The 288,358-nt window shown below is 42.2% G+C and overlaps 2 protein-coding genes and 1 long non-coding RNA gene across 4 annotated transcripts; 2 read left to right on the top strand and 1 right to left on the bottom strand.

Moving 5' to 3' along the window:
- Positions 1-13,270: 13,270 nt before the first annotated feature.
- Positions 13,271-23,278, bottom strand: LOC109872557 (uncharacterized). Its single transcript, XR_004206012.1, has 3 exons — positions 23,033-23,278; positions 19,094-19,212; positions 13,271-16,219 (listed from the first exon to the last, which is right to left on the bottom strand). It is a non-coding gene; the product is annotated as an uncharacterized LOC109872557 (long non-coding RNA).
- A 19,209-nt stretch (positions 23,279-42,487) lies between these two features.
- On the top strand, positions 42,488-75,132 carry LOC116358165 (beta,beta-carotene 9',10'-oxygenase-like). The gene is made up of 4 exons (XM_031808558.1): positions 42,488-42,629; positions 69,842-70,058; positions 70,472-70,686; positions 75,008-75,132. Exons 1-4 carry the CDS (start codon positions 42,488-42,490, stop codon positions 75,130-75,132), a joined length of 699 nt encoding a protein of 232 aa, XP_031664418.1.
- A 20,352-nt stretch (positions 75,133-95,484) lies between these two features.
- Positions 95,485-198,843, top strand: LOC109873345 (beta,beta-carotene 9',10'-oxygenase). Of its 2 annotated transcripts, XM_020464992.2 has the most exons (12): positions 95,485-95,638; positions 120,760-120,976; positions 122,649-122,860; positions 137,642-137,757; positions 137,980-138,082; positions 147,095-147,223; positions 152,951-153,111; positions 156,387-156,554; positions 161,420-161,557; positions 176,610-176,792; positions 193,884-193,994; positions 196,114-198,843. In XM_020464992.2, the coding sequence occupies exons 1-12, from the start codon at positions 95,611-95,613 to the stop codon at positions 196,228-196,230; spliced, it is 1,683 nt and encodes a 560-aa protein (XP_020320581.1). In that variant the 5' UTR covers positions 95,485-95,610; the 3' UTR covers positions 196,231-198,843. The 2 variants fall into 2 exon arrangements, with proteins under 2 accessions (XP_020320581.1, XP_031664038.1); XM_031808178.1 differs by lacking the exon at positions 147,095-147,223.
- The last annotated feature ends 89,515 nt before the right edge of the window (positions 198,844-288,358 follow it).

Genomic DNA, 288,358 nt, shown 5'->3' with positions numbered 1-288,358 from the left:
GCCTATTCCGTGTAATCAACAGCTGAGGTGGGAGTTCTGGCTTGTTTTTTCGTACTGTTCCTACCATTGTCAGCTTCAGTCCAGAATGATTTCACGGATGGTGTCTGGATGAACAGTTCAAAAGAAGACTTTATGTCCTGCACATGAGTAACTGCTATCCGCTTTGGCCCTTGTTGGATCCTTATCACCTTGCAGCCATGCGGGGTGACTCATTCCTTGTGCAAGAAGACCATTCAATTTCACAATTCTTTGACATCCATATTTCCCTTACTTCAGACTGCTGATGAGCTGGTTGCTGATGGGCTGGTCCTGGGGCTGGCTGAGGATCAATCTCATTCTCTTCCAACTCAATGTCTGACTACGAACTGACAGAGACATGATCCTCATATTCGAAATAATGATTCATCTTCCAAAGTGGAAGATGCTCCTTCCACACTAGCTTCTCTCTCTGCAAAAATTATTTCTAAGGCCTTCTGAGCAGAGATAATTTTTGCCATAGTGATTGATTGTGGAAAGGAGCCACGCATGCAAAGCTATTTATTTGTTGTGTCCCTCCCGCAATTTGCACCTGGCTGGGGTAGAGTGTGGGAAAATACAGATTGTTTTTACAATATATAGAGACAATGTATTGTAATAACATTGTGCAGATTCCCGCAAGACACACTTCAAAAGCTAAAGAGTGCGAGAAAACCAACTTGCAAGTGTCTTCACTGACATTTTCAAACTCTACCTGACAGAGTCTGTAATACCTACATATTTCAAGTAGACCACCATAGTCCCTGTGCCCAAGGAAGCGAAGTTAACCTGCCTAAAAGATTACCACACCGTAGCACTCACGTCGGTAGCCATGAAGTGCTTTGAAAGGCTGGTCATGACTCACATCAACAGCATCCTCCTGGATACCCTAGACCCACTCCAATTTGCATACCGCCCCAACAGATCCACAGATGTCCCACCTGGACAAAAGGGACACCTATGTGAGAATACTGTTCATTGACTACAGATCAGCATTCAACACCATAGTGCCCACGAAGCTCATCACTAAGCTAAGGTCCCTGGGACTAAACATCTCCCTCTGCAACTCGATCCTGGACTTCCTGACGGGCCACGCCTGGTGGTAAGGGTAGGCAACAACACGTCTGCCACACTGATCCTCAACACTGGGGCCCCTCAGGGGTGTGTACTTAGTCCCCTCCTGAACTCCCTGTTCACCCACAACTGCATGGTCAAACACGACTCCAACACCATCATTAAGTTTGCTGACGACACAATAGTAGTAGGCCTGGTTACCAACAATGACGAGACAGCCTACAGGAAGGCGGTGAGGGCCCTGGGAGAGTGGTGCCAGAAAACTAACCTCTTACTCAGCGTCAACAAAACAAAATAGCTGATCGTGAACTTCAGGAAACAGCAGAGGGAGCACGCCCCTATCCACATCGACTGGACCGCAGTGGAGAAGGTGGAAAGCTTCAAGCTTCAAATGATCTGAAATGGTCCACCCGCATAGACAGTGTGGTGAAGAAGGCCCCTAAAACCATCACAAACTTTTACAAATGCACAATTGAGAGCATCCTGTCGGGATCTATGTATCACCGCCTGGTTCGGCAACTGCACCGCCCGCAACTGCAGGGCTCTCCAGAGGCCAACTCATCACCGGGGGCAAACTACCTGCTATTCCGGACACCTACAGCACCTGATGTCACAGGAAGGCCAAAAAGATCATTAAGGACATCAACTACCCGAGCCACGGCCTTTGCACCACACTACCATCTAGTACAGGTGTATCAAAGCTGGGACCGAGAGACTAAAAAACAGTCTCAAGGCCATCAGACTGCTGCCCTATATACATAGACATGGAATCATTGGCCACTTTAAAATTGGAACACTAGTCACTTTAAAAGCATGTTTAAATAATGTTTACATACCATTTTACTCATCTCATATGTATATACTCTATTCTCTGCTAATGTATTTTAGTCAATGCCACTCCGACATTGAGCAATCTAATATTTATATATTTCTTAATGCCATTATTTTACTAGTATATTTTCTGTGTATTGTTATGAATTGTTAGATACTACTGCACTGTTGGAGCTACGAAGCATTTCACTACACCCGCAATAACATCTGCTAAACATGTCTATGTGACCAATAACATTTGATTTGATTTACCTGAGCTAACCCTGAAGCTTTAGGGCTTTAGCTCAATGTGCTAACGCGGTCAGTGGTGTGTCGATGACCTGGGTTTTGATTACTTTGCATACTGTATGAGTAGTATGGTCAGGGTGGGGGTCTGCTGCTCTATGAGCACAAGACATTGAAAATACGTATTTGTGGTTGCTCACTGTGTGAGACTTTGCTCAGCGGGTACAGCAAGACACACCTCTGGACACAAACAGAAGAGCAGGAGAGAGAATCCAGCAGCTAGACAGCATGTAACTGCAGCTCAGAGAATTGGGGAATTCCATAAACACACACACACACACACCTCAAGGACATTTGCCAGGGTTGTATATGCATATAAGTGTGTATGTACTCAAGCAGACTCAAGCAGGTTTTGAGTTACACAAAAGCCTGTATTAACATTAGAATAAAAGTGCTGTGTAGAACCTAAAATGGTTAGTCAGCTGTCACCATAGGAGAACCTTTGATGAACCCTTTTTGGTTCCAGGTAGAATCCTTTTGGTTCCAAGTAGAACCCTTTTGTGTTCCATATAAAACCCCTTCCACAGACAATTCTACATGGAACGCAAAATAGTTCTGGAACCAAAAAGGGTTATCCTATGGGGACAGCCAAAGACCCCTTTTGGAATCCTTTTTTCTAAGAGTGTAAAATATAGACAATCTCTGGTTAAACCTCCTTTTTGGTGTCTTTATCCTTGAGTAATATATTTACAAGAAAGTAAAAGGTAATCGACCTTCTTAATGACTTGATAGTTGGAATGTTTTCTCTTTCACAGCCTGGTCTGCATCCAAAATATAAAAACCTATTCCCCAGGGCCTATATGGCTCAGGTCAACAGTAGTGCACTATGTAGGGAATAGGATGCCATTTGGGACATATCCTTGGAATCCTTTAACCTCTACTGACTCCCTATTCCAGATGCGGGAGCATAATCATCGCCTGACACTAATTAGCATAACGCAACAGACATAAATATCCCTAGAAAATATTCCTATTCATGCATGAAAATCACAAATAAAATATACTGAGACACAGCTTAGCCTTGTTTAATCACCCTGTCATGTCAGATTTTCAAAATATGCTTTACAGCCAAAGCTAGACAAGCATTTGTGTAAGTTTATCGATAGCCTAGCATAGCATTATGCCTTGCTAGCAGCAGGCAACCTTGTCACAAATCAGAAAAGCAATCAAATTAAATCTTTTACCTTTGATGAACTTCGGATGTTTTCACTCACGAGACTCCCAGGTAGCCAAAGTTATTTTTGTAAGCGAAATAGCTCCGTTTGTTCTTCACATTTGGCTGAGAAATCACCCGGAAATTGCAGTCACGAAAACGGCAAAAAATATTCAAAATTAGCTCCATAATATCGACAGAAATATGGCAAACGTTATTTCTAATCAAACCTCAAGGTGTTTTTCTAATATCTATTTGATAATATATCCGTCGGGACAATTCATTTTTCAGTAGGACCGATTGGAGGAATGGCTACCTCTGTATTTTACACGAGAGTCACCCTGGGAGTCATCAGGTGATCACTTACGCAATGTAGCCACCTATGGCTATTCTTCAACATAAATGCCTAAAACTACGTCACAATGCTGTAGACACCTTGGGGAATACGTAGAAAGCGTAAGCTGGTTGATAGCACATTCACAGCTCAATAGGGACTCATTGGAATGCAGCGGTTTCAAAATATGGGGCACTTCCGGATTGGATTTTTCTCAGGCTTTCGCCTGCAACATCAGTTCTGTTATACTCACAGACAATATCTTTACAGTTTTGGAAACGTTAGAGTGTTCCCTATCCAAAGCAATTATATGCATATTCTAGCACCTTGTCCTGACAAAATATCCTGTTTAAAACGGTAACGTTTTTATTCCAAAAATGAAAATACTGCCCCTAGAGTCGCAACAGGTTTTAGCTTAAGATTTACACCCTCACTTTTGATTGAAGATTGAGATCCATTTGCAAGGCAAATGTCACTAAGCTTGAGACTTTGCTTACATCAACAAGAACCGCGCACACTTCTCCACCGCAATATCAGAATGTGGCCTCTGACCAGAAGGCACCTCAGAGGGTAGTGCGTACAGCCCAGTACATCACTGGAGCCAAGCTTCCTGCCCTCCAGGACCTCTATACTAGGCGGTGTCAAAGGAAGGCCCTAAAAGGTATCAGAGACTCAAGCCACCCCAGTCATAGACTGTTCTCTCTGCTACCGCACGACAAGCGGTACCGGAGCGTCAAGTCTAGGTCCAAGAGGCTTCTAAACAGTTTTTAACCCCAAGCCATGAGACCACTGAACATCAAATAAAATGGCTACCCAGACTACTTCCATTTTTCTTAAAACTGCATTGTTGGTTAAGGGCTTGAAAGTAAGCATTTCACTGTAAGGTATACACCTGTTGTATTCGGTGCATGGGACAAAAACAATTTGATTTGATGTGACAAGAGTGTGCACAGAAGAATTACCGTAGATAGATACACCATCAGTTCAACTTGCATCTGGTTCATGTTACCAGTGTCCTGCGTTGGACTGTGTGTGTGTGTGCGGAAAAGAGGCCTTCAAGGAGAGTCCTGCCTGGACACCCCTCCTCACTCCAGTGCCTGCCTTATTTCCAGCTGCTTACATTGGACAAACAGCCAGGATGTCTGGAAAGCAAGGACACATTTTAATTACTAAATGCCTTTATCCAATTATAGCTTCCTTTTCTTTCACTGTTCTTTTTTTTCTCCTTTCTGGTTTTGGACAACAGCTGCCGTGATCTAACGATGTGTCCTCGTTAAAACCGGGGATGGACAGATTTTAAAGGGAGGGAGGGAGGGAAGGATGGATGGAGGGATGAAGTGGAGGGGCTGAAAAGGAGGGGGGGTTGCCACACAGACTGGCTATTGTCCTGGTCTGGCCTGTGAGTGGAGTGGATGGAGGTGCGATTGTGAGTAACTGTAAGTAACTCTATGCCACGTGGCCTACTCACCCCTTTACTGGACTGGTATCTGTCTGTCAGTCTGCCTGACAACCACACCCAGCCAACTGGACATCTTCCGGTTTGGTCGCTGTCTCTGTCACTCCTGACCTCTGACCTCTGATCCCTTTCCCATGATCTTTAGTTTGACAGCAGACCAGACTTGAAGTCACCAAAGTCCACCAAAGATCTCTACATTGGACAGCAGTGAGTAGATATCCACATGAGGGCCAAATACATCATATATTACTACAATAGTACTACAAGAGCACATCTATTGCAGAGGTCACCAAAGTTCCCATAAGACTAAAGTTAGCAGCATTCTTGCATAAGAGCCTATTAGTACAACATGATGTATTGCAGAGCATGTGTGACCCTTTTCAGGAAACTAGGCGTATGTCACGAGTCACTTCTTCACAGGAGAGCTGTTTGAATGCAAACTTTAAAAAAAAACACAACAGCCTAACCAGCGTTGCTAGGGCGATTAATGTTCAGTGAGCTGTTCTGTCATTTATGTCTGGAAGTTGCTAGCAAGTTAGCTTGGGTGCTTGACTTCTGTTGTTAGTACAGAATGCTTTGATCAACCCTTAAAGAGATGGGTGGGGCTAAAGCTTAAGAGGGTGTGAACAATGCTGAATGTGTGTACACAAAGAAGGGCTCTCCAGTAGTAGTACCAAAAGATTCAAAGGCCATTTTCTCAAAAGTGAGTTTACAAGTTGATTAACTTTCAAAGCAATTTCCCATGTGTAGTGTATGATATACCATTTTGTTGCTCTGAATCTTTACTTTAATCCAATGTAAAAAACACATGTAAAAATGTTGCTACATAAGACCGATTTGAGCCAGTCGGTCACATATCTCCACAAAGATAAAATCTCAGATAGCTGTTGTGTCCTGTGTTTTTCTAAAAAAATACTTATTTCTAACTCTTCTTAGTAATGGCAAAGGGTGGCTGGTAGCCTAGCGGTTACAGCATTGGGCCAGTAACTGAAAGGTCACTAGTTCAAATCACCAAGGTGAAAAATCTGTCGATGTGTCCTTGAAAAAGGCATTTAATCTTAATTGCTCCAAAGATGCTGTTTATAATGGCTGACCCTGACCATGACCCCAGTCTCATGTGGGAGTTGGGATATGCAAAAACAAACTCCCAATTCATATGTATGTGTATAATACACACTTGAACATGTGTGAAATAGAACAAGCACCCACCAAATGATTATATAATTGGCTGGTGATTATCTCTGACAGTTAGTTGGCCAGAGATAAAACATTAAATGTTCATTAAAGATAAGCTGACAGACAAACAAAAAAGATCTGGCTACAGCAAAATAGTCTACATTGGGAAACCTATGAAGTTGTAACTGAGTTACATACTGTAATGTACAAGCAAGCAGGAGTACCATACATTAAGTTTGGACTGTCTTAAATTCTCTGTTTCTCCCATGAGTGCTCTGAGATGCACTTCTTAGAGCTTCAATGTTAGCTGGCTGTGAAACTCTAATAGTATTTTCCAGTGCAAAGCATGACTCAGCTTTTTAAAAAGGGAGTATTAGGTAGTGGCTAGTCAGTCAGTATCACAGGATATCCACCTACACTGCAGCATCCTCCACAACTTCACAATGGAAAACAGGTTCCCACAACCACAATCCTCCAGACGTGACATACTGGGTTAGGAGAAAGAAGGGAGGGCGGTAAAAAAGAGGGGGGGGATCATGACTACTGTCAAGAGAAAGGAGGGAAGGCAGTAAAAGATAGGGAGAAAAAGAGCGATGACCCGAGAGAGTTAATGACGTGGAGGATGATATTAATGTAGCACAGTTACTGCCCTTCCTCCCTGTCTGAGTGGTCCAGTCCAGAGACACAAGCCTGTTTCCTGATCCCTGACCTCTGACTCCTAGCTTGTATAAACCAGACATGGTTCTGTCTCATGTAATATTAAAACACAACGTTCACTGGTGGAAAAAACTCCTCCAGAGTTCAGACACGTACACCAAAGGCAGACACTGTTTTTAGAACAAATATATATTTTCCCCCTCAGCAGAGCTCCAAGACCAAAGACAGTTATACAACGTGGGCAACCAACACTGTTTAAAGAACAAAGCACTTTTTCCCAGAACTCAAAGATCAGACCCATCTTCATCGGATGAAAACATTTGCATCTCTGCACGCACTGCTTCATTTTCAGCCGCTGTCTCTGTCTACACTTTGGAGAACACACAAAGACAGACGCTCATCTATAACTTTGTTCTTGGCCCCGCTCAATCATCCTGTCAGAAGTCATGTGCCGTCTTCACTAAACCACATCATATTTGTTTTTCAATGCTAAGCTTAATCCACACAGTGCTGACAGAACCCTGGAAAAATTAAAAAAGAGAGATAGATCCCTGTCTTTGCAGAAGAGTATAGAAGACATGTTGCAAAAGAGAGAGAGAAAAAGAGAGAGATTAGAGGTCTCTTACGTTTAGATCCTGCCATTCCCCCTGACTTAGAGCTCTCTGGTCAGTCCAACCTTTCCAGCATTTGTTGGCTTTCGCACACCGTTTGTCAGTTTAGTAAAATCCCTCCTGAACATTAACATGTAAAGTGATATCCAACACAGATCATGGATGCTCTCTGGAGGTGCTGAATTCTCCATCCAATGGCCAGCCAACATTCCACATCTCCAGTGTGGACAGTTCAGAAACAGGAAGAGTGCAGAGACACATTCATTGTGTAGTAGAGAAAGTGTGCAGATTGAAATGGACGATCATTGATTACTATTGCCTGACAAGTGTCTACAAATACCTGTCATGTGAACTGATCGAGACTTGGTTGACTTCTTCACCTTCAAGTCACATTCCTGATTCACACAACTGGGTTTTCAAACAGTGTTATTCCATCTTGTGCATGTGGAAGTTTTCATATTGGGCTGTTTTTAATTTACTTCTGCCAATAACAGATATCGAATAACAATTGTAATTCAGAGTTTTCAACATGATGTGGCCCTAATATTAGCTTGTACTGCCCCCTCCTGGTAGGTAGTCTTACCTGCTAATGACCATAGATGGTGTAAAATGAGTCTACATTGCCCTCTGTTGGGTGGGAGATCATAGTACAGGCTCTTATACTCCCTTCTGGTAGTAATAACATATTGGTAACTGCGGACGTGTGGACATTCACATTTTACACCAACATGTTCTGCAACTAGAACGTTTCCGTAGAGAAGAGATTGACTCACACAAACACGACTGAGTCACAACACATGTAAAAATCTGAGACATTTTAGAGGCATTTTGCCACATAAAGTAGTTGACCTGTGGATGATGGTTTTCTATGCAGGGAGGCATTCATGGAAAAACCATTGCGCTCTCCCAAAAGGTTTCTTAGTATGTGAGTATGGAAAAGGCCACATCAGATTCAGACCTCCTTTAGCTCTAGTCTAGACCAGTATAAATAAATGTATGAGGTCAGTGAGCTATGAACTGCAGCCTCCAGATCCACACACACGTGCACACACACCCGCCCCCAGATCTGGACAGCAGCCTGACTTCCACTATAACTGGCCTATGTTAACACTGATCTTTCAACTGTATAGAAGCAAATCCATTATTTATTATTACAGGGTCCTTCAAGGTATAACCTAGGTTATGTATCTAAACATCTATTTACAGCTGTCTGTCCTGACTTAGTGTGTGTGCGTGCTTCTAGTTCAGCAATCATGTCACTTATACAACCACTTATGCTTAACATACTCCATCCAGTCTACATACTAAAAAGAGACCTCCATTACACACTTAACAATCCCCAAAATCCTTATTTTTACATTTGAGTCATTTAGCAGATGTGCTTATCCAGAGCGATATACATTTTCCCCCGTGGGAATCGAATCCCACAACCCTGGCGTTGCACGCGCCACTCTCTACCAACTGAGCAACACGGGACCATTGACATCTCTGTGTTACTCCTCTCAGTGTGAATTTTTCATATTGAATGAAAGACTCCCTTATACTGCCTCTTATCATGAATGTCATGCAATACAAATCACACTGTTTTTTCCACCCCAATAACATGCTTCCAGGCTGACAGACTCACTACTGAAGTACTGGGGTCATATACATACATTTTAAAAATAACAACCAGAATTTCAAAGTGAACTGACAAAAATATCCTGTCTATTCTAAAATATCTAGGTATTTCACTGTCACTGTTCTGATGATAGCTCACAGAGCAACATCCCCACAAAAGTATTGTCTGCCTGGTGCTCCATGGGGTTATTGGCAGGTAACAATGTTTATGAACCAGTCAGAACAAGTTCATCCATCCCTGAGGGTCCCTATAAACACACATGCATGCAAACACACACACACATTTCCCCGTTTGCCTGAGTCAACTCAAAGACGCTCAGCATCCAACATTGTAAATTCCCCCTTACCCCATGTTGGCCTCTAATTTCTTGAAAAACAGAGAACTCACATGATGTGAGCCTAACTTAACGACTGGGGGACCACTTGGGTGTTCCCTTCAGATCGTCCAAGAGTTCAGCGCCTCGGCAGAGAAGAGGTGGAACCAGAGGTGGAACAGAACAGGCTCTGAGAACATGCACACTGGAAGGAAAACAATCAGAAGTTCTTGAATAGCAAATAAAAAAAAAAGGAGAGGGGTGGGGGGATGTCAATGTGTATCAATATGTATGTGTGCCACAAGGGAGGATGTTGTGTGAGGTTGTGTGAGGAGGAAGGGAGTCAAGCTCAAGACCTGTCTGAAATGGCACCCTATTCACTACTTTGTGCACGCTCTGGTCTAAAGTACTGCACAAAATATGGAATAGGGTACCGTTGTGGAGACACATCCTGTGTGTCTTCCAGTAGAGAGGAATGGAGCCAGATTTAGGACACTCTCCCTCAGTCAGTCCCTGTGTGTCTTCCATTAAAAATACTAATAATACAGTGTTAAAGACCTGCTCCCTCTCTGGGGAGCTTGGCTCTCTGTTGACCCAGCACATGTTCTCTTTCAGTCTGCAGATTATAGAGGATGATGTGGAAGACAAAAAAAGATTTACAAAAGAAAGAAATGTGAATCTGAACATTTCAGCTGGCCACTGCCATAGAGGCAGATAGTGTCAGAATAGCCTTGGAAGATCAGCGTTTACTGTGGCTGTTATACAACCCTAAAAGGTTGGGCATGTGTTTTCCGTGTACACAGCTCTGAACAGTTGAAACTGGATTTTAAAATGCTGATTAATTCTCTACTAGACACAAATAAAATACTCATCATGTCCGGTCCCGTGACCTCTCTGAATCGTGGCATTGAACGCTTTAGCAGGATTCTTTCTCTCCACAAACTGGCTGTGTAAATATTGTAGCTCAATAGGTGTAATTTTTTGGGACAATTTTGATATCTTTTTGAAAACAAAAAACATTTTATAAAGGAAGATGGGATCCACTCACATCATTTTCAAAGCCATTATAAGGCTGCGTTGAGACAATGAAATATCTATGACCCAAGCCCAGCTCAGTTAATCCCTACCATTGTGTCGCTGAGTTTTCATAATGCTTCAGCAAATGTACATTATCCCAGGGGCGTTGGTAGGCACAATGTATATCCCTCTAACTGCCCTGAATGCCTCTGCTGATCCTACAGCTATTATATGCTGTAATCATGTGCCTATGAACCAGAGTTAAACTGTTATCACTGAGGCGGTGTGCCCTAGTAGGAAATCCACTGTGTGCAGCTCACCCTGCACTAACATAAATTACATGAGCATGTCTACTTCTGCTACGCTTCCCAGTAAAGCAATGAAAACAATCAATCCTCACAGAAAAGTGATAAAAATAGCCCATGTTTATGTGCAGTATATAGTTTAAGAATCAAGGTTCATGAAATTAATAACTTGCTGGTAACAGATGACGTTCATAAATTACCTTTAATTGGCGTCAGACCGAGGCTCTGCATCTGTCCTCGTCCTCCTCGACCTTAGTGCTGCTTTTGGTGATCGATCACCACATTCTTTTGGAGATATTTGGAAATCCAAACGGTCTACACGGACAGGTTCTGGCCTGGTTTAAATCTTATCTGTCGGAAAGATATCAGTTGGTCTCTGTGAATGGTTTGTCCTCTGGCAAATCAACTGTACATTTCGGTGTTCCTCAAGGTTCCGTTTTAGGACCACTATTGTTTTCACTATAAATTTTACGTCTTGAGGATGTCATTCGAAAACATTATGTCAACTTTCACTGCTATGCGGATGACACACAGCTGGACATTTCAATGAAACATGGTGAAGCCCCAAAATTGCCCTCGGACAAAACAGAGATGCTTGTTCAAGGTCCCAAGAAACAAAGAGATCGTCTCTTGAATCTGACAATTAATCTTGATGGTTATACAGTCGTCTCAAATAAAACTGTGAAGGACCTCGCCATTACTCTGGACCCTGATCTCTCTTTTGACAAACATATCAAGACTGTTTCAAGGACAGCTTTTTTCCATCTACGTAACATTGTAAAAATCAGAAACATTCTGTCCAAAAATGATGCAGAAAAATGTATCCATGCTTTTGTTACTTCTAGGTTAGACTACTGCAATGATAAATGTGGATAAAGCACTAACTAAACTTCAGATGGTGATAAATATGGCTGCTAGAATCCTGACTAGAACCCCAAAATTTGATCAAATTACTCCGGTGCTAGCCACCCTACACTGGCTTCCTGGCAAGGGCTGATTTCATGGATTTACTACTAACCTAGAAATTATTACATGGGCTTGTTCCTACCTATCTTTCCGATTTGGTCCTGCCGTACATACCTACACGTACGCTACAGTCACAAGACGCAGGCCTCTTAATTGTCCCTAGAATTTCTAAGCAAACAGCTGGAGGCAGGGCTTTCTTCTAGAGAGCTCCATTTTTATGGAATAGTCTGCCTACCCATGTGAGAGACGCAGACTCGGTCTCAACCTTTAAGTCTTTACTGAAGACTAAATCTCTTCAGTGGGTCATAAGATTTAGTGTAGTCTGGCCCAGGAGTGTGTAGGTGAACGGAAAGGCTCTGGAGCAACGAACCGCCCTTGCTGTCTCTCCCTGGCCGGTTCCCCTCTCTCCACTGGGATTCTCTGCCTCTAACCCTATTACAGGGGCTGAGTCACTGGCTTACTGGTGCTCTTCCATGCCGTCCCTGGGAGGGGTGCATCACTTGAGTGGGTTGAGTCACTGACGTGATTTTCCTGTCTGGGTCGGTGCCTACCCTTGGGTTGTGCCATGGGGGAGATCTTTGTGAGCTCTACTCGGCCTTGTCTCAGGATGGTAAGTTGGTGGTTGAAGATATCCCTCTAGTGGTGTGGGGGCTGTGCTTTGGCAAAGTGGCTGGGGTTATATCCTTCCTGTTTGGCCCTGTCCGGGGATATTGTCGGATGGGACCACAGTGTCTCCTGACCCCTCCTGTCTCAGCCTCCAGTATTTATGCTGCAGTAGTTTATGTGTCGGGGGCTAGGGTCAATTTGTTATATCTGGAGTACTTCTCCTGTCTTATCCGGTGTCCTGTGCGAATTTAAGTATGCTCTCTCTAATTCTCTCTTTCTCTCTCTCTCTCTCTCTCTCGTAGGACCTGAGCCCTAGGACCATGCCTCAGGCCTACCTGGCATGACGACTCCTTGCTGTCCCCAGTCCACCTGGCCGTGCTGCTGCTGAAGTTTCAACTGTTCTGCCTGTGGCTATGGAACCCTGACCTGTTCACCGGACGTGCTACCTATCCCAGACCTGCTGTTTTCAACTCTCTAGAGACAGCAGGAGCGGTAGAGATACTCTTAATGATCGGCTATGAAAAGCCACCTGACATTTACTCCTGAGGTGCTGACTTGCTGCACCCTCGACAACTACTGTGATTATTATCATTTGACCATGCTGGTCATTTATGAACATTTGAACATCTTGGCCATGTTCTGTTATAATCTCCACCCAGCACAGCCAGAAGAGGACTGGCCACCCCTCATAGCCTGGTTCCTCTCTAGGTTTCTTCCTAGGTTTTGGCCTTTCTAGGGAGTTTTTCCTAGCCACCGTGCTTATACACCTGCATTGCTTGCTGTTTGGGGTTTTAGGCTGGGCTTCTACACAGCATTTTGAGATATCAGCAGATGTAAGAAGGGGTATATAAATACATTTGATTTGATTTGATATTCTGACTCTCTGAAACTCACTTAGATAATACATTTGATAATACAATGGTAGCAATCATGGTTATAACATCTACAGAAAAGACAGAAATGCCAATGGTGGAGGTGTTGCTGTTTATATTCAGAACCACATTCCTGTAACTCTTAGAGAGGATCTAATGTACAATACTGTTGAGGTAATATGGCTACAGGTTTATCTTCCTCACCTAAAGCCAATTATTGTGGGAAACTGCTATAGTGTTATGAAATGTAATATCATATAATATTTTAAATTGTATATAACTGCCTTAATGTTGAGGGCCCCAGGACGAGTAGCTGGGGATGGGGATCGTTAATGAATAAAAATACAAAATACATAGACCCGCAAGGGTGAGGGATGGATGGATTGAGTCTGGTACCATTCCTCCTAATTGATGTACCTACAACTGTCTGTCTGTCTTTTTTAGCCTGGCCCTTTAAAAATACAAAGTAGTGCACTATATAGGGAATAGGGTGCCATTTGTGACGCTGACATGTGACCTTTGGAAGCTCCGCAAAAGCAATAACTGTCACCGAAATCAAGGCCCTATCCATAAAAAAAACTGACTTTTGAAGGATGCAGTGAAACTGGGTGAAGATTTTACTATCAATGAACAGATCAAAATTGTATTTATGTTCTGTTAAACCGGAGCGATGTTCATTTCCATGTCACGTAGCACGTCACAACGAGCTATCAAACAAATGAAAGAGGCCTCTAGAACTAATCAGTTATACTTCTCTCCCCCCTCTTCTTCTCCTCACTTCCCATCTGTTCTCTCCATCTTTTGTCTGAGAAGCGGAGACATCAATTGATAAATTACTGAGATCTATTCCTTCAAAAACTCTCAGGGTACTATGATGGCCCTTTGGGAATTGACCACACTTAGATCATTGTAACAGAGGGAAATTTCAGCCCGTTACAATAAGAGGCAGCACCATCCCTGAGTGACACACATTTATATATCTCCTACAGGCTCAAATAACCAAAGGGCCTTTGAGAGAAACATTGGGCAGCTGCAGGAGGACCCTACCATCATGCCATACCAGCTCCACTGATGTTCTCTTTCTGGAAATTATTTATCCGTCATAGTGTCTCCCCCCTGGCAGTGAGGTCACCTGCAGTGTGTTACAAAGGGCAACATTTCACGTACTAATATTTGACGACTATGACTTACAGTACAACTGTGGACTCTATCTACAGTGTCTCTCTGCAGGCTGTGCCAGCTCCAGTTACGTGCTGTTACTGGGAATGATAACCTGACCATAGTGCTTCCCCTGGCGCTTTATTACCACCTGCAGTTGGTTTCAAATGGCATAATTTCAATGAATAATACCCATTGACTGTTACTGGAAGTATGACCATCTAGCCTATCCTAATTATGGCTCTTTGCATGCTGTGATCACTCCACCGATGTGCTCTTACTGGAAATATCATAGAGCCTCCCTTTGCACAAAAGGTCAACTGTATTACACCCTATGGGGTTTCTAAGGGCACCAGCCTGGCCAGCAGCATTACACGTCTCTCACACACACACACGGTTCCACGTGTGTGTGCATGCACCAAAAAAACGCACACACACACAAAACAGTCGTCTCATTATGAGTGGGGGCACAGGGGTGCCTTGCACATTAAGGCTGCTCCAAGTTTGATTGGTAAATGACCTGTGTCTTAGCAACAACAAAGCCCTGGAAAGACTGCCAAAGCTTTTTGCCAAAGCCAATGTCATTATTTATTCTCTCTCTCTCACTCTTTCTCTCCCCCCCATCTCCCTCTCTCTCTCTCCCCATCTCCCTCTCTCTCTCTGTCTCTCCTCTCCTCTCATCCCCTGACCCCAAATGTTTTTTCCCGCAGGCCCCTGCCTCCATCCTCAGTCTAGTAGTGTCAGATCCTGGGTGTACTGAGGGGTCAGTCTGACCAGACAGACTGTTCCCAAAATATCCATCTTGGCTGTTATGGAAGGGAGGACATGTCCCTGGCAAGAACCTGAGATTGTATCAAATATAAACAAATGACCAGAGGGACCAATATGACCGGACTGTGACTAATTGTGGTTAGAGGTTACTAGGGAGGGTTAGATTACTCTTGATAGGTGCGAGAGGACATACAGGGCTCTCTCAGGGAGAAGGTCTTTCTGGTAGGTTTGTTTCACAGAGATTATTTGACAGATTACTGTTTTCCCGGAAGAGAAAGACTTTGTGAGAGTTTGCTTGTGTTGTGTTTTTCAGATCCCTAGAACCCATTGATATGTTGCTCAAGTTAACACTTGATTTCAGTCTTGACTTTGGAATAATAATAAAAAGTAGGCAAGTATGCATGACACGTATTGGAAGTAAGCTAGTAGTAGGCTTCTTTGAGAAACAAGAACAAATAAGAACTCATGACACAAGTCATGAGACTTTCCCTCCAAAAGCCCCTCGAGTCTAGTGTGTTAAACACAAACAGCACATGCATTGGGGGTAAATATTTTTTCCCATCATCCTCATCTGAGCTCAATTGAATGAGCATGCCTTCATATTTATGTTACGCAACTGAATTACAACATTAAAATAACTAGCCTCTGTTCCAGTCCAAACAGAGAGGGATAGGCAAAGAAAATACTAGAAAGTCGTTGGTCCAGAGTCATTGGGCATGTTGTTTTACATCATAACCAAGCTGTGGTGAGCGTGGACGGACACGGGGGTTATTACCTCTCCGACAAGGCTGGGTGTGCTCTCCTCGTTATCTTCAACACGTTATCCTTTACACTAACACAAACAGTCGACGGGCCAGAGCTCGACGCTCCGTCATCCCCATGCTGATGGACAGGCCTTGAATGTGGAGCTGATCTGACTTGTTCCACATCTCTCTGTAGCTCTCTTATAACCCATCCATGGTTCTGTTGATGCTGGCCATGCTGGAGCTCGAAGAGCCCTATAGGATGGAGATCAATTGGATGAATCACAGGCAGACTTTCAGGCCTACTCTAAAAACAAAGCATCATATTGGGGTTTGATCACCTATTGACAACCTAGACAGATTTCTGTAGTCTCTTTCCTTCACTTATCTACTGCATGCTCATTGCTTACAGTAGTAGAAAGTTTACCATACGTTTCACTATTATACGCATAACGCACCACAGCTGAGGACAATCACACTGCAGCACTCCTCACCATCATCAGCATTAACATTGTGGATACGGTAAAGTCATCACTTGCTCGTGCTCTTGATTAAAAACATAATTGTTCGAAAAAAGCAGTCCTCCCTGAATGTTTCTAGTGCTGTTTGTGGATTCCAGGAAGTCTTTGTGTCTGCAGTCAGGGATGTATGAGCATTCCCGATTGCTCAAATATAGTCCCGCCTCTGATTAGCCAGTTAGAAAGTGGCCAACGTACTCCGACCACGTGGGTTCACCACATTGATCTCACATTGACATAAGGCCTCTGGGCAACAGCAGCATTAGGGAAGAAAATCTGAGATAATTGAGATGATGGTCAGAGAGAGAGAGAGAGAAAGCGATGACACAAAGCCAGCATAGACAGAGCAGAGCCTCAGGCCTATTGCAACATTGGAGAATGCATCAACAATCACAGATGATGGTCAGACAAATAATGGCAGCTATATTCTCTTTTGATTGATTAATACATTGCCTTAGGAAGTGTGTATTTAAAAAATATATATTTCACCTTTATTTAAACCTTTATTTAATTAACCAGGTAGGGCAGTTGATAACAAGTTCTCATTTACAACTGCGACCTGGCCAAGATAAAGCCAAGCAGTGCAACAAAAACAGCAACACAGAGTTACACATGGGATAAACAAACGTACAGTCAAAAACACAATAGAAAAATCTATGTACAGTGTGTGCAAATGTAGTAAGTTTAGGGAGGTAAGGAAATTAATAGGCCATAGTGGCAAAATAATTACAATTTAGCATTAAGACTGGAGTGATGTATGTGCATATGATGATGTGCAAGTAGAGATACTGGGGTGCAAAAGAGCAACAAAAAAATATATATATATATGGGGGATGAGGTAGTTGGATGGGCTGTGTACAGGTACAGTGATTGGTAAACTGCTCTGACAGCTGATGCTTGAAGTTAGTGAGGGAGATATAAGTCTCCAAGTTCAGTGATTTTTGAAATTCGTTCCAGTCATTGGCAGCAGAGAACTGGAAGGAAAGGCGGCCAAAGGAGGTGTTGGCTTTGGGGGTGACCAATGAAATATTCCTGCTGGAGCACATGCTACAGGTGGGTGTTGCTATGGTGACCAGTGAGCTGAGATTAGGCGGAGCTTTACCTAGTTGACTTATAGAAGACCTGGAGCCAGTGGGTTTGGCAACAAATATGTAGCGAGGACTAGCCAGAGCATACAGGTTGCAGTAGTGGGTAGTATATGGGGCTATGGTGACAAAACGGATGTGTGTGTTAGAGGCTATTTTGTAAATGACATCGCCGAAGTCAAGGATTGGTAGGATAGTCTTACAAGTTTTACAAGGGTATGTTTTGGCAGCATGAGTGAAGGAGGTTTTGTTGCTAAAGAGGAAGCCAATTCTAGATTTAATTTTGGATGGAGATGCTTAATGTGAGTCTGGAAGGAGAGTTTACAGTCTAACCAGACACCTAGGTATTTGTAGTTGTCCACATATTCTAAGTCAGAACCGTCCAGAGTAGTGATGCTAGTCGAGCGGGAAGCAATCGGTTGAATAGCATGCATTTAGTTTTACTAGCATTTAAGAGCAGTTGGAGGCCACGGAAGGAGTGTTGTATGGCATTGAAGCTCGTTTGGAAGTTTGTATACAGAATGGTGTCGTCTACGTAGAGGTGGATCAGATAATCACCATTAGCAAGAGCGATATTGTTGATATATACAGAGAATAGAGTAGGGCCAAGAATGTAACCCTGTGGCACCCCCATAGAGACTGCCAGAGGTCCGGACAACAGGCCCTCTGTTTGGACACGCTGAACTCTATCTGAGAAGTAATTGGTGACCCAGGCGAGGCAGTCATTTGAGAACCAAGGCTGATGAGTCGGCCGATAAGAATGCAGTGATTGACAAGCCTTGGCCAGGTCGATGAATACAGCTGCACAGTACTGTCTTTTACCGTTGGTGGTTATGATATCATTTAGGACCTTGAGTGTGGCTGACGTTCACCCATGACAAGCTCGGACTTCAGATTGTATAGTAGAGAAGGTACGGTGGGGTTCGAAATGTTCGGTGATCTTTAATTGTTTTTTAAATGTATCCGTTATTTTACCAGGTAAGTTGACTGAGAACACGTTCTCATTTACAGCAACGACCTGGGGAATAGTTACAGGGGAGAGGATGTATGAGCCAATCGTAAACTGGGGTTCTGTTTGTTAACTTGGCTTTCGAAGACTTTAGAAAGCCAGGGCAGGATGCATATAGGTCTAACATTTTGGGTCTAGAGTGTCTCCCCCTTTGAAGAGGGGGATGACCGCGGCAGCTTTCCAATCTTTGGGAATCTCAGCCAATACGAAAGAGAGATTAACTTCTTGCGTCAAGCAATCCCGTATCCGGGAGCGTAATCATAGCCTCAAGCTCATTACCATAACACAACGTTAACTATTCATGAAAATCGCAAATGAAATTAAAGAAATATATTCACTCACAAGCTTAGCCTTTTGTTAACAACACTGTCATCTCACATTTTCAAAATATGCTTTTCAGCCATAGCTACACAAGCATTTGTGTAAGAGTATTGATAGCTAGCATAGCGTTAAGCCTAGCATTCAGCAGGCAACATTTTCACAAAAACAAGAAAAGCATTCAAATAAAATCATTTACCTTTGAAGAACTTCGGATGTTTTCAATGAGGAGACTCTCAGTTAGATAGCAAATGTTCAGTTTTTCCAAAAAGATTATTTGTGTAGGAGAAATCGCTCCGTTTTGTTCATCACGTTTGGCTAAGAAAAAAAAATGAAAATTCAGTCATTACAACGCCAAACTTTTTTCCAAATTAACTCCATAATATCGACAGAAACATGGCAAACGTTGTTTAGAATCAATCCTCAATGTGTTTTTCACATATCTATTCGATGATAAATCATTCGTGGCAGTTGGGTTTCTCCTCGGAAGCAAATGGAAAAATACACGCAGCTGGAGATTACGCAATAATTGCGACGGAGGACACCAAGCGAGCACCTGGTAGATGTAGTGTAAAATGGTCATCTTCCAATGATATGCCTACAAATACGTCACAATGCTGCAGACACCTTGGGGAAACGACAGAAAGTGTAAGCTCATTCCTGGCGCATTCACAGCCATATAAGGAGACATTGGAACAAGGCACCTTCAAAATCTGGGACACTTCCTGTTTGAAATTTCATCTTAGTTTCGCCTGTAGCATCAGGTCTGTGGCACTCACAGATAATATCTTTGCAGTTTTGGAAACGTCAGAGTGTTTCCTTTCCAAAGCTGTCAATTATATGCAGAGTCGAGCATCTTTTCGTGACAAAATATCTTGTTTAAAACGGGAATGTTTTTTTATCCAAAAATTAAAAGAGCGCCCCCTATATCGAAGAAGTTAAACAGGCTTGTAAAAGGGGTTGCAACAATTTTGGCGGATAATTTTAGAAAGAGGGTCCACATTGTCTAGCCCAGCTGATTTGTAGGGATCCTGATTTTGCAGCTCTTTCAGAACATCAGCTATCTGGATTTGGGTGGGGGGCTTGGGCAAGTTGCTGCGGGGGGAGCAGAGCTGTTGGCTGGGGTAGGGGTAGCCAGGTGGAAAGCATGGCCAGCTGTAGAAAAATGCTTATTGAATTTCTCAATTATTGTAGATTTATCGGTGGTGACAGTGACAGTAAGCAGCTGGGAGGAGGTGCTCTTATTCTCCATGGACTTTACGATGTCCCAAAACCTTTTGGAATTAGTGCTACTGGATGCAAATTTCTGTTTGAAAAAGCTAGCCGTAGCTTTCCTAACTGACTATGTACATTGGTTCCTTTGTTCCTGACTTCCCTGAAAAGTTGCATATCGCGGGGTGCTATTCGATGCTAATGCAGTACGCCACAGGATGTTTTTGTGCTGGTCAAGGTCAGTCTGGAGTGAACCAAGGGCTATATCTGTTCTTAGGTCAACATTTTTTGAATGGGGCATGCTTATTTAATATGGTGAGGAAAGCACTTTTAACAAACATCCTCTACTGACGGGATGAGGTCAATATTCTTCCAGGATACCCAGGCCAGGTCGATTAGAATGGCATGCTCGCTGAAGTGTTTTAGAGAGCGTTTGACAGTGATGAGGGGTGGTAGTTTGACCACGTGCCCCTTACAGACGCAGGCAATGAGGCAGTGATCGCTGAGATCCTGGTTGAAGACAGCAGAGGTGTATTTAGAGGGCAAGTTGGTCACGATAATGTTTATGAGGGTGCCCATGTTTACTCATTTAGGGTTGTACCTGGTAGGTTCCTTGATCATATGTGTGAGATTGAGGGCATCTAGCTTAGATTGTAGGACGCCCGTGGTGCTAAACATATCCCAGTTTAGGTCACTTAACAGTACGAACTCTGAAGATAGATGGGGGGCAATCAATTCACATATGGTGTCCAGGGCACAGCTGGGGGAGGGGGTCTATAACAAGCATCAACAGTTAGAGACTTATTTCTGGAAATATGTTTTTTTTTATTAGAAGCTCGAACTGTTTGGGCACTAACCTGTATAGTATGACAGAACTCTGCAGGCTCTCTCTGCAGTAGGTTGCAACTCTGCCCCCTTTGGCAGTTCTATCTAAAAATGTTGTAGTTGGGGATGGAAATTTCAGAATTTTTGGTGGCCTTCCCAAGCCAGGATTCAGACACGGCTAAGATATCAGGGTTGGCGGAGTGTGCTAAAGCAGTGAATAAAACAAAGTTAGGGAGCAGGCTTCTCATGTTAACATGCATGAAACCAAGGCTTTTATGGTTACAGAAGTCAACAAATGAGAGCGCCTGGGGAATAGGTGTGATGCTGGGGGATACATGGCCAGGGTTACCCTTTACATCACCAGAGGAACAGAGGAGGAGTAGAATAAGGATAAGGGTACGGCTAAGAACTGGTCATATAGTGCGTTGGGAACAGAGAATAAAAGGGGCAGATTTCTGGGTGTTGTAGAATAGATTCAGGGCATAGTGTACAGACAAGGGTATGGTAGGATGTGAGTACAGTGGGGGTAAACCTAGGCATTGAGTGACGATGAGAGAGCTTGCATCTCTGGAGACACCAGCTAAGACAGGTGAGGTCTCCCCATGTGTTGGGTGTATGACAAAAAAAGCTATCTAAGTCATGTTGAGCTGGACTTTATGGCTCTACAGTGAATTAAAACAATAACCGAAACAGCAGAAGACAAGGCATATTGACATTAGAGAGAGGCATGAGTAGCCGAGTTATCATAGGGTCCGATGAGCAGCAATAGGTGAGTCCAGGAGCCGTTCAGTAGTCGATACTCTGCTAGGTGAGCGGAAAGCTAGCGGGCCGTGGCTAGCAGATGGGTCTTCGGTGACAACGCAACGGAAAAGCCTGTTGAAACCACATCGGATGATTACGTTGGCAGACCAGTCGTAATGGATCGGCGGGGCTCTGTGTCGGCAATAAAGGGTCCAGGCCAATTGGCAAAAGAGTTATTGTAGCCCACGAACTAGCGGGTTTACCTCTTCATTTAGCTGGGAGATGGGCTAGCTCAAGGCTAACTGGTGCTTGCTTTGGGACAGAGTCGTTAGCCAGCGGTAGCCACTCGATTGCAGCTAGCTAGCTGCGATGATCCGGTGTAATGGCCCAGAGCTTGGGCAGGAATCTGGTGATGTGGTGGAGATAAGCAGTCTGATATCGCACTGTGCAGACTGGCAGGTATTGACCGATCTAAAGCTGTCTGGTGACCGAGCTAAAGGTGAAGACCGCTAGCCGTAGCTAACAGTGACTATTAGCTAGTAGCTAGTTAGCTGGCTAGCTTCTGATGGAGGTTCCAGTTATAATGTATAAAAATAGCAGATCCGTACCACATTGGGTCGGGCGGGTTGCAGGAAAGTATATTTAGATCGTAGGTCGAAAGTGAGATTAAAATATAAAAAAATAGATACGAAAAATATATTTATGTTACAGCCTGGTCTAAGTACCCAGATAGAGAAAAAATATATATTTTTTTTAATCGATAATCCATTTTCCAAAAAATAGAATTGCATTACTGTACATTTTCTTCATTAGGTTTCTGAGCTGAGAACATTGTGTAGAGATTGTTTTGGAGTCTGAAAGCTTCTACTCTATGTTATATCCTATATCCTTTCTTTTCAATTGATTGATACAACATAAAAACAATGAAAACATTTCAGCACAAGGCCTTCCTCAAACAAGTCTCCTTAGAAGCGTAGGGATAGCCAGCATAGGAATCTCATTCAAACTGTGTTCACAAGGCCTTCTCTTCGCTAACTAAACGTGATAAAATAATACAGACGGGAAGCCTACATAGGGCTACCAACGACTCAGAGCCCAAGGCCAAAAATGACTTCATATCATATCTAACACAAATACACACTCAATGTATTTTCTCCTAGCTAATACATGCATTGCAGCAGAAAGAAACTTGACAGATAAAGTCATTAACATGCTAGTATCTCCTAACGCGGTCTCTCTAAGAGAGTGAGAGAGCGAGAGAGAGTGAAAGAGAGAGAGTTGAGGCCAACATGTTATCCAAATCAAACCTGGCCTGATCAGAGGCTTAGTACATAACACTTCCTCCCTGTTATGTACTTACATCTTACCAAGATCGCAGCACCACAATTCCCCTTTCATCCAATCACATGCTATTCCTTTCATCCAATCTCAAACGTTGACTTATAACTGGAAACATTTATAAAATATTTGAGTGGAATGATGAAAAGGATGTAAGAAATCAAGCTGGTCTGTTTAAAAAAAACATCTAAATAGATCCTAATGGCCAATAAAACGTAGTGGTAATCCGCTACTTCGCAGGCACACCACCAGCTGCACCACTGCTTGTGTTGAGATTTCACTTTCAGCAAAAACAAGGGGGTTGGCCCTAATCCCTTTGCACTAAATCCAGCCCACTTAAAGGACATTGCTAGCGAGAGAGGAAGTGGGAAGTAACGTTCTACAGCTGCCAAAAATAAATACAGCAGACGTAGCCAGCAAGCCACAGTATCTTGTCGCAGATAAACTGTTGTTGTAGCAGGGACAATGTTTCAGAAAAAGTCTACAGAACAAGTTTCAAGTTTCATCATCAGTTCTATAATCTGAATCCACTCTAGCTGAAAAGAGAAACCCATGTTCCCTAATTGAATCTGCATCCACACAGCAGCGCTACGGTCGTGTGGGAGACGCATCTCCAAGGGACACAAAAATCACACACACACAAATTGCTACCAGTTCTCCCCCAGCACACAGGTGGGCAGCTCAATCCATATGGAATCCAGCCGGAAGGAGAGCAAAATCGCCTCCATGCAGCCATGCACGTAGAATCGCTGTAGTTAGTCACATCCATCTTGTAGAAGCCAACGCCTGTGTAAAGGTCTGGGTAAAAAAAATAATTGGCAATGAGCTTTCAGACAAGTGGACAGTCCAGTACTCATTGTTCGCCTTCCCGACTGCTAGCAGTGAGGGAGATAGTGGTTTCCTGTCAATGAAGTCACTTCTTGTATGCTGTATGCTGCATGTCTGGTCTTAACTTTCATTATAGTTCACATTCCTCTCTTCGAACCCTCCAAACAGCGTATTACCTTATTCCCATTTGGAAAATAGTCTAGAGTCCAGTTTAGTGTCCATTTGTCAAGTTGTTTTTGCTAGCTAGCTAGCTACCTTCCTTCAGTTCAAGGTATGTGAGCGCCAAATTATGTAGGCACTCCCAAATGTGCAGGCTTACCCACACAACATGCTTAAGCAATACCCATGTGCAAAATATGAAAGCGGCTCAATGCAACAAATGAAGCTACTTAAAGTTGTAGGCAAAGCATTAACTGTGACTGAAGTCAGGCCTTGCATGTCAACAATTTGAATGTATGAAATGGAAGGTATGAATACCCTTTCACCATTCCTGAGGTTTTAATGCAGTTTTAGCAAATATTTTGATTTTGAGAATTAAAAACCACCAGATCATGGGAAAAAACACAAAAGATAATGACAATTCTTTATATAATTTTCATTACAGCTTTTTGTATTATATTATCACAGGATAAGCACTGCCTACTCTAATTGCACGTCACTGTTGTGTGCACGTGTATGCACCCGTATGTAAATGAAGCTATTAAAAGACTGACGACAGATGGACTTGATTATCCTCTAAGACTTTTGAGGACCTTCCATAAAATAAAACACTTTATTTAATTCAATTCCATTTGATTCTCTCATAGTGTTGGCTCAAACACGCAGGTTTAACAGATAGCTTAAACTGCATCCAGTTTAGGGTCCATAGCCTCTACAGCAGGTACAGCAAGAAAGTGTGTAAACAAAGGAGCCACAATACACTCCTACGGCCTCAGTGGAGACAGAACGTTACAGGATCTGGGTCTGAGGATCATTAAGAATCACGAATGGTTGTAAACCCGTCTGTTTTTATTACAGAGATGTAACACTGTGTGTGTGTGTGTGTGTGTGTGTGTGTGTGTGTGTGTGTGTGTGTGTGTGTGTGTGTGTGTGTGTGTGTGTGTGTGTGTGTGTGTGTGTGTGTGTGTGTGTGTGTGTGTGTGCGTGTGTGTGTGTCTGCGTGTGTGTCTGCGTGTGTGTCTGCATGTGTGTCTGCATGTGTGTATGTGGACGCGTGTCACTATTCTGGTGCGGTACAGAAGTCCCCACCAGAATAGTAAACAATCAAACATTTTACCAACTGGGGACATTTTGTTAGTCCCCAAGAGGTCAAATGTTATTTCTAGGGGGTTTAGGGTTAAAGTTAGAAATAGTGTTAGAATTACGTTAACCTCTAGTAACTCCCCATCCCGGGTCCGGGAGCGTAATCATCGACTGACACTAATTAGCATAAAGCAACGGACATAAATATTCCTAGAAAATATTCCTCTTCATGAAAATCACAAGTGAAATACATTGAGACACAGCTTAGCCTTTTGTTAATCACCCTGTCATCTCAGATTTTCAAAATATGCTTTACAGCCAAAGCTAGACAAGCATTTGTGTAAGTTTATCGATAGCCTAGCATAGCAGTTTGTCCAGCTAGCAGCAGGTAACTTGGTCACGGAAATCAGAAAAGCAATCAAATTAAATTGTTTACCTTTGATGAGCTTCGGATGTTTTCACTCACGAGACTCTCAGTTAGATAGCCAATGTTCCTTTTTTCCTAAAATATTATTTTTGTAGGCGAAATAGCTATGTTTGTTCTTCAAGTTTGGCTGAGAAATCGCCCGGAAATTGCAGTCAGAAAACACCGAAACATATTCCAAATTAGCTCCATAATATTGACAGAAACATGGCAAATGTTGTTTATAATGAATCCTCAAGGTGTTTTTCAAATATCTATTCGATAATATATCCACTGGGACAATTGGTTTTTCAGTAGGACCGATTGGAATAATGGCTACCTCTGTATTTTACGCGAGAATCACTCTGGGAGCCATCAGGTGACCAGTTGCGCAATGTAGCCGCTTACGGGTATTCTTCAACATAAATGCGTAAAACTACGTCACAATGCTGTAGACACCTTGGGGAATACGGAGAAAAAGTAATCTGGTTGATAGCCTATTCACTGCTCAATAGGAACGCATTGGAACGCAGAGCTTTCAAAAGATGAGTCACTTCCGGATTGGATGTTTCTCAGGCTTTCGCCTGCAATATTAGTTCTGTTATACTCACAGACAATAGTTTTACAGTTTTGGAAACTTTAGAGTGTTTTCTATCCTAAGCTGTCAATTATATGCATATTCTAGCATCTTGTCCTGACAAAATATCCCGTTTACTAAGGGAACGTTATTTTTCCAAAAATGAAAATACTTCCCCCTTGTCACAATTAAGGTTTAGGAGCTAGGGTTAGGTTTAGGGTAAGGGTAACTCATATGTTTAATTTTTTTACAATATTTATTTACTGATGGCAGACAAGTTTGTTGTTAACACAAATGAAAGTTCACATTTTCCAGAAGGCATTTCTGCCCCAAAAATGAATATATATATATATATATATATATATATATATATATATATATACACACACACAAACACATACATTGGGGCAAAAAAGTATTTAGTCAGCCACCAATTGTGCAAGTTTTCCAACTTAAAAAGATGAGAGAGGCCTGTAATTTTCATCATAGGTACACTTCAACTATGATAGACAAAATTAGGGGGAAAAAAATCCAGAAAATCACATTTAGGATTTTTAATGAATTTATTTGAAAATTATGGTGGAAAATAAGTATTTGGTCACCTACAAACAAGCAAGGTTTCTGGCTCTCACAGACCTGTAACTTCTTCTTTAAGAGGCTCCTCTGTCCTCCACTTGTTACCTGTATTAATGGCACCTGTTAGAACTTGTTATCAGTATAAAAGACACCTGTCCACAACCTCAAACAGTCACACTTCAAACTCCACTGAGCTGTCAAAGGACATCAGAAACAAAATTGTAGACCTGCACCAGGCTGGGAAGGCTGAATCTGCAATAGGTAAGCAGCTTGGTTTGAAGAAATCAACTGTGGGAGTAATTATTAGGAAATGGAAGACATACAAAAAAATTACAGGCCTCTCTCATCTTTTTAAGTGGGAGATCTTGCACAATTGGTGGCTGACTAAATACTTTTTTGCCCCACTGTATATACAGTGCCTTGCGAAAGTATTCGGCCCCCTTGAACTTTGCGACCTTTTGCCACATTTCAGGCTTCAAACATAAAGATATAAAACTGTATTTTTTTGTGAAGAATCAACAACAAGTGGGACACAAACATGAAGTGGAACAACATTTATTGAATATTTCAAACTTTTTTAACAAATCAAAAACTGAAAAATTAGGCTTGCAAAATTATTCAGCCCCCTTACGTTAATACTTTGTAGCGCCACCTTTTGCTGCGATTACAGCTGTAAGTCGCTTGGGGTATGTCTCTATCAGTTTTAGTTCAAGGGGGCCGAATACTTTCGCAAGGCACTGTATATATATTAGTACCAGTCAAATGTTTGGACACACCTACTCATTCAAGGGTTTTTCTTTGTTTTTATAACATATAATAATAGTGACATCAAAACTATGAAATAGCATTTGGGAACCAATCATGTAGTAACCCCCCCAAAAATGTTAAACAAATCAAAATATATTTTATATTTGAAATGTTTCATAGTAGCCACACTTTGCCTTGAGAGCTTTGCACACTCCTGGCATTCTCTCAACCATCTTCACCTGGAATGCTTTTCAAACAGTCTTGAAGGAGTTCCCACATATGTTGAGTACTTGTTGGCTGCTTTTTCTTCACTCTATGGTCCAACTGATCACAAACCATCTCAATTGGGTTGAGGTCGGGTGATTGTGGAGGCCAGGTCATCTGATGCAGCACATCATCACTTTCCTTATTGGTCAAATAGCCCTTACACAGCATGGAGGTGGAATTCTCTCAACAAGCTTCATGAGGTACCAGGTCTTCCAGGTCACCATCTCAATTGGGTTGACCTTCCAGGTCACCTGGAATGCATTTCAGTTAACAGGTATGCCTTCTTAAAAGTTAATTTGTGGAATTTCTTTCCTTCTTAATGCGTTTGAGCCAATCAGTTGTGTTGTGACAAGGTAGGGGGGTATACAGAAGATAGCCCTATTTGGAAAAATACCAAGTCCATATTATGGCAAAAACAGCTCAAATAAGCAAAGAGAAACGACAGTCCACCATATATTTAAGATAGGAAGGTCAGTCAATGCGTAAAATTTCAAGAACTTGAAGAAAGTTTCTTCAAGTTGACAGGTGAAGAAAGTTTCTTCAAGTACAGTCACAAAAACCATCAAACACTAAAGTGGGAGTGTTGGTTGACTTCCGAGTGGCGTAGCGGTCTAAGGGACTGCATTTGATGAATAGAGGTGTCACTACAGATTGTGAATCCCATAGGGCGGCGCTCAATTGGCCAAGCACTGTCCGGGTTAGAGTTTGGCCGGGGTAGGACATCAATGTAAATAGGAATTTGCCTAGTTAAATAAAAATAAAAAAATGAAGCAAAGGGAGGGTTTCATATGTTTTCGGAAGATTGACAGGGACTCTACTATCCTAGGACATGCTAGTCTTGGATGGGAAAGACAGAAAGGCGTACAGAGACTGTTGGATGATCCTCGACGGACTTAGAGGAGGAAAGAGTGAGAGGCCAAGTAAAGAGGAGAAAAACTAAATGTAGCGTACTTTAGGGTTTTGTTGGAGAAAGAGGACGTGCTAGCCCTGGAAGAGGATTGTTCCATACCACTTACTGACTGTCATTTCACCTTTTGGGATTGCCTTGAGTTCAACTGAGGAAGCTACCCGCCGGATTGATAGACTTTTCCATTGTTTATAAAAGTTTCCTGTGGAATTAATTGGACATTCTGTTTATTTCCTAAAGAAGAGGACATCTTAGGACATTGTGTAGTTTTCTGTTTGACATTTCATAAGGTGAGGATATGAGTATCTATGATTAGCTGCTGTGAGATTGCTACAAACTGCTATTGGTTGTCAATAGATAGGCTACACGTGCACGTGAGGTGGGCAGAATGGTGTGAACTGTGAAATTGTGCCTGTTGTGCCGTTGCCTAAAACTGACAATATATTGTATTGGTTGTCAATGCGTTCGGACCCATAGTAGGAAACATTTTGCCAATCCCATAACAATATAATATTGTGGGTTCCCAGACACACAATCTAAATTCAGTCCCTTCAGAAATGATTCATACTCCTTGACTTATTCCACATTTGGTTGTGTTGCAGCCTGAATTCAAAATGGATTTAGTTCTCTCACCCATTCACACACACACACACACAACACTCCATAATGACAAAGGGAAAACTTGTTTTGAGGAAAATTGTACTAATTTATTGAAAATGAAATAGTGTATCTCATTTAGAGAAGTATTCACACCACGTTTCTATGACAATCCAAATTGAGCTCAGGTACATCCAACTTTCTTTTAACCTTCCTTGATTAGAATCCACCTGGACAATTTAATGATTTTGAAAATAACACACCTGTCTATATAATGTCCCACAATTGACAGTGCATGTCAGAGCAAAAACTATACCATGAAGTCCATAGATTGCCAAGAATTGTGATGAGGCAAATACCTGGGGAAGGGTATGAAACAATTTCTAGAGTGTTGAAAGTTTTAGGCTACTACATGATACAACATTTTTCCCTATACCTATCATGAGGTTGCTAAAACCTAGCCTATGAATAAAAGTTTACAAAGTAGGTGCACACAGGTCAAGAGACAAATTTGAGATGATAGAGAGTGACATTCAATACCGCCATGCACACTCTTGCCTGCATCTAGCTGATATAGGGTGTAATCATTAGTCCAACAACTGCAAACGAGAGTTTCTATCGGAAAAATTCACGTATGCTTATCCCATTTTGTTTTGTTTGCTTCCGTTTAAGAGATGTTTTTCAGAACAGAATCGGCGGAATTAATACATCTTAATCACATGTAAACAGAGTTCACTCTCATAACAGCCACATTATTTTCCTTCTCTTCCCTTCGTTTGTGGATGTTACGGATACAGTTATCCTGTGTGTGTGTGTATCCTGTGTGTGTGTTCTTTTCTCTCCTTCTCCCCTCACAGGTGAAAATCATCACTCCCCAATCAGTCGACAATCAATCATCAATCAGAAGACACCTCCTCCTATTTCCTACCCTATCACAGTTCCTTCCCCATGGTTTAAAAACCCCATCATTTGTTTGCTCTAGAGCTCAATCTCTCTGTAAATGCCATGTCTGTAGGTCTCTGTGTTTCACTCTCGCTTTGTGTCTTAACCTCTCTTTTGTTTGAGCACCTCCATAGCACTTTATCATCACCTGTGAGTATTGTTTTTTGGTTATGGTGTTTGTTTGTTGCTGGTGGGAAAAGGGGGAAACCAAGACAAGTCGCCCATGGGCATACACTACCCGTAGGTGAACTTTGTTAAATACACTAGTTAGAACTGGGCGGACCACCCACTGTATTTTTGGTTAGTTAGCTGTTAAAGTAGGCTAGTCTAGCTTAGGGGTGTTTTTGTATATTTATTGTTTCTTTCCTTGGGTCCAGCTCATCCCCTTTTCCTGCTCCCCCCCCCCCCCCCCCCCCATTACCGTGTGTTTATAAATAAATCTGGAGTTTGACGGTAGATTTCTGTTGTCGTGGTTATTTCGTTCACACTTTTACTTTGTCACAATCATTTGCATGAGTTAGGTTACGGTGTCATTACCATCCCCCTAGACTGTCGGGCCAAAAGGGATTCGTAACAGTGGACTTCAATGCACAACAAATCAGCTGTATGTGATCAGGTGAAAAAACCTGTCCAAGCCAAACCTCTACAAACAGCCTACATCGTTGTCACCATGTGAGCTAAGGTAACGTCATAGTCAGCATAGCTAATAGAACTAATGCGTTAGTAAACCCGCTATGGCAATGGCCCTATGCACACAGCCAAGGCAATGCTGGAATGGCTTCAGAACAAGAAAGTCCTTGAGTGGACCTGGCAAATCCCAGACTTGAATCTCAAAGAAAATCTGTGGAAAGACTTGAAGATTGCTGTTCACCGCTGCTCCCCATCGAATTTAACAGCTTGAGAAAACCTGCAAGGAAGAATGGAAGAAAATCCCCAAATCCAGATGTTGAAAGCTTATACAGACATACCCAAGATGACTCAAAGCTGTAATCGCCGCCAAAGGTGCTTAGGTGTGTGAATAGTTATGTAAATTAGTAAAATGTTATGGGGTATTGTGTGTAGATGGGTGAGAAAATAATATTTTAGAATTTCTTTATTCAAGCTGTAATGGAAAAAAGTGTAATAAACCAAGTATGAATACTTTCTGAAGGCACTGTAAGTATGTTTTTAAATAGTCTTTACAAATAGTGGTCTGAGAATAAATATCCCAATCACACATTTAGACTCAAACCTCATACTGTATATCAGCCAACTGAATACAAGACAATAATTAAATGTGATGTAAAGTCTATTCACTTTCAGATAAGAAAATATTCCTTAAAATGCTCTCTCAATATTGGATTTTCCATTATGCTTCATAATGTTAGGATATGCTGCCTAGCAACACATAACATTATCTTTCAGATGCTGTTCTTTACACCACACTTACAATTTGTCAACAGAAGTACTTTTCATTACACTGTTAAAATGAACTTATTTGTATATCTAAAACTAGTAGCAGCTGAGCTGCCACCAACTCCTTACAGTGCACATCCATTTGGCCATACAGGTAAAGGTGTTCACAATAAAGTCAGTGTGTATCTCTCTGATAACACAGCAAGTTGCTGTGGGTGTAAGGCTGCAGTTACACAAAGCAAATTGCAACTGAGTTGCTTCTTGAAACATTTCCATGCAACTGATAAGCTCACTTGGTTGCATTCAGTTGCAAGCAACAGCCAATCAAAACAAATGCTTTTATCACATGATCCATTCGAAGGTTCAGAACTCTGACCCAGTTATGTCAACACAGCTGTCAGTGCTGATGGAACCGTGTTCAAGGTAGACAGAAGAGACAGGAGCTGTATGATAAAAAATGTGATTCAGGGCTATTAAAGGTTCATGTACATGCTTTGGCAGTCAATACATTTAATTTTTAATTGAACACTTAAGTGAACCCTCTTTGACCAGTTTCAACTGATATTGTTCAACAGGGACAGCACTAGCTAGCTAGCTTGCTTAGTTAGTTTGTTGGTAGCTCGTTGCTATCTACATAGCTTGATAAAACGGTGCTAGCAATTTAATTTTGGATAGCTAGCTAAAATGTACAGCCAGCATTTTGTTTAAATTTAACCTTGTACAAAAACCAAACAGTTGAATAAACAAATCGTTTGTGAAATCACAATGTAATGCAAGATGACATGTGAGTTTAGAATTCTCAAACCATATGGAATGATATGACAAAACAAAAGCAGATCAATTTGATTGGCTGTTGCATACAATTTCAATTGCGTTTGAGTTGCTTCATGTATCAGTTGCTAGAAATGATGTCACTTGCAACCTGCAACTGCCACTAAAATTGCGTGAAAGTTCCTTCATGTAACTCCAGCCTAAGGCGGTCTGCAGCCAGGATGAGTACCAGAAGATACCAGATACCAGGTGTTAATGTCTCGATTGTAAACAAGAGGAACTTTTCTTTTCATGTCTTTCCACCCATCCATTGGCACTGGTAAAGGTGTTTTGTCATTTTCTCTGTCTGATAATACTGTACAGACTGTGGGTGAGATATATTGGTATTAGTAGTCATCCTGCAGTCTATGTTATTGTCTCTGTGCCACCTGTCTCCTCTCCCCTGCCTCCCTCCCACTGGTTGTGTGAATAGACACAGCTCAGCAGCTCACTGTTCCAAATCACAGGACAGTCAGGACTTTTCCCAGGAGCACTGTGGTCTGGCTTAGTCTGAAGATGAAACATGGCCCCTGGCCCAATTTTCGGGTTTTTGGCATGTAAGAACTGGACAGACTGCTCACACTGGGGAATGGGGTTGGCAGATAGAGAGACACAGGCCAGGCAGCCTGTCTGTGGAAAGTACCTTGAAAAGTCCAAGCCACCTGTGGGCCAGCCCATTGTGTTCAATGCCCTTTGGCTCCACAAAGTTGCCCCGGTGATGACGCAGGGGCCAGATGTAAGAACGAATCAAATGGAGCCCTGGCATGTGTGTTAGAATTATGAACCCAACCCAACCCCAGGCAGACCCAAACCACCTGTTCATCTCACGCCCAGATACAATGGCCTGGTCTCTCATTTCATATCCAGTCACAGAAGCCAGTGCAATGGTGCCACAAATATGTATCTATATTTTCATGGCTTGGACTAGGCCTATGCCACGGCTTATGATGGAAATGTTAATATTAAAATTGCAAGGGTAATTCCTTACATGCCATTCAATATCAAGTAATTTCAATCAGCAACTCTGAATCCTCCTCAATGTTCTGTGACCATGCTTTTACAGGTATGTTGTCTGCTAGCGGTAGAAAGTTGCAACAGGAACGTTATGGATCCCAGTGCTAGTTATTATAGTTTTGGGTTTTCATTTTCTTTTTATTTCTATTCGTTTTTTGTTTTAAAAAAATACAATAGTTATAGTTTTAGTTTTTCAAATGGGTTTGTTAATTGTTTCATTTCAGTTTACGGAATCATTTTTTCATGATGAGTTTTAGTTGAATTATCATAACCTTGGTCTGTACCATACAGCTGTTACAAAAACAGCTCCTCCTTCCCATCCAAAACGTATCTAATAAAACACTCATACGGGACGCACAACTTCAAACAAATGTTTTCAGGTTTTACACATAATTCACGTGGGATCGTGTCATAAAGATTTTCCAGAGATGGTCTCCAAACAGCTTTACGGCCTGATACATCCATATTACTACCGCTGGCAGAGATGCAGTTCCTTGCCGGGACATTTGAGGTTAGACTGTCTTTCTCTGAAGTCTCCAATCATTTAATTGATGAAAAAAAGTTATATTTTAGACACCTTCCACCATCAGGCCTGCCATTCCTTGTGCAGGTACCAGTGTATTCAGATTATGCCATCAAGAGTGGAATAACAGAGCTATTCTATCATGGGCGAAACCAATGTAGAACTCTTCTTTCTCCTCTTTGCTTTATTGAGACTCCAGCACAGTTGTTTCTGCCAGACAATACAATAAAGCACCTGCTCAGCACGTCAGTGTGTAATCAACAAACACTGGCTGCCTGCTTCCAGGCAAGGCAGACATACCGTAGGCTATATCCAAAAATGCCAACCCCTATTCACTACAGCCTACACTTTTATAGTTGGAACCAAATAAGGTTTCTGAGAGTGATGCCATAGGATAACCATTTTAGAGTCTCTAAAGAACAAAACAATAGGAAGGTTCTTTGAAGAACCATACAAAAATCCCAAACCAGAAATGTTTCGGACCTCGGGACAGGATTTGAATAGCCCTCTGTTGGGTTTTCAGCATTAATTGCATATTTCTCAGGGTGCCTTCCGAGTGAATTTTAGAGTTACCAGTACCAACCATGACTGGGTTTTCTAGTGAGGAAGACGTGTTTTTTGCATTCATCCATTTTCAGTCCGCATGGCCTTCAAGTGAGATCAAGTTGTCATTCAAATTAAATTATTCAATACAACACATCAAGCCTGCAAATCACATTATGCTGGCTTGCAAAGTGATGTGTCATTCCTATTAGATTCCAGCCAGATATGTCATTTTTATTCACCCCCAATTCAGAATGACTGCTAGGGTTGGGAAGACCAAGCTATGAGACTACCTTAAACATCTGAATTGGAACAATGTCACGTCCTGACCATAGGAAGCTTTTATTTTCTATGGTAGAGTAGGTCAGGGCGTGACTAGGGATTTAGTCTAGTTTATATTTTCTATGTGGGGTTCTAGTTAGTTTTTTCTATGTTGGTGTTTTGGTATGAGTCCCAATTAGAGGCAGCTGGCTATCGTTGTCTCTAATTGGGGATCATACTTAAGTAGCATTTTTCCACCTGTGTGTTATGGGATATTGTTTTGAGTAAGTGTGTAGAGCACCTCTATCACGGTTTGTTGTTTGGCTTGTTTGTTTATTTGTTTGTTTTGCTAAGCATCACTATTAAATATTATGTGGAACTCAACATATGCTGCGTCTTGGTCCGTCTATACAAACGACCGTGACAAACAACAATTTCAGTAACGGTGCAGTAAGCAGTAAATCTGTACTTGACTTTACTATTTATATCCATCTTTGGCAACTTTTACTTCACTGCATTCCTAAATAACAGAATGAACTAGTGTACTCACTAAACACAAATGCTTTGTTTGTAAATGATGTCTGAGTATTGGAGTGTGCCTCTGGCTATCCAGAAATAAAATAGTCATCTGGTTTGCTTAATTTAAGGAATTTGAAATGAATTACAGTGGCATGCAAAAGTATTCACCCCCCCTTGGAATTTTTCCTATATTGTTGCCTTTACAACCTGGAATTAAACTTCAGTTTTGGGGAGTTTGTATCATTTGATTTACACAACATGCCTACTTTGAATGTAAAATAGTTTTTGTGAAACAAACAAGTAATAAGACAAAACAACAGAACTTCAGCGTGTGTAACTATTCACCCCCCCCCCCACATATTACCATTAAATTAATGTATTCCAGGTGACTACCACATGAAGCTGGTTGAGAGAATGCCAAGAGTGTGCAAAGATGTCATCAAGGCAAAGGGTGGCTATTTGAAGAATCTCAAATATATTTTGATTTGTTTAACACTTGTTTGGTTACTACATGATTGTCAGATTGTCAGATTGTTGTGATGTCTTCACTACTATTCTACAATGTAGAAAAAAGTAAAAAATATAGAAAAACCCTTGAATGAGTAGGTGTTCTAAATGTTTGACCAGTTGTGTAGATATTTAAACACACAATTCTATAAATCACCTGCAATAGAGCATGCTGGGAAATATGATGGCTGTGGTTTTGGTTCAACTCTGGTTATTACCACCACTGAGTGTTCATTTAACTCTTAACAGTTTTCATTTGGCTCGAGTCAACACTAGAAAATGTTAAACAAAAAAATATACATTGGCCAATTTGGTGTGTGCTATGAAAGGGACATATCTGCATGCTTCCATACAACTTTGTAGAATTCTGAAGAACAGTAGATGCCACGTTTTAAAAAAACACACTTAACTCAAAGGTTCTTTATCAGGCAAGAGTTCTCCAATGAATGAACCTTAAGAGCTGAGGAAGGACCATTTCAGAACCTTTCTTTTTTTCAGTGTAAATAGTTCACTACTTTTGTCAAAAGCCTGATGGGGAAAAGGGTGTTATTTTACACATAGCCATAGTCTAGCTTCTAGCCCAGCTAACAGGCCTCAGCTCTCCCGTCAGCATACTGACACTCCAAGCCTGGGCTGCCTGGGTCACAGGAACCTTCCACAAACTGATTAAAACATTCAGGAATCTCTGACTTACTGAGAAACGAGCTGGGCGTTACTAACACAGGAGATTAGCCCAAAAGTAGTCATTAGGACAGGACCACACTGCTCTGTTACACACACACAGACAGACATGCCAAGCCACAGAGGGACACAAACAAGTGGACAGACTGCTACTATTTTAGGTCAGAAAACCTCCCCACCATGCCCTCTGTTTGAACTGGGCCAAGGCACCAATACCATCATTCAGCCAAGTAAGTGGTGATATAGAGAGAAAGAGACTCATATAGAGAATTAGAGAGAGAGGTCACTGTAGTCTCCCTCCACTGCCTCACATTTTGGATGGAGAGATGATACGTGTACATTTTAATACCATCCACATTAACTGGTGACTTCATGTCGTTGACAGTTTACGGGTGAGAGTGCATACCGCAATCACTGCTAATATTAACCTGTCCACAGAATTACCTCTAATATTAACCCCTCTAGGGGTTAGGTTTCTTGCCCAGGCAGTGTTTCAAGAACATAATGCTATTTACACAGAACCACAATGTTTACAGGGAGCCTGACTTCATCTGTTGAGTGTTTACTACCATGGGTGGCGGTGGGGAAGTATGAGAGAGTGAAGGCGGGAGAGGTCATATTCCATACTAATTAAAACTTCATCAAACATCTTCGCCAAAACATATCATTCTTTCTGACTGACTTCACAAACATCGCTCTGGTTCGAGAACGTATTCCCTCGCCAATTAAAATAGTTGGGGGAGGAGAAGGAAGAGGAGGAGGACTAGGGAGCGTGCACTGGCCTTGTTCGGTCTTGTTCTTGTTCCATTTAGGCACAGTACAGTGTGTACTCATTGCTGAAAAGCTCCACAGTAATAAAATGGACCAGCACCATTGAGTAATAGCTCTGCTGTTTTAAAAACATTCCATGGCCACCATGCCAAGTAAACAATAAAAATAGATACATGTCGAATTGTGAACGGTGCTGGAGGACTTGGACCAAGCACTTGCTGAGACACACAGACACACATGCACACGCAGACGCACACACACACACTGTAACCTGTGGAGAACAGTCTCCTGACTGCGGCATCCATGGAAAGACAGTCTCCACACTGAGCCCAACACTGTTCTCAGACCAGAACCATGAATCGCAGTTTAGGGACTTCTAATTCAAGGGGTGGAAGGAGAGGGATAGCCCGTAAAGTTGGAACAACATGCAACATTTCCCAACTACATGAGATGGAGTATAGTCTTGTGTTCACAGTCATTTCCTAATGGTTCATCTCTCATGACAGATGTAGCTGGCCAGACCAGCGTGCACACGATTGGTTCTGAGTGCTGATATTACATAAGAGTCAACAAGAACTATGAGCTGCATTTTACATCACAGGTTTACATTAGTTTCAGACTTGAGGTTAAAGGTCATACTGAAATGGTTTTAGGCGTCCTTCATCCTTAAATGCAATCATTATTAGCTTCATCTTTATCATCTTCATAATCATCTTAATTTTCATCAAGTAGCAAAGCAACACCACATTCTAATGGAGTCTGACTGACTATAGATATTATCAACGTCCATGTCATCCCTCTCCAATATAAGTGCTGCCCAAGTCATTTTAGGTCAAATATCCATGTAAATGTCTTCACATGTGAACTGGAGATTACTGCATTTCTAAATCTTTTAACGTGTCATGCTGTTTATTCAGTGTGTCTGGCCAGATACAGTCTTGGCTTGTAAAAAAATACTCCTTGTGAGACGGCTGGGGTTTAGTTCATGCATGGTGCATACTTCAACCTCTTTCCATTTTACTGAAAATGTCCAGTGTTCCCCAGACCTTGACGTCAATCCGTAGCTGGATACTGAGATACTGCCCAGACGCGGCCTCCCAATAGTAAATTCACAGAAAAGAAATAGCCAAGAATCACTGTGATTCTTGCAAAGTGGCTACACTCTACACTGAACCCAAACCGGCTGCGCGCATGCGCCATCGTGTATAAATGTATTTTGTCCCCCCACACCAAACGCGATCACAACACACAGGTTAAAATATCAAAACAAACTCTGAACCAATTACATTAATTTGGGGACAGGTCGAAAAACATTAAACATGTATGGCAATTTAGCTAGCTAGCTTGCACTTGCTAGCTAACTTGTCCTATTAGGTAGCTTGCTGTTGCTAGCTAATTTGTCCTGGGATATGAACATTGAGTTGTTATTTTACCTGAAATGCCCAAGGTCCTCTACTCTGACAATTAGTCCACACATAAAATGGTAAACCGAATCGTTTCTAGTCATCTCTCTTCCTTCCAGGCTTTTTCTTGTCTTGACTTTATATTGAGATTGGCAACTTTCATAAATTAGGTGCATTATTGCCACTGACCTCATTCATCTTCAGTCACCCATGTGGGTATAACCAATGAGGAGATGACACGTGGGTACCTGCTTCTACAAACCAATGAGGAGATGGGAGAGACAGGACTTGCAGCGCTATCTGCGTCAGAAATAGAACTAGAATTTTAGCCCTTGGCAACGCAGAAGCTTGTTGGCGCGTGCGAGCAGTGTGGGTGCAATAATTGAATAACATGGATTTCTACATTTATTTTGCAACCCTCGTGCACGCGACGCAAGCTGTGTGGTCAGCGAAGTAAAGGTGCCTTGAATAACATTGGGTTCAAAAGATTGCCACTGTGAGGGAACTTTTTCAGTTCTAAAAGGTTCCTTGCGGAACAGGTTCAAAAATGAACTTTTTTGTGATGGGAAGGGTTACATTTTTACCCTTTTTACTAACATATTATAGCAGTGTAAGCCTATCATAAGATTGGAGGTGTGGCTTTCAGATAGTTATTTTTGGCCACCAGTGAGAGTAAATGTCATTCCTCATCATGTTAAGTTTGTTCACTGCAAATGGCCCTTTCCTTGAATATTACATTGCTGATTACATATGGTAGTAAAGTAGCTTAGCTGAGCCTGCTAACATCCTCAGTAGCCTACACTCCTCCCCTCCCCTTTTTCTCTTCCCCCCTTTTCACTGGTGTTGGGTTTTAAAGGGAGTGGGCCTCCATCTGGTCAGTAGCACAGGCTGGAATGAGGACGCACCATGTAGTGCGCTTCTTCTTAACCTTTTGCGTGTAGGAGGCAGTATTTTCGTTTTTGGCTAAAAAACCTACCCATATGAAACGGCCTATTTCTCAGCCCCAGAAACTAGAATATGCATATACTTGTCAGATTAGAATAGAAAACACTCTAAAGTTTCCAAAACTGTAAAAATATTGTCTGTGAGTATAACAGAACTGATATTGCAGGCGAAAGCCTGAGGAAAATCGAATCAGGAAGTGCCTCTTATTTTGAAACCTCTCTGTTCCTATGCATGCCTATCCTCCATTTAATAGGATATCAACCAGATTCCTTTTTCTATGACTTCCCTAAGGTGTCTACAGTCTTTAGACATAGTTTCAGGCTTTTATTTTGAAAAATGAGCGTAAAGGATCACATTGCATAAGTGGATAGGTGGGGGCTCTCAGAGTGAGTTTTGCGCAACTGAGTAAAGCCCATTATTTCTCCCGCTGTTATTGAAAAAGCTACACACTCGGTTGATATATTATCGAATATACATTTAAACAACTTGAGGATTGATTATAAAAAACGTTTGACATGTTTCTGTGGACATTATGGATATTATTTGGAATATACTGTCTGTGTTGTCGTGACCGCTCTTTCCTGTGGATTTCTGAACATAACGCGACAAACAAACGTCGGTATTTTGGGTATAAAAATCATCTTTATGGAACAAAATGAACATTTGTTGTGTAACTGGGAGTCTCGTGAGTGAAAACATCCGAAGATCATCAAAGGTAAATAATTTTTTTAAGTTATTTTCAGATTTTTGTGACCTAGCTACTTAATGCTTAGTGTACATAATGTTATGTTATGCTATCGATAAACTTACATAAACGCTTGGATTGCTTTCGCTGTAAAGTATAATTTCAAAATCTGAGACGACAGGTGGATTAACAAAAGGCTAAGCTGTGTTTTGCAATATTGCACTTGTGATTTCATGAATATGCATATTTTTTAGTAATATTATTTGACTGTGGCGCTATGCTATTCAGCGGTTGCTGATGACAATTATCACGGCCCTGGAATGGGTAGCGGAAAGAAGTTAAAGGAGAAGAAAGGAAAAATAATGGAGTTATCCTGATTGGATTCCTCCAGAAAGAGCTCGGTTTCAAACCTGCACAGGTAAACTGCATCCTAACCCTCCCCTATGGGAAAGGCTTCGATGGCAGTTTTGCCTGTACCAGCTTCCTGAGGGAGTTCTGGGGGAAACTCCTGAATGCCCTTAACACCAAGGAGCCCCTGACAGCTATGTTTGAGGTGACCAAGCTGACGGATAATAGCATTAAAACCCTTATTATCCATATGTATAATGAAACCGTACAGCCGGAGGACGTTGCAGTATGGCTGGGCAGGTACTGCAACTTAAAGGGGCCCCTGGTCCAGGTGAAGGATCCCGATGAGATTTGGACAGGGGCCTGGAGGGTCACTGTCCAGCAGAGGGAGGACCCTGGGGGCTATGGTGGGTTGAAAGCCATCCCATCCACCATAGTCCTCAGAGAGAATAGGGGCCATGTTCACTACCAGTACCAGCTCAAGCGATACCGTAAGTGTGGTGAACATGGCTACCTAGCCTGTGAAAAGGTGGTCTGCATGAAGTGCCGAGAGGTGGGCCACCGTTACGAGGAGTGCACAAACAGAAGGTCGTGCAACCTCTGTGGCAAGTGGTCCCACCTCATCCGCGGCTGCCCCTCCTGGGCCAATAAGGTCAGGGCTGGCAGGAGGGAGGTGGCGGTGGCGGACCAGGCTTCCGAGCACCAGGGAGAAGGAGCGGCAGTTGCCATGGTGGTAGAGGAGGTGGTGGTGGTTGTGGTGGAGGGGGCAAGGGCGGCAGTGGTACAGGAGGTGGTAGTGGAAGAAGTGGGAGGAGAGGACAAAACCCTCCCCACCCCAACCCCAACCCCCCTGCCCCAGACTGAGGTGACCCCTGAAGGAGAAAGAGCAAAGAAAGACGGCTCTGGAGGTGGCTCGAGTGAGAGCTCCCCAAGTGGGTCAGACAGTATGGAGACTGTGTTGGAAAGAACCATGGAGATGGTGTCAGGAGATACGGGGAGAAGGGGAGTAGATTCTGGATGGACACCTCCCCCCACGAAAAAGAAATGCTGAGGGGCTCTCCAACCCCGAACAGGGTGTGGAGAAAAAGGGCAAAGTGGAATGGGAGAGCTCCCAGGGAGAGGTAGAACCTAGAACCTTCCCCGCCAACTCCCCCAACCAAATCTCCTTTTTAAGTCCCGTTTAAACCTCCTCTCCCTGCCACTACCCCTTTACCCCGGAGGGAGAGAGAGCAAGTACCTGAAAAGTAACCCATTTTTAACTGTTCACCCTTTTAAGGCTTTTAAAATCACCACTATAAATGTCAGGAGCGTAAAAACAGAAATAAGAGCACAGTCGGTTTTATCCTTTTTAGAAAGGTTTAACTCAGATGTGTTTTTATTACAGGAGTGTGGTCTACACTTTTGATCTTTTACAGAAAATGGGAGGATAAGTTGCAGCATGGGCACTCCATTTGGAGTGGTTCCAATTTTAATAAGAATGATGGTGTTGCCATTTTAATCAAGACCCCACAGGTGGTGGTGAGGGGAGCACGGTGGTGATAGGCGAGCGTGCTCTTTTAGCCAATTGCACTTTTATGGGGAGGGATTTTAACCAGCTAAATGTGTATGGTTTTAATGATAAACATGACCGGTGCGCAATTTTAAAAGAACTGCAGTCCCACATTCTAGGGAGGGATCCTCTAGTGGTGGGTGGGATTTCAACTGTGTTTTAAGTAGAGGAGAGGGGCGGGAGAGGATTTTAAGGTAGATAGGTCAAGTGTTTTATTGCAAGGGTTGTGCAGGGATTTTAAACTGACTGACTGTTTTAAAACCCTGCATCCAAGAGAGGAGGGCTTCACCTGGACCAGTGGTGATGGCACCAGAGCCTCTCGCATTGATTATCTGTTTACCCGTGACTGCCCCCCAACTGATGCTAGAATAACCCCTGCTTTCTTCTCAGATCACATAATGCTGATGTGCACCCTTTCAGTAACTTTGGGTGTTACCATGGAAAGAGGGCTCTGGAAACTGAACTGCTCCCTTTTAGAAGATGATAGAGTAGTTCGTCAGTACAGGGAGCTGTTCAACCAGTGGCAGATGCTACAGGACTTCTTTGACATACGAGAGCAGTGGTGGGAAATGGTGAAGGGTAGGACGAGGACGTTCATTAGAGAGATAGGAAAGAAGAAAAGTAAAGAAAAAGTTGGACGCATGGTGGGACTGCAGAGGCGACTGGAAAGTTATTTTAACCATGAAATTAAAGAAGTAAAAAAGGCTTTTGGCATTTTTAGCAGAACAGAAAAGTAAGGGGGTTATTTTAAGAAGTAAGGAAATGGAATTAGAAGGGGAGAAGTGCACAAGATACTTTTTAAAGAAAATAGTAAAGGTAGAACAATGATAGGTTTAAAAAACAAAGATGGGGGTTTAAAAACCTATACATAAAGGAATAAAGGAAGTAGTCAAGGACTTTTATGGGGAACTGTTTGGAGTAAAGGATGTGTGTGAGGAAAACATGAGGGGACGTTTTAACATATATCGACAGGACGAGGACCCAACACAGGACGAGGACCCAACACAGACGACCTAACGACGACGAGGACAGAAATCGACCAAGGACTGAAACATTTTAAGAGGGGTAAGTCACTGGGGGAGGATGGCCTCCCCTTGGGGTTTTATCTGACCTTTTTTGGATGTTCTAGCTGATGAACTTCTGACCGTTTTTACTGACTTTGAACACCTTGACAGATTACCTGACAGTTTTAGAGTAGGGATCGTGACTCTCACGCCCCAAAAAATTACAGGACTGACCTGAAGAACTGGAGACCGATTACCCTTTTAAATTTGGATTGTAAACTTTTTACCAAGGTTTTAACTAAACACCGCTGTCTTCTCTCTTTTGTGCAGGAGCGGGAACCAGTGTGTCCAATAACGGTTTGGTGTAACATGGCCCATCCTGCTCTTCTGAATTGGCACTGGGACCTTCCCTGGATGGTCACCCACGAGATCCTCCCGGTCAGGGCCGTTATGCACTCCCGGGGCATGGCGAGGATATCTGCATGCCCCTGACCTGGTTGTGGCCAAGAGGAGCTAGTAAGGCACTTGCCTTACATTTACATTTTTTTTTAAACATTTTTCTTTTGTTAAATCCTTTATACACATTTTAAATGGCTTTTACAGAATTAGACCGTTTACATAAAAAAGTACCTTTTATTTATGGTTGTTTTTCTTGGTACAACATGTACTTAAACAAGTTTGTAATATTCCAAAACTGTGTTTCATGCTTTTATACCATTTTTAATGTGGAAAAAATCAGGTTCCAAAATATATGAGCTGTTTAAAAGGAAATGCAACAATAAAACTTAAAAATAAAAAAAATTATGAAGTAATCCAACATTGGGAACTAATCACATCTGTAAACCTGATTAACACTACAAACCTGTCAGTGTCCAAACTTAACATGTGATGATAATACAACAAATTATCAGGAATGAAAGCCACACCCCTACTAAGTCACGCTTTCGGTCGTTTTCTTTAGAAAGAGCCTGGTTGGGTTGTCAATGCTGGGTTATTAAAATATGACCCAGCGTGTCAGATCTGAAGACTGGAGGTGTGTCTTAGTAGGGGCGTGGCTTTCAGATAGTTATTTTTGGCCACCCGTGAGAGTAAACGGCATTCCCATTAATCTGTTCAGTTATGTTGTTGAAAACTGACACATAGTACATTTAATGAGGCCTATACAAGTTGAGGCCTATGCATGTTGAGATTGTTACCACTTTGTTCAAATACAATGTTATTCATGTTGTATTTGAATATGTAATGTGCAAAAATGTGCAAGTAAAATTGCGTGCAAAATTAACATAATGAACAAGAATTACATTTACTCTCACAGGAGGCCAGAAATACATATCTGAAATCCATACCCCTAGGCGGCCATGCCTCCTGAATATAACCTATGGATTACATTAAAAAAGACCCAGCTGCTGGGTCAAACCAGCATGACACTGAATAAGAACCCAAACTCAGGATTAAATTAACCCACATTTGGGTAATCCAAACAACCCAACATGTTGGGTTACTCAGACAACCCAACTGGCTAAGTCCAAAAAACGAAGAATGTGCTTTGTCCAATATTTACCCAGCGTTGGATAACCAAATAACCCAAATTGGGTAAACCAGATTTTTTTTGTTGCTGAGTGTAATAGTAATCAGTTTCTATAGCAATTATGATCTGTCAAGGTGTGGGCAGAAAGAATGTTGCGATATTTTGCAGTGATATTTTCGAATTAAACATGCATGCTGCCTATATAACGAGTGCCTGTCCCCCACATTCTGCAAAATCGATTGTCTATACACTGCCGTTCAAAAGTTTGGGGTCACTTAGAAATGTCCTTGTTTTTGAAAGGAAAGCTACTTGTTTGTCCATTAAAATAACATAAAATTGATCAGAAAGACAGTGTAGACATTGTTAATGTTGTAAATAACTATTGTTGCTGGAAACGTCAGATGTCTTATGGAATATCTACATAGGCGTACAGAGGCCCATTATCAGCAACCATCACTCCAAGTTTATCTGTTTTAAAGGGGAATTGATCATTAGAAAACCCTTTTGCAATTTTGTTAGCACAGCTGAAAACTGCTGTCCTGATTAAAGAAGCAATACAACTGGCCTTCTTTAGACTAGTTGAATATCTGGAGCATAAGCTTTTGTGGGTTCAATTACAGGCTCAAAATGGCCAGAAACAAAGAACTTCCTTCTGAAACCTATCAGTCTCTACTTGTTCTGAAAAATTAAGGCTATTCCATGCAAGAAATTTCCAAGAAACTGAAGATCTCGTACAACACTGTGGACTACGTCCTTCACAGAACAGACCAAATGGATCTAACTAGAATAGAAAGAGGAGTGGGAGGCCCCGGTGCACAACTGAGCAAGAGGACAAGTACATTAGATAGTCTAGTTTGACAAGTCCTCAACTGGCAGCTTCATTAAATAGTACCCGCAAAACACCAGTCTCAATGTTAACAGTGAAGAGGCGACTCTGGGATGCTGGCCTTCTAAGCAGAGTTCCTCTGTCCAGAGCCTGTTCTTTTGCCCATTTGAATCTTTTCTTTTTATTGGCCAGTCTGAGATATGGCTTTTTCTTTGCAACTCTGCCTAGAAGGCCAGCATCCTGGAGTCGCCTCTTCACTGTTAATGTTGAGACTGGTGTTTTGCAGAGCCTCTCAAGCTCAGTTAGGTTGGATGGGGAGCGTCACTGCACAGATATTTTCAGGTCTCTCCAGAGACGTTCGATCAGGTTCATGTCCGGGCTCTGACTGGGCCACTCAAGGACATTCAGAGACTTTTCCAAAGCCACTCCTGCATTGTCTTGGCTGTGTGCTTAGAGTCGTTGTCCTGTTGGAAGGTGAACATTTTCCCCAGTTTGAGGTCCTGAGAGCTCTGAAGCATGTTTTCATCAAGAATCTCTCTGTACTTTGCTCTGTTAAAATTTCACTTGATCCAGACTAGTCTCCCAGTCCCTAATGCTGAAAAACATCCCCACAGCATGATGCTGCCATCACCATGCTTCACCGTAGGGATGGCTGTCGTGCCTTTTACTGAGAACTGGTTCCCGTCTGGCTACTCTAACATAATGACCTGATTGCTGGTGCTGCAGAGGTGGGAAAACCTTCCAGAAGGACAAGCATTTCCACAGAAGAACTCTGGAGCCCTGTCAGAGTGATCATCAGGTTGTTGGTCACCGCCCTGACCAAGACCCTTCTCCCCGATTGCTCAGTTTGGCCGGGTGGCCAGCTCTAGGAAGAGACTTGAGTGTTCCAAATTGATCCACTTAAGAATGATGGAGGCCACTGTGTTCTTGGGGACCTTCAATACTTCAGAAATATGTTGGTACCCTTCCTCAGATCTGTGCCTTTCCAAATTAAGTCCAATTAATTTAATTTGCCGCAGATGGACTCCAATATTTTAGTTTTTTATTGTGATTACACACAATACAAAATGCATTTCTAAAAACCTGTTTTCCCTTTGTCATTATGGAGTATTGTGTGTAGATTGATAAGGATGTAATGCAACAAAATGTGGAAAGGGGGAAGAGGTCTGAATACTTTCCGACAGCACTGTACATATACAGTGGGGCAAAAAAGTATTTAGTCAGCCACCAATTGTGCAAGTTCTCCCACTTAAAAAGATGAGAGAGGCCTGTAATTTTCATCATAGGTACAGTTCAACTATGACAGACAAAATTAGAAAGAAAATCCAGAAAATCACATTGTGGGATTTTTTTATGAATTTATTAGCAAATTATGGTGGAAAATAAGCATTTGGTCAATAACAAAAGTGGACCTATGATGAAAATTACAGGCCTCTCTCATCTTTTTAAGTGGGAGAACTTGCACAATTGGTGGCTGACTAAATACTTTTTTGCTCCACTGTAATACTTATTATCGACTGTGGCCTAAAACATTTTATTGTCTTTTCCCTGACATATCACAATCAATCCAAAGTTATATGAATAGTGATCAGGCCTGATACTAAACTAAGCTCAACAATCAATACTTTTTTTCCCATCATGACATGAATCTTCATTTTATAGCATTTAACATACCAAATGATCCCTTCTGAATGAACAGACAGAGGCTTGCATCCAAGCCAAGCTACTTTGTTAAAAACTATTCAACCAAACATTTAAATCACATCCATATTACATGGAGAGAACTGTTGTTTTTGTAGTGAAATTTAAACACAGCATTATTCGACAGCTGATAAACCCACTTAATCCCTTAGCAAACAATTCCTGGAAATACAGAGAGAGAAAAAGCCAATGTCTGGATGTTCTACTGCTTAAAGTCAAATAAAGTGAGGACCTGTCAAGATCCATAGAGCTGTAGGAAACCTCACCACAACCTCATCTCCTAGCCAACTAGCTAATCTACATTGCTTTATGGGTCAAATAGTGTTCAATTTTCTTGCCACACTAACCAAAATGTTTAGTTATTACAAGGGTCATATGAAGGACCACATCTCTTTAGGGAAGAATTGCTCCTGACAGCGTAAAGTTGATTATGTGACAGGAGAACCATAAGAGGAAAGTGCACTGAATTACCAAGATAAGTGACTGGCAACCCCATAGAAGCAACTTTACACTCTCAGGATCAAGACTTCCCTAGACAGATGTGGTCCTTCATATTTTATATGGCCCTTGTCATAACTACACATATTATGTGAATAACATACAGTACCAGTCAAAAGTTTGGACACGTTCTGACCTTAGTTCTTTTGTTATGTCTTTGTTTTAGTATGGTCAGGGCGTGAGTTGGGTTTGGTCACGTTCTGACCTTAGTTCTTTTGTTATGTCTTTGTTTTAGTATGGTCAGGGCGTGAGTTGGGTGGGTTGTCTACGTTAGTTTTTCTTTGATTTGCTATTTCTGTGTTTGGCCTGGTATGGTTCTCAAGCAGAGGCAGCTGTCAATCGTTGTCCCTGATTGAGAACCATATGTAGGTAGCCTGTTTTCTATTGTGTTTGGTGGGTGATTGTTTTCTGTTGTGTGTCTGCACCAGCCAGAACTGTTTTTGGTTGTTTCTCTTTATTTTTGTTATTTCCGTGTTCACACATACGACGCTGCACCTTGGTCCTCCTCTTCTCCTTCATACGACGACAGTTACAACGCCTACTCATTCAAGGGGTTTTCATTTTATTTACTATTTTCTACATTGTAGAATAATAGTGCAGAAATCAAAATTATGAAATAAAACATAACAGCTCAAATAAGAAAAGAGAAACAGTCCATCATTAATTTAAGACCTGAAGGTCAGTCAATCTTTAAAATGTCAAGAACTTTGAAAGTTTCTTCAAGTGCAGATGCAAAGCCCATCAAGCGTTATGATGAAATAAAGGACACCAATAAGAAGAAGAGACTTGCTTGGGCCAAGAAACACGAGCAATGGACGTTAGACCTGTTTAGATTTTTGGTTACAACTGCGGTGTCTTTGTGAGATGCAGAGTAGGTGACCGAATGATCGCCGCATGTGTGGTTCCCCCCGGGAAGCATGGAGGAGGAGGTGTGGGGGTGCTTGGCTGGTGACACTGTCTGTGATTTATTTAGAATTCAAGGCACACTTAACCAGCATGGCTACGACAGCATTCTACAGCAATAGGCCATCCCATTTGGTTTGCGCTTAGTGGGCCTATCATTTGTTTTTCAACAGGACAATGGCCCAACACACCTCCTGGCTGTGTAAGGGCCATTTGACCAATAAGGAGAGTGATGAAGTGCTGCATCAGATGACCTGGCCTCCACAATCACCCGACCTCAACCCATTTGAGATGGTTTGTGATGAGTTAGACCATAGAGTGAAGGAGTGAAGGAAAAGCAGCCAACAAGTGCTCAGCATATGTGGGAACTTCTTCAAGATTGTTGGAAAAGCATTCCAGGTGAAGCTGGTTGAGAGAATGTCAAGAGTGTGCAAAGCTGTCATCAAGGCAAAGGGTGCCTACTCAAATGTAAAACTTATTTTGATTTGTTTTCCACTTTTTTGGTTTCATGATTCCATATGTGTTATTTCATAGTTTCGATGTCTTCACTATTATTCTACAATGTAGAAAATAGTAAAAATAAAGAAAAACCCTTGAATGAGTCCAAACTTTTGACTGGTACTATGGAGCAAAGGGCCACAGATGCATCTGCAGCAATATAACAGATGATAAACTGTTCTTTACTGTTGAAGTCCATGGTGAGGGAAGGGTATGGTCTGCTTTTCTGTTCTATTCTATGAAGATGACGGTATGATATGGTGTGCTACCTCTCAACAAAGGTGCCAAACAGCAATCTGAAGGTATTCTGGATGTTCTCAGTGCACAGCCAGATCCGTTGGTCCTTCATCAGCAGACACAAGATGTTCAGAGGTACGTCTGCAGCACCGTCACGCATACACAGAGTCAGAGTCAGATTCGTACATACATGAATGCATGCAACAGTCAGATTCAGATTCACACATACAGTCACGCATGCAAGCAACCGATACAAAACAGATATAACATGTACTAGATGATACAAATACTGGGCCATGGTTCTGAAACAAGTATAAAGGCAAATGGATAGATAGCCTTAAATAGATAAACACTGCTACCTCAAAACAGTGGTATGATGCTGCCCTCCAGAGGCTGGGCAAGGTTACACCACCTTCTGGACATAACTGAGTGGCATATGCTCATTTTAGATTATCTAATTTAGAAAGTTAATATTGACATCTGTTTTTGCAGAGATAGTCCTCATAGATACAGTCATCTGTCTAACAGTCTATCACGTACACTCAGAAAAACAAGATTCTAGGTAGAACCATACAGGGTTCTTCAGTTTGTCCCCATAAGGTAACTATTTTGGGTGCTGGGTAGAAACCTTTGCAGAGGATGCTTTCTAGAACCTTCTATGTAAGGTTCTTTAAAGAACCACTTTTTTTAGGTACTATCTAGAACCCTCTATGAATGGTTCTGCCTTGAACCCTCTATAAAAGGGTTCTACCCAGAACCATTTTATCAGCGGAAGGTTCTTCCTAGAACCCTCTATGAACTTATTAGCCTTCAATTGTTATTATGTATGACAATATTTTACATATACCATTGAGGGCCTAGTTATACCCTAACACAGTGGTTCGCAAACTTTTTATAGCCCGTACCTCTTCCAACATTCAACCTCCAGCTGCATACCCCTCTAGCACCAGCGTCAGCACACACTCAAATGTAGTTTTCCATTATTGTAAGCCTGCCACATCCACACACTATACGGTATTTATTAAACATAAGAATGAGTGTGACTTTTTGTCACAACCCTGCTTGTGGGAAATGACAGATGTTATCTTAGGATCAGGGCACAAATAATAATATAATAATCAATAATTTTGCCATTTATTTAGCCATCTTACATATAAAACTTTATTTGTTCATTGAAAATTGTGAATTACTCTCCACAGGTTAATGAGAAGGGTGTGCTTGAAAGGATGTACATAACTCTGCAATGTTGGGTTGTATTGGAGAGAAATCATTTCCCACACACAGTCTGTGCCTGAATCCACTCTCACATAGGTATGTGGTTGCAAAGGACAAACAGCACGATTTGCCATGGCATGATATTCTGAGCACAGCCCAATCCAGAAATCTGGCAAGGACTTCTGATTAAATTAAATTCTCACAGAACCGCTTCTTGTAATTTCGATGAGACTCTCTTGTTCAGATATCGGTAAGTGTCTGCTGTTTGGTGCTTTCCCAGGTAAGAGGGCAGTAGCTCTTCGGCTGCATCAGATTCACAACTGCCAGTGACCATGCAAGCTGGGCTAACAACAAATGTAGAATTACTGATGCTAGCATTGGATGTGCTCATTGAAGCAGAACAACTTGTGTCGTTGACAGGTGCGGGTGTATTACTGCTGGAAGTAGCAGTACTACCAATAGAGCTGGTATGTGTCTCTATGGCCTTACTTTTTTTAACCATTCATCTATTTTCGAGCAAATGGAATGAGCAGCAACTACGTTTGGCAACATACGGACTGTTAGTGGAATTTCCACAAGAAAGTAACGGTTAATGTGATGTTAATTATTTGACTAGGGTACCTGTATTTGACATTGTGTTGTTATTTTGCTGAACACTTGATGGTTTAATTATCTTTTTGGCAATGAAACGAGGCTACTCAGGCGAGAAAAAAATCTCACCCAAATGTATAGCCCCGTTGGAAAATGTGGAAAAAAACCCAGACGGCATTGCACATGTACCCCAGTTTGGAAATACCTGCCCTAACACATTTGTGTTAGGATTCTCCTGGTTTACAGTAGTGGTGGGGAAACTAATCTTCCTGAAGATTTGAGGTTTTCTAGCAAATTGTGTCCAAAAAAAGGTTCATTGCTCAACGCTTTGATTAACGCAGTGTACACTAGTGCCACCTAGTGGGAGATCAGATGCTGCTGGAAGTAGTGTTGGAGGGCCAGTAGGAGGCACTCTTTCCTCTGGTATAAAAAGTATCCCAATCCCCCAGGTCAATCATTTTACAATTGGCTCATTCATCCCTCTCCATTCCCCAGGTTGTTGCGGTGAATGAGAATGTGTTCTCTGTCAACTTACCTGGTAAAATAATGGATCAAATAAAAACAGGTCATAGAAGGAAATCAGCCATTTAAAACAATTCATCAGGCCCTAAACCATGGATTTCACATGACTGGGTAGGGGTGAGGGCATAGGCCCACCCACTGGTGAGCCAGGACAGCCATCAGAATGGGTTTTACCCACCCTTCCCCTTCTCAAACAATCCCGCAGGTGAAGAAGCTGGATGTGGAGGTCCTGTGAGGCTGGTTGGAAGTACTGCCAAATTCTCTAAAACAATGTTGGAGGTGACTTATGGTCACCTCCTGGACATTCCTGCAGTCAGCATTCCAATTGTACGCTCCCTCTAAAATTGAGACATCTGTGACATTGTGTGACAAAACTGCACATTTTAGAGTGGCCCTTTATTGTCCCCAGCATAAGGTGGACCTGTGTAATGATCATGCCATTTAAAGGCTTTAATTGCATAAAGACGTTCCTCTGTAATTTGGCCTTCACATGATAGATATGTATAGATGTTAATTTTACATTATTAATAGGAAAAAAAATCATACGATTAGCTTTGGTTAGTGGAGATGGAGGAGACTGAAACGAAAACATTCTTGAAGTACTTTACTTCCTCTTTCAAAATATAATTTGGTGAATCATGCGTGACTCCATTTGTAACAAGTTAATACACTTTTGGGGGTAGCATTTCTATGTTGAAGATTGAAAAAATGTTGCATTTTCCCATCCAGTTTGCTTAATTTTTAAAATATATTACACTGGATCTTTCTTGAATAAGATGCAACTTATTCTGTGCCTCTATGGTACAGTTTTTATTGCTATCTAACTGTACTGTTAGTCCTTCAGTTTCCTTTGTTAATATGGACTCTTTTGATCTAAATGGCTTTTGTTTTATAGATGAATACTGAATGCATGGCCTCTAAAGGCACATTTAAAAGTGTCCCATACGATAAGGGGATCTGCTGTACCTATGTTTTGTCAGAAAAAGTCAGCTATAAATTATTCTGTCCTAGTTATAAACAAGTAGGCTTTGATTAAATTTCCAATATCCTCGCCCACATGGAAATTCTGTTAGAGTAATATATATGCCAATTATGTGATGATCTGACAGCATGATCCAACACATTTTTTTAAACTTTTGGAGCCAGAGAGAATAACATAAGAAAGTAAGATGACTAGCTTGATTAAGCCACCATGTATATCTCACTAGGTCAGGGTATTTAAGCCTCCATATATCCACTAATTCCAATATATCCATAACATTCATGATTTCCTTAAGTGCCTGAGGGTGATAGTTTGTAGTGTGTTTTCCTTTACGGTCCATAGAGGTATTTAAAACCGTATTAAAATCCCCCACCATAAGAGTCTAGTGTTGCTTGTAGAGTTGATAAATTCTTATATTTTCAAAGAAGCTTGGATCATCATTATTTGGCCCATATTTGTTTATTGTCCAATAACATTTAAAATAAACCATCTACCTTGATGATCTGTTTGGACAATTTGCACATTTGGATCAAAATTACTGTTATCTAACTGTCACCCCTTTTGAATTTCTTTGTCCGTGTCATTTTTCCACAAAACTTCATCCAAAATTCTTTAAGGAGTTTCCTGTAAACAATAGATATTACATTCCTTCTCTTTTAGCCAGGTAAGTACTGATCATATTTTCTTATCTACTAAGCCAATACAATTATCACTCCTTAAAATAGAATTGAAACTGGTCTCATTATGTTATCAAAATATATGTTTGTAAACACATCATTAAAAAGTAACATGATGATTGAGTGTCTATATAGCTGTACCATGATATTTGCATTGCTACTAAGTAAACCTCCAATTTGTCCCCATTATTCCACCCGCTAAAATCCCTCCTCATCCCGAGTTGAGTTGTCATCCCAATGCCTGGCAGACCACCCACGTCCCCGCAGATCCCATAGCCCCGGAGAGAGTGGGATCCACCCTTCGATAAGAGCACACAGTGCCACCCACAGAATAGAAGCCGATCAACCGCCAAATGCATTTTCATTGCCCTCACCTCAATCTGTATTATATATAGCCATTAAAAATAAATATACTGGCCTCCCGGGTGGCGCAGTGGTCTAGGGCACTGCATCGCAGTGCTAGCTGTGCCACCAGAGACTCTGGGTTTGCGCCCAGGCTCTGTCGCAGCTGGCTGCGAGCGGGAGGTCCGTGGGGCGATGCACAATTGGCCTAGCGTCGTCCGGGTTAGGGAGGGTTTGTCCAGTAGGGATATCCTTGTCTCATCACGCAATAGCGACTCCTGTGGCGGGGCCAGGCGCAGTGCATGCTAATCAGGTCGCCAGGTGCACTGTGTTTCCTCCGACACATTGGTGCAGCTGGCTTCCCGGTTGGATGCGCGCTGTGTTAAGAAGCAGTGCGGCTTGGTTGGGTTGTGTTTCGGAGGACGCATGGCTTTCGACCTTCCTCTCGCCCGAACGGGAGTTGTAGCGATGAGACTACTAACAATTGGATACCACGTAATTGGGGAGAAAAGGGGGTAAAAAATTAAATGAACAGCATTTAAAATATACATTTTAAATCCTGTTTCTTATTTTCCATAATTAGCTATTAATAATATGTAGTAAATGTAGGCAATTTATGCAAAGGATTTTTACCTCTCACTAGTCTTGCCATTTCCAAATTACATTATGGCAAGCAATTATTGTGAATCATCCTATATCGTCCCTAACATATTTTACTACCTCCCAACAGTTGTGGGATACACACAGCCACACACTCAACTCCTTTCACCCCACATCAACCATAGACTCACATTCTCAACAGTTGCACCATCCCAGAGCCCAACCCAAGGATGGATTTACGAATGTATATACAGTTGCAGCTGTATGAGGCCTGCAAGACTGTGTCAAATGGGGAGATTTTCTTAACCATTGTCACATCCTAGATGGAGGTCAGTTTCCCCTTGAAATACCCACAACATGATCACCCCGTATTCACCATGTTCCCAAGCAACCCGTGGAGTCAGACCTTTGATTTTGTGCCATCAGGGCCAAAATAATATGCCCCCTCTCTGAATGTCCGAGTGTGACCCACTCCCCATAGGTTACTGCAACTAGTGGTGCCAGCACTGCCACCGCCTGGGTGTGGGCACCCCACCGGAATCCCCACCGGCTAGGTACAAGGTCATTGTCAAGGTTCTCATTAGCAGCTTTGAGAATTTCCTTGTATATTATGTTCTCCCTTCAGGGGAGGACCAACCCTGCCAAGCAGGCTCAGAATCTTGTATTGCTGTTCCACCATGATATGACAATAAATAGATAAGATGTATATCCCTCATCTGAACAACATTGAAAGCTCTCAACTCCTGCTCACAGCAATATATTGGTTCTGGGCTATGCAACCATTTCCTTTCTCACTCAACGCCACACTTTCCCAAACAGCAGAAAACACACCATCCATCCACACACTGTGCCTTCCGTTTACTGAGTTCTCCACCATGTTGAATTCGTGCTTTTGTGTTCCAATGAGTTATATTTGAAGATAAAAACATGTTTTTTTGTTGTTGTATTATTACAATCCATAACCAGGCTAGAATTGTGTGTTTCCTTATTTGTCTCCTCTATGAGAACTTTGTAATTTTTAAAATAGCCAGTAGTCTTTGGTTCTCTGATCTGGTTATCAACATACAGTTTATCGACGACGAGAGCTATGCGTTCCCTTTTCAATCTATTTTCCTTGAAACTTGGACACAGAACTTTACGCCGTTCTGCAATTTCTTTTGGGAACTGGTCATTCATTCCAATTTTCGTGCCATCAAGTCTTTTAATTATTTTATCTTTAAAGAAAGTACATTTGGCAACGATTCATACCTCTTCCCTCTGTCCGAAGCGATGTACACGTTCGAGTTGGATTTTGTCGATAGCTTCTCGTGGAATCTGAAGCACTGTAAGGAGGAACTCTAACTACAGATTCAGGCACTTATTTCTCTTGGATACCTGTAAGTACCAGATTCTCTTTCATGGATCTAGTCTGTATTTCAAATAAGGCTTCTCTCAGAACGACGTTCTCCTTTTTAAGTTCATTAACTTCAGTTTCAATCTTATTGACTGTCCCTTTTAGCTTGTTCTTGTCTCTCCAATTTCACAGCTTTTTCGTCACTCATCTCGAGGCTTGCCTTCAACTCTTTTATATACTTACTGACTAGTGCAAGTGTACCCAGTTTGTCATTTATTGATTTTAACAGATCGGTTTTGACCTTTACCATTCCCGGTGGTGAAAATATGTCTGTAGAAGTCTCGTTTTTGCTTTGAAATAGGATCCCCTGTCTTACTATCCGTCATGTTTGGGTGTTGCTTGTTTTCGTAATATGTGTTGATACATTTCTTTAGTCTCATGATTTGTTTTCTCATCCAGATTGAAGAATATTACCCACCAGATGGTGTAGTGCTAATATTTAGTCTAACTTACCGATATTGAATATTACGTTTTTATCTTGAGGTGGTCTACATAGCTGTGTTCAGTCCGCCATCTAGGTGTTTATTTTTTTTATTTTTTTACTTGTAAGGACGGTAAAGTGCGTTGTAAGCTTAACTACAGTCAGTGGTCATCTAGCCAGCTAATTTTCACAAGAACCTAGATAACCACATTTCCTTGACCTAACCAAAATAGCTTGTTACCGGCTAGCAAACAGTGACGCCTGTCGATTACAGAGGTCGGAAAACGTTCAAATGCACGAGTCCTTATTGGACTAGTGGTTACAATCTGGTACATATCACATAAACATCCATGCTTAATATCAACTGAGAGACCTAAGATTAGCTAGTTCGCTACAAAAGCCAGAAGAATGGCGGGATGTGTATTCTTGTATAATAGCCACATTATTGGCTAATTAGCATGTCATTTGAGGGGTAATTACAGGCAGATATTGATATGTTCTTGTCCAAGAGAGATTTGCACAGTTATCAAAACATCACGTCAGGGTAAGCCTACACGAAACAGTTCTAAAATCCCTGACAGAAAAGTTTAAAAAAAATTGGGGGGGTGATTGGAACCATTTCTGGGGTTTACCGCTAAGTTTTATGGGTATTATGACTCATACTGTGGTACTCAATAGGGTTCGATTTCCTCAACTTTATTTAATGGCGAGAAGGCGGGGGAAATACCTCCTCTCCTCCCTCGAAATATGCATACTGAGGGAACCTTTATTATTATTTATTTTTTTACAATGTCCGATACAGACAGGGATGATATGGAGGTTAGCAGTTTCTGGCTCAGGTTCAAGAAGACATGCCATTCCACTGAACCTGCCCCGGAAACGGTTCCTTAGACACTGAAGATCCTTCTCTGGGGGCTCTCGGGACAAAGGGTTGTAGCCTTCGGCCGGGTACAGGCTCTACCTTGACTGCACCTGGTTGGGCACGGCTGGCTTCATCCACTCGCATTCCACATCCATACAGCCGATATTGTGATCCGCAAAAATAGCCAATGCAGCCGCATAGCTATACTTATGAGCTCCACAGGGGCATTCACATGTGGTAGAGAGAATCCCCTGGTCACCTATATAGACCTGCCAATTGGAAGGATGTTAAGTGCCACATGCCTTTCAATGCATGACTTTGAACTTGAAATCCATTTGTCAAAAAAATATTCTATAAAGTTTGATTTTATTGACATTACAGCTGTAGAATATTTAATAAACTAATTTTCACATGAGGACAAGTTCAGTTTTTCCATAAACTTGGATTTCATTATATCGCTTGACATCAGTTTGTAGATGCATCAACATTTTGACTTATGTCCCCTTTTCCCCATGCGTGACATGCGAAACATCAGGCTCACCCCACGAGAAGCAGTGCATGATCAACGCCAAGGAGATCAGCTGGAAGTGATTTACTCTCTGTCTGGGGGTAAGACATAATTGCGAACGTTTGACAACTTTTTACCAGTTGTAGGTAGGCTATTTAACTTTTCATTATGCGAGTGAGAGAGAGAGAGAGAATATGAAATGGAAGTCGCATTTCAAGACTCCCAGTTAGCAAATGTTCCATAAAGATATTTTTTATATCCAAATACCTCCGTTAGTTTGATGCATTATGCCCAGGAATCCACCGGAAATAGCTGTCACGACAACACAGACAAAAATTCCAAATTATATCCATAATATCGACAGAAACATGGCAAACGTTTTTTTACCATCAATCCACAAGGTGTTTTTCAAATATCTATTCAATAATATATCAACAGGGACAAAAATGGCTACATCTCTCCATTTTGCGAAAAAATCACACAGAGCCAGCAACTGACCACTTACGCAATGTGGACGTTTACGCTCATTCTTCAAAATAAAGGCCTGAAACTACGTCGAAGGGCTGTAGACACCTTAGGGAAGCCACAGAAAAAGGAATCTGGTTGATATCCCTTTCAATGGGCAATAGGGATGCATAGAAAGACAGGGGTTTCATAATAAGAGTCACTTCCTGATTGGATTTTTCTCAGGCAATATCAGTTCTGTTATACTCACAGACAATATTTTTACAGTTTTGGAAACTTTAGAGTGGTTTCTATCCTAAGCTGTCAATTATATGCATATTCTAGCTTCTGGTCCTGAGAAATAGGCCGTTTACTTTGGGAACGTTATTTTACCAAAAATATAAATAGTGTCCCCTAGCTTCAAGAGGTTTTTAAGGAACTCCCTTGCTCGTGTCTGTTCTTGACGCTACCCATCCCTGTAGCGGGATCATTTTCGTCAGCAACCGCTGAATAGCATAGTGCAAAAGTCAAATAATATTACTAACAAATATTCATATTCATGAAATCACAAGTGCAAGTGCCTCCTTAGAGCTACCCCCCTACTTTTCAATTTCTGCCTGAAGACATACCCAAATCTAACTGCCTGTAGCTCTGGCCCAGAAGCAAGGATATGCATATTATTGGTACCATTTGAAAGAAAACACTCTGAAGTTGTGAATTGAATGTAGGAGAATATAACACAATAGATCTGGTTTAGATAATACAAGGAATAAAACCATACGTTTTTTTTATTTATTGTTTTATCATCTTTAAAATGAACAAGATAAAACAAACATTCAGATAGGATGATGGGGACAATTTCAGTGAAAAATAAGAGGCTAACAGTACTTGTGCAAAGTTTCAGAATGATAACTTCCAAAATGAGTGTGCTACATGACATTTATCATGAAGTCACCCAGGTGTCCCACACAAATAGACCAAATGAACCCAAGTGGCCATATTGGTGATGGTATACATTTTGAAACAAATAACTATATACAAAATGCCAAAATGGTATTCTAACACACCACCCCCAAAGTTTGGAGGACAAATAATGCTGAGTTGCATCCAAAGAACACCATACCTACTCTGAAGCATGGGGGTGGAAACATCATGCTTTGGGGCTGTTTTTCTGCAAAGGGACCAGGACGACTGATCCGTGTAAAGGAAAGAAATAATCGTGTATCGTGAGATTTTGAGTGAAAACCTCCTTCCATCAGCAAGGGCATTGACGATGAAACGTGGCTGGGTCTTTCAGCATGACAATGATCCCAAACACGATGCCCGGGCAACGAAGAAGTGGCTTCGTAAGAAGCATTTCAAGGTCCTGGAGTGGCCTAGCCATTCTCCAGATCTCAACCCCATAGAAAATCTTTGGAGGGAGTTGAAAGTCCATGTTGCCCAGCAACAGCCCCAAAACATCACTGCTTTAGAGGAGATCTGCATGGAGGAATGGGCCAAAATACCAGCAACAGTGTGTGAAAACCTTGTGAAGACTTACAGAAAACGTTTGACCTCTGTCATTGCCAACCAAGGGTATATAACAAAGTATTGAGATAAACTTTTGTTATTGACCAAATACTTATTTTCCACCATAATTTGCAAATAAATTAATAAAAAATCCTACAATGTGATTTTAAGGATTTTTTTCCTTGCCTGTCATATTTGAAGTGTACCTATGATGAAAATTACAGGCCTCTCTCATCTTTTAAATTGGGAGAACTTGCACACTGGAACTTGGTGGCTGACTAAATACTTTTTTGCCCCACTGTATATATAGAGTACAGGGAACATAAGGTTGAATATATTATTATAGACCTGCTACATCTACTGTCTCTTTTATATTATGACATTTTAGCTAGATCCACTGTCTCTATTATATTACAACAGACCAGCTGTATGTCCTGTCTCCATTTCACTTTGGCCATTGTTGTGGGCCTGCCCTCCCCTCAACAGCCTCAAATAGGCTATTTCATGTGGGTTGGGGTGGGGCGGAAGACACATTTCATCACTTTTCATTACATTTCATGACATCATTTCATCACATTACATTTTTATATATTGCTTCTAAAATTTAAAAAAATCACAATATTGTATATTATTAAGGGCATTAGAATGAGAATACCTTACCATTCCAAAACGGTGACATTGTTCCTCTTCTGCAGGCACGTTACAGATTATACACAGTGGCTACAACGGTGTCCTCTCCATTCAAAAAATATTCCTCCACTTGGGAATCGCTAAATGCATCGTCCTACAACAATCTCTGTCTCACTTTTCCGATCAATTTCTTCAAAAATTGTGTGTACATCTGTATATCTAGACTTAGCTTTCCCTGACTTAGTCGCCATACTGATTGATATATAAACAGCTGAATCTGCGCGTGATGTCATTACTTTTTGTCTTCAAATCGGTTTCTTTCAGTCAATACGTCCCGCGAAATGGCCCATCAGGTTTGGTTGTGTTACAAACAAACCAGTTGATTGCAATGAAACCAAACATGACTGGAAAAGTCACATTCTGTGTGGGTTATTTACCTGGAATGTGTCGTCGAAAATGGAATGAGATGGAATTCACGACACAAGCGGTTCACAAAATGTTTTGTGTTAGGCTATAAAAACGGATTTTATCAAACAAAAGATCATTCATTGTGTAACAATTGCAAACAGATGACGATTTTCAAAGGTAAACAATTTATTTTAATGCAGTATGTGATTTTGTTACGCCTGTACTGGTTGAAATTGTTTTTTTTTATGGGGCTCCATTCTCAGATAATCGCATCGTATTCTTTCGCAGTAAATCCTTTTTTAAATCTGACAACGCAGTTGGATTAGCATTATTCTAGGCTTTCGATACATGTGAAACACTTGTATTTTCATGAATGTTTAATATGACAAATTATGTAGCGATCACCGTATGTTGTGTCATTTCAGCCCGCTACCGGGTTCCGTGCTCAGAGAGGTTAACTCTTAGCCAAGAGAGATTGGCATGCATAGTATTTATATCAGCCCTCTGATTACAATGAAGAATAAGACGTGCCACTTTGTTCTTGGCCAGATGCAGCTTAACTAGGTCTTTCCTTGCAGCACATGACTGAACTATAATCAAGATAAGACTAAACTTGAGCCTGCAGGACTTGCTTTTTGGAATGTGGTGTCAAAAAAGTAGAGGATCTCTTTATTACGGACAGACCTATCCCCATCTTTACAACCATTGAATCTATATGTTTTGAACATGACAGTTTACAAACTAAGGTAACGCCAAGTAATTCCTTAACTTCTTCAAAATGTTCAACAGTTCATTACACCATTCATTACAATATTCAGTTGAGGTCTAGAATTTAGGGAATGATTTGTACCAAATACAATGCTCTTAGTTTTAGAGATGTTCAGGACCAGTATATAGGACCAGTTGCTGATGCTTGTATGGTTGAACCATCAGCATACATGGACACACATGCTTTGTTTAATGCCAGTGGCAGGTCATTGGTAAAAGAGAAAAAAGTAGATGGCCTAGAGAGCTACCCTGCGGTACACCACACTTTACATGTTTGACATTAGAGCTGCTTCCATTAAGAAAACCCTTTGAGTTCTATTAGATTGATAGCTCTTGAATCCATGATATGGCAGAGGTTGAAAAGCCATAACACATACCTTTTTCAACAACAGGTTGTCAATAATATCAAAGGCTGCACTGAAATCTAACAGTACAGCTCCCACAATCTTCTTATTATCAATTTATTTCAACCAATCATCAGTCATTTGTGTCAGTCCATGTTGCGTTACCTTCTCTATAAGCATGCTGAAAGTATGTTGTTAATTTGTTTACAGAGAAATTGGCAAAGTGGGTGGGGTTATATAATGCCTGTTGTCAGTGTCTCCCGACCCCTCCTGCCTCAGCCTCCAGTATTCATGCTGCAGTAGTCTGTGTCGGGGGGCTAGGGTCATATCTCCTTTCTGTCCCCAGTCCACCTGGCTGTGCTGCTGCTCCAGTTTCAACTGTTCTGCCTGCGGCTATGGAACCCTGAGCCAACTGACATTTACTCCTGAGGTGCTGGTTCCTCTCTCGGTTTCTTCCTAGGTTCTGGCCTTTCTAGGGAGTTTCCTAGCTACCGGGCTTCTACACCTGCATTGCTTGCTGTTTGGTTTTAGGCTGGGTTTCTGTATAGACCTTTGTGACATCAGCTGATGTACGAAGGGCTTTATAAATCAATTTGATTGAGCTATTGATAAATACAATAAAAAAGTGCATTTTATTTGGTCAAACACAAAAACAGTTTGCTAAGAGCTGGCAGCAAACTTAACCCCTACTGAGGTTCTGGACCTCACATTTCAAACTACACACTGTGGAAACCCCCAACCATCTTTATTACTACCTTTATGACTGCTTTGAATATATCATAGGTATCCATATGTTCTGCAGGAAATGTGATGGTATTAGTACATACCCTAATGAAGGGGTAAAAGACACAATGCACAAGGACTCTTTTTTCTTGTCTTCTGTTTTTCTTCCCATTCATCTTTTTCGTGCTTTTCCTCACAATTCTCTTCCTCTGAATCAGATACATAATCAAACAGTCAAGTCCACATCCCATTACATATAATAGGAAAAGCAAAACTATCTCCTACCTTTGGATGTCACACTTCATCTGCTGCCTTTTGGCAGTTAGCTTACTTTTAACTAGCAGTAAAATGAATGTAACATATTATATCTGAAATGGGGTGATAAGGTATGGAAGTTCAACATCCGAGCTTAGGGACCTACAACAAAAGAATGGACAGACAATAACACAATTATTTCAATTTGAGTGGTATCAATTGATAGACTGTCTCTGTGTACAAGTCAACAGCATCCATTGAAAGGACATTTTCTACACTGAAATGGATACCGTTCAAGGACAACTCTCATCCCTTGCCATCATCTCCATGTAGACCAGGGATGGGCAACTGCCCCTCCCCCCTTTTGAAAGCCCTCAGATCAATTCCCCCTACCCTCCTCCAAACTCAGTCGGGGTCACAACTCACAAACTCTGTTGCGAATTAGAATAGTAGAATACACAAGGTGCAGTTTCTAAATGTGGTTGTGCATCAGCAGTTTTTCTGTTATGTCAGTCACTGATTGTCAATCAAATAGCTCATCTCAGCAAAAAAAAAATTATTGCCAAGTTTGTTTAGTGGCCAGCCCTCTTAACTTGTTATCATGGTCGAACTACCCCATTAGAATTAGTTAGTCAGTCTCACTCAGATATCATTTTAAACATTTCCACCCTGTGGCTAAGTTGGTAGACCATGGCGCTTGCAACACCAGGGTTGTGGGTTAAATTCCCATTAGAGAACAGTATGGACAAAAAGGATGAGAATGTATGCACTCACTACTCTGGATCAGATGGCAAAATGTATGGCAAAATGTGATAATTTGCTGTAAATCAATTCATTTTCCTCTCTGCCCCACGGCATAATGAGTAAAATTGCATGAAATTAGTTATAAAATTGCAAAATCTTCTCTCCACCCCATGGCAAAATGTATAGAATTGGACAGAATTAATTCTAAAACATAAAAAAATGATATCTTCTGTCAAGAGGGGGGGCCCCTGAAGTGTTTTGCTTGCAATATGTGTGTGGGGTTTGGATGTGTGTACGCAGATCCAAGAGAAACTGCGGCCTCTCATGATGAGCTCAGATTTTGTTGTGGCCCCCACCCCCATCAAAGTTGCCAGTCTCTGATCTGGATCGAGATACTTTTGAAACTGAGGACCAACCCAAAGAATTTTACATTTTAGTCATAGATGTCTTAACCCAGAAGGATAGACAGATGGACTTTGTTTAAAAGTAGGCCTAAATGTATTCTATAAAACACTGATCTCATTTTTTCATGAGCTGAAATAAAGATCCCAGAACTGTTCTATATTCACCCCAATTTTTACATTGCCGTTAGTGACATTTCTCCTTGGCCAAGATAATCCATCCAAATGACAGGTGTGGCATATCAAGAAGCAAAAAAAATACCATGATCATTACACATGCACCTTGTGCTGGGGACAATGAAAGGCCACTCTGAAAGTGTGCAGTTTTGTCACAACATAATGCCAGAGATGTCTCAGGTTGAGGGAGGGTGCAATTCGCATGCTGACTTCAGAAATGTCCAACAGAGCTGTTGCCAGAGTATTGAATTCAACATCGTTTTAGAGAATTTGGCAGTACATCCAATCCAACCAATACATTCAATACTGTTTTCATTGTCCTTAAAACAAGTCAAAATGAGGCTCAGTAGTGTGTGTGGCCTCCACGTGCCTGTATGACCTCCCTACAACGCCTGCGCATGCTCCTGATGAGGTGGCGGATGGTCTCCTGAGGGATCTCCTCCCAGGCCTGGACTAAAGCATCCGCCAACTCCTGGACAGTCTGTGGTGCAAAGTGGCGTTGGTGGATGGAGCGAGACATGATGTCCCAGATGTGCTCAATTGGATTCAGGTCTGGGGAACAGGCGGGCCAGTCCATAGCATCAATGCCTTCCTCTTGCAGGAACTGCTGACACACTCCAGCCACATGAGGTCTTGCATTAGGAGGAACCCAGGGCCAACCGCACCAGCATATGGTCTCACAATGGGTCTGAGGATCTAATCTTGGTACCTAATGGCAGTCAGGCTACCTCTGGCGAGCACATAGAGTGCTGTGCGGCCCCCAAAAGAAATGCCACCCCAGACCATGACTGACCCACCGCCAAACCAGTCATGCTGGAGGATGTTGCAGGCAGCAGAACGTTCTCCACGGCGTCTCCAGACTGTCACATCTGTCACATGTGCTCAGTGTGAACCTGCTTTCATCTGTGAAGAGCAAAGGGCGCCAGTGGCGAATTTGCCAATCTTGGTGTTCTCTGGCAAATGCCAAACGTCCTGCACGGTGTTGGGCTGTAAGCACAACCCCCACCTGTGGACATTGGGCCCTCATACCACCCTCATGGAGTCTCTTTCTGACCGTTTGAGCAGACACATGCATATTTGTGGCCGGCAGGAGGTCATTTTGCAGGGCTCTGGCAGTGCTCCTCCCGCTCCTCCTTGCACAAAGGTGGAGGTAGCGGGTCTGGGTCGTTGCCCTCTTACGGCCTCCTCCACGTCTCCTGATGTACTGGCCTGTCTCCTGGTTGCGTCTCCATGCTCTGGACACTACGCTGACAGACACAGCAAACCTTCTTGCCACAGCTTGCATTGATGTTCCACCCTGGATGAGCTGCACTACCTGAGCCACTTGTGTGGGTTGTAGACTCCGTCTCATGCTACCACTAGAGTGAAAGCACCGCCAGCATTCAAAAGTGACCAAAACATCAGACAGGAAGCATAGGAACTGAGAAGTGGTCTGTGGTCACCACCTGCAGAACCACTCCTTTATTGGGGGTGTCTTACTAATTGCCTATAATTTCCACCTGTTGTCTATTCGATTTGCACAACAGCATGTGAAATTGATTGTCAATCAGTGTTGCTTCCTAAGTGGACAGTTTGATTTCACAGAAGTGTGATTGACTTGGAGTTACATTGTGTTGTTTAAGTGTTCCCTTTATTTTTTTGAGCAGTGTATATATGTATTTATGAGTATGTGTATATATATATATATATATATATATATATATATATGTATATGTGTATATATATATGTATATGTATATTTATGTATATGTACGTGTATATATATGTGTATGTATATGTGTATATATATATATATGTACATGTATGTATATGTATTTGAGTATATGTGTATGTATATATATATATATATATATATATATTTATGTATACGTGTATATATATATGTATATATGTATATATATATATATATGTATATTTATGTATATGTATATGTATGTGTATATTTATATATATGTATATGTGTATATGTATATATATATAGATAACTTAATACTTATTTTCCACCATAATTTGCAAATAAATTCATAAAAAATCCTACCATGTGATTTTCTGGAATTGTTTTTCTCATTTTGTCTGTCATAGTTGAAGTGTACCTATGATGAAAATTACAGGCCTCTCATCTTTTTAAGTGGGAGAACTTGCACAATTGGTGGCTGACTAAATACTTTTTTGCCCCACTGTACATGTACATTTGCGTATGCTTCCTTACTTGGGTGGATACCAACCAACGTTTAAATACCATAGGAAGTTCAAAGATACACGTCTGTCACATCCTTCAGCAGAGGGAACACCCCCCCATCCACATCGATGGAACAGTAGTGGAGAGGGTAGCAAGTTTTAAGTTCCTCGGCATACACATCACAGACAAACTGAATTGGTCCACTCACACAGACAGCATCGTGAGGAAGGCGCAGCAGCGCCTCTTCAACCTCAGGAGGCTGAAGAAATTCGGCTTGTCACCAAAAGCACTCACAAACTTCTACAGATGCACAATCGAGAGCATCCTGGCGGGCTGTATCACCGCCTGGTATGGCAACTGCACCGCCCTCAACCGTAAGGCTCTCCAGAGGGTAGTGAGGTCTGCACAACGCATCACCGGGGGCAAACACCTGCCCTCCAGGACACCTACACCACCCGATGCTACAGGAAGGCCATAAAGATCATCAAGGACATCAACCACCCGAGCCACTGCCTGTTCACCCCGCTGTCATCCAGAAGGCGAGGTCAGTACAGGTGCATCAAAGCTGGGACCGAGAGACTGAAAAACAGCTTCTATCTCAAGGCCATCAGACTGTTAAACAGCCACCACTAACATTGAGTGGCTACTGCCAACACTGTCAATGACACTGACTCTACTCCAGCCACTTTAATCATGGGAATTGATGGGAAATTATGTAAATATATCACTAGCAACTTTAAACAATGCTACCTTATATAATGTTACTTACCCTACATTATTCATCTCATATGCATACGTAGATACTGTACTCTATATCATCGACTGCACCCTTATGTAATACATGTATCACTAGCCACTTTAACTACGCCACTTGGTTTACATACTCATCTCATATGTATATACTGTACTCGATATCATCTACTGTATCTTGCCTATGCTGCTCTGTACCATCACTCATTCATATATCCTTATGTACATATTCTTTATCCCCTTACACTGTGTATAAGACAGTAGTTTTTTTGGAATTGTTAGTTAGATTACTTGTTCGTTATTACTGCATTGTCGGAACTAGAAGCACAAGCATTTCGCTACACTCGCATTAACATCTGCTAACCATGTGTATGTGACAAATAAAATTTGATTTGATTTGATTTGATTTGATTCATTGTATGCATATAGAGAAGTACAACAAACCCATGTTATGGGTTAACTCACCCATTCAATGATGCTTGCTGTGCCTCTCAAACTGATGTGGACCTCAAAGGTTTGAAGGGCATGGCAATCTTCACCTCTTCCCCGGTTGTGGTATGGGCACTGATCTACAGGTAGCACAAGACATTTTGTCAGATGTATTAAACTGTCTTCATAAGTGATGGATACATGCTTGACAATGATGTCATCCTCGCAAATCACTTGATGTGGGTCAGGCGTGTCTGTGGATGAAGGTGTGTCTGTGGATGGAGGTGCCTGTGGCAGAAGAGTCTTCTAAAAGGATGGAGTCATGCACTGTCTCTTCCACACTGATGACCGGTAGTCTGTCAATGCACAGCTGTGGATGAAATCCACCCGTTCTGTTTTAATACATAGAAAATAATGTGGATAAATCATTTTTGAGATGTAGCATAAGAAGCACATACATGGCTAAAGGCATACAATTATAAACATACCTCACACAAAATGAAGGAATGTATTCTTCATCTGAGCTGCTATCCCCAGAATCTTCAAATTCGTCAGACTCCTCTTCAGAATCTTTGTTCACCTGTGATTCCTTTAAGGGACTCCAGGTCTCATCAGCACTCCTCTCAGCACCAATTTCATCATCCCAATCAATGCAATCAAAAATAAGACATAATAATAATAGAATGGTCAATTGTAAATACAAAGACCAAAAGTAAGCACACTAGCACATCACAAATATTAAGAGCAATCTTAAGCTCCCAAGTGGCGCAGTGGTCTAAGGCACTGCATCTCAGTGCTAGAGGTGTCACTACAGACCCTGATTTGATTCCAGGTAGTATCACAACCAGCCTTATAGGCCGGCGCACAATTTTCCCAGCATAAGAAGAATCTGTTCTGACTTGCCTCGATAAATAAAGGTTAAATAAAAAGATTCCTTTGGGATGAAATGGAACACTGAATGCGAGCCAGGCCTCATCTCACAACATCAGTGCCTGACCTCACTAATGCTCTTGTGGCTGACTGGAAGCAAGTCCCCGCAGCAATGTTCCAACATCTACTGGAAAGCCTTCCCAGAAGAGTGGAGGCTGTTATAGCAGCAAAGGGGGGACCAACTCCATATTAATGCCCATGATTTTGGAATGAGATGTTTGACCAGCAGGTGTCCACATACTTTTGCCAATGTAGTGTATTTTGTGGTGAGGATTCATCTGTTTGGTGTATAAACAGGTTTGTGGCTGATGCCTTGTGAGGTGAACTAAGATGTTCACTACCTGTCAAAAGTTTTAGAACACCTACTCACTCAAGGGTTTTTCTTTATTTTTACTATTTTCTACATTGTAGAATAATAGTGAAAATATCAAAACTATGAAATAACACATATGGAATCATGTAGTAACCAAAAGTGTTAAACAAATCAAAATATATTTTATATTTGAGATTCCTCAAATAGCCAACCTTTACCTTTGATTTATTTAACGCTTTTTTGGTTACTTACATGTGTCATTATTTCATAGTTTTGATGTCTTCACTATTATTCTACAATGTAGAAAATAGTAAAAATAAAGAAAAACACTTGAATGAGTAGGTGTTCCAAAACTTTGACTGGTAGTGTATTTACTGACGCCAGTCAGAGCAATAATCTATTGCCAAGTCCAAACAGTTTTCGTAATTAAAATTCATAGTACTTGAGTGTGTAAAATGAGTGTGTGTAAAAGTCATGTGCCTTCACATGCACCAACCCCATTAGCCTTTATCTCACCTTCTGTGTATGTATTTGCTCTGTGTTAACCTTCTGTTTACCCTCAAACTTTTAACATACTGTGCTGGTGCATATGGAATATGTGGGCAAACAGATGTTCTACAGTCTATAGGCTGCAGTAGATGAGGGAATCATAGGACAGAGAAGGTGAGACCTTTGTAGCAAGCATTACACATTGCATACAAAAAACTAAAACCAGTTGACTAAACAAATATAATTTAAAAACATTTCCAATATGAATACCTTTGGTATATGTCCTGATACGGCTTAGGGGATTCATACCTTCATATCTTCTAGTTGTAGTAAATTGGAACCAATAATTTTGTGAGTGTCACACCCTGACCTCACTTCCTTTTTTATGTCTCTATTTCGGTTTGGTCGGGGAGTTGGGGTGGGCATTCTATGTTGTTTTTCTATGTTTTCTTTTCTATGCGTTTGTCCAGGTATGGTTCCCAATCAGAGGCAGCTGTTTATCGTTGTCTCTGAGCCTTTTCCCACCTGGTGTTTGTGGGTAGTTGCTTTCTGTTTTGTACCTGACGGAGCTGTTTCTGTCCTTTTGTTATTTTGTAGGTTTCGAATAAAAATTATGAACATGTACCATGCTGCACTTTGGTCCTCACCTTCTTCCACCAATGGCCGTGACAGTGAAGCTATGTACAGTATGTACGGCAGATATGAGATTGATGGGCTATTATGCTTTGCCTTTACCTGTATACTGGGTAAAACAGCATCTGAAACCACAGCTGTTTGTAAAACTAGGATAAATCTGACCATGAATGAACAGTTTTACATATCGAAAGTCCATATTCATGACCTATTTCCTAAAAACAGGTTGTTTCTACATGGTTTGTATGAGCATGGTCTGGTCAACAATCTGGTTCGGTTTGTGTGTCATAGGACTCACTCATAGGGCAGCAGCTTCTAGATACAAACATTTATAAAAAAATATATATTTCTGTGCAGATGAGACCATCACACAGTCTAGTGATGCCAAGCCAAAGGAGGTCAATAAGTATAACCAGCTAGAGCTGAAGGGTCTGTATTCTATCGCCCCTCTGGTGCGGTCCGTGGAGGAGACCCCAGAGCCCATCTCCACAGAGGTGCTTGGGACCATCCCTCCCTGGATCCAAAGCAGCCTCCTCCGCAACGGCCCAGGGAAGTTTGAGTTCGGAAACCAACAGTGAGTCACACCTTTAGACAATTTTATTGGAACAACTTAGACCAACAGCCATTAGACCAGTAGAATAAAACAAAAATAAGCAGAAGTAGGCTACACATTGGAATTACAAGAATTAACCTATCCTCTTTAGCATTTGACCACAACTATTTCACAACAAAAATATGAGGATGTTAGCCTGTTCTCTGACTTGTTTGTTCTGTCTTGCCAACTCCTAAAGTGTTTTGGACAACAGCCAAGTAAATACAAACAGATCTAGAACCACTCTACAGTATATGGATACATGATGAATCCACTTCCAGTTTATTCATGACATATATCACCACTGTCCTGTTCTGTCCACTAACCCTGACGTAGCCCTAACCTTTTTCTCTTTCTCTTGCCGTTACCTATCCCCACTGTCATTTATTCTTTAGCTACAACCACTGGTTTGATGGGATGGCCATGCTGCACCAGTTTAAGATTGAGGATGGCAAGGTGACCTATTATAGGAGTCGCTTCCTGCAGAGTGATGCCTATAAGAAGAACAGCGCGAGGGACCTCATCATGGTGTCAGAGTTTGGCACGGTGGCCATGCCCGACCCCTGCAAGAACTTCTTCCTGCGTTTCCTCTCTCGCTTTGAAATGCCAGGTTAGTCACAGTCACTGAGAGAGTGGGGGGATATAAGCCAAGCAGCTGTACGAATGATCTATTGAGAAACATTTTACAGTTGCACTTACACCTAGTAAGTTTTATTACGGTAACAGCATTGTCATTATCTCCTCTGAAGCATATACTTTTAGTTTTACAGATGAATAAATTCAAATACATGTAATGGAGGAATATGTTTAAACCCAGTCGGTCAAAAGAGAGGTTTGATGGTCGATTAAGTCATTTTCATCCTGCCTGGGAGCCTCCCCGTAGCTTGCCGTCACATGATTGTCAGTACGTGGTCCTGTGTGATGGCAAATGTAGTCAGTGATCACTATTTAATTAAATAATCTTGGTCACCACTCGATCATAATAAACAAAATTTAGAGCCCAAAACAATGCCCTTAGCTGTTGTACATTGTCCAAATATCACAACCCCCCGAGTTGCCTTATTGCTATTATAAACTGGTTACCAACATATTTAGAGCAGTACAAATGCATGTTTTGTCTTTTCCGTGGTACACAGTCTGATATACCATGCCTGTCAGCCAATCAGCATTCAGGGCTCGAACCACCTGGTTTACATTGTCTGGTGTACCACGGCTTTCAGCCACTCAGCATCCAGCCCTGCACTCTACACAGCAACTTGCCCAAGCCTCCCCCATTTCTCCTTCACCCGAATAGCTTATTTTCTGAAAGAGTTGCAAAATCTGGACCCCTACAAATCAGCTGGGCTAGACAATCTGGAACCTCTATTTCTAAAATTATCCGCCTCAATTGCCAGAGAAGTGAGTGTTCATTTCTCTACCATAAGCTGCATCCAATGTCATTTTTGAGGACTTGGCAGTACTTCCAACCAGACTCACAACCACAGACCACATGTAACCAGGCAAACCCAGGACGTCCACATCCAGTTTCTTAATTTGCGGGATCTTCTGAGGGGGCTGCGGCGGAAGCTGAGGAGTGTTTTTATCCGTAATAAAGCACTTGTGTGGAAACAAATTCTTATTGGCTGGCCTTGGCTCCCCAGTGGGTGGGCCAATGGCTGCACCCTTGCCAAGTCATGTGAAATCCATAGATTAGGGCCTAATTTATTTATTTCAGCTGACTGATTGCCTTATATGAACTGTAACTCAGTAAAATTATTAGAAGTTGACTTTATTATTTTGTTCATTATATATGAATGCAGCTGTCACTTTAAAGCCATTGGATGATGTTTGTCATAGCACACTGCCCTTTATTCTGGGTGTCAATATTAGTACTCATCACTGCAATCTTTACCAGAAAGTTGGTTGGCCATCTCTGATGTCATGTAGGTTGATACATTGCTATGTTTTCACTTTTACAAAGACTCCAACTTTACCTAACATTATAACTAAACTTTAGACATACGAGTTACCACACACGGTCTCAGGGATAGCTAACTCTGGATATTCCTTTGGTCTATACTGAGGTAGATAAATTAGCTTTCAGTTTTCTTGCACCTTATTTGTGGAACAATCTTCAATGTTCTGGTGCCTCTAGAGCGATTCAGAAAGCTGATTGACGACCTTATTACTAATGAATGTTTGTTTGTCTTTCTGCTTGCATTTTGTAATTTATTGTGTATTTTCTGTAAAAGAGACCTTGGTCTCAGTATGACTCGCTGGTTAAATAAATAAACCCTTCTATTGTGTATATGTACGTATATGAGAGACCACCATGATGTTACATAGCAAGCTAATTTTGCTGCTGTTGGAGAAAGTTGCATTCTGTCTGGACATGGTTCTCTGCATGACTGTGCTCTGTATTTACAAATCTGTAATTGTATAATATAGTTGACAGTACGGTAAGGGGCAACAGCTCAGCCATGAAGTGGCTGGCCACACAAGCTCACAGATCGGGACCGCCGAGTGCTGCAGTGCGTAAAAATCGTCTGTCCTCAGTTGCAACACTCACTAACGAGTTCCAAACTGCCTCTGGAAGCAACACCAGCACAACTGTTTTTCAGGAGCTTTATGAAATGGGTTTCCATGGCCTAGCAGCTTCACACAAGCATTAGATCCCCATGCGCAATGCCAAACGTCGGCTGGAATGGTGTAAAGCTCGCCACCATTGGACTCTGGAGGAATGGAAACACGTTCTTTGGATTGCTGAATCACACTTTACCTTCTGGCAGTCCGACAGACACATCTCGGTTTGGTGGATGCCAGGAGAACACTACCTGCCTGAAAGCATAATGACAAGTTTAAAGTTTGGTGGAGGAGGAATATTTTTCTGGGGCTGTTTCAGGCAAGGCCCCTTTGTTCCAGTGAAGGGATTTCTTAACGTGAAAGCAATCAATAACATTCTAGAAGATTCTCTGCTTCCAACAGTTCGGGAACGGCCCTTTCCGGTTTCAGCATGACAATACCCCTGTGCAAAAATGGAGGTCCATACATAAATGGTTTGTCGAGATCGGTGTGGAAGAACTTGACTGGCCTGTACAGAGCCCTGACCTAAACCCCATTGATCACCTTTAGGATGAATTGGAAGGCTGACTGTGAGCCAGGCCTAATCGCCCAACATCAGTGCCAGACATCACTAATGTTCTTGTGGCTGAATGGAAGCAACTCGTCGCATCATTGTTCCAGCATCTAGTGGAAAGCCTTCCCAGAAGAGTGGAGGCTGTTATAGCAGCAAAGGGAGAACCAACTCTATATCAATGCCCATGATTTTCAAATTAGATGTTCAATGAGCAGGTGTCCACATACTTCTGGTCATGTAGCGATAACTGTACAGTGATTTTTATTTTTCGGTTGGGACATTTACAAAGTTTGCATAGACAAGATGTGCAACAATTGCCTGCTAGAGTGTGTGTCCATTTGACTATCTTGTTTAAGAACAGCTGGAGATGAGAGTTTTTGTAAAAAATCTGGTGTTGAATAAAATTGTAGTGGTTGAAGTGTTACCCATTTAGGTATTAATAAATTGGTGACAGCCTATATATTTTTTTTAAATTACCTTTTATTTAACTAGGCAAGTCAGTCAAGAACAAATTCTTATTTTCAATGACGGCCTAGGAACAGTGGGTTAATTGCCTTGTTCAGGGGCAGAATAACAGATTTTTCTACTTTATCAGCTCAGGGATTCAACCTTTCGGTTACTAGTCCAACGCGCTAACTAACGCTCTAACTAGGCTACCTGCCTATGTAGCCTGTATGCCCTCCCTCCTATCTGTTTCATGGCTCATGTAGCCAGCAAAGGCAAGCATGGATAGAATTCAATAATTTATATAATAATTTATATAATAATATTTGCCATGTTATTATAATCCTCATAATCCTCATCCTCAATTTAAAATAATTCCTGAATTGCTTCCCCTAGATTTTCCGGTTGGCTGGCAAGTTTCACCATCAAAATATTTCACATATACAGGAGTGCAAGTCAGGACAATCCTTGTCATGCAAATAAACATTTTTATAGTTGAAAATAAAATTTGTTGCATTAAAGAGAAATCCACCCGTCGTAAGGATAACAATGTTATCAATCTTTAGAGCATTTCTTCTATATTTGCCATTTCCATTACACATGTCGGTATATTTTTTGCGACATTGCTTTCGTCGAATAAACCTGGGTCAATGGAACCCTGCCTATTGTCAATAACGCAGTGCTATTTCATGGTGTAATCTCAAATGTAACCTTGGTGGAGCTAGTGGTGTCTGTTCTATTGCGGTTTCCAGATTCTGCTGATCTGTTCTATTTAACAGTGAAGAATGTGACAATGTACTTTATTGAATGTTTTTTCAAGACTAATTCAGAGCAAGTAAAATGAATTCGATGAAGAATTCCTAAATGAGATGTGCCTCTCTTCCATCTGTAACTCAAGCTGGTCTGTGGCCCGTGGTGTCCCTTCTTCTCCCCCCAGTCCCCGCTTTTCAATTTGACAACCTTGGATTGTAGCCAAGCCCCTGAGGCCTCTGTCAGATCTCCCGGGGCACATACCAGCTTGAGTTACAGTATGAACAGAGGCACATCTCATGTAGGAATTATTATTTGAATTGAGTTTACGTGTTCTGAAATAGTCATGAGAAAACAATTTCCTCTCCAGAGTTTGCATACAGCAATAGGAGTCTTTGCAAGTAATATTACTGTTTGCAAGCAACACGAATCTTTAATTTTGAATGCAATCCATGCACAGACAAGTCATTTCCAAGGTTTATAAAAAAATGTAGGTTTCCAAAGATGTAATGTCACTCATTTATTTTGTGTAGGCCTACACCAGAAAGGAAAATGAAGAAATATCAGCAGCAACATGATGCTTTTAGAATGATTAATTTCTACATTCTATTTTTCCCTGCAGAGGCAACAGACAATGCCAGTGTTAGCTTTGTAAAGTACAAGGGAGACTGCTTTGTCACCACTGAGACCAACTACATGTACAGGGTGGGCCCAGAGAGCCTGGAGACACGGGATAAGGTACAGTAATGATACAAGAAATAGGCAATCAGAGACAGCCAAAGAGAACAATGAGCTCAGTGACCAGACATTTCACAATCATACCCATGCACAAATGTACTGACTTACGTAACTTATGCAGTGTTTGAAATATACAGTGTGATTCAGCCTCCTTCACTTTTTCCATGTTTTGTTATGTTACAGCCTTATTCTAAAATCGATTAAATAGTTGTCTTCCCCTCATCAATCTACAAACAGTACCCCAAATGTATTAAACATTTGTTTTAAATATTACATTCACATTAGTATTCAGAACCCTTACTCAGTACTTGGTTGAAGCACCTTTGGAAGCGATTACAGCCTCGTACTTGGGGAGCTTCTCTGCAGATCCTCTCAAGCTCTGATGGGTTGAATGGGAAATGTTGCTGCACAGCTATTTTCAGGTCTCTCAAGAAATGTTCAATCGGATTCAAGTCTGGGCTCTGGGTGGGCCACTCAAGGACATTCAGAGAATTGTCTTGAAGCCACTCCTGCCTTGTCTTGGCTGTGTGCTTAAGGTCATTGTCCTGTTGGAAGGTGAACCTTTATCCCCAGTCTGAGGTTCTGAGCGCTCTGCAGCAGGTTTCCATCAAGGATCTTCATCTTCATCTCCGTTCATCTTTCCCTCGATCCTGAATAGTCTCCCAGCCAATGCCGCTGGAAAACATCCTCACAGCATGATGCTGCCACCACCATGCTTCACCGTAGAGAACTCCCTGACCATGGTCCTGCTCAGTTTGGCCAGGCAGCCAGCTCTAGACAGAGTCTTGGTGGATCCAAACATCTTCCATTTAAAAATGGAGGCCACTGTGTTCTTGGGGCCTTTTTGTCTGTCATAGTTGAAGTGTACGTATGATGAAAATTACAGGCCTCTCATCTTTTTAAGTGGGAGAACTTGCACAATTGCTGGCTGTCTAAAAACGTTTTTGACCCACTGTACCTCTCCTTAACGCAAACGCTGTGTCAGATTTCAAAAAAAGTTTACGGAAAAAGCAACCCATGCAATAATCTGAGACGGAGCTCAGAACATTAGCCAAATTGCCGCCATGTTGGAGTCAACAGAAACCAGAAGAAACATGATAAATGTTTCCTTGCCTTTGATGAACTTCATCAGAATGCAGTCCTGGGAGCCCATTTCCAAAATACATGCTTGATTTGTTCGAAAATGTCCGTTATTTATGTCCAATTAGCTACTTTGGTTAGCGCGTTTGGTAAACAATTCCAAAGTCACAAAGCGCGTCCACTATAACGTGACGAAATGTCCAAAAGTTCCGTAACAGTCAGTAGAAACATGTCAAACGATGTACTGAATCAATCTTTAGAATGTTGTTTACATATATTTTGAATACCGTTTCAACCGGAGAATTAGAATTACTTCAGATGACTGGTGGAACGCAGGTCCTTTCCATGTGAACGCGCATAGTGAATGCATGGTCAACTCGTGGCAGTGGTGATTATTTCCTGTCTCATTCGACCCCCCTTCACATTAGTCATCAGACAAAGTTCTATTGACTGTTGACATCTAGTGGAAGGCGTAGGAAGTGTAAACTCATCCATATCTCGCTGTAATTTCAATGAGAGCTTGTTTGATGATCTGCCACCCCCAGGAAGAAAAAACAGAAAGTGGAATTTCTCAGGTTTTTGCCTGCTATATGAGTTATGTTATACTCACAGACATAATTCAAACAGTTTTAGAAACTTCAGAGTGTTTTCTATCGAATACTAATAATACTATGCAAATATTAGCAACTATGACTGAGGAGCAGGCCGTTGAATATGGGCACCTCTGTGCACCTTTCATCCAAGCTACTCAATACTGCCCCTGCAGCCATAAGAAGTTAAGAGAAACGCCTACTGCTTTAGCAGCATGGCATTGATGGAAACCAAGCCTGTTCTTAGGGCAGATGTGGTTGTAGCTAGATATGTTCGAGTCACACTGGGGAAAATGTTTAGCATTTTAGCTAACCATAACCCTTTTTCTAACCTTAACCTAATTCTCCTAACCTGCCATGTTAATTATCCTAACCTGCTGCGTATATTCTCCTAGGCATCCAAAAAAAGGCACTTTTGCTAAAACTAAGTTTAATAACAGGGTAATATATCTCAAATCAGGTAAATATAAATCAAAAAGGTACGTACCTAATATTTCATAATTTACATTCATATTTATATATTACACAAACGTACATGGAGCTATGTATGTTCTGTCTTTTATACAAATATGTCCAAATCGGCTCTAACACTGGCATACATGCCCTGAGAACAGACTGCTACAACCTGATTGGCTGAACGCGATACACAATATCCGAGATTAGCATTTATCCACTTGAGCATGGTGGTGGAAAATAGTGTTTCATAAGGAAAGTATGCATACTTTCCCCGTTTATTTCCACTTTTTTGTCATTAAATAAAGTTAAGGAGGAAATCGAAGCCTCCGCAGCCTGAATGGAGAATGTTTTAGTTTTTTTCACATATTGTCCTCTTTAAAAGAACCAATCTCAGTTCTTTCAAGTGAAAAAAATACAAAAGCAAAAAAACTCAGTTCTCTTTGTATTCACATCACCATTGCCTTTGAATGAGTACTCTTTTGCCAGTTCAATTAACTTATTTTGTGGAACTTTGCATTCACATTGCTATGTTATGCTGTATAAAGGAACCATGATCTTATTCCAACATTCACTCAATGTACTGTAGATTTTTACAGAGTGCAAGACAAGCCATTCCATCAGAATGTGTTATCGGACAGCTAGATATACCTACTTACATTTTGGAAGCTAATATATTGCATTAAATATGAGACAATAATTGTAATCAGAAGATACCATTAACATCTACATCTTTGCTAACAGAATACATTGCAATATAATAACTGCAGAATAAATGTTGTGATTCTCACCAAATAGGTTGTCATCTCACACTATTCAAACTCCACAATCAATAAACAGCTTATGAAGCTCTTAGCCTATAGATCACATATTGCAAACAAACAAACTGAAATAAAAACTCCCGCATTTCTGTGCATCCTTGACAATCTCTAATCAATATCCAAAATCAGCACATATGTTTTCTGGCAAACCTGCACATCATCATTTTGCTTCTTTTGAGGGGTCTGAGTTCCTTTGGAGTGTTCACACCACACAAAAAAATGAAGCAAACTGCACATAGTTCACAAAAGTTGGCCTGAAAGTGACCAAGTGTGAAAACACCCTTAGGTATGAACCGGTCTATGAAGAATACGAATGAATTGCCTCCTGTGAGGGTGTTGGTGAATGGAGAAAGGTAGAGTCAGGCGCAGGACACAGAGATGAGTATAGTCCGACAGTTTCCTCAAAAATGAAGAACAATATTCCAACATGGAAAAAACAAAAAGAACAAGAACACAAACCCACATGACAAACAATAATGCACAATATAGAGAGGGAAGCCAGAGGGTTAAATAAGGAACATAATTAATAATGTAATAGAACAAAACCAAACGAAAATGAAACATGGATCGGTAGCGACTAGAAAGCCGGTGACGTCGACTGCCGAATGCCACCCCAACAATGAGCGGGACCAACTTCAGCGGACGTCGTGACAGTACCCCCCCCCCCCCCCCCCCCTTGAAGCGCGGCTCCAGCAGTATATGCTGGGCCCCCTCGATGTCCCGCCAACCTCCCGCCAATCAGACTGCTGGAGCAGACCAGCCACCACCGGCCTGAGGAGAGACACATGGAACGAGGGGTTAATACGGTAATTGTGGGAGAAAGATGTACATATAGGGGGGAACATAATACTGTAACACAAGAGAAAGATACACTTAGAGTGCATTTGCCATTCTGGTAAAATGCATTGTCTATTGTATAGGACGGGAGGCCAGAGTAAGGCCATGAGAGCATAGGACAGCTGGAAAAAAAAACAAGGTCAGAGGGACAGACAAAGGAGGGGGTCAGCCAAATGACCAACTGATGGACTATAGAAATAGGCCATATATTTTTAGGACATGAAGATGCAGAAGGAATGTCAGAAGAGACACATAGTCTACGAGTCCTAATAAGCTGAACGTAAGGGGGCCCATAGCATAAGATGGGCATGTATTATGTTTGGGACATGAAGAGGTCCTGTCACCATCATAACTTGACTGAAAGCAGATATGGGCGTGATCGAGCTGAACAAGCAGGATGCACAGATTGGGATATAATGGTGGCAGATGGACTAAGGGAAGTAACTTCATTTGCATGTGGGATGGACTCATATGTTGTATGTGTATAAATCCGAGCCAGTGCTCTGGACAAGTGTGTGTTCCGCGGACCATCTAGGCTTCTGATATGTTTGTATTAAAAGCCTATATAGAATTCACCCTCTTGTAAGGGTTACATTTTGTTACGATTCTCCACGACATAATCAGGGGGAAAGTGTAATCTATAACAAACCTTGTTCAATCTCCTCAGGACTTTCAATGGCCCCACAAACCGCAGACCCAGCTTCCGGCAGGCCAGGTGAAGGGGCAGATTTCGGGTCGAGAGCCAGACCTGGTATGCACCGGGGCCTCACTGCGGTGGTGGTCGGCCGCCTGATGGCCCGTTGTAGACGCACATGAGCAGCGTCCCATGTCACCTCTGAGTGCCGAAACCATTCATCCACCGCAGGAGGCTCGATCTGGCTCTGATGCTACGGTGCCAGGACCGGCTGATAACCTAACACACACTGGAAAGGGGATAGGTTAGTGTAAGAGTGGCAAAGGGAGTTTTGGGCCATATCCGCCCAGGGGATGAAAACCGACCACTCCCCCGGCCGGTCCTGGCAATTGGACCGCAGAAACCTACCCACGTCCTGGTTGACTCTCTCAACCTGCCCGTTACTCTCGGGGTGAAAACCTGATGTGAGGCTGACCGAGGCCCCCAGGCATTCTATAAATGGCCTCCATACTTTAGACGTGAATTGGGGACCCCGATCAGAAACCATATCCTCAGGCACCCCTATCCTCAGGCACCCTTATAACTATATCCTCAGGCACCGATCCACAACGACCAGAATTGTGGTATTACCCCGTGACGGGGGAAGATAAGTCACGAAGTCCACTGATAGGTGTGACCACGGTCGTTGTGGAACGGGAAGAGGCTGTAATTTCCCTTTGGGTAGGTGTCTAGGTGCCTTGCAATGTGCGCACACCGAGCAGGAGGAAACATAAACCCTCACGTCCTTAGCTAAAGTGGGCCACCAGTACTTTCCAACAAGACAGCGCACTGTCCGACCGATGCCAGGGTGACCTGAGGGTGACGTATGGGCCCAACAGATCAAACGATCACGGACATCAAACGGAAAGTAGAGATGCCCAACTAGACACTGTGGGGGAGTGGGATCCGTACGTGACGCCCGCTCGATGTCCGCGTCCACCTCCCATACCACCGGTGCCACCAGGCAAGAAGCTGGACTTATGGGAGTGCGATCTGCGGACCTCTCCTCCTTGTCAAACATCCGGGACAGTGCATCTGCCTTAACGTTCTGGGAACCTGGTCTGTAGGATAGAGTGAAAACAAAGCGGGTTAAAAACATGGCCCACCTCGCCTGGCGAGGATTCAGTCCTGCCCGAATGTACTCCAGATTGCGGTGGTCAGTCCAAATGAGAAAAGGGTGTCTAGCCCCCTCAAGCCAATGAATCCACGCCTTCAGAGACCTGACAACAGCCAACAGCTCCCGGTCCCTCACATCATAGTTTTGCGGGCTGAGACTCTTCGAAAAGAAAGTGCAGGGGAGGAGCTTTAGTGGTGTACCTGAGCGCTGAGATAGCAGCTATCCCAGCCTCGAACGCATCCACCTCAACTATGAACGCTGAGGGATCAGGATAAGCCAGCACGGGAGCCGAGGTAAACAGAGCCTTCAGTTGACTAAATGCCCTGTCCACCTCAGCTGACCACTGCAGCCTCACTGGTCCCCCCTTCAGCAAGGAGGTAATGGGAGCCGCTACCTGACCGAAACCCCAGATAAACCTCCGGTAGTAGTTGGAAAACCCTAAGAACCACTGCACCTCCTTTACCGTGGTTGGAGTCATGCGGTCATTCTCCATCTCTACCCCTGACAGGGAAAGCGGTACCCTAGGAAAGAGATGGACTGTTGGAAGAACAGACATTTCTCAGCCTTGACATACAGGTCATGCTCCAACACCTGACCAAGCACCCCCCCCCCCCCCCGTGCAATGAGAGGTAGTGGGTAACTGTATTTTACTGTGATTTAATTCAAACCTCGATAGTCTATACACGGGCGCAAACCTCTATCCTTCTACTTCACAAAAAAGAATCTCGAGAAGCCAGGTGAAATGGAAGGCCGAATATATATATATATCCCTGTCCCAGAGATTCGGTGATATATGTTTCCATAGCCGCCGTCCCCTCCTGTGACAGAGGATACACGTGACTCTTGGGAAGTGCAGCGTCTACCAGGAGATTTAACGCACAATCCCCCTGTCGATGGGGTGGTAATTGAGTCGCCTTCTTTTTACAGAAGGCGAGTGCCAAATCGGCATATTCGGGAGGATTGTGCATGGTTGATACCTGGTTTGGACTCTCCACCGTAGTGGCACCTAAGGAAGCACCTACACCTCCCTGAGCACTGACGGGACCATCCCTTGAGAGCCCTCTGTTGCCATGAAATAGTGGGATCATGAGAGGTCAACCAGGGAAGGCCCAACACAACAGGATATGCAGGAGAGTCGATCGGAAAGAGACTAATTCTCTCCTCATGACTCTCCTGCGTTATCAAACGGAGTGGAGCTGTGACCTCCCTGATTAGCCCTGACCCCAAAGGACGACTATCTAAGGCATGTACAGGGAAGGGAACATCAACAGGAACAATAGGTATCCCTAAACTAAGTGCAAAAGTACGGTCAATAAAGTTCCCAGCTGCGCCTGAGTCTACTAGCGCCTTATGCTGGGACTGCTGGGAAAACTCAGGAAATGCTATATACAACCACATGTGTGCAACAGGGAGCTCTGGGTGAGGTGTGTGCCTACTCACCTGAGATGATCCACCAGTGCTCCGCCTGCCACCTCTACTCCCTGGAGAACCTCCCCAGCACCGACCAGCAGTGTGTCCTCTGCGGCCACAGGTGTTGCAGGGAATGGCCCCCCCTCCGGTCCCCCTCACAGCAGCACCTCCCAGCTCCATCGGAGTAGGATCAGAGGTGCTGGGGGATTGAACTGACGGACCCCGATCCGGATGTCCGCGGGAGAACAACAGGTTATCCAGCCGGATGTATAGATCCACCAGCTGGTCCAGGTTAAGGGTGGTGGCCCTGCAGGCTAGCTCCCTACGAAAGTCCTCACGTAAACTACACCTGTAGTGGTCGATCAGGGCCCGTTCATTCCATCCCGCGCGGGCGGCCAGAGTTGTAAAGTCCCGAGCAAACTCTTTGGTGCTCCTCATCCCCTGTCTTAACTGGAACAAGCGTTCCCCCGCCACACTCCCTTCAGGTGGATGATCGAAATCCGTGAAATCTTCGTAGTTGTCCAATGTCGGGCCTTCTCTTCCCCAGATGGCGTTGGCCCAGACCAGTGCTTTTCTAGTCAGACGAGATGAGGGCGCTCACTCTCTCGCGTCCCGAGAGGGCCGGCTGAATAGCTGCCAGGTAGAGTTCCAGCTGGAGTAGGAACCCCTGGCACCCGGCACCCGGCACCCGGCATCCGTTCCGTCATACGCTCCCAGGAGATCGAGACGAATCCCACTGGATCCTGATGAAGGAGGTGTGGACATCTGGGTCGGTTGTTGTGGGAGCTGGAGAGGTGCTGATGGGTTGACCGGAAAACCATGGTTCCATCGTCCCATGGTTTGCAGCACGCGATCCCATGGCTGTACCCAGACTCTGTAACATGGTCTCTGATGAACACGCTCCTCCATTGGGAGAGGAGGGCTGTCTGTACCTGCTGACTCCATTTGATGGTGCGTTATTCTGTGAGGGTGTTGGTGAATGGAGAAAGGTAGAGTCAGGCGCAGGACACAGAGATGAGTATAGTCCGACAGTTTACTTAAAAATGAATAATAATATTCCAACACGGAAAACACAAAAATCCAAAGCACAAGAACACAAACCCACATGAAAAACAATAACGCACAAAACAGAGAGGGAAGCCAGAGGGTTAAATAAGGAACATAATTAATGTAATAGAAATCAGGTGAGTATAATGAAGACAAAACCAAACGAAAATGAAACGTGGATCGGTAGCGACTAGAAAGCCAGTGACGTCGACCGCCGAACGCCGCCCGAACAAGGAGAGGGACCAACTTCGGCGGAAGTCGTGACACGTCCTGCATATGTGTTTGGACAGTCTACAATTGGGCAGCCCTGAGTTGAATCGGGTGCTAACCACCATAGACTGAGAGAATAGAAGACATGAAAATATTACAAGATCATTATCTATAAAGTTTTTGAGAAACCTTTTTAGGCAATGTAAATAATATTCTGCATATTCCTGCACTGACTTGTATCTGGAACGCACCCAATACATCACTCACGGGCAACTACCGTTGTCAAAGCACAGCTGACCTTGATGTACCACGGTTTGTGTGTTGAGGATAAGCAGCCTCTGTCAAAGAGGAATCGAACATAAGTTTCAAAACAGTATATGCCTTGTTTTATCAATGTCGATTGTCGTGAATTAATAAGTAGAGCTAGATTGCGCGTCGTGGCAAAACTAGGAAAACAGACATTTCACCCAGCTTGTCTGGATCTCTATCGGCAAGAATCAGAGTGGTCTAGAGGATTGACTAGCCACTAGCCTTATAATAGACTAAAGGTGTCTTACGTTACTCCTTACATATTCTGTTTAGAGGCGAATTGGCTCTGGCAGCTAAAACCTTAGGCAGCCAAAAGTGGCCACTAGCTAGATCTACACTATCATCTATGGATGTGCATTCCTGGTGTTATGCTGGAAAGCTCCCCCTACCTAGAACCCCCCCACCCACTCAATTCTTCATTGCTGCAACTTGCTTGCTAGTTGAGATTTCTGAAAGGTTGCAAGTTCAAATCCCTGAGCTGACGAGGTACAAATGTGTCGTTCTGTCCCTGAACAGGCAGTTAACCCACTGTTCCTAGGCCGTCATTGAAAATAAGAATTTGTTCTTAACTGACTTGCCTAGTAAAATAAAGGTAAAATAAAAAACTAGTAATGTTAGCAGTTTTCGGATTGGCTATTTGTTTCAAGTCTATAAATAAATCTCTTTGCCAAAATTCGTCATCTCTCCCCCGTCTTATTCGACTACTAGTTGTTCTGAAACATTTATTGTTTGCCTACAATTTCAAATCAAATTGTACTAGTCACAGCTGTAGACCTTACAGTGCAATGCTTACTTATGAGCCCCTAAACAACAATGCCGTTTCAAAAACTACAGATATGAAGAAGAGATAAAAGTAACAAGTAATTAAATAGCAGCAGTGAAATAACAATAGCGAGACTATATACAGGGGTGTACCGATACATGTGCGGGGGCACCGGTTATTTGAGGTAGTATGTACATGTAGGTAGGGTTATTAACGTGACTATGCATAGATGACAACAGAGAGTAGCAGCACCATAGTACCCTCCAAGCTCGTCATCAAGCTCGAGACCCTGGGTCTCGACCCCGCCCTGTGCAACTGGGTACTGGACTTCCTGACGGGCCGCCCCCAGGTGGTGAGGGTAGGCAACAACATCTCCTCCCCGCTGATCCTCAACACTGGGGCCCCACAAGGGTGCGTTCTGAGCCCTCTCCTGTACTCCCTGTTCACCCACGACTGCGTGGCCACGCACGCCTCCAACTCAATCATCAAGTTTGCGGACGACATAACAGTGGTAGGCTTGATTACCAACAACGACGAGACGGCCTATAGGGAGGAGGTGAGGGCCCTCGGAGTGTGGTGTCAGAAAAATAACCTCACACTCAACGTCAACAAAACTAAGGAGATGATTGTGGACTTCAGGAAACAGCAGAGGGAACACCCCCCTATCCACATCGATGGAACAGTAGTGGAGAGGGTAGCAAGTTTTAAGTTCCTCGGCATACACATCACAGACAAACTGAATTGGTCCACTCACACAGACAGCATCGTGAAGAAGGCGCAGCAGCGCCTCTTCAACCTCAGGAGGCTGAAGAAATTCGGCTTGTCACCAAAAGCACTCACAAACTTCTACAGATGCACAATCGAGAGCATCCTGGCGGGCTGTATCACCGCCTGGTACGGCAACTGCTCCGCCCTCAACCGTAAGGCTCTCCAGAGGGTAGTGAGGTCTGCACAACGCATCACCGGGGGCAAACTACCTGCCCTCCAGGACACCTACACCACCCGATGTTACAGGAAGGCCATAAAGATCATCAAGGACATCAACCACCCGAGCCACTGCCTGTTCACCCCGCTATCATCCAGAAGGTGAGGTCAGTACAGGTGCATCAAAGCTGAGGCCGAGAGACTGAAAAACAGCTTCTATCTCAAGGCCATCAGACTGTTAAACAGCCACCATTAACATTGAGTGGCTGCTGCCAACACACTGACACTGACTCAACTCCAGCCACTTTAATAATGGGAATTGATGGGAAATGATGTAAATATATCACTAGCCACTTTAAACAATGCTACCTTATATAATGTTTATATACCCTACATTATTCATCTCATATGCATACGTATATACTGTACTCTATATCATCGACTGCATCCTTATGTAATACATGTATCACTAGCCACTTTAACTATGCCACTTTGTTTACATACTCATCTCATATGTATATACTGTACTCGATATCAGCTACTGTATCTTGCCTATGCTGCTCTGTACCATCACTCATTCATATATCCTTATGTACATACATGTTCTTTATCCCCTTACACTGTGTATAAGACAGTAGTTTTGGAATTGTTAGTTAGATTACTTGTTGGTTATTACTGCATTGTCGGAACTAGAAGCACTGCAAATAGTCTGGGTAGCCATTTGATTAGATGTTCAGGAGTCTTATGGCTTGGTGGGAAAAGCTGTTTAGAAGCCTCTTGGACCTAGACTTGGTGCTCCGGTACCACTTACCGTGCGGGAGCAGAGGGAACAGTTTATGACAAGGGTGGCTGGAGTCTTTGACAATTTTTAGGGCCTTCCTCTGACACCGCCTGGAATAGAGGTCCTGGAAGGCAGGAAACTTGAAAATTATCTTTAAAGATCTGATTGACTTAACCAATGTGCTAGTCACTAGAGCTCTGCAAACCCAATAACTCTTTTTCATATTTGTTTACATCATTTTGATAATGAACACTTTAAAAAAAATTTAACCCAAGTCTGACTAACAATGCCGGCAACCTAAGGTGGCAAGAAAAATGGCGCTTCTCTGACTTCATCCCCTATATGTAAGCATCAGAAGACAACCTTCAGCACTGAAACTGAGGCCTTCATAGCTGGCACGATTTCTGTGGCGTTAGCCAAGCAACAGAAGTAGCTCAAGGATATGCTACAACAGGTGTTAGCGGAGCCGGTGGAACCCCTCTACAAAAACATCAAGAGACTTTAGGGGAAGACAGGGAAGAGCACCTGTCATTCACCAAAGCATAAGACGCAGAGGAGTTTGTGCCATCACTAGGAAAGGACAACCACGAGCACCGCAGTGAGCACCACGCCACTGGTCCTATTGTGATGAAGAAGACTTAACAACAGGGTATTGCAAGCACCGGGAAACCTATGGAATAAGTGAACTGGTCAGGAGGATTTATCCACAACAAAGAGTTTTGAGGAATACTTGATATAATTACTTGTGATCATTATGAAGTTCAACAGTGGAGCACCAACAAACTGCCTAGCTCGTAAACTAGCTTTCCAGATAGCTGGGTGATTGTGACAGTAGCAGCTAACGTTAGCAGCTAGCTAAGTAAGTCACCATCACAACTGTTAGCTAGCTGACTGGTTATCTCTTCAGTAGTGTTCAGTATAACCTACTTGTTGTTGAAAGGTTATCTAGCTTCTATAACCTAAAATTGTAATTTACAACGAAGTCACGTTTACAACATGGAGCAGACATTTCTGAGCTCTTAACCAACGGGCAAAACATCCTACAATGTGTATGAATAATTTGTCACTATTGGTGAGGCTATATGATGTATTGTTCAGTAGATTTACTATGCAAAATTAGTTTATTATATTATATCTCATTATTTATTTTACATGCTATCAGATTGCCGGTGAGGGGTGGGGGGTTCTTTAAAACTCGATAAGTTTATTGTATGAATCCTATAAATTGAAATAATAAAAACTTGATGTAAAACAAATCTGCTTGGCCTTCCGAGTGGCACAGAGGTCTAAGGCGTCACTACAAACCCGGTATCGATCCCAGGCTGTGTCACAACTGGTCATGACCGGGAGTCTCATAGGGTGGCGCACAATTGGCCCAGTGTCATCCGGGTCAGGGAGGGTTTGGTCGGGAGGGCTTTACTTGGCTCATCGCGCTCTAGTGACTCCTTATGGCGGACCGGGCCCCTGCAGGATAACTTTCGGTCATCAGTTAAATGTTTCCTCTGACACATTGGTGCAGCTGGCTTCCGGGTTAAGTAGGTGGGTGTTAAGGACTGCAGTTTGGCGGGTCATGTTTCAGAGGACGCATGACTCGACCATCGCCTCTCCCGAGCCTATTGGGGAGTTGCAGCGATGAGACAAGATCGGAATTGGATATCACAAATTTGGGGAGAGAAGAGGGTAAAATACAACTACAACAAAAAATAGATCTGCTTGATCAACATATAATATATATTACCTTTTTTTACTTAAAGATAGACTCATCAATATTCACCTAAAAAGACCAGCTTTACTGAATACTGGACTTGTCATTACCTCATGCGCAGACAACAGTATCCTTGATGGTGCTGATGAGTGCATTCTCTTTTCACACTGTCGACAATATCTTTGGCTCCACTGCTGCCCACGCTCATCATCCTGCTCACATCTTTCTGTTTGCGTTTGATATGTTTGCGTGTGTTGTTTTTTTCCATGCTTTTTGAAGCACTGAGATTTGTTGAGATTTGTTCTGAATTTCGGTGATGGTGCTGACGAGTGCATCCTCTTGCCTCACATTCTCTGGCACACTGGTGCTCATGATCAAGTCACATTGCTGAGTCTTGTTTGAAAAATGATTTATGATTGCCTGTGACCGTGGTGCCGCTGGGTCTCTACTTTCTCTGAGGTAGGCCTAGCTAATATCTCCCTTTCAGCTGTGTTTGCAGCTGCTGCTGCTGGTTTCAAGGCTGCGTCCTTGCACTTGACAGGTGAGTGTTGTGAGCCCACTGCTGCTAGTCATCTCACTTGCCACCTACATGCACCCTGGGCCAGTGCTGGACTACTTTATGGCAGCTGCCCTCACCCTCCATGGACACTGGTAAGGTGGCTCTACTATGCCCTCAAAGGGGATGGGACATTGGGCTGAATATCAGGGGTGGGATCAATTACAATTCAATTCAGTCAATTCAAGGTAGTCTTGAATCTGAAAACTGAAATTCCATTCCAAGGAAAATTGAAAGTAGAAATGGAATTTCAGTTGACTTCCTAAATTGAAATGTCGCCAGTTGACCCCATCCCAGAAGAATATTGTGTAACGTTCATGCAGTGGGCTTTTTTTGACCCATATGGACCAGCTCTGTGCATCACAGGGTATTGCTGACATACTATGTCCAAGGTGACCTGAAGATAAAACTGGTCAAGTCTGGCCTGTTCACCACGTCCATGGGGACCGTTGCCTTTTCAGCCTCCATGATGTGGGGATCCGCAAGGCCGTTGCTATGCTGTGGGGGATATAGACCATACTGAAGGTACAGACACTGAACAGGGACCATATCATTCAGTGTACGTTTTGCCTGCCCCATATGCCTGGACAATTTCATCTTTGATATCAGGAACTTAACAAAGTCAGCCTTGTTTGAAAGGTTGTGTTAGTAAGAACTACGTCAGGGCAATTAACCTAAGACCTTTTGTCACAAACTTATAATGTGGGTTTATATTATACTATTATATAGTGATCCTTTTTGTTTATAACTTGGACAAGATTTGCATGGTTAAATCTTTGTTGTATCACATATTGTTGTTGTTTTTTTCCACACTTGGAAATGGGACTTTACTCAATGTTTTGACTATGCTGCCTCAAAACTATCCCCTGTATAAAAAAATACATTGACCAAAGATATATACGCAACATGTAAAGTGTTGTTCCCATGTTTCATGAGCTGAAATAAAAAATCCCAGATATTTTCCATATACACAAAAGGCATATTTCTCTCAAATTTTGTGTTCAAATTTGTTCACATCCCTGTTAGTAAGCATTTCTCCCTTGCCAAGACCACCTGGCAACCTGACAGGTGTGGCATATCAAGAAGCTGATTAAACAGCGTGATCATTATAAAGGTGCACCTTGTGCTGGGGATTAAAAAAGGCCTCTTGACATGCAACACAATGCCACAGATATCTCAAGTTTTGAGGGACTGTAATTTGCATGATGACTGCAGGAATGTTCACCAAAGCTGTTGCCAGAGAATTAAATATTCATTTCTCTACCTTAAGTTGCCTCCAACATAATTTTAGAGAATTTGGCAGTATGTCCAACCGGCCTCTCAACTGCAGACCATGTGTAACCACGCCAGCCCAGGACCTCCACATCCAGCTTCTTTACCTGCGGGATCGTCTGAGAGGGGGTGGTGGGTGTTTGCTGAGGAGTATTTCTGTGTTGTAATAAAGCCCTTTTGTGGGGAAAAACCTATTCTGATTGACTGGGCCTGGCTGCCAAGTGCCCTCCCAGGCCAACCCATGGCTGCAACCCTGCCCAGTCATGTGAAATCCATAGATTAGGGCATAATTCATTCATTTAAATTGACTGATTTCCTTATCTGAACTTTAACTCAGTAAAATCTTGGAAATTGTTGTGTTTATATTTTTGTTCAGTATAGTTGAAACCACATGAATCATGTTTGCAAAAAATGTGTCCTCTTTTTCATAGCCTTACCCATATACCAAGTGACAGATCAAAATGTACTGGGTGGGGAGGGGCTTGTCTGGGGAGCTATACATGCTCTGTAAGCATTACATGGCAAAGTGGCCAGAAGGTTGTGGATTAGCAGAGGGTACGGGTGAAAAGATCTCCATTCTAATAAAAACACTGCATAATTCTATCGTCTTATTTGCAGTCCGAGAAAAAAATTGCCTTTTATAAATGCATTTCATGCAATTCTACGTAATTGTAGATGACTGTAGACAAGCAAAATCTTTTTAATACCACAACAGAACATGACAACGAATGAGTGCATGCTGCAGCACCAGAGACGTTTTGATATCTATACAGGCTATTGTTAAAAAAGAGGATAATCTAAGTCTGGAACAGTGCTAAGGTTGTCTGTCACCTGTAAAAATTGAGCACAATAGAATCAAGTTACAACATCCAAGATGGCATAGCAGTCTGTTTGTCTTGTCCCATCCCATGTATATATCTTTTCCTTCGCAATTTCCATCTACGGACTGAACATACTCTCCTGCAACCCGCCTCACCTAATATGGTATGGATATGCTATTTTTACACTTTAGAACCGGACCCCCATCAGCAGCTAGCCAGCTAACTAGCTACTAGCTAGTAGTCAGTTAGCCATGGCTGTCAATCAATCAATTTTTTGTTATTTTATTTTTTATTTTACCTTTATTTTACCAGGCAAGTCAGTTAAGAACAAATTCTTATTTTCAATGACGGCCTGGGAACAGTGGGTTAACTGCCTGTTCAGGGGCAGAACGACAGATTTGTAACTTGTCAGCTCGGGGGTTTGAACTTGCAACCTTCCGGTTGCTAGTCCAACACTAACCACTAGGCTACCCTGCCGCCCCAATCAAATGTATTTATAAAGCCCCTCTTACATAAGCTGATGTCACAAAGTGCTGTACAGAAACCCAGCCTAGAGCTCCAAACAGCAAGCAATGCAGGTGTAGAAGCACGGTGGCTTGGAAAAACTCCCTAGAAAGACCAGAACCTAGGAAGAAACCTAGAGAGGAACCAGGCTATGAGGGGTGTCCAGTCCTCTTCTTGCTGTACCGGGTAGAGATTGTAACAGAACATGGCCAAGATGTTCAAATGTTCAGCAGGGTCAAATAATAATGATCACAGTGGTTGTCGAGGGTGCAACAGGTCAGCACCTCAGGATTAAATGTCAGTTGGCTTTTCATGGGCAATCATTCAGAGTATCTCTACCACTCCTGCTGTCTCTAGAGAGTTGAAAACGGCACGTCTGGGAAAGGTAGCACATCTGGTGAACAGGTCAGGGTTCCATAGCCGCAGGCAGAACAGTTTAAACTGGAGCAGCAGCACGGCCAGGTGAACTGGGCACAGCAAGGAGTCATCAGGCCAGGTAGTCCCGAGGCATGGTCCTTGGGCTCAGGTCCTCCGAGAGAGAGAAAGAAAGAGAGAATTAGAGAGAGCATACTTACATTCACACAGGACACCAGATAAGACAGGAGAAATACTCCAGATATAACAGACTGACCCTAGCCCCCCGACACATAAACTACTGCAGCATAAGTACTGGAGGCTGAGAAAGGAGGGGTCGGGAGACACTGTGGCCCCGTCCGACGATACCCCCGGAAACGGCCAAACAGGCACGATATAACCCCACCCATTTTGCCAAAGCTCAGCCCCCACACCACGAGAGGGATATCTTCAACCACCAACTTACCATCCTGAGACAAGGCCGAGTATAGCCCACAAAGATCTCCGCCACGGCACAACCCAAGTGGGGCGCCAACCCGGACAGGAAGATCAAGTCAGTGACTCAACCCACTCAAGTGACGCACCCCTAGCACCGTTAACTCGGACGTCAGCCAGCCTCAGCCTGGTCAATTCCTGCCAGTCTGCACAGCACAATATCAACCAAGAGCATATCGACTGCTTTTTCTCTACCACATCTCCCGATTCTTACCGCAAGCTCTGAACCTTTACACCAGATCATCATAGCTAGCTAGCTGTTATCCGACTGGCTACTCCTGGCTAATGTCTCTGTCCCGAATCAAGCACCAGTTAGCCTGGAGCTAGCCTGGAGCTAGGCCCATCTCCCGGCTAGCTGAAGAGGTCCATCAGCCAATTCTTGGGCTACAATACCTAATTTGCCAATTGGCCTGGACCTTTTTACTGCCAACATGGAGTCCCACCGATCCATCACGACTGGTCTGCAGACGTAACCTTCCGAGGGGGTTTCAACATGCTCTTCTGTTGCGACGTCCCCCGAAGGCCCATCTGCTAGCCTGCTTTCCCTGGCCTGCTAGCTGTCTGAATCCCTGTGTCTCCAGCTCGCCTAGCTACTCACTGGACCCGATGATCACTCGGCTACAAATGCCTCTCCCTAATGTCAATATGCTTGTCTATTGCTGTTTTGGTTAGTGATTATTGTCTTATTTCACTGTAGAGCCTCCAGCCCCTCTCAATATGCCTTAGTTAGCCCTTTTGTTCCACCCCCCACACATGCAATGACCTCACCTGGCTTAAATGGTGCCTCTAGAGAAAAAACCTCTCTCATCGTCACTCAATGCCTAGGTTTACCTCCACTGTATTCACATCCTACCATATCTTTGTCTGTACATTATGCCTTGAATCTATTATTCCACGCCCAGAAATCTACTCCTTTTACTTTCTGTTCCGAATGCACTAGACGATCAGTTCTTATAGCCTTTAGCAGTACCCTTATCCTACTCCTCCTCTGTTCCTCTGGTGATGAAGAGGTTAACCCAGGCCCTGCAGCCCCTAGCTCCACTCCCATTCCCCAGACGCTCTAATTGGTTGACTTCTGTAACCGCAAAAGCCTTGGTTTCATGCATGTTTTATTCACTGACACTCCACCAACCCTGATGTCCTAGCCGGGTCTGAATCATGGCTAAGTAAGGCCACCAAAAATCCTGAAATTTCAAATTTCAAATTTTTTTCCGCCCCTAACATTTTCTGAACTACCAAAGAGGGCGGAGTTTCAATCTACTGCAGAGTTAGCCTGCAGAGTTCTGTCATACTATCCAGGTCTGTGCCCAAACAATTTGAGCTTCCTCTTTTAAAAATCCACCTTTCCAGAAACAAGTCTCTCACCATTGCCACTTGTTATAAACCCCCTTCAGCCCCCAGCTGTGACCTGGACAGCACATGTGAATTTATTGCCCCCCATCTATCTTCAGAGCTCGTATTGTTATGTGACCTAAACAGGGACATGGTTAACACCCCGGCCGTTTTACACAAATTTTACACAAATTATCAAGGAACCTATCAGGTACAACCCTAAATTCGTAACCATGGGCACCCTCTCGGCGATGTAATTTACAAAATAGCCTCCAACACTCTACTTAGCAAACTGGATGTAGTCTATCACAGTGCCATCTGTTTTGTCACCAAAGCCCCATATACTACCCACCAGCTCTCATTGGCTGGCCCTTACGACATATTTGTTGCCAAACCCATTGGCTCCAGGTCACCTGTAAGTCAATGCTAGGTAAAGCCCCACCTTATCTCGGCTCACTGGTAACCATAGCAACACCCACCGGTAGCACGCACTCCAGCAGGTATATATTACTGGTCACCCCCAAAGCAAACACTTGCTTTGGCTGCCTTTCCTTCCAGTTCTCTGCTGCCAACAACTGGAACAAATTGCAAAAATAACTGAAGCTGGAGTCTTAAATCTCCCTCTCTAACTTTAAGCAGCTCACCATTCACTGGACCTGTACACAGCCAATCTGTAAATACCGCACCGAACTACCTTATCCCCATGTTGTTACTTATCATCTTGCTCTTTTGCACCCCAGTACCTCTACTTGCACATCATAATCTGCACATCTATCACTCCAGTGTTAATGCTAAATTGTAATTATTTTGCCTCCATGGCCTATTTATTGCCTTACCTCCCCACTCTTCTACATTTGCACACACTGTACATATAATGTTCTATTGTGTGAATGACTGTACGTTTGTTTATGTGTAACTGTTGTTGTTTTTGTCGCACTGCTTTGCTTTATCTTGGCCAGGTCGCAGTTGTAAATGATAACTTGTTCTCAACTGGCCTACCTGGTTAAATAAAGGTGAAATAAAAATAAACCAAAAAAGTATCTGATCATCACTGAATTTGAGAAAAAGCCATTTGGGTTTTTTAACACAGCAACTGCATATAATCAGTTAGGCCTATATGCACTTGCAACTTTTGTTCATTTGGGAAAGTATCATTTTCAAGTTTATTTAATTTAATGATATTGTTGTTAAAAATAGATTTGCGGTGACTGTGATTAGGGATTAGGGGAATATAAGAGCATCTGCTAGGGTAAATTAACAAACTAGGCATGCATAGCTTGCTGCATGTTCCTCAAACGAAAGACTAACAAATTGTGTTTCTAAAACTGAATTCAAAGTCCGTGTAGAATGACTGTATAGCCTAATAACAAATTTTTCTTTTCATTATTTAATTATAATTAAAACATTTATTTATTTGTGCATTGGTTTTCAAAGAGTGGTAATACATGTCCAAGGTTCTACTGTACTACACTGTTTAGCCATCATCTGAATAGCCACAAGGGGGAGTTGTACGCTAGTATATCAGAGATGATCTGAACGTGTAACAGGTTTACACAGTATATGTCCGGCCATATATGTTTGACCCACTGACTTAACCGGGGAAAGTGAAGACAACCAGTGCACATTAACTCCCACCGGTCTCTATGTCCATTTTGTTATTTTATTACACAAGTATTTGAACAGGCCCACATCCTTCTAATTGATTAAAAAAATACACAATATATTGGTTTAAATGTCCAGTGAATGTATAGATAGAGAACTATTATGCATTTTTCATTATAGTGCCATTAGAGAATAGTTGAATACTAATAGTAGAGGTGTGTGTGTGGGATGAAAGCAATGATACTCATTTGACCCTTGCCCCTGTGAGGTAAGCTGTACAAATAGCCCAAATAGCCCATAATCACTTCCCACTACAAGATGACTTAGCCTAAAGGTTCAAGTTCAAGCCTAAAAGCACTGCACATCCTAGGAAACAACATGCAAAAATAATCTGAAAATGCTTAAAACTACAAGAATTGCCTGTGAGAAGCAGTCATTTCATTAAATTCAGGAAGTAAACAAAAAAAGTACTACAGTGAAATAGGACCTATCGCAATGGTTCTCTGCCTCTATACATTGAAATGAACCCCTGACCCTGGTGTGAAGATCAGAAAAGGGACTGTTCTATAACTGTCCCTGTATTCTCATCCCTGAATGATGCTGGCTCTCTTTCCACTCTCTCTCCCCTCCCCTCCCCTCCCTTTGTTCCTCAGCTATGGGTTATATACCAGGATTATATAATGCACCGCCTCCATATTGACTGCCAGTAGAGTGTGTAGCTCACTAGCGAGCAGTGTAGTGCCCAACTAGCAAAAAAGCTTTCTCTATAAAAGGACAGTAGACTTCCGTAGCTAACTGAATTCCACACACAGAATTCTTCTAAGTCAAGCCATGCCACCAGTAAAGCTTGAGGTATCAGGTAAGGTTATTCTCCTCTTTAAAGGTTAATCCTACATCTTAATGTCTTTTATCCATAACCTACAGCCGCATATTACTTTTGTATCCTAGGCTACAGCTGAATATGACTGTTTTTCCCCAGGCTACAGCTGTTGGCACATTGGTTGTTTGATAGTCTACATATTATTACATATTATAGCTGCATGTGATTGCTGTTTCCTAGGCTACATATTACTGCATATTATAGCTGCATTTTACGGTTGTTTGCTAGGCTACATTTTACAGCATATAGCTGCATATTTCTGTTGTTTGCTAGGCTACATTTTACAGCATATAGCTGCATATTACTGCTTATTATATGTGAATTTTACTGTTGTTTCCTATACTATTTTACTGCATATTATAGCTGCACGTGACTGTTGTTTTCCTCTGTGTGGGTGTGTATCCTGTCCTTACTAAAAACAGGTGGCAAATACAAATGGTAATCTGGAATAGCATGTTTGACTGAAAGACAAGACATGTTGGTCATAGAGACTATAACAATGCTGGCTGTAAAGTATGTTTACTTTCTTGTTTGCAATGGAAGCACACAGTGCCTTCAGAAAGTATTTATTTTTCCACATTTTGTTGATTTGTTTGATCTTTATGGCCTTCCTGTGACATCGGGTGGTGTAGGTGTCCTGGAGGGCAGGTAGTTTGCCCCCGGTGATGCGTTGTGCAGACCTCACTACCCTCTGGAGAGCCTTACGGTTGTGGGCGGAGCAGTTTCCGTACCAGGCGGTGATACAGCCCGCCAGGATGCTCTCGATTGTGCATCTGTAGAAGTTGTGAGTGCTTTTGGTGACAAGCCGAATTTCTTCAGCCTCCTGAGGTTGAAGAGGCGCTGCTGCGCCTTCTTCACGATGCTGTCTGTGTGGGTGGACCAATTCAGTTTGTCTGTGATGTGTATGCCGAGGAACTTAAAACTTGCTACCCTCTCCACTACTGTTCCATCGATGTGGATAGGGGGGTGTTCCCTCTGCTGTTTCCTGAAGTCCACAATCATCTCCTTAGTTTTGTTGACGTTGAGTGTGAGGTTATTTTCCTGACACCACACTCCGAGGGCCCTCACCTCCTCCCTGTAGGCCGTCTCGTCGTTGTTGGTAATCAAGCCTACCACTGTTGTGTCGTCCGCAAACTTGATGATTGAGTTGGAGGTGTGCGTGGCCACGCAGGCGTGGGTGAACAGGGAGTACAGGAGAGGGCTCAGAACGCACCCTTGTGGGGCCCCAGTGTTGAGGATCAGCGGGGTGGAGATGTTGTTGCCTACCCTCACCACCTGGGGGCGGCCCGTCAGGAAGTCCAGTGCCCAGTTGCACAGGGCGGGGTCGAGACCCAGGGTCTCGAGCTTGATGACGAGCTTGGAGGGTACTATGGTGTTAAATGCCGAGCTGTAGTCGATGAACAGCATTCTCACATAGGTATTCCTCTTGTCCAGATGGGTTAGGGCAGTGTGCAGTGTGATTGAGATTGCATCATCTGTGGACCTATTTGGGCGGTAAGCAAATTGGAGTGGGTCTAGGGTGTCAGGTAGGGTGGAGGTGATATGGTCCTTGACTAGTCTCTCAAAGCACTTCATGATGACGGAAGTGAGTGCTCAGTTACCACAAACACCAGGGAGGTGTTCCAATGCCTCGCAAAGAAGGGCACCTGGTGGTAGAAGTGTATGACTAAAAAAATATACCTTGAATATCCCTTTGAGCATGGTGAAGTTATTACATACACTTTGGATGGTGTATCAAAACACCCAGTCACTACAAAGATACAGGGATCCTTCCTAACTCAGTTGCTGGAAAGGAAGGAAACCATATAGGGATTTCACCATGAGGCCAATGGTGACTTTAAAACAGTTACAGAGTTTATTGGCTGTGATAGGAGAAAACTGAGAATGGATCAACAACATTGTAGTTACTCCACAATATTAAAACCAAACTCAATTTCCGCCTGAAGACATACCCTAATCTAACTGCCTGTAGCTCAGCCCCAGAGGCAAGGATATGCATATTCTTGGTATCATTTGAATGGAAACATTCTGAAGTTTGTGGAAATGCTAATTGAATGTAGGAGAATATAACACAGTATATCTGGTGGAAGAAAAGAGAAAGAAAGAGCATACGTTTTCTGTTTCTTATTGTTGTAGCATCATCTTTCACATGTACTAGAATAGGATGTTGGAGATAATTTTCATGGATAACACAAGAGGGCAACTGTAGGTGTGGGTGAGCTACATGACTTTAGCATGAAGTCACCCAGGTGTCCCACACAAGTTGCCCAAATGTACCCAAGTGGCCGAATTGGTGAAATTACCTATAACTATATACAACAGTGCAAATAACTATATACAACATATCAAAAAGCAATTCTAACACACACACAAAAACACACACAAAAACACAAAAACACACACAAAAACAAGTTTTCCAAAAAACAATTTAAAACAGTACACCGTTTGGAAGTCCTCTACACAATATTTTGCTGCCTGTGCCAAGTCCCATAGCAGTCTCTTTCTGATGTAAAGCAGAGGCAAACTGAACAAGTGGTGCAGTTCATGCGACACAGAACACAACGATGCCTCCATGCTGTGCCCTTTTGGCCCTGAGGCATAGTCATGCCTGCATTAATGAACTGTGGCATATGAACACCACTGGAGGCAGGAGTAGAGGGGGCAGAGGTAGAGCGGGCAGCTTGGCACCGGGGGCTCCCAGTCGGAATCACTGTGAAAGAAAACATAAAAAAAATATTTGTATTGTATGAGCATTTTATCATCACATAAAATAGCAGATATGTATTGTATAGTGCAGAGGGAACAGTCACTAAGGTGAAGTGCTGTTCCATTCAACTCCGGCCATTGTTGTGGGCCTGCCCTCCCCTGAACCACACCCAATGGCTATTTCATATGGAAATGGGGAGGAGTAGAAGGTGCAGTGGCAATGTGTGTGTTTGCTGTTCTACTCCATTCCATTTGAATAAAAAAATTGAAAATATATATATCTGACATGGAAAATATATATATATCTGACATGGAATATATATATATATATATATATATATATATATATATATATATACACATAAACATACCAACACACACACACACACACAAACAAACCACACATTTCATAGCAAAATATATATATATATATATTTTTTTTCTCATAAAACGGCATCAGCACTTACCCGTCCAGAAGTATGTCCTGTCCTTGCAGAAACAGCTCCTCGGTTCCTGTTTGAATCATAACACTCAAAGATTCCTCAAACAAAACATCTGTCTCACTTTCACTTTTTCACTTTCACTTTAGACTTTGACTTCGCTTTCCTGATTTATTCGCCATGATGTCGTCAATGAAATCGTTGAAAATACAACTTTCAAAAATACTGCTGCGCGTAACAAGCGTCACAGCAACTCCTCTGATAGTCAAGGCGAGAATGGAGTTCCTTACGTGTGCATTTACAAACAAGGAATGGTGGTCCAACCCAAAACCATTACATACTGGCGTTTACCTCAGCTCATTGGCTATCAACCCAGCTAGATTTCAAGAAGATCAGTGGTCATTGGGCATAGTCAATCAACGAAGTTTCATTAAAATTATTGGTGCGCAAGGTAGTCATTGCTCGTTGTCTTCAAATCAGTTCACTTCGGCCAATACTCCCCGCAAAAAAAACAATGAAGTTTGGCTGTGTTGCAAACATCCAGAGGAATGCACTGAAACCAACCATGACTAGATAAACGATGGTTTACCGTGTGTAATTACGTAGAATGCTCCGTAAAAAATTGATAGAGATGGAATTCACTGCACAAACGGGTAGGGTATAAAAAGGGTATAAAATTTATTTTATCAAAGAAAATGGCACTTCATTTGATCACTGGGACCCTCAGGAAGAGAAATAAGAGAAAGATATCAGAATGTAAGTCATAATTTTACCTTCAGATGTGAATGTGTAAAAACTGTCATGGCGGAAAATGATATTGTTGTTAATTGCTCTTCTCAAACAAAAGCATGGTATTTGTTCTCTGTAATAGCTATTTTAAATCGATAAACATAGTTTGATTACCAAGATCCTAATCTTTTGAAGGATGTAAGACACTTGCATTTTCAAGAATATTTAATGTTACGACGTTGTATTTTTAGTTGTCACTCTGAAATTTCCCCTGATGTTGATCCCTGTACGGGGATCACAGCCATAAGAGGTTTAACCTAATGGACAGAGTGAAAATAAGGAAGCCTGATATATTCCAAAACATGCATCCTGTTTGCAACAAGGCACTAAAATAATACTGCATAAAATGTGGCAAAGAAAATCAATTGTCCTAAATACCAAGTGTTTTGTTTGGGGCAAATTCAATACAACAAATTCCACTCTCCATATTTTCAAGCACAGTTGTTGCTGCATCATGTTATGGGTACGCTTGTAATCGTTTAGGACTGAGGAGTTTTTCTGGATGATAATATAAGTAATGGAACTAAGCACAAGCAAAATCCTAGAGGAAAACCTGTTTCAGTCTGCTTTCCACCAGCCACTGGGAGATGAATTCTCCTTTCAGCAGGTCAATAACCTTAAGCACTTGTCCAAATATACACTGGAGTTGCTTACCATGAAGACAGTGAATATACCGGAGTGGCCGAGTTACTGTTTTGACCTCAATCTGCTTTAAAATGGCTGTCTAGCAATTATCAACAACCACCTTGAAAAATATAGTACAATGCTGGTTTGTAAATCTTTTCGAGACTTACCTAGAAAAACCCAGAATTGTAAATGCTGACAAATGTGATTCTAACATGTATATCTGTATTTCGTTTTCAATAAATGTGCATAACATTTCTAAAAACCTGTTTTCACTTTGTGTTTATGGGGTATATGTGTACATGTGATTATTACCTTAATTCTAAGTAGAACTACACATTAATTGATTATAATTGTATTAATTCTAATCAATTCCATACAATTATATGGTTTCAGGGTGGAATATTTTAATCATTCAATTAACAGATAAATCACATTAACATTTTGTCTCTAGAGACACCATTTAAACCAGGTGAGGTCACCACGTGTGAGAGGTGGAACAAAAGGGCAAGCTAAGGCATGTCGTGACGTTGTATTAGTTAATGTGACGATTGTTGCGCATTGAATGATTACAAGTTTCTAATTGCGTGATTAACTGAATCAAGCCATTATTAACGCATTAACCTGGGGCACCATGGGAAAACTAGTTTTTATTGAGTTTCTATTTCCCAAATGAACTCAAAGCATATCAGAATATCGATTTTGCAACAGTCGCTAATTAACCAGTTACCTCTGCAATCTCGTTCTGAACGTCGTATAGTCCGTGAATCTGCACGGCCCCGGGTCTCACCAATGAGTTCGTACCACACCAATCTTAGTTGGATATTTATTTACTAGAAAGCTAAAATGATGATAAAAGATACACATAGACAAAACACATTATAGGCTATTGATTAGAACTTAGTATGACGGGCCAACACACTATGGCGCGTGTTACCCAAAATGGGGATTTCAAAGAGAGAGAGAAAAAAGAAGGTACACGAGAGAAATATACATTTGGGTAAATTTGTCAGCTATGCTATTCTAACCCTAGCCTTGCCCCAAACTGCTGCTCTTATGGGTCAGAATATAATAATGTAATTACATGGGGGGGGGTCTCTGAGGATTCTCCTCGTGGACCGTTCAATGGACCGTTCAGCTGCTCGATTGACGCACTACTCCGGCGCACGTCTCTGATCGTCCTCCCGATGTCAGTGTCCTTTTGGCTTAGGAGTCTGTTCCCTCACCCTTGCTCTGGAAGGGGTCTTCTGAGGACAGACAACTCTGTAGCTCAGAGCTCACAGCGTTGGAATGAAACAGTGTAGATACCACGATTCGATGGGAGATGGAGGCTAGGTGGTGCGACTTGAATTCACCCACTTAGACACAGCTACTCATCCGTAGCTTGGTTGGAAAAATATTTATTTGTCTTCAAACTTGCGTTGCATTTTGGGTTCGTTGACCTTTTAGTCCTTGGCTGCAGTTTGGGTCACGTAGTCTTCCTGTAAATTCTTTACTCACAGGTTTTATACCCTTGGGTCAGAAGTGGGCGTAACTGCCTTTAGGGCAATTCTCTGGGTGTACCAAGTTATGAGGGCAAGGTCTAGATTTGACTCAAATCAAATCAAATCAAATGTATTTATATAGCCCTTCGTACATCAGCTGATATCTCAAAGTGCTGTACAGAAACCCAGCCTAAAACCCCAAACAGCAAGCAATGCAGGTGTAGAAGCAAATCCAATTTTAGACAACTAACTTCACATTTCATCTTTCCCAAAACATTCTCTTTGATTTGGATATTTTCCATACAACGTACAATGTATAAACATCAAACATATACTAGGAAAACTCTTCACATTACAATGTTTTCATATTAACGTCATCTATTAACCTTTAATAACAAAACAAAAATGACATACATTTTCATATTCCATCTATCGTCATGACCACCATTTTGGCTGACGGAAACCATTATTCCAAAGTCCCTTTATTTCATGTTTACTGTTCTGAGGCTGGTTCTCCATAGTAACAGGACAAAGGAATTTGTCTGTGGCCTGAGATTTACCAGGGGCGTGAGGGGTCATAAAACCCCCACATTTTCAGACCCCTAGATCTCTCCTCTGTTGGGGTTGAGAGATAATATGTAGGGTTGTGGTCTCCTGTAACCTGACCTGATCAGGACAAGTCATGACAGGCATATTGAGCATGGCTGGAGGCTCTACAGTGAAATGAGACAATAATGACTAACCAAAACAGCAATGGACACGGCATATTGACATTAGGGAGAGGCCTAGCCTATAGAAAGCTGATGGGATCCTCTTAGTTTTAATAGAGTCAATCACTCTGTTTTCTCACACAATTGCAAAGCCTAGAGAAATGTTGTGTAACATGAGCTCATCAGCTCTCATTAAGAGTTTGATTTGATTTTTAATTTCATTTGCATTGATGTCAGGGTGATTAGAGGGACAATAGAGTGCTGAGTACCAGACAGTTAGCAATTATGGTAGTCTACTAATGACCATCAGCAGCATCAGAGCTTGGAGAAGCCTAATTTACCATGACTAAATGGTCATGTGTAATTTGACTGCCATCATGACTCGTGACTGCCGGTGTGGTGGTAATATAGTCACCGTAACAGCCCTACCCCTTGATATTGTGCATCTGAAGCAGAGAATAGCTTTACTCGCACATTGTTTACATTGGTCAGCTATATGTTCAATTTAAAAGCAATACCAATAGACAATGTTTGAAGCTAGTCATTATAATACATTTTGTACATTACTTGTGCTGACATTAAATTGTTCAGTACATATCCAACCCTTGCAATTTAGGTGGTGAAATGTCTGGAAAGAGGAGATCATGGGATCCTTAACTTAAAACATACAACTGCTATTACCAAGACTATCACAACAATGACATTCTCTATGCTAAATGTGTAAAAGAAAGACAATAGTTGGGCTATAAGAAATATTTTTTATTCAATGGGGCTAGGCAAAGCAGAGATGACAACATACTTTTCATTTCACCCATACAACAAAATAGCCTATTAGTACAGTATGTTTACAATATCAACAATAGTATTTTACAAGTTCGAAATTACATTGTATATATTCATACAGTTTAAGGGGGCACTTTTGTCTTGACACCAAGGTGAAGGTTATCTCTACTTAAATGGCACAACAGAACCATTCAGATTGTCCAAAGTACAGCATATGACAACCATCTCATATAACTGAGGGATGTCTCCTTTCGTATCTGGAAAAGGACCGAGTAGAAGTAGAAGCAGATGCAGCATTGCTTATCTTCACAGTGGGAATCCAGTTGACATGGGTGTCTTGATATGAGTAGCACACCTGATGTTAGAATATCACTTCTTCCGGTTACCTATACCAACAGGGCTTTGAAGTCCTTGGTTGTTTTGAATTAATTCAGGTGTTTCATTGTCATATACATATTAAATATATTGTTGGGCAGGAACAACTAATAGTCAACACATCAAGTTGTCCTGTCTCATTGAGGCATTTGTCCTATAATGTCATGTCCTTACATTTTCCCTCCTCTTATGAATTTGCATCTCCCCTTTTCATGGTTATGGCTAGAAGGGATCCAGCTTTTGTAAAATGAACATAATATTTGACATTTCATAGCAGATAGGAGAATTAAGTTAATGGTTAGTTAGGATAGCTGAAATGCAAAAATATAACTGTGTACATTAATTTGACAAGCTGGATCCCTTTTAGTCAGGACCCCTTTTCGGCCTAGAGCACATGGTTGCTTTCAAGACAAGGTCGCTTTTATTTATCTGTTGTCAGTGTCAGAAGAGTAGGCCTGGACCAACAAAGATTCTGCTAATGTCATATAACATGTAGTAGAATTGCATGAAAGGTTAATCAAAGGCCACATTCTTCCCCAAAACTTGAAACTCAGGTGACACATGCTAATAGCTAGACTACAAGCTATCGAGCCAGCTAGTTCATTTTGGGTAATTTAGGGTAGGTGTTAACTCCTGGTTAGCATAACAGTTAAATTAAACTTGAAATCGATCAGACTTGACTTACCAGTGATGAAATAAACGTAGTAAACCCTATATTGACAGCTGTCTTTGTTCAGGTCTTGACGGGCAAAAAGGTTTCTTAGCTTTTCTGACAGTTCTTGAGTCTTATCTCATTGGTATAGAGTTTCATGATTGTGGGACATCTGTAAATGTATATTTTTTCCAGTTTTCTTTCCTGCCTTGTTAGAGCAGCCAAATATGCCACAGAAAATGACCGTGGTGATGAATCAACTAGTTTTAGTCACTGTTACGTTGCAGTTTGGGGTAGCCGCTCGGCTGTTGTCAGAATAATTCATGTGGTGGTCTTCCAACATGGCCGCAAGGAGGCAATTAAACCTTTACAAATAAGAACCAGAAGTTCCAGCTAAAACCTGGATTGGAAACTGTGCTTCACGCGCAGCAATAGATCGCTTTGCGAATGCAGCCTGCTTGAGCAGGTCCATCAACATTCCATATGGCAGTTGGGACAGAGCGCACGGTAAGCTACAAAACAACACAGCTGAAAAACAATGACAGTTTCTCAAAATGTATGCAAAATACTTTGAAAAGAGGTATAGTCCCTGTTCTCCTGCATTCTTGTTTTACTTTTGTAACTAAAGCAGCGGTTTGTTGGGGAGAAGGACATCAAAGAAATATTTGCTATCTAGTTACTGTAGCTAGCTAATTTGAGCTAGCTAACTAGCTAGCTAATGTTAGCTCTCTGGCTAATCCTCCCATGGTACATTATAACTTTTACCTGTTGTAGGTGTTGGTTACAGCTAGCTAGGTGACATTTTGATTTCTGTTTAGTTAGTGATAGTAAATGTGTGTGTGCGAGAGATGATCACAATAACTTTAGAAAACATTGTCATGTAAACGTTGTTATCCAAGTAGTCTAATTTTGATATCCTCTTTTTTAAATCAAAAGGCATCTTTTTTTGCAGGTGCATGGTAACAGTAGAATAAAGTGAGAAAAAATAAGAAACCCACCCACCGATCTTGATAGCATCACTGTTCTTTAATAAGCTTTACATGTCGGCCACACAGCCTTCTTCAGAGCTTTTGTGAGCTTTTTAAATTAGCACCATTGTGTGGACATAGCCCCACCACATCCTTTCCATGCATCGAATGGGGTTGGAGTCGAGAGAAAACAAATAAGTGATACCAAATACAACAATGTTCATTTCATAAATATTCAAATAATGTGTGTACATAAAACGTATTAAACACGTCTGTAAAACCACATTGAGGACATCGCCCTACCAAGCAAGTTTTCTTAAATCATTGGGTACACTGCAAGAAAAACGTCAGAGTAATCTGAAATGAGGGCATAATTCATGTTCACATTTACAACATAACATACATAGGCATTTCATCATTAACACCTCTAGGAAATAATGTCTGGAGTGTGAAATTCCAAAACTATTCTCTTTTACTCAGAGTAGGCCTATTATTTATATCATCTCCCCTGTCTGTTATCTTAACTTTCTCTACACCACAAAATCTAAAGGTAGAAATGTAATGTTGTAGGTCATTAAAATGTACTGCAACTGGATAATCCCTGTCGTTTCTCCTGATTGAACTTTAATGTTCACAAATTCTCTGTTTGAGAGAACGAGAGGTTTTACCTACATAACACAGCCCACATGGAGCACGTAATAATGTAATTTATTTGGAACCGTTTTCCTGTATGTGGGTGGCAGAAATATTCACACTTCATCATATTGTTGCATTGTGTGCAACCTCTGCTTTTATAGCTACCATTTGGACGAAGACGTAAAAGAGCCTGGCTGATTTTCTTTTGTGGCTGGCAATTGGCATGGACCAATTTATCGCGTAAATTGCAACCTCTTCTATTTGGTATTTGGTATTATATTAGGATCCGCATTTGCTGTTGCAAAAGCAGCAGTTATTCTTCCTGGGGTCCACACAAAACATGAAACATAATACAGAATGACGAAATACAGAACATCATTAAACAAGAACAGCTCAAGGACAGAACTACATACATTTTTAGGCACGCGTAGCCTACATATCAATGCATACACACAAACTATCTAGGTCAAATAGGGGAGAGGCATTGTCCCACGTGGCGTTGCTTTATCTGTTTTTAAAAATCAGGGTTGCTGTTAATTTGAGCAATATGAGATGGAAGGAAGTTCCAATAATACTGTATGTTTTCTTGAATTTGTTCTGGATCTGGGGATGATGAAAAGACCCCTGGTGGCATGTCTGGTGGGAAAGTGTGTGTGTCAGAGCTGTGTGTAAATTGACTATGCAAACAATTTGGGATTTCTAACACATTGTTTCTTATAAAAAGAAGAAGTGATGCAGTCAGTCTCTCCTCAACTCTTAGCCAAGAGAGACTGGCATGCATAGGATTTATATCAGCCCTCTGATTACAATTAAGAGCAAAACGTGCTGCTCTGTGGTGTGCTTTTGCCGTAACGTTTGGGACAGCTGCAGCTTAACTAGGTCTTTCCTTGCAGCACTGGCCCACACGACTGGACAATAATCAAGATTTGACTAAACTAGAGCCTGCAGAATTTGCTTTTTGGAGTATGGTGTCAAAAAAGCAGTGCATCTCTTTATTACGCCAAGACCTCTCCCCATCTTTGCAACCATTGAATCTATATGTTTTTTTATGACAGTTTACAATTTAAGGTAACGGTAAGTCATTTAGTCTCTGCAACTTGTTCAACCGCCACACCATTCATTACCATATTCAGCTGCGGTCTAGCACTTAACCTCTCTTGGTAGGGGGCAGTATTTTCACTTCTGGATGAAAAGTGTGCCCAAAGCAAATTGCCTGTTACTCAGGCCCAGAAGCTAGGATATGCATATAATTGGTAGATTTGGATAGAAGACACTCTAAAGTGTCTAACAGAACTGATATGGCAGGCGAAAACCCAAGGACAAACCATCTAAACCAAACAAAAATACAGCCTACCACTATTTTCAATGGCTGTCACTTTTATTATAAGGTGAAGTCCTACCAGATTGCAGTGCCTAGGGCTTCCACTAGATGTCAACAGTCTTTAGAAAGAGGTTCACGATGGTTTTTGGAAATTTGCAAGAAATGGTCGATTTTCTAGGTGGCTCCCATTTTGGCTGAAGTGTTTCCAAGCGCGTGCATGAGAGTGCGTTCTTTGGTATTTTTCTCCGGTAAAGACAATTCTCCGTCAAACGATTCTCCGTCTTAAATTTGATAATTTATTTACGTATTAGGGTACCTAAGGTTTGATTGTAAAGATATTTTTTTAATTGTTTGGAAAAGTTTATTAGTAACGTTTGGGATTCATTTTGTATGCATTTCGATGGAGGGAAACTGGGTGGATTATTGACTGAAGCACTCAAGCTAAATTGAGTATTTATGGTTATAAAGAAGGACATTATCCAACAAAAGGACCATTTGTGATGTAAGTGGGACCTTTTGGAGTGCCAACATAAGAAGATCATCAAAGGTAAGGCATTTATTATATTGCTATTTCTGACTTTCGTGTTGCACCTGCCTGGTTGAAATATGTTTTCCATGGTTTTGTATGCGGGGCGCTGTCCTCAGATAATTGCATGGTGTGCTTTCGCCGTAAAGCCTTTTTGAAATCTGACACAGCGGCTGGATTAACAAGAAGTTATCCTTTATTTTGATGTATTACACTTGTGATTTTATGAAAGTTAAATATGAATAATTCTGTAGTTTCAATTTCGCGCTCCGCAATTTCACCGGATGTTGGCCAAGTGAGGCGCTACCGTCCCACCTGCCCATAAGTTAACATGCATGAAACCAAGGCTTTTACGGTTACAGTAGTCAACAAAAGAGAGCGCCTGGGGAATGGAAGTGGAGCTTGGCACTGCAGGGCCTGGATTAACCTCTACATCACCAGAGGAATAGAGGAGGAGTAGGATAAGGGTACGGCTAAAGTCTAAAAGAACTGGTCATCTAGTGCTTTCGGAACAGAGAGTAAAAGGAGCAGGTTTCTTGCGGAAGAATATATTCAAGGCATAACGTACAGACAAGGGCATGGTAGGATGTGAATACAGTGGAGGTTAACCTAGGTTTTGAATGAAAATGAGAGAGCTTTTGTGTCATGAGAATTCACGAAACTAAATTTTTCACAATTCCTGACATGTAATCCCAGTAAGAATTCCCTGTTTTAGGTAAGTTAGGATCACCACTTTATTTAAAAAATGTGACATGTCAGATTAATACTAGAGAAAATTATTTATTTCAGCTTTTATTTATTTCATCAGATTCCCAGTGGGTCAGAAGTATGCATACACTCAATTAGTATTTTGTAGCATTGCCTTTAAGTTGTTTAACTTCGGTCAAGCATTTCGGGTAGCCTTCCACAAACTTCCCACATTAAGTTGGGCGAATTTTGGCCAATTCCTCCTGACAGAGCTGGTGTAACTGAGTCAGGTTTATAGTATAGGCCTCCTTGCCCGCACACGCTTTTTCAGTTCTGCCCATTTTCTCTAGGATTGAGGTCAGGGCTTTGTGATGGTCACTCCAATACCTTGACTTTGTTGGCCTTAAGCCATTTTGCCACAACTTTGGAAGTATGCTTGGGATCAATGTCCATTTGTAAGACCCATTTACGACCAAGCTTTAACTTCCTGACTGATGTCTTGAGATGTTGCTTCAATTTATCCACATAATTTTGCATCCTTATGATGCCATCTATTTTGTGACGTGCACCAGTCCCTCCTGCAGCAAAGCACCCCCACAACATGATGCTGCCACCCCCATGCTTCACGTATGGGATGGTGTTCTTGGGCTTGCAAACCTCCCTCTTTTTCCTCCAAACATAACAACGGTCATTATGGCAAAACAGTTCTATTTTTGTTTCATCAGACCAGAGGGCATTTCCTCAAAAAGTATGATATTTGTCCCCGTGTGCAGTTACAACCTTTTTTTATGGTGGTTTTGAAGCAATGGCTTCTTCCTTGCTGAGCAGCCTTTCAGGTTATGTTGATATAGGACTCGTTTTACTGTGGATATAGATACTTTTGTACCTGTTTCCACTAGCATCTTCACAAGTTAATTTGCTGTTGTTTTGGGGTTGATTTGAAGTACGTTAATCTTTAGGAGACAATTTTCCTTCCTGAGCGGTGTCACACCCTGACCATAGTTTGCTTTGTATGTTTCTATGTTTTGGTTGGTCAGGGTGTGAGCTGAGTGGGCATTCTATGTTACATGTCTAGTTCTATGTATGGCCTGATATGGTTCTCAATCAGAGGCAGGTGTTCGTCATTGTCTCTGATTGGGAACCATATTTAGGTAGCCTGTTTGGTGTTGGGTTTTTGTGGATGATTGTCCTTGTTCCTGTCTCTGTGTCACTTTGCACCAGTTGTTTCAGTTTTTGTGTTACGTTTATTGTTTTTGTATTTTGATTCGTGTTTACTTTGTTTCATTAAACATGGCTCGCAATAGCCACGCTGCTTTTTGGTCTGACTCTCCTTCAACTAAAGAGAACCGTTACAAGCGGTGTGATGGCTGTGTGGTCCCATGGTGTTTATACTTGCGTACTATTGTTTGTACAGATGAACGTCATACCTTCAGGTGTTTGGAAATTGCTCCCAAGGATGAACCAGACTTGTGAAGGTCTACATTTTTTCTCTGAAGTCTTGGCTGATTTATTTGGATTTTCCCATGATGTCAAGCAAAGAGCCACTGAGTTAGAAGGTAGGCCTTGAAATACATCCACAGGTACACCTCCAATATACTGAAATGTCAATTAGCATATCAGAAGCTTCTAAAGCCATGACATTCTTTTCTGCTGTTTAAAGGCACAGTCAACTTGGTGTATGTAAACTTCTGAGCCACAGGAATTGTGATTCAATGAATTACAAGTGAAATAATCTGTCTAAACAATTGTTGTAAGAATTACTTGTACCATGCACAAAGTTGATGTCCTAACTTACCAAAACTATACTTTGTTAACAAGAAATTTGTGTGGTTGAAAAACAAGTTTTAATGACTCCAACCTAAGTATATGTAAACTTCTGACTCAACTATAGCTCTGAATCCACGATATGGCAGAGGTTGAAAACCCATAGCACTTAAGTTTTTTCAATAACAGGTTATTTGTCAATAATATCAAAGGCTGCACTGAAATCTAACAGTACAGCTCCCACAATCTTCTTAGTATCAATTTCTTTCAACCAACCATCAGTCATTTGTGTCAGTGTAGTACATGTCGAGTGCCCTTCTCTATAAGCTTGCTGAAAGTCTGTTAATTTGTTTACAGAGACATAGCATTGTATTTGGTCAAACAACATTTTTATACTGACTTCTCACACCCACACATTCACACAAACATACATACGCACACACATACAAACATACGCACACACATGTCCTGCTACGCACACACTGTCTGTCTCACTACCCAGCCGACAGAGATAGTGACCTTGTCCTTGAGACGGAATGCTGGTATATAGACTCTCGACATCTAATATGACCAAAATGCAGTCTTCTGTTAATATCGTTATTAGTGAGATTTTGTTTATGAAGTATATAGAGTATTTTACATATGATGGAAATGCTTGCACATGAGATTTAATAAAATAGTCTACGAAGGTTGACAATGGCTCTAGCATTGAGCCTATTCCAGCAACCACTGGTCTACCCCATCACACCACTCTTATTAATCGTTACTCGAATAAAACAATGGGCCTTTATATACTCCCAGTAATTCTAAGCATGTCATTTCTGTGGGTGAATTCTGCAACAATTACTGTATTGTGATGTAGATTTGTTTTTGGCATTGCTTGATCTATTTTAAATATAAAAATATGTTGGCTACGGAATTTAATTGGTGACTATGGAAACAAATAGAAATGAAATGAACAATGTTTTCAACATTCAACTTTATCCTCTGCAATACTTTTCACAGTACACTCTTTTGCTATCTACAACCTACAGTTGAAGTCGGAAGTTTACATACACTTAGGTTGGACTCAAAACTAGTTTTCCAACCACTCCAAAAATGTCTTGTTAATAACAAACTATAGTTTTGGCAAGTCGGTTAGGACATCTACTTTGTGCATGACACAAGTAAGTTTTCCAACAATTGTTTACAGACAGATTATTACATTTATAATTCACTTGATCAAAATTCCAGAAGTTTACATACACTAAGTTGACTGTGCCTTTAAATAATTGTAAACCTCCACAAGTCTGGTTCATCCTTAGGAGCAATTACCAAACACCTGAAGGTACCACGTTCATCTGTACAAACAATAGTACGCAAGTATAAACACCTTGGGACCACGCAGCCATCATACCGCTCAGGAAAAAGACGTGTTCTGTCTTCTATAGTTGAACGTACTGGTGCGAAAAGTGCAAATCAATCCCAGAAAAACAGCAAAGGAACTTGTGAAGATGCTGGAGGAAACAGGTACAAAAGTATCTAAAGCGAGTCCTATATCGACATAACCTGAAAGGCCGCTCAACAAGGAAGAAACCACTGCTCCAAAATGTCATAAAAAGCCAGACGACTGTTTGCAACTGCACATGGGGACAAAGATCGTACTATTTGGAGACATGTCCTCTGGTCTGATGAAACAAAAATAGAACTGTTTAGCCATAATGACCATTGTTATGTTTGGAGGAAAAAGGGGGAGGCTTGCAAGCCAAAGAAGCAACCCCACAAGCAGTATCATGTTGTGGGGCTGCTTTGCTGCAGGAGGGACTGGTACACTTCACAAAATAGATTGTGTGGATATATCGAAGCAACATGTGAAGACGTCAGTCAGGAAGTTAAATCTTGGTCGCAAATTGGTCTTCCAAATAGACAATGACCCCAAGCATACTTTGTGGCAAAATGGCTTAAAGACAAAAGTCAAGATATCGGAGTGGCCATCACAAAGCCCTGACCTCAATCGCATAGAAAATTTGAAAAAACTGAAAAAGCGTGTGAGAGCAAGGAGGCCTGTTAAACTAATGCTACCAAATACTGATTGAGTATACGTAAACTTCTGATCCACTGGGAATGTGATGAAAGAAATAAAACCTGAAATAAATAATTCTCCACTATTTTTCTGACATTTCACATTCTTAAAATAAAGTGGGGATCCTAACTGACCTAAGACAGGGAATTCTTACTCTAGGATTCAATATCTGGAATTGTGAAAAACTGAGATTAAATATATTTTGGCTAAGGTGTATGTAAACTTCCTACTTGAACTCTATATACTGACAAGAGCCCACATCTATGTTCCCTCTAAGCTGTTCCGTGTGCGGGCACGCAGTAGTCAGAGACTGCCACACAGCTCCCTGGGACTGCCATGCTGTACACAGAAGAAATATCAGCAAACTAAGAATCAAGAGATTGAACTTCACTCAACATTCTAGAGCTTTCCCTTTTAGTTAACACTTAACGTTTCCCTTTACTATGGCAATTGTTATCGAATCAACACATTTTTTGTCACTTTTAATGCAACATACCGAAACAAAACAACTATGGAAGAGATTTTGCTGTAGGCAGAACGCATCGCAGTAGAATTCTATTGCGCATGAACCAGCCCATACTCTACAGACCTGTGCGGCATAACCAGTTAGAGCTGCAGTATTTAATTTGATATTTTAATGAACCTTTATTTAACTAGGCAAGTCAGTAAAGAACAAATTCTTATTTACATTGATGTCCTACCCAGGCCAAACCCAAACGACGCTCATGGCCGGTTGTGATACAGCCTGGAATCAAATCAGGGTCTGGGAGCCCTATATGCAACTAGATCATTTCTATTTATGGATCTGTGCCATTTACTTTGAACAGGACTGTGTTTACAGCTGTGATCGTGAGTAGATGCACTTGTTTTGAGATCAAAGGTGGGGCAACAGTACCAGGCAGCAGGCAGGTTCAGGCAGAGGTCGGTAATCCAGAGGGGGGCAAAGGTACAGGGTCGGCATGGTTAGGGACAGGCAGAGTGGTCAGGCAGGCGGGCTCGAAGTTAGAACAGGCAAGGGTCGAAACCAGGAGGGCGAGAAAAGAGAGACTGGAAAAAGGAGCTGAGACACAAAATGCTGGTTGACTTGAACAAACAAGACGAACTGGCAACAGACAAATGGAGAACACAGGTATAAATACACAAAGGATAATGGGAAGATAGCCGACACCTGGAGAGGGTGGAGACAATCACAAAGACAGGTGAAACAGATCAGGGTGTGACAACCTGTCACGTTTCTTCAAAATCGAACCCAGAAGCAGACCAGGACAAGGAGAGTAGGAGAGTATTTATTTACAAGTCAATGTGAGTGGGTAGATACATCCAGGTGGCGTAGCGGGCAGCGGTGGTGAGTTGATGGGAGTAAATAGGTGGATCCAATGGGGAAGCGGAATCCTCCGATGACCAGGCGGGAATGGGGTAAATGATCCGGGTGAGTAACTGAAGACAGAACAAACGGAGGTAAATTGAAGGCAAGCAAGACGTACAAAACAACAAAACAAATTCTATCCAACTTGAGGCTGATACTATGGCACAACATACTGTTCATGGCTAACGATCAGGCAGGGAATGGATGTCAGGTCAGAGCTTTTGAAGGGGAGAGGTGATGATCAGGACAGGTGTGCAGATTACTGATGGGATACAGGTGCGGGTGAACATCATCTCCCAACAAGCTAATCTGCCCGGCAACCAGACAGGGTGCGTTCCAGGACACCGGAAACATACTCCAGGACAGAAACACAGGCAAACACAGACTCAGGAAGCGGGGTTCGTGACAGTACCCCCCCTCCGACGAACGCCACCGGGCGGACTACCTAGAGCGCCAGGGTGGAGGCGGTAGAAGTCACGAAGCAGGTCGTCATCAAGGATCTGACGCCGAGGAATCCAACTCCTCTCCTCTGGACCATATCCTTCCCAATCCACGAGATATTGGAAACCTCGACCCCGCCGTCTGGAATCCATTATGCGGCGCACCGTGTAGGCAGGACCCCTTCCGATCATCCGAGGAGGAGGAGGGGGCAACAGAGGACTGATGAGAACCGGCTTGAGGCAGGAGACATGAAAAGTGGGGTGTACTCGAAGCGTTGCCGGCAATTTGAGTCGGACCACAACAGGGTTAATGATTCTCTCCACCACAAACGGACCAATGAACTTCGGTGACAGTTTCCTCAACTCAGTCCGTAGAGGAAGATCCCGTGTAGCCAACCAAACCTTATCTCCGATGGTGTAAGCGGGAGCAGGAATACGGCGACGATTCGCCTGGATCTGATACCGGTCAGAAACTCTAAGGAGAACCTTCCTGGCCCGATGCCAGGTCCGGTGGCAACGACGAATGTGGGCCTGGACAGAAGGAACCGAAAGATCCCTCTCCTGAGAAGGAAACAAGGGAGGTTGGTATCCGTACAGGCATTGGAAGGGGGACATCCCAGTGGCAGATGAAGGAAGGGTATTATGGGCATACTCGACCCAGGGTAATTGAGGTGACCAAGAGGTGGGATCAGAGGAGACAAGACAACGCAGCGTGGACTCCATCTTCTGGTTGGCTCTCTCCGCCTGACCATTAGATTGTGGGTGAAATCCAGAAGTGAGACTGACTGTAGCTCCAATGGCCAAACAGAAGGATTTCCAGACAGCAGAGGTAAATTGAGGACCACGGTCAGAAACAATGTCACTGGGCAATCCGTGGACCCTGAAAACCTCCCTAACAAGGATCTCGGACGTCTCCGTGGCAGATGGAAGCTTGGAGAGAGGGACAAAATGAGCAAACTTGCTGAATCTGTCCACAATGGTCAGAATGACCGTGTTCCCAACAGAAGGGGGCAATCCCGTGACAAAATCCAGGGCCAGATGCGACCAAGGTCGCCGAGGAATAGGTAGGGGGTGAAGAAGCCCAGAGCTGGGCCGATTGGTACTTTTGTTCTGAGCACAAACAGGACATGCGGCAACAAACCTCCGGGTATCTTCTCCCATGGCAGGCCACCAAAATCGTCTGCGCAGTAGCGCCATAGTCCGAGCAACGCCAGGGTGACAAGCTATCTTGCTGGCGTGGGACCACTGAAGAACAGCAGAACGGACCGACTCAGGCACGAACAACCGACCGGGTGGACCGTTACCGGGGCCGGGCTGCGTCCGAAGGGCCGCCATCACATCCTCCTCAATCTTCCATGTAACGGCTCCCACGACAAGGTTCTGGGGAAGAATCGTCTCAGTCTTGGCCCCACTCTCATCCGTCTTGGAGAACATCCGGGACAAGGCGTCCGCTTTGCCGTTCTTCGACCCAGGTCGGAACGTCAGGGAAAAATTGAAGCGTCCAAAAAACAAAGCCCACCTGGCCTGACGGGAGTTGAGACGTTTAGCCGATTGCACGTAAGCCAGATTCTTGTGGTCAGTCCAGACCACAAACGGTTGCTCCGCTCCCTCCAACCAGTGACGCCACTCCTCCAAGGCAAGCTTCACAGCGAGAAGCTCCCGGTTACCCACATCGTAGTTACTCTCAGCTGGTGAAAGACGACAAGAGTAGAAGGCGCATGGATGGAGTTTACCGTCAGTGGAGCTACGCTGGGACAGGATGGCGCCCACCCCCACATCAGACGCGTCCACCTCAACAACAAACTGACGGGAAGTGTCAGGTTGAGATAGAATCGGTGCGTTGGTGAATCGGCTCTTCAAGTTCAGAAATGCTCGGTCTGCCTCAGGAGTCCAACAGAATATTCTGGTGCAAGATGTCAGAGCAGTTAAAGGGGCGGCCACCCGGCTGTAATCACGGATAAACCTCCGATAGAAGTTCGCAAATCCCAGGAATCTCTGGAGCTGCAATCTCGTACCGGGCCGGGCCCAATCCCGAACCGCCCGAACCTTCTTTTGGTCCACCCCTGGAGATGATGTACCCGAGGAAGGATGTAGTGTGGGCGTGAAAATCATACTTCTCTGCCTTCACAAACAGACGGTTCTCCAATAACCGCTGCAGAACCTGTTTAACATGCTGGATGTGGCTGGAAAGCTCCTTGGAGAAAATCAGGATGTCATCCAGGTAAACGAACACAAACAGACCGATCATATCCCTCAGCACGTCATTCACCAAACTTTGGAACACTGCTGGAGCGTTGGAAAGTCCAAACGGCATCACCTGGTACTCGAAATGTCCCATAGGTGTATTGAATCCAGTCAACCACTCGTCCCCCTCTTTGATCCGAACCAGATGATACGCATTGCGTAGATCAAGCTTCGTAAACACAGTAGCACCCTGTAAAGAATCGAAAGCGGAGCTCATCAAGGGCAAGGGGTACTTGTTCTTTACCGTAATATCATTCAACCCCCGATAATCAATACACGGTCGAAGAGAGCCATCCTTCTTACTCACAAAAAAAATTCCAGCTCCCAGGGGTGATGATGAGGGACGAATGAGACCTGCAGCAAGAGACTCCTTTATGTAGGTCTCCAGGGCTTCCCGCTCAGGTCGAGAAATACTGTATAACTGTCCCTTGGGAAAGGCAGCTCCAGGGAACAGCTTAATTGTACAATCATAAGGTCAGTGGGGAGGAAGTGACTGAGCTTTCTGCTTACTGAACACCTCACCCAACTCATGATATGTTTCAGGAACCAGGGACAAATCAGGAGGAGCAGACTCACTGACCCGACTGGGGACAGCATGAGAACAGGCAGTCCTGAGGCAGTTAGCATGGCACTCAATGCTCCAACTAGTCACCTTACCAGTCACCCAATCGAACGAAGGATTGTGTTCTCTTAGCCAGGGGTATCCAAGAACCAGAGGAACATGGGGGGGAAGGCAAAATAAAAAAAGAAATAACCTCTGAATGATTCCCCGACAACAACATCTTAACCGGTTCGGTCCTCATAGTGATCCGTGCCAGACTACTGCCGTTCAGAGTGGTTGCTTCAATGGCTTCCGGTAGTTGCTCCTTGGAAAGCCCCAGCTGTTCCACTAAGTCGGCATCAATGAAGCTGTCATCGGCACCTGAATCGATGAAAGCGTTAATCGCTAAACTTTGATTCTTATTTATGAGGGTAGCAGGAAAACGAGGTCTGACAGGGCTCTTGAGAGGTTGAAACTGGCTCGCTAACAAACCTCCCAAACTTAACGAGCCGAGCAGTTTAACGGGCGCTGAGGACAAACGGAGATGTAATGTCCCGAGCTACCACAGTAGAGGCAGCTGTTGGTCTCACGTCTACGTTGGCGCTCGTCCTTAGTTAACCCGTACCGCCCCACTTGCATAGGTTCAGGATCTGGCGGCAGGACTCCTCCACTAATCCCGTGTGAGGGAAAATTATCAACCCGTTCTGGTCCACTTCCTGACCCGAATGGTAACCGAGTCTCAGATTGATTAGATGGACCCCACTGCTTCTCCCTCCTTCTCTCTCGGACTCTATTATCTACCCGAATAGCTAAGGTAACCAAACTATCTAGGTCACTAGGCTCTGGATAGGAGATCAGCTCGTCCTTGAGTTGCTCCGACAACCCCTGGTAAAAAACCGCTTGTAGTGATTCCTCATTCCAACCACTCTCCACAGCCAATGTCCTGAATTCTATCACAAAGTCTGCCACACTGCAAGCTCCTTGGCGAAGAGTGAACAAACGTTTAGCTGCGTCCTTACCTCGGACTGGATGGTCAAAAAGCCTTCTCATCTCTCCCGTGAATTCCTGGTATGAAGCCATGCAGGTCTCCTGTCGTTCCCAAACGGCTGAAGCCCATTCCAGAGCTCTTCCACGCAGCAGTTCAATAACAAAGGCTATCCTAGCCTTGTCAGTGGCGTAAGAATGGGGCTGCAGATCAAACACTAACCCACACTGCATAAGAAACAAACGGCATCTTCCCAAATCCCCTTCATACTTATCAGGCGTCGGTACCTTGGGTTCACGGAAGGAAACCGCATCAGACACGGCAGGTGAGATGGGTGAAACAGGTGGTGAATGAATCGCCGGCAAACTGAGCTGATCCTGGATCTGTATCAAGCTAGCAGATAAATTCTGGATTGCACCCGCTATCTCCTGTAGCGTCGTCTTGTGTTGTCCCAGTGTCTTCCCCTGCTGGGTAATGGCATGGCAAACGGAATCCAGGTCCGCTGGGTTCATCCTTGTCCGGATCGTTCTGTCACGTTTCTTCAAAATCGAACCCAGAAGCAGACCAGGACAAGGAGAGTAGGAAGAAGGTGAGTATTTATTTACAAGTGAATGTGAGTGGGTAGATACATCCAGGTGGCGTAGCGGGCAGCGGTGGTGAGTTGATGGGAGTAAATAGGTGGATCCAATGGGGAAGCGGAATCCTCCGATGACCAGGCGGGAATGGGGTAAATGATCCGGGTGAGTAACTGAAGACAGAACAAACGGAGGTAAGTTGAAGGCAAGCAAGACGTACAAAACAACAAAACAAATTCTATCCAACTTGAGGCTGATACTATGGCACAACATACTGTTCATGGCTAATGATCCGGCAGGGAATGGATGTCAGGTCAGAGCTTTTGAAGGGGAGAGGTGATGATCAGGACAGGTGTGCAGATTACTGATGGGATACAGGTGCGGGTGAACATCATCTCCCAACAAGCTAATCTGCCCGGCAACCAGACAGGGTGCGTTCCAGGACACCGGAAACATACTCCAGGACAGAAACACAGGCAAACACAGACTCAGGAAGCGGGGTTCGTGACACAACCTCCTTGTTTGAAGGACAAGTGGATGAACAGGTTAATGGTCAAGCCATGCATGTTTTTTTCCCCCCAAAGTCTAATGGAATGTTGGCCTACATTTAACTCCACACATTGGCTACTACTGTAGGCTGAATGAAAGAAGAGCTATTTCCATGTTATTAAAATGTTATGCATTTTCTCCATCGTTTTCGATGGTATACCACTCTGTTAGGTCTACATTATGATCAAATAGCCATAGTAGCGTACTTGGCCACTGTTAAACTAACTAATCTCTTCCTCTTCCTCTCTACTGCCACCACAGCCAACATAACAAGCACAGGTACCGGAGGCAGGACAGACAGTTTCCCTGTGATCGTTAACTTTGTGACTGACAGGTGCCTGTCCTGTCAATAGATCACTAGGAGATGCATTTTGTTCATTCTAGCAGGGATGGGCAACTCCAGTCCTCGGGGGCCGGAGTGGTGTCACACTTTTTTCTCATCCCTAGCAAACACAGCTGATTAAACTAATTGGATTCTGGTGTGTTAGCTGGGGCTGACACCAACCGGGCCCCTAAGGACTGGAGTTGCCAATCCCAGTTCGAGTGGAAGAAGGCCCGGCTAACTTTTTTTCTGACTTGCGAATTGAAAAGTAGCCTAATTAATTTAAGTGGAAAAAATAGGCTATCCGGCTGAAAATGAGTATGTAACCTGCTGTATAGCAGACAGAAAGCGCTAGTGGAAAACACTCGTTAACACAAATATTAGCGTCTTAATTCTTATTGTGGGACTCTAAAAACAAGTGTGAAGTTAGCAGCATTCAGCCTATTATAACCATTGAACATACATATTGGACTGTTCAGTCTAAACTAAAGATTGTGCTCCCATGAAATGGGGTATCAGCCTACACAGTGACACCAACAGAACACAACTATGTAGAGTTTACACATATTAGCATCTTAGGTCTTATTAGAGAACTTTAGCTGTGGGAAATCAGCTCACTATACAGCCTTTGAACATAGATATTTGACTGTACAGCCTAAGCTAGAGATTGTGCACCCATGAAATGGGGTGTCAGCCTACTCAGTGATACCCATAGAACACAACTGTGAAGAGTTTTCTCAAATATTAGCTTCATAGCACGTATTGTGGGACTTTGAAACTGTTGTGAAATGAGTCACATTCATAAGTCTGTCTACAATGTACTGAAAATGCATATTGCAATGTGCAGCCTTAGGTATGGATCTTGGATCCATGAAATAGGGTATCAGTCTACTCAGTGACATCCACATATTGCAATTCTGAAGAGTTTACACAAATATTAGCATTGTAGCTCATAATAGGGAACTTTAACTATGGGAAATCACCTCACTATAGACCTATAGCGTGTATTGACATTCATATTGCAATGTAGAACCTATGTATCTTGGGTCCATGAAATGGAGTATCAGCCTACTGTTCATGCAGGAACCAATGGGGTGCTTGGAGGTGATTCATGCAGGTACCAATGTGATGCTCGAGGGGGGGTATTCAAGAGGAACAAATAAGAGATCAATCTCAGTCATTTAAGTTTTTTGCAAGGCAAGTATAAGGCTCCAAAACGATTTGTGAAAGTATTTTGTGGTGGTGATTATTCTGGTGGTAAGACTATGCATCTGCTTCGTGTATAAACACTGTGACTGAGGCCTTGTGTGGAGAACTAAGATGTATTTACTGAGCTTAATGAGAGCAAAAATCTTTTGCCAAGTCCAAACAGTCTTTATAATCACATTTTCTAATCAAGCAATAAAGCATGAGGCAGTGTGGTATATGGCCAATATACCACAGCTAAGGGCTGTTCTTATGCATGACGGTTTGGTTTGAGTGTCATGGGACTCACAGCATCCTAGAGGTTCAAGAGACACAAAAATAAAAGTATCTATCATTTTTTTGCAGATGCGACCATCACACAGTCTAGTGATGCCAAGCAAAAGGAGCTCAATAAGTGTAACCAGCTAGAGCTGAAGGGTCTGGAGTCTATCGCCCCTCTGGTGCGGTCCGTGGAGGAGACCCCAGAGCCCATCGCCACAGAGGTGTGTGGGACCATCCCAACCTGGATCCGAGGCAGCCTCCTCCGCAACGGCCCAGGGAAGTTTGAGTTCGGAAACCAACAGTGAGTCACACCTTTAGCCACATTTTTTGGAACAACTTGAAACCATTAGACCAGTAGAATAAAACAAAAATAAGTACAAGTAGGCTACACATTGGCATAACAAGGATGGGGTTCAGAGACATACATCAACACATATCCTTTTTAGCAGTTCACCACCAAACTATTTTACATTTAACAAAAAAAATATAAGGACGTCAGGCTGTTTCCAGACCTGTTTCTGCTGTCTTGCCAACTCCTGTAGTGCTATGGACAACAACCATAGGAGTTGGCAAGACAATACAAACAGATCTAGAACCACGCTATACGGATGCATGATGAATCCATTTCCACTTTATTCATGACTAATCTAATCTATCTTCACTCTCCTATTCTATCCACTAACCCTAAACCTATGACTCCTTGCTGTCCCCAGTCTACCTGGCCATGCTGCTGCTCCAGTTTCAACTTCCACCTGACTGTGCTGCTGCTCTAGTTTCAACTGTTCTGCCTTATTATTATTCGACCATGCTGGTCATTTATGAACATTGAACATCTTGACCATGTTCTGTTATAATCTCCACCCGGCACAGCCAGAAGAGGACTGGCCACCCCACATAGCCTGGTTCCTCTCTAGGTTTCTTCCTAGGTATTGGCCTTTCTAGGGAGTTTTTCCTAGCCACCGTGCTTCTCCACCTGCATTGCTTGCTGTTTGGGGTTTTAGGCTGGGTTTCTGTACAGCACTTTGAGATATCAGCTGATGTACGAAGGGCTATATAAATAAATTTGATTTGATTTGATTTGATCCCTAACCTTTAACCCATAAGAGTCTAAGCCATGTCTAGGGGGGCGGCTAATAAGCTATATTGAATTGTTTTATGACGGTCGTACCAGGATCATTTTGCTATTTGATTTTGAATTTTGATCCCTTGAAGACCCCCTGTTATTAGCCCACATGAATAACACATTGAATAACACATTCACTACATGGAACACAACAGATTGTTCCCCAAAAAAATCTAAAGGAAGATTGTTCTGAAGTGTCTGCACTATATCTGAGAGATGTTTTTTTATTTTTTTTATTTACCGAAACCCTTTTTTTTCACTAAACAGACTCCATATATCCTTCCATAAATTTTGGGGATAGGTAATTGGGGACCTTAAGACAAGTCTTGAAGCCTGTGTGCATTCTAAAGCAAAACAACCGACATGTTCGTGAGCGTCTCACCATATATTTGTTTGTAGTCCAAACAGTTCGGACACTATAGACAGACATTGGTAGATCAGCTGTACCGACTTCAGACTTGTTCCACATCAGACAAAGTGTAGATCAAAACAGAGAACACCATAATGTTCATAAGAGTCTCATCTTTCCATAGATGTGTCATATTAGTTTGTAGGCTAAACAATTCAGATGCTACAAACGATTTTGTGAGAACCCAGTTTGGTCTGACAAACACTGATCTAGAGATGTCACCTTTCTATTTTATTGAACTTTTATTTAACTAAGCAGATGTGGTGGATTGAGACGCATCCAATGCAAAAAAACAGATGTCTCTAGCTTAAATTGACAGATTTTTATGGGGATCTTTTTATTATGCTAATTAGATTTACTCAGGGGTGCAGACATCAATCTTAGGGGGTTTTTAACACTTTCCCTTGCCCTTACCTATCCCCACTGTCCTTTATTCTTCAGCTACAACCACTGGTTTGATGGGATGGCCATGCTGCACCAGTTTAAGATTGAGGATGGCAAGGTAACCTACAGGAGTCGCTTCCTGCAGAGTGATGCTTACAAGAAGAACAGCGAGAGGAACCGCATCATGGTGTCAGAGTTTGGCACAGTGGCCATGCCCGACCCCTGCAAGAACTTCTTCCTGCGTTTCCTCTCTCGCTTCGAGATGATAGGTGAGTCACAGTCACAGAGAGAGTGGAGAGGGGGTGGATATAAACCAGTCAGCTATACAAATTATATTTTGAGCAACACTTTACACTTGCACTTACACCTAGTAACTTTAATTAATACGGTAACAGCATTGTCATTATACATTTCATCATAGTTTTGCAGTTGCATAGTAGTTGACCGGTTGCTGATTTCCTCAAAAATTCTTGCTTTTAGACAGAGACATAACTTACTCAGTGTGTTGTTGTACCATTCAGTGTCTATGTCTTCACTCCTAAAGTAAATGTAGGCTATGCATGCATTGCAGCTCAGGGTTATGTCAGGGTCAATGTACAATAACAAGTACAGGATGCACATACTATGTCTAAAATGAGTTAACTCCACACCAGACTTCAGAAAGTAGGCCATGTGGATCATGCAGATATTACGGATACTGTCTAGCCTTCCCTCTGAAGCAGATACTTTTATTTAGTCAAATAGACAGTTGGCAACTCATCCCTTACAGGATTAATGGACACATTGTTAAACAAACATTACAATGATTCTTACAATTATTCATCTAGTTTTCTGCGCAGTACGCACCGCATATTAAGAAATTAAAATATCAATAAATAATAGTAGATAAGGTTATCCAAGCAATAACAATTACCCCCAAGCAGCAAAAATAAATAAACACTGATGAATAAATACAAATAAATGAAACGGAAGAAGGCATTTCAACCCAGTTGGGCTTAAAAAGAGGATTGAAGTGTGAAAGATAGGCCTACCTACATGAAAACAATCTATACATACGTGCTCTTTTATGTCTGGAGTTAAAAATGACATGACAGATAGAACACAGTGTATATCTACTATATTTTTTTGACCTGCACTTGTATGCGATGATAATGCTGTGTATGGCTTCGCCCCCCATGGTTGACCAGGCTCTATCAGAACTACAGAAATTCTTCCTTCATTGTATTAAAGAATAACATTATTGACCTGGCCTCTTCGCGCTCTTCGGGGGAAGATCCGAAGGAAGCCCCCGAGGACGAACGCGAGGTCGACCGCGAGGACGACTGCGAGGATGAACGCAATGAAGCCTCTGAGGACGAACGTGAGGACGAACGCGAGGACGAACGCAAGGATGAACACGAGGAAGAGACGGCCTCGGCTCGAGCCCAAAGGGAAACGACACTGCTGCTGTCGAAAAATGGCAAAATCAAATGGTCCCCCGTGGCATAAGGCCGCCACCTCCGCAGGGCCAGTGCGATCTGCCACACCGGGCCGGACGAGACTCCGGGCCCCACAGCCTACGCCGTGTCGCGCGTCCGCAACATCGCGTCCACCTTCCACCTGTTTGTCACACCGGAGATAGAAAGGATAATTGTGGGCATGACGAATCTGCACGTGGCGAGAAAATACGGCAACGACGGCTGGCGAGCCATGGTCGACTCCGACCTGCGCACCTACGTAGGGCTGCTGATCCTAGCAGGTGTCTACAGGTCCCGAGGCGAGGCCGCGGCCAGCCTATGGGACGCGGAGAGAGGAAGGTCCGTGTTCCGAGCCACCATGCCACTCAAGGTCTTTCACAGGTGCTCGAGGCTGCTGCGATTCGAAGACTGTCGGTTGAGACCCGCGAGGTTCGCCACGGACAAACTCACAGCCATACGAGAGGTCTGGGACCTGTGGCAGGAGCGGCTGCCGGCCCTCTACAACCCGGGGCCCGAGGTGACTGTGTGTGTGTGTGTGTGTGCGTGTGTGCGCGTGTGTGCATGCGTGCGTGCGGAGAGAGCTAGTATATGTATAACGTAGCACTCATTGGCCCCAACGAGCCGATTATGACACCAATCTCTTCTCCCCTTGCCAAAGGCCGCTGTCCTTTCCGACAGTACATCCCCAGCAAGCCGGCGAAATACGGCATCAAGTCGTGGGTGGTCTGCGACGCAATGTCCAGCTACGCTTGGAAGATGCAAGGCGGCCGGCGGAAGCCCCGAGAAGAACCAGGGGATGTGCGTCGTCCTCAATCTGACAACGGGACTGAGCGGTCGCAACATCAAGTGTGACAATTTCTTTACCTCCTACGAACTACCTCACCGTGGTGGGCACCGTGAGAAAGAACAAGGCCGAGCTCCCGCCGGCGCTGCTCGAGTCAAAGAGCAGACAGGTCCTGTCCTCCAGGTTTGCCTTCACGCCCACCGCCACTCTATTGTCCTACCTGTCTTCCACAACAACCTCGACGTGTCCTCCTACAACGCCTTTGTCATATGGCGTGAGATCAAGGCTGACTGGATGCCTCGCAAGCGGAACAAGCGCAGGGTGTTCCTGGAGAAGCTGGGAAAGGCGCTCGTCAAGCCGCTGATCCAAAGAAGGCAGCATCTCACCCGCACCGAAGTGGCATCAGCGCTCGTCAATGTCCTACAGGGTGCTACGGCGGCTCGTGATCAACAACCCGGGGAGCCCGCCGCTGCCCCGCGCGCTGCCCAGGCCACCGGGGCAAGTAAGAGGAAGAGGTGTCAGCTCTGCCCACCGAAAATGGACTCCAAGACACACACACGGTGTGCTGCAGGTGTAAGAAATACATCTGCAAAGGCTGTTCACACGCATACTGTCACACTTGCGCCCATTGGGCCTTTAGCCAATAAGGGACAGGGTGACCCGGAGGACTCGGGGTCTAGACACAATACGAGGATGACGGGAGGGTTAACTGACCTTCATGTCTTAAAGTAATGATGGACTGCCATTTATCTTTGCTTATTCGAGCTGTTCTTGCCATAATATGGATTTGGTCTTTTACCAAATAGGGCTATCTTCTGTATACCAACCCTACCTTGTCACAACACTAGCGTCACTCACTAGGCTGTCAGAAGAGTGGGCCAAAATCCCTGCTGCAGTATGTGCAATCATGGTCAAGAACTACAGGAAACATATGATCTCTGTAATTGCAAACAAAGGTTTCTGTACCAAATATTAAGTTCTGCTTTTCTGATGTATCAAATACTTATGTCATGCAATAAAATGCAAATGAATTACTTAAAAATCATACAATGTGATTTTCTGGATTTTTGTTTTAGATTCCGTCTCTCACAGTTGAAGTGTAACTATGATAAAAATTACAGACCTCTACATGCTTTGTAAGTAGGAAAACATGCAAAATCGGCAGTGTATCAAATACTTGTTCTCCCCACTGTATAAGTTTTCCTTTTTCGTTTGGGTTTTGTGGGTAGTTTTTTTCTGTTTAGTGTCTGCACCTGACAGGACTGTTTCGGTTTTCCCTCTTTGTTATTTTGTTTGAGTGTTTTGAGTAATATGTTTATCATAAACACTTAACACACTGCACTTTGGTCCACTCATTCTGACATGAGCCGTGACAGATGTCTTCACTATCATTCTACAATGTAGATAATAGTAAAAATAAAGAAAAACCCTTGAATGAGTAGGTGTGTCCAAACTTTTGACGTGTACTGTATATATAGAAACAGACAGACAGACAGACACATAAATATATATACACATAAACTCAGCAAAAAAAGAAACGTCCCCTTTTCAGGACCCTGTCATTAAAAGAGAATTAGTTTAAAAAAAATTACTTTACATATCTTCAATGTAAATGGTTTAAACACTGTTTCCCATGCTTGTTCAATGAAGCAGAAACAATTAATGAACATGCACCTGTGGAACGGTCGTTAAGACACTAACAGCTTACATACAGTAGGCAATTAAGGTCACAGTTATGAAAACTACTGACTCTGAAAAACACCAAAAGAAAGATGACCATGGTCCCTGCTCACCACGTGTAACAACACCTGCACACGATCGGTACATCCGAACATCACACCTGCGGGACAGGTACAGGATGGCAACAACAAATGCCTGAGTTACACCAGCAACTCACAATCCCTCCATCAGTGCTCAGACTGTCCACAATAGGCTGAGAGTGCCTGGACTGAGGGCTTATAAGCCTGTAGTAACGCAGGTCCTCACCAGACATCACCGGCAATAACTTCGCCTATGGGCACAAACCCACCGTCGCTGGACCAGACAGGACTGGCAAAACGTGCTCTTCACTGACGAGTCGTGGTTTTGTCTCACCAGGGGTGATGGTCAGATTCTGGTTTATCGTCGAAGGAATGAGCATTACACCAAGGCCTGTACTCTGGAGCAGGATCGAGGGTCCGTCATGGTCTGGGATGGTGAGTCACAGCCTCATCGGACTGAGCTCATTGTCATTGCAGGCAATCTCAACGCTGTGCATTATAGGGAAGACATCCTCCTCGCTCATGTGGTACCCTTCCTGTGGGCTAATCCTGACATGACCCTCCAGCATGACAATGCCACCAGCCATATTGCTAATTTTGTGCATGATTTCTCGCAAAACAGGAACGTCAGACTTCTGCCATTGCCAGCGAAGAGCCCGTATTTCAATCTCAATGAGCATGTCTGGGACCTGTAGGATCGGAGGGTGAGGGGTAGGGCCATTCCCCCCAGAAATGTCCGGGAACTTGCAGGTGCCTTGGTGGGGTAACATCTCAAAGCAAGAACTGGCAAATCCGGTGTAGTCCATGAGTAGGAGGTGCACTGAGGTACTTAATGCAGCTGGTGGCCACACCAGATACTGACTGTTCCTTTTGATTTTGACCCCCCCCCCTTTGTTCAGGGACACATTATTCCATTTCAGTTGGCCACATGTCTGTGGAACTTGTTCAGTTTATGTCTCAGTTGTTGAATCTTAATATGTTCATACAAATATGTCAAGTTTGCCGAAAGTTAATGCAGTTGACAGTGAGAAGACGTTTCTTTATTTACAGTTGAAGTCGGAGTTATTAAAACTCGTTTTTCAACCACTCCACACATTTCTTGTTAACAAACTATAGTTTTGGCAAGTCAGTTAGGACATCTACTTTGTGTATGACACAAGTCATTTTTCCAACAATTGTTTACAGACAGATTATTTAACTTATATTTAACACTGATTCATAACTCCAGTCCGTCAGAAGTTTACATACACTAAGTTGACTGTGCCTTTAAACAGCTTGAAAAATTCCAGAAAATGATGTCATGGCTTTAGAAGCTTCTGATAGGCTTATTGACGTCATTTGAGTCAATTACCTGTGAATGTATTTCAAGGCCTACCTTCAAACTCAGTGCCTCTTTGCTTGACATCATGGGAAAATCAAAAGAAATCAGCCAAGACTTCAGGAAAAAAGTTGTAGACCTCCACAAGTCATTCTTGGGAGCAATTTCCAAACACCTGAAGGTACCACGTTTATCTGTACAAACAACAGTACGCAAGTATAAACACCATGGGACAGCGTCATATCGCTCAGGAAGGAGACGCGTTCTGTCTGCTAGAGATGAACGTACTGTGGTGCGAAAAGTGCAAATCAATCCCAGAACAACAGCAAAGGACCTTGTGAAGAGGAGGAAACATGTACAGAAGTATCTATATGCACAGTAAAACGAGTCCTATATTGACCTAACCTGAAAGGCCTTCAGCAAGGAAGAAGCCACTGCTCCAAAACCGCCATAAAAAAGCCAGACTACGGTTTGCAACTGCACATGGGGACAAAGATCGTACTTTTTGCAGAAATGTCCTCTGGTCTGATGAAACAAAAATAGAACTGTTTGGACATCATGACCATCGTTATGTTTGGAGGAAAAAAGGGGAGGCTTGCAAGCCCAAGAACACCATCCCAACCGTGAAGCACGGGAGTGGCAGCATCATGTTGTGGGGTTGCTTTGCTGCAGGAGAGGCTCGTGCACTTCACAAAATAGATGGCATCTTGAGAAAGTACAATTTTGTGGATATATTGAAGCAACATCTCAAGACATCAGTTAAAGCTTGGTCGGAAATGGGTCTTCCAAATGGACCATGACCCCAAGCATACTTCCAAGTTGTGGCAAAATGGCTTATGGACAACAAAGTCAAGATATTGGAGTGGCCATCACAAAGCCCTGACCTCAGTCCTACATAACATTTTTGGGCAAAACTGAAAAAGCGTGTGCGAGCAAGGAGGCCTACAAAGCTGACTCAGTTACACCACCTCTGTCAGGAGGAATAGGACAAAATTTACCCAACTTATTGTGTGAAGCTGGTGGAAGGCTACCCAAAACTTTTGAACCAAGTTAAACAATTTAAAGGCAATTTTACCAAATACTAATTGAGTGTATGTAAACTTCTGACCCATTGGGAATGTGATGAAATAAATCAAATCTGAAATAAATCATTCTCTCTGCTATTACTCTGACATTTCACATTCTTAAAATAAAGTGGTGATCCTAACTGACCTTTTTTACTATGATTAGATGTCTGGAACTGTGAAAAACGGAGTTTAAATGTATTTGGCTGAGGTGTATGTAAACTTCCGAATTCAACTGTATATATACACATACACACATGAATGCATACATTCATACATATACATACACATACATATCTTTAAAAAAAATCCTTTATTATTTTCCACCCTCCCCTAATTGGACTAAACTAATGACCAACAACACTTAGACTTCTACTTCCATCTTATACATACCATATATATTTTACAGACACAATCAGTTTTACAATAGTTATATTTTGTTAGTTTTTAGTCTTGTCCTTCCTCTATCCTCAACCTCTCTAATCTATTTCTGATGTCCATCTAGTTTGACATATATTTGCCATATATTTAAAACTGTGTTGTTTCACAAAATTTCTGAACCTATATACATTTTACAGACACAGTATATTATACATGGGTAATCTTGTCGTTATTAGTACCACCCTTCAGCTCCATTCAACCCCTCCCATCTATCTCTTAACACCGTCCATTTTGGATTTCTATTTGCCATGTATTTTAAATGTGCTGTGATGTTTCACAAAAGATCTGAACCTTTCTATTCTCATAGTTTCTACAGATTGTAATTAAAGATAAACATTTTTGCTAAAATTATTATTTTATTGATCGATTGACTATGACTTTTCAAATCAACCAGTAGTGCTACAGGATCTGCAGAGTTAGCTCCAAGCAAATGTTGCAATTCTTCAACCATTCCTGGACCTGTGACCAAAAACAAGCCTCATCAAATCAAATGTTTTTGGTCACATACACATGGTTAGTAGATATTAATGCGAGTGTAGCAAAATGCTTGTGCTTCTAGTTCCGACCATGCAGTAATATCTAACAAGTAATCTAACAATTTCACAACAACTACCTTATACACACAAGTGTAAAGGAGTGAATAAGAATATGTACATATAAATATATGGATGAGCGATGGCCGAACGGCATAGGCAAGATGCAGTAGATGGTATAGAGTACAGTATATACATATGAGATGAGTAATGTAGGGTATGTAAACATTATATAAAGTGGCATTACTTAAAGTAACTAGTGATACATTTATTACATCCAATTTTGAATTATTAAAGTGGATAGATATTTGAGTCAGTATGTTGGTAGCAGCCACTCAATGTTAGTAATGGCTGTTTAACAGTCTGATGGCCTTGAGATAGAAGCTGTTTTTCAGTCTCTCAGTCCCAGCTTTGATGCACCTATACTGACCTCGCCTTGAACAGGCAGTGACTCGGGTGGATGTTGTCCTTGATGATCCTTTTGGCCTTCCTGTGACATTGGGTGGTGTAGGTGTCCTGGAGGGCAGGTAGTTTGCCCCCAGTGATGAGTTGTGCAGACCTCACTACCCTCTGGAGAGCCTTGCGGCTGTGGGCGGAGCTGTTGCTGTATCAGGCGGTGATACAGCCCAACAGGATGCTGTCGATTGTGCATCTGTAAAAGTGTGTGAGTGTTTTTGGTGACAAGCCAAATTTCTTCAGACTCCTGAGTTTGAAGAGGCGCTGTTGTGCCATCTTCACCATGCTGTCTGTGTGGGTGGACCATTTCAGTTTACCCGTAATGTGTACGTTGAGGAACATAACACTTTATACCTTCTCCACTACAGTCCCGTCGATGTGGATAGGGGGGTGCTCCCTCTGCTGTTTCCTGAAGTCCACGATAATCTCCTTTGTTTTGTTAATGTTGAGTGTGAGGTTTCTTGACACCACACTCCGAGGGCCCTCACCTCCTCCCTGTAGGCCGTCTCGTCGTTGTTGGTAATCAAGCCTATCACTGTAGTGTCGTCTGCAAACTTGATGATTGAGTTGGAGGCGTGCATGGCCACGCAGACATGGGTGAACAGGGAGTACATGAGAGTGCTGAGAACGCACCCTTTTGGTGCCCCAGTGTTGTGGATCAGCGGGGTGGAGATGTTGTTTCCTACCCTCCCCACCTGGGGGCGGCCTGCCAGAAAGTCCAGTACCCAGTTGCACAGGGTGGGGTCGAGAACCAGGGTCTAGAGCTTAATGGCATGGTTGGAGGGGACTATGGTGTTAAATGCTGAGCTGTAGTCGATGAACAGCATTCTTACATAGGTATTCCTTGTCCAGATGGGTTAGGGAAGTGTGCAGTGTGATTGCGATTGCGTCGTCTGTGGACCTATTGGGGCGGTACGCAAATTGGAGTGGGTCTAGGGTGTCAGGTAGGGTGGAGGTGATATTATCCTTGGCTAGTCTCTCAAAGTACTTCATGATGACAGAAGTGAGTGCTATGGGGCAATAGTTGTTTAGCTCAGTTACCTTAGCTTTCTTGGGAACAGGAATGGTGGCCCTCTTGAAGCATGTGAGAACAGCAGACTGAGATAGGGATTGATTGAATATGTCCGTAAACACACCAGCCAGCTGGTCTGAGCATGCTCTGAGGAGGCGGCTAGGGATGCCGTCTGGGCCAGCATCCTTGCGATGGTTAACATGTTTAAATATTTTACTCACGTTGGCTGCGGTGAAGGAGAGTCCGTAGGTTTTGGTAGCGGGCCGTGTCGATGGCACTATATTGTCCTCAAAGCGAGCAAAGAAGTTGTTTAGTATGTCTGGGAGCAAGACTTCGGGATCTGCAACGGGGCTGGTTTGGACAGTACTAAAATTAATGATCTAACGACTCTGTATTTTTGGGGCAAGAACCACGCTATAGATGGGAAAGGTTGTATCCCTCATATATATACCATGCTATTGTTTGCAAGAATTTTGAATAATAATTTACTTTGAATTCTCAGTTTTGAATCCGGCGTTGTTTTGCGCAAAATCGGAATATCGAAATTATCTTCCCAACTATTTTGCAATCTGTATGTCACAGCTGTACATTTTTTTATCCTTAAATGAAACTGGTATACTCTTTTATATATCACAATTTTCTTTAACAAATTTTGGTCTTTAATGCAGGGCCGAAAGACATTACTTTTTCCCCCTTCCACTTTCCAAATATTTTTGTTAGCTGCCTGTTTGACATAACTCCACCAGTCCTATTTATGATATAATTTACAAAGATTATACCTTTTTTTAATCTGTTAGTATATTTGAGTTTATCCACAATATTTGTTGTCCTGTTTTTTTCTGTTGGGTTAAACTGTAATTGCAAACTACTTTCTATGACTTGTTTTAAAAATAGTGATATTTTGGAGATTATTTCATTTTCAAATAACCAAAAGTGAGATGTTGCAAACTGAATAAAGGGAAAAAGGCCATTCTGAACATGGGGTGAGACATTCTTACGCATTTTCTAGAGAGCCAGTTAGGATATAAGTATAACCTTTGTATGACTGACACCTTTAGTGAGAAGTCTAATGCTTTAATATTTAATCATTTCTTTCCATCCGAATTCATATTCATTATATAAATAGGCCCTTGTCATTTTGTCTAGCTTGCCATTCCAAGTCTAATGGAATATTTTTGCTCATGTAATTTAAAAAACAGTAACGTACAAGTTGTATTTTTTTTTGTGATCCAATACGTAATATTGTGTCATCTATCATAATTTTGTTGTAATCCAGAGAGATTAGAAAAAGTATCTGGATCCTGAATGAGGTTTTGGAGCGATTTAAATTTTACATCAGTGTACAATGACACCTTTGTTTTTAAACCCTGGATTTCTAACCCCTTGAAATTGTTGTTGGATCTGATTTTAACAGCTAACAAACTAGCTATGTTTCCATTAATGTGTCCAGTGATTTTTTTTAATGATGTTCGTAACCTGTTTGTCAGCGATTGGGTGCAGAGATGTAGCGGAGTCAGGCGCAGGACAAAGGTTTGAGCAACACAACTGAGTTTACTCACAAAAATTCAAGCAATATTCCAAATCGGAAAATACATACAAACTAACAAGTACAACAACCACTAAGACACAAACAACCACGGACAGAACAGAAATGTATGCCAGAGGGTTAAATAAGGAACAAGATCTGGGAATTGAAACCAGGTGTGTACAGACAAGACAAAAAGAAAATGAAACATGGAACGATAGTGACTAGAAAGCCGGTGACGTCGGCCGCCGAACGCCACCCGAACAAGGAGAGGGGCCAACTTCGGCGGAAGTCGTGACAGTATCCCCCCCTTGACTCGCGGCTCCAGCAGCGCGCTGACACCGGCCTCAGGGACGACCCGGAGGACGGGACGCAGGGCGATCCGGGTGGAGACAGTGAAACTCCTGTAGCAATGAAGGATCTAGGATGTCCTCCACCGGTACCCAGCATCTCTCCTCCGGGCCATACCCCTCCCACTCCACGAGGTACTGAAGGCCCCTCGCCCGACGCCTTGAGTCCATGATGGCTCGTACGGTATATGAGCCATCATATGGCCCCACAAACCGCGGACCCAGCTTCCGGCAGGGCAGGTGAAGGGGCAGGTTTCGGGTCGCGAGCCATACCTGATCCCCCAGTGCATACACCTCACTGCGGTGGCGGTCGACACTCGCCTTTTGCCTCCTGACGGCCCGTTGTAGCCGCACATGGGCAGCGTTCCATGTCTCCTCTGAGTGCCGAAACCATTCATCCACCGCAGGAGCCTCGATCTGGCTCTGATGCCATGGTGCCAGGACCAGCTGATAACCCAGCACACACTGAAACGGTGATAGGTTGGTAGAGGAGTGGCGGGGATGTAAACTGCCCACTCCCCCGGCCGGTCCTGGCAATAGGACCGCAGAAAACTATCCACATCCTGGTTGACTCTTTCCACCTGCCCGTTACTCCCGGGGTGGAAACCTGAGGAAAGGCTGATCGACACCACCAGGCATTCCATAAACGCCCTCTAGACTCTAGACGTGAATTGGGGAAGCCGATCAGAAACTATATCCTTAGGCACCCCGTAGTGCCAGAATACGTGGGTGAACAGGACCTCCGCAGTTTGTAGAGCTGTAGGGAGAACGGGTAAAGGAAGGAGACGGCAGGACTTAGAAAACCGATCCACAACGACCAGGATCGTGGTGTTACCCCGCAACGGGGGAAGATCCATCACGAAATCCACCAATAGGTGTGACCACAGTCGTTGTGGAACGGGAAGGGGTTATAATTTCACTCTGGGCAGATGTCTAGGTGCCTTGCACTGTGCGCATACCGAACAGGAGGAAACATAAACCCTCACGTCCTTAGCTAAAGTGGGCCACCAGTACATCCCAGCAAGGCGGCGCACCATACGAAGCACAGGGGCGGAGCTTCTGTGGCGTACCCGACTGCCGAGACAGCACAGCTCCTATCCCAGCCTCGGACGCGTCTACCTCTACTATGAATGCCAAGGAGGGATCAGGATGAGCCAGTACGGGAGCAGAGGTAAACAGAGCCTTCAGGTGACCAAAAGCCCTGTCCGCCCCAGCCGACCACTGCTGTCGCACCGGTCCCCCTTTCAGCAAGGAGGTAATGGGAGCCGCTACCTGACCAAAACCCTGGATAAACCTCCGGTATTAGTTGGCAAACCCTAAAGACCGCTGCACCTCCTTTACCGTGGTTGGAGTCGGCCAATTACACACGGCTGAAATGCGGTCATTTTCCATCTCCACCCCTGACGCGGAAAAGCACTGTTGGAAGAACAGACATTTCTCCGCCTTGACGTATAGGTCATGTTCCAACAGTCGACCAAGCACCCTGCGCACAAGGGACACATGCTCGGCGTGAGTAGTGGAGTATATTAGAATGTCATCTATATACACCACTACACCCTGTCCGTGCAGGTCGTAGAAAATCTCATCCACAAAGATTGGAAGACTGATGGAGCATTCATTAACCCATACGGCATGACGAGGTACTCATAGTTCCCAGAAGTGGTACTAAATGCCGTCTTCCACCCCCCCCCCCCCCCCCCCCCCCGGATACGCACCAGGTTGTAAGCGCTCTTGAGGTCCAATTTTGTGATGAAGCGAGCCCCGTGCAATGACTCTGTCATACTGGCAGTGGGTAACTGTATTTTACCGTAATCTGATTTAAACCTCGATAAGAAACTCAAGGAGACAGGTGAAGTGGAAGGCCGAATGTATCCCTGTCCCAGAGATTCGGCGACATAAGTTTCCATAGCCGCCGTCTCCTCCTGTGACAGAGGAAACACTTGACTCCTGGGAAGTGCAGCGCCTACCAGGAGATTTATCGCACAATCCCCCTGTCGATGGGGTGGCAATTGAGTGGCCCTCTTTTTACAGAAGGTGAGTGCCAAATCGGCATATTAGGGGGGAATGTGCATGGTGGAAACCTGGTTTGGACTCTCCACCGTAGTGGCACCTAAGAAAACACCTACACACCTCCCTGAACACTGACAGGACCATCCCTTGAGAGCCCTCTGTTGCCCCTCTGTTGCACCTGTAGTGGTCGATCAGGGCCCGCTCATTCCATCTCCAGCTGCCAGAGTTCTGAAGTCCAGTGCGAACTCTTTAGCGCTCCTCAGCCCTGTGTCAGATGGAACAATCTCTCTCCCGCCACTCTCCCTTCAGGTGGATGATCAAAAACTTCTCAGGAGCCTGGGAACGCCGGCATAGATAGAATCCTGTAATTGGCAAATATTTGCCATATTCTAGTAATTAACATGTGCCAACGTATCGCCACGGTCCGTTCCATGGTGAAACTTACACTCCTGTAGATCTGAAATAATTTTATGGTGAAACCTGCCAGCCAATCGGAAAAAGGAAGACGAAGCAATTCAAGCATTCTTGAAAGTCAGGACAATCCTTGTCTTGCAAATAAACATACATTTTATAGTTGAAAAATTTAATTTTGCAAGCAGTAGACATTTCGATTTCAATGTGGAGTGGGGCATTATTGTTATGCGGTCACTTCACATGCCCCTGCGTACCTTCAAAATCATAATTTAGTCAAAATACAGTTTCCATTATTTGTCACAATATAGAAAGATTGACAAAAGAAAAATCGACCCATGTTGAACGGATACAAATGTTGTTTAGAGAATATTCTTTAAATAATTTATTCTATACTGAACAAAACTATAAATGCAACATGCAACATTTCAACAATTTTACTGAGTTACAGTTCATATAAGGACACAAATCAATTTAAATGAATTCATTAGGCCCTAATCTATGGATTTTACCTGACTGGGCAGGTGTGCAGCCAAAAGCACACACACTTGGGGGCCAGGCCCAGCCAATCAGAATGAGTTCTACCCCACAAAAGGGCTTTATTACAGACATAAATACTCCTCACTTTCATCAGCTGTCCGGGTTGCTGGTTTCAGATGATCCCGCAGGTGAAAAAGCTGGATATGGAGGTCCTGGGCTGGCATGGTTACACGTGGTCTGCGATTGTGAGGCCAGTTGGACCTAAATTCTCTCAAACAACGTTGGAGGTGACTTATGGTAGAGAAGTTATCTGGCAACAGCTCTGGTGGACATTCCTGCAGTGAGCATGCCAATTGCACTCTCCCTCAAAATTTGAAACATCTGTGGCATTGTGTTGTGTGACAAAATTGCACATTTTAAAGTGGCCTTTTATTGTCCCCAGCACAAGGTGCACCTGTGCAATGATCATACTGTTTAATCAGCTTCTTAATATGCCACACCTGTCAGGTGAATGTATCTGTCAGGTGAATGTATTATCTTGGCAAAGGATAAATGCTCACTAACAGGGATGTAAACAAATCTGTGCATAACATTTGAGAGAAATAAGCTATTTGTAAATATGGAACTTTTCTGGGATCTTTTATTTCAGCTCATGAAACATGGGACCAGCACTTTACATGTTGCGTTTATATTTTTTGTTCAGTATATATCTGCCATTTCCATTACACATGTCGCAATTATATTTTCTGTGACATTGCATTGAATAAACCTGGAGCAATGTAAAGCTGCCTATTGTCAATGTTGCAGTGCTATTTCATGGTGTAATCTCAAAATGATCCCTGTGGAGATGGTGGAGTCAGTTCCAGTGTGGTTTCTAGATTCTGCTGATCTTTTCTGTTTAACAGTGAGGAATGTGACAAATCAAGGACTTTATTCAAGATCTGGTTTTTATGAGACTATTTCAAAGAGAGTAAACACAATGCATTGAGATGTTCCTCTCTTCAAACTGTAACTCAAGCTGGTCTGCTGCCTGGGAAACTGGTTTGAGGCCTCAGGGGCTTGGCTACAGTCGAAGGTTATGTAACATTTAAACAGGGGGATTGGAGGGAAGAAGGGAGGCTTTTCCTCTTCTCAAGGGTTTGCAAGCCGCAACAGGGCTCTTTGCAAGCAGCACATCTTTGCAAGAACTTTAACTCTTTGCCAGAAATATGACTGTTTGCAAGCAACTTTAATCTTTAATTGGCCATGCAAGTCATGCACAGGCTATAGTCATTTACCAAGGTTTAAAAAGAGTTTGTCCAAAAATCTATTAAGTTATTCACTCATTCCTTTTGTGCACGTCTAAATCAGAAAAGAAAATGAAGAAGTATCAACAGCAACAAGATGCAATTTCCCCCATCAAAATAGAATAATCAATTTCTACATTTTATTTCTGTTTTCTCCCTGCAGAGGCAACGGACAATGCCAGTGTTAGCTTTGTAAAGTACAAGGGAGACTGCTTTGTCAGCACTGAGACCAACTACATGTACAGGGTGGACCCAGAGAGCCTGGAGACACAGAATAAGGTACAGTGATGACATAATAATAGGAGATAAGAGACAGCCAAAGAAAACAACGAGCTCAGTGAGCAGACACATTTTACAATCATACCCTTGCACAAATGTACTGACTTACGTAAATGATGCCCTGTTTGAAATATATATTGATCATAGTGAGTGCCCAGACACCTGACCTGACATATATTGGTAACAGCTGTGTACTTTATCTGACCTGTTCTTCTACTACAGGTGGACTGGACAAAGTTTATTGCTGTGAATATGGCCACTGCGCATCCGCACACTGAACCAGACGGCACTACGTACAACATGGGCAACTCTTATGGCAGAAAAGGTCAGTCTACATAGAAGCTCCATGCTACTAAGTTGAAAAATGTAGGAGCACAAACAAATGTAGGAGCACAATGAAACATATGAATCATATTAAATGGTCAAAAATTACCAGCAATTACAAATTATAGGGTTAAGGAGCACCATGAAATCGTATTTTAGAGATTGATATGTAGCCTACATCTGGCCTATACATCATACATATATATATATCATATATATAGGGAGAGCTTCTCCCTTTTCCTTTCTTTCTTTTCTCTGTTACTGATAAAACTGGCTTCTAGCAAACAGTTGTGGCCAATTTGCCACAAGCTCATATTTTCACATGCAAATGATTTAAATGAGGCTAACTTTGACGGTAATTTTGCGGCAACTTGTCAACTTCTGGCAAACAATTCTGGGAAACCTGTGGCCAACATTCTGTTAACTGCAAACTCAGTGACAATATGAAAATGAAATGAGGTTTTTGGTTACTGTGTGATAAACAACATTGACTTTAATAATTAAAAAAAGAAAACTAAATCAAACCCAGTTCATTCAGAACTATTGCCTTTTTGAGTGGACTTTGGAGAATGACGACCCTGGAAATCTTGCATCCAAACTTTGTTGAATGCATGCACTGAAACAATTAGGATACTCAAAACAATTTATATTTTGGCATCTGAAAAGGTAGAAATCGGGTTATGCTTAATATGGCAATTCATATGACTTTTTATTATTATATTATTATAGAATTATTGTTACTCAAAAAATAGGTCATTTCTTCAACCCAGCACTGGGTCAATATTAATATTGGACAAACACAGCATTGGGTTAACCTTGTCACATATGACTTCAAAATATCTCTAACGGTCAGCACAGTATGAGTTTTTATGCATGTGATGTCAGAATGCGCTCATTGTTCCAAAATGTGAACGTTACGCAACAGGACAGTTAATCCGTGCAGGCCTCAAACTAAGGCGTGCTGCCTGTTTTCTTTATAGGCTGTTTTAACTTGTCAATTTCAAATTATTTTCGAACAACAATTTGAATTGAGGTGTGTTCCACCTCATTAATTCACATAAAATTAGGCCATTTCACTTTTGCGGACAATTTATTTTTTAGGCATTACTGAGCCGGACAAACTTCCCCAAGCACTTCCCCCTTGTTTCTGCAGATGAAGTATGCAGACATTTGCCCATCTCCAGTCAGAACAGGAACTGCACAAACTTTTTCACATTTTCCGGCTGGTGCCCACTTCATCTTCATTGTTGTTTTCATTACTACATGATAATAACTTTGGACATGTGTGTTTCTATCAAAGTAAGTGCCTTATTACGTTATAATACTTCATGTATGTCGTGTTATGTTGTTTCTACTGTAGCTCACTGTATGTATGGAGCATATTATATTTGTGTATATTCCTCGCGGACATGCGAGGTAACGTTACTAATTTCATAACCTTTATGGTGTTATACTCAATTGTGCTTATGTAGCTAGCTACATTCTTCTATTAGCTCTGTAAAACAATGCTAATTGTGCCAGAGAAGTTTTAGCTTGTTTTGTCTTTCGAAGCTACCCTGGCCTTACGACCATGTTTTTTTGTTGTTGTTTTTTATTGTATTCTAATAGCTAATAATATATCAATATCATAACTGGAACTGGACATCTTTGGAGCTGAAGATCAAGGCCAGCTTATGTATGCTAGCGTACACTCCTTAACAGTTTTATTGGATGAAAACACAGCAAGAAAACACATAATATTGGTGGCGGTTAAACAAAAAAACGTGTTTTACTAGATGAAGAAAATAGCAAGAAAAGACTGACAACTTATGAATATGCATAACCCATATTCATTCATAACCCTTTTCACATGTACCAACTGTCACGCCCTGACCGTAGATGGCTTTGTATGTTTCTAATTTTGTTTGGTCAGGGTGTGATTTGGGTGGGCATTCTATGTTTGTATTTCTAGGTTTTTGTATTTCTATGTTTCGGCCGGGTATGGTTCTCAATCAGGGACAGCTGTCTTTCGTTGTCTCTGATTGGGAATCATACTTAGGTAGCTTTTGTTGCCATCTTAGTTTGTGGGTAGTTCATTTCTGTTTAGTGTTATTCACCTTGCAGGACTGTTTCGGTTTTCCTTTTTGTTTATTCAGTGTTCAGTGCAATTATTAAAGATGAACAAGTACCCTGCTGCATTTTGGTCCGATGATTCCTCTTCATCCGATGAAACAAACGGGTGTGATCATTCTACAGTGGTCCCTGCAGTGTACACTCAAACCGGTGTGATTTATTTAGAACGTCCAGTTTCGATTAATGCAACAGACAGCATTTGAGCTGGCCACACTGTTTTTTCACAGAAACATTTGGCACAAACACAGTCCTTACAAAGTTATGCCCTGAATGTGAACTCTTAATTTTCCGATGCAATGTTCAGACATTCACAGAAGTAACTACAGCATAGCACAATCATCCAAAACGGAAAATGTAGGCTGTGTTTGTCCTACCACCTACTGAGGAAAAATTTATGTAACACAAGCGATCATATTTAGATAACTCTCGGCTGACAGAAACTACAATATGAACTAGCTAACAACAATTCATATTGATCAAAATAATTCAGTTAAACACTTTCTAGATATCCGAAGATGGGAAGTTTGTGCTTGCCGCCATGTTTATTTTTTCACTTCAACCAAAGATAAGAAGAGGAGACAAGATTAGTTTGGTCTGTTTGCAGTATGCATGTTGAAGGGGGTGTGTCGCCTACCTTCATTCCCATCCCATCATTCACTTCCAGAAGTATACTCTGAACCCTCCCTCACCATATTGTGTTATAAAATCTTTGTCCGACAGACGTTTACGTGAAACCCAGAATGCATTATATGTCAACAAACATGGCTCCACACATAGCTTGTATTAGCTTAGCTCATCATAATAAGTACAACATTAAAAAAAATATTTTACATTACAATCTATGCAAGAATCAGAATGCATGATCCGTAACCAGAACTTGAAAACATATGAATAAAACAGGAAAACAATAAATAATTACCACACAAATAATTTTCTGATAGCGATTTATTAATAGAAGTAGTGCGTGCCAGAAGACAATCACGTAAACTGACTCCCACTCTGAGCCATTCAGAGCTGTTGTTAATGCAAGGTTGAAGTCAGAAGTTTACACTTAGATTGGTGTAAATAAAACTTGTTTTTAAACCACTTCACCATAATCTTGTTAACAGACTATAGTGTTAGGACATCTACTTTGTGCATGACACAAGTCATTTTTCCAACAATTGTTTACAGACAGATTATTTCACTTATAATACTGTATTACAATCCCAGTTGGTCAAAAGTTTACATACACTAAGTTGACTATGCTTTTAAACAGCTTGGAAAATTCCAGAAAATGATGTCATGAAGCTCAGACCTCAGAAAAAAATTGTAGACCTCCACAAGTCTGGTTCATGCTTGGGAGCAATTTCCAAATGCCTGAAGGTACCACATTCATCTGTACAAACAATAGTAACAAGTATAAACACCATGGCACCACGCAGCTGTCACACCGCTCAGGAAGGAGACACATTCTGTCTCCTAGAGATGAACGCACTTTGGTGCGAAAAGTGCAAACCAATCCCAGAACAACAGCAAAGAATCCTGTGAAGATACTGGAGGAAAAAGGTACAAAAGGTATTTATATCCACAGTAAAATTAGTCCTATATCGACTTAAAAGGTCGCTCAATGAGGAAGAATCCACTGCTCCAAATCCGCCATAAAAAAGCCAGACTACCGTTTACAACTGCACATGGGGACAAAGATTGTACTTTTTGCAGAAATGTCCTCTGATCTGATGAAACAAAAATATAACTGTTTGGTCATAATGACCATCGCTATGTTTGGAGAAAAAAGTGGAGGCGTCAAAGTCGAAGAACACCATCCCAACCGTGAAGCACGGGAGTGGCAGCATCATGTTGTGGAGGTGCTTTGCTACAGCGGAGGCTCATGCACTTAACAAAATAGATGGCATCATGAGGATGCAAAATTATTTGGATATATTGAAGCAACATCTCAAGACATCAGTCTTGTTAAAGCTTGGTCGCAAATGGGTCTCCCAAATGGACCATGACCCCAAGCATACTTCCCTATTTGTGGTAAAATGGCTTATGCACAACAAAGTCAAGGTATTGAAGTGGCCATCACAAAGCCCTGACCTCAATCCCATAGAAAATGTGTGGGCAGAACTGAAAACGTGTGTGCGAGCAAGGAGGACTACAAACCTGACTCAGTTACACCAGCTCTGTCAGGAGGAATGGGCCGAAATTCACCCAACTTATTGTGAGAAGCTTTTGGAAGGCTTACCAAAATGTTTGACCCAAGTTAAACAATTTAAAGACAATGCTACCAAATACTAATTGAGTGTATCTAATTTTCTGACCCACTGGGAATGTGATGAAAGAAATAAAAGCTGAAATAAATCATTATCATCATATTATTCTGACATTTCACATTCTTAAAATAAAGTGGTATTCCTAACTGACCTGAAACAGTGAATTTTTACTAGGATTAAATGTCAGGAATTGTGAAAAACTGAGTTTAAATGTATTTGACTAAGGTGTATGTAAACTTCTGACTAAAACTGTATGCACGTGGGTAGAGTTATTAAAGTGACTTATGCATAGATAATAACAGAGAGTAGCTGCAGCATAAAAGGGGGGGAAAGTGAAAGTAGTCTGGGGTAGTCATTTAATTAGATGTTCAGTACGCTTATGACTTGGGGGTAGAAGCTGTGTCTTGGACCTAGACTTGGCACTCCGGTACTGCTTGCCGTGCGGTAGCAGAGAGAACATTCTAAGACTAGGGTGGCTGGAGTCTTTGACCATTTTTAGTGCCTTCCTCTGACAAAGCCTGTTATGGAGGTCCTGGATGGCAGGAAGCTTGGCCCAAGTGATGTACTGGGCCGTACGTACTACTCTATGTTGTGCCTTTTGGTCGGAGGCCGAGCAGTTGCCATAGCAGGCAGTGATTCAACCAGTGAGGATGCTCTCGATGGTGCAACTGTAGTACCTTTTGATGATCTGAGGACCCATGCCAAATCTTTTCAGTCTCCTGAGGGGGAATAGGTTTTGTCGTGCACTCTTCAGGAGTGTCTTGGTGTGCTTGGACACTGTGTTAACTAATCTCCAGACGAGCTTCAATGCCACACAACTCTCTTTCCGTGGCCTCCAACTGATCTTAAATGCAAGTAAAACTAAATGCATGCTATTCAACCGATCACTGCCCGCACCTGCTCGCCCGTCCAGCATCACTACTCTGGACGGCTCTGAATTAGAATATGTGGACAACTACAAATACCTAGGTTTCTGGTTAGACTGTAAACTCTCCTTCCAGACTCACATTAATAACCTCTAGTGACTCCCCATCCCGCATGAGGGAGTGTAATCATCAACTGACACTAATTAGCATAACGCAACGGACATCAATATTCCTAGAAAATATTCCTATTCATGAAAATCACAAGTGATATATATTAAGACACAGCTTAGCCTTTTGTTAATCACCCTGTCATTTCAGATTTTCAAAATATGCTTTACAGCCAAAGCTAGACAAGCATTTGTGTAAGTTTATCGATAGCCTAGCATAGCATTTTGTCCAGGTAGCAGCAGGTAACTTGGTCACGGAAATCAGAAAAGCAATCAAATTAAATTGTTTACCTTTGAGGAGCTTCAGATGTTTTCACTCACGAGACTCCCAGTTAGATAGCCAATGTTCCTTTTTTCCAAAAATATTATTTTTGTAGGCGAAATAGCTCCGTTTGTTCTTCGCGTTTGGCTAAGAAAACGCCCGGAAATTGCAGTCACGAAAACACCGAAAAAATATTCCGAATTAGCTCCATAATATCGACAGAAACATGACAAACGTTGTTTATAATCAATACTCAAGGTGTTTTTCAAATATCTATTCGATAATATATCCACCGGGACAATTCGTTTTTCAGTAGGACCGATTGGAATAATGGCTACCTCTGTATTTTACGCGAGAATCAGGGGACCACTTGCGCAATGTAGCCGCTTAGGGGTATTCTTCAACATAAATGCGTAAAACTACGTCACAATGCTGTAGACCCCTTGGGGAATACGGAGAAAAAGTAATCTGGTTGATAGCCCATTCACTGCTCAATAGGGACGCATTGGATGCAGCGCTTTCAAAACATGAGGCACTTCCGGATTGGATTTTTCTCAGGCTTTCGCCTGCAACATCAGTTCTGTTATACTCACAGACAATATTTTTACAGTTTTGGTAACTTTAGAGTGTTTTCTATCGTAAACAGTCAATTATTGCATATTCTAGCGTCTTGTCCTGACAAATCTGCCTTATCTCAGCTCACTGGTCACCATAGCAGCACCCACTTGTAGCACCCGCGCCAGCAGCAATATGTCACTGGTCACCCCCAAAGCCAATTCCTCCTTTGGTCGTCTTTCCTTCCAGTTCTCTGCTGCCAATGACTGGAACGAACTGAAGTTATCTGAAGCTGGAGACTCATATCTCCCTCACTAGCTTTAAGCACCAGCTGTCAGAGCCTATTTATTGCCTTAACTCCCTTATCTTACCTCATTTGCACTCACTGTATATAGACATTCTGTTCTCTTTTGTTCTACTGTATTACTGACTATGTTTTGTTTATTCCATGTGTAACTCTGTGTTGTTGTATGTGTCGAATTGCTATGCTTTATATTGGCCAGGTTGCAGTTGCAAATGAGAACTTGTTCTCAACTAGCCTACCTGGTTAAATAAGGTGAAATTAAAAAAAATAAAAAAAATGTTGAACTTGAAGCTCTCAACCTGATATTTAGACATATAACAATGGTCTACATCTGGGTCAAGTTATTTAAAACATTGTTACACAGACCACGTGTAAAATATTACATTTGAAGGTCACTCTACTAAGGACATGCACTAACAACATTTCTTAATAACTATTCAATTCATAAATCACTTTTCACAATCACGCAACCACACATAAACAAGAATGGAAAAGGACATACAGTGCATTCAGAAAGTATTCAGACCCCTTCACTTTTTCCACATTTTGTTATGTTACAGCCTTATTCTAAAGTGGATTAAAAAAAATACTAATTTAATTAATTTAACATTTAATTGAATCCATTTTACAATAAGGCTTTAACGTACAAAAATGTGGAAAAATGGAAGGGTTCTGAATAATATCCAAATGCACTGTATGTGCGAGCTGTTGGCTGGAGCGCATGTTCCAAGACCAGAGTGGGCATATTTGCTATATTACATAGCAGTTTGTTACAAAACCATCAGTACAGTTGAAAATGCAATGGGAAAATGCTCATATAGTTTAATGCAGATTTTAGAATATTCGCATGAAAATCTGTCGCAAATTGGAAGGAAACCTACCTAATGTCTTAGAGTGTGCAGTTATGTGAAACATATTTTGCTGTTCCTGAATGCTGTTCCTTCGTTCAAGTATTACAAAATGTCACCATCTGATTTCCTATCAATCTTTATGCCTATTCACTATTTAAACGTACAGGCTAAGTAAGTCAATGAAGGACTTTCTGGTCTCATTGAAGCTGGATCAGAATGTCTTCCTGCCTATCTTGTAGACTGGTGTTGGGAGGACCACTGGCAGATACCTTAAAGAGATGTCGCGTGTATCTGGAGAGAAGAATGTTTAGTGAAGAACTTTATTGTTTCAGGCTAAAAATAAATGAGCGTCTGCGGCACCACCAGCAGGGTCATTTCAAACTATACCTGCATTTCGGAAAGAATATCTTGAGCCTGCTTCTCTCTGGGTTGGCATAGGAAAGTTTTTTGTCCTTGAAGACCAAGTGAGTATTCACGAGCAGTCCGGTTTTTAAAGGTAGAAGTCCTGAGCAATCTGTAGTAAAGCAGACAATAACATTTTATGGTAATATTTTATTTTACTTTTTTTTTACAAAAAAATAGACAACTTAACATTTACATACTGCACATATCCACAAGCATTAATGACGTCACACTTGCTCAGATCCACATGTTCCCACCGTATTCACACACAATGCTGTTTCTAATGCTTGTGAGACTGCCCCATATGACTTCAAATTGCGTTATGTTGTAGCCAGACAAACAATTACTTCTCCATTGCAGTTAATCAATGGTCTGGCTAACACTTAATTCTGATTCACTACTAGTGGCAAAAGTTGGCAAACTTATTTTGTGGCACACTATTTAGTTTGCAGCATATTTCCCACAAACTTGTGGGAAGTTTCCAGCAACAAATACATTTTTGTGAAGGAGCTACTAAATGTTGTGTGATTTTTTTCTAGTTGCACTGGTGCTCCCAAATAAAAATTCCAGGTAGCACAGCAAAATATTTAGGAGCATATGCAACCAGAATGGTAGCACTGTAGAGCCGTGATTGGTTTTTCATCAAGCTCAATGTAAGGGGCACTTCACCACTTCTTAACTTTGACAACATTGGAGGTCATTTTCTTAGAACCTTTTATTCCAAATGTAGAAAATTAGTGTTTCCACGTATGTAGACACTGGTATGGTGCAGGAGACATAAAATGTTGAAGTGTCCCTTTAATGAAAATATTGTAATATACATACGGCACCTTAAACCTCAGTGTGACGAGACAGAATTAAGTGTGGATTTAAACCGGTAAGATATATTTTACAAGCTTTATTTACGTTTTGCCTATCTCAAATGGGTGAGCGGGTAACGATCTTCCTCAAACATACCAAGCTGTCATGACAACCCCATAGACAACAGTGGTTTTTGTGTTGAATAATGAGCACACTGGGTCTTAATTTCCGAGAGCATATTATTTACTGTAATCTCTGTGAGATACTTATATACAAGTGTGTGTTTTACGTGACTCTAACACAATATCACAGGGTGACAGGTTGTGTAGAAAGTGTTCCTGTGAGTTTAGGTGATTATTTATTGCATTCACCAGTGTTGTGACACAGTATTACAACACTGTGAGAGGTTGTGTACTAACTATGTCCCTGTCATTTTAGGTGCCTTGTATAACATAATCAAAGTGCCCCCTATGAAGAACAACCCTGAGGAAACCCTGGAGGGGGCCAAAGTGCTGTGCTCTATTGTCCCTGCAGACAAGGCCAGGCCCTCCTACTACCACAGCTTCGGTAAACCTATCAAACACTTGCAATACCTATGCAATTAGAGCCAAAACAAACTCATGTCTGTGTCCCAAATAGCACCCTTGTCCCTTTATAGTGCACGTATGTTGACAAGAGCTGGTCAGAAGTAGTGCACTATATAAGGTATAGGTTGCAATTCGGGATGCAACCATTACTTACTGTCACTGTACATCTCTATCATATCCGTATGATACATATCCATCTACCCATATGATACATATCCATGTACCCTGACATTAGTGTCTCATTTTAACTTGTGAGGGGGGGTGATGCTATTTTATTTAGAATTTTAGGATCCCATTCAAAATAAAATAAAATATATATTTTTTAAAGGCCATAGAAATGCATTGAATAATACCTTCATAAATGGCAAAAAGGACAGTCAAAAAATGTAAAATAAGAAACAAGGTTTTGAAGTGTCTGTCCTAAATCTAGGAGATATAAAATACAACTTTGTAAATATATGTATATTTTTTTTTTGACACTTATTTAACCCCTCTTTTGGGGAAGACACAAAACTACCTTTATGCTCCACCGGTTACCTTCACATGAGTTCCGTGACACTTATGGGGGTCTTAGTGCAAGACGAAGAAAACCATCATGTTCATGAGAATCTCCCTTTTCCACAGTGGGTTCCCATTAGTTTGTAGCCCAAATGGTCCAAACGTTTGCAAACAGAAGTTGGCACATCGACGGTACCGACTTCAGACATGCCCCCTGACACTTGTGTTCGAGAGTCTCCTTTCCATAGAGTAGTCATAATAGGTTCTAGGTCAAACCGATCGGACGCTACAGACGTTTTCAGGATACTGATTTTCGGGGTGTCTCATGGTCTGACAAACACTGTAGCTCAGCAGCCTTTCACTGGAAGTGCGAGTTTGGCAGATGTGGTGGATTGAGATGCATCCACTGCAACAACAAAAAATACAGTACCAATCAACATTTTAGATTTTTCTACTCATATCTACTAACCACTTGTTTGGTTACTACATGATTCCATATGTGTTATGTTATAGTTTGGATGACTTCATTATTATCTTAGAATGTGGAAAATAGTAAAAAATTAAGAAAAACCTAGGTGTGTTCAAATTTTTGACTGGTACTGTATCCCTAGTTTAAACTGACGGATTTTGATGGGGATTTATTTTGTTATGTAATTTAGATTGACATATCGACTCTAGGGGGCCCTTAACCCTTTGACCTGTATGATCACATATTTGTGATCATTGTTGTGTGGTCCCTGCAGTGTACCATCACAGATATGTGATTGGAACAGCAGCAACAGAACTTATGACGCAAAATATGCGACTTAACACCATTGTTGTCTGAACAGAAATGTACATTTTTTATGTACTGATTTAAAATAAAGGTCTTAACCTTTATTACACAGTTTTACCCTTTATTGTAAAAGATAAATGTGAACTTCATCACCCAAGCATTACACGGAACACATCCACAGCCATGTTTGTTTATGTTTGACAAGTGAAAAACGTTCTAATCCCAGAATGCCATTTACTATAATGCCGCATTCAAAACAACTGAGAACTCTGATTTTTTTTGCTCCAACTGGGAATAATTGATTTGAGAGGTCAACCAACTCGTAATTCCAACTCTGGAACTCAGACCTCTTTATAGAGCTCCGACTTTCCGACCTGAAGATCACTGATGTCATGATTTTACCTTCTATTTTTCAGAATTCCCAGTTGTGTTGAACGCGGCATAAGAGGCAAATAAACAAAGTCAAAGATGGCTGAGCCCATTGCCCAAAAAATATCAACTTAACTTTAGTCACTTTTCAGCAGCTGCATGTGAATGTTAGTGTATACTAGAACTGGAGCACATGACTTGACATGTTGTTTACAGTTTAAACATCAAATAAAATGTTATCGCCTCACAGATCATCGCCCAAATACAAGCCCACTGCCTAGCCTAACCGTAGGGCGACTAGGGTTGCCAGATTTGGGTGAAAACATTTTATGGGTGTTTGTGGAGGGGCTAATTTCATTTGTGGGGTGGGGGGGTCAAAGTGCATGGGGGTGGAAATGGGGGAAGGTATCGTGGGGGGATATGATGGAGGAAATATTACTATGATGGGGAATTTATCAATAAATGGGGGGTCTGGAAAGGGGGTCTGAACTGGCAGCCCATGGTAAACATAGTTACAAAAAATATAACTCTTGATAGACACTGATAGCCACTGATTATAGAGATAATATCCGCTTTCAAATGGAAATGCCTCACTGAAGAGGAGATACAATAAATATTTTGTCATTCTGATGACGAATCTGTGTATGAGAGTGAGTCGGATCAATCAGATAGTGACGAGGAATAATGCCCCACCCCAACCTTCTGGACTATGAGCGTGAGATGTCTGAAGAAAATGGTGTCCACCTCTACCTTGCATGCAATAAGCATCCCTTACCTCACCAAGATGCTGGTGCTGCTGCCAATCTTATAGGCTGTGAGGGAGGTGGTCCCTGCTGCTTGAGATCCTGTCTCTTCACACCATCAGAGATAGACTTCAATGACACCCTGTCTGGCGTACAAAGCACTGTTCCTTGATGAGGAATTGGTGGAGAGTGTGGTGCAGGAAACCAACAGTTTGCCCATTGTAATCTAACAGAAAAACCCAAGGCTCTCTTCAAATGAATCAAAATTCAGAATGCCTTTAGCCTATTAAATATGCATATTTATTTGCAGGTATTCTCATGAACTGACTGGTTACACTACTATCAGTGTAATGTATACCTTCCTGGTCACGGTGCTGCTGATGGGGCTAATGAAAAAGGGCTCTGTGAGGGACTAATGAACCTCTGACCCCATGCTGCAGACCCATTTTTTCCCAACCTTTATCTCCCAGGACCACTTCCTTGTCTTGCTGAGAGTGCTCCACTTTGAGAACAATGCCACTGCCAACCTTGCTGACCCCCATCACAAAATTAGGAATGTCCTGGGCAGGTTCACCAGGGCATTTAGAAGAGTGTTTGTGCCTCACAGTCCATTGATTAGTCTCTCATGGCTTGGAAAGAAAGACTTTCATTACGCCGTACTCAACAGCTACATTGTCCACTGGCAGGTCACAGAACAGGTGATCTCATAGCAGCTGTACAGGATAAACCTGATGCGGCAGCTCCTTGAGGACCACCACACTCCTCATTGTCTGTCTGCTGGGGGCCGTCCTGCCTCTGACAATCCTCTACGCCTCATTGAACACCACTTTCCTAGCGATGTCCCTCAGACCATCCTGCAAGGAAAAAGTACAAGGAGGTATTGCAAGGTCTGCCTAACATCAACCCGATGACAGAAACAAAGGAAGTTGACCAAGTACATGTCAAATCAAATCAAATCAAATCAAATTTATTTGTCACATACACATGGTTAGCAGATGTTAATGCGAGTGTAGCGAAATGCTTGTGCTTCTAGTTCCGACAATGCAGTAATAACGAACAAGTGATCTAACTAACAATTCCAAAAAAAACTACTGTCTTATACACATAGTCTGAGCTAGTCTGAGCTATGTGACACAGCAGTTCCTTGCTTTGACGAGTACCACACCCTGAAGCACTACTAAGTGGAAAGTAGGCTTATAGTGGCTGATCAATTGTTGATTTATGCTGATATTTTAAAATGTTTCATTGGAAAATGTTTTGCAATGTATGACTTGAGGTGTTTGACAGGGAGGATTGGGGAAATGTTCCCCCCAAAAATAGATGTTTGTTTACCATTTACATATGTTTGTTTACCTGAACTGAAATAATTTGTTGGACTCCTGGGTTCTATTTCTGAAATAAAACAGAACAGCAAAAGAATGTAATCAACAATTGTAAAATGTGTTATAATGTATGACTTTATGCGTTTGATGTGTAGTGGGTGAGGGGGGATTGGAGAAATGTTCTTTAAAAAAGACAAAAAAAGATAGAAAAGTAACATATGGGTGTTTACTTTGACTCCTGGGTGAAATAAAACAGAAAAGGAAAAGTATGTAACCAACTTTTGTTATTCTTTGATTTGTAATGCATTCTCGCAATATGTTTTATCATTTTGCCAAATAGTTGTTGGCTTGGGAAAATAGGATTTGATTATTTCAATCAAATCATATATTCCCTAGCAAACAACCTTTAGCCTAACCTGTAGACTACTGTAGACTAAAGAGAATGATTTGAGTTGTTACATTACATTTGAGTTGTCCTAGAAATATACTTTATAGTTAGTAATACTTGAAGTTTGTACAAATGTAACCACGTTTTCTAAGGAGAGTGATAACTGGTCCACCTACGTAACATTCAGCCCCAAAAATGGCGCCAAAGCATAGACCTACATAATCCTGTTTAGCGACATAGTTTAATATATCTACAACATCGCTTCCCTCATACCAAGGTCTCTGCATACAATATAGCTGATTACACGCATGTACCATTCAATCTGATCACCTGCACAAATTAACTCACTTTGTTGTTTACATGACTTTGTCCACCACCCTGTTCTCATTATCCTCCGCCTCGACCAGGCTAAAACCTATCCAAGCCATAATACTCATCGCATTTGATGAGAAATATATTCCTTGCTTGGTGACAAGGCAGGCATCTGTAGGCTACATGTCCAGTGGTGATAATACGTTGACATGGTTACGAAATAAAGCCACTGCTGTAGACTAGTTTTTCCAGGGGAGAATAAATGAAATACAATTTTTTTTAATTAAAATGTTTTTAGGATCCCAGTGTTTCCCAGCCTTAACCATGGTCGGCATATGTAATATATGCTCATACCCTGCTCACACTTTGTTTGTTCGCCACTATTGTATCAAATACACCAGATTTAGCGCCTCAGGCTTCCCGCCCTATCTCACATGCGCAGCCCCTCAGACAGGCTAATACTAGAGCCTCTTTCAGATGATAATACATGTAATATAGATGATAATAATTATAAACTAGGTGGTTCGAGCCCTAAATGCTGATTGACTGACCGCCATGGTATATCAGACCGTATACCACGGGTATGACTTAACATTTATTTGTACTGCTCTAATTACGTTGGTAACCAGTTTATAATAGTAATAAGACATCTTTGGGGTTTGTGGTATTTTGGCCAATTAACCACGGCTAAGGGCTGTGTCCAGGCACTCCGTGATGTGTTGTGCCTAAGAACAGCCCTTAGCCGTGGTATATTGGACATATACCACACCCCCTCGTGCCTTATTGCTTAATTATACAATTATCAATAATACTATACAGTAGATACTTGCTGCTACTACTATAGCAAGAACGTTTTATTAACCCTCATATGAAGTAGACATTGTGGTGTCGATACAATGAGGAGTGTAGAGAATAGTGTCAAAATGCAACAATCTAAATCTAGAACAGCAGCATAGAATTATGGAAATGCGTGCAAAAATAACTCACGATGTAAGGGCCGTTATTAATATTTAGAACTTAAACGTTAAAAGGTTAACTCTCCCTGTACCCATGTACACACAATCTCACAAATCACTACACAACCGTATCTCAGCAATGACAATCATTGTGAAAATGCCTTGTGTGTTTACAGGTATATGTACTTTATCTCGTCCTCTCTTTCTGAAGCAAAAAAATCAAATCTATGAAAGTCAATTCAGGAAGTGATTTGAATAGAAAAATGGATAAACCTTCAATTCAAATTGATCCCAACCCTGATAAAAACAATGTATTTGACATATATTTTCCCTTTTTCCTGTAGCAATGTCAGAGAACTATGTGGTGTTCATAGAGCAGTCTATCAAGATGGACCTACTGAAGATTGTCACAGCTAAACTGAGGGGAAAGGGAATCAGTGAGGGGATCTACTGGGACCCCAAACAAGATACTGTCTTTCACCTGGTAGACAAACACACGGGACAGGTGAGAGGTGGACAGGACAAGGATTTTAAAGGCCTTTATGATGCAAATAAATAACTAACGTGGTTCTATTACGAAGGTTCTATTATGAAGCCCAAAGCAAAAAATATATATACAAATGAGTTTGAATTCTCTCATTTGAACATCTTAGTATCTCATTCGAAACGACTTAGTATCTCATTCGAAACGACTTAGTATCTCATTCGAAACGACTTAGTATCTCATTTGAACGACTTAGTTTTAAAAAAAGCCTACAAATAATGTCACAATTCCTAAGTCGTTTCAACTACTTATCACATTTGAACTACTTAATTGTTCTTTTGTCTAATTAGGCCTCATTCGTTATGCAGCTTGTCAGACTGTGCAAAGTTGCTGCAGCCATTCATTCACTGATTCCATCCATTTGATATGATTATTTATTGTGTTTTTTGATAGCCTAAAGCAGGGCTGCTTTTGAATGCCAGAGCATATAAGTGGGTGAGTGTGGAATGAGGAGCAGAGCATAAATCGAGCATTTAAAAAATAAAATGTGTCTGCCTTCTCTCCCGCTCCACTTTTGCTCTAGTAAAGTTCATCTATAAGCTCTGGTCGTGCTCTGCCTAGCTATTTTCCTTTCCGTTCCTCACTATTATTTTTCTTACTGTGACCCCACCCACAGTAGCCTATATCTAGTGTATATTCTACTTTCTCAAAGTAGGATATGAAGTTTCAATTTTGAAGGACTTCAAATGTATTAACAGATATTTTAGGTTGGCAATTCATAGGCTACTTTTTTTAAATTATTGGAATTAAAACAATAGAAATAAATGTAATTAAGCGAAAAATATCAGAAATAAATCTGTATTAGCCAGTATTAGCTTCTTTTCATAAATAAAAGCGAATAAATATTCTCAAACTGCAGCGGTCAAAAGAATTGCGCACCCCCGTGTGTGGATGCTATTTCTCCACATAAAATCATATTTCCTACAGCGTTTTTTACAATTTGATTGGAGAAAGAAAACCAAAAATGAAGGTACATTTTACAGTAGCCTATCTAAAACATGTTAATACATTTGATGTCCTTCATAATAGAAACTATCCTAATGTTAGAATTTAGAAAATTAACAAGATGTACACTAGGCAATTGTGTGTGGGGTCACATTAATTAAAAGAACAGTGATAAAGGAAATGAAAAATGCTTGGCAGAGCAGCACCGGTGTGAAATTGGAGCAGGAGAGAAGGCTGACACCATTTTTAAATCTGCTGGAATTATGCTCTGCTCGTCTCTACACACTTGTCCACTTGCATGCTCTGGTGTTCAGAAGCAGCCCTGCTTTAGGTTATCAAAGAACTATAAATGAATAATAATTTCAATGGATGGAATCAGTGAATGAATGGTTGCATCAACAATTACACAGTCTACCTGTGACAAGCTGCATAAGAAATTAGGCCTAATTAGACAAAGGAACGATTACAGTACTGTGAAAAGTATTTTCTCCATTTCTAATTTTCTCTTCTTTTGCATATTTTTGAAACTGAATGTCATCAGTCTTTCAACCAAAACCTGATATTAGATGAAGGGAACCTGAGTGAATAAATAACACAAAAATTATGCAACACCCAATGCCCCTATATGAAAAATAATTCCCCCCTTACACTCAATCACACTTCCACCACCATGCTTGACCGTTGTTGTAAGGTTCTTACTGTGGAGTGTAGTGTTTGGTTTTTGCCAGGCATAATGGGACCCATGACATCCAAAAAGTTATACTTTTGTCTCATCTGTCCATAGAACATTATTCCAAGAGTCTGGATGATCATCCAGGTGCATCCTGGCAAACTTTGGTAAACTTTTTGGGTGAGATCGGTCCCATTATGTATGGCGAAAACCAAACAAGAATCTCATACCAACGGTCAAGCATGGTGCTGATAGTGTGATGGTTTGGGGATGCTTTGCTTCCTCAGGACCTGGACAACTTGCCTTAATAAAAGGAATCATGAATTCATCTCTGTATCAGATCATTCTACAGGAGAATGGCAGGCCATGCATCTGTGAGCTGAAGCTGAAGCACAGCTGGATGATGCAGCAATCAAGACACAATCAAGTCGACATGAAAATGGTTAAAAAGCAACACATTTGAAATTTTGGAATGGCCCAGTCATTATGCAAGAGTGGGACAGAATTTCTCCACAGCGTTGTGAGAGACTGATCTCTTGTAGGGGTGGCAGGTAGCCTTGTGGTTAGAGCATTGGACTAGCAATCAAAAGGCTGCTAGATCGAGTCCCTGAGCTGACAAGGTAAAAATCTGTCGTTCTGTCCCTGAACAAGGCAGTTAACACACTGTTCCCAGGCCGTCATTGTAAATAAGAAATTGTTCTTAACTGGCTTGCCTGGTTAAATAAAATAAAATAACTACAACTACATTCCAACTAAAGGTGGCACAACCAGTTATTGAGTGTAAGGGGCAATTACTTATTCACACAGGGCAATTGGGTGTTGCATAAAAAAAAGCATCCATTATTGTTTGTTGTTATTTGTAAACTCAGGTTCCCATTATCTAATATATGGTTTTGGTTGAAGATCTGATAACATCCAGTATCAAACACATGCAAAAATAGAGAAAATCAGAAAGAGAGCAAATACTTTTTCACAGCACTGTAAGTCGCTCAAACAAGATAATAAGTCATTCAAACAACTTAGTATCTAGTTTGATTGACTGGTTTGAAAGACTTGAACGACATTTGAACAACTTTGAATGACATTTGTATTTTTACTAAGTAGTTCAAATGAGATACTAAGTCATTTGAACGAGACACTAAGTCGTTCAAACAAGATAATTCCAAGAGTCTGCATTTATTTTATTTTTTGGCCTTGGGCTTTGGTATTTTTCACATGAAAAGATAGTTGCTTCACTCTATGGGAAGTACAAAAGCGCTAATCTTTGATACTGTATCATAACTTGTCTAATCTATTATAAAAGTAGCACATATAGCAGTCATGTTCACTAGTGAGTAATAGTAACTAAGCTACTTACTAAATTGCTAAATGACCAGTAAATTATCTATTTATTTGATCAAACTTTGTCCCATGTTCTATTATCTCCCCTAGACCAACTCAGTGAAGTAATTTGTCTTGCTTTCTCTCCTCTGTCTCCACCAGACCAGCTCAGTAATGTTTGTCTCTCTCTCCTCTGTCTCATCTAGACCAACTCAGTGAAGTAATTTGTCTTGCTTTCTCTCCTCTGTCTCCACCAGACCAGCTCAGTAATGTTTGTCTCTCTCTCCTCTGTCTCATCTAGACCAGCTCAGTAAAGTTCCACACCAAGGCTCTGTCAGTGTTCCACCAGATCAACGCTTATGAGGAGGACGGCTTCCTGATGCTGGACATGTGTTGCTCTGATAATGGAGAGGCAATCAACACCTACCTCATCCAGAACCTACGCAAGTCAGGGGAGGCTCTCGATCAGGTCAGCATGGAAATACAGTGCCTTAAGAAAGTATTCACATCCCTTGACTTTTCCACATTTTACAGCCTGAATTAAAAATTGAGATGCTTTGTTACAATACCCCATAATGTCAAAGTGGATTTCATTTTATATATATATATATATTTTTTACAAATTAATAAAAAATGTAAAGGTGAAATGTCTTCAGTCAACAAGTATTCAACCCCTTTGTTATGGCAAGCATAAAAAGTTGGAGTAAAGTCACAAAATAAGATGAATGGACTGTGCAAGAAGGGCACCTATTGTGTAAGAGGTGCGTAATCTGGTGGCAGGGAAGTCAGACGCAGGACGGCAGAACTGGGTAATAACCGGAGCAGTTTAATATACAAAACCAATGGCATCCAGAATAACAAAATATGGGTACAAAACCCGTCGCACACCAGTCACAATGTGCACAAGCACTTACAACAAACAATTTCACACACAGACATGGGGGGGAACAGAGGGTTAAATACACAACAAGTAATGAGGGAAATGTGAACCAGGTGTGTGGGAAAACAAGACAAAACAAATGGAAAATGAAAGGTGGATCGGAGATGGCTAGAAGACCAGTGACGTTGACCACCGAACGCCGCCCGAACAAGGAGAGGAACCGACTTCGGCGGAAGTCGTGACATATTGGAAGGGCACCTATTGGTAGATGGGTAAACATGTAAAACATGTAATGTAAAAAAAGCATACATTGAATATCCCTTTGAACGTGGTGAAGTTATTAATTGCACTTTAGATGGAGTATCAAGTATAAATACACCCATCAATACAAATATACAGGCGTCCTTCCTAACTCAGTTTCTGGAGAGAAAGGAAACAGCTCAGGGATACCACAAGGTCAATGGTGACTTTAAAACAGAGTGTAATGGATGTGATGGGAGAAAACTGAGGATAGATCAACAACATTGTAGTTACTCCACAATACTAACCTAATTGACAGAGTGAAAGTAAGGAATCCTGTAAAGCAGGTATTCCCAAACTGGGGTACTGGGGTACCCTCAATGCCGTCAGTGGTACGCCAAATAAAAATGTGATTCACATTTTACACATTTTCCAACAGTACATTTATATTTTCCAACAGGGAAAGATTTGGGTGAAGTTTTTTCTCTCGCCTGAGTAGCCTCATTTCACTGGAAAAAATAATATTAAACCATCTAGTGTAGCTGACCATATAAGACGTTCCCTGGGTGCCCAGCGAAATAACAACACAATGTCAAATTGTCACAATTGTCTAATTGAGCGGACCAAGGCGCAGCGTACATAGAGTTCCACATCTTTATTTAAATGAAACTCACCAAAAAAACTATGAATAGCCATCAAAACGTGACGTCTGGAGTGCTCACAGGCACTACACAAAAACAAGATCCCACAAACAACAGGTGGGAAAAAAGGCTGCCTAAATATAATCCCCAATCAGAGACTTCGAAAGACTCTGATTGGGAACCATACCAGGCCAACATAGAAATACAAAAAACTAGAGTACCCACCCTAGTCACACCCTGACCTAACCAAAATAGAGAATAAAAAGGCTCTCTAAGGTCAGGGCGTGACACAAATACAGTTAGCCTAGTCAAATAATTAACATCCAATCACATGAACCATTACGCTCTCGCAGAAAATCTTCACTCTTGCGCAGACATTTAGAAACGAAACATGACCATTTGAAAAATAAGCCACAGGAGTTTTTTGAGCGAGAATAAAGAAAACTTTTGAGTAGTAAGACACGTGTAAAAGCAACAGATACCATTAATAAGTGTCTTATATGGTGAGCTACCGAGTGGCTAGGACAGGCAAGCCCCATACTCTTGTGGAGGACTTAATTCTTCCTGCTGCTGCGAATATGGCTGGGACAATGCTGGGGGAGAACGCCCCCAAAAAACTATACAGACAATGCCTTCATGAAACAACACTGTTTCACGACGCATTAGTGACATGGCAGGAGATGTTTTGAATCAATTACTGCTTCGCATACAAGCCAGTGAATTATATGCTTTACAGCTGGATGAGTCAACAGCTCCTGGTATATTACGTTTATGGGGGGTCAATTAAGGAAGACATCCTCTTCTGCAAACCACTGGAAACCAGCACAACATGAGAGGATATTTTTAAAGTACTGGACAGCTTTGTGACATCAAATGGACGTTGGTGGTCAGGATATGTTGGTATCTGTACTGATGGTGCAAAAGCCATGACAGGGAGACATAGTGGAGGGGTAAGGCACGTGCAAGCAGTTGCTCCCGAAGCCACATGGGTATACTACAGCATCTTCCGAGAGGCTCTTGCTGCCAAGGGAATGCCTGACAGCTTGAAAGACATTTTGGACACTACAGTGAAAATGGTTACCTTTGGTAAAGCAAGGCCCCTGAACTTGTGTATTTTCTGCCTTATGCAATGATACTGGCAGTGACCATGTAACGCTTTTACAACATACAGAAGTGCGCTGGTTATCAAGTGGCAAAGTATTGACACATAAGCTTAAGGTTTTCTGACCATAATTTGTCTGACCGCTTGGATGATGACGAGTTTCTCACACGACTGGCCTGTCTGGGTGATGTTTTTTCTCACCTGAATGATCGGAATCTAGGATTACAGGGACTCTCCACAACTATATTCAATGTGCAGGACAAAATTGAGGCTATGATTAAGAAGTTGGAGCTCTTTTCTGTCTGCATTAACAAGGACAACACACAGGTCTTTCCATCATTGTATGATTTTTGTGTGCAAATGAACTCAATCTTACGGACAATGTCAAATGTGATATAGCGAAGCACCTGAATGAGCTGGGTGCATAATTGCGCCGGTACTTTCCCGAAACGGATGACACAAACAACTTGTTATCCCTTTCATGCCCTGCCTCCAGTCCACTTACCGATATCTGAACAAGAGAGCCTCATCGAAATTCCAACAAGCGGTTCTGTGAAAATTGAATTTAATCAGAAGCCACTGCCAGATTTCTGGATAAGACACTGATGCCCTTTGCAACCACGTACCTATGTGAGACCCTGATTCTTGGCCCTCACTAGCATGAAAACTAAATACAGGCACAGACTGTGTGTGGAAAATTATTTAAGACTGAGACTCTCTCCAAAACAACCCATCCTAATACTGCAAAACGATAAAGTTTTTGTCATGAATACAAGGTGTTATGTTAGGGGGAATCCAATAAAACACATTACTGAGTACCACTCTTGTCAAGGCTTTCTTCCTCCTCTTCTGAAGAGGAGTAGTAGGAAGAATCGGAGGACCAAAATGCAGCGTGGTATGTATCCATAATGTAATTTAATTAGAATGATTACAAAAAGAACAAGAGAAACAAAATGAAAACCGAAACAGTCCCGAATGGTGCAAACACTGAAACGGAAAATAATCACCCACGAAACACAGGTGGGAAAAGGCTACCTAAGTATGATTATCAATCAGAGACAACTAACGACACTTGCCTCTGATTGAGAACCATACCAGGATAACACAAAAACACCACATAGAAAAAGGAACATAGACAACCCACCCAACTCACGCCCTGACCATACTAAAACAAAGACATAACAAAAGAACTAAGGTCCGAACGTGACAACTCTCCATATTTTCAAGCATAGTGGTGGCTGCATCATGTTATGGATATGCTTGTAATCAGTGGTGGTTCCAGCTTATATGGCTCCCTGGGCAAAACCCCCTTCAGTGCCCCCACCCCATCCTCAAAGAAAACTGTAATTTTTATTCAGACATTTGGAACAATGCTAATAAATAATCATAACATTTAAAACTATATAAATATACAAATATATACAAAAATAAGACTCAAGAATATAAAAAATGAGTAACAAAGACAAATAGAAACAAATTGTAGTTTATAAATACAAATAAAACAATAATAATAATAATACTAAATTGCACAAATCCTATCACACAATACACAAATAGAATAACACATTTATAAAGAAGTGTTGAAGAACTATTGTACACTGAAGAAAAATATAAAACTCAACATGCAACAATTTTAAAGATTTTACTGAGTTACAGTTTATAAAAGGACATCAGTCATTTGAAATGAATTCATTAGGCCCTAATCTATGGATTTCACATGACTGGGAATACAGATATGCATCCATTGGTCACAGACACCTTAAAAAAGGGTAGGGGTGCGGATCAGAAAACCAGTCAGTATCTGGTGTGACCACCATTTGCCTCATGCAGCGCAATACATCTCTTTTGCATGGAGTTGATCAGGCTGTTGATTGTGACCTGTGGAATGTTGTCCCACTCCTCTTCTCTTCAATGGCTGTGCGAAGTTGCTGGATATTGTTTGGAACTGCAACACGCTGCCATACATGTCAATACAAAGCATTCCAAACATGCTCAATGGGTGACATGTCTGGTGAATATCCAGGCAATGGAAGAGCTGGGACATTTTCAGCTTCCAGGAATTGTGTACTGATCCTTGCGACTTGGGGCAGTGTATTATCATGCTGAAACATGAGGTGATGGGGGCGGATGAATGGCACGGCAATGAGCCTCGGTATCTCTGTGCAATCACATTTCATCGATAAATTGCAAATGTGTTTGTTATCCGTAGCTTATGCCTGCCCATACCATAACACCACAGCCCCCATGGGGCACCGTGTTCACAACGGTTCTCCTATGGGGACAGCCGAAGAACCCTTTTAGGTTCTAGATAGCACCTTTTCAAAGCGGGTACACACACCAACGCATGCATGCACGAACACATGCAAACACACACAACACACAGAAACTCAAAACACACCCATTGTTACCGCACATTTATACTGTGACCTTGTGATGTTTTGATGTTCACGTTCGCTGTATTTGTTCCTCAGGCCTACAACAACATGTACAGAGTGTTCCCCCGGCGCTTTGTTCTGCCCCTCAATGTGACCAACGACACACCGACAGGTGTGAACCTCAACACACGTCCCGCCAGCTCTGCCACTTCTTTCAAAACAGCCATAGATAAGGTATGCTGAAAATGTGCGGGTTGATGTTAGTGCTAGTTTGGTATTTTAGAAATGTGCATGTTTCTGTTATCTGTATGTGTTGTTGTTAGTGCTAGTTTGGTATTTTAGAAATGTGCATGTTTCTGTTATCTGTATGTGTTGTTGTTAGTGCTAGTTAGGTATTTTAGAAATGTGCATGTTTCTGGTATCTATGTGTTGTTGTTAGTGCTAGTTTGGTATTTTAGAAATGTGCATGTTTCTGTTATCTGTATGTGTTGTTGTTAGTGCTAGTTTGGTATTTTAGAAATGTGCATGTTTCTGTTATCTGTATGTGTTGTTGTTAGTGCTAGTTTGGTATTTTAGAAATGTGCATGTTTCTGTTATCTGTATGTGTTGTTGTTAGTGCTAGTTTGGTATTTTAGAAATGTGCATGTTTCTGTTATCTGTATGTGTTGTTGTTAGTGCTAGTTTGGTATTTTAGAAATGTGCATGTTTCTGTACTCTGATTGTGTCCTTGTTTTTCTGTGTTCTTTGTGTTTGAAAGATATGGCCACGGGGGGATGAGTTGTCATCACCTTTTGTTCATGTGTGAGAACGATCAGGGTGGGGCGGAGTTACTGTATTTAACTGCCAACGTATTTTTCTTATTTTTGTATATGTTTTCGACCTTCTCAAGTGTGACAACAAAATAAGTGTTTGTGGAGAGTTCCAGTGTACTTGTTATCGTACTGTGGTGATTGTAGGTCAACCTATCTACATGCTCTGGAACCTTTCCCCTGCCAAGTCTGGTTGTTGATGACAGTTTTTTGCAACATGATAGTGGTTCTCAACATTACAGTTATAAGTTTGGACTTATTCCAAGTACTATAGCTCCATAACATATGACCTACAGACAAACAAACAAATATATATATATATATATATATATATATATATATATATAAACAGATATATATAAACAGATATATATGCACTTACACAAATGACTGATGATTGGCTGAGAGAAATTGATGACAAAATGGTTGTGGGGGCTGTCGTGTTAGACTTCAGTGCAGGTTTGACATTATCGATCATAGTCTGCTGCTGGAAAAAACGTAAGTGTTATGGCTTTACTTGTCGCACAGAACACAGAGGCTGTTCTTTAATGGAAGCCTTTCATTCATATTCCAGATTGAATGGTTATGGGTCTGAATAAATAAAATGATATAGCCTACCGCCATCGCGCGTTCACTCTTTCAAATTACCTATGAGTTCTATTGGGCTGCTGTTTTTAACAGTCAGCAAAAAAGAGCTTGCATCCCTCTTCGCATAGTCTTTTGGTATAAGAAAGGAGAGTTTTCTAAGTAGAAGCCTGAGGAGCACAGGTGTTATTATAATTTATTATAATTTACCTGTTTCTCTGAGTTATTTATCCCGGGAAAGGGGAGTGGTTTTGGGCAGTAAATCCCAGTAACCAGGTTCCTGCCATTCAACCCTAGTATGGAGACAGTTATGATATACAGGTAACTGCCAAAATAAAGGATACACCAATATAACGTTTCTTAATGGGGTGTTGGGCCACCACGAGCCACCAGAACATCTTCAATGCACCTTGGTATAGATGTGTCTGGAACTCTATTGAAGGGATGCAACACCATTCTTTCAAGATGGATTACCACATTTGGTGCTTTGCTGATGGTGGTGGAAAACGCTGTCTCAGGCGCCACTCCAGAATCTTCCATAAAGTGTTCAATTGGGTTGAGATCAGATCACTATACTATGAATCAGGTTTGAGGAGTTAGCACGGTAACTTTGTGGCGAAATCTGCTCGGAGCCTTCACCGTGCGCTGCCACTTTAAGAGCGCATGAGCAGTAAGGAAGGAGGAGATAAAGAGAGCTCGTTCAGCTCTTTGGGGAGGGGCTCTTGGGTGGCGCGACAGTTTGATTGTGTGTGCTGTGCTGCAGAAGTTTTGTTTGTTTTCAGCGTGTGTAGTTTATAGAGTATATAACACAATCATCGGTGTAATCGCTCTAGGTCGTGGTTGTTTTCGTTTGGGACCGCGCCCGTTATGGATCGCATGGATTAGTAGCAACATTGTTGCGAAGCTTTACCATACAAACCAACAAACCATCGGACAGTCAGACAGTACACCTGCACGCCTGAAGACCACAGCTAAGATCTCTCTTATCTTTTTCTCTTTCTCTTCCCTCTCATTCCAGTGCTTTACCCTGCAACAGACTCTCTATTTTTCAAATGCACTTCCCATTGAAGTTCATTAGAGCTGGACTACTATTTCCCTGCCAGAAGTGTTTGGAGGGACATTTTAGTAGGTTGCTTGCAAGTTGTATATTATGTGAACTGTATTGAGGTGGGGTGTACTAATGACATGTGGCCGTGAAGACTGTGGACATTTTTAAGGCCTTTGTTGTGTCGATGAACACCCCCCACATTCATACCCTCTGCACTCATCCACTAGAAAATAATAATACAGATTATTGCAAATCCTATGTTGATGACTGGGTTCGTTCTTGTATGAAGTTGCTGTTGAATTGCTCTGCCATTATTAGTATTAGTATTATTGTATGAGGTATTCTTGTTTGGGTTACCCCTGTGTTGTGATGTGGGTTTTATATGGTGTGTATTCTCTTTTCTCTCCACTGGCTATCTGGTAAACAGGCTACACTCTAGGCAGTCTCTTCTGCTGATGTGTGTGTGTCTGGTAGTGGTACTCTGAACAGGGACTTGAAGAGAAACACCCATGACACCATCCACACAAGGTTGAATCATGTCTTTTGTTGGAACCCCATACTGTGTCAATGTGGACACACCTGACGGTAATCATGCTCGGGATTCTTTCATTGTGGAAGGACTCAATGAACTAATGGAGTTGGATAGCACTGCCCCTAATCCCCAGGCTTCTGGCTCACCTATAACATCTCCACCATTACCCTCCCCTCAAACCCTTCCGGTTACCCTGTCCAGAGAGTCTGGGAGAGGTGTCTCTGTGATCACTGGACAACTGGAACATCAATGGACACACACCAATCATAGTTTGACAATGCAGGAGAATGCAATTCGCAAACTCAGTGAATGTGTGGAGGCTCATCAGACAGATGTGCAGAGGAGGTTGGATTACCTTTCCTGTCAAATGGAGGAAAACCAACAACAAATTGTTCAGAGGCAGAAATATTTACAAGATTCTCTGAAGCAGGATATTCAAGGAAAACTCCACCGGTTCAAAACACAAATGGAAACTAACCATCATCAAGTCATAATCTTTCTCGAAGAGGAACAAAAACAGAGAGCAGAGGAGTCAGCCTCTGTTGTGAAGGGAGTGTGTTCTTATCTGAAGGAAGTTATGGAGGACATGAAGAACTCTCTCACAGGGGAATTACGATGTTTGATTGAACAGACTCAAAAGGACACCGTTAATGAGATGGAAAAAGCACAGAAGGCCACAGACCTTCAACTGGAAGAGCTGCACCAGGAGGTAATGCAGTGCTTTTCCCTTCTGGACAAATCTTCTGCACCTCCCTCAGGTTTTACCTCTGCCACTGGCTTGGCCAGTAAGGGAATAGGAACAGGTAGTACTACAAAAACCCCTCTGAAGATACTGTTAAACAACAGAACTCCCGCTGCCACTGTCATGTCTCCTCTAGAGCGCTCCCTCCCTATCAAACTACTTTTCCCCACTTTTGGCAGCCCAGAAGATGATGTTGATCCACTGTTTTTCTTATCGAAGTGTAATGATTTTCTTTCTATCCGGCCCCTTACTGACTTGGAGGTTCTTGCCACCCTCCGCAGTGTTCTCCATGGTACAGCAAGAGACTGGTGGGAGATAGCCCGTGAACATGTGTCAACCTGGGAGGAGTTTCAAAAAATATTCCTCTTAGCCTTCCTCTCAGAGGACTATGGGGATGAACTGGCGGAACGTGTTCGTAACAGAGTCCAGGGTGAAGCAGAGCCAATACGGGACTTTGCCTTCTCCTATCGAGTTCTATGTAGGAGATGGAAGGCTGACATTACTGAGCAGGAGATGGTTAAACTCCTTCTTAAGAACATGGTTCCCCGCCTTGCTAGTCAACTTCGAGAACGTGTGGAAAATGTGGATGATCTGGTGCGTCTTGGGACTCAGTTTGAGAAGGACTGGAAGCACCACCTCCAAACTAAAAACCCCGTTCCCTCATCCCAGTATACCCATAACTCTCTTAGGGCTAAACCGTCTCAGATATTTGTACCCAAGATCCAGGACAAATGTCCAGTTGTGTGTTGGAGGTGTAAAGTCCAACATCCTCCAGATTCTTGCCCGCTCTATGTCCAGCGTCAGGATTCAGGAAAAGGTCAGAAAGGACTGAAGACTGAAAGTCTAGACAGGCGTGGTGGCTTGCATACAATTGGGTCAGCCTTAATGCCCACCATGAAGCTTTTAGACAGTACAGCTAGCGGTCTTATTCCTATTCCGCAACAACTATTGGTTCCTCTGACTGTTAGAAACTGGAGAGGGAAGGCCATAATCGACACAGGGGCATCTTACACCCTGATGCAAGAGGCCCTGTGGCAGAACATGGCATTACCTCATGAGGAGCTACGAACATGGGAGGAAGGACCATTGTACTTGGCCAATGGAGAACCTACCACTCCCTTGGGCTGGATTAGTATAATAATACAACTGCATGGTGAGACTATATTAACCTTCCTGTGGCAATACTTGCAGACTCAAGCCTTGCATTTGCTGTAGTCCTTGGCCTAGACTTCCTGTTCTTCAGTGGACTGACCATCTCTATGTCCGAACCCTCCTATCAGCTACACTCTGACTATTCCCAGCCTCATCCATTTCAACCTGGTAATGCACTGATTTCAGGTTGGAGCCTGCTACATTATGCAGAGTCCGGACAAGGTCAAGTCAGAGACAGAGAAAATATAAAGAGACAAAGACAAAAACATGTTCCACCAGTGAAGTCTGAGAACCGAACTATCACCCTGATTACCGCCGTACCTCCCCTTCTATCCGAGAGCAAAAACAAACCTGATGCGGATTTCTACATCAAGCAAGCGGTGGAACAGGCATGTCTGTCGGATGATGAAAGGTGGCAGCTCTCCCAGATGTTGGACATGAACAGTGAGGTTTGTACTCTTACACTCGGCCGTACAACCGTCTTCAAACACAAAATCTATACCCGGCATGAGGTCCCCATTAAGCAGCGTCCCTACAGGCTGTCCCCCGCCAAACTGGCAATTCTCAATGAACAGCTCAAAAGCATGTTGGAGAATGGAATTGTGGAACCTTCTTTTTCTGGATGGGCTTCTCCGGTTGTCCTGATTCCTAAGAAAGATGGTGGATATCGATTCTGTGTGGACTACAGGAAGCCGAATGCCATAACAGAAAGCGATGCCTACCCTCTACCAAACATACTGGAATCTCTGGCAGGAGCATCCATCTTTAGTAATCTGGATCTGAACAGTGGCTATTGGCAGGTGTCAATGGATCCCGCTAGTCAGGACAAGACTGCTTTTGTCACCCCTGCTGGTTTGTACTCCTTCAAAGTCATGCCTTTTGGTTTGAAGAATGCTCCAGCTACCTTCCAACGGTTGATGGAGACTGTCCTGGGAGATCTGAGGGGTAGAAATTGTCTCGTGTATCTGGATGACATCATAATCTACTCCTCCTCTGTTGCGGATCATCTGCAAGACATTCAGTCCGTCTTCGACAGACTAAAGGCTGCAGGTTTGACCTTGAATTTGAAGTGTCGTTTCTGTCTGCCAGAACTCAAGTTCCTTGGTCATGTGGTTAATGCTGAAGGTATCCATGCAGATCCAGCCAAAGTTGAAGCTGTGCAGAAATTCCCACATCCCTCAAGGCTGTTCAGCGGTTTCTGGGTATGGCTGGATGGTACCACAGGTTTGTGCCTGACTTTTCAAAGGTAGCCGAACCCCTCAACCACCTTAAGAAGAAAGGTGTGAAATTCCAATGGACCCCTGCATGCCAAGGTGCGTTTGACACACTCAAAAACAGTCTAATTACTCCTCCAGTGCTTGGACATCCTAACCTGAATGCTCATTTCATTGTGTACACGGATGCCAGTCAAACAGGACTTGGAGCAGTCTTGGCTCAACAAACAGGACTTGGAACAGAAGAAGTTCTTGCCTATGCAAGTCGCACCCTTAATTCAGCAGAGAGGAATTATTCAACGACTGAAAGGGAGTGCCTCGCTGTGATCTGGGCTTTGGAGAAATGGAGCTACTACTTGGAGGCAAAGATCTTCACCGTTGTCACAGACCATGCTGCTCTGCAGTGGGTTCTGGCATCAGGCAAGACCAACAGCCATCTTATTCGCTGGTCTATCAGACTGCAGAAGTTTGACTTCATCATTGAGTATCGCAAAGGAAAACTGAACGTTGTACCAGATGCCCTTTCTCGGATTACAGAGACTGCCAACGTTTGTCCTCCCTTGTGCAGTACTTATACTACCGCTAAATGTCTGGATGATTCCTTTCCTCTGGACGATGAGTGTATGGAGAGCACAGCAGAAGGATGCTGCCATCATGGCGATCCACAAGAGTCTGTCGGAAGAAGACTCCAAGAGTCGCTTCAATGATAAGTATAGCATAATTCAGGATAAATTGTATCGAAAAACTCCAAGAGGAGATGGAATACACAGCACCCATTATCGCGTCTTCATTCCCTCTACATTGTGTGACCAGATAATCCAAGCTTATCATGCCAATCCCATGAGTGGGCATCTTGGAGTTTTTAAAACTTATCGAAGACTACAAGAGGTGGTTTACTGGCCAGGCATGTGGGTTGATACCCGGAAGTTTGTACAGCAGTGTGAAGTCTGCCAGAAATACAAACCAGACATTGGCAGACCTGCTGGGAAAATGCAGCAGACCGTGGTGAACCATCCAAATGAAATGTTGGGAATTGACCTCGTGGGACCTTTTCCTCCCAGCCGGGGGACACGGAATGAATTTTTATTGGTGGTAGTGGACTACTACACACACTGGGTGGAGTTGTTTCCCCTCCGCAAAGCTACTGCATCAGCCATTGCTCTAATTCTGCGAAGGGAGGTGTTTACCAGATTTGGAATTCCCGACCAAATCCTCTCTGACCGAGGTCCGCAGTTCATATCAGGAATATACAAAGAGCTCTGTACCTACTGGGGTGTAATTGCCAAGCTTACCACAGCCTACCATCCTCAGACCAACCTGACCGAGAGGGTAAACCGAACCCTGAAGGGGATGATTGCTTCATTCGTGGGGGATCAGCACACAAGGTGGGATCAGCATCTTCCAGAATTTCGCTTTGCACTGAACTCTGCCGTGCAGGAGACTTCTGGGGTCACTCCCGCCGAACTTCACCTGGGAAGACCACTAAAAGGTCCGATGGACAGGGTCTTGCAAGGTTCGAATGTTTCACCTGACTGCCCAGCGTTTGATGCCGTACAACACCACCACACCTTGCTAGCCAGAGTGGAGGCCAGCAAAACCAAAGCCAAACAACGACAGCTGAGAAACTATGACAAACATAGACGAGATGTGTGTTTTCCACCCCAGTCTCGTGTCTGGGTACGTTCACATCATCTGTCAAAGGCATCTAAGAAGTTCACTGCCAAGCTAGCTTCGAGATGGAAAGGTCCATACCGTGTAGTGCAGCAGTTTGGACCAGTGAACTACTTGGTCTGTTTGGAGGACACTGGGGAAGATGTCAGGACAGTGCATGTTGTTGACCTAAAGCCCTGCTACCCTACGGCAGAAGAGCTGGATCGCAGGCAAAAGCAACACCTGCAGGACCTCTTCGTGGAGGACTCTGATGAGGAGGACTTCCCTGGTTTTGTGTAGCAGAAACATGAACCTGTCAAAGCCTGTATCCTCTCTGTTTCTACAGGCATTGTTTTTTCATGGGGGGAGGAGTGTGGCGAAATCTGTTCGGAGCCTTCACCGTGCGCTGCCACTTTAAGAGCGCATGAGCAGTAAGGAAGGAGGAGATGATAAAGAGAGCTCGTTCAGCTCTTTGGGGAGGGGCTCTTGGGTGGCGCGACAGTTTGATTGTGTGTGCTGTGCTGCAGAAGTTTTGTTTGTTTTCAGCGTGTGTAGTTTATAGAGTATATAACACAATCATCGGTGTAATCGCTCTAGGTCGTGGTTGTTTTCGTTTGGGACCGCGCCCGTTATGGATCGCATGGATTAGTAGCAACATTGTTGCGAAGCTTTACCATACAAACCAACAAACCATCGGACAGTCAGACAGTACACCTGCACGCCTGAAGACCACAGCTAAGATCTCTCTTATCTTTTTCTCTTTCTCTTCCCTCTCATTCCAGTGCTTTACCCTGCAACAGACTCTCTATTTTTCAAATGCACTTCCCATTGAAGTTCATTAGAGCTGGACTATTATTTCCCTGCCAGAAGTGTTTGGAGGGACATTTTAGTAGGTTGCTTGCAAGTTGTATATTATGTGAACTGTATTGAGGTGGGGTGTACTAATGACATGTGGCCGTGAAGACTGTGGACATTTTTAAGGCCTTTGTTGTGTCGATGAACACCCCCCACATTCATACCCTCTGCACTCATCCACTAGAAAATAATAATACAGATTATTGCAAATCCTATGTTGATGACTGGGTTCGTTCTTGTATGAAGTTGCTGTTGAATTGCTCTGCCATTATTAGTATTATTGTATGAGGTATTCTTGTTTGGGTTACCCCTGTGTTGTGATGTGGGTTTTATATGGTGTGTATTCTCTTTTCTCTCCACTGGCTATCTGGTAAACAGGCTACACTCTAGGCAGTCTCTTCTGCTGATGTGTGTGTGTGTGTCTGGTAGTGGTACACTCTCTCTATTTTACTCTTTTCCTTTCGGCATGGTTAATACCTGCCTGGCGCCCGAACAAAATCTTTCTTTACCCTCTCTAATAAATACCGCTACAACTTATGCCAACTCTTGAGTAACACTCGGGATAACCGGTACCACAAAAGTTGCTCACCTTTCAGCCAGGTACATTTCTATGGCAACGAAACCTTCGGAACTAACCTGCTTCGAGTAGGATAACTCAAGACTAACTCCATGTATCCTGAATGAAGTGATTGAGTTGAGGAGCAATTATATCAGATACCCTTCCTCTTGCAAAGATTGTGTCATCATACCCTTAATTTGAGGACGACGACTGATTATTAAAATATTTAAATCACATGTTTTTTGGTGTGTAAAAATAATATTAATGTTAAAATTACTATCACTTTACACATTTAGTAATGATGGTATTTGCATTCCATGCAGTACATTTTTTTAATGATTGTATTGAGAAATCTGTGAAAGGCAAACTGACAACTGCAACCAACCATAGCCATACACTGAGTATGTTTACATACACACTAATAATTTTCTAATAAACTAATTATGGCAGTAGGCTGAGTATGGCAATAGTCATGTAAATACTTCATCTTAATCGGATTAAAATCAAAATTGAATCAAATCTAATTTTATTTGTCACATACACATGGTTAGCAGATGTTAATGCAAGTGTAGCGAAATGCTTGTGCTTCTATTTCCGACAATGCAGTAATAGCCAATGAGTAATCTAAACTAACAATTTCACAACAACTACCTCATACACACAAGTGTAAAGGGATGAAGAATATGTACATACAGATATATGAATGAGTGATGGTACAGAACGGCATAGGCAAGATGCTGTATATGGTATCAAGTAGAGGTCGACCAATTAATCGGAATGGCCGATTAATTAGGGCCGATTTCAAGTTTCAATGACGGCCTAGGAACGCTGGGTTAACTGCCTTGTTCAGGTGCAGAACGACAGATTTTCACCTTGTCAGCTCAGGGGATCCAATCTTGCAACAGTACAGTTAACTAGTCCAACGCTCTAACCATTGCACTCCACGAGCAGCCTGCCTGTTACGCGAATGCAGCAGAAGCCAAGGTCAATTGCTAGCTAGCATTAAACTTATCTTATAAAAACCAATCATTCATAATCACTAGTTATAACTACCGTAATATCCGGACTATAAGCAGCTACTTTTTCCCACGCGTTGAACCACGCGGTTTATACAATGACGCGGCTAATTTATGGATTTTTCCCGCTTTCACAAGATTCATGCCACCAAAAAAACTGAGCACCGTCACATAATGTGACGTAAATCGAGCGCGCTCAAACTTCCCGTCATTCTGATTACGGTAGTCATTTTGTCTTGTCACCCTCATCATGGCAAAGACATGGAGAAATGCATATGATGCAGCTTTCAAGTTGAAGGTGATCGATCTGGCTGTTGGAAAAGGAAATAGAGCTGCTGACAGCATGGAGCATTGTCAAAAAATCCACTATCATTAACGGGTTTCGAAAGGCTGGACTGCTGCGTGTTGAAGAGGGCAGCGATCCAACATCGGATGAAGCAATTCTGAGGCTATTCAACTCAGACACCGAAGGAGATGACTTCAGTGGTTTCAGTGCACAGGAGGAGGAAGATAGTGACCAATGACTTTCTTGGTAGGCTACTGTTTCATTTTTGTTACAAGCCGTGTTTCGTTTAAAGGCTGTGTAAAGTTCATTTGTTTCAATGTACAGGTATGCACCTGCGGCTTATAGACATGTGCGGCTTATGTACAAAATACATATTTTTTAATAATTCAGTGGGTGAGGTTTATCAAATCAAATCAAATGTATTTATATAGCCCTTCGTACATCAGCTGATATCTCAAAGTGCTGTACAGAAACCCAGCCTAAAACCCCAAACAGCAAGCAATGCAGGTGTAGAAGCAGTAGTTCAGCAATTACGTGCGCTTAATAGTTCAGCAATTACGGTACTAATCCAGTTTAGCAGGCAATATTAACCAGGTGAAATTGTCATTTCGCTTGCGTTCATTGCACGCAGAGTCAGGGTATATGCAACAGGTTGGGCTGCCTGGCTCATTGCGAACTAATTTGCCAGATTTTTACGTAATCATGACATAACATTGAAGGTTGTGCAATGTAACAAGAATATTTAGACAGGGATGCCATCCATTAGACAAAATACAGAACGGTTCCGTATTTCACTGAAATAATGATCGTTTCCGGATTTGACCATATTAATGACCAAAGGCTCGTATTTCTGTGTGTTATTATGTTATAATTAAGTCTGATTTGATAGAGCAGTCTGACTGAGCAGCAGCAGGCCCGTAATCATTCATTCAAACAGCACTTTCGTGCGTTTTGCCAGCAGCTCTTCGCAAGCACAGAGCTGTTTATGACTTCAAGCCTATCAGCCTAATGGCTGGTGTAAACCAATGTGAAATGGCTAGCTAGTTCGCTGGGTGTGCGCTAATACCGTTTCAAACGTCACTTGCTTTTAGATTTGGAGTAGTTATTCCCCTTGCGATGCAAAGGGCCGCGGCTTTTGTGGAGCGATGGGTAACGATGCTTCGAGTGTGGCTGTTGTTGATGTGTTCCTGGTTCGAGCCCAGGTAGGGGCAAGGATGGGGACGGAAGCTATACTGTTACACTGGCAATACTATAGTGCCTATAAGAACATCCAATAGTCAAAGGTATATGAAATACAAATGGTATAGAGAGAAATAGTCCTATAAATACTATATTAACTACAACCTAAAACCTCTTACCTTGGAATATTGAAGTCTCATGTTAAAAGGAACCACCAACTTTCATATGTTCTCATGTTCTGAGCAAGGAACTTAAACTTTTGCTTTTTTACATGGCACATACATGGCACATATTTTACATATTGCATATTGGCACATATTACTTCTCCAACACTTTGTTTTTGCATTATTTACACCAAATTGAACATGTTTCATTATTTATTTGAGGCTAAATTGATTTTATTGATGTATTATATTAAGTTAAAATAAGTGTTAATTCAGTATTGTTGTAAATGTCATTATTACAAATAAATAAAAATCGGACGATTAATCTGTATCGGGTTTTTTGGTCCTCCAATAATCGGTATCGGTACCGGTGTTGAAAAATCATAATCTGTCGACCTCCAGTATCGAGTACAGTATATACATATGAGATGAGTAATGTAGGGTATGTAAACATATAAGTGGCATTGTTTAAAGTGGCTAGTGATACATGTATTACATAAAGATGGCAAGATGCAGTAGATGGTATAGAGTACAGTACATACATATGAGATGAGTAATGTAGGGTATGTAAACATTATATAAAGTGGCATTGTTTAGAGTGGCTAGTGATACATTTTTTACATCAATTTTTCAATATTAAAGTGGCTGGAGTTGAGTCAGTATGTTGGAAGCAGCCACTCAATGTTAGTGGTGGCTGTTTAACAGTCTGATGGCCTTGAGATAGAAGCTGTTTTTCAGTCTCTCAGTCCCTGCTTAGGTGCACCTGTACTGACCTCGCCTTCTGGATGATAGCGGTGTGAACAGGCAGGGGCTCGGGTGGTTGTTGTCCTTGATGATCTTTATGGCTTTCAGGTGGTGTAGGTGTCCTGGAGAGCAGGTAGTTTGCCCCCAGTGATGCGTTGTGCAGACCTCACTACCCTCTGGAGAGCCTTACGGTTGTGGGCGGAGCAGTTGCCGTACCAGGCGGCCCGTCAGGAAGTCAAGTACCCGGTTGCACAGGGCGGGGTCGAGATCCAGGGTCTCGAGCTTGATGACAAGTTTGGAGGGTACTATGGTGTTAAATGTGGCACTGTATTGTACTCAAAGCGAGCAAAGAAGTTGTTTAGTCTGTCTGGGAGCAAGACATCCTGGTCCGCGACAGGGCTGGTTTTCTTTTTGTAATCCATGATTGAATGTAGAACATGCCACATACCTCGTGTCTGAGCCGTTGAATTGCGACTCTACTTTGTCTCTATACTGACGCTTAGCTTGTTTGATTGCCTTAGGGAGGGAATAGCACACGTCGATTTAAACACCTAATTTTCTTTCAAATTATTAGTACATGTAAACAGCTTAATTGGCATTCCAGTGCTGTATTTGATCTGCATATTTGCCAGCACCAGTAGCGCAAGCGTCCTTCTTATGTGCGGGCTTATGCATATTAGAAGTAATTTTCACATACAAACTTTATATGTCCGAACTCAGAATAAAATATGCTTTGCAAAGATAGCATAGTCGCTGTGACAAAGTTTATTTTGATTTGTGATTTTCTGTATTTAAGTCCCATCAGGTTGCCTGTTTTCAGAAGTGAGCATGTAAACAGGGCTATTATGGAAATCGTTCTTCTTGCAAAGCATGCAAACATTTTAAACAAACTATTATAATAATCTATCCAAAATAATCATATTATTGTGTGCATGTAACTGTACTCACTGAGTGCTCAAACATTAGGAACACCTGCTCTTTTCATGACAGACTGGCCAGGTGAATGCTATGATCCCTGATGTCACCTGTTAAATCCACTTCAATCAGTGTGGATGAAGGGGAGGAGACAAATTAAAGAAGGGGTTTTAAAGCCTTGAGACATGGATTGTGTATGTGTGCCATTCAGACAGTGACCTGCGCCCTAGGACCGTGCCCCAGGACTACCTGACATGACTCCTTGCTGTCCCCAGTCCACCTGACTGTGCTGCTGCTCCAGTTTCAACTGTTCTGCCTTATTATTATTCGACCATGCTGGTCATTTATGAACATTTGAACATCTTGGCCATGTTCTGTTATAATCTCCACCCGGCACAGCCAGAAGAGGACTGGCCACCCCACATAGCCTGGTTCCTCTCTAGGTTTCTTCCTAGGTTTTGGCCTTTCTAGGGAGTTTTTCCTAGCCACCGTGCTTCTACACCTGCATTGCTTGCTGTTTGGGTTCTTAGGCTGGGTTTCTGTACAGCACTTTGAGATATCAGCTGATGTACGAAGGACTATATAAATAAATTTGATTTGAGTGGGCAAGACAACATATTGTGCTTTTGAATAGGGTAGGGTAGCAGGTGCCAACCGTACTGGTTTATATGTGTCAAGAACTGCAATGCTGCTGGGTTTTTCAAGCTCAACAGTTTCCCATTTGTATCAACATTGGTCCACCACCCAAAGGACATCCAGCCAACTTGCCACAAATTTGGGAAGTTTTCTACGCCCCAAAGAATTGAGGTGTTTGTGGTCAAAAGGGGGTCCAACTCAATATTAGGAAGGTGTTCCTAATGTTTGTAAATGCAGTTTATAATCCATAGATGGCAGTTCCCTTTCAAGTCAAGACTTGCAGCCATTGCTAGTGTACAGTCAAATTGCCAGGGTTAGAGTTTCCAAAACCATTCTATGGATTATATGTCTATGGCCACAACACAACAAGCTGTTCCACAGATAGAAGGAGCAATAGGGAAAAAATGGTGGTTGTGCATTGCACATCAAAGACTGCATTAATGATAAGCAATAAAATAAAGACAAAACATCTAAAAGCTTACCACACCATAGCTTGCTGAATTTGCAAAAATACGTCACTGACTCACCCATGGATTAATTGTCTCAATGAAGAGTCCTGCGTTCGACTAGCCATGTGTGACATGCATGCACAGTTACAAGCCTGCTAGAGTTAGTTGCAGGCGGGCGAGCAATATCCACTGTCGTAATGCGGATGAAGCCTGACCTGGAATGTGAAGCTAACTGAAGTGGTATCGCTTTACAAAAGCCTCAGTAGATCTAGCTTGCTCGTAGTACACAACTCTGGCGACTGAGACACACACGGTTTAAACCCCCTGTTCTCCTTATTTACATGCACTCAAAAAATACTATATTAAACTGATTATGGCAGCAGGCAGATAATACAATAGTAATGTAAACACCTTACTCTGCTTATCTTAATCAGCGTAAGGTCAAAGTCAAAGTAAGCGTACACCGATTTTGCAAACATCTGGTTTTCTGAGCAATCTTTCAAATTATTTGGACATGTAAACACCTTAATGGGCGTTCCAGTGATGTATTTGATCATTTACTCAAGTGTTTCCTTTATTACCATTACAGTACATGTACACTTCTGTGGGAACTGTAAATAGCCCCTCAATCACTGATGAAGATGCGGGTTGAAAAGTGTCAGCATTCTTTAAATCATTGAAGGGGATTAAGTTTCCAGCTTTTACCTTTATTCAGCTCTTGTTCAGCTTTGTCTCTTTGCGTCCTGGTCAGGTGGTGTGCCAGTTTGAGGATCTCCATGGAGAGGACCTTTATGAGTACGGAGGCCTGGAGTTCCCCCAGATCAACTACAGCAAGTTCAACACGCGGCCCTATCGCTACTTCTACGGCTGTGGCTTTAGGCACCTGGTGGGAGACTCACTCCTCAAGATTGACCTGGAGGGAAAGAAAGTCAAGGTGAGTTTTGTAACAAATGTAATGCTACTCTGTCACAGCGAGAGTTTCTTTTGGACACATTCAGGTATGTTTATCCCCAATTTTGTTCTGTTCACTTCTGTTTAAGAAAGTTTTTCAACAGCATTGGCGGAATGAATACACCTCTGATCACCGGTAAACGCAGTTCAGTTTCATAGCAGCCACTTTGTATACATTATGCGCCCTTCTCCTTTCACCTCTTCCCTTCACCTTTAGAGTTCAATGCACAACTCATCAGCAGTAAATGCCAGGCAAAAAAACTTTCCAAGCCAAACTCCTACACACAGCCTACATCGTTGTTACCATATTAACTAAAGTAACGTCATAGTCAGCATAGCTAATAGAACTAACGCGTTAGTAAACCCACTACAATCATGCTGTAACGTTAGTTATAGGGGAGGAGACAAATTAAAGAAGGGTTTTTAAGCCTTGAGACATGGATTGTGTTTGTGTGCCATTCAGAGAGTGAATGGGCAAGACAAAAGATTGTGCTTTTGAACAGGGTATGGTAGCAGGTGCCAAGCGTACTGGTTTGTGTCTGTCGAGAACTGCAATGCTGCTGGGTTTTGTCAGAGTAGTACAGTAAGTAAGCTGCCGGGCCACGGTGACAATAAATTAGTCAAACGAAAAGCTTACCTTGACTTGGAATAGTTTGTGTTGGATAATCATAGCCAGCTAGCAAACATAGCATCCCTCTGTTTGAGCAGGGTGTTTCAGTAAGCAAAACTAGCTAGCTGCATTTGCTAGCTGAGTGACACTGAAAACAAATACTGTATTTTTTTACTTCTTCATTTGGAAGAAATTAATTTCTTAAACAGTTTCTTTCTCTCAGTTTGAGTCAACTACTGACCACATTTGATGCACTGCAGTGCTAGCTAGCTGTAGCTTATGCTTTTGGTACTAGATCAATTCTCTGATCCTTTGATTGGGTGGACAACATGTCAGTTCATGCTGCAAGAGCTCTGATAGGTTGGAGGACGTCTTACGGAAGTTGTCATAATTACTGTAAGTCTATGGAAGGGGGTGAGAACCATGAGCCTCCCAGGTTTTTGTATTGAATGTACCCAGAGGAGGAAAGAAGCGGTCTGTCCTCCGGCTACACCATGGTGCTATCCTACAGTGCTGTTGTGGCTACTGTAGTCCTTCATTGCAAAATAGTGTGATTTATATTTAGTATAGTTTTATCTAAAAAAGGCAAACTTTTTTAATGTTTTACCATTTAAATTTTTTAGGAAATACACTGAGGATGGTCCTCCCGTTTCTCCTCTAAGGAGCCTCCACTGCATTGAAGCTGGGTCGGAATATCTTCCTGCCCATCTTGTAGACTGGTGTTGGGAGGACCACTGGCAGAAGTCTTAAAGCGATGTCACCTTGTGTATCTGGAGAGAAGAATGTTAAGTGAATGACTTGATTGTTTCAGTCAAAACATTAATTGGCATCTGAGGCTCCAGCACAGTAATTTCAAACTATACCTGCACTTTAAAGAGAAGATCTTGGGCTTGCTTCTCTCAGTTTTGTCCTTGAAGACCATGATCCATTTATCAGTGAGTTTCCCCAAGCAGTCCGGGTTTGAAATGTAAAAGTCCTGAGCAATCTGTAGTAAAGCAGACAAACAATTAAATATTTAACAATAAAAAACATAATTTGACAAAAACAATAGACTTAGCATTTACCAACATTGATGACATCACACTTGCTCAGATCCACATGTTCCCACCATATCCACACACAATCCTTTTCTAATGTTTTTGAGACTCTGCCCCATATGAATTCAAATTGTGTTATGTTGTACCAGACAAACAAGTACTTTTACTTTGCAGTTAGTCAATGGTTTTGCTAACACCTAACTCGTAAAGTCCTCCTGACTTACAGTGCCTTCGGAAAGTATTACGATCCTTTGACCTTTTCCACATTTTGTTATGTTACAGCCTTATTCTAAAATTGATTAAATAGTTTTTCCCCTCAATCTACACACAATACCCCATAATGACATAGCAAAAACAGACTTTTAGAAATGTCTGATCATTTACATAAGTCTTCAGACCCTTTACTCAGTACTTTGTTGAAGCACCTTTGGCAGAGATTACAGTATTGAGTCTTCTTGGGTATGACACTACAAGCTTGGCACACTTGTATTTGGGGAGTTTCTCCCATTCTTTTCAGCAGATCCTCTCAAGCTCTGTCAGGTTGGATGGGGAGCACAGCTATTTTTAGGTCTCCAGAGATGTTCGATCGGGTTCAAGTCCAGCCTCTGGCTGGGCCACTCAAGGACTTTCAGAGACTTGTCTCGAAGCCACTCCTGCATTGTATTGGCTGTGTGATTAGGGTTGTTGACCTGTTGGAAGGTAAACCTTAGCCCCAGTCCGAGGTCCTGAGTGCTCTGGAACAGGTTTTCATAAGGGATCTCTCTGTACTTTGCTCTGTTCATCTTTCCCTCAATTCTTACTAGTTTCCCAGTCCCTGCCGTTGAAAAACATCCCCACAAAATGATTCTGCCACCACCATGCTTCACGGTAGGGATGGTGCCAGGTTTGCTCCAGACGTGACGCTTGGCATTCAGGCCAATGAGTTCAATCTTGGTTTCATCAGATCAGAGAATCTTGTTTTTCCATGGTCTGCGAGTCCGTTAGGTGCCTTTGGGCAAACTCCAAGCAGGCTGTCATGTGCCTTTTACTGAGACGTGGCTTCAGTCTGGCAACTAACATAAAGGCCTGATTGGTGGAGTGCTGCTGAGATGGTTGTCCTTCTTGAAGGCTCTCCCATCCCCACAGATGAACTCGGGAGCTCTTTCAGAGTGACCATCGGGTTCTTGGTCACCTCCTTGACCAAGGCCCTTCTCCCCCAATTGCTCAGTTTGACTGGGCAGCCAGCTCTAGGAAGAATCTTGGTGGTTCTAAAATTCTTCCATTGAAGAATGATGGAGGAAACGGTGTTCTTTGAGACTTTAAATGCTGCAGACATTTTATGGTACCCTTCTGCAGAGCTGTGCCTCAACACAATCCTGTCTCGGAGCTCTACGGACAATTCCTTCGACCTCATGGTTTGGGTATTGCTCTGACATGCATTGTCAACTGTGGGACCTTATATAAACAGGTGTGCCTTTCCAAATCATGTCAAATCAATTTAATTTACCAGGTGGATTTACAGGTGGACTCCAATCAAGTTGTAGAAAAATCTCAAGGATGATCAATGGAAACAGGATGCACCTGAGCTCAATTTGGAGTCTCATAGCAAACCAAATAAAGTTGTATTGGTCACATACACACGGTTAGCAGATGTTATTGCGAGTGTAGCGAAAGGAATGTGCTTCTAGTTCCGAGAGTGCAGCAATATCTAACATGTAATCTCACAATTCCACAACAACTACCTAATAGACACAAATGGATGAGGAATGACAGTGGCATAGGCAAGATGCAACAGATGGTATAAAATGCAGTATATATAGTACATATGAGATGAGTGATGCAAGATATGTAAACATTATTAAAGTGACCAATGATTTCTAGTCTGTATGTAGATTTGTAGTCTGTATGTAGGCAGCAGCCCCTCTGTGTTAGTGATGGCTGTTTAACAGTCTGATAGCCTTGAGATAGAAGCTGTTTTTCAGTCTCTCGGTCTCAGCTTTGATGCACCTGTACTGACCTCGCCTTCTGGATGGTTGCGGGGTAAACAGGCAGTGGCTCAGGTGGTTGTTGTCCTTGATGATCTTTTTGGCCTTCCTGTGACATTGGGTGCTGAGGGGTTCCTGGAGGGAAGGTAGTTTGCCCCTGGTGATGTGTTGTGCAGACCGCACCACCCTCTGCAGAGCCTTGCGGTTGTGGGAGGTGCAGTTGCTGTACCAGGCGGTGATACAGCCCGACAGGATGCTCTCGATTGTGCATTTGTAAAAGTTTGAGGGTTAGGTGACAAGCCAAATTTCTTCAGCCTCCTGAGGTTGAAGAGGTGCTGTTGCGCCACTGTCTGTGTGGGTGGACCATTTCAGTTTGTCCAGCATGTGTACACCAAGAAACTTAACTTTCTACCTTCTCCACTGCTGTCCCATCGGTGTGGATAGGGGGGCTGCTTCCTCTGCTGTTTCCTGAAGTCCACGATCATCTCCTTTGTTTTGTTGACGTTGAGGTTATTTTCCTGACACCACACTGCAAGGGCCCTCACCTCCTCCCTGTAGACCGTCTCGTCGTTGTTGGTAATCAAGCCTACCACTGTAGTGTCGTCTGCAAACTTGATGATTGAGTTGGAATTGTGCATGCCCACGCAGTCATGGGTGAACAGGGAGTACAGGAGAGTGCTGAGAACACACCCTTGTGGGGCCCCAGTGTTGAGGATCAGCGGGGTGGAGATGTTGTTTCCTAACCTCACCGCTTGGGGGCGTCCCGTCAGAGTCCAGGACCCAGTTGCACAGGGCAGGGTCAAGACCCAGGGTCTCGAGCTTAATGACAAATCTGGAGGGTACTATGGGGTTAAATGCGGAGCTGTTTCAATAACCGCTTCATCATTTGCTGTACCTTTTTTCTACAAACAACTGCTGTTTTTCACCACTACCCCAACAAGTTAGACAAAAAGTTAGAGGGAATAAAATTTTCCCCTACTTCTCTGCTTTTAAAACCCAAAAATGGATTAGGAATAACGTTTACCAATCAGTAGATAGAGCTGTTTAAGTAACCCATCAACTGCTCTCTTTCTAGCTGCAGTTAGTCATATCAGAAGCTCGGATATTCATTATTTACCAACAGCTGCAAATTGTTTTCAAGTTAACTTTCCTTGCTTTGTCTAACAACACTATCATGTAAGTTCTGTGGGTCAGAGTGCAGTATTTATTTAGTATTAAAGCATAAATGTACTGTATGTTAGCAAACATCTGGCCCACATCTAGCCTGATTCAAGCATTCCAGATCTAAAACTGCTGGCCGGGTCTGGCTGCTGGATCAGGCCTGAGTCAGGTAGTAATATGTCTTAAATGTAGGTAGTAATATTGCAGCTATCAACTGAACCATGAACAACAAAAGACATGACATTTCTCATTTTAAACTTTTATTTAAATAGATTAAATAGATTTTGTGTCTGTGTTATCCCTCAACAGTGGAATGGATGTATCCAAATAAATGTCACTAAAAAACTGATTAAACAAATGCTGCAACTTTGATATTCCTCAGTGCATCCGGAAAGTATTCAGATCCCTTGACTTTTTACACATTTTGTTACGTTACAGCCTTATTCTATAAAGTTTTTTTTTTAAATGTTTTCTTCATTTACCTACAATTTTGCAAATTTTAGATTAAAAAAAAAAAGATGCCTTAGGTATTCAGACCCTTTGCTATGAGGCTCGAAATTAAGTTCGGGTGCATCCTTTTTCCATTGATAATCATTGAGATGTTTGTAAAACTTGATTGAAGCCTTCCTGTGGTAAAATCAAATTATTGGACATGATTAAGAAAGGCACAAACCTGTCTCTATAAGGTCCCACAGTTGACAGTGCAAGTCAGAGCAAAACCAAGCCACGAGGTCGAAGGAATTGTCCTTAGAGTTCCGAGACAGGATTGTGTCGAGGCACAGATTTTTGGAAAGGGTACCACAAAATGTCTGCAGAATTGAAGGTCCCCAAGAACCCAGCTGTCTCCCCACAGTTTGAAACCACCAATACTCTTCTTAGTTAGAGCTGGCCGCCAGGCCAAACTGAGCAATTGGGGGAGAAGAGCCTCAGTCAGGGAGGTGACCAAAATCAGATGGTCACTCTGACAAAGCTCCAAAGTTCCTCTATGGGGATGGGAGAGCCTTCCAGAAGGACAACCAATTCTGCAGCACTCCACCAATCAGGGCTTTATGGTAAAGTGGCCAGACGGAAGCCACTCCTCAGTAAAAGGCACATGACAGCCTGCTTGGAGTTTGCCAAAAGGCACCTAAAGACTGTCAGACCATCAGAAACTAGATTCTATGGTCTGATTGAACTCTTTGGCCTGAATACCAAGCGTTACGTCTGGAGGAAACCTGGAACCATCCCTACGGTGAAGCATGGTGGTGGCAGCATCATGGTGTGGGAATATTTTTCAGCGGCAGGGACTGGGAGACTAGTCAGGGTTGAGGCAAAGATTAACGGGGCAAAGTACACGAAAACCTGCTCCAGAGCACTCAGGACCTCAGACCGGGGCAAAGGTTCACCTTCCAACAGGACAACGACCCTAAGCACACAGCCAAGACAGGAGTGGCTTCGGGACAAGTCTCTGAATGTCATTGAGTGGCCCAGCTAGTGCCCGGACTTGAACATGATCAAACAGCTACAGAGAGACCTGACACTCCCCATCCAACCTGATAGAGTTTGAGAGGATCTGCATTCATGAATGGTTGAAATTCCCCAAATGCAGGTGTGCTATGCTTGTAATGCTATTCTCAAGGCTGTAATTGCTGCCAAAGAACTGCAACAAAGTACTGAGTAAAGGGTCTGAATAGTTGTGTAAATGTGATATATAAAACAACTGAAATATAAACATTTGCGAAAATTCCCCAAAACCGGTTATTGCTTTGTCATTATTGGGTATTGTCTGTTGATTGATGATAAAAATTCAAATTGTATACATTTTAGAATAAGGCTGTAATGTAACAACATGTGGAAAAAGTCAAGGTGTCTGAATACTTTCCGAATGCACTGTATCTGCAGAGTTGACTTGACTGTATCAGCCACAGATGGCTAGCTAGCAAGCAAGGGATAAGAACATTGCCAGGCTGCATAGCAATCAAACAAACAAAATGAACAATAAGTCCACTTCTCTAGCAACTTAACTGATAGAACTAACAACCAAGTGAGAGTGGAAGGATGAAATGGTATCAATTTGTTTCTCCTGACAGCACCTTTTGAGTAACAGAAAAAAATACCAAAAGAAGTTGTTGCAACAATCATTCAGATTTTGACACCACACAAAAATCATAGGAATCACAATCCAGACCTCAAATGGGAAGCACATCAACACGTCACAATAACCAGAGGTTTTCAATTTCAGCACGGAGTCAAACAGATCAAAAGAGATAAATATGTGCCTGTTGTAGCGCCACCGTGTGGTCAATCTAAATCTGCTTGCATATGTTGAGTCTTGATAGAGTTAAGAACATGTTTACCACACAAATGTCTGTCTGATTTATATGTATGTATGTGCCAGACCATGCCCACATTAATGTTGATTGGTCAGTTGTTTGACATACTAGTCTGGAAAATGTTGCATTGAAAGACATTTATCCATAGATGCCGTTTATCAGGGTTTAATCCAGGTCGGCCCTGTGGCTCCGGAGGAGATGTCATTTAAGTGTTTTTCAGGAATTCAAATTGGCAGAAAATCCATCATGGCATTCTTTGTGGGTCCTTGAGGCAAATTTGTTCCTTGTGCGAAGAGGGAACTATGCACAGAATTTCAAGATTCTAGGTCAGGGATGGGCAACTCTGGGCCACGGGCCGCAAAGGCCTGGGATCAATTTCCCTGGGAATATAACTATTTTCTGTGATCTATTGTCAGGCTATGTCATACAATTATTATTCCTAATTCTATGGCCAGGCCACCCACTGTCTCTCTCACACTAGACTCTCATCTCATGCCCCTGCTCAGTATTCATGGATACAGATAAACAAATAAACATACGGTCCATGCTATTCAGCATCCTTTGGATGTCCCTACCCCATTGTTAAAATAGTTAAGGTTAGGTAAGGGATTTGGTTAAGGTTAGGGTTATCGTTTAGGGTAGGTCCCAAGGATCCGTGTTAGCACTGACCATTAAACTTATAGGAGTTATGGATGCAAGGACTTATAGTTTGAACCATGTTTTGAGTCTATATGGTGTTTTCAGTTAAACAGGCCTATATTTGGTTCTGATGGAGAAGAACAGTTAAACTAAGCTCGACAAGAATGTATAATTTATTTTCTTCAAGAATCAATGGCCTAGTGAAAGTCTACACACCCTTAAACAGTTTTCACATTTGAGGTTGACTCCTTTACTGTCCGGCCACACCAGCTCAGGTTCAGGGTGCAAGCCTTCAGATTCACATTTTGAGAATTTGGCGCACAGTGGTGGAAGGAGACAGTCCATCAGAGGCTGAGGTTGGAGAGACAGAATCTGCTCGTAGAGGGGAAAACAAGAAAACATACAATAAGGGTCAGTTTTTAGAACAGCTACTCATTCAAGGGTTTTTCTTTATTTGTACTATTTTCTACATTGTAAATAAATGCATTTATATTTGAGATTTGTCAAATAGACACCCTTTAACTTGATGACAGCTTTGCACACTCTTGGCATTCTCTCAACCAGCTTCATGAGGAATGCATTTCAATTAACAGGTGTGCCTTCTTAAAAGTTAATTTGTGGAATTTCTTTCCTTCTTAATGGGTTTGAGCCAATCAGTTGTTTTGACAGGGTAGGGGGAGTATATAGAAGATAGCCCTATTTGGTAAAAGACCAAGTCCTTATTATTGCAAGAACAGCTCAAATAAGGAAAGAGAAACCAAAGTCCATCATTACTTTAAGACATGAAGGTCAGTCAATATGGAACATTTCAAGAACTATGAAAGTTTCTTCAAGTTTAGTCACAAAAACCATCAAGCGCTATGATGAAACTGGCTCACATGAGGACCGCCACAGGAATGGAAGACCTAGAGTTACCTCAGAGGATAAGTTCATTAGTTACCAGCCTCAGAAATTGCAGTCCAAATAAAGGATTCACATAGTTCAGCTGTTCAGACAAGACTGTGTGAATCAGGCCTTCATGGTCGAATTGCTGCAAAGAAACCACAACCAAAGGACAACAATAATAAGAAGAGACTTGCTTGGGCCAAGAAACATGAATCAAATCAAATCAAATTTTATTTGTCACATGCACATGGTTAGCAGATGTTAATGCGACTGTAGTGAAATGTTTGTGCTTCTAGTTCCGACAATGCAGTAATAACCAACAAGTAATCTAGCTAACAATTCAAAAACTACTATCTTATAGACAAGTGTAAGGGGATAAAGAATATGTACATAAAGATATATGAATGAGTGATGGTACAGAGCGGCATAGGCAAGATACAGTAGATGGTATTGAGTGCAGTGTATATATATATATATATATATATATGAGATGAGTATGTAAACAAAGTGGCATAGTTAAAGTGGCTAGTGATACATGTATTACATAAAGATGCAGTAGATGATATAGAGTACAGTATATGCATATACATATGAGATGAATAATGTAGGGTATGTAAACATTATATTAGGTAGCATTGTTTAAAGTGGCTAGTGATATATTTTACATCAATTCCCATCAATTCCCATTATTAAAGTGGCTGGAGTTGAGTCAGTGTGTTGGCAGCAGCCACTCAATGTTAGTGGTGGCTGTTTAACAGTCTGATGACCTTGAGATAGAAGCTGTTTTTCAGTTTCTCGGTCCCAGCTTTGATGCACCTGTACTGACCTCGCCTTCTGGATGATAGCGGGGTGAACAGGCAGTGGCTCGGCTGGTTGTTGTCCTTGATGATCTTTATGGCCTTCCTGTGACATCGGGTGGTGTAGGTGTCCTGGAGGGCAGGTAGTTTGCCCCCGGTGACGCGTTGTGCAGACCTCACTACCCTCTGGAGAGCCTTACGGTTGTGGGCGGAGCAGTTGCCGTACCAGGCGGTGATACAGCCCGACAGGATGCTCTCGATAGAAGTTTGTGAGTGCTTTTGGTGACAAGCCGAATTTCTTCAGCCTCCTGAGGTTGAAGAGGCGCTGCTGCGCCTTCTTCACGATGCTGTCTGTGTGGGTGGACCAATTCAGTTTGTCTGTGATGAGTATGCCGAGGAACTTAACTTACTACCCTCTCCACTACTGTCCCATCGATGTGGATAGGGGGGTGCTCCCTCTGCTGTTTCCTGAAGTCCACAATCATCTCCTTAGTTTTGTTGACGTTGAGTGTGAGGTTATTTTCCTGACACCACACTCCGAGGGCCCTCACCTTTTCCCTGTAGGCCGTCTCGTCGTTGTAGGTAATCAAGCCTACCACTGTTGTGTCATCCGCAAACTTGATGATTGAGTTGGAGGCGTGCGTGGCCACGCAGTCGTGGGTGAACAGGGAGTACAGGAGAGGGCTCAGAACGCACCCTTGTGGGGCCCCAGTGTTGAGGATCAGCGGGGTGGAAATGTTGTTGCCTACCCTCACCACCTGGGGGCAGCCCGTCAGGAAGTCCAGTACCCAGTTGCACAGTGCGGGGTCGAGACCCAGGGTTTCGAGCTTGATGACGAGCTTGGAGGGCACTATGGTGTTAAATGCCGAGCTGTAGTCGATGAACAGCATTCTCACATAGGCATTCCTCTTGTCCAGATGGGTTAGGGCAGTGTGGTTGAGATTGCATCGTCTGTGGACCTATTTGGGCGGTAATCAAATTGGAGTGGGTCTAGGGTGTCAGGTAGGTTGGAGGTGATATGGTCCTTGACTAGTCTCTCAAAGCACTTCATGATGACGGAAGTGAGTGCTACGGGGCGGTAGTCGTTTAGCTCAGTTACCTTAGCTTTCTTGGGAACAGGAACAATGGTGGCCCTCTTGAAGCAAGTGGGAACAACAGACTGGGATAGGGATTGATTGAATATGTCCGTAAACATACCAGCCAGCTGGTCTGCGCGTGCTCTGAGGGCGCGGCTGGGGAGGCCGTCTGGGCCTGCAGCCTTGCGAGGGGTGACACGTTTAAATGTTTTCCTCACGTCGGCTGCAGTGAAGGAGAGTCCGCATGTTTTAGTTGCGGGCCGTGTCAGTGGCACTGTATTGTCCTCAAAGCGGGCAAAAAAGTTATTTAGTCTGCCTGGGAGCAAGACATCCTGGTCCGTGATGGGGCTGGTTTTCTTTTTGTAATCCGTGATTGACTGTAGACCCTGCCACATACCTCTTGTGTCTGAGCTGTTGAATTGAGATTCTACTTTGTCTCTATACTGACGCTTAGCTTGTTTGATTGCCTTCCGGAGGGAATAGTTACACTGTTTGTATTCGGTCATGTTTCCGGTCACCTTGCCCTGATTAAAAGCAGTGGTTCGGGCTTTCAGTTTCACACGAATGCTGCCATCAATCCACGGTTTCTGGTTTGGGAATGTTTTAACCGTTGCTATGGGAACGACATCTTCAACGCACGTTCTAATGAACTCGCTCACCGAATCAGCGTATTCGTCAATGTTTTTGTCTGACGCAATACGAAACATATCCCAGTCCATGTGATGGAAGCAGTCTTGGAGTGTGGAATCACATTGGTCGGACCAGCGTTGAACAGACCTCAGCGTGGGAGCTTCTTGTTTTAGTTTCTGTCTGTAGGCAGGGATCAACAAAATGGAGTCATGGTCAGCTTTTCCGAAAGGAGGGCGGTGCAGGGCCTTATATGCGTCGCGGAAGTTAGAATAGCAGTGATACAAGGTTTTTCCAGCCCTGGTTGCGCAATCGATATGCTGATAAAATTTAGGGAGTCTTGTTTTCAGATTAGCCTTGTTAAAATCCCCATCTACAATGAATGCAGCCTCCGGATAAATGGATTCCAGTTTGCAAAGAGTCAAATAAAGTTCGTTCAGAGCCATCGATGTGTCTGCTTGGGGGGGAATATATACGGCTGTGATTATAATCGAAGAGAATTCCCTTGGTAGATAATGCAGCTGTTTGTCAGAGTTTAGAATTTCAAAAAATGGCTAGCTAATGTATTCTAACAGCTCTGTGTCATCATTGGGCAGCCCAAACGGAGCCTTCGCTAAGGCTACTCACAGACGAAAAGAGAGCAAAAATTATGGTGAAGAGTGAAAGAGGGACCACAATTACTGACTACAACCACACAGCTGAACCACACAACTTCAGACCACAAGCACACAACTACTGACCACAACCACACAACTACTGACATCACAATTACTGACCACAACCACACAACTACTGAATAAAACTACTGATCACAATTATTCACCTAACCACACAACTACCGACCATTCAACTACTGACCAGAACCACACAACTTCTGACCACAGATCAAATCTCCATTCCTACTGGCCACCACAACTACTGACCACAACCACCTGGCCACAACTACTGACCACAACCACACAACTTCGGACCACACAACTACTGACCATTCAACTACTGAACCACAAGAACTGACCGCTACTGACCACAACCACACAACTGCTGAAAACATCTAGTGACCACAACCACACAACTTCTGACCACACAACTGCTGACAACACATCGAATCACCATAACTACTGGCTGCCACAACTACTGACCACCCAACCACTGACAACAACTACTGACCACTGCTGAAGATAACTACAGACCACAAATACTAACCACAACTACTGATCACAACCACACAACTACTGCTCTGGTCTGCCCAAGCTCTGGTTCAGCTCAGGTACTGGATGTAGCTAGCTACATTAGCTCTGGCTCGCACTAGCTCTGGTCTGTGCTATAAATTATAACTACTCAAATGTGCATAAGATTTGCATATCATAGCAACAATAATTTATCATTTCAAACTTTCACAGGTTCATGCTATCCTAACTTCAAATTCTTTAAAACTTTGATAAACTATAGTATAACTATATCAATCAAATGTATTTATAAAGCCCTTTTTACATCAGCAGATGTCAAAGTGTTTATACAGAAACCCAGCCTAAAACCCCAAACAGCAAGCAATGCAGATGTAGAAGCATGTGGCTAGGAAAAACACCCTACAAAGGCAAGAACCTAGGAAGAAACCTAGAGATGAATGAGGCTCTGTGGGGTGGACAGTCCTTTTCTGACTGTGCCTGGTGGAGATTATATAGTTGCATAAATTAGAATAATATTTCTCACCAACAGTTATTCTTGAACAGTTCAACCTAGATACACCAAACAAAATTTCACATGTTTAAGGCTATCCTAAATTATAATTCCTTAACTTGTATTCATTCTAAGCCATTGGGGAAGGGAGGTGGTGTGCTGACATATCTGACATATGGAATTGTCTGACATATGGAATTGTTTTAAGATAGCTAAATGATCCAGTATGACTCTTTTTAGAATTTTAAGACCCGTAAGGTAACCCCAAAAAATACACAATTTGAAAGAATATTGATGTTGGCTAAAACCTATAGAAGTGCATCCAATAACATATTCATGAATGGCAAAAAGGACATTCAAAAATAAATCATAAACAAAGATTTGAAGTGTCTGTCCTAAATTAAGGAAATATTTTTTTAAACTCAGGAAATATATTCATACACTATCATTAAAAAGTTTGGGGTCACTTGTTTTCCATGAAAGCATACGTGAAAGGAGTTGCAGAATGAATAGGACTATAGTCAAGACTTTGACAAGGTTATAAATAATTATTTTTAATTTAAATAATAATTGCGTCCTTCAAACTTTGCTTTCGTCAAAGAATCCTCAATTTGCAGCAATTATAGCTTGCAGACCTTTGGCATTCTAGTTCAAATCAAATGTATTTATGAAGCCCTTCTTACATCAGTTGATGTCACAAAGTGCGGTACAGAAACCCCGCCTAAAACCCCAAACAGCAAGCAATGCAGGTGTAGAAGCATTGTGGCTAGGAAAAACTCCCTAGAAAGGCCAGAACCTAGGAAGAAACCAAGAGAGGAACCAGGCTATGAAGCCAGTCCTCTTCTGGCTGTGCCGGGTGGAGATTATAACAGAACATGGCCAAGATGTTCAAATGTTCATAGATGACAAGCAGGGTCAAATAATAATAATGACAGTGGTTGAGGGTGCAACAGGTCAGCACCTCAGGAGATAAACGTCAGTTGGCTTTTCATAGCCGATTATTCAGAGTATCTCAACTGCGCCTGCTGTCTCTAGAGAGTTGAAAACTGCAGGTCTGGTGAACAGGTCAGGGTTCCATAGCCACAGGCAGAACGGTTGAAACTGGAGCAGCAGCACGGCCAGGTTGACTGGGGACAGCAAGGAGTCATTAAGCCAGGTAGTCCTGAGGCATGGCCCTTGTGCTCAGGTCCTCTGAGAGAGAGAGAGAGAAGAAAGAAAGAATTAGAGAGAGAGTACTTAAATAAGACAGGAGAAATACTCCAAATATAACAGACTGACCCTAGCCCCCCAACACAAACTACTGCAGCATAAATACTGGAGGCTGAGACAGGAGGGGTCGGGAGACACCATGACCCCATCCGACGATACCCCCGGACAGCGCCAAACAGGCAGGATATAACCCCACCCACTTTGCCAAAGCACAGCCCCCACACCACTAGAGGGATATATCCAACCACCAATTTACCATCCTGAGACAAGGTCGAGTATAGCCCACAAAGATCTCCGCCATGGCACAACCCAAGGGGGGCCCCAACCCAGACATGAAGATCAGGTCAGTGACTCAACCCACTCAAGTGACGCACCCCTCCTAGGGACGGCATGGAAGAGCAACAGTAAGCCAGTGACTCAGCCCCTGTAATAGGGTTAGAGGCAGAGAATCCCAGAGGAAAGAGGGGAACCAGCCAGGCAGAGAAAGCAAGGGTGGTTCGTTGCTCCAGTGCCTTTCCGTTCACCTTTACACTCCTGGGCCAGACTACACTCAATCATAGGACATACTAAAGAGATGAGTCTTCAATAAAGACTTAAAGGTTGAGACCGAGTTTGCGTCTCTCAAATGGGTAGGCAGAACAATCTATAAAAATGGAGCTCTAAAGGAGAAAGCCCTGCCTCCAGCTGTTCGCTTAGAAATTCTAGGGACAGTAAAGAGGCCTGTGTCTTGTGACCGTAGTGTACGTGTAGCATACCTGCCTACTCATCTTTTCAGTACAATTTGTTGTCAATTTGTTGAGGTTATCTGAAGAGATTTCACGCCATGCTTCCTGAAGCACCTCCCACAAGTTGGATTGGCTTGATGGGCACTTCTTACGTCAAGCTGCTCCCACAACAGCTCAATAGGGTTGAGATCCGGTGACTGTGCTGACCACTCTATTATAGACAGAATACCAGCTGACTGCTTCTTCCCTAAATAGTTATTGCATAGTTTGGAGCTATGCTTTGGGTCATTGTCCTTTTGTAGGAGGAAATTGGCTCCAATTAAGTGCCAAAGGGCATGGCATTCCAAAATGGAGTGATAGCCTTCTTTCTTCAAGATTCCATTTACCCTGTACAAATATCCTACTTTAACACCACCAAAGCACCCCCAGACCATCACATTGCCTCCACCATGCTTGACAGAGGGCATTAAGCACTCCTACTGCATCTTTTCATTTTTTCTGCAACTCATGAATGATCCTCTTTGTGATCTGAACACTTCAAACTTAGATTCGTCTGTCCATAACACTGTTTTCCAATCTTCCTCTGTCCAGTGTGTCTGTTCTTTGGCCCATCGTAATCGTATCTTTTTTATTGGCCAGTCTGAGCTATGGCTTTTTCTTTGCAACTTTACCTAGAAGACCAGCAACCCGGAGTCGCCTCTTCACTGTTGACGTTGAGACTGGTGTTTTGCAGGTACTATTTACTGAAGCTGCCAGTTGAGGACTTGAGGCGTCTGTATCTCAAACTAGACACACTAATGTACTTGTCCTCTTGCTCAGTTGTGCACCGGGGCCTCCCAATCCTCTTTCTATTCTAGTTAAAGCCAGTTTGCGCTGCTCTGTGAAGGGAGTAGTACACAGCGTACACAATTTCTCGCATGGAATAGCCTTCATTTCTCAGAACAAGAATAGACTGACGAGTTTCAGAAGGAAGTTTTTTTTCTGTACATTTTGAGCCTGTAATCGAACCCACAAATGCTGATTCTCCAGATACTCAACTAGTATAAAGAAGGCCAGTTGTATTGCCTCTTTAATCAGAACAACAGTTTTCAGCTGTGCTAACATAATTGCAAAAGGGTTTTCTAATGAGCCTTTTAAAATTATAAACTTGGATTAGCTAACACAATGTGCCATTGGAACACAGGAGTGATGGTTGCTGATAATGGGCCTCTGTATGCCTATGTAGATATTCCATGAAGAATCAGCCGCTTCCAGCTACAATAGCCATTGACAACACTAACAATGTCTACACTGTATTTCTGATCAATTTCATGTTATTTTAATGGACACAAAATATGCTTTTCTTTCAAAACAAGGACCCCAAAGTGACCCCAAACTTTTGAACAGTAGTGTACACAGTACCAGTCAAAAGTTTGGACACTCATTCAATGATTTGTCTTTAATTTATTACTATTTTCTACATTGTAGAATAATAGTGAAGCCATCAAAACTATGAAATAACAATGGGCCCTTTACTTGTTCTGTATTAGCGGACCGATATAGCAGTATATAGAACGGTACTGCTTTCTGAAATCAGTTGATAGAATTTAGACACGTTGTAAATGCAACAAGTATTGTATCATATAATAGCATTCACAGCTTTTCAAGAAAACAAATCTGAGACATTTATGGTATGTTTACATGTTGTTTAGAGGCAATTTATACAGGAAAAGTGTATAAAACCCATATAAACTGCATTTTTTTTAGGTTGATTATAAGGCATTAGCCTTACTTTTTTTTGTACTTTTTTTTTCCTGCATAAGTAAAAGCAGGAAATGCATCACATATGCTTTACTGCCATACATTCCAATTAGATTCATTTTTGGATTTCTCTCTGTCCAAGATTGCTGCCATTTTATCCCCATTATTGAACTTTGAGGGTTTATGACCAATCCCCTCTTGTAATTTTAATTTGATCTCTAAGGTTTAAGCATTTGGTTTTGTTCATGTTAAAAAATGGTGATTATGAGAGTGAAAATCAGAAAAATATCTCAAACCTGGAAAAACAAAACCAACAAGTAATTTGGCAAAAAAAAAGATGTGATTGTGCCTTATGTATTCCTTTCTGGGAAGACTGAGATTATCGTTGCATGTCATGATAAACCTTAAACGCAGACCAAAGACCAAAGACCAAAGACCAAACCCCCCGTTCCCCGGGACACTATTTTCTCTGGCTATTGTGTTTTGGGAAGTTAGGAGTAATGAGACTAATAAAATGTATATTATGTACATAAAATTATATTTCACTTTTCAAAGATTGACCATGTATACCTTTTGGGGTCCCAGTTTGCATCTCTGCTCTCTCTCTGTTTCAAGGTGTGGTACCAGAAGGGTTTGTTCCCCTCAGAGCCTGTTTTCATTCCCTCGCCGGACGCCGTGGAGGAGGACGATGGGGTCATCCTGTCCGTGGTGGTCACGCCCACTGAGGTAAAGGTCATGGGTCATTATATCGCACACATGACTAGCGAAATTATAAAATATGATCTTACAGAGTTAGGCTTTCACAAGGAAATTCCGAGAAGCAGATTGTAATTTTGGTGTGCATATAATGGAGTCATGAGTGCATTCTGATGTGTGGTCTGTAGCAAATTTTCCTCACAATAAAACAGGCTGTTCTGTTCAGGACAACCCAGGGTATAACATCATGTCATCTTGTAACTGTACATGAAAGGTAGTGATCATAAACGTTACATAAGTTTTATGATATGGAAATGTGAAGTGAGCATTTGAACCCATGCTTGTATCATCAAATCTGTGTTTATTATAATCCTCAACATCTTATCTTCCAAAATGCACAGAGTCCTTGTAATTTACAGCATTTTACTCACTCAGACAACAAAATTCAGGCCAACCGATATGGGATTTTAGGGAGGCAAAAGTCACATATTACCAATATATCTACCGATTTATATAACTTTTTTTTTAATGGAATGAAAACACAAACCATCTTTATTACACAATGTGCTCCAAATTATCATTTATTAACTAAATATTCTAATTTAAATGGAAAAGTATATTTCATTTGTGGTTTACATGATAACCACCAAAAAGCAACTATAGTGCCTTCAGGTCCTTGACCTTTTCCACATTTTGTTGTGTTGCAGCCGGAGAGGTTGTGTACAATACCCCATAATAGCCCCTACATACAATACCCCATAATGTTGTAGTGCAATTCTGTTTTTAGAAATGTTTTACAAACTAATTAACAATGAAAAGCTGAAATGTCTTGAGTCAGTAAGTATTCAACCCCTTTGTGACGGCAAGCCTAAATAAGTTCATGAGTAAAAATGTACTTAAGTCAAATAATAGGTTGCATGGACTCACACTGTGTGCACTTATAGTGTTTAACATGATTTTTGAATGACTACCTCATCTTTGTGTCCCACACATACAATTATCTGTAAGGTCCGTCAGTCGAGCAGTGAATTGCAAACACAGATTTCACCCACAAGACCAGGGAGATTTGCCAATACCTCGCAGAGAATGGCACCTAATAGTAGATGGATAAAATTAAAAAAGCGGACATTGAATACCCCTTTGAGCATGGTGAAGTTATTAATTACACTTTGGAGGGTCTATCAATACACCCAGTCACTCCAAAGATACAGGTGTCCTTCCTAACTCCGTTGCTGGAGAGGAATGAAACCGCTCAGGGATTTCACCATGAAACCAATGTTGACTTAAAAACAGAGTTTAATGGCTGTGATAGGAGAAAAATTAGGATGGATCAACAACATTGTAGCAGTTACTTCACAATACCAACCTAAATGGCACAGTGAAAAGGAGGAAGCCTGTACAGAATACAAATATATTTGCAATAAGGAACTAAAGTAAAACCTCAAAAAAATGTGACAAAGAAAATAAATGAATGTCCTGAATAGATGTTTGGGGCAAATCCAACACAGCACGTCACTGAGTATCACTCTTCATATTTTCCTAATGTCACCACTAGACCACTACTGTGCTTCACAACAGTCAAAGGTCATGTAAAGAAACACTTTATGGCAACCTTGCAACAACAGCTTGTTACGATAAGCACAGGCTAACTGTTCATTATGAAAATGTTTTCTAACTGAATTGGGGTTTTCTAACTAAATTACACTGTTATTCAATACAAAATGTATTGGCTATATTTTTCAAGCGGAGACTCTGAGCTTTAACATCACGTAAGGCATGTTACTGTACAGCCGCTGCGTTCAATTGAGGTGATTTTCATTTTTTTCTTTATCCTTATACAGGTGCAAGTTACAGAAAATTTGAAAAACATTTAAACAGGGTGGTTTTGACAACCATTGTCATCGGGATATTTTTCAAAACTTGTCATCAGGTTGTTCACCTTTCTCATCCACTCATTAGGGTCAAATGGCGATATTCACTGGGTAGCAACCAGTATTTTAGATGCAATTTACAGCATTTCAGAAACGTGCCATACGGATATGGTATTAATAGAGATTAGTTTGGAATGTTTTAGAGTGTTAGAGGTTAATCTAGAATGTTCTACAGTGTTGATGTAGATTAATCTGGAAGCTTCTATCTCTCTGTGCAGGATAAGAGTACATTCCTCCTGGTTCTGAATGCCAAGACATGGGAAGAGCTGGGGAGAGCCGAGGTGCCTGTCAATATTCCCTACGGTTTCCATGGTACCTTCAACCCGACTGCCTAGATCAGCATTACTGACCTAACAATCACCCATGCCTTCCTCCCTCCCTCAGATTATTTTTGTGACCAATAGAAATGTATGGTAAATAATGTAGTGTGTCATTATGGAGTCACTTTTATTGTAAATAAGAATATAACATGTTTCTAATCACTTCTACGTTACATGTTAAAATGTGGATGCTACCATGATTACAGATAATCCTGAATAAATTGTGAATAATGATAAGTGAGAAAGTTAGATGCAGAAATAGCATACCCCCCCAAAAGTATAACCTCTGTTATTGTAATGGTGAGTCTTTTGTGTGTCTTTTGTGTGTCTAACTTTCTCGCTTGTCATTATTTACAAATCATTCAGGATTTTCCATTTTCACGGTAGCATCCACAATAATGTACAATGGAAGTGTTTAGAAACATTGTATTCTTATTTCCAATAAAAGTGACTCCAAAATGACCATACATTATTTACCATTCAAGTCAAGGGGTCTGAATACGCTGTATACACACATTTTACATATACATTTTACACACATGGTACTTTTATATAGAGCAATCCCATAATAATAATACATTACCAAACACAAGCTCTTTAATCACACATGAATTTTGAACCTTTCTCATCGCCACAGATTGTAAGCTAAAGATGAAAACCTTTCCTATGATAATTCTTATATTATTGATTGATTGACAATGGCTTTCCAAATTGCCCAACACTGCTCTTTGTAAGGTTAATGTTAAGTCAATGTTGCTACTGTACATGGGGGCAATACCATAATGATCTCTTCGCAGAAAAATCTACAGTGCTGAGATTGTTGTATGCCATATATATATATATAGCATGAAATTGGTGGCAAAAAGTCAGTCTTGAATCAAATTTTTTTTTTGTATCAGTTCATATATCATGTTTCATGGAATCGGTACATCGAAAATCTCTTCCCATTTATTTTGCAACCTGTATGGCGCAGGGTCAACATTTTTGCCCTCAAATGAAACCGCTATATTTTTATAATTATGCCAATCATTTTCAGCCAATTTTGTATCTTTAGTATAAACATTCCCCCTCTTCCCCTTGCCCTTGGTAAGCTGCAGTCAATTGGTTGTAACTTTGCATTGAGCAGACATTCCCATATATTTTTGATAGCTGCATATGTTACTTAACTTCACTATCTCTATTCATAATATCAATAATAAATATAATACCATTTTAAAACATTTTTTCCATAAAGAATGTTTTTTTAAAAATTACCATAATATTTGTTCTGTCTTTTCTGGAGGTAAAATTGAAATTGTAACCAGCTTTGTATGGCTTGTTTATGAAAGGGCACACTTTAAACAAAGTTTCATTTTCAATTAGTCGGAAATGAGAAGTTGTAATCTGTATGAAGGCAATTTTTGAACAAAGGATTAACCTTTTTTAATAATCTACTGGAAAAACATTTTGGTTTTAAGTGTAATCTATGTATGAGTGAAGCTTTTAGTGAGAGGTTTAATGCTTTAATATTTAATATTTTTAGCCCCCTTAAACACATTAATTATTTTGTCTGGTTTAGCTTTCCAAATTAAGTGAACTATTTGTTACTCATATGATTTAAAAAATACAAGTCGCCTGAAGTAGGCAATGCCATTATTAAGTAAACTGTGATAGAACCAAAGAGTTAATAAATGTGATTTATGGTTGCAGAATCTTATCTATTTTGGCAAACTTTCTATTGAAATTGGTTTTGGTAAGTTAATTTATATTTTTTGAGATATGAATACCAAGTATGTCTACTTCATCTTCCGCCCATTTTAATGGCAAACTACAAGGTAGTGTAAAAACTGACTTTTAACGATCCAATACGTAATCTGGTACACTTTTCATAACTAGGTTTTAGTCCAGAGAGGCTAGAAAAATGATCAAGATCTTCAATGAGACTGTGCAGGGATCCAGATTGCAGACCTAACACAAAACTTGAGTCATCGGCATACATTGACACATTGTTGTTATTAACCCCTTGATGTTCTTGTTGGATCAAATTTTAATAGCTAGCATTTCGATGGCCATAATAAATATATATGGAGACAATGGACAGCCTTTTACTCCTCTTAAAAGCTCAATACTTTCTAAGTAACCATTGCTGTACATAACTTTAACCCAATGTATATGAGACTCACCGAAATTAAAGTAATCCAAGCATTTATATGTCAATTCTAATTGTACTTTATCAAACTCCTTTTTGAAATGAGAGAGACTGTAAGTGTGTCCCTACAACAAATATCCATGTTCAAGTAACTTCAATCGTTATAGATCAGCATACATCATGCAATTTAGTTTCAAAAGTTCATAAAACATTAAACAGTTAAGTATTTACAACTTAAGAAGACCATATGGGTGGTGATGTCACTTTATTACTTTAAGTATTGAACACTGAAATACTCTGAGTTGGGTTACTCAAATGGTTCTTGGCAACTGGTTTCCACATAAAGTAATTAGTTCTGCTAACAATTATTTTATACAGTGCAGAATCTGATGCCTTAGTTTACATGAAGTTACGCATGCATATCCACTAACAATCTTTTGTATTTTTTTTACTATGTTCTGTGGTACATTTCTAATTAAAAAGTGATACTATAAAAGTTTGTCATTTGTTTTCTGACCTTTATCAGTCATTGATATTATTGATATATAAATTGAATTAAATGTAGTTGATAGTAAAGCCACCAGGGGCCTGGGGTGGTCTAGCCGCTCTAACGGTCTAAGCTGCTTCCTCTAGAACGCTATGTACCACTGAGAGTCTTAGAGCATGATTTGAAATCTGACCAAGGGTCTTTCAACAAACTCCTCTTTCCTCTCCTGTCTCTCTCTAGCCAATCCAATAAACATACAAACTCTGTTTTCAGTCATCCTATGGTCCTACCTTGAGTTCCAGTGGGTGTATTATTGTACAGTGCTGAGTTTTCTGCCAATCAACCTACATGCATGCCTATGTAAATAAAAGTAATCATATTTCTTCTAGGATTCTCAGGTATTATGAGAAGCCTTGAGGGAATGTTAGTGGTCCAGGTGTAACAGGTTTACAAATGTCCCTGTGACTTTCTCCAAAATGATTTGTTTTTCATGTTACTCATGTGGTATGAGTGATCTCTACTGGCGTAATGTGGTACTGCAGTTCGGTGGTTGCAAAGACCAGGATGTCGTCTCCAGATAAAAGGCTCTGCATGATCAATCCAATGTCTGAAGTGGCCGTACAGAATTTACTGCAAAAAGGCCTCCGCAGACATCAGGGCTTTCATACGAAGCCTCCTACCACATTTTTGGATCAAGCATAAATTGGCTTTTAATTGAATTTACCATAGAACCCTATCAACCATGTAAATGGTCCCAATTATTTTTCATACATTTTTCTCATAGGGGATATTAAAACCACTTCAAACAATGTGTGTGTGTTTCATGTAGGCTTTCCTTGGCGTTATATTTTGATAACTGTTAATCTCTCTCGGACAAGGAGACTTTTATCAATAAATTCGGCTCTACAGTGGCTTGCAAAAATATTCATCCCCTTGGCAATTTTATATTTTGTTGCCTTACAACCTGGAATTAAAATTGATTTTTGGGTGGGTTTGTATATTTGATTTACACAACATGCCTACCACTTTTAAGATGCAAAATATTTTTTATTGTGAAAAAAAAGACAAAAAAACAAAGCTTGAGAGTGCATAACTAGTCACCCCCCCTCAAAGTCAATACTTTGTAGAGCAACCTTTTGCAGCAATTACAGCTGCATGTCTCTTGGGGTATGTCTATATAAGCTTGACACATCGAGCCACTGGGATTTTTGCCCATTATTCAAGGCAAAATTGCTCCAGCTCCTTCAAGTAGGATTGGTTCCGCTGGTGTACAGCAAGTCATACCACATATTCTCAATTGGATTGAGGTCTGGGCTTTGACTAGGCCATTCCAAGAAATTTAAATGTTTCACTCGATTGTTGCTTTTGCAGTATGCTCAGGGTCATTATCCTGCTGGAAGGTGAACATCTGTCCCACTCTCAAATCTCTGGAAGACTGAAACAGGTTTCCCTCAAGAATTTCCCTGTATTCGGCGCCGTCTATCATTCATTCTATTCTGACCAGTTTCCCAGTACCTGCCGATGAAAAACATCCCCACATCATGATGCTGCCACCACCATGCTTCACTGTGGGGATGGTGCTCTCGGGTTGATGGGAGGTGTTGGGTTTGCACCAGACATAGCGTTTTCCTTGATGGCCAAAAACCTACATTTTAGTCTCATCTGACCAAAGTACCTTCTTCCATATGTTTGGGGAGTCTCCCACATGCCTTTTGGTGAACATCAAATGTGTTTGCTTATTTTTTTCTTTAAGCAATGGCTTTTTTCTGGCCTCTCTTCCATAAAGCCCAGCTCTGTGGAGTGTACGGCTTAAAGTGGTCCTATGGACAGATACTCCAATCGCCGCTGTGGAGCTTTGCAGCTCCTTCAGTGTAATCTTTTTTTTCTTTGTTCCCTCCCTGATTAATGCCCATCCTTGCCTGGTCTGTGAGTTTTAGTGGGCAGCCCTCTCTTGGCAGGTTTTATTGTGGTGCCATATTCTTTCCATTTTTGAATAATGGATTTAATGGTGCGCCGTTGTATGTTGAAAGTTTAGTAGATTTCTTTATAACCCAACCCTGATCTGTTCTTCTCCACAACTGTGTCCCTGACCTGTTTGGAGAACTCCTTGATCTTCATGGTGGTGCTTGGTGGTGCGCCTTACTTATTGGTCTTACAGACTCTGGGGCCTTTTAGAACAGGTGTATATACTGAGATCATGTGACAGATCATGTGACACTTCGATTGCACACAGGTGGACTTTATTTAACTAATTATGTGACTTCTGAAGGTAATTGGTTGCACCAGATCGTATTTAGGGGCTTCATAGCACAGGGGGTGAATACAGATACATGCACCACTTTTCCACTTTTTATTTTTGATCATTTTTAAAACATGTTATTTTTTTCCATTTCATTTCACCAATTTGGACTATTTTGTGTATGCCCATTACATGAAATCCAAATAAAAATCAATTTAAATTACAGGTTGTAATGCAGCAAAATAGGAAAAACGCCAAGGGGGATGAATACTTTTGCAAGGCACTGTATTAACTTTCCGATTTGAAAATGCTAATTGGCGTCAAAGTAGACATCATGCATAACTACAAATCCCTGCAAGCTCCTGCACATCTTTGCTGTCAGCTAACTAGCTACTATCTACCTTGATCCAAAAAGAAAGATATTGAGCATTTTCATTTGTTCCATATTTTTTTTGTCTTATTTATGCATTTGGTCTGGTACAGAATACAATCCTAGTAGCAGTCAGATATTTGCAATGAATACTAGGTTAGCGTGTTGCAAAGAAGCTAGCTCGCTAGTTACAATAGCTACTTACCGAGATGTTAGCAACACCCTTATTTTACCAGATCCTCTTCTCCTTCCGCCAGTCGTCTATATTTAATTCCTTACCATTTCTGCCAACTATATGAACAAGGTGAAATCTACAGTACCAGTCAAAAGTTTGGACACAACTACTCATTCAATGTTTTTTCTTTATTTTGAATATTTTCAACATTGTAGAATAATAGTGAAGACATCAAAACTATGAAATAACACATATGGAATCACGTAGTAACCAAAAAAGTGTTCAATCAAAATAGTTTCTTCAAAGTAGCCACCATTTGCTTTGATGACAGCTTTACACACTCTTGGCATTTTCTCAACTAGCTACACCTGGAATGCTTATTTCATAGTTTTGATGTCTTCACTATTATTCTACAATGTAGAAAATTGTAAAAACAAAGAAAAACCTGCAGCATTGAAGGTCCGCAAGAACACAGTGGCCTCTATCTATTCGTAAAAGGAAGAAGTTTGGAACCAACAAGTCTCTTCCTAGAACTGGCCGCCCGGCCAAACAGAGCAATCGGGGGAGGAGGGCCTTGGTCAGGGAGGTGACAAACATCTCTGCAGCACTCCACCAATCAGGCCATTATGGTAGAGTGGCCAGACGGCAGTACAGAGGAAAACCTGCTCCAGAGTACTCAGGACCTCAGACTGGGGCGATGGTTCACCTTCCAACAGGACAATGACCCTAAGCACACAGTCAACACAATGCAGGAGTGGCTTCGGGACAAGTCTCTGAATGTCCTTGAGTGGCCAAGGCAGACCCCGGACTTGAACCCAATTGAACATCTCTGGAAAGACCTGGAAATAGCTGTGCTGCGACGCTCCCCATCCAACCTGACCGAGCTTGAGAGGATCTGCAGAGAAGAATGGGAAAACTTCCCAAATACAGGTGTGCCAAGCTTGTATCGTCACACCCAAGAAGACACGAGGCTGTAATCACTGCTAAAGCCGCTTCAACAAAGTACTGAGTAAAGTGTCTGAATACTTATGTAAATGTGATTTTTCAAATATATTTTTTATATATTTGCACAAAAATCTAAATTAATGATTTTTTTGGGGCCAACAATATTTTGGACCCGCACTGAGAGTTAGTGCAAATGTGATGTTCCGTATTAAACCCGATGCAACTCGGATATTGACTGTTAATGAATCGGCCTATGCGAACGTGAGTAGATTAGATTACCTTGAAAACAAGTTGGACATCTTGTGTCCAGTTCCAGGCAATCACAGAGGTCAGACGTTTCTTGTAGTTGGCCACCAGGTTTGCACACATCTCAGGAGGGATATTGTCCCACTCCTCTTTGTTAATCTTCTCCAAGTCATTAAGGTTTCGAGGCTGACGTTTGGCAACTCAAACCTTCAGCTCCCTCCTAGGCCACTCCAGGACCTAATGTGCTTCTTCTTGAGCCACTCCTATGTTGCCTTGGCCGTGTGTTTTGGGTCATTGTCATGCTGAAATTACCCATCTACGACCCATTTTCAATGCCCTGCCTGAGGGGAGGAGGTTCTCACCCACGATTTGATGGTACATGGCCCTGTCCATCTTCCCTTTGCTGAGGTTGTCCTGTCCCCTTAGCAGAAAAATACCCCCAAAGCATAATGTTTCCACCTCCATGTTTGACAGTGGAGATGATGTTCTTGGGGTCATAGGCAGCATTCCTCCTCCTCCAAACACGGCGAATTGAGTTGATGCCAAAGAGCTCCATTTTGTTCTCATCTGACCACAACACTTTCACCCAGTTGTCCTCTGAATCATTCAGATGTTCATTGCCAAACTTCAGACAGGCATGTATATGTGCTTTCTTGAGCAGGGTGACCTTGCGGGCGCTGCAGGATTTCAGTCCTTCACGGCGTAGTGTTACCAATTGTTCTCTTGGTGACTATGGTCCCAGCTGCCTTGAGATCATTGACAAGATCCTCCCGTGTAGTTCTGGGCTGATTCCTCACCGTTCTCATGATCATTGCAACTCCACGAGGTGAGATCTTGCATGGAGCCCCAGGCTGAGGGAGACAGTTCTTTTGTGATTCTTCCATTTGCGAATAATCGCACCAACTGTTGTCACCTTCTCACCAAGCTGCTTGGCGATGGTCTTGTAGCCCATTCCAGCCTTTGTGTAGGTCTACAATCTTGTCAGAGATGGCCGCCTCGCTTCGCGTTCCTAGGAAACTATGCAGTTTTTTGTTTTTTTACGTGTTATTTCTTACACTAGTACCCCAGGTCATCTTAGGTTTCATCACATACAGCCGAGAAGAACTACTGAATATAAGATCAGCGTCAACTCACCATCAGTACGACCAAGAATATGTTTTTCGCGATGCGGATCCTGTGTTCTGCCTTACAACCAGTGCCACGGGATGGTTCCCATGCAGCGACCCAAAAAAACGACTCCGAAAAAGAGGGAAACGAAGCGGTCTTCTGGTCAGACTCCGGAGACGGGCACATCGTGCACCACTCCCTAGCATTCTTCTTGCCAATGTCCAGTCTCTTGACAACAAGGTTGATGAAATCCGAGCAAGGGTAGCATTCCAGAGGGACATCAGAGACTGTAACGTTCTCTGCTTCACGGAAACATGGCTAACTGGAGAGACGCAATCCGAAGCGGTGCAGCCAGCGGGTTTCTCCACGCATCGCGCCGACAGAAACGAACATCTTTCTGGTAAGAAGAGGGGCGGGGGCGTATGCCTTATGGCCAACGTGACATGGTGTGATGAAAGAAACATACAGGAACTCAAATCCTTCTGTTCACCTGATTTAGAATTCCTCACAATCAAATGTAGACCGCATTATCTACCAAGAGAATTCTCTTCGATTATAATCACAGCCGTATATATCCCCCCCCAAGCAGACACATCGATGGCTCTGAACGAACTTTATTTAACTCTCTGCAAACTGGAAACGATTTATCCGGAGGCTGCATTCATTGTAGCTGGGGATTTTAACAAGGCTAATCTGAAAACAAGACTCCCTAAATTTTATCAGCATATCGATTGCGCAACCAGGGGTGGAAAGACCCTGGATCATTGTTACTCTAACTTCCGCGACGCATATAAGGCCCTGCCCCGCCCCCCTTTCGGAAAAGCTGACCACGACTCCATTTTGTTGATCCCTGCCTACAGACAGAAACTAAAACAAGAAGCTCCCACGTTGAGGTCTGTCCAACGCTGGTCCGACCAAGCTGACTCCACACTCCAAGACTGCTTCCATCACGCGGACTGGGAGATGTTTCGTATTGCGTCAGACAACAACATTGACGAATACGCTGATTCGGTGTGCGAGTTCATTAGAACGTGCGTTGAAGATGTCGTTCCCATAGCAACGATTAAAACATTCCCTAACCAGAAACCGTGGATTGATGGCAGCATTCGTGTGGAACTGAAGGCGCAAACCACTGCTTTTAATCAGGGCAAGGTGTCTGGTAACATGACTGAATACAAACAGTGCAGCTATTCCCTCCGCAAGGCTATCAAACAAGCTAAGCGCCAGTACAGAGACAAAGTAGAATCTCAATTCAACGGCTCAGACACAAGAGGCATGTGGCAGGGTCTACAGTCAATCACGGACTACAGGAAGAAACCCAGCCCAGTCACGGACCAGGATGTCTTGCTCTCAGGCAGACTAAATAACTTTTTTGCCCGCTTTGAGGACAATACAGTGCCACTGACACGGCCTGCAACGAAAACATGCGGTCTCTCCTTCACTGCAGCCGAAGTGAGTAAGACATTTAAACGTGTTAACCCTCGCAAGGCTGCAGGCCCAGACGGCATCCCCAGCCGCGCCCTCAGAGCATGCGCAGACCAGCTGGATGGTGTGTTTACGGACATATTCAACCAATCCCTATACCAGTCTGCTGTTCCCACATGCTTCAAGAGGGCCACCATTGTTCCTGTTCCCAAGAAAGCTAAGGTAACTGAGCTAAACGACTACCGCCCCGTAGCACTCACATCCGTCATCATGAAGTGCTTTGAGATACTAGTCAAGGACCATATCACCTCCACCCTACCTGACACCCTTGACCCACTCCAATTTGCTTACCGCCCAAATAGGTCCACAGACGATGCAATCTCAACCACACTGCACACTGCCCTAACCCATCTGGACAAGAGGAATACCTATGTGAGAATGCTGTTCATCGACTACAGCTCGGCATTCAACACCATAGTACCCTCCAAGCTCGTCATCAAGCTCGAGACCCTGGGTCTCGACCCTGCCCTGTGCAACTGGGTACTGGACTTCCTGACGGGCCGCCTCCAGGTGGTGAGGGTAGGCAACAACATCTCCTCCCCGCTGATCCTCAACACTGGGGCCCCACAAGGGTGTGTTCTGAGCCCTCTCCTGTACTCCCTGTTCACCCACGACTGCGTGGCCACGCACGCCTCCAACTCAATCATCAAGTTTGCGGACGACACAACAGTGGTAGGCTTGATTACCAACAACGACGAGACGGCCTACAGGGAGGAGGTGAGGGCCCTCGGAGTGTGGTGTCAGGAAAATAACCTCACACTCAACGTCAACAAAACTAAGGAGATGATTGTGGACTTCAGGAAACAGCAGAGGGAACACCCCCCCATCCACATCGATGGAACAGTAGTGGAAAGGGTAGCAAGTTTTAAGTTCCTCGGCATACACATCACAGACAAACTGAATTGGTCCACTCACACAGACAGCATCGTGAGGAAGGCGCAGCAGCGCCTCTTCAACCTCAGGAGGCTGAAGAAATTCGGCTTGTCACCAAAAGCACTCAGAAACTTCTACAGATGCACAATCGAGAGCATCCTGGCGGGCTGTATCACCGCCTGGTATGGCAACTGCACCGCCCTCAAACGTAAGGCTCTCCAGAGGGTAGTGAGGTCTGCACAACGCATCACCGGGGGCAAACTACCTGCCCTCCAGGACACCTACACCACCCGATGCTACAGGAAGGCCATAAAGATCATCAAGGACATCAACCACCCGAGCCACTGCCTGTTCACCCCGCTGTCATCCAGAAGGCGAGGTCAGTACAGGTGCATCAAAGCTGGGACCGAGAGACTGAAAAACAGCTTCTATCTCAAGGCCATCAGACTGTTAAACAGCCACCACTAACATTGTGTGGCTACTGCCAACACACTGTCAATGACACTGACTCTACTCCAGCCACTTTAATCATGGGAATTGATGGGAAATGATGTAAATATATCACTAGCCACTTTAAACAATGCTACCTTATATAATGTTACTTACCCTACATTATTCATCTCATATGCATACGTAGATACTGTACTCTATATCATCGACTGCATCCTTATGTAATACATGTATCACTAGCCACTTTAACTATGCCACTTGGTTTACATACTCATCTCATATGTATATACTGTACTCGATATCATCTACTGTATCTTGCCTATGCTGCTCTGTACCATCACTCATTCATATATCCTTATGTACATATTCTTTATCCCCTTACACTGTGTATAAGACAGTAGTTTTTTTTGGAATTGTTAGTTAGATTACTTGTTCGTTATTACTGCATTGTCGGAACGAGAAGCACAAGCATTTCGCTACACTCGCATTAACATCTGCTAACCATGTGTATGTGACAAATACATTTGGTTTGATTTGATTTGATTTGTCCCTGACATCCTTGGAGAGCTCTTTGATCTTGGCCATGGTAGAGAGTTTGGAATCGGATTGATTGATTGCTTCTGTGGAAATGTGTATTTTATACATGTAACAAACTCCCTTTAAGAGTGTGCTCCTAATCTCAGCTCGTTGCCTGTATAAAAGACACTTGGGAGCCAGACATTTTTCTGATTGAGAGGGGGTCAAATACTTATTTCCCTCATTAAAATGCAAATCAATTTAGAACATTTTTGACATGCGTTTTTCTGGATTTTAAAAATATTATTCTGTCTCTCATTGTTCAAATAAACCTATCATTAAAATTATAGACTGATCATTTCTTTGTCAGTGGGCAAACGTACAAAAGCAGCAGGGGATCAAATACTTTTTTCCCTCACTGTATCTTTGACGACCATCCAATTTGATTTCTCTTTGCCATATATTTTTAACTGTTCTGTTTAACAAAAGTTCTGAAACGTTATACATTTTACAGACACAGTATATTTTACATTAGTTATCTTGTTGTTTTAGTCCCAACCTTCAACCCCACTCAACCCCTCCCATCTATCTCTTGACACCATCCATTTTCTTATTTCTATTTGCCGTATATTGTGTGCTGTGTGTGTATATACTGTGCTGATGGTTTACAAAATGTGAACATTTCTATTCCCATAGTTTCTACAGATTGGGAAATGAAAGATAAAACATTTGCTAAAAGTATTATTATATTATTGATCGATTGACTATGACTTTTCAAATCACCCAGCACTGCTATTTTCAGAGTTGGCTCCAGGTAACTGTTACAATTCTTCAACCATTCCTGGACCTGTGACCAGAAACAAGCTAAATATGGACAGTACCAAAACAAATGATCCACTGATTCTGTGTTTTCGCAGCGAAATCTGCAGCACTGGGATCGTTGTATCCTGCACAAAAATAACATTCTATTGTTTGCAAGAATGTTTTGAATCCAGTGTCGTCGTCAGTTCATTAACCATGTGCCATGGAATCGGTACATCGAAAATCTCTTCCCAACTATTTTGCAAGATATAAGGCACAGCTGTCAATTGTTTGGTCCTTAAATTAAAGAATATACCTTTTTTTCTTTATCACAATTTTCTTTATCCAATTTTGGTCTTTAATGCAGGGCCGACAGACAAGTTCCTTACTTTTTCCAGTTACAACTTGCTTCTGCTATTTTTACGATAATGATGCAATTTGTTGGTTGTTATTTGGGGTAGAACAGACAATTCAATATATTTTTATTAGCTGCATGTGTCAGATCATTTCATTCTTTCGGGATATTAATTAATTAATAATAATTATTAATACTGAGTATGTCCTGATCATTTCTTTAGACCACTGTAAATCAAATCAAATTGTATTTTATTTGTCACATACACATATTAATGTGAGTGTAGCGAAATGCTTGTGCTTCTAGTTCCGACAGTGCAGTGATGTCTAATAACTAATCCAACAATTCCCCAACAACTACCTAATACATACAAATCTAAAGGGGTGAATGAGAATATGTACATGTAAGTCTATGAATGAGCAATGGCCGAGCGACATAGGCAAGGTGCAAAAGATGGAATAAAATACAGTATATAAAGTTGAAGTCGGAAGTTTAGCCAAATACATTTAAACTCAATTTTCCACATTTCCTGACATTTTATCCTGGTAAAAATTCCCTGTCTTAGGTCAGTTAGGATCACCGCTTTACTTTAAGAATGTGAAATGTCAGAATAATAGTAGGGAGAATTAATTTATTTCAGCTTTTATTTATATCACCACATCCCCAGTGGGTCAGAAGTTAACATACCCCTCAATTAGTATTTGGTAGCATTACCTTTAAATTGTTTAACTTGGGTCAAACGTTTCAGTTAGCCTTCCACAAGCTTCCCACAATAAGTTGGGTGAATTTTGGCCCATTCCTCCTGACAGAGCTGGTGTAACTGAGTCATGTTTGTTGGCCTCTATGCTCTCACACGCTTTTTCAGTTCTGCCAAAAAACATTCTGTAGGATTGAGGTCAGGGCTTTGTGATGGCCACTCCAATACCATGACTTTGTTGTCCTTAAGCCATTTTGCAAGTATGTCATTGTCCATTTGGAAGACCCATTTGAGACAATTATTTAACTGATATCGCTTCAATATATCCACATCATTTTCCTTCCTCATGATGCCATCTATCTTGTGAAGTGGACCAGTCCCTCCTGCAACAAAGCACCCCCACAACATGATGCTGCCACCCCCGTGCTTCACGATTGGGATGGTGTTCTTCGCCTTGCAAGCTTCCCCCTTTTCCTCCAAACATGGTCATTATGACCAAACAGTTCTATTTTTGTTTCATCAGTCCAGAGGACATTTCTCCGATAACGATCTTTGTCCCCATGTGCAGTTGCAAACCGTAGTCTGTCTTTTTAATGGCGGTTTTGGAGCAGTGGCTTCTTCCTTACTGAGCGGCCTTTCAGGTTATGCCGATCTAGGACTCGTTTTACTGTGGATATTGATACTTTTGCATCTGTTTCCTCCAGCATCTTCACGAGGTCCTTTGCTGTTTTTCTGGGATTGATTTGCACTTTTTGCACAAAGTAGGTTAATCTCCAAAGTACGTTCATCTCCAGGAGACAGATCGCGTCTCCTTCCTGAGCTGTACGATGGCTGCGTGGTCCAATGGTGTTTATACTTGCGTACTATTATTTGTGCAGATGAACGTGGTACCTTCAGGCGTTTTGGAAATTGCTCTCAAGGATGAACCAGACTTGTGGGGGTCTTACAACTCTTTTTCTGAGGTCTTGATTTATTTCCTTTGATTTTCCCATGATGTCAAGCAATGAAGGTAGGCCTTGAAATACATCTACAGGTACACATCAAATTGACTCAAATGATGTCAATTGGCCTATCAGAAGCTTTTAAAGCCATGACATAATATTCAGGAATTTTCCAAGCTGTTTAAAGGCACAGTCAACTTAGTGTATGTAAACTTCTGACCCACTGGAATTGTGATACAGTGAGTTATAAGTGAAATAATCTGTCTGTAAACAATTGTTGGAAGAATTTCTTATCAGTAGATGTCCTAACCGACTTACCAAAACTACAGTTTGTTAACAAGAAATTTGTGGAGTGGTTGAGAAACAAGTCTTAATCACTCCACCCTAAGTGTATGTAAACTTCCCACTTCCACTGTACCTGTATTTTAGCACATACAGTGCCTGTTGAAAGTCTACACCTTCACATTTTGTTGCTATAAATTCAATCTAAAATTAAATTACATGTTTTTCCCTTACAGATCTATACAAGCTACTCCACATTTTTTAAGTGAAAGAAAGTTATAGAAATGTTCCAAATTAAGAACACATTTAAAAAAAAAAAAATGAAATATCATAATTGGATAAGTCTACACTCCCCAGAGTTAATACTTGGTGGATGCACCTTTTGTCGCCATTACAGCTGTGAATCATTTTCATTAAGATTCTTCCAACTTTGCACAACTCTTAGGCAAACGTGTCTATTGTTTTTGTCAAATTTGCTCAGGCTCAGTAAATTTGGTTTTGGATCATTGATGGACAGAAAATTTAAGTCAGGATTGAGACTAGACCTCTCAGGAACACGGGGGCGGCAGCGTAGCCTAGTGGTTAGAGCGTTGGGACTAGTAACCGGAAGGTTGCGAGTTCAATCCCCTGAGCTGACAAGGTACAAATCTGTCGTTCTGCCCCTGAACAGGGCAGTTAACCCACTGTTCCCAGGCCGTCATTGAAAATAAGAATGTGTTCTTAACTGACTTGCCTGGTTAAATAAAGGTAAAATAAAAAAAATAAAAAATAAAAACTCCTATTGGAAAGCCATTGTGGTGAGTCTTTGACATTAAAATGTTTGTTATTGTCTTGATGGAAAATGTTCAGGTTTTCAGAAGACTGAGGTGGGCTTTCGTATCTTTCATATTTCTTTTGATCCTGACAAACTCCCCAGTCCCTGCCGATGACAAGCATACCCATAACATGACATGTTAAAAAATCCACTCCAAGTCATTCATTCCGTTTGCAACAAGGCTGTTAAATAATATTGCAACACAACACGATAAATACATGTACCTTTGGCCTAAATTAAAAACTAAAGGGTTGGGCCAAATCCAATACAACACAACACAGAGTGAACATGTCACCACAATACTTGCAAATAGAGACGTTTTCACTCTGTGTTCTGTTGTATTGGATTTGGCCCAACCCTGTAGTTTTTAATTTAGGCCAAAAGGTACAGCTGTGTTGTCTTGCAGTATTACTGAAAAGCCTTGCTGCAAACAGAATGAATGATTTGGAGTGGATTCTTTTTTATACAGGCTACTTTATTTTCACTTTGTCATACAGGCCAGTAATATGCAATGTTGTTGATCCCTTTGTATTTTGATCCCTTTCCTCCTACAGGTACACTCACAATGGCTGCTAGAAATGTAGGGGTTCAGTGCACATAATTTTGCCACTTTAACAAGTCTTTATTCAGACCACAGGCTGAAATAAAAAAATTGTGTCTGCCCATCAATTTTGAGATTTGTTGGTATTTTGGTCTATTAATATTAATCTTTCCAAAGATTAAATATAAAAAATTAAATAACTTGATAAAAAAAGATTTGTTTTCTTTAGTTTAGCATGTAAAAAAAATGTATTTAAAATTGATCTGTTATTTTACCAGGTAAGTTGAATGGGAACACGTTCTCATTTACAGCAACGACCTGGGGAATAGTTACAGGGGAGAGGAGGGGGGGGGGGGTGAATGAGCCAATTGTAAACTGGGGATTATTAGGTGACCGTGATGGTTTGAGAACCAGATTGGGAATTTAGCCATCATACTATGGTCATCAACATTTTAAAGAATTTGAACCACTTGAAAATGGACATCCACCCATAATTTCAAAGTTCACTACATAAAATAGCACATAATTTAAAAGCCGATTTCATAGTGTTACATACTAAACTATATTAATAACTTAATTTTAAAAGATGGTGATTGGGTCTAAATAGGCATTTGTGGTTTGGTAGTCTAAAATCAGTGTACTTGTCTTTAATGCCATTTCCCGAAAGTCAGACTCTTCCTACACATAAACAACATTTTCTCAGCTTTAGAATCAAATCAAAATCAAATCAAATGTATTTATATAGCCCTTCGTACATCAGCTGATATCTCAAAGTGCTGTACAGAAACCCAGCCTAAAACCCCAAACAGCAAGCAATGCAGGTGTAGAAGCACGGTGGCTAGGAAAAACTCCCTAGAAAGGCCAATACCTAGGAAGAAACCTAGAGAGGAACCAGGCTATGTGGGGTGGCCAGTCCTCTTCTGGCTGTGCCGGGTGGAGATTATAACAGAACATGGCCAAGATGTTCAAATGTTCATAAATGACCAGCATGGTCGAATAATAATAAGGCAGAACAGTTGAAACTAGAGCAGCAGCACAGTCAGGTGGAAGTTGAAACTGGAGCAGCAGCATGGCCAGGTGGACTGGGGACAGCAAGGAGTCATCATGTCAGGTAGTCCTGGGGCATGGTCCTAGGGCTCAGGTCCTCCGAGAGAGAGAAAGAAAGAGAGAAGGAGAGAATTAGAGAACGCACACTTAGATTCACACAGGACACCGAATAGGACAGGAGAAGTACTCCAGATATAACAAACTGACCCCAGCCCCCCGACACATAAACTACTGCAGCATAAATACTGGAGGCTGAGACAGGAGGGGTCAGGAGACACTGTGGCCCCATCCGAGGACACCCCCGGACAGGGCCAAACAGGAAGGATATAACCCCACCCACTTTGCCAAAGCACAGCCCCCACACCACTAGAGGGATATCTTCAACCACCAACTTACCATCCTGAGACAAGGCTGAGTATAGCCCACAAAGATCTCCGCCACGGCACAACCCAAGGGGGGGGGACGCCAACCCAGACAGGATGACCACAACAGTGAATCAACCCACTCAGGTGACGCACCCCCTCCAGGGACGGCATGAGAGAGCCCCAGCAAGCCAGTGACTCAGCCCCTGTAATAGGGTTAGAGGCAGAGAATCCCAGTGGAAAGAGGGGAACCGGCCAGGCAGAGACAGCAAGGGCGGTTCGTTGCTCCAGAGCCTTTCCGTTCACCTTCCCACTCCTGGGCCAGACTACACTCAATCATATGACCCACTGAAGAGATGAGTCTTCAGTAAAGACTCATAAAAATGGAGCTCTATAGGAGAAAGCCCTGCCTCCAGCTGTTTGCTTAGAAATTCTAGGGACAATTAGGAGGCCTGCGTCTTGTGACCGTAGCGTACGTGTAGGTATGTACGGCAGGACCAAATCAGAGAGATAGGTAGGAGCAAGCCCATGTAATGCTTTGTAGGTTAGCAGTAAAACCTTGAAATCAGCCCTTGCTTTGACAGGAAGCCAGTGTAGAGAGGCTAGCACTGGAGTAATATGATCAAATTTTTTGGTTCTAGTCAGGATTCTAGCAGCCGTATTTAGCACTAACTGAAGTTTATTTAGTGCTTTATCCGGGTAGCCGGAAAATAGAGCATTGCAGTAGTCTAACCTAGAAGTGACAAAAGCATGGATTAATTTTTCTGCATCATTTTTGGACAGAAAGCTGTCCTCGAAATTAGAAGCATCTGCATTCACCAAATGTTGTGTTTGTCTCAACAAAATGTAACCAAAAGATTTAGCCTGACTTCAACCAGTCCTGAAAAATGGATTTGTGCAATTTGCAAGTATGGGCATATTCTTAGAAAAACATTTCTGATATATGTTATACAAATATGCGAATGAGGCAATAACATATATCAGCATAATAAAAAAATTAAAATATTATAATTTTGTTTACATTCAACTAGTAAAAGGAGATTGTGATTTGATTAAGGGGGGTAACAATGAGGGTGTGGTGCCTGGTCTTACTTTAACAGTCTTTTGAAATTCAATATTGGTGCACAATTTCTACTTCAAATATCAAAGGCGCTCTTTTCGTGGAATGACCCAGGACTAAAGAGTCAGTCTCCTCTATTCTGTACATCCATTTCTACACAGTGCTTCTTTTTGTCCCTAGTTATTTTGAGTTCTCACTGTCACCCATATATCAGAATGCAGGCTACAAACACAGACAGACAGGCAAACAGAAACAGGGTGTTGGGATGAGTCAGAACTGAGCCTTGGTTGCACACTACCATCTATCTACATCATCAAAGATATGACAGAGTGACAGACAGACAGAGACAGAAAGGTGCTGTTGTTGACATTGGGCAAAAAGGTTGCCTATTTTTCCCCCCTACATTCACAACTTCCATACTCAATCAACACATTATAAATACCAATCAAAGACTCCAACAACCCTAGTCATTGATTGTTTCTGCCACCGCATGGCAAGATATACCAAAGAGCCAAGTCTAGGTCCAAGAGGCTTCTAAACAGCTTCCCCGCCAAGCCATAAGACTCCTGAACATCTAATCAAATGGCTACTATTTGCATTGCCCCCCCCCCCTTTACATTGCTGCTATTCTCTGTTTTTATCTATGCATAGTCACTTTAATAACTTTATCTACATGTACATATTACCTCAATTACCTCGAATAACTGGTGCCGAAGCACATTGACTCTGTACCGGTATCCCCTGTATATAGCCTCGCTATTTGTATTTTACTGCTGCTCTATAATTATTTGTTACTTTGATTTCTTAATCTTGAGGTTTTTAATTTTTTTATTCTAATTTGTTATTTTGTTTTTTTTTAAACTGCATTGTTGGTTAGGGCTTGTAAGTAAGCAATTCACTGTAAGGTCTACACCTGTTTTATTCGGCACATGTGATAAATACAATTTGATTTGATTTTGATTTGAAAAACATTCATTCCAACTCATTACTTCATGAAAGCTGCTTATATGTGTGCTAACATGCGTCCTTTGTCCTGATCCACATTCTGATTGTGCTCACATTTTTGGACACAATCAGAATGTGGACAAAATCAAGACACCAGTTTTAAATGGGGCTATGGATAAGTTCTCCGTGAAAACCCATTTGAATCTAAGCTCAGGATCATACAGTAGAAAATATAAATGACCACAGTGTGATTCACTGCATAGCCAGTAGAGGTCAGGGTGGGTGAGGAGATGTGCAGGGTTGATGTCTGTAGTGTGGAGAAGATCAGTCAGTGCCTGTAAGTCTGACTAGAGAGAGGAGAGAGAGAATTAAATCATTAATAATAAAAGGAAGCAGAATGAGGTTCAGGATCTGGCAGTAAAGCATGGAGGAAGTGAGGCGAGAGGAAACCACAGCTCTGTGTGTGTGTTCGTGCCCTGCAAATCCCCTCCAAACACCTGCACTGGGAGCCACCCCTGCCGTCTTACCACCACCACCACCTCTCTCTCTCACACACACACGCACGCGCGCGTCTCGCCGCACAGGACAGAAGCACATGACCACAGAGGAGAGAACAAAAGAAGAGAGAAAAGGGATTGAACGATTTCTCTCGTTTTCCTCACCGCTAGTTTAAGCTCTGGAACACAACCACTTAAGAAGCAAAGCTCTAAATCTAGCTAATAACGCTGGCTGCATCCTTTCTGCCAAATAAGCACATTCACTGTTATCTGCCATTCAAACTTTGGGGAGTGCTATAGAAATGTGCCTAGACTGTAGCTTCTTAGAACAGAGCACACACACGTTATTACAAATGATAAACATGTATTCTTTGTTTAGAGTGATTATATTGCTATTATGCTACTATATGATTTTATTACACATACAGTATACTGACATTAAAATTATTTCTAGCAAGACTGAATATTGTACAACATTTGTAATGTAATTGTACAAGGACATATAGTCCTGTTCTGTATATGGGGAAGGAATAGTCAGGTGATCTTACTGAGACAGGCATATGTGACCTCATGGCTCATGGCCCTCATGGCCCTGATCCCTAACATACTACCCTTGACCTTTCAGACAGTGAGAGCTGTATCTGTCTCACATAAGGGGTGTTGCCATGGTGATGCTTAGGTGGACACAACACACAAAACTAGTTAGGAGTAATTGGAGTACATCTACACTCTTGTGGGAAAAAAAGGTATATCTAGAACCTAAAAGGTTCCAGAACCCTTTCAACAGAGGGTTCAACATGGAACCAAAGAAGGTTATTTTTGAACCCTTTTAGGAACCCTTTTTCTAAGGACTCGTGTCTCTCTGTAAGAGGGTAGCTTTGGGAATGAGCAGCACTCACTCCAAGGTCAATATCACTATCATTACGTGACTTTACAAAAATCAAGTTAGGAAAAATAGAACAGGACCAGCTTGATGAGAGTTATATAAAAATGGCAATAAAATGCTTCTTAGACGCTGTAAGTAGAGGGATCTGTAATATACACACAGGCAGTCCCATGTATTTTCAAACTGAAAATAGGGCTTAATGATTACACTTACAACTCTAAGTTTAAAAAGGATACAAGTCTGTGATATATTGTTACTATCCAGGCCTTAGTGACATACAAGGTTGAGAGTGAGGTCTTCATCACACTGAGAGCTATAGCCAACCAACTTGTCTTGTAGCCCAGTTGGCCCTGAGGTGTATTCTGTTGGAAGGAATTGTCCATGGACATAGACAAGAGCTGAGCTACCCAGAGGGATGTGGATGTGTGCTCAGAGATGAAGGCGCCAAACCCAAAGAACTTTAAGAGTATAAATGGAACTTTTCTAAATAAGGTTGATGAATAATCAAGGAAGTATTTCGACCCCATGTGCCTCCTTTCTCATTTAGGCAAAGGCATCTGGATATGGCCATGCAGCGCTGTCAGTGCGATAACACGAAAAATATAATTACTCACAAAGCACATGACCTAATGCACATGATTTGACATCTGTGTCTCTTTGTAAAGCAGAGACTCACGACTAAACTCATGTGAGGATCCCAGCCATGACACAGTATAGTAGTGTGCGTGTAGGCGTGCGTGCCTGCGGTGCATGTACGTGTGTATCAGCCTTCGTGTGCCTATATGTGTTAGCTCTTTTGGAAGTACATAAACCCAGGTTCTCCACAAGCACTCGGGAACATGGACATGCATCCAAACACACCTACACTTACAAACTGTAGACACACACATATGTACATCATTAGGCCAAGGCACACTGTACATACATGCATGCACTCCTAAAACATCCCATACATACGCTTGCATGTACGCACACACACACACCATCCCTCCCTACCGCAGTCTTTTCAATACATCTAATCTCTGATTCACTATAACACATAAAACACGTCTGACATATTAATCAGGTCTGCATGTGCGGGCTGCTCTGCTCCACTGTCCTACTGATGCTGGGGAAGGCTCTCATTGGGCCATCGAACGCTTCCTGGTGGCCAATGAGAGAAGGCTGCGCCTCTCCTCTCCTAGCAACAATAATCCTTTTCTCTGCAAGTGGTGCAGTGAGCAAACCGACACCCATAATATTACCACATGAATAATGGCAACTTAACAGCTTTGTAGTGGGGGGCAGGGAAGGAATGAGCTTCTCTTTTTCCTCTCTCCCTCCCCTACTGGACTCTCTCTGTCTCTCTCTCAATCTCTCTTCCTCTCTCTCTCTCTCTCTCCATCTTGGCTGCCTCTGTGTCTCAGTCCAAGTGCATTCAGTTGACTCCTGTTTCAGCGTCTTAAAGGAGCAGCACTGCATATTCAAATTTAGGCTGCGCCAGAGGTAATGGGTAACTTGTGGGTAATGGTCTGCACTCGTTGACCCGATGGTGCTGCACCGCCATGGGGCCTCTCGGGAGGAGGAGGGGGATGGAAGGGAAGAGGGGGAGGAGGAGGGAAGGAGAGAGGGAAGAGGGTGGAAGGAGGAATGCTGAAATGCGGCGCAGGGAAGGCTACCAGACAGCCAGCACTGCTGGAGAAGGAGGGAGGAGGGCAGTAGGCGCTCTCTCAATACACAGTTAACATTACAGGCTCATTCCACTTCTCATGCAGGGTTGTATGATTTGTAATATTGACCACAAAACATGCCCCGGCGGATAAACACACTGCAAACCCAAAGGCATTTTTAACTCAAATACTTCTAGTAAGTTGAACTCAAAGTCAATGAAAAGTAATCTTGAATGATAGTGCAACATTTTGATTTCTTCCTTAATAGACATACTCAAACATAATAATTGTTCATGAATTGGGCATAAACAATAACTGGTACAATTGTATCATTTTAGAAAGGTCTACCTGTCTGGTAAAAGTCTGGTAAAAGTAGTTATCAATTGCTGAGGTGTACTCACTTTTGATGACACAAGCTCAAACGTAGTACAAATATTATGAAAATGTGAAAAATCTAATCATAAATTATGTTTTTCCAATTCAACAAAAGTGAATTTAATTACTGTGAAATAAATATGATCATACTTAGTGACAGTAAAATATTAGCACTATTTCATATAACTGACGACAGGGAATTTTCTCCTCAATGTCCACTGAGCGGCATAGAACCACCATTCAAAAGTGTGTAGACTCATTACAACTTCAGCTTTAAGCAGAAGGTGATTTTGTCTGTCTGTGACCAGTTCTATGAAATTATTTAGTATTTTTTCATGTTGAATGTGGGGTCTCAAAATGTGGGGTAGATTTAAAAAAAACTAATTTTTAATGTTTTTGCATGTACATTGAGTGATTGATTAATTCATCTTATGCTACACAAAGATAAATGACATATATATTTTTTAACAAATCCAATCATTTAAGTTAGATTTCTTTGCACCCGTGCGTCAATCTAAGTAACATAACATTTTTGCATGGGCTGCGTGTCAATCCACCGCATCCACTTATATTGGCCTTTTGTGTCTGCAGTGAAAGGTGGCCGACCTACAGCAGTGTTTGTCAGACCGTGAGACATCCCAAACATAGGTCTTCTCAGGTCTGTAATCGTCTGAACGGTTTGGCCTGCAAACTATTATGACCACTCTCGCAAACACAATGGTGTTCTCCGTCTTGCTCTACAACTCGTCTGAAGGTAACCCATACAAACAAATGGAAGTACAGAGGTAGTTTTGTGGCAACAAAAATAAGGGGTTAAAAATATATATATATTTCCTGAACTTCAAGTTATAGGACAGAGACTTCAAAACCTTATTTCTTATGATTTATTTTTTGACTGTCTTTTTTTTTGCCATTTATGAATGTGTTATTCAATGTGTTTCTATGGGCTGTAGTATTAAAGGCCACATTCAACGGCTTAGACTTTTAGAGGTTAATGAAATGGTTGTTCCACGGTTCAAAACCCTGGCAGTCATTATTAATGCAGGTTGTGGGTGAATAAAAATTTCAACTGTTGGATATCCTATAGGATTCTGCTGGATTCCAATAGGAATTACACATTACTTTGCAAAACTTACTTGCAAATTACCAGGTTTTCCAGAAATCCCAATTGGAAGATTCCTGGAAATCATTCTGAACATTTTGTTAAAGTTACTGGAATTGTTCAACCCTACTGGCAGGCCTAATGTGGCCTGTAAACCATGAGTGTAAGGCTACTCAAAATAAGGCCTTGTGAGATATGTTTAAGGAGTTGAATTATAATGATAACATTCACCACGGAACTCACTTGGTTAAGGCCATGTCTCAAGGGAAAATAAGTCTGGTTATATTTTTATGACAGATGTTTTTTGCTGCTTTCACATGAATCAGAAATTGTGTCTTATTTTTCAAGGTAACTGTTCTTCTGAAAGACTCCCTGTTTGTTTGTCAGTCCGTCCATCTGTCCACCTGCACATCTGCCTACCTGCCTGTCTGGACCCACAACTCTGCCTGGCTGGCTATGGCCCCACCACTCTGCCTCTCTGCCTGCCTGCCCGTCTCCCTCTGTGACTGGGGAGTGCTATACTCTTGTTGGAGTCCTGCCTTGGCCTATAGTCATGTCTTTTGGCTGGTAAGTCAACTAGCACCAATCGCTGTTAATGTAGCAGCACTCAGAAAGTCCTTGTCACCTCTTTCATGCCCCTGTGTGTGAAGCTGTGTTGTATTCCATGAGTCTCATACTGTACTGTACTGTGAACTGCCAAACACCCCACAAGGCCAGAGACAAGCTATCCTTCACATGCAGTCACAACTAGGCTAGCTTTTCTGGCTAGCTTTTCTGCTGGTGGGATCTATGCTGGTGCTTTGCTGTTTGTACTACAATACTACCATGTGGTATTATCTGGCTCTGCTAATACACGTACTGTATACTGTACTGTATACAATATATGTATATTGCTATACTGTAAATGTAGTATAAAACTATCTGTGTTTTGAGAATGGACACAGTGTAACTTATATACAGTGAGAAGTTGAACTTGGTGTTTGCTGAGCTCTGACCCTCAGTGTCAATGACAATTTATTGGTACAAAGACTGCATTGAGGGGCCAGTCTTATTGGCCTGGAATAAGAGCACACTGTAGTCTCGTAGACGTCTGACAAAGCCTCATACACTAGACATCAGTAACTCACCTCTGTCCCCCATACCCACTATTGTCTGTGCTTTTCACCTCTGCTCTCCCTCTTTCTTCTCCCCCTTTCTTTCTCTGATCAGTGGACATGACTTTTCAACAATGCATTGGAAGTGGTGGGATAGGCTCTAGTTCTCTTCAAGTAGCCAAACAACAAAATTAGGCTACTTAATTGGGAAGTTGCCCAAAGCTTCTGTGGTGGTGTTAAAATCACAGGAGGTTGGTGACACCATAATTGGGGAGGATGGGCTCATGGTAATGGCTGGAGCAGAATCAGTGGAATGGTATCAAATACATCAAACATATGGTATCCATTCCAGACATTATTATGAGCCATTCTCCCCTCAGTAGCCTCCACTGGTTCAAATGTAGGCTAAATCGTTTCCGTATTCCTTAAAATTATCACGAGTATTGCATTATGTGCTACATCATATGCTACAGGACAACAACCTCTCCCTCTATGTGAGCAAGACAAAGGAGCTGATCGTGGACAACAGGAAAAGTCGGGCCAAACAGGCCCCCATTAACATCATTGGGGCTGTAGTTGAGCGGGTTGAGAGTTTCAAGTTCTTTGGTGTCCACATCACCAATGAACTATCATGGTCCAAACACACCCAGACATTCGTGAAGAGGGTACGACAATGCCTTTTCCCATCAGGAGAGACTGCTGAACAATTAATCAAATGGCCACCGGACTATTTACATGCACTCCTCCTCCCTCCATTTGTTTTGTACACTGCTGCTACTCGCTACTCATTATCTATGCATAAGTTTTATTTGGTAAATATTTTCTTAACTCTTCTTGAACTGCGCTGTTCGTTAAAGGGGCTTGTAACTAAGCAGTTCACGGTAAGGTCTACACTTGTTGTATTTGGCGCATGTGACAAATAAAGTTTGATTCGATTTTGATCTGTCACATCTGTTTCACCTGTCCCCAGTGTACTTATAGCTGTGTTCTCGTTCGTTTTGTTTTGTCAATTCTACCAGCGTTTTCCCTGTGCTCCTGTCTTTCTCTAGTTTCTGTTTTCTAGCTTTCCCGGGAACTACAGAAAGATCTCGACTCGCTCATTGCCATGACCATCCGGATCGATCAGCGGCTTTGGGAACGTAGGAAGGAAAAGAGGTCCGATTCCACTTGCCCACCCAAGGATTCTACCCAAGTTCCCCCGATTGTCTCCGAAGTCTGCCGATTCACATTGTCCCGAGCCGATGTAACTAGGCAGAGCTAGGCTGTCCCCGGCCGAACGTCTACACCGGCTTCTCACAAAGAGTTGCCTGTGTTGTGGAACTGCTGGTAATTTTGTTTCCTCCTGTCCACTAAAAGACCAGGCTCACGGGTAGTGGCAAGTACTCTGGTGGGCAATAAAGAACTTTTCCTCTCCCTTTTCTCACACCCCTTTTCATGCCATCCTACTGTCGGGGAACCAGTCAAATTTCTCTGGGTTTCCAAGCTGGGCATCCCCACTCAGCCCCTCTCCATTCCCATGGACATTAGAGTGCTGGACGGGTGCTCTATAGGCCGGGTTTTCCAGTGGGCTCGGAAGTTGCACCGGACCTCTCCAACATTCCCCCGGAGTACCAAGAAACCCAGGGAACAATCGAAAGGCGAGAGACCAGTGGCAGAGCAGGGGAGGGTGTTGCAGGTGTATTCAACCCACACAAGTTGCTGGCTCCAGCTTGTGGGGTTGGCGGTGACAAGGCAGCGATGAGTCGTCTCCAGGTCTTGATTGGTTAGCTCCGACTGGCCGTTGGACTGAGGGTGGAACCCGGAGGACAGGCTGGCCGACGACCCAATGAGTGTGCAGAACGCCTACCAGAACCGGTACGAGAACTGAGGACCCCGTTTGGAGACCATGTAGCCAGGGGGCTATAGCGGAATGACAGCGCATCCTGCTTGATAATCTTGGATCCCGGTCGGTAGGATAGGGAGACGGTCGATCCCCAGTCATAGGGTCGGTGTGGAGGAAGTGAAGTGGCCCTCTTGAGATCTGCCCCTCTGGGTGAAGTCCTGCATACTTTCCCCTCTTTTTATCGTCCCTTTCCCCATCTCCAAGATTATCAGCCCCTCTGCTGTTCGTCTTCTGTTGCCCCGTACCCTCCGTATATATCCCACTTTTAATGTGTCCAGGATTAAACCTGTCTCACAGCCTTTTGTCTCCTGTTTCTAGGCCCACCCCTCTTCCTGTGTCATCGAGAGCCAACCGGCGTGCACGGTGTGGCGCATCCTGAAGGTTTGACTGTGGGGCAGGGGATTCCAGTACCTGGTTGACTGGGAAGGTTATGGCCCGGAGGAGAGGTGCTGGGTCCAACGCCGTCATTCCGGTCAACCAGGTATGTGCCCAGGTAGGTGGCGCCCCTTGGGGGGGAGGTACTGTCACACCCTGATCTATTTCACCTGTCTTGTGCTTGTCTCCAACCCCCCTCCAGGTGTTTCCCATCTTCCCCATTTTCTCCAGTGTACTTATCCCTGTGTTCTCTGTCTGTTGCCAGTTTGTTTTGTTTTGTCAAGCCTAACAGCGGATTTCCCATGTTCCTGTCTTTTTCTAGTTCCTGTTTTCTAGTTTTGATCATTCTGCCTGCCCTGACCCTGAGCCTGCCGTTCTGTACCTTGTCACACCACACTGGATTACTGACCTCTGCCTGCCTGCCATGCTGTACCTTTCGGACTATGCTCTGGACTACTGACCTCTGCCTGCCCTTGACCTGCCCCCCTGTTTCTGTAATAAACTTTTGTTACTTCGAAGATGTCTGCATCTGGGTCTTCTCCAGAGCCTTGATAACATCTTTGAAAACAGATGTTTGTCTTTTAGTTTTTTTTACCCAAAATGTGATTTATGTTTTCTCACTGAAAAGTGTTTATTGTTCTCTTGGCCATCGTCAGAGCTTTTAAACTAAATTAAACATGTTTGATTTCTGAATGTGTCGGCACCAGGGACTCGGCTGTGGCTGCGTTATTGATGTCATGTTCATCAGGCCTTTTGATTTGAACATATGTATTGTTTTAGTTTAAGTATTTAATTTATGGATCAAGTCTTAGCAGTCATTCTCAAATCAAATCAAATCCAATTTTATTTGTCACATACACATGGTTAGCAGATGTTAATGCGAGTGTAGCGAAATGCTTGTGCTTCTAGTTCCGACAATGCAGTAATAACCAACAAGTAATCTAACTAACAATTTAAAAAAAATTAAAAATACTGTCTTATACACAGTGTAAGGGGATAAAGAATATGTACATAAAGATATATGAATGAGTGATGGTACAGAGCAGCATAGGCAAGATACAGTAGATGGTATCGAGTACAGTATATACATATGAGATGAGTATGTAAACAAAGTGGCATAGTTAAAGTGGCTAGTGATACATGTATTACATAAGGATGCAGTAGATGATATAGAGTACAGTATATACGTATACATATGAGATGAATAATGTAGGGTATGTAAACATTACATTCTGATCTCGTTCCCAATGATCATTGTGTTTGTTTATTATGTTGCTGTCCAGCGGTTTTGAATGTGCAATCCCCACTACTGTCACCATTTTTCTATGCAACAGTCTTTTGATTTGAGCATTTGAAAAGTTTTGGTATGTGTACTTGGCTATTTGATTCAATTGTATAGATGTTACAACACTTTGGGTTCACTAATAAATATGTTGAAATAGAACCAAATTATATATTTCTGTCTTCAGTCCTTTTTAAATAGGATAAATGGGCTATGTGGTCTACAGCCTGAGTAGACCTATTACACCATTCTTATTATTTTCAGAGATTAGAGAAATTAATCATATTGTAAATTAGCTATGAGGCTGGTTAATGCGATGTCTGGTTAATGCGATGTCCGATTTTTTTTTATTCACCCGCACTCAGCCCCGCCCCACCTACTCAGCCAAACAGGAGCCACTACTGCGTTGCGGCTGTGGCATATTGCATGCTTTTTTACTAAATGACATGTGCTAAATAGTATGTGACAAGGAGTAAATAGTATGCAGTTTAATTAAGTATGTAGTACACTAGTATGGGTATCCGAACACTGACATTGGTGACACCACCAAGACAATGAGTCACTCACTCCATCTGTCACACTACCTGCCCTGTGAAAACAAGGAGAGAAGAAGGATAGAACTAGCAGGATAACAGGTTTAAAATGAATCAGGATGTATATCTTGTGACTGGGACACTTTTGTGGTAGCATGCAGAAATAGTTTGGGAAGTAGAATTGCAGTATACCTGGCCTGCCCGCCACCCGCCACTCAACCTTAGCTGTCCCCCAGCCTCTCAACCTTCCTCTCCCCTCCCTGCCTGTGCTCTGCCCTCCTCCAACCTCTGGAGGAATTCTGCCATTGGGGGTTTTAATATTCCACGGCCCTGCATGCCCTCAGATTTGGCTGTGCGGCGTTAACACAAGCTGACACCACAGATTAGCCGCAGACATCAGGAATGCGGCTTCCCTTTTGTGCTACGTGGAGCCAGGCCAAAAGAGCCCCGGGTCGGTTGGACGGACCGTAGTGCAGAAGACCTCAGAACAAATACAGCCCTCCTTAACCAGCACCAGGGAGGGTCTCTTTGGGGCCATGGTCAAAAGTAATGCCCTAAAAAGGGAATAGGGTGCCATTTGGGAAGCAATCTCGGTGAGTGCCAGACTGATTACACCCTCCACTGGTGAAGCCATAATACATTAATTTTACATAAAGGCAGGAGGGAAACGAAGTCTGGTATATACACAGGACAAGGTGTTCAAGTTCATGGAAGTATCTTGAGAAGGCACAATCTTCTACCCGACAATGCTTTTACATTAAACCATGGCGGTATGGTCAGACTTCAGGCTACATTTTTTCTCAAAATGCAGACATTTCTCCATCTGCATGGTCCTCTGCCCAGAGTGGTGTGAAAATGTGGTCGAGTGGCGTACCCTGTTCTATCTCTAATCCCTGATCTAGGGAGGGCAGGGGAGGCTTACAGGGGTATGGGGCAGCATGGGAACCCTTCATTGATGGGTGGGAAACCCCACTGTGCCTGAAGCATGGAACTCAGACACCTGGCATTCTGTTGGTGGTCATGGTTGCCATGGTTACTCAGAAAACTTACCTTGATCCCTCAACCACTGGATTCTTGGCTGTTGCTGGAATACATGACTGGGCGGAAGCGTGGGTATGTGTATGCGTGTGAAAAAACGGTTGGCTTGTATGCCCTCACTCGTCTGAGTGGTCGGCTGTGAATGCCTTCACCTGCTAGTACACTTATGCTGACTTTGACTTGGGTTCTGACACTACAAGATGTCCGATAAGAACAAGGTGGATGCTTCTCCTTTCAGGGTTTTATTCCCCCCCAATAATAAACCCACTGCAATTTACAGCTAGATGAAACACACTACATTCCAGAGCATTCATAATAATGTTTACACTAATAAGGTTACGACTTCACTCATTAAATGATTGCTCACTGGCCTGAGTGGGCGGTTGTAGTGTCCAGACGCGTGTTTTCAAAACTCTGATTGGTTGGAGATAGCAGGACTATCCTTATAAACCAAAATGTGTCAAAATGGTCGGCCTAACGTGTTCAGAATATTGTGGCATGGTTCCCTGGAGGTTTTGTCTAGTTCCCGGTTTGTCCCGGGGCCGTCCTCGCCGACATTTTTAGGACGTTCTTGAGATGTTGTGTCATGGTCCCCTGGAGATTTCGTCGAGTTCATGGTTTGTCACAGAGAAGTCGCTACCATAATAGTCTCTTTATATCGTGATATGTTGTTTCTAATGTAGCACACTGTATGTAGCTATTTATGGAGCATACTGCATTCTGTGTGTATTCCTTTATAACCACTGACATGTGAGGTAGCAATTTCATAACCTTTATGGTGTTATATTCAATTGTGGTCAATTGTACTCATGCTGTCAATGCAACTTAATATTTTTATAGCAGGGTTATTATGTTACTTCATTGTAATATTGTTTTATTGCTATATCTTGATATTGGATTATAATGACTATTAGTGAATGTTGACATTGCATTTCCATATGACTTCACCAAGAGGTAGAGTATGAAGTGAAAACAATAGTTGTCCTAAAACGGTACCTTGAGGAACTCCGAAACTTACAATCTTTCTGACAGATAAGATCTAAACCAGGCAATAACTTGTTTGTGTAAACCAATTAGCGTTTCCAATCTCTCCAAAATAATGTGTTGATCGATGGTATCAAAAGTGGCACCAAGGTCTAAGAGCACAAGGACAGACGCAGAACCTTGGTCTGACCCATTAAAAGGTAATTTACCACCTTCACAAGTGCAGTCTCAGTACTATGATGGGGTCTAAAACCAGACTGAAGTGTTTTGTATGCATTATTTGTCTTCAGAAAGGCAGTGAGTTGCTAAGCAACAGCTTTTTCTACAATTTTTGAGAGGAATGGGAGATTCAATATAGGCCAACAGTTTTTACAGATTTGGCATTTTCAAGAGAGGCTTTATTACTGCCACTTTTAGTGAGTTTGGTACAGTATAGCATTCAAGACAGGGAGGGAGCAGTTTATTATGGTTTGTGTGGTAATAATGTAATAATTTACTGTTTTATTCACGTTTTCAAGTACCGGTGACAAATCTTGTATTTCGATTCTTGCATAGATTGTAATGGACAAACACAGTGCCTTCAGAAAGTATTGACTTGGACTTTTTCCACATTTTGTTGTGTTAGCCTGAATTTAAACCTGATTACATTTTGATTTTGTCTCTGGTCTACACTCAATACCCGATAATATCAAAGTGGAATTATGTTTTTAGAAATGTTTACAAATTAATAAAACATTTAAAGCTGAAATGTCTTGAGTCAATAAGTATTCCACCCCTTTGTTATGTTAAGCCTAAATACGTTCAGGAGTTAAAAATTGGCTTCACAAGTTGCATAATAAGATGCATGGACTCTGTGTGCAATTATAGTGTTTAATTAACATAGTTTTTGAGTGATTATCTCATCTCTGTACCCCACAAATACAATCAAATACAATACAATCTGCAAGGTCCCTCAGTCGAGCAGTGAATTTCAAACACAGATTCAACCACAAAGACCAGGGAGGTTTTCCAATGCCTCGCAAAGAAGGGCACCTATTGGTAGATTGTCAGAGAGGAAGGAAACTCAGGGATTTTAGCATGAGGTGACTGGTGAGTTTAAAACAGTTACAGAGTTTAATGGCTTTGATAGAAGAAAACTGAGGTTGGAACAACAACATTGTAGTTACTCCACAATAGTAACCTAAATGACAGAGTGAAAAGAAGGAAATATTCCACAACATGCCAAAACACACATCCTGTTTGCAATAAGGCACCAGACTACAACTGCTATAAATGTGGCAAAGAAATTCACTTTATGTCCTGAATAGAAAGTGTTGTGTTTGGGGCAAATCCAACATAATAATGTGCAAATATTGTACAATCCAGATGTGCAAACCTTCGAGACTTTTACACAGAAAGACTCAAAGCTGTAATCGCTGCCAAAGGTGATTCTAACATGTATTGACTCAGGGGTGGGAATACTGATGTAAATTAGATAGTTCCTAATTTTATTTTCAATGCATTTGTAAACTTTTCTAAAAAACATGTTTTTACTTTGTCATTATAGGTATTGTGTGTAGATGGGTGAAAGAAACATAATATTGAATACATTTTGAATTGGCTGTAACACAACAAAATGTGGAATAAGTCAAGGGGTATGAATAGTTTCTGGAGGCACTGTATGATGTGTGTAAAAATACTTTTTTGAAGGTTTTACTGATTATGATGAGTCAATACTAAGTTAATTGCCAGCTATGTGTGAAGCCATATTTGTTGACATCATACAACACTTTCTGGGTGTCAAGTAAACATTTGTCTGACCAAAGATGTTACAACAAAACAAGAAAGAAGGATGTTTCACTAGTCTTTCGAGTAAACTTCCAGAAGTGAATAATGGAAGATGACACACCCCCTTCAACATGCACACTGCAATCAGACCCAACTCATCTTGTCACCTCTTCTTATCTTTGGTTGATGCAGAAAAACAAACATGGCGGTGCCCACAAACTACCCACTATCGGATTACTTTCAACTTTTAGAAAGTGTTTTACTCAATTATTTTGATCACTGGGGGCTCACCCGTGATGTGATGAATTATAAATGGTATATGCTATTAGCTAATTCATATGATGTTTTCTGTCACCCGAGAGTTAGCTAAATATGACCGCTTGTGTTAGCTCACTTTACTCCATTAGCGCTACTGTAGCCTTCCTTTCCGATTTGGACAAGAATTGTGTTGCTACGTCTGTGGTTGCCTGAACATTGCAACCAAAAACACATTGAGGACATAACGTGGTAAAGAATATGTTTGTGCAAAAAAACAGTGTGGCGAGCTCAAGCACTGTTGGTTGCATATGCTGCAGTGACCACTGTGGAATGATCACACCGGTGTGCTCGTACACATGAAAAGATTAACATACAGTGTTTCAGCTAACATATTTGATTACATTGTGTATGTTTATAAAGTCATTATTATTCAGCATGTCCTCACTTGGAATTTGAACTCACAACCTCATGGTTTGAAGCATTCAGAGCTTCCTGCTATGTCTGTGTTAATGATTGATTTCACCTATATTCCTACATTTTGCACATCAAAGTGACTCTCAGCTCTGTTGAAAGTGCAGCGATGTATCATAGGTAAGATCCGTGTTCTCCAAATCCAGAGGTTGTGAGTTCAAATCCTTGGTGGAGTCATTGAAAAGTCAAAACTAAGTGATCATTTCAAATGTATTAATGTGGTCATTGACTTCTTCGGGATCGGTGTCCTGTCCACGGGACGGTTGCACTAACGTGCAATTAGCATGAGGTTGTAAGTTACAAGAAAATTTCCCAGGACATAGACATGTCTGATATTGTCAGAAAGTTTAAATTCGTGTTAATCTAACTGCACTGTCCAATTTACAGTAGCTATTACAGTGAAAGAATACCATGCTATTGATTGAGGAGAGTGCACAATTTTGAACATGAAAAGTTATTAACTTCACTAGGGTAGGGGGCAGCATTTGGAATTTTGGATGAAAAGCGTGCCAAAATTAAACTGCCTGCTACTCAGGCCCAGAAGATAGGATATGCATATAGTAGATTTGTATATTAGTAGATTTGGATAGAAAACACTCTAAAGTGTGTCAGGGAACAGTGAGGCAATCCATTTTATGCTTATTAAGTCTCTCCAGGTTCCCGTGGCATTGGGATTCGCTTGGCCCCAGCGACACAATCCCATCATAGACTGGACTGCTGGTGCCATTATGGGCATGGGGACGAGTGGAAGTCTGCCTTCAAGTGGCCACTACGAATACCTGGTCATGCCATTTGGACATACCAACGGCCCTGCTGTGTTCCAGGCCTTGGTTAATGACGTTTTACGTGACATGTTGAACCGGTGTGTTTTCGTCTACCTCGATGACATTTTCTCCCACTCAGCCCAAGAACACGTGCTCCACGTCCGACAAGTAATCCAGCACCTCCTGGAGAACCAGCTTTTTTGTGAATGCTGAAAAATGCAAATTCCATCGCTCCAGGTGAGAGCGGTGGAGGATTGGCCCAAGCATATCTCCAGAGTACAGCTGCAACGTTTACTGTGATTTTCCGACTTCTATTGCCGCTTTATCCGGGGTTGCAGCACCCTGGCTTCCCCCCTGTCTGCACTCACCTCTCCCAAGGTTCCATTCACATGGTCCCCAGCTGCTCACCGGGCGTTTATGAACATCAAGCACCGCTTCTCCACTGCTCCCATATTGGTTCATCCTGACCTGTCCCATCAGTTCGTGGTAGAGGCTGATGCTTCGGATGTCGGAGTGTGGGCTGTCCTGTCCCAGCGTTCTGCCCTGGACCTCAAGTTACAACTCTGCACCACCTTCTCCCATCGCCTCAAAGCCACAGAGAGGAACTATGAGGTGGGGAATCGTGAGCTTCTCGCGGTGAAGAAGGCATTGGAGGAATGGAGACACTGGTTGGAGGGGGTGGAACATCCGATCATTGTGTGGAAAGACCAGAAGAACCTGGAATATCTACGCACCGCCAAGTGTCTCAATTCCAGGCAAGCTAGATGGGCCCTGCTTTTCACCCGGTTTAACATCTCCCTCATCTACCGACCAGGATCCAAGAACATCAAGTCGGATGCTCGGTCTCCTCCAGACTTACCTGCTACCCGGGCTCCTCCTCCGAGCTCTCCTCTTGAGCTTTTTGGAGGGAAGACGACCCTGATGGTGAAGGTGGCAGTTCTAGGCATCGACATTGCTTCTGGGACTGTCATATCTGTCAGAGTAAGATCTCTTAATCAAAGGGATTCTGAAGTCCCTGATAATCTATCTCACGATTCTGTTCTGCACTGCGTAGACTCATTGCCAGCATATTATGCAAGCAGTTGTTCCTGTTGGCGGTGCAACTCGTCATTCTCACCTTTTTCTGTCCGTCTCAGGATCTCAATGATTGGTTCCTTGCTGATTGAAGATGACAAGCAGTCACGGTCCTCTGCTCTCCGCCACACCTGGCAGTCCGCCGCTTCCTCTTCAGTGTGGCAGCTTCGTTGGTGTGGTGGTGACCTCCCCCTCGTGCGGCTCTGGTCTGTGAGGTTATACACCACAAGGTGTGCAGGAAGAGTCCTCTGCCTCCTGGGGCAAGAGACAAGGCTCATTAAAACCCCTTTAGGATAGGGGACGCTCGCGTCCTACTTGGCCAAAAACCAGGGAAATCCAGCGCGGCAAATTCAAATAAATTGATATAAAAATCTAACTTTTATTAAATCACACATATAAGATACTCAATTAAAGCTACACTCGTTGTGAATCCAGCCAACATGTCAGATTTTAAAAAGGCTTTTCGGCGAAAGCATAAGAAGCTATTATCTGATGATAGCACATAAGTAAACAAAGAGGGTAGCATATTTCAACCCTGCAGGCGCTACACGAAACGTAGAAATAAAATATAAAACATGCCTTACCTTTGACGAGCTTCTTTTGTTGGCACTCCAATATGTCCCATAAACATCCCAATTGGTCCTTTTGTTCGATTAATTCCGTCCATATATATCCAAAATGTCAATTTGACACGTTTGATCCAGAAAAAACAGCTTCCAAAATGTGTAACGTCACTACAAAATATTTAAAAATTTGCCTATATATACTTTGCCAAAATATTTCAAACTACTTTTGTAATACAACTTTATGTATTTTTAAAAGTTAATAATCGATCAAATTGAATACGGGTCTATCTGTTTTCAATAGAGGATGAGAGGAAACTTAACGCTACTTTTCCTGTCTTGGCCAACTCTCAACAGTGTTACTCAGTTCCTAGATGGCATACTTCTTCATTGCACAAATGAATAACCTCAACCAAATTCCAAAGACTGGTGACATCCAGTGGAAGCGGTAGGAACTGAAAACAGACCTAAAACAAAAACAAAACAATTCTGAAAGTTTAGTCCTCTGGGTTTTGCCTGCTACATAAGTTATGTTATACTCGCAGACATGACTCAAACAGTTTTAGAAACTTCAGAGTGTTTTCTATCCAAATCTACTAATAATATGCATATATATTCCTGGCAAGAGTAGCAGGAAGTTGAAATTGGGTACGCTATTTATCCAAAACTGAAAATGCTGCCCCCTATACCTTAAGAAGTTAAACGGATATGAAACCATCCTACCTGTAGTTGGTCGTGGATACCTTGAAGGACCATGAAAACAGGTTGGCTAGTATGCCCTCACCCGCTAGTACACTTATGCTGACTCTGACTTGGGTTCTGACGCTACAGGATATCAGAGTTTTTATACCTTTTTCTTCTTCACCCCCACCACCACACATTAAGCACACACTCACACACACTTTTGTTATATACAATGGATCTTGATTGGATTGATAATTGGACTTGGAATAGCAGTAGTGAACAGTTGTGGTTCTATATGGCAAAGATATGCACAGCATACAAACAGTAGTACTGTGCAATATAAATAGCTTATATGCATGAAATAATGGCATATGGCATTACAGTTATAACACAAATATAAAGGGCTATAAACACAGCAGCATAAACATTAACCTAAACATGCACATCTCACTGAAGAGAGAAAAACGTATTACTGAGATAGACAAGAGAAGATTTATGACAGCCTCTCCCTCCGACTGGGTGCAGCTCTGAATCTGCCGGGCTGAGATCTTATCTGATCTGCCTGGGTGCAACATGACAGAGTCATAAATCACTCTGAGCATGCAAACTCCTGAGAACCATCATTGAAACCTTACTCGAAGCTTCCAGAAGTTCGCACATGATAGTGCAATAAAACACTGTGGTAAAGGCCACTATGAAAATTACTGCGGTAGCCTGCACATACTGTATGCAAGTCTGGAACTGGTACTTAATTATAATCGCACAGCACTGCACAACATTCCAGAGCATTCTTAATAATGTTCACACTAACAATCCTTAGAATAAAGTTACTCCTTCACTCCTCAGACTGCGATTAGTCTCTGGCCTGAGTGAGCTGGTGCTGTGTCCAGATGAACATTTCCAAGCGCTCTGATTGGTTGGGATAGCAGGGCTATTATGGGTGAGTGACAACTAAGGTAGGCTGAGGAGCTTCAAACTTCAAATTAGTGGATTCGCCTATATCAGCCACACCCGTTGCTGACAGGTGTATAAAATTGAGAACATAGCCATGCAATCTCCATAGAGAAACATTGGCAGTAGAATGGCCTTACTGAAGAACTCAAAGTGGCACCGTCATAGCATTACAACATGTCAGCTTGTGAAATTCCTGCCCTGCTATAGAGCTGCCCCGGTCAACTGTAAGTGCTGTTATTGTGAAGTGGAAAAGTCTAGGAGAAAAAACTGCTCAACCGAGATGTGGTAGGCCACACAAGCTCACATAATGGGACCGCTGAGTAATGAAAAGCGTAGAACGTAAACATTGTCTCTCCTCGGTTGCAGCACTCAATACTGAGTTCCAAACTGCCTCTGGAAGCGATGTCAGCACAAGAACTGTTCGTTGGGAGCTTCATGAAATGGGTTTCCATGGCCGAGCAGCCGGTCACAAACCTAAGATCACCATGGGCAATGTCAAGAGTGGGCTGGAATGGTGTTAAGCTTACCTCCATTGGAAATGGTTTGTCGAGATCGGTGTGGAAAGAACTTGACTGGCCTGCACATAGTCCTGACCTTAACCCCATTGAACACCTTTGGGATGAATTTCCAACTCCATATTAATGCCCATGATTTTGGAATGAGATGGTCAACAAGCAGGTGTCCTTAGACTTTGTGACACGACTTCCACCGAAGTTGGTGCCTCTTCTTGTTCGGGCGGCGTTCGGCGGTCGTCGTCATTGGCTTTCTAGCTGCCACCGATCCACGTTTCATTTGTTATGTCTTGATTGTACACACCTGGTTCTCATTACTTTATTATTATTTCCCTATTTAACCCTCTGGTTCTCATTATGTTTTGTGCGTGATTGTTCCTGGTTTTGTGTTAGTCTTTTGTGTTAGGGTTGGTTATCACTGCGTGGATTTATTGGCTGATTACTTTTCAGAATAAAGTATTATTTTACTCAGTTCTGTGTCCTGCGCCTGACTCCGTCCTCACATCTGCACAACTGACACTTGGGTGGTGTATTTACATCTGTTCATCTGTTGACTCTCTCTTTTTGCACAGGTGTCTATTGTGTATAGAGCATTTACAGCACCTGCAAGAGAAACAGAGTTTACCACTTCATTGTTTTATTTGATGCCCTCCTAGACCTATCACTTCACTGGGCAATTCAATGGCAGGGCCTGTCATCGTGTATGATTAGACAGAGAGAGGAGACAAGGAGGCTGAGGAAGAGAAGGAAGAGAAGGAAATAGGAGGAATCATGTATGGGAGTATAGAGTAACAGGAGAGGAAGAAATTATGGATTGATGGAAAGGTACAGTAATGAAAGAAAAATAGGTGGGCACAGAAGTGTTAAAGAGGTGTGGGGAGGGCGGGAATAAGGTAGGGAGGGCATTGTGAGAACATGGTGGGGGGGCGGGGGCGGAGGGGGTGGAGACTGGGGAGGAGGAAGAACGGAAGCGGTTTGCGGATTTTGGAGAGTAATGAAAAGAGAAGGCAATCGAGTTCAACTAGATGAAAGAAGTGGGAGAAAAGAAAGGAAGGAAAAAACGGGGGGAAGAGGAAAAATAGAATTGAGGGGGCCAGAAAGAAGAAAGAGGAAAGAGAGGACTCAGAGGTGGGAGAGATGGGAGAATGAGAGCTGCAATGCAGTGATATGCTCTCTTCCAACCAGCCAAGGAAAACATCCAGGCAGACACAACAAAAACCCAGGCAGTTTGTTACATTTGTTGTGTTTGTTGTTCCTAAATGTTGCTAAATGATTATAACTAGCTAACGTTGTCCTTTAACTGTGTTTTTTATTATTTTTATTTCACCTTTATTTAACCAAGTAGGCCAGTTGAGAACAAGTTCTCATTTACAACTGCGACCTGGCCAAGATAAAGCAAAGCAGTGCGACAAAAACAACAACACATGGGATAAACAAATATACAGTCAATAACACAATAGAACATTTTTATTTACAGATGGGCTGTTTACAGATGGGCTGTGTACAGCTGCAGCGATCGGTAAGCTGCTCTGACAGCTGATGCTTAAAGTTAATGAGGGAATATAAGTCTCCAACTTCAGTGATTTTTGCAATTCGTTACAGTCATTGGCAGCAGAGAACTAGAAGGAAAGGCAGCCAAAGTAGGTGTTGGCTTTGGGGATGACCTGTTAAATATACCTGCTGGAGTCCATGCTTCGTGTGGGTTTTGCTATGGTGACCAGTGACCTGAGATAAGGCGGAGCTTTACCTGGAAAAGACTTACAGATGACCTGGAACCAGTGGGTTTGGCGACGAATATGTAGAGAGGACCAGCCAACGAGAGCATACAGGTAGCAGTGGTGGGTAGTATATGGGGCTTTGGTGACAAAAGGTCAGTGGTGGTCAGTGCCTTTTAAGATAAGGGAGGATGATCATTTTTTTCATGAGCTTGGTCTTATTTCTATTACGCCATGTTGGATGACTGTCATTCATATTCCATTCACCCAGTTAAATGTATGGTTGCTACAACCTATGAATGAAAGTTTACAACGTAGGAGCACACAGGTCAAGAGAAAAATTTGAGGTGACAGACTGACACATGGGCAGACAGTGACATTCACTACCGCCATGCACACACTCTTGCATGCATCTAGCTAATATAGTTTGTGATCCTTAGTCAAACAGTTGCAAACAAGTTTCTATTGGACAAATTCAGCTATGTTTATCCCCGTTTTGTTCCGTTTGCTTCTATTTAACTTCTCTAGGATAGGGGGCAGCATATGGAATTTTGGATGAAAAGCATGCCCAAATTCAACTGCCTGCTACTCATCCCCAGAAGATAAGATATGCATATTATTAGTAGATTTGGATAGAAAAGACTGAAGTTTCTAAAACTGTTTGAATCACGTCTGTGAGTATAACAGAACATATGTAGCAGGCGAAACCCAGAGGACAAACCATTCAGATTATGGGTAAATTCAAGCCTATACCTGGTCCTCTGAAGCGCAGTTGGTAAACAGAGAAACTGTCAAACTGTCAGAGCAGCTCACAGATTACTGCACCTGTACATAGCCCACCTATAATTTAGCCCAAACAACTACCTCTTTCCCAACTGTATTTAATTTTAATTAATTTATTTATTTTGCTCCTTTGCACCCCATTATTTTTTATTTCTACTTTGCACATTCTTCCATTGCAAAACTACCATTCCAGTATTTTACTTGCTATATTGTATTTACTTTGCCATCATGGCCTTTTTTGCCTTTACCTCCCTTCTCACCTCATTTGCTCACATTGTATATAGACTTGTTTATACTGCATTATTGACTGTATGTTTGTTTTTACTCCATGTGTAACTCTGTGTCGTTTTATCTGTCGAACTGCTTTGCTTTATCTTGGCCAGGTCGCAATTGTAAATGAGAACTTGTTCTCAACTTGCCTACCTGGTTAAATAAAGGTAAAATAAAAAATAAAAATAAAAAAACAGTTGGTAAAAAGGTCATTGGCCATAGATTGAATGATATGAAATCACATTATATCTACAGTAGCTTTAATTGGACTGATCACGTCAACATCTTACTTTCAAAGTCATAGCTAGCAGTCATCAGTTGTCAACAATCTAATGGCAAATCATTTTTAATCCTTGAGAAATTATATACAAAACATATCAGTCATTGACCATTGTACATAAATATTACACAACAAGTTGGAAATCGCAAATTCAACAATGAGTCGTTTGGAAGGAATCAGTGGCTAACTGCAAGCGTTGCAAAGAAACCATGTGAGATAACGCAAACTCGGTCTCAACCTTTAAGTCTTTACTGAAGACTCATCTCTTCAGTGTGTCATATGATTGAGTGTAGTCTGACCCAGGAGTGTGAAGGTGAACGGAAAGGCTCTGGAGCAATGAACCGCCCTTGCTGTCTCAGCCTGGCCGGTTCCCCTCTTTCCACTGGGATTCTCTGCCTCTAACCCTATTACAGGGGCTGAGTCACTGGCTTACCGGTGCTCTTTCATGCCGTCCCTGGGAGGGGTGCGTCACTTGAGTGGGTTGAGTCACTGATGTGATCTGCCACAACCCCCCCTTGGGTTGTGCCGTGGCGGAGATCTTTGTGGGCTATACTCGGCCTTGTCTCAGTTGGTAAGTTGGTGGTTGAAGATATCCCTCTAGTGGTGTGGACAGATTTGTACCTTGTCAGCTCGGGGGTTTGAACTCACAACCTTCCGGTTACTAGTCCAACACTCTAACCACTAGGCTACCCTGTGGGTGGGGTTATATCCTTCCTGTTTGGCCCTGTCCGGGGGGTATCATCGGATGGGGCCACAGTGTCTCCTGACCCCTCCTGTCTCAATCTCCAGTATTTATGCTGCAGTAGTTTATGTGTCGGCGGGCTAGGGTCAGTTTGTTATATCTGGAGTACTTCTCCTGTCCTATCCGGTGTCCTGTGTGAATTTAAGTATGCTCTCTCTAATTCTCTTTCTTTATCGCTCTCGGAGGACCTGAGCCTTAGGACCATGCCTCAGGACTACCTGGCATGATGACACCTTGCTGACCCCAGACCACCTGGCTGTGCTGCTGCTCCAGTTTCAACTGTTCTGCCTGTGATTATTATTATTTGACCATGCTGGTCATTTATGAACATTTGAACATCTTGGCCATGTTCTGTTATAATCTCCACCCGGCACAGCCAGAAGAGGACTGGCCACCCCACATAACCTGGATCCTCTCTAGGTTTCTTCCTAGGTTTTGGCCTTTCTAGGGAGCTTTTCCTAGCCACCGTGCTTCTACACCTGCATTGCTTGCTGTTTGGGGTTTTAGGCTGGGTTTATGTACAGCACTTTGAGATATCAGCTGATGTACGAAGGGCTATATAAATACATTTGATTTGATTGGTGTTGGATTTGATTTGAGGTAGTATGTACATGTAGGTAAAGTTAAAGTGACTAGGCATAGATGACAACAGAGAGTGAGTGGTGTGTGTGTGTGTGTGGGGGGGGGGGGGGGGGGGGGCATAGAGAGGCTTTAGAGAGGCCATAGAGAGGCTTTGCCCTGGCCATAGAGAGGCTTTCATTCTTTATTTTGGGTAGGCCAGGGTGTGACTAGGGTGGGCATTCTAGTTTCTTTATTTCTATGTTTTCTGTTTTCTGTTTCTATGTTTTGGCCGGGTATGGTTCTCAATCAGGGACAGCTGTCTATCGTTGTCTCTGATTGGGAATCACACTTAGGAAAATTGGCTGCCTTTGTATTTTGTGGGTAGTTGACTTTGTTAGTGGCACTATAGTCCTAGTAAGCTTGATGGTCGGTTCTATGTTTCTTGATTAGTTGGCGACAATTATATAAATCAAAGGAAAATGTACGCTTATCACGCTGCATCTTGGTCCGGTCATTTCCACGCCGATGTCCGTGACAATTTGACTAGATATTCAGGAGTCTTATGGCTTGGGAGTAGAAGCTGTTTAGAAGCCTCTTGGACCTAGACTTGGCCCTAGACTTACTGCTTTCCGTGTGGTAGCAGAAAGAACAGTCTATGACTATGGTGGCTGGTGTCTTTAACAATTCTTAGGGCCTTCCTCTGATACCGCCTGGTATAGAGGTCCTGGATGGCAGGAAGCTTGTCCCCAGTGATGTACTGGGCCGTTCGCACTACCCTCTGTAGTGCCTTGTGGTCTGAGGCCGAGCAGTTGCCATACCAGGCAGTGAGAGCAACCATGCTCTCGATAGGGCAGCTGTAGAACTTTTTGAGGATCTGAGGACCCATGCCAAATCTTTTCAGTCTCCTGAGGGGAAATAGGTTTTGTCGTGCGTGCTTCACGACTGTCATGGTGTGCTTGGACCATGTTAGTTTGTTGGTGACGTGGACACAAAGGAACTTGACGCTCTCAACCTGCTCCACTAAAGCCCCGTCAATGAGATTGGGGGTGTGCTTGGTCCTCTTTTACCTGTAGTCCACAATCATCTCCTTTGTCTTGATCACATTGAGGGAGTGGTTGGTGTCCTGGCATCACCCGGCCAGGTCTCTGACCTCCTCCCTACAGGCTGTCTCGTTGTTGTCGGTGATCAGGCCTACCACTTGTGTCATCAACAAATTTTACGATGGTGTTGGAGCCGTGCAGTCATGAGTGAACAGGGAGTAAAGGAGGGGGCTGAGCACGCTCCCCTGAGGGGCCCCTGTGTTCTTGCCTACTCTTACCACCTGGGGGCAGCCAGCCAGGAAGTCCAGAATCCAGTTGCAGAGGGAGGTGTTTAGTCCCAGGGTCCTTAGCTTGTTGATGAGCTTTGAGGGCACTATGGTGTTGAACACTGAGCTGTAGTCAATGAATAGCATTCTCACATAGGTGTTCCTTTTGTCCAGGTGGGAAAGGGCAGTGTGGAGTGCAATAAAGACTGCATCATCTGTGGATCTGTTGGGGCGGTATGCAATTTGGAGTGGGTCTAGGGTTTCAGGGATGATGGTGTTGATGTGAGCCATAACCAGCCTTTCAAAGCACTTCATGGCTACAGACGTGAGAACTACGGGTCTGTAGTCATTTAGGCAGGTTACCTTAGTGTTCTTGGGCACAGTTACTATGGTGGTCTGCTTAAAACATGTTGGTGTTACAGACTCGGACAGGGAGAGGTTGAAAATGTCAGTGAGGACACTTGCTAGTTGGTCAGCGTATGCTCGCAGTACACGTCCTGGTAATCCGTCTGGCCCTGTCTAAAGGTTGTCTAAAGGTCTTACTCACATCGGCTGCGGAGAGGGTGATCACACAGTCTTCCAGTACAGCCGGTGCGCTCATGCATATTTCAGTGTTATTTGCCTCGAAGCGAGCATAGAAGTAGTTTAGCTCGTCACTGGTCAGCTCTCGGCTGTGCTTCCCTTTATAGTCTGTAATGGTTTGCAGGCCCTGCCACATCCGACGAGCATCAGAGCTGGTGTAGTACTACTCGATCTTAGTCCTGTATTGACGCTTTTCCTGTTTGATGGTTCATCGGAGGGCATAGCGGGATTTCTTATAAGCTTCCAGGTTAGAGTCCTGCTCCTTGAAAGTGGCAGCTCTAGCCTTTAGCTCAGTGCGGATGCTGCCTGTAATCCATGGCTTCTGGTTGGGTATGTACTTACGGTCACTGTGGGGACGAAGTCATAAATTGACTTATTGATGAAGCCAATGACAGATGTGGTGTACTCCTCAATGCCATTGGAGGAATCCCAGGACATATTCCAGTCTGTGCTAGCAAAACAGTCCTGTAGCTTATTATCTGCTAAGCTTAGCATCTGAGCACTTTGTTATTGGTGCTTTTCTTTGCTTGTAAGCAGGAATCAGGAGGATGGAATTATGGTCAGATTTGCCAAATGGAGGGCGAGGGAGTGCTTTGTGTGCATCTCTGTGTGTGGAGTATACGTGGTCCAGAGTTATTTTCCCTCTGGTTGCACATTTAACATGCTGATAGAAATTTGGTAAAACTGATTTAAGTTTCCCTGCATTAAAGTCCCTGGCTACTAGGAGCGCCGCTTCTGTGAGAGCGTTTTCTTGTTTGTTTATGGCGGAATATAGCTCATTCAGTGCTATCTTACTGCCAGCCTCTGACTGTGGTGGTACGTACGCAGCTATAAAGAATATAGATGAAAACTCGCTCGGTAGGTAATGTGGTCTGCAGCTCTACCTCAGGAAACTCTACCTCAGGTGAGCAATAGCTCGAGATTTCCTTAGATATCGTGCACCAGCTGTTGTTTACAAAACTACATAGACCGCCGCCCCTTTTTTTACTAGACGGCGCTGTTCTATCCTGCCGGTACATCGTATAACCATCAGCTGTATGTTGATGTTGCTGTCGTTCAGCAACGACTCCGTGAAGCATAAGATCTTACAGTTTTTAATGTCCCGTTGGTAGTTGTCAATTTTATTTTCCAAAGATTGCATGTTGCCTTGCAGAATTGAGGGAAGTGGGTTATTTGATCGTCTCCGACTTCTCAGCAGGCAGCCCGCTCTCCGGCCTCTCTTTCTCCGCCTCCTCTTCACGCAGGTCACGGGCCTCTGGGCCTGTTCCCGAGGGAGCAGTATATATCCTCCGCCTCGGACTCGTCAGAATCGTGAAAGATTTGGCCGAGACGCGTGCTGACAGAAAGATGCATCAATCTCAGTTAAAGCATCCTAGCGAAACAATGCCTATCTGTCTCAGTATGTGTAGACCACGTATCTGATATTGTCTGGACCGAACAAGTATGGCATGTCATATTATTTCTGGCCAGACAGCATGAGATACATGTAGAGGGGCGCTGTTTTGCTCACTTGGATGATTTCTCTGGTGATAAAGTTTCAGTGGAGAGGAAGAGGCGAAGCGATAAGGCTCTCGCCCAAATCTGTCTAGTATAAGCCCAATGTGTTTCTATGGGAATAATATGCAGATCTAAGCTTGTCGCCTCCTCCTGCCTTTGAGACAGGACTACCATTGTTAGGGTGGAGACATTAGAGTCTTCTCATTACATACAGATCTATGGTTTAAACCACTTGTGATTGGAAAAGAAAACTGTTCCATGAAAATGGGCATATTAATATTCAGAACTGGCACGTACAGTGCATTCGGAAAGTATTCAGACCCCTTATTCTAAAGTAATATATAGATAAAAATGAACATCAATCTATACACAATACCCCATAATGACAAATCGAAAACATGTTTTTATACAATTCGGAAAATGTCTAAAAAACTTAAAACCGAAATACCTTATTTACATAAGTATTCAGACCCTTTGCTATATAGCTCGAAATTGAGCTCAGGTGTCACGCCCTTAGTTATTTCGTTTTCTTTATTATTTTGGTTAGGTCAGGGTGTGACATGGGGGATTTATGTGTTTTGTCTGGTCTAGGGGTTTTGAATGTTTATGGGGTGTTGTCTAGTCTAGGTGTTTATGGAAGTCTATGGTCGCCTAGATTGGTTCTCAATTAGAGGCAGGTGTTTATCGTTGTCTCTGATTGGGAACCATATTTAGGCAGCCATGTTCTTTGGGTATTTTGTGGGTGATTGTCTTCTGTCATTGTGTCATTGCACCAGATAGGACTGTTTCGGTTTTCACATTTGTTGTTTTGTATTTTGTAGTGTTCTCGTGTATGGTCTTTATTAAACATGTTGCACTCTAACCACGCTGCATTTTGGTCCTCCTCTCCTTCAGCGGAAGAAAGCCGTTACATCAGGTGCACCCTGTTTCCATTGATCATCTTTGAGATGTTTCTACAACTTGATTGGAGTCCATCTGTGGTAAATTCAATTGATTAGACATGATTTGGAAAGGCACACACCTGTCTATATACAGTCCCACAGTTGACAGTGCATGTTTTCAGCATTGAAGGTCCCCAAGAAAACATTGGCCTCCATCATTCTTAACTGGCAGACGTTTTGAACCCCTAACACTCTTCCTAGAGCTGGCCGCCCAGCCAAACTGAACAATTGGGGGAGAAGGGCCTTGGTCAAGGAGGTGACCAAGAACCCGATGGTCACTCTGACAGAGCTCCAGAGTTTCTCTGTGGAAATGGGAGAACCTTCTAGAAGGACAACCATCTCTACAGCACTCTACTAATCAGGCCTTTATGGTACAGTGGCCAGACGGATGTCACTCCTCAGTAAAAGGCACATTTCAGCCTGCTTGGGGTTTGCCAAAAGGCACCTAAAGGACTCTCAGACCATGAGAAACAAGAATATCTGGTCTGATGAAACCAAGACTGAACTCTTTGGCTTGAATGCCAAGGCTCAAGTCTGGAGGAAACCTGGCACTATCCCTTAGGTGAAGCATGGTGGTGGCAGCATCATCCTGTGGGGATGTATTTCAGCTGCAGGTAATGGTAGACGAGTCAGGATCAAGGGAAAGATGAAAAGAGCAAAGTACAGAGAGATCCTTGATGAAAACCTGTTTTGAACGCTCAGGACCTCAGACTGGGGCTAAACTTCACTTTCCAACAGGACAACGAACCTAAACACACATCCAAGACAATGCAGGAGTGGCAGATACGTCTCTGAATGTCCATGAGTGGCCCAGCCAGAGCCCAGACTTGAACCCGATCAAACATCTTTGGAGAGACCTGAAAATAGCTGTGCAGTGAAGAATGGGAGCAACTCCCCAAATGCAGGTGTGGCATGCTTGTCACATCATACCCAAGAAGAATTGGATCATTTGCACACATTTATTTGTATGCTAATAGATTTCAGTTTGTATTGACTGCGATAGTTTGTAGGTTAAATGGACACTTCAAATGCAGCTGTCCTACAACATATCCTTATATTCTTCTTGATCCCAATTGCATTGTGTCCATGTTCTGTCCTATAAGAATTTCAAAGTAAGAGAAAATGTGTCAAAGAATAGTCTTACAAGCATTTAAAAATATATTAGGTGTCACCTAGAAATGTCCTTGTTTTTGAAAGATTTTTTTGTTGTCAATTAAAATAACATAATAACATAATTGATCAGAAATACAGTGTTGCCATTGTTAATGTTGTAAATTACAATTGCAGCTGGAAATGGCAGATTTTTAATGGAGTATCTACATAGGTGTACAGAGGCCCATTATCAGCAACCATCACTCCTGTGTTCCAATGGCACGTTGTGTTAGCTAATCCAAGTTAATAATTTAAAAGGCAAATTGATCATTAGAAAACCCTTTTGCAATTACAGTTGAAGTCGGAAGTTTACATACACTTAGGTTGGAGTAATTAACTTGTTTTACAACCACCACAAATTTCTTGTTAACAAACTATATTTTTGGCAAGTGAAGCACAGGGTTGGCAGCATCATGTTGTGGATGTGCTTTGCTGCAGGAGGGACTGGAGCACTTCACAAAAATAGATGGCATCATGAGGAGGCAAAATTATGTGGATATATTGAAGCAACATCTCAAGACATCAGCAGGAAGTTAAAACTTGGTCGCAAATGGGTCTTCCAAATGAACAATGACCCCAAGCATACTTCCAAAGTTAAGGCAGAATGGTCTAAGGACAACAAAGTCAAGGTATTGCAGTGGCCATCACAAAGCCCTGACCTCAATCACATAGAACATTTGTGGATAGAACTGAAAAAGTGTGCGCGAGCAAGGATACCTGCAAACCTGACTCAGTTACACCAGCTCTTTAAGGAGGAATGAGCCAAAATTCACCCAACTTATTGTGGTGAAGCTTGTGGAAGACTACCCGAAACGTTTGACCCAAGTTAAACCATTTAAGTCAATGCTAATTGAGTGTACAGTCTGTGAACTAAATAAAAGCTGAAATAAATCATTCTCTCTACTAATATTCTGACATTTCACATACTTAAAATAAAGTGGTGATCTTAACTGACCTAAAACAGGGAATTTTTACTAGGACTAATTGTCAGGAATTGTGAAAAACTGAGTTTAAATGTAATTGGCTAAGGTGTATGTAAACTTCCAACTTCAACTGTACGACCTTAGTTGTAAAACATAGTAATTTTTTGGGGAGAGAGAGGGAGCTTGCAGTTTTTTATTATTGTTGAATTTCCACTCTATTGAAAGAACTTTGAATTGAAACTTTTTAAAATTTGTGTTCAATGAATATACATGCCATATGACAGCTTGAATATGCTAGCTTGCCTTTAAATGCATAAAAAGTGTCTAATGTTTGTTGATTTCAATGAATACATTATTTAAATGTATGCAGTGTCATGACACACCTCTGGATTTAGCTGTTTCCATTTTCCCCCTTTCTTATTTTTTTCATATTCACTGTCAGTGGATGACGAGCCGTCTGAGCTTGAAAAATCTGAGCTATTGTCCGACTCACACATCTTGTCAACATTGTCCCCTGAAACATAAAAGCAGTTACTCATATGTTACAGAACAAACCTTTTCCAGTTACACATGAAGATAAATATGTTGAACCTGACTGCGCGGCTAGACAAGTCATTTTTTACCCACATGGTTTGCGTTAAGGTAATTAAACAATAGGGCTATCCAGGCATTGAATTGAATCCCTACATGTCCCACTCACACACATGCTACGGTTTGGTATTGATAAAATTGAACTTATTCCTATACTTAACAGAATCATTGAGGAATTGGATTGTTAACAGTTATTTTTTATTTTAAAGACTCTTAAAGGCTCTGGAAAGATAAATGGAGTATCTAGCTTAAACAATGAGCAGGTGCCGATGTAACCTTATATCTCCCATATAATTCCATTCATTGGTAGTTGGGGTATTTAGGGTAGTGAAAGATATAAAGAAAATAAATGGTATCAAAGTGGGTGTAAAGCAGCCCTTATTAAAGAAGACAGCATCTGCTTGAATTTGAAATGACAAGAGATCGAATTCAGCAGACTTAACAATGGCCAGTTTGGAATGTTGAGGAAAATGAATAGGAGTCTATGGGAGCTTTGGGGTATTAAAAAGTATGTAACATAAAAAGTAAAAGTAGTATGAAGAAGAAAAGTCATAGCTTGGAAATAGCATGTAACCCTGGACTTAATACAGTGGTGATAATAGTTTAAGCTGTTTTTAAAGTAGATAGGGAGCACAAGAAAGTGGATGGTAGAGGAATAATAAAAATAAGAATGCGGCATAACAAGCACAGCAAGCACACTTATCATAATACCTCCATTATATTAATAAACATCCTTTGTGCATGAATGCAGCCAAGCCAATCAGGCAGTAGTCTACACAGGCAGCACATTTCTGCCAATTTTGTTTATCATGAATGAATGCGTTTGCGGTACCTGGCCCCGCCCCTTTTGTGATGTGAAATGACACATTCATGACTAGCTGTGCTCATGTTGCATACACAGAGTCATATTTGCCTAATTTGGCGTAAGCAAAACCAAGACATTTAGGAAGACTAATTAAAACCTGTCTGAGGAAACAAGGTCAGAGGAATGATTTAACAGCTAGTAAGGTTTAGAGACAGAGCTCTAGAGTCGGACTTGTAGCTATCATCATGATCATCATCTTAAACAAAACTGTAAAGATGCCATTAAACATTGCAAACAAACTTAGCGACAGAAGAGGCAGGACTTGGTCCTAGGGAGAGTCTGACCCCTTGTCCTACAGTAAAGGAAGAAATAAGAAGAACATTCAGGCAAATGTCAACCAAAAAATGATAGGTTACATCAGGGATCCCCAACCACTAGGCAGCAGACCAGCCTGACATTTTTATAATTTATAGCCTGGCTAATACACACATCTGTAATACACAGAAACAGATCAGATAACCATTATTTCCTCCGCAATACTCAAAACACAAACAACCAAGATGGATTTAGGGCCTGCCTAATAACACGTGTAAAACAAGGGTGAGCTGTTGGTCTTGTATGGGTCGATCTGTGTTCACTGACGCATAGCCTAATGTCCAAGCGCAACAGCACTACTTGTGTGCTGAACAGGTGTTTTCCATGAACGGCCCTGCATGCTTATTACCTTTGTCGTAGGTTTAGTATGAATGGATCTGACATGGGTTTAACCCACTTCAAATTTACAGGGTGAAACACTAGGTTTTTCTGTGAAAGGGGTATAAGTATTTGCATGGGGAGAGGCTCCCACCACCCTTTCTTATCAATTAATTGTTGCCACACTTCTGAACTAAAATATGAACTGAAGCTTACTGTCAAAAGGTTCTACCTACTAGCTAGCATGTCGCAGTGTCAACATTACAGATTCGTCACAAACAATATCAAAGAGCCAGCAGAGTCTGGCACTTTTGTCAGATCAAATATTTAACTTTCTCCCCCAAATAATTGTATTGTTGTTTCTACTGGAACCAAAAATGATGATGAATCAAGCAATACTTACCATCTATGGGAGGTACATAATCATCTACAGCAACCACAGTTGGTTCCCATACCTCTTACATAGGGATCTCAACATCTACCAATTCAGTTATGACATCAATCTCTGCTGATGAGGCCATCTTCTTGCATTGTTTGTAAGACTAGCGGTATTTATTTGAGAGGGGTAAAGATAAAGATTTTGTTCTGGCGCCAGGCAGGTATTAACCATGCCGAAAGGAAAAGAGTAGAATAGAGAGAGTACCACTACCAGACCCACACACAACAGCAGAAGAGTAGAGAAAAGAGAATACACACCCTATAAAACCCACATCACAGCACAGGGGTAACCGCACCAAGAATACTTCATACAATAATAATAAATGGCAGAGCAATTGAACAGCAACTTCATACAAGAAAGAACCCAGTCATCAACAGAGGATTTGCAATAATCTGTATTATCTTCCAGTGGAGGAGTGCATAAGGTATGATTGTGGGGGGTGTTCATAGACACAGAGGCCTTAAAAATGTACACAATCTTCTCGGCCACATGTCATTAGTACACCTCACCTCAATACAGTTCAAATAACAATACACAACTTACAAGCAACCTCACCTTTAACTAAAAGGTCCACCCAAATACTTCTGGCAGGGCAATAATAGTCCAGCTCTAATGAACTTCAATGGGAAGTGCATTTGAAAAATAGAAAGTCTGGTTGCAGGGTAAAGCACTGGAACAATAGCGGGAAGAGAAAGAGAGAAAGAGAACAAGAGAGATCTTAGCTGTGGTCTTCAGGCGTGCCAGTGTACTGTCTGACCGTTCGATTGTTTGTATGTCAAAGCTTCGCAACAATGTGTGGCCATGCACGCCTCCAACTCAATCATCAAGTTTGCGGACGACACTACAGTGGTAGGCTTGATTACCAACAACGACGAGACGGCCTACAGGGAGGAGGTGAGGGCCCAGGAAAATAACCTCACACTCAACGTCAACAAAACAAAGGAGATGATTGTGGACTTCAGGAAACAGCAGAGGGAACACCCCCTATCCACATTGATGGAACAGTAGTGGAGAGGGTAGAAGGTTTAAGTTCCTCGGCGTACAAATCACAGACAAACTGAATTGGTCCACCCACACAGACAGCATCGTGAAGAAGGCGCAGCAGCGCCTCTTCAACCTCAGGAGGCTGAAGAAATTTGGCTTGTCACCAAAAGCACTCACAAACTTCTACAGATGCACAATCGAGAGCATCCTGTCGGGCTGTATCACCGCCTGGTACGGCAACTGCTCCACCCACAACCGTAAGGCTCTCCAGAGGGTAGTGAGGTCTGCACAACGCATCACTGGTGGAAAACTACCTGCCCTCCAGGACACCTACACCACCCGATGTCACAGGAAGGCCATAAAGATCATCAAGGACAACAAGCACCCGAGCCACTGCCTGTTCACCCCGCTATCATCCAGAAGGCGAGGTCAGTACAGGTGCATCAACGCAGGGACCGAGAGACTGCTTCTATCTCAAGGCCATCAGACTGTTAAACAGCCACCACTAACATTGAGTGGCTGCTGCCAACACACTGACTCAACTCCAGCCACTTGAATAATGGGAATTGATGGAAATTGATGTAAAATATATCAATAGCCACTTTAAACAATGCTACTTAATATAATGTTTACATACCCTACATTACTCATCTCATATGTATATGTATATATTGTACTCTATATCATCTACTGCATCTTTATGTAATACATGTATCACTAGCCACTTTAAACTATGCCACTTTGTTTACATACCCTACATTACTCATATCATATGTATATACTGTACTCTATACCATCTACTGCATCTTGCCTATGCCGTTCTGTACCATCACTCATTCATATATCTTTATGTACATATTCTTTATCCCTTTACACTTGTGTGTATTAGGTAGTAATTTTGGAATTGATAGGTTAGATTACTTGTTGATTATTACTGCATTGTCAAAATTCTATGGATGAACAAAGAACACAAAATGTGTCTTGCACTCCAAAAGGAACCCATTATAAATGTGTGGGATATACAAACATGGTTTTCAAACTCACTAAGGGTCAAGTGAGCTCTCATCTAAAAAGGTACTAAAATGTACTTTTATCTAATTGCAGGTATTCATTCTAGCTATAGCTATTACAAGTGCAACACTGTATAATACTTCTAAGGACAATTATATTAATGCATCAGGTATAACTGTAGGAATGCAAATGTAATTACAGATATTATCACATAGGACTATATGTCTACATTGTATATCATTGTTGTTGTATTAAGTTATTACTTATGTGGAAATTGGTGTATCACTTCTTAAGTAACTCCAATGTTGGTAACAACTTCTATTGGCTCCCAAGTGGTGCAGTGGTCTGTCACGTTCGTCGAATGGAGGAGACCAAGGTGCAGCGTGATTTGAATACATGTTATATATTTAATAAAGACAGACACTAAACAAACTACAAAAACAACAAAACTAACATGAAGCTATACTACAAAATGTGCAGACACAGGCAACTAGAGATAGACAATAACCCATGAAATACTCAAAGATGGCTGCCTAAATATGGTTCCCAATCAGAGACAACAATAAACACCTGCCTCTAATTGAGAACCAATCTAGGCAACCATAGACATATATAAACACCTAGATGATAAACAACCCCATAATCCTACAAAACCCCTAGACAGTACAAAAACACATACATCACCCTTGTCACACCCTGACCTAACCAAAACCATAAAGAAAACAACGAATACTCACTTGAGCGTGGCAGACATCATGCTGACTTGACAGCATGGACAATGGCTCTACCCCACCTGCCCTGAATGACGGGTCACCACTGGTTACAACTGGTATTGATTGTCCTAGAGAACTTTGGAAAAGTTTGAAGTGAGGAGTACCGTAAGAAATGTTTGAATATGTAAATGTACAGTGAATGAAACTTTCATCTTGATCTGGTATGTAGCCTAGTTAGCTAGTCTCATAGGTTCTAGGCGTATATACAGTAATCACTGGAGGCTGGTGGGATGAGTTATAGGAGGACGGACTCATTGAAATGGCTGGAATGGAATTAATGGAACAGAGTTAAACAAGTGGTTTGTATATGTTTGATACTGTTCCATTAATTCATTCCAGCCATTACAATGAGCCCGTTCTCCCACCAGCCTCCTCTGACATTGACCCATGTATTATTTCACCAGCCGGAACACATTTTTAAAAAATGCTTCTATGAACATGCATTGAAGATAATATTCTAATCTTTCCAGTAGACAGTGTCCTTCATAATTGTGTATGTACTGCTCGAGAAATTTGATTTCCAGTCTTTCTACAAGGGCCCACGCTCCTCTGTGTCCAGAATGCATTCCAACTCTGGACAGTCTTGACTGCACACCCTTCTGGTCTACCTTTCGCCTGCAGCCTACCACTCAAGATGTTTCAAGTCTGTCTGGGAAGCTTTTGTTCTCCTATTTCCATCAATGTGGATGTATTCCTACTGCTACTGAAAAAGTTGATATGGTTAAAACTTCTTAAGGCTGGGAGGCATTATTTTCACGTCCGGATGAAAGGTGTGCCCAACCGAAACTGCCTGCTACTCAGGCCCAGAAGCTAGGATATGCATATAATTGGTAGATGTGGATGGAAAACACTCTAAAGTTTCTAAAACTGTTAGAATTGTGTCTGTCAGTATAACAGAACTTATTTGGCAGGCAAAACCCCGAGGACAAACCATCCAGGAATTATTTGTTTTGGGGGGTCACTCTCCTTTCAATGGGTTTTCTATGTGGATCTAGATTGCTAAGGCACTTGCTTGCAGTTCCTATCGCTTCCACTAGATGTCAACAGTATTTAGAAATTGGTTGATGTTTTTCCTTTGAGAAATGAAGAAGTATGGCTGTTCAGAACGAGGGTCGAGTCTAGTGTAGTGTTGTGGTTGGGGCACACGACCTGAAAGCTTGCTCCACTTTGTTTTTGTCCACTATTGAACACAGTTTATCCCGTCTAAAATTGTATTGATTATTTATGTTTAAAAATACCTAAAGTTATATTAGGAAAGTTGTTTGAAATGTTTGGATCAAGTAAGTAAAACCCAGACATATGGCAGCAGATCCACAAGGTCTGCCATGAGAGGTGACTGTATAGTTCCCCTAAGGAAAAGCACCTTTAGTAAATCTGCATTCTCTGTGAGAGCTTCCCATGTCTGGAATACACTGCCATCAGACACACATAACTGCACCACATATCACACTTTCACAAAATGCTTGAAGACATGGCTAAAGGTCAATCAGATTTGTGAACATGGTCCCTAGCTGTGTGTTGCCACTCTCCATGTTGTCTGTTGTCTGTAGCTTGTGAGGTGTGGAAATACTTTGTTGCTTTTATGAATTTTGTCTTGCTGCTTATTGTTTTATGTTGCTCTGTCTGTATGCTACGTCTTGCTTGTCCTATGTTGCTCTGTCTGTATGCTATGTCTTGCTTGTCCTATGTTGCTATGTCTTGCTTGTTCTATGTTGCTATTGTCTATATTGTAATTGTTTTTAATAACCTGCCCAGGGACTGCGGTTGAAAATTAGCCGGCTGGCTAAAACCGGCACTTTTAATGAAACGTTGATTAATGTGCACTGTCCCTGTAAAAATAAAAATAAATGGATGCAAATTTCTGTTTGAAAAAGCTAGCCTTAGTTTGCTGTTAATATTGGTTCCTGACTTCCCTGAAAAGTTGCATATCACGGGGGCTATTCGATATTAATGCAGTACTCCACAGGATGTTTTTGTGCTGGTCAAGGGCAGTCAGGTCTGGAGTGAACCAAGGGCTATATCTGTTCCTGTTGGTCTTTTGAATGGGGCATACTTATTTAAGATGGTGAGGAAGGCACTTTTAAAGAATAACCAGGCATCCTCTACTGACGGGATGAGGTCAATATCCTTCCATGGCCGGGTCAATTAGAAAGACATGCTCGCTGAAGAGTTTTAGGGAGCGTTTGACAGTAATGAGGAGTGGTTGTATGACTGTATGCACACCCATTACGGATGCAGGCAATGAGGCAGTGATCGCTGAGACCTTGGTTGAAGACAGCAGGGGTGTATTTGGAGGGCAAGTTGGTTAGGATGATATGTATGAGGGTGCCCATGTTTACGGATTTGGGATTGTACCTGGTAGGTTCATTGATCATTTGTGTGAGATTGAAGGTATCAAGCTTAGATTGTAGGATGACTGGGGGGTTAAGCATGTCCCAGTTCATGTCACCTAGCAGCACGAGCTCTGAAGATAGATGGGGGGCAATCATTTCACATATGGTGTCCAGGGCACTGCTGGGGGCAGACTTGGCCATTCTAACACCTGGATATGTTTATTTTTGAACCATTCCATTGTAGATGTTGCTTTATGTTTTGGATCATTGTCTTGTTGGAAGACAAATCTCCTTCCCAGTCTCAGGTCTTCTGCAGACTCCATCAGGTTTTCTTCCAGAATGGTCCTGTATTTGGCTCCATCCATCTTCCCATCAATTTTAACCATCTTCCCTGTCCCTGCTGAAGAAAAGCAGGCCCAAACCATGATGCTGCCACCACCATGTTTGACAGTGGGGATGTTGTGTTCAGGGTGATGAGCTGTGTTGCTTTTACGCCAAACACAACGTCATGCATTGTTGCTAAAAAGTTCAATTTTGGTTTCATCTGACCAGAGCACCTTCTTCCACATGTTTGGTGTGTCTCCCAGGTGGCTTGTGGCAAACTTTAAACAACACTTTTTATGGATATCTTTAAGAAATGGCTTTCTTCTTGCCACTCTTCCATAAAGGCCAGATTTGTGCAATATACGACTGATTGTTGTCCTATGGACAGAGTCTCCCACCTCAGCTGTAGATCTCTGCAGTTCATCCAGAGTGATCATGGGCCTCTTGGCTGCATCTCTGATCAGTCTTCTCCTTGTATGAGCAGAAAGTTTAGAGGAACGGCCAGGTCTTGGTAGATTTGCAGTGGTCTGATACTCCTTCCATTTCAATATTATCGCTTGCACAGTGCTCCTTGGGATGTTTAAAGCTTGGGAAATCTTTTTGTATCCAAATCCGGCTTTAAACTTCTTCACAACAGTATCTCGGACCTGCCTGGTGTGTTCCTTGTTCTTCACGATGCTCTCTGCGCTTTTAACGGACCTCTGAGACTATCACAGTGCAGGTGCATTTACACGGAGACTTGATTACACGCAGGTGGATTGTATTTATCATCATTAGTCATTTAGGTCAACATTGGATCATTCAGAGATCCTCACTGAATTTCTGGAGAGAGTTTGCTGCACTGAAAGTAAAGGGGCTGAATAATTTTGCACGCCCAATATTTCCGTTTTTGAAATATCCAATAAATGTCGTTCCACTTCATGATTGTGTCCCACTTGTTGTTGATTCTTCACAAAAAAATACAGTTTTATATCTTTATGTTTGAAGCCTGAAATGTGGCAAAAGGTCGCAAAGTTCAAGGGGGCCGAATACTTTCGCAAGGCACTGTAAATACAAAGCAAGGATACACAAATGCACAATCCAACTAGCACATAACGTTCTGAGAACCATATGTTTCTTGGTCAGAGCGTGTCAGTGCGTGTTGTCCTGTGGTTATTTTGCATACAACCTTCCCACAACTTTCTGTGAATGGAGCATTCTCATCACATTTCAGAAACTTGACAAAAACAGAAAATAATGATATATTCTTGGTATTTCATTACTTTTAAACCAGACCCAGTAAGTTCCAAATAAAATATAATATATATATTTTTTTTAATTGGAAAATGAATAGATAAAATGATTAATTTGCTATTTGTGTCACTTCAAAGTGATAACAAATATGTTTTTACAAGTCATAAATACAGTAGCTTTGTTTACAAATTGCATGTCAGATTTCTCTAGGTTTTTATTGATAATTTTTGACACCCATCTTGTAGGCCTATCAGTTCCTCTGATCCATCCACAGCTACAGCAACACATCAACAATACAAATAGGCCTATCTATATCCCTCGCATTATAAACAAGACTCATTATAAATGAGAGTTGAGTTGTACAGAATAAAAGTGTAATTTAGCTGACAAATGCTTGTGGTAAAGGTTTATAAATTGGCTCTGGCTGTTGATAGATTCTCATACCCATTGCTAAATGTGCATACCAGTGGTGTAGCCTACTACTGCCAAAAACACTTACGTGCACTTACTTGCAAACTTTCCTGGAGATGTTAGCTGGCTAACTGTTTTCCTTTTCGTAGTTATGTTTACTTTTGCAACCTTTTGAATGAAAATGTATTTTATAATTCAACATAGGACAGCTAGTTGGTGACCCAGCTAGAACATAATGTTCTAAGAACCATACATTGCATGGAGCTTGGTGACGAATGGTTGTCTTATGGTTATTTGCATACAACATTCCTGCATCTTTCTGGAAATGGTTCACCAACCTCTTCGCTGAGAGAGTTCAGTGTATCAAATCAGAGGGCCTGTTGTCCGGACCTCTGGCAGTCTCTATGGGGGTTAATTGGTTTTGGAACATTTCCAGCACATTTAAACCCTGTAGAGTTGATTGACGCACCAGTGTGTCAGTCTAAGTAACATAATAAAATAATGCCCATCAAAATCCATTAGTTTAGACTAGAGATATAACTTTATTGCACTGGATGCATATCAATCCACTGCATCCGCCTGTCACACTTCCGCATCTGTGGTGAAAGGTGGCAGAGCTAGAGCAGTTTGTCAGACCATGAGAATCGGTCTTCTCACGAAAACTTCTGTAGCTTCCAAACAGTTTGACCTGAAAAATATTATGACTAATCTATGGAAAGGGGAGACTCATGAACACAATGGTTTTTGCTCTACGACGTCCACACAGACTCATCTGAAGGTAAACAGTACCGGTTTATAAAAATGAATGGAAATATGAAGATAGTTTTGTGCCTACACAAAGAAAGTGGTTAAATATGTGTAAACCATTATTAAAAAATAATAATAAACAGTACCAGTCAAATGTTTGGACACACCTACTCATTCAAGGGTTTTTCTTTATTTGTACTATTTTCTAAATTGTAGAATAATAGTGAAGACATCAAAACTTTGAAATAACACAAATTGAATCATGTAGTAACCTGACCAAATCCATGTTATGACAAGAACAGCTAAAATAAGCAAAGAGAAATGACAGTCCATCATTAAATTAAGACATGAAGGTCAGATGGCAACATTCGTGCAAAATGGAAAGCGTAAACCACCACATTTAACCACGGTAAAGTGACTGGAAACATGGACCTGTTACAAACAGACTGCCTATGACCTCCGCAAGACAATCAAAGAGGGAAAAAAAGACAAAAAGTTTAGGGACAAAGTGGATTCACAATTCAACAGCTCAGACACGAGAGATGTGGCAGGGACAACACAGAGCCACCGACGTGGGCCCCCTCTGCTCACGAGGACTGCGGGCTCCCAATTTCTGTAGCCAACATGAGTAAGACATTCAAGCATGTTATCCCTCGCAAGGCTACCAGCACAGACAACATCCCAAGCTGCATCCTCGGAGCATGCGCAGACCAGCTGGCAGGAGTGTTCTATCACAGAATGTTGTCTCCACTTGCTTCAAGATGGCCACCATTGTTTTTGTACCCAAGCAAGCCATTGTAACTGAACTAAATAACTATCACCCCATAGCACTCACTTTTTTTTATTTTTTTTATTCACCTTTATTTAACCAGGTAGGCTAGTTGAAAATAAATGTTAATTTACATCTGTAACCTGGCCAAGATAAATCAAAGCAGTTTGACACATACAACAACACAGAGATGCACATGGAATAAACAAACATACAATCAATAATATAGTACAAAAACACTAAAAACTGTGTGTGCAAATGAGGTAAGATAAGGGAGGTAAGGCAATAAATAGGCCATGGTGGCGAAGTAATTACAATATAGCAATTAAACACTGGAGTGCAGAGATACTGGGGTGCAAAGGAGCAAGATAAATAAATAGAGTATGGAATGAGTTAGTTGGATGGGCTATTTACAGATGGGCTATGTACAGGTGCAGTGATCTGTGAGCTGCTCTGACAGCTGGTGCTTATAGTTAGTGAGGGAGATATGAGCCTCCAGCTTCAGTGATTTTTGCAGTACGTTCCAGTCATTGGCAGCAGAGAACTGGAAGGAAAAGTGGCCAAAGGAGGAATTGGCTTTTGGGGTGATCAGTGAAATAATACTGCTGGAGCATGTGCTACAGGTGGGTGCTGCTATGGTGACCACGAGCTGAGATAAGGCGGGATTTTACCTAGCATAGACTTGCAGATGAGCTGGAGCCAGTGGGTTTGGCGACGAGTATGAAGCGAGGACCAGCCAGCGTACAGGTCACAGTGGTGGGTAGTATATGGGACTTTGGTAACAAAATGGATGGCACTGTGATAGACTGCATCCAATTTGTTGAGTAGCGTGTTGGAGGCTATTTTGTAAATGACATCACCGAAATCGAGGATCGGTAGGATGGTCAGTTTTACGAGGGTATGTATGGTAGCATGAGTGAAGGATGCTTTGTTGTGAAATGGGAAGCCGATTCCAGATTTAATTTTGGATTGGAGATGATTAATGTGAGTCTGGAAGGAGAGTTTACAGTCTACCCAGACACCAATGCATTTGTACTTGTCCACATGTTCTAAGTCAGAACCGCCAAGAGAAGTGATGCTGGACAGGTGGGCAGGTGCGGGCAGCGATCGGTTGAAGAGCATGCATTTCGTTTTACTTGCATTTAAGAGCAGTTGGAAGCCACGGAAAGAGAGTTGTATGGCAATGAAGATAAACTGTAGTTTAGTTAACCTCTCTTGGGTAAGGGGCAGTATTTTCACGTCCGGATGAAAAGCGTGCCCAAAGTAAACTGCCTGTTACTCAGGCCCAGAAGCTAGGATATGCATATAAAATAATGTCTGTGAGTATAACAGAACTGATATGGCAGGCGAAACCCAGAGGACAAACGACCCCCCCCCCCCCAAAAAAGAAATTCAGCCTACCACTATTTTCAATGGCTGTCACTTTTATATTAAGGCGAAGTCCTCCCAGATTGCAGTTCCTAGGGCTTCCACTAGATTTCAACAGTCTTTAGAAAGAGTTTCAGGCTGGCTTTTGGAAAAAATTGTCAGAAATTGTAGTTTTTCTAGGTGGCTCCCATTTTGGCTGTAGTGTTGCCAAGCGCATGGAAGAGAGCGCGTTCTTTGGTATTTTTCTCCGGTAAAGACAATAACGATTCTCCATCTTAAATTTGATTGTTTACTTACGTATTAGGGTACCTAAGGTTTGATTATAAATGTATTTTGACTTGTTTGGAAAAGTTTATTAGTAATGTTTGGGATTCATTTTGGATGCATTTTGATGGAGGGAAACTGGGTGGATTATTGACTGAAGCGCGCCAGATAAACAGAGTTTTTATGGATATAAAGAAGGACATTATCGAACAAAAGGACCATTTGTGATGTAACTGGGACCTTTTGGAGTGCCAACAGAAGAAGATCATCAATTATTATATCGTTAGCTACTTTCGTGTCGCACCTGCCTGGTTGAAATATGTTTTTCATAGTTTTGTATGCAGGGCGCTGTCCTCAGATAATTGCATGTTGTGCTTTCTCCGTAAAACCTTTTTAAAATCTGACACAGAGTCTGTGATTTTATGAAAGTGAAATATTTATAATACTGTTGTTTGTATTTCGCGCTCTGCAATTTCACCGGATGTTGGCCAGGCCCATAAGAAGTTAACACAGTGTCCAAAGAAGGGCCAGAAGTATACAGAATGGTATGGTCTACGTAGAGGTGGATCAGAGAATCACCAACAGAAAGAGCGACATAATTGATGTATAAAGAGAAAAGAGTCTGACCTAGATTTGAACCCTGTGGCACCACCATAGAGACTGCCACAGGTCCGGACAACAGGCCCTCTGATTTGACACACTGAACTCTATCAGAGAAGAAGTTGGTGAACCAGGCGAGGCAGTCGTTTGAGAAGCCAAGGCTATTGAATCTGCCGATAAGAATGCAGTGATTGACAGAGTCGAAAGCCTTGGCCAGGTCGGTGAATATGGCTGCTGTGTTGTCTCTTATTGTCTCTTATTGATGGCGGTTATGATATCGTTTAGGACCTTGAGCATGGCTGAGGTGCACTCATGACAAGCTCTGAAACCAGATTGCATAGCGGAGATGGTGGGATTCAAAATGTTCGGTAATCTATTTGTTAACTTGACTTTCGAAGCAGTAGCAGTTTGGGTCTAGAGTGTCTCCCCATTTGAAGAGGGGGATGACCGTGGCAGCATTCCAATCTTTGGGCATCTCAGACGATACGAAAGAAAGGTTGAACAGGCTAGTAATACGGGTTGCAACAATTTCGGCAGATACTTTTAGAAAGAGAGGGTCCAGATTGTCTAGCCCAGCTGATTTGTAGGGGTCCATATTTTGCAGCTCTTTCAGCTATCTGCTTTTGGGTGAAGGAGAAATGGGGAGGCTTGGCCGAGTTGCGGTTGGGGGTGCAGGACTGTTGACCGTGGTAGGGGTAGCCAGGTGGAAAACAATGCTTATTGAAATTCTCAATTATAGTGGATTTATCGGTGGTGACATTGTTTCCTAGCCTCAGTGCAGTGTGCAGCTGGGAGGAGGTGCTCTTATTCTCCATGAACTTTACAGTGTCCCAGAACTTTTTTGAGTTTGTGCTACAGGATGCAAATTTCTGTTTGAAAAAGCTAGCCTTAGTTTGCTGTTTATATTGGTTCCTGACTTCCCTGAAAAGTTGCATATCACGGGGGCTATTCGATATTAATGCAGTACTCAACAGGATGTTTTTGTGCTGGTCAAGGGCAGTCAGGTCTGGAGTGAACCAAGGGCTATATCTGTTCCTGTTGGTCTTTTGAATGGGGCATACTTATTTAAGATGGTGAGGAAGGCACTTTTAAAGAATAACCAGGCATCCTCTACTGACGGGATGAGGTCAATATCCTTCCATGGCCGGGTCAATTAGAAAGACATGCTCGCTGAAGAGTTTTAGGGAGCGTTTGACAGTAATGAGGAGTGGTTGTATGACTGTATGCACACCCATTACGGATGCAGGCAATGAGGCAGTGATCGCTGAGACCTTGGTTGAAGACAGCAGGGGTGTATTTGGAGGGCAAGTTGGTTAGGATGATATGTATGAGGGATTTGGGATTGTACCTGGTAGGTTCATTGATCATTTGTGTGAGATTGAAGGTATCAAGCTTAGATTGTAGGATGACCGGGGTGTTAAGCATGTCCCAGTTCAGGTCACCTAGCAGCATGAGCTCTGAAGATAGATGGGGGGCAATCATTTCACATATGGTGTCCAGGGCACTGCTGGGGGCAGAGGGTGGTCTATAGCAAGCGGCAACGGTGAGAGACTTGTTTCAGGGAAGGTGGATTTTTAAAAGTAGAATTTTGAATTGGTTGGCTACAGACCTGGATAGTAAGACAGAACTCTGCAGGCTATCTCTGCAGTAGATTGCAACACCCGCTTTGGCAGTTCTATCTTGTCTGAAATGTTATAGTTAGGGATGGAAATTTCAGAGTTTTTGGTGGGCTTCCTAAACCAGGATTCAGACACGGCTAGGACATCCGGGTTGGCAAAGTGTGCTAAAGCAGTGAATAAAACAAACTTAGGGAGGAGGCTTCTAATGTTAATATGCATGAAACCAAGGCTTTTGCGGTTACAGAAGTCAACAAATGAGAGCACCTGGGGAATATGAGTGGAGCTAGGCACTGCAGGGCCTGGATTAACCTCTACATCACCAGAGGAACAGAGGAGGAGTAGAATAAGGGTACGGCTAAAGGCTATAAGAAATGGTTGTCTATTGCGTTCGGGAACAGAGAGTAAAAGGAGCAGTTTTGTGGGCGCGATAGAATAGATTCAAGGCATAATGTACAGACAAAGGAATGGTAGGATGTGAATACAATGGAGGTAAACCTAGGCATTGAGTGATGATGAGAGAGATATTGTCTCTAGAAACATCATTTAAACCAGGTGATGTCACCGCATGTGTGGTAGGTGCAACTAAAGGGTTAGCTAAGGCATATTGAGCAGGGCTAGAGGCTCTACAGTGAAATAAGACAATAATCACTAACCAGAACAGCAGTGGACAAGGCATATTGACATTAGGGAGAGGCATGCGTAGCCGAGTGATCATAGGGGTCTAGTGAGTAGTTAGGCTGGCTGGAGACATGGCGATTCAGACAGCTAGCGGGTGCTTTGTGCTTTGAAAGGACCCTATCACCTCTACCATACCCCAAAATGTAGATCTACTACAATTTACATACCACTGCAACAGATCCACAGATGACACATTAACCATTGCACTGTAAACTGACCTATCCCACCTGGACAAGAGGAATACCTACACTACATGGCCATAAATATGTGGACACCTGCTCGTCGAACATCCCCCTTTCCTGCTATAACAGCCTCCACCGTTCTGGGAAGGCTTTCCACTGTTGGAACATTGCTGCAGGGACTTGCTTTCATTCAGCCACAAGAGCATTAGTGAGGTCGGGCGCTGATGTTTGGCTATTAGGCCTGGCTCACAGTCAGCGTTTCAATTCTTCCCAAACGTGTTCGATGGGATTGAGGTCAGGGCTCTGAGCAGGTCAGTCAAGTTCTTCCACACCGATCTCAACAAACTGTTTCTGTATGGACCTCGCTTTGTGCATGGGGGCATTGTCATGCAAAAACAGGAAAGGGCCTTTCCCAAACTGTTGCCACAAAGTTGTAAGCACAGGCTGGTAGCATTCTCCTGGCATCCGCTAAACCCAGACTTGTCTGTCGGAGTGCCAGACGGTTGCGGCTGAGCTGTTGTTGCACCTTGACCTGTCCACTTCACAATAACAGCATTTACAGTTGACTGGAGCAGATCTAGCAGGGCAGAAATTTGACGAACTGACTTGTTGGAAAGGTTGTATTTTGTGTACAAAATTGGAGAGAAATACGTTTTTGTGCATATGGACAATTTCTAGTATATTTTATTTCAGCTCATGAAACATGGTACAAACCAACACATGTGGGTTTATATTTTTCTTATCATCCTGAATGGAGTATGGATAAACTCCCTATTGTTGGGAGTTTTGAAAGGGTTTTTCCATCCAGTGCGAGGTTGAGGTGACTGAGAATATGATCTGCTGGTGTAGTACCAGCATTGTGGAGGAGTTATGTATTTGTTGTTGTATTTTCCATCATCTTTGTATAATCCCATATGAGGATTAGGCTGTATGTGTGTCATAGCAGCAGGATCAGGCTGCCACCTCAGTGTGTGTGTGTGTGTGTGTGTGTGTGTGTGTGTGTGTGTGTGTGTGTGTGTGTGTGTGTGTGTGTGTGTGTGTGTGTGTGTGTGTGTGTGTGTGTGTGTGTGTGTGTGTGTGTGTGTGTGTGTGTGTGTGTGTGTGTCTGTGTGTGTGTGTGTCTGTGTGTGTACGTGCCACTGTTTTGGTTGGAGTGTATGTGTGTCTGTCTGTTTGTGTGTGTGTGTGCGTATTTCTGTGAGTGTGTGTGTGTGTGTGTGTGTGTGTGTGACAGACCCAGTCAGTTGTGTCCAGAATCAGATCATAGCACATACTCCCACTCCACTCTAGTAAAGCCTGGCGCCCCACAGCTACAGCAGTTCACTCTAACTTTACTGTACACTCACACACTCGTCCCTCTTTGACATGGAGCCCAAAAATGTTTTTAAAGATAGGGTCAAAATGATTGGCAACCCTGCTATCAATACTCTGCTACCCTCCCCTTTCAAGAATAACAGCATTGATGCTCTTTGTAAAAAAAAAAGAGAGATTAGAGAACATTTATTATTTTGGTGTCTTTTGATTTTTAAGTCTTTTATTTCTTTATTATTTTACCGTTATTTAACTATGCAAGTCAGTTAAGAAGAAATTCTTATTTTACAATGACGGCCTACACCGTCCAAACCTCATCCCGTCTGTAGAGGATGCCTGGTTGCTCTTCAAAAGTGCTTTCCTCTCCATCTTAAATAAGCATGCCCCATTCAAAAAAAAATTGAACTAAGAACAGATACAGCCCTTGGTTCACCCCAGACTTGACTACGCTTGACCAGCACAAAAACATCCTGTGGCGTTCTGCATTAGCATCGAATAGCCCCTGCCATATTCAACTTTTCAGGGAAGTCATGAACCAATATACTCAGTCAGTTAGGAAAGCTAAGGCTAGCTTTTTCAAACAGAAATTTGCATCCTGTACTAACTAATTCCCAAAAGTTTTGGTACACTGTAAAGTCCATGGAGAATAAGAGCACCTCCTCCGAGCTGCCCACTTTACTGAGGATAGGAAACACTGTCACCACCGATAAACCTACGATAATCGATCATTTCCATAAGAATTTTTCCATGGCTGCGCCATGCTTTCCACCTGGCTACCCCTACCACGGCCAACAGCTCTGCACCCCAGTATCTCTCCTTGCACATCATGTGCACATACAGTATATTACTCCAGTATTAATACTAAGTTGTAATTATTTTCGTCTCTATGGCCTATTTATTGCCGACCTCCCAGCTCTTTTACATTTGCAAACACTGTACATAGATTCTTTCTATTTTTCTTTTGTTTTGTGTTATTGACTGTACGTTTGTTTATGTGTAACTCTGTGTTGTTGTTTTTGTCGCACTGCTTTGCTTTATCTTGGCCAGGTCGCAGTTGTAAATGAGAACTTGTTCTCAACTGGCCTACCTGGTTAAAACCTCTTACAGCTACCCCCCTACTTTTTTTCAATTTCCGCCTGAAGACATACCCTAATCTAACTGCCTGTAGCTCAGGCTCAGAACCAAGGATATGCATATTATTGGTTTCATTTGAAAGAAAACACTCTGAAGTTTGTGTAAATGTGAATTGAAAGTAGGAGAATATAACACAATAGATCTGGTTTAGATAATACAATGAAAAAAACATACGTACCCAAGTACGTATGGCTGTAGCCAGCAAGCTCCTTGATGAACAGCTCTCTGAAGGCTAGCTTTGAGATGGGGGGCTTTCCACAGCTCTTAGCCATTTCCTTGTTTAGGATGAATGCATTCACCACAGCAATGTCGATGAAATTATAGAAGAAGGTCTTGTACCATTTCATCGTCTTATGGAGAACATTGTAATAGCCTATCAGCGCATCTGATAGGTCCACACCGCCCATGCTCTTGTTGTAGTCCTTTATTGCAATTGGAATGGGGACATTTTTTGCGGTCCATGCCCCAGTAGCGCTGAGACAACAGGTGTCCGGCTTGATGAACCAGCTTCAGTGGGGAATGGACAACTTGGCACTGGGGGCTCCCATTCGGAGTCAGTGTCACTGTGAAAGAAAATGTTCAGTTAGAATAGTTTCACATATGAGCCCTGTATCAACAGGTATAATAAACAGATATATAGAGTACAGGGAACATACGGTTGAATATATTATTATAGACCTGCTAGATTTACTGTCTCATTTATATTATGACAGACCAGCTAGATCTACTGTCTATTTTATATTATGACATTTCAGCTAGATTTACTGTCTCTATTATATTATGACAGACCAGCTAGATCTACTGTCTCCATTTCACTTTGGCCATTGTTGTTGGCCTGCCCTCCCCTCAACAGCCTCAAATAGGCTATTTCATGTGGGAGTGGAGTGGGGTGGAACGGCAGACACACACATCTCGGCAATGCTCCCTCTAATCCACAATATGGATATATACACACACAAACATAGGCTATGGGTCATACACATACATGCAAACATAGGCTATGGGTCATACACATACATACAAACATAGGCTATGGGTCATACACATACATACAAACATGCCCCCACCCACAATGTATAGCCAACGTGTACTTTACACATTTCATCACATTTTTATATATTGCTACTAAAAGAAAAAATCACCAATAATATTTTAGATTATCAATTTCAAACAACGGCATTAGCATGAGAAGAACTTACCAGTCCAAAGCGATGTCCTCTCCGTTCAAAAAATATTCCTCCATTTGGGAATCAAAGCTATGCTAGCTAAATGAATCGTCCTCCAACAATCTCTCACTTTCCCGATCAATTTCTTCAAAAATTGTGTGTACATCTGTATATCTAGACTTAGATTTAGCTTTCCCTGACTTAGTCACCATACTGATTGATATGTAAACAGCTGAAGATGCTCTTTACCAAAATAGTGCTGTCCGTAACACACGTGGCTCCTTCCAGTATGAATTTTCAATGGTGAATGACCCTCTTTACGCCGGAGTTTACTACATGGGTTGGTCTTCCAACACATAACCATTACATATCGCCGTTTACCTCAGCTCATTGGCTATCGACCAAGCTAGATTTCAAGACGATCAGTGGTCATTGGGTTAAAATACAGTCAATCAACGAAACAGCGGTCATATCATTGGTGCACAATGATGTCATTACTTGTTGTCTTCAAATCGGTTTCTTTCAGTCAATATGTCCCGCAAAATGACCCATCACGTTTGGTTGTGTTACAAACAACCAGTTGATTGCAATGAAACCAAACATGTCTGGAAAAGTCACGCTTAGCGTGTGTATTTACATCGAATGTGTCATTGAAAATTGAATGAGACCGAATTCACGACACAAGCGGTTCACAAAATGTTTCGTGTCAGGCTATAAAAATGAGCATTGGGATTGCAAACAGAGGAAGATCGTCAAAGGTAAACAATTCATTTTATTGCAATTTGTGATTTTGTTACGCCTGTGCTGGTTTATTTTTTTATTTTTTATGGGGCTCTGTCCTCAGATAATCGCTCCATATTCTTTTGCAGTAAATCCTTTTTTAAATCTGACAACGCAGTTGGATTAGCAAGATTCTAGGCTTTCGAAACATGTGAGACACTTGTATTTTCATGAATGTTTAATATGACTATTTATGTAGCGATCACATTATGTTGTCGAATTTAATCCCGCTAACGGGTTCGGTGCGCAGAGAGGTTAAATAAAGGTTAAAACACTTTTTTGCCTAACTCGGACGACGTTGGGCCAATTGTTCATAGTTCATACTGATTAGACAGTGCCACAGTAGCCTAACGGATAAGGCACTTGACTTCTTAGCCAAGGATTGTGGGTTAAAGTATCATCTGGAGTGGTTGAAAGCAGTGTGGAGGAGTGCTGGGCCCAGTGTTCTTTGAAAACAGTTTTTACAAGCATTTCGCTACACCACATGCATTTCGCTACACCTGCAATAACATCTGCTATACACGTGTATGTGACCAATACATTTGAATTGTGTTCCGGCCTTTGGGACTGCCGATCAAGGCTGGTTGTGGGGTTATTGTCTTGCTGGAAGATTGACTTGTGGTTAAGTTCATGATGCCTCTGACCTTTTAACCTACTATTTTACAGTAGATATGAGGTTATTTTCCATATGCATCTTTTTTTATATTGGAAAATGAAATACTGATACTGGAAAATACATTTTGGGAGGTTTTATGTACTGTGATGTAAGTTTGATGTACCTACTGTCGTTAACGTAATTCGTGTTACATATATTTCTAAATCCCACATGGTGATCTCATGGAACATTGCTCTTTTTATGTCTTAGCCATTAGGGGGGGTACTATTTTTATTCTGCATTAGGCTAACAGGAAATACAGAAAAAAGCAGGGAGTACTCAGACTTACATTACAACAAGGTTGACTAGGTGTTTTCGAGGTAAACTTTTGGCTCCAATGGGTCGTATAAAGCAGAAAACTATCTTTGGGGGAACCATTTGCTACAGAATGTGGGAAGGGGGGAAAAGCACAGACAGTGACAGAACAATTTAGTATGCAACTGGGAGGGGCAGATTTTGTCTTTGAAACACAACCTTTAGAACGATGGGTTCCAGAAAGTGTCCTCAAATGTGTCAACAATGCATAAAAATGTCGTCCTCTTTTTTTACAGTCTTCAATGCGAAGCAAGACTGCTCAATGTGTGCTTTGCATCACCCAGAGAAAAATTATGATCCTCTGACCAACTGGGTTTGTCTTTGTGTAATATAGCAGTAGGCTATGAAAACTCATGTAGTTTCATCCTTCAAGATGTTTAGAAGTATGAAACTTTGTCTTGAAACTTTTTCATCGGGGTTATCCTTGTGTTATTGCTAGGTTTGCACATTTTGGGAAATATTCAGAGGTGGCAACTTTCAGTGGGAATTAAAGGGAATATATGGGAATTCACGGAAATATATGCAAATGAATGTTAATACCATTTAAAAGAAGATGGTTTTTTTGCGTTGGATATATTTACCATATCATATGGAGACAGAAAAATAGACCTTTTACCTTATCATAAGTAGACAAAAGGCTAATTATTAAATCATTCCAATAGAAAAAATAGATATTTTAGTTACGAATTTAACTTTAATTAAATGAGTTGACTCTTCACATGGGATGATCTCGCTGAACAACAAAATAAAGGGAATATTGAATAATTCCCAATGATCCATTGCATCTCCAAAAACATTGTCAACATACATCTGTAAAACATACATCTGTTTCAACATATTGTACATCTGTCTAGAAACTAAAGCATTGGTTGTCTTCTTCTCCGGCTTCCATGTGTTCTCCCTGGACCTCCTCCTTGGACCTCTTCAATGTCTTGAACATCAGACTCTGAGGCCTCATCTTCACTGTCACCTTCCAACCTTGTTGAGGATGGCTTGTTGTCAGGCTCAAAAAGCCCAAATTTGCCTGGATGGCAACCAACTTTTCAACTCTTGTATTGGTCAGCCTGTTGCATGCTTTGGTGTGTGTGTTCCCAAACAAGGACCAGTTGCTCTCTGAGGCGGCTGATGTTGGTGGGATTTAGAGGATGATGGAGGCAACAGGGGAAAGAGCCTCAGATCCACAAAGTCCTTCCACCAGGTGGCTGATGAGATATGTTGGCACGAATGCCATATTGCATCTCCATCCCAAAGCCCTTACTTGGAAGTGTACTTCGCCAGACTGCCAAGAACCTTGCCCTCGTCCAGGCCAAGGTGACGAGACACGATAGTGATGACACCCTGGGCCTTGTTGATTTCTGCACCAGATAGGATGCTCTTGCCAGCGTATTTGGGGTCCAACATGTATGCTGCGGCATGTATGGGCTTCAGGCAGAAGTCTTCACGCTTTTTGATGTATTTCAGAACTGCAGTTTCCTCTGCTTGGAGAAACAGTGAATTGGGCAGGGCAGTATGGATTTCTTCTCTTACATCTGCAAGCAGAGTCTTAACATCAGACAGGATGGCATTGTCTCCCTCAATCTATGCAATGGCTACTGCTATAGGTTTCAGGAGTTTCAGGCTGCTTACCACTCTCTCCCAAAATACATCATCCAGGAGAATCCTCTTGATGGGCTGTCCATATCGGAAGATTGTGATATGGCCATTTCTTGGAGAGACTCCTTCCCCTCCAGGAAACTGTGAAACATGATGACAACAAAACCCCAATGGGTGTTGGTGGGCAGCTTCGATGTGGTACACTTATTCTTCTCACTTTGCTTGGTGAGGTAGATTGCTGCTATAACTTGATGACCCTTCACATACTTCCATTGTTATCAGTGCCATGATGTCCTTGATGAGCAGATTCAATGCATTAGCAGCACAGCCAATGGGTGTGATGTGGGGGTAGGACTCCTCCACTTTAGACCAAGCAGCCTTCATGTTCGCAGAATTGTCTGTCACCAGTGCAAATACCTTCTGTGGTCCAAGGTTATTGATGACTGCCTTCAGCTCTCTCCGGAATGTAAAAACCAGTGTGTCTGTCCCTGGTGTCTGTGCTCTTGTAAAATACTGGTTGAGGGGTGGAGATGATGTAGTTAATTATTCCTTGCCCACAAACATTCGACCACCCATCAGAGATGATTGCAATACAGTATGCTTTCTCTATGGTTTGCTTGACATTCACTTGAACTCTTTTGAACTCTGCATCCAGCAAATGAGTAGATAAAGCATGTCTGGTTGGAGGGGTGTATGCTGGGCAAAGAACATTCAGAAATCTATTCCAATACACATTGCCTGTGAGCATCAGAGGTGAACCAGTTGCATACACAGCTCGAGCAAGACATTCGTCAGCATTTCTCTGACCATGTTCCTCCATTGAGTCAAAAAAACATCTGATTCCAGGAGTACCATGAGCTGTTGCTATCGATAAGTGTCTGATCCATAATTTTCAACTCGAATAGAAGTTGAGGTTTCGTCAGAGGTTGCTTGTTGTGAGTGCTGAGGGAATTTGGCCAGATGTATTATTTATTTATATATATATATATTTAAAATTAACCTTTACTTAACTAGCAAGTCAGTTAATTAAGAAAAATTCTTAATTACAATGACGGCCTACCAAAAGGCAAAAGACCTCCTGCAGGGACAGGGGCTGGGATTAATAATAAAAATAACATATAAATACAAAACACATATCACAAAAGAGACAACACAACATAAACAGAGACCCAAGACAACACCATAGTAAATGATGATTCTGCATCTTTGTTGCATTCTTCACATATGATTTGGCACAGTATTTGCAAATGTACAAAGCTTTTCCTTCTACATTAGCTGTAGTGAAATGTCTCCACACATCAGATAGTGCCCGTGGCATTTTCCTGTAAAGATTAGAAAACAAATGAGTAAAAAAAAAAATACAATTCCACGTACAGATAAATAGTTAAGCAGTTAGATTAAACAACTCTGTTGTAAGATAAATGTTTTAAAATTAAACATGTATGGAAACAGGTGAATTAACACTCCTCAGTTAGCAGGCTCAAGCAAGCTAAACCCTGCATGGTAGCAAAAATAGCTAGCAGAAATTGTTATTAACAAGTTAGAAATGATTTAAAAATGCTTTGCTGTAGGCTACTATTTACTAGTTAACAAAAACTCCTGTATGTCATATAAAATATATTCACCCCACCCAGTATTGTAATCAAAACTTGTAATCAAAGCATCTCAAGATCTTGAGAATCAGCTGTACAAGTGATGGAAGAGTGCACTGAACATGTGATGATGATTCCATTGAATTGGGGATAGTTTAACCAAAATATCCCACAAGACTTAGAATTGCCTTATGTGTATCCCACAAAGAAGTTTCACTGTTATAAGCTAACTATTTTGATGAATTTAAGCAGAATTCGCCAAATTCCCAGGCTTAACTTCCCATGGAAATTTTCTGGAAAAATTCCGTCCCTTTGCAACCATTTGCAGTACCCAAATAGTAGTACCAAAACATTGAAAGACGGTTTTCTCAAAAATTAGTTTACAAGTTGATCAGCATTCAAAGCAGAATTACTTTCCCATTATTTCCTAAAATGCAGTGTATGATATACCATTTTGTAGTTCTTAGTCTCTACTTTTATCCAATGTAAAAAACAGATTTTCAAATGTTGCTACTTAAAAGACTGAATCCAGGTGGTGAGTCACATATTAACAAAGATATTCCATGTCAGATATTAACAGTTAAATATTTATATTTCTTTCTGCCTTCTTGTCCCAAGGCTCCGGAGAGGATATTTAGATTGATGTGATTGGGTAAGGCACGGCCACTTGTATTTGCATATAACCACGCAATTGGATTAGACGGGGCATTAGTAGAGGTGGGCATTGCTTTGAGAGAGCATGAGAAAGAGAGGTTCCTGAGTTAAAGAGGCCGCTGCGCCCGGGTTGATTTTTTAAAGCTGTCTAAAAATAATTAACTTTTATATAACAAAATGCGATGTTGTCCGGTCTGGATTGACCCTTCTCTGGGTCCAAAAGTAGGTGTTAATAATGTTTTGTACACTCAGTGTATAATAAGGTCATAACAAAATTTTAAAAAAGTGTCTCATTAAAACCACATTCTTGCTTGATAAATCAAATGCATTCAAAGGGATGCTGCTTATTCTCATGATTCAACAGTAGCCTAACCTGCACATTTCAAAGGGAAATACATTTAGGTTTACCTTTACTTGTAAATGAATTCCATTTGTCTTGTGAACTTCTCAGTGACAGCGTTGTAGAAGAAGATTTTTTTTCTGCATGCACACAGCAGGGCAGCCACCAAAGTAGAATGGTTGTAGAGTAGTTAGTAACACCATCTTGTAGAAGCCAAGGCATTGAGTGGCGAGAAAAGCCCCATTCCCATTACATCCACAAAGCAAAAGTAAATCCAAGATGTGTCTGGGTAAAAAGTACTCATTGGTAATAACATTTCAGACACTGGAATCATGTTCAGCCTGCCTGACAGCTGGCAGTGAGGGAGATGGTGGTTGCCTTGCCTGTCTTTAACTCTTCAAACCATCCAAATAGCACATTTGTTACATTATTTCAACTCTGAATTTATTTTGAGGTGCAGTAGTAGTGTCCATTTGTCTAGTTGTTTTTTCTAGCTAGCTAGCTTTATTTAGTTCAAGGGATGCAAGCCCCAAGTTATGTAGACATTCCCAAATGTGCACAGCTTACCCTAGGCAATACCCACACAAGATGTTTAGCGAAGCACAATGCGCAAAATATGAAGTCGTCTCAATGCAATGAAGATACATCAAGCTAGGCAAAGCAGTGAAATGAAGGGACACTAAACCCTGTCCATTAACAGTGACTGGAGTCAGGAAAGGCAGCGCGCATCATAGATTTGAATTTATTGGAATGGATGGAACGAAAGGCATGAATACCCTGGGCTCTTAACTGAGGTTCTGAGGCAGTTTTGACAGATTTTTAGGTTTTGAGCATAAAAACCCCCAGAATTTTAGAGAAAAAACATTTGGCTTTTCACAACAGCTTTTTATTGTTAGATTATCACAGGGTCATCATTGCCTACTCTGCCTACACTTACTGCATGTCACTGCTTGAACATCAGTATTTATTCACTTGCTAGTAATCACTTCTTTCATTTAAAAAAATCATAAAACAATGGTTAATTACAGTTTTTTTCAACATTTGTCCATGTGAAATACAGGGAAAACCCATTAAATCAGACACATTAACGTTAGGTTTATGATGTTACCATTGTGTCTCTATACCTGCAGCTATGGTTGGATTATTTGATGGACAGCAGCACAGTTGGTCTTACTGAAAATTGTCTAATTTGCATCCCATATTAGGAGTTTATAAAACCATGTTAATAGAAAAGAGGATGTGTACTGCCTATCTCTAATGTTTTTTCCTTGACTTTTTGCCGAATTTACAAGTTTTCTAACTAGCAAAAAATACAGGAGGAAAGCTCTTCCAGAGAAAAGGCGCTTTGCTCTCTGCATGTGTGAAGGACTTCACTCTGCTTGCTTAGCGAGTACCACATCCTCCCGATTCGGCTCATACCTGGCGCGAACTCGGGACCTCGACTTAGCACATGGGACTTACTAGCACAAGTAACCACCCTCCTGAAGCGTCTTACTCGTCGGTGCCACACTAAAAGCTAGCTAACCGCTTGCACAAGTGGGGACATTTCAGGCTGAGGAGTAAGTTAGGGAGTATTGAGAGTGTTACTTTTTTCACCACAACCAGCAATCAGAGTTTACCCACCTATTGTTATACCACTACAACACTGGTCAAGACACAAACACACAGCTGTTGGGGGCTGCAGAAACGCCGCTATGGAGCACAAAATGCGGTAATGACTGCGGTGCAGCAGAACTAATTTTCAATTGCAGACAGCACGGAAAGCTTGTGATCAAACATCAAAATGCATTCAAAAGTTAAAGGCCTCGATATTGCTGTCCGGCCCAGACCCATGACTTTACTAGCCTAGTGCCTGCTGAGTCCTGGTTAGGTTTACATTCATTTGATAAAAGCTATAAAAATACACAGTTTTAAAACAAAAAATATTTCACACATGGCTGTATAACATATAACTAATCTGGAACTAACTAATGTTAGCTATCTAAACGTGGCTGACTGAGGTACGTCTAGATAGCTAATGTTAGCTAGCCTTGGCCAACGTTAGCAAAGAAAGAGTTAAAATCATATATTGATGGAAACTGTTTCAACAACAACAACAAAAATGACACAAAGTGTGTTAATGGTAATGTACTCACCAAATGCTGAAATTCATGGTTAAATCACCACGAAATCAGACCACAGTGAACCCGAGAAACAAAGATGGTGGATAACCTCAAATTTCAAATTTGAATTCCACATATGGATAGTTTTGAGCATCCACTAGCAAGATATTCAGAGATTTCATTGAAGTTCAGTCAACAATTATTGGTTAATTCACTGGGCAACATTACTCCTTCAGTCAACATCTCAACATCTTCAGAATTTTTCAGTTGCGCTGATGTTGGAAAATGAGCTGAAACAACTAAAAGGCTAAATTACTTTTTACAATACAGTCAAATGTCATCGATGACAGACTGCTAGCAGGATTAATGCTTCTTCCAGTTCAGCCAGGTATCAGATAATAAGCATCAAATTGTGAATGTTTTGCAAAAATACCAGTGATGACTCCTCTCAGCATGGTGTAAATTGTGTCACGGTTCAGAATGATTACAATCATCATCGTCTCTCTCCTGCAGGGAATATTATAGTGGCTGACATACCAATAAGCACAGAGCTGTGTCTCCCAGACATTTTTGGTCAAAAGGCAATGCCATTGTCCCTTCTTTCATTTATTCTGAAACCAGGCAAGGCCAAGAGAGGGTTAGTGGAGAGGAGCCTACCTCCATGGAAATGTCCTCTGATTAGCAGATAAGAAGTGTATTCCAGTGGAAAGGTGATGTGATGTACGTACCTGCATGGCAAGAGGATTAAGACTAGCACTGAAGGGTGAACACTGTGTGTGCTTATCCGTCCGTGCATGTGTGCGTGCGTGCATTTGTGTATCCGCGCATGTGAGGACACTGGAGTATAAGACACATTGAGTGACCGTGAGTTTAAGGCTTAGACAGAGACTGGCAAAACATAAACACACAAGACAAACAGCCACTGAGCTAGATGTGTCCAGATTTGCCTTTATTCCCAACAGAGTGATGGAGCTTTATAATCTGTAGGCTTGAAAAGACAAGAGGCTGACATGGTGACTTGGTTATATGATTTGGTGTGAGGTGATGAGATGACTGGTGACGATGATGGGGTGGAGGTAACGTCATGGACTATGGGTGGTTTGGGGGAGAGAGTGAGAGCGGTGTGGGGTGAACTCTATAGGGTGCAGTCACGCTTGAGACAGGTATGTTGTCAAGCTATTGTGTGAGTGTGTTGAGATTTGAATGAAGCAGGTAGAGTAGCTACCTTGTGGTATGGTTATGTGAAATTACAATACATTTTTGCAACATCAACAACATTTTGATTCATGATTTATACATGAAGCACACATGAGGACATTTTTCTCTGAGACAATTTCCTAATAAATGTTTAGCCAGATGTAAAATGTTCCTGTTTTGACAAATTTAATAGAGTAGGTTAGGTCTGCTCTATATCAAATTAGCATACCCCCCTGAGACTCTGTTTCACACCTGGTAGATTGGTGGATGGGACTACCAGCTCTCTGTAACCTAGAGGGCAACCAGTGAGTCCGTCTCCTCTATACCATGTTTCTTGTAGGATGACAATATCTGTATTTCCAATTTTTTTTATGAAGTCTGTGTTCCAGCTCTTTAGGCCAAAGGCAGATGACCTCGGGCCTTGAATATTCCAGTATGTAAAATAGTAGTAAAAGCTTTATGTTCCATAGTTTCCAGTGTTGTTTTTGTGTGGTTTAGGTTTAGACAATTACAGTAGGTGTGAGCAGAGCATGTTAAGCATCTGATACATACCTTTTAGGTTGCAGGATGGGGCTTGGGCAGGTGTTTTAGTGGGGGTTGGGCCTGTTGCTCTGCTCACGGTCTGGGCATACAGTGGGGCAAAAAAGTAGTTAGTCAGCCACCAATTGTGCAAGTTCTCCCACTTAAAAAGGTGAGAGAGGCCTGTAATTTTCATCATAGGTACATTTCAGCTATGACAGACAAAATGAGAAAAAAAATCCAGAAAATCACATTGAAGGCTTTTTTATGAATTTATTTGCAAATTATGGTGGAAAATAAGTATTACAGGCCTCTCTCATCTTTTTAAGTGGGAGAACTTGCACAATTGGTGGCTGACTAAATACTTTTTTGTATGTATGTAATGACACAATAATGTAAGAAATAGCAGACAAAAAAACTAAATACTGCAAAGTTGCTTAGGCGCTAGAAGCAGTTGCCATGTCTGTTGGTGCCATCTTAATCTGAAGTTGCAGCAAGGTCTGTTCTGTCCTAGCAGCTTGGTAGCTTAGTAGTCTTTTCTTACTTAGATATATATTTATAACAAAATTACCTAGAGATAATTTTCTTTAACTTTTTGGCTTCAGAAGTAGCTTGACACTGAACATTACCCACCCCGTTTTGGGTTGGATGGTATTTCCAGGTTTCTGCAGTGTTTCTTCAGAAGGTTTTGGTTTGCTATGTGTTTATTATTGATAGTCCTTGGTAGTAAGAATCCTTCCAGGTAATTTTGTCCAAAATCAAGGTTGTAGGTTTGATATTTGGGTTTGGAGTGAAAGTTTTGATGAAGAGGGTAGTATCCTATATAATCCACATTGATCTAAACTCACCAACAAAAGAAACATAGCTTTTTCAGGACCCTGTCTTTCAAATATAATTCGTAAAAATCCAAATAACAGATCTTCATTATAAAGGGTTTAACTTCATAGGGATCCCTTAAGCTCGAATACCGCCCGAATCCCGTAACCAGGATAGATTTGAAATTGCAGGGCGCCAAATTCAATCTACAGACATATAAATATTTAAAATTCATATAAATACAGTGTAATACATCAAAATAAGGCTTAATCCAGCCGCTGTGTCAGATTTCAAAAAGGCTTTACGGCGAAAGCACATCATGCGATTATCTGAGGACAACGCCCCGCATACAAAAACATAAAAAACATTTTGCAACCAGGCAGGTACGACACGAAGGTCAGAAATACCAATATAATAAATGCCTTATATTTGAAGATATTCATCTTTTTGCAATCCCAAATGTCTCAGTGACACAATGAATGGTCGTTTTTTTTGATAAATTCCTTCTTTATATCCCCAAAATATCAATTTATTTGTCGCATTTAATTCAGAAATACACCGGTTCCAACATGACTACATAGTATCTAATAAGTTACCTGTAAACTTGGTCCAAACATTTCAAACAACATTTCTAATCCAACCTCAGCTACCTTAAAATGTAAATAATCGCTAAAATTTAAGACGGGATAAACAGTTTCCAATACCAAAGAAAAACAACATGGAGCGCGCTTTTGTTCACGCACACCAAAGGACTAGAGATCTTCTGAGTGACACATTGAAAGAATATGACTACTTCTACTTAATTTCTCAAAAGAAAAACATTAACCATTTCTAAAGACTGTTGACATCTAGTGGAAGCCATGGGAACTGCAATCTGGGCCCTAATAAATCAGGTTTTCCATAGAAATGCATTGGAAAACACAATGACCTCAAAAAAAAATTCCCTGCATGGATTGTGCTTGGCCTGCCAAATCAGTTATTTTATACTCACAGGCATTATTTGAACAGTTGTAGAAACTGTAGAGTGTTTTCTATCCAATAATACCATGCATATGCATATCCTAGCTTCTGGGCCTGAATAACAGGCAGTTTACCTTGGGCATGCTTTTCATCCGGACGTGAAAATACTGCTCCCTAGCTAAAGGGGTTTTAACCTCTTTGGCATAGGGGGCAGCATTTTCACTTTTGGATAAATAGCGTGCCCAATTTCAACTTCCTGCAACTCATGCCAAGAATATAAGATATGCATATAATTAGTAGATTTGGATAGAAAACACTCTGAGGGTTCTAAAACTGTTTGAATCATGTCTGTGAGTATAACAGAACTTATGTAGCAGGCAAAACCCCGAGGACTAACCGTTCAGAATTATTTTTTTTAGGTCTCTGTCTGTTCAGTGAGTTCTCGTTGGCAAACGATATTCCTTAGGTACTGGTTTTCAGTTCCTACCGCTTCCACTGGATGTCACCAGTCTTTGGAATTTGGTTGAGGTTATTCATTTGTGCAATGAAGAAGTAGGCCATCTAGGAACTGCATAACACTGTTGAGAGTTGCGCAAGATGTGAAAAGTAGCATGGTTTTTTGTCTTCCTGTATTGAACACAGATAGACCCGTCTACAATTTAAGCAATTATTAACGTTTAAAAATACCTAAAGTTGTATTACAAAAGTAATTTGAAATATTTTGGCAAAGTTTACATTACAAACAGCTAGCAGCAAAGTATATTGGTCACAAAAGTCAGAAAAGCAATAAAATGAATCGCTTACCTTTGATGATCTTCGGATGATTGCACTCACGAGACTCCAAGTTACACAATAAATGTTCCTTTTGTTCCATAAAGAACAAATGAAAATTCCAAATAGTATCCGTAAAGTTCGTAGAAACATGTCAAATGTTTTTTATAATCAAACCTGAGGATATTTTTACAATAAATGATCGGAAATATTTCAACCGGCCCGTAGCTTTTTCAATAGGAGAGAGAGAGAAAATGTCTGCTCCATGCAAAACTCTGCTGGCACCCAGCCATCCACGGACGTGATGTGATCTTTCTCGCTCATGTTTCAGATTAAAAGGCTGAAACTATATCTAAAGACTGTTATGACCATGTGGAAGCCATAGGACAAGGAATCTGGTTGATATCCCTTTAAATGGAGGAAAGGCATGGAATGGAACAGGGAGCTTTCAAAATAGAAGGCACTTTCTTTGGACTTTCCTCAGGTTTTTGCCTGCAATATCAGTTCTGTTATACTCACAGACAATATTTTGACCGTTTTGGAAACTTTAGAGTGTTTTCTATATGCATATTCTAGATTCTGGGCCTGAGGAATAGGCAGTTTCATTTGGGTACATTTTTCATCCAAACATCAAAATACACTCAAGAGGTTTTGACAGCTTACAGACAGTAGGTAATTAAGGTAATTAAGGTCACAGTGAAAATTTAGGACACTAAAGAGGCCTTTCTACTGACTCTGAAAAACGCCAAAAGAAAGATGACCAGTATCCCTGCTCATCTGCGTGAACATGCCTTAGGCATGCTGCAAGAAGGCGTGAGGACTACAGATATGGGCAAGGCAATAAATTGCAATATCCTTACTTTGAGATGCCTAAGACAGCACTACAGGGAGACATGATGGACAGCTGACTGTCCTTGCAGTGGCAGACCACGTGTAACAACACCTGCAATGGATCATCACACTTGCTGGACAGGCACAGGATGGCAACAACAACTGCCCGAGTTACACCAGGAATGCACAATCCCCCCATCAGTGCTTAGACTGTCCACAATAGGCTAAGAGAAGCTGGACTGAGGGCTTGTAGGCCTGTTGTAAGGCAGGTCCTGACCAGACATCACCGGCCACAACGTCGCCTATGGGCACAAACCCATCTTCGCTGGACCAGACAGGACTGGCAAAAAGTGCTCTTCACTGACGAGTCGTGGTTTTGTCTCAAAAGGGGTGATGGTCGGATTTGCGTTTAATGTCCCAGGAATGAGCGTTACACCGAGTCCGGTACTCTGGAGCAGGATCAATTTCGAGGTGGAGGGTCCATCATAGTCTGGGGCGGTGTGGCACAGCATCATCGGACTGAGCTTGTTGCCATCACAGGTAATCTCAATGCTGTGCGTTACAGGGACGACATCCTCTTCCCTCATTTTGTATCCTTCCTGCAGGCTCATCCTGACATGACCCTCCAGCATGACAATGCCACCAGCCATACTTCTCGTTCTGTGCGTGAATTCCTGCAAGACAGGAGAGCCCGGATCTCAATCCCATTGAGCACGTCTGGGACCTGTTGGATCGGAGGGTGAGGGCTAGGGCCATTCAACCACAGAAATGGAGCTTGCAGTTGCCTTGGTGGAAGAGTGGGGTAACACCTCACAGCAAGAACTGGCAAATCTGGTACAGGCCATGAGGATGAGATGCACTGTAGTAAATGCAGCTGGTGGCCACACCAGATACTGACTGTTATGTTCATACAAATATTTAGACATATTAAGTTTTCTGAAAATAAACGCAGGTGACAGTGAGAGGACGTTTTGTTTTTTGCTGAGTTTGTTTTTCCAACTCTAATTCAGTTTTTTTTGCAGAACTCAGGAGCCCTTGAGCTCATGACCCCTCTCTTTCTCTGTCTGTCTGTCTGTCTGTATCTCTCTCTCTCACTTTCTCCCTCTCTCTCTCTCTCTCTTTCTCTCTCTCTCTCCATCTGCCTCTCCCAATTTCCCTCTCTTTCTCTCTGCCCCTGTCTCTTTCTCTTGGGTCTCACACACAGTCCCACACTCCCAGCCTGTCTCTGTGCCACACACACTATGTCTTTTGTTTGGGGTCAGACAGCATTGACGTTAGATCCTGTGGTGCTACTGAGGAGAATGTTAATAATGTGGCTCCTCTGTGCCCGCTGTGAGAGAACAGAGCAGAGCAAGTTGAACTATATGAGGGAGTTGTTGTACTTGTCTTTCTTCAAATCAAATCAAAGTTCATTTTTCACGTGCGCTGAATACAACAGGTGAAATGCGTACTTACAGGCTCTAACCTATAGTGCAAAAAAGGTATTAGGTGAACAATAGGTCGGGTAAAGAAATAAAACAACAATAAAAAAACAGGCTATTTACATTAGCGAGGCTTTTAAAAAGTAGCGAGGCTACATACTGACACCGGTTAGTCAGGCTGATTGAAGGTAGTATGTACAGTGCCTTGCGAAAGTATTCGCCCCCCTTGAACTTTGCGACCTTTTGCCACATTTCAGGCTTCAAACATAAAGATATAAAACTGTATTTTTTTGTGAAGAATCAACAACAAGTGGGACACAATCATGAAGTGGAACGACATTTATTGGATATTTCAAACTTTTTTAACAAATCAAAAACTGAAAAATTGGGCGTGCAAAATTATTCAGCCCCCTTAAGTTAATACTTTGTAGTGCCACCTTTTGCTGCGATTACAGCTGTAAGTCGCTTGGGGTATGTCTCTATCAGTTTTGCACATCGAGAGACTGACATTTTTTCCCATTCCTCCTTGCAAAACAGCTCGAGCTCAGTGAGGTTGGATGGAGAGCATTTGTGAACAGCAGTTTTCAGTTCTTTCCACAGATTCTCGATTGGATTCAGGTCTGGACTTTGACTTGACCATTCTAACACCTGGATATGTTTATTTTTGAACCATTCCATTGTAGATTTTGCTTTATGTTTTGGATCATTGTCTTGTTGGAAGACAAATCTCCATCCCAGTCTCAGGTCTTTTGCAGAATCCATCAGGATTTCTTCCAGAATGGTCCTGTATTTGGCTCCATCCATCTTCCCATCAATTTTAACCATCTTCCCTGTCACTGCTGAAGAAAAGCAGGCCCAAACCATGATGCTGCCACCACCATGTTTGACAGTGGGGATGGTGTGTTCAGGGTGATGAGCTGTGTTGCTTTTACGCCAAACATAACGTTTTGCATTGTTGCCAAAAAGTTCAATTTTGGTTTCATCTGACCAGAGCACCTTCTTCCACATGTTTGGTGTGTCTCCCAGGTGGCTTGTGGCAAACTTTAAACAACACTTTTTATGGATATCTTTAAGAAATGGCTTTCTTCTTGCCACTCTTCCATAAAGGCCAGATTTGTGCAATATACGACTGATTGTTGTCCTATGGACAGAGTCTCCCACCTCAGCTGCAGATCTCTGCAGTTCATCCAGAGTGATCATGGGCCTCTTGGCTGCATCTCTGATCAGTCTTCTCCTTGTATGAGCTGAAAGTTTAGAGGGACGGCCAGTGCTTGGTAGATTTGCAGTGGTCTGATACTCCTTCCATTTCAATATTATCACTTGCACAGTGCTCCTTGGGATGTTTAAAGCTTGGGAAATCTTTTTGTATCCAAATCCGGCTTTAAACTTCTTCACAACAGTATCTCGGACCTGCCTGGTGTGTTCCTTGTTCTTGATGATGCTCTCTGCGCTTTTAACGGACCTCTGAGACTATCACAGTGCAGGTGCATTTATACGGAGACTTGATTACACACAGGTGGATTGTATTTATCATCATTAGTCATTTAGGTCAACATTCGATCATTCAGAGATCCTCACTGAACTTCTGGAGAGAGTTTGCTGCACTGAAAGTAAAGGGGCTGAATAATTTTGCACGCCCAATTTTTCAGTTTTTGATTTGTTAAAAAAGTTTGAAATATCCAATAAATGTCGTTCCACTTTATGATTGTGTCCCACTTGTTGTTGATTCTTCACAAAAAAATACAGTTTTATATCTTTATGTTTGAAGCCTGAAATGTGGCAAAAGGTCGCAAAGTTCAAGGGGGCCGAATACTTTCGCAAGGCACTGTACATATAGATATGGTTAAAGTGGCTATGCATATATGATGAACCGAGAGTAGCAGTAGCGTAAAAGAGGGGTTGGCGGGTGGTGGGCGGGACACAATGCAGATAGCCCGGTTAGACACTGTGTGGGAGCACTGGTTGGTCGGCCCAATTGAGGTAGTATGTACATGAATGTATAGTTAAAGTGACTATGCATATATGATAAACAGAGAGTAGCAGCAGCATTAAAGGAGGGGTTGGGGTGGGGGGCACACAATGCAAATAGTCCGGGTAGCCATTTGATTACATGTTCAGGAGTCTTATGGCTTGGGGGTAAAAACAGTTTTTGTCCTAGACTTGGCACTCCGGTACCGCTTGCCATGCGATAGTAGGGAGAACAGTATATGACTTGGGGTGACTGGGGTCTTTGACAATTTTTGGGGCTTTCCTCTGACACCGCCTGGTGTAGAGGTCCTGGATGGCAGGCAGCTTAGCCCCAGTGATGTACTGGGCCGTACGCACTAGGCAGTGATGCAACCATGCTCTCGATGTTGCAGCTGTAGAACCTTTTGAGGATCTGAGGACCCATGCCAAATCTTTTTAATTTCCTGACGGTGAATAGGCTTTGTCGTGCCCTCTTCACGACTGTCTTGGTGTGTTTGGACCATTCTAGTTTGTTGTTGATGTGGACACCAAGGAACTTGAAGCTCTCAACCTGCTCCACCACAGCCCCGTCGATGAGAATGAGAATGCTTGGTCCTCCTTTTCCTGTAGTTCACAATGATCTCATTAGTCTTGGTTATGTTGAGGGATAGGTTGTTTTCTGGCACCACCCGGCCAGGTCTCTGACTTCCTCCATATAGGCTGTCAGGCCTACCACTGTTGTGTCGTCTGCAAACTTAATGATGGTGTTGGAGTCCTGCCTGGCCATGCAGTTGTGGGTGAATAGGGAGTACAGGAGGGGACTGAGCACGCACCACTGGGGAGCTCCAGTGTTGAGGATCAGCGTGGAAGATGTGTTGCTGCCTACCTACACCACCTGGGGCGGCCTGTCAGGACGTCCAGGATCCAGTTGCAGAGGGAGGTGTTTAGTCCCAGGATCCTTAGCTCAGTGATGAGCTTTGAGGGTACTATGGTGTTGAACGCTGAGCTGTAGTCAATGAATAGCATTCTCACGTAGGTGTTCCTTTTGTCCAGGTGGGAAAGGGCAGTGTGAGGTGCAATAGAGATTGCATCATCTGTGGATCTGTTTGGGCAGTATGCAAATTGGAGTGGGTCTAGGGTTTCTGGGATAATGGTGTTGATGTGAGCCATTACCAACCTTTCAGAGCACTTCATGGCTACAGACGTGAGTGCTACAGGTCTTGAAACATGTTGGTATTACAGACTTAATCAGGGACAAGTTGAAAATATCAGTGAAGACACCTGCCAGTTGGTCAGCACATGCCCGGAGCACCCGTCCTGGTAATCCGTCTGGCCCCACAGCCTTGTGTATGTTGACCTGTTTAAAGGTCTTACTCACGTCGGCTACGGAGAGTGTGATCACACAGTTGCCTGGAACAGCTGATGCTCTCATGCATGCCTCGGTGTTGCTTGCCTCGAAGCGAGCATAGAAGTGATTTAGCTCATCTGGTAGGCTCGTGTCACTGGGCAGCTCGCGGCTGTGCTTCCCTTTGTAGTCTGTAATAGTTTGCAAACCCTGCCACATACGATGAGCATAGGAGCCGGTGTAGTATGATTCAATCTTAGCCCTGTATTGACGTTTTGGCTGTTTGATGGTTCGTCGCAGGGCATAGCAGGATTTCTTGTAAGCTTCCGGGTTAGAGTCCCGCACCTTGAAAGTGTCAGCTCTTCCCTTTAGCTCAGTGCGAATGTTGCCTGTAATCCATGGCTTCTGGTTGGGGTATGTACGTACAGTCACTGTGGAGATGATGTCCTCGATGCACTTATTGATAGAGCCAGTGCCTGGTGTGATGTAGAATCCCGGAACATGTTCCAGTCTGTGATAGCAAAACAGTCCTGTAGTTTGACATCTGCTTCATCTGACCACTTTTTTTATAGCCTGAGTCACTGGTGCTTCCTGCTTTCATTTTTGTTTGTAAGCAGGAATCAGGAGGATAGACTTGTGGTCAGATTTACCAAATGGGGGGCGAGGGAGAGCTTTGTACGATTCCGTGAAACATAGGATATTACAGTTCTTGATGTTCCGTTGGTAGGATATTCGTGATCGTATCATCTAGTTTATTGTCCAATGATTGCACATTGGCGAGTAGTATTGACGGTAACGGCAGCTTTCCCACTCGCCTTCTCCGGGTCCTCACGAGACATCCGACTCTTTGTCCTCTGTACCTGCGTCGCTTCCTCTTGCAAATAACGTGGATGTTGGCCCTGCCGGGTGTTTGGAGGATGTCTTGTGCGTCTTGTTTGTTGAAGAAAAAATCTTTGTCTAATCCGAGGTCAGTGATCGCTGTCCTGATATCCAGAAGCTCTTTTTTGTCGCTCTTTTTGCCGTAAGATACGTTTGCAGAAACATTATGTACAAAATCAGTTACAAATAATGCGATAAAGAACACATAATAGCACAATTGGTTGGGCGTCCTTAAAACTGCTGCCATTTCTTTCGGCACCACACACTCACATTCTCAATTGTCATTTATTTTCTTCCTAGTACTGATGATTTTGCAGATAGCAGCTGTTTTCAAGAGGAATGTTTAACTTGCAGTGATTGTGATGTGGTTGTTTTACTCACCTTAATTGAATGCACTGATTGTAAGCCGCTATATAGGCTGGTGTGGGATGGACTATATAGGGCTTTTCACACTACCAAGCTGTACTGAGCTGGACTTGTTAAATGTCCAATATTGTTACTGTAGCCATGTTGAAAAGGAGAAACGGAACCAACCCAGACGGGTTGGGGTCTGCACAATAGTGTGAAAAGGGTATAACAAAATCTAACAAATCTGCCACTATCAATGTGTGCCCCATCAAGACCACACAGTGGTAGTACAACTGCCAGCACCTGTAATAAACTCTCTACTTTCCACTCTACTGATGATGATGACATGAAATATGACTCAGCCATCCTCTATCACTACCCACTGAGTCACCACAGCAACAACCACACACACACACACACACACACACACACACACACACACACACACACACACACACACACACACACACACACACAGACACACACACACACACACACACACACACACACACACACACAGACACACACACACACACACACACACACACACACACACACACACACACACACACACACACACACACAAACACACACACACACACACACACACACACACACACACACAGACACACACACACACACACACACACACACACACAGACACACACACACACACACACAAACACACACACACACACACACACACACACACACACACACACACGTGTCTTTTCAGATGCATTGTCCTTAAAGCTAAGACAAACACACACATGTCGTTGTAAAGGCTAGTCTGATCTGGTTCCTAATCTGTTTGTGCTGTTTTACCAAGTCCTATGGTCATTTCCTCACCAAATTTATGGCAATGACCAAAGTAGCTAGCAAGACAGCACAAACAGATCTGGGATCAGGCTAAGGCAAGTGGACATTTCCTTGCCTCCTGTCAATTAGAGAGAGGGCCTCATTCCCAGGAACTGAGCTGTAGTCCGTTAATGTAGTAGAGGTATAGCTGGACCGTGATCAAATCAAAGAGAAATAGGAGCACAAAAGGCAACCTGTTCACCCCCCTCATCACTGTCTCTCTCTCCCTCTCTCCCTATTTCACTCCATTTCCCAGCTGTGAGCTAGGGAAGAATGTGCCGGCCTTCTCTCTCCATTCCCCCCACCTCTCTCTTTCTCTTTACATATATATATGCATATATATATATATATATATATATATATATATATATATACTATATTCTCTCTCTATTTTCTCTCTATATCAACTGAAGTCCTTTACAAAGAATGGCAAGGTACGATAATAGCCATCACGTTGCCATGGACACCAGACATGTATGTGTTTCTCTTTTTTCTCAAGCGACCAAATGTCGGTGGAATCTGAGACAAAACTCTCTCTCTCATTTTCAATTTCAATTGCTTTATTGACATGATATAACAATATACATATTGCCAAAGTGGAAAGTATTAATTTACAATATCAACAGCAACATAATAAAAAAAATATAATAATCAAGATTGTCAGAAACAGGACAATACGTATTAACAACGACCAAGGGTGGAGGGGATGGGGTTGTTTTAGAAATGGAAATGTGTAAGAAAATAAGTAAATAAATAACACAAAAACATGTGCAGGATGGTTGGTCTGTCAGACACTGTCCCTTATTTTATGGCAGGCAGTAATGTAGTCCGCTGCCAACTCACAGCTCTCTGCGTCCTCCTCCCAACAGGACGGGAAGCCTCTTCTCATCAGAGGTCTTGGAAACTTCAATGATGATTTCAAATCTCTGTAATTGCTTGACATTTTGTCGTGTATGCTGCTCTGTCTCAGGTTCTGCAGTGGCTGCACAGCCTTTCTCTATAGGCAGCCATGTTTTCCTGTGTCTACCCTTCTCAATGACAAGGCTATGCTCACTAAGTCTGTCCTTTGCCAAGGTTTTGATCAGTAACCATGATCAAATAGTTGTGTACTGTCAATTTACAGCCAGATAGCATTGCATTTTGCTTTGTGCTTGTGTTTCCCAATAGTGGTGTCGTTTTGTGGGTTGTAGTTTGGTTTATTCTGATAGATTAGATGTTCTGGTCCTGAGGCTTTAGCGTGTGTTTTTTTTTGTAGAACAGGTTGCTCAGCTCTTGGCATTGTCACTGTATTTTAGATGTTTCCAAAACATAATTGATACTTTCTGTGTTCTTATTATTAGTGGATATTTGCCTAATTCTGCCCTGGATGCAACGTTTGTAGGTCCCCTCTGGACATGCAAGAGAATCTTACAGAACTCTGCATGCAGTGTGCTCTACATGCATTGGGTGAAATCTTGTTTTGCAAGTGGACTCCACACCTCACTGCCATTAAGTGAAATGGGTTTAATAACACATCAAATTAGTTTTAGACCAATTTTAATAGGTATTTGAATTTGTTTTTTAATAGCAGAGAATGTCCTGCGTGTTTTCTCTCAGTTCATTTACTGCTACATTTAGGTGTTTTAAAACCTAGGTAATTGTAGTGTGTGCAGTACTCTATATGTTTTGTATCAATTGAGAACTTTGGTCTAATTCCCTTAGATCTGGATCTTCTCTGGGTAATCATGATTTTGGTCTTTTGGGGGTTTACTGCCATGGCCCAGGTCTGGCAGTACTGATCTATCAGGGCTCGGCTCTGCTATAGGCACAGGTTATCTGCGAAGAGCAGTCATTTAACTAAGGGGGATCAGGATTTTTCTAGAATAGTGGCCCCTCTCTCTCTCCTCTCTTTATATTCACACTAACAGCCAGGCAGTTCCACTCACTTTCTCTTAATCCCATCTCATTTTGCTTTCACTGTCCTTTTTTTAGTCTATTTGCATTTCTTATTTTTTGTATTTTACTCTTCTACTTCCCTATCTTCCCTCATCCCTTATATGTTCTCCATTTGTCTACCACCCAAATACCATTCATAACAGAACATTTGGAAAAAGGTGGTAGAAACACCTTGGAAAATGACAGGTTATTTTTAAGATGAATTCTTATAGGTCCCCATCCGATGCTCTTTATCCCAACATCTGTTATGTCAGGGAGGCAGCGCTCACAAAGGAATCATTGACTTGCCAGCAGTTCTCTCATATTACATCAGTGACTAGTGTTTATCCAGATCTTACTTTCTCTCTAAAGCCACCTCATCTTGATGTGTGTAACCTTGATGCAACTCAAATATTAGAAGTCACGACTGATTTAAAGTCTCCCTCAGATACGATCCTGATGAAATGATCTAGGTGAGCTGATGACAGCATCCCAAATGGCAACCTATTCAATATGTAGTTCACTACTTTGCAAATTAGAGCACTATAAAGGGAATAGGCTATCATTTGGGATGCAAACAGTGAGAGTTCGGGGAGCAGATGGGATGGGAAGTTGTTTCTCAACATGAGAGATCCAATAATGCTGAAGCCCATGGCAGCCTGAGCAGCAGCTCTCTTGACTCCATGGAGCACCTCGCTGCAGCTGTTGGTGAGCCAAATGAGACAGAGTGTGTGTGTGTGTGGGTGGGTGTGTGAGTGTGTGTGTGTCCATTGAGACAGAGCTCTGATGCTTTCTCATCACAACCAACAGCTGCTCTCAGGCAAGACACTATTGATTGAGTCTCTTCTTATCTATCACACTTGTTTGTGCGTGTGTGTGGCGTGTGTGGGTGTGTGTGGGTGTGTGAGTGTGTGTGAGAGTGTGTGTGTCCATTGAGACAGAGCTCTGATGCTTTCTCATCACAACCAACAGCTGCTCTCAGGCAAGACACTATTGATTGAGTCTCTTCTTATCTATCACACTTGTTTGTGCGTGTGTGTGGCGTGTGTGTGTGTGGGTGTGTGAGTGTGTGTGTATCCATTGAGACAGAGCTCTGATGCTTTCTCATCACAACCAACAGCTGCTCTCAGGCAAGACACTTTTGATTGAGTCTCTTCTTATCTATCACACTTGTTTGTGTGTGTGTGTGTGTGTGTGTGTGTGTGTGTGTGTGTGTGTGTGTGTGTGTGTGTGTGTGTGTGTGTGTGTGTGTGTGTGTGTGTGTGTGTGTGTGTGTGTGTGTGTGTGTGTGTGTGTGTGCAGACAGATCTGGCAAATAGTTGTAGAGCGTAAGGCAAGAAAAGGCTCTGATACTCTTTCTATTGTTGCTGGCTTCCATTTTCTCTCCTCTATTCTCCCTCTCCGTCAAAGCTCTCTGATGACTACTGCCATGGCATGCGCACACAAACACACACATGAGCGGATTGGCCGTCTGAAGGCCGGACCATCTTTTATTGGGGTGGACTGGTCGGGGGGAAAAAATGGTCATGGCCAGCGACCATGGTGTCATAATAATCTATATTGAGCATTTGGCTGACCAGTGGGCAACAGTCGGCCCCCCTACCTGTCACGCCCTGATCTGTTTCACCTGTCTTGTGCTTGTCCCCGCCCCTCACCAGGTGTCTCCCATTTGTCTCCCTTATCCCCTGTGTATTTATACCAGTGTTTTCCGTTTGTCTGTTGCCAGTTTGTCTTGTCCCGTCAAGTCTTACCAGTATGTTTGAGTGATTCTAGTTGCTGTTTTCTAGTCTTCCCGGTTCTGACCATTCTACCTGCCCTGAGCCTGCCTGCTGTTCTGCACCTGTTTATAGCTGCCTTGGATTTCGGACCATTCTGCCTGCCCTGAGCCTGCCTGCCATTCTGTACCTCATTGACTCTGCCCTGGATTACTGACATCTCTCTGCCCTCGACCTGTCCTGGCCTGTCCCCTTGTATAATAAATATTATGAGAACTGTACTATCCGCCTCCTGTCTCTGCATCTGGGTCATATCCTGAGTCATGATAGTACGAACTGACCATGACCCAGCAGACTCGGACCAGCTCTGCAACACTGTCTCCTCACAAGGATCCCTCCATTAGAAGACACAAGGAGTTGCTGCTGAACCTTGTGGAAGGATGACACACCGTAGTGGAACGCCATGACCAAACCTTCCACACCTTACTAGAGCAATTATGCGGTTTATCTAATAGGCAGCAAGCTACAACGGTACCCACCCAGACTCTCAGTAACCCACCTAGCGTATCTTATAACCCTGATGTTTGGGAGGGCACTCGCCTGGGCTAAGGCGGTATGGGAGCACTAGTCCAGGCATTGTTCTTTGATAAATATAAGGTTGTGTTTTGGATTCAATAGAAGAAAACAGAGGGAGAGGGAGAGACCGACAATTCCTAAGGGTTGGTTATACAGCCAAAACATTAAGGAAGTAGAAGACTCTCTCTCTCTTTATCTCTCTCTTTTCTTCTATGTAA

This window comes from Oncorhynchus kisutch, linkage group LG28 (assembly GCF_002021735.2).
Source record: "Oncorhynchus kisutch isolate 150728-3 linkage group LG28, Okis_V2, whole genome shotgun sequence".
In the NCBI taxonomy this organism is placed as follows: Eukaryota; Metazoa; Chordata; class Actinopteri; order Salmoniformes; family Salmonidae; genus Oncorhynchus; species Oncorhynchus kisutch.
This window is presented reverse-complemented; position numbering and strand designations above follow the sequence as displayed.

Coding starts and splice junctions, on each gene's coding strand:
- LOC116358165 (XM_031808558.1), top strand. CDS start 42,488: ATGGAAAGAGGGCTCTGGAAACTGAACTGCTCCCTTTTAGAAGATGAT. Junction 42,630..69,841: donor GTGGTGGGAAATGGTGAAGG/GTAGGACGAGGA, acceptor ATTTCTGTGCAG/ATGAGACCATCACACAGTCT. Junction 70,687..75,007: donor CTCTCGCTTTGAAATGCCAG/GTTAGTCACAGT, acceptor TTTTCCCTGCAG/AGGCAACAGACAATGCCAGT.
- LOC109873345 (XM_020464992.2), top strand. CDS start 95,611: ATGCCACCAGTAAAGCTTGAGGTATCAG. Junction 120,977..122,648: donor TTTGAGTTCGGAAACCAACA/GTGAGTCACACC, acceptor TTTATTCTTCAG/CTACAACCACTGGTTTGATG. Junction 156,555..161,419: donor CAGGGGAGGCTCTCGATCAG/GTCAGCATGGAA, acceptor TTTGTTCCTCAG/GCCTACAACAACATGTACAG.